The 238,600-nt window shown below is 40.4% G+C and overlaps 7 protein-coding genes across 23 annotated transcripts; 6 read left to right on the top strand and 1 right to left on the bottom strand.

Annotated features, from left to right (window-relative positions):
- The first annotated feature begins 28,597 nt into the window (after positions 1-28,597).
- dlgap4b (discs, large (Drosophila) homolog-associated protein 4b) lies at positions 28,598-133,124 on the top strand. Of its 8 annotated transcripts, XM_051415528.1 has the most exons (16): positions 28,598-29,004; positions 32,414-32,531; positions 59,002-59,068; positions 92,557-92,605; positions 106,357-107,639; positions 107,783-107,997; positions 109,750-109,869; positions 110,642-110,792; positions 112,192-112,447; positions 112,793-112,945; positions 121,087-121,526; positions 122,149-122,237; positions 123,203-123,693; positions 125,066-125,157; positions 127,508-127,678; positions 128,606-133,124. In XM_051415528.1, exons 5-16 carry the CDS (start codon positions 106,431-106,433, stop codon positions 128,846-128,848), a joined length of 3,630 nt encoding a protein of 1,209 aa, XP_051271488.1. In that variant the 5' UTR covers positions 28,598-29,004; positions 32,414-32,531; positions 59,002-59,068; positions 92,557-92,605; positions 106,357-106,430; the 3' UTR covers positions 128,849-133,124. The 8 variants fall into 8 exon arrangements, with proteins under 8 accessions (XP_051271488.1, XP_051271487.1, XP_051271492.1 ...); XM_051415527.1 differs by lacking the exon at positions 32,414-32,531; XM_051415532.1 differs by lacking the exon at positions 32,414-32,531 and having other exon boundaries at positions 127,508-127,715; positions 128,606-128,800.
- A 752-nt stretch (positions 133,125-133,876) lies between these two features.
- LOC127372125 (uncharacterized) lies at positions 133,877-141,438 on the top strand. The gene is made up of 3 exons (XM_051415537.1): positions 133,877-134,215; positions 136,286-136,527; positions 137,463-141,438. The coding sequence occupies exons 1-3, from the start codon at positions 134,197-134,199 to the stop codon at positions 139,059-139,061; spliced, it is 1,860 nt and encodes a 619-aa protein (XP_051271497.1). The 5' UTR covers positions 133,877-134,196; the 3' UTR covers positions 139,062-141,438.
- Positions 141,439-142,494: 1,056 nt separating this feature from the next.
- Positions 142,495-153,157, bottom strand: myl9b (myosin, light chain 9b, regulatory). Of its 2 annotated transcripts, none has more exons than XM_051415546.1 (4): positions 153,009-153,157; positions 144,360-144,563; positions 143,538-143,699; positions 142,495-143,439 (listed from the first exon to the last, which is right to left on the bottom strand). In XM_051415546.1, the coding sequence occupies exons 2-4, from the start codon at positions 144,541-144,543 to the stop codon at positions 143,264-143,266; spliced, it is 522 nt and encodes a 173-aa protein (XP_051271506.1). In that variant the 5' UTR covers positions 144,544-144,563; positions 153,009-153,157; the 3' UTR covers positions 142,495-143,263. The 2 variants fall into 2 exon arrangements, with proteins under 2 accessions (XP_051271506.1, XP_051271505.1); XM_051415545.1 differs by lacking the exon at positions 153,009-153,157 and adding an exon at positions 148,049-148,136.
- Positions 151,389-164,199, top strand: zgc:123305. Of its 2 annotated transcripts, none has more exons than XM_051415536.1 (20): positions 151,389-151,450; positions 155,103-155,303; positions 155,415-155,510; positions 155,688-155,959; positions 156,692-156,799; positions 156,975-157,083; positions 157,233-158,064; positions 158,174-158,267; positions 158,519-158,706; positions 158,812-158,905; positions 159,061-159,130; positions 159,317-159,409; positions 159,732-159,790; positions 160,263-160,413; positions 160,543-160,691; positions 160,834-160,920; positions 161,394-161,546; positions 161,819-161,933; positions 162,281-162,384; positions 162,668-164,199. In XM_051415536.1, exons 2-20 carry the CDS (start codon positions 155,112-155,114, stop codon positions 162,816-162,818), a joined length of 3,117 nt encoding a protein of 1,038 aa, XP_051271496.1. In that variant the 5' UTR covers positions 151,389-151,450; positions 155,103-155,111; the 3' UTR covers positions 162,819-164,199. The 2 variants fall into 2 exon arrangements, with proteins under 2 accessions (XP_051271496.1, XP_051271495.1); XM_051415535.1 differs by lacking the exon at positions 151,389-151,450 and adding an exon at positions 153,297-153,782.
- A 210-nt stretch (positions 164,200-164,409) lies between these two features.
- On the top strand, positions 164,410-167,924 carry trim107 (tripartite motif containing 107). Its single transcript, XM_051415538.1, has 2 exons — positions 164,410-164,578; positions 165,854-167,924. The coding sequence occupies exon 2, from the start codon at positions 165,865-165,867 to the stop codon at positions 167,401-167,403; it is 1,539 nt and encodes a 512-aa protein (XP_051271498.1). The 5' UTR covers positions 164,410-164,578; positions 165,854-165,864; the 3' UTR covers positions 167,404-167,924.
- A 507-nt stretch (positions 167,925-168,431) lies between these two features.
- On the top strand, positions 168,432-175,532 carry tpra1 (transmembrane protein, adipocyte asscociated 1). The gene is made up of 11 exons (XM_051415539.1): positions 168,432-168,620; positions 169,414-169,597; positions 169,680-169,812; positions 170,346-170,432; positions 171,584-171,656; positions 171,844-171,923; positions 172,049-172,159; positions 172,266-172,326; positions 172,533-172,635; positions 173,060-173,140; positions 173,246-175,532. Exons 2-11 carry the CDS (start codon positions 169,425-169,427, stop codon positions 173,514-173,516), a joined length of 1,173 nt encoding a protein of 390 aa, XP_051271499.1. The 5' UTR covers positions 168,432-168,620; positions 169,414-169,424; the 3' UTR covers positions 173,517-175,532.
- A 328-nt stretch (positions 175,533-175,860) lies between these two features.
- On the top strand, positions 175,861-238,084 carry LOC127372128 (MICOS complex subunit mic25a). 8 transcript variants are annotated; one of them, XR_007886545.1, is made up of 10 exons: positions 175,866-176,126; positions 176,792-176,888; positions 177,386-177,440; positions 178,385-178,541; positions 192,103-192,123; positions 194,990-195,073; positions 201,213-201,283; positions 211,464-211,596; positions 226,770-226,934; positions 237,676-238,084. XR_007886545.1 is itself a non-coding variant. In XM_051415541.1 (9 exons), exons 1-9 carry the CDS (start codon positions 176,043-176,045, stop codon positions 226,821-226,823), a joined length of 756 nt encoding a protein of 251 aa, XP_051271501.1. In that variant the 5' UTR covers positions 175,866-176,042; the 3' UTR covers positions 226,824-238,084. The 8 variants fall into 8 exon arrangements, 4 of the variants coding, with proteins under 4 accessions (XP_051271504.1, XP_051271501.1, XP_051271503.1 ...); XR_007886542.1 differs by having other exon boundaries at positions 231,066-238,084; XR_007886543.1 differs by having other exon boundaries at positions 226,770-229,913; positions 230,041-238,084.
- The last annotated feature ends 516 nt before the right edge of the window (positions 238,085-238,600 follow it).

The following is a 238,600-nucleotide window of genomic DNA, read 5'->3' as shown; positions in this document are numbered from 1 at the left end:
GTGACATCATTTCCTGCCCGACCCTGGCCTGTCAAGATTAGGGGCCCAGCCTTGTGATTTAGACATTTGGTTGTTCTTTCAACAAATAGTCGATATCTGTCTACACCACAGATGTGTTTCTGTGTGCGGTATTTCTGGGTCTTTTAAGAGAGGATTTAAGACATGTTTTGAGCAGCGTGTCACTCTGTGTGGTACTAAAGAGAAAATAAGGGTCTAGTGAAGAATAGATGTACATTCAAGGACATTCCAGCAGGGTCAGTGGAGCACATGTGTGCATGTGCGCGCATGTGTGCTTGTCTTTCATTGTTCATTCAGGTGCTGTCAAGTGATACATTGTGACATTAAAAGTCTGTTTCCCTTGTAATTGTAAATCCATCAGTCTATCGAGTTCTACATAACACGCTCCATTTTTATGGCTAATAAAAGACAGGACAGAAATGCTTCCAACACTTTAAATTGCTTTCCATCTGTCCCACTTTAACAGCTTTGTTCCCACTGAGATTTTATAATGAGACATCACATTTTAATACAATGAGAAGGTCTCACTGGGACACAAATAGACCCTTTTGTCAGTGTAGTAAGCTCTCATTTTTATAGACATCTTGCTTCTTGCAAAATGATGAGAAAGAAAACAATAGACTTAAAAGACTTAAATGCTAAGAAATATTGTTATGAAAAAAAATCTTTTCATAGTTACTCATTCATTGTACAAAAATAATGGTAGTGTAATTAACACAATTATGGTAAAAACAATTGAGCAAAGCGTCCTGCCAAAGGGCTTTAATACAGTATGTGTGATCAGTATGGTAAGATTCATTATAATCCTCTGTTGATACCTATAATGCAGCTGCTACATACTCTCCACATCCCAGATGATACTGTCCTCATGTTATTGTATCACAAAATCCTGTTTATAGCAGATCCGCAATATGAACAATCCCTTTTGGAAAACAGTGTGCTTTGCCAATGAATTTCTCTCAGCTGCAATATAGCCTGAATCTATCTGTGTGGGAGCTTAGTACATCGAATGCTGAGGATAATAGACCATGCATGCTCTGCAGGAGAGGAATGATACATTAAAGACTTCCTAAACTGGAAACATATTTACCATAGCTGAAAAGAACAAAGCATATTTATTCCATAGGCTTTGACTGGACATTCAAGTGGGTAATCGTATGTGTATTTGAGGTTTAGTTATCAGTTTACATAGTTCGTATAGTTTAGAGTTATTGATGACTGCACAATGAGTAATTGTGTCCCCAGAAACAGTATGTAAAATGAGTTCAAAGACTTTTCAATTTCTGTGTAATATGCAAGCTTTTGGTCAGCAGAATGAAGTAAGAATTTAGATACAATATTGATTGTTATCATATGTGAAACAGTCCTGCTGCATGGTAGACCCACTAAGCAGTTCAACTTGTTTTGGTTGGTCCCTTTTTCTGTCCTGATGTGTTTTCCTGAGAGCCACAGCGCTGAGAGGCTTTAACCTCAGCTGGTTACTGCTGAGTGCTGGTCCAGTTTAGGAAGCAGGTGTTAAATTCACAACAGTGGACAAGGCAGAGAAAAAAATGGCTGCAAGCTGAGGAACAAGAATGTGGGAAGCTTCAGACTTTGGCTCGAACCCCCCCCTTTAGGCAGTGATTTCAAATAAAACAAGATTTAAAGTTTAGAGCAACTCTAGCGGCAGGTAATGCTCATTACACACAAACACACAATACACTGTCATGCTGGACTCACATTCATCAGTCTATTGCTGCATTCACACAAAGTCGGCAAAATGGAAAGAACAGAAAAACCTCCTGTTATTCTGAAAGATTGTTAGCCCTATTGCTAGCTTTGTCATCATAACATTTAAAAAGCCTAAATTAGCAACTTTTGATGTGTTACATATTTGGGGTGGTTTAACTGAAACCAGATTTTTTAAAAACAACATATCTCAGACTTGGAATTACAACCAGGAGGCTGATGTGAACCGTTTTTCTTACAAGTAATTACCATCTGAACAACAACCTCTGCTGTTCTAGCTATTGTTTGAGCTGAATGTCAATATATGTCATGCTGGACCAACAGACTGACCCACCTTGCCATCTTACAATGGTGCTAATGCTAAAGTTATTCTAATTCTAGTCATGGAAATGTATACCTGGAAATGTATTAAAATTACCAAATATCCTGAAAATAATCTACGTTGTCCTATAAAATTTTAATTGTATTTTAGCCCCTCACTCAGATCGCCTACATAATCCCAAGTGCGTATATTGTTTGAAACTCTACTGTTGGTAGGATGAACTGCATGGTATGACTACTTGCCAGACGCGAAGCAGAATGGTGTTGCAAGGACCTTTTTGGCATTAAGTCTATTTTTTCCAAAGTGGTAAAGTGGAAATGCTATAGACAGTCATATCTACATGCATACAGCCTATTAATTATCACATTTACATTTGTTATTGTGGTTGATAAATAGCCTACATGCACAACTGTATGTAACACTTTCACATAATGAATTTTCTGTCAAATAAAATAAATTCTACTTGACATGAACTGTTACTTATGATCCGTCACCACATTAATGTAACTGTTAGAGGAAAACTAAACTGTAGTCAGTCTGTGGTGACCGCAGTTCTGGTGACAACAGCCAAGTATGCCATGAAAGCAAGCTAATGTGAAGCTTCCCAAAAACGCTGACCACTTCTTCATGAACTCTGCATCATTAAAGAAGGAGGAATAAAACTGGGGTTAAATGTATAAATACTAGACCTACCGGTAAATTATAATACCTGTATTATTAAGAAAAACTGGAAAAGGTCCTGTAAAAGGTCATGGTAAAGGATTTCTTAAAAAGAGTGGGAACCCGGGAAGGTAATGACTATTAGTGGTCAATGTAAACTTCATCTAAAGTGACCAGGTGCACACAGCACATTGTACCTGTGCTGCTAAGCAACAGCTCATTCTACTGTAATAATCCCATAAGCCTTCAAGTCTTTCTCACTGATACACAGCAAAGCTTCTTTGGGAAGTCACTGGACTGAAGTAGTCATTAGGACACCCGGGACGACTACACCAAGACGGTATTTTATGGTTAACTCTCAACTCTACTTGCTTGTGTAAGCAAAGCTGTCGACACAATGATGTTTTGGGAGAATGGTATATGAAAACAACGCCTACTGCTGGGCCATGGGAAACAGGGAGACCCAAACATGCGGCTGAGTCAGAGATAGACTGCTGCACACACAGACAATGTTGTTTCAGGTGAAAGGGAGGACAACAGGTGTGGGTGTGTGTGTGAGAGAGAGAGAGAGAGAGAGAGAAAGAGCAACTTGGAGGAGATATCTTCATGCTATCCTCCTCCTAACACATGACCAGACAAGAGCTAACATATCGTGGAATACTGAGATTGTAAAGTTCGGTTCTCACACATAAACAGAGGAAACCGGCTAGTAGGAGGCAACCAAAGGCTTAATTTGAAAAGGCCTCTTTTCAGATGAAGGGGAATGCATAGTGGTCAGCTTTATGGTGTGATCCACAAAGCTTGTGAGTAAACAGGAGTGTTAATTTTGTTGGGAAAGCCCAAGACAATAAGACAACACTATGTGGGCTTTATTAAAATACCACTGAGTCACCACAAGTCTGTATAAATCTGTCAACTATCCCCACCCATCTTTTCCCGTCTTTCCCAGTATCTGTCTCATCGACTGTCTCCTGGGATCATTTGTCTCTGACCGCCCTCTGAACTGCTTTGCCTTCTCTAACACTGATGCTCTTCTGTGTCAGCTATTTCCTTTTTTTCCCCTTTTTCCCCTAAAGGTGTCTTCTTGCATTAACTTCTCAGGAACTGCTCTCCCTTCTTTTTTCACACTAATTTCTTATCCCAGCTGAACTCGCTGTTTTAGTTCTTTTGTCTCTGCTCTTCTCACCCTCTTCTCCTCCCTCTTTTACAGTAAGCAGTTCATAAGCAGCTGTTGGTAAATTGCAGCCCTGGAGTAGAGCTCATCTGTCTGATTTATCACTTGGTAACTGGAACTAGAACTGGACAAATATGATAATCTTTTACTGACACACTGAGCATGAAAAGTCATATGTACATCATTACTTTCTGCATCTTACCATGTTTTTATTTATTTATTTGTCAATTCTGTTTTCTTTGTACTCCAAAACACGTATTTCTGCTTAATTTCTTGTCACAAATCATTTATTTCCCTGTTTTCCCTTCCTGTCCTCTTTGATACTATTCCTGTTTCGTTGAGGCGTGTCTGCTTACAAACAACTGTGTTTCGGATACGCTGTGCCTGCTTCTCTTGCTTTGTTAGGGTTGAGGTTGTGGGTGCAGCAGATGTTTTGGCTAACCATAAAACCACGCCACACAGCGGTGGGTTGACAGTCTACAGGACCAACCCAGTGCAAAACAGGAGCAAAATTTACTGTTCCTGTGATTTGGATCTGGGAATGAAAGGCAATGGTAAGGGACTGTACAAGAAATTACTAGGAGGGGGAGGAGGTCGGAAGAGGGAGGGCATTGAGAGTGTTTTGGGGGGGAGTTTTTTTAGGAGAACAGGGGATGATATTTGTATTTTTTTAATTCTAAATGTATATTTAATTTCATCCTTACTTTGTAAAATATTTGCATACATGTTCACTTGTCATATTGTCATATGCTGAAGACAACAATTATGTCTCTGTATCAGTGTTATATTAATAAATACACTGATGGTGCACATTAGGTGTTTCATTAAGACATTAAGGCTTAAATTTGGGTATATGATTAAACAAGTTAAACCAATTAAACACTTTTAGATTATGTTAACATGTGTGGAGGGCGTTACTGCCTTTTTCAAGTCAAGACAAAGATTCATTGTTTTAAGTGAAACAAGGTTCATCCCTCCCCTTGTCTCTCAAATATTTTTTTCTTTTTACAGTTCCTAAAGTGAGACAGAGAAAAACTACGTATTAAAACTACATTGTTGACACAGAATATGATGAGAATATACACATACATACTTGGACCATACTTGGACATACTCACACTGAACACACCCTGTCTTATATGGGCTGAACTTGCAGTGTAAGTGTTTGACCACTAGGTGTCATGTTTCATCAACTGTCACACTGTGTTGTGACAGCAATTCGAGAAGAGGTCTCTGCCTCTCAACAAGACCACAGACAGAGAAGGCTGTACATGCTCTCAGCACTCTGTTTGGCATCCACATATCATCTTGTGACTTCAAAGCATCCGAAATAAAAAAGACCTGAACGTGTAGTTCAAGTGCAGAAGCAGCCTCTCCTAAAAAGGACAAGATGATCCACTCAAAGGAGCCTTAACCAAACAGAGACTAATGATAAGTGTTTTCCTCCCTGCTGCCAGGTGAAGGCAGTCATTTCCACTGGCAGGATAAATTGATCCAGATGGCATGTGGACTCATCGTTAAGAGCATTATGACCCTCTCCTCACTTGCCTCCTTCTTAGGTATTATTATTATCACAACACCAGAAAACATCTGGCTGGCAGAGCGATGTGATGCAGAGTTCACACGCACACACACACACACACACACACACACACACACACACGCATACTTCAAGGTTTTTACATCTGTCTTTAAAGACAGATGGTTTCCTGGCTTTGAATCTTGAATCACTCCAACTTCCCTAGTGATAGCAGAAAGAAGTGCAACTGTAATATTAGCAGTGTTGGGCAGTAACTGATTACTAGTAATAATATTACAGTAATGATATAACTTTTTCCAGCAACAAATAGTGTAACTAATTACTAATACATTTCAGTAATAATATTACAGTTACTCTTCCAAAAATAATTATTTACAATATTTACTATTGTCACCCTCTACTTTTTTGAACAATCGCATCCTTGGATTCATTTTTGTAATCATGGAGGAACCTAGTTTGGAAGATGGAAACATTACTTTAACAAACAAACTGGATCGTCGGAAGTCTGAATTTTGGGGAGAAGGGACACAATAACCAATTTTCTGGGGAGTAGCAGAAAAGTAATATAACTACCGTAGTAGTGTAACTAATTACTGTTGTCTGGGAGTAATAAGTAAAGTAATACTTAGTAGTACTTTTTAAAAGAGTAATGAGTAATACATTATATTTTTTAAGAAACCAGCTACTGATTATTAGTGTCATATTATTGATCATTGTCGTATAAAAACAGTTGGATATATACAAGCTACTGTGGTAAAGTGATACAGTATTTCAGCCCAACAATAAAATAAAAATCGAATATGTTCTGTAGGTATAAATACATCACACACACACACACACACACACACACACACACACACACACACAGACCAGTTCAACCAACAGGGTGTGTCTGAAGCATTGTGGTCTGAAATCAACCATCTGTGTGTATGTGAGAGAGAGAGAGAGAGAGCGAGAGAGAGAGAGTGTGTGTGTGTGTGTGTGTGTGTGTCTGTGTCTGGATTCTCAAGTGTGCAGCTGTTTAAGCAATCGACCTGACAGGGACATTAGTAGCAAAGAGCCTAGTCTTAAAGCACATGTTTACCTACGTGCTCACACACACACACACACACACACACACACACACACACACACACACACACACACACACCTATACACAAACACACAAAGGATGTGTTATTAACAGTGCACACAAGATACAAGCAACTCATGTTAAGTAGCTTCACCATTCTGCAGTCAACAAACATTATGCAGCATAGATTTAACCTTTTGACATAATGATTGAAAGCTCAATTCACAAAATGTCAAGAAGTCAAGAACAGTCGCCTACAGCAGAACGGGTGCTAAAGGTTTTTAAAGATGTGTTATTTTATCACTTCATTTATCCAAGCATTTTCTGACACTGCTGGAAGTAAGTCTGAATTAAAGTTTAGTTGTCATCACACGCCGTTACTTAACAATTTTCGTCAGTCTTTCTGGATTTTAAATGTCAACAAGTCTGATAACAAGTTTCAGACAACGGTGAGTGTGTGTTTGTGCATTCTTGTTCTTTGATGGCTTCACTGACACACCTGTCTGTCTGTGCCTGTGTTTGCTCAGGATTGAGAGGCTTTCCGTTGTAGGAAACATTAAAAGCTTTTATGTGGGAAATGTGACTCTGCATCTGCTGGAAATGAAAAAAAGCAACAACTAATAATAGAAAAGCTGGGATTAATATAGCAAATACCTCAAAACTAAAGCAACATACACACTGTTTTGCTCCATGAAGAACTTTGGAATATCATTTGTTGAAGGCACAGACATAAACAAGGACACTATTTTCAAGTAAAGAAGAAAATTCACATTTTACATACTTGCTAACCGAAGGACAATGATTTTTCTTCAACACAAGGAAATGACATGTGTCCTTAAAGCTTCATTACAAAAGCGACACTGTTCTTAAAGCAGAAAACTAACCATCAGCTCAGCTCATGACAAAAGTACTAAAATAATTTCCCAGGAGTCAGAGGCAGTTGACCCCGAGACAGGCCGCAGGGCACTATTAAGAGGTTGTGACCTTTAGTCTCCAGGACTCAACATATCCCACAAGTCTAGAAAGAAAACAACAGATACACACACTCACACACGTCACTGTCTGTGGCCAACAGGTGTTATTCTCTGATGGAAGACAGACTCCCGAACAGGAAAGTCAGTGAAACTACTGTCTTTGTGTAAGTTCACAGGCCTACAGGTAGGAAATGTGACCTCCAGGATCAAATGAATGGCTTTTTATCACCTTGAAAAATATGTCAACCTACTTTGTCCCACTGCCTTTTGTCTAAAAATCCAACAGAAACCGCTCCGTGTCCTATCTTACTTCGAGGCCTCTACAATGATAGCTTGTATCACCTTTCCACCCCATTATTTCTGACACAATATTTTGAAGTTTTAAATGACATATTCACATGTTTTGTCTTAGAGGATGTGGAACTTTCTTTTGGAGTTCCAAGGATTCAGACATGCACAAAAAATAAAGAAAAAAAGAAAAGTAAAAAAAAAAAAACCCAGCTTGCTGTAATTCCTCCATGGGATACTGAAAAGATCTAAAACCTGCACACAGACAGCTGAGCTGAGACAAGCTTCAAAGCAAAGCCTTGGAAAGAGCATTTCTCTCACAGAACATGCTTTAACTGTAGCCAGAGAACTGTCTGTAATTGGCCTCTCAAATGTAAAAAGATGCTGTATTGTTTTAGTGGCACTTTGGTGACTGCTTTTCAATTGGAAGTTGTGTCCTAATTTGTTTGCAGTCAACCAATCAGATAAACAGTAATAACACAATAAAGTTACAGTGGTACTTACATTTGTTGAATTCACTGAAGATGTAATATGTGCTTATTGGCCTTATGTTAAACTGTATGTCCAGATGTTGCAGTTTATGGCTTTGGATTGCCACCATAAAGGGTTCATGCTCATAGAAACTGTTGATGTGTTTCCTGTTTGCACATTTCTTGTGACCCTAACAACACCTCACTGCTGAGCTGTGTATCAAATATTAACACTCCTCAACTCTAATCCGAAAGCACAGGTAAGTGTGAGCTTCATCATTTTAGACAAGCCCGGAGGCATAGTGTTTCATACACTCCCACAATGTTCGCTTACACACCTGGAGGCCAAAACCTCTCTCTGTTGATCTTAACTTTTCAGGAAACCACAAATTACCACTCAGTCTCAGCTCCTCACTAAACTGAGCATGGTATCGACAAAATAAAGATTTGGTATAATATTTGAGCCACGCAATATAAAACAGAGCAAAGAAAGAAAGATATAGAAAAATAGTCAACATACCTTGTAATGTAATGTCAGCTTTATGTCCAACTACCAAAAGAGAATCATCCTTGTGCTGTGTGAAATCAGCTCATTGTAACAACATACTATATTACATGCAACAGGTGTAGTCTTGGAGGAAGGGTGGAGGACAAGAAAGAAGGAGGGCTAGAGTTTATTTGGGGTGGAGCCCATAAAACTGTTTTGGCTAGAACCCGTGGTCATGCTACTGCAAGCCTTGCTTTTATTCAAAGCCTTTCATTCAGTGTGTCTCTTTTTTTTCTGTGTGTCTGTAAATTGAACACACTGCACAGTTGTTGTCACTAGACGGTAGTTTAAAGGCAGTGCTCCCAAAAACTTAAAAGTCTTAATCCACAATTTAAAAAGCTGTGATTGTGTGAATGCGGCAGGTGCAGAGGCTATAGGTGAGGATGGGTTTACATCAGATTTCACTCTGACAATAATTCAATGTCCTGTTTTGTCTTCAGCCAACATTGTCATACACACTCCTCTAGAATGATGAACATATTAACAGAAACTTTAATCTTTGTGTAACACCAGAAACAAAGTAACTGCCCTCGTTGAAGACTCCACAGAGAACATACTGGCCTTCATAAGAGATCAGCTGGTGATAGAGGTTGCTGGAGGTAACCTCTTTTGAATAAATATAGCTGTGTACTATCTCATGCACAGCCCGACCCTGTTCTCGCTGTGCCCAGTGTGCCTGCCTTGCACCCGTCACACAAAATGGAGCTCTGAATTTGGGTCAAGCAGCCCCAGGAGTTACGAGGCTGTCTTGTTCAGGCTGCAGCATCATGGCATGGATTATAGTATGTGTTGTGCAACATTTATCAGAATCACAGGCTTCCTTTTTACCCCTATGCTCATGTGCTTTGAGAACCAAATTACCAAAAATGTCACTGTGGGGTGGTGGGTTAGTACAGCTGAGACAGTATATACAAGCCTGACCTGCTCCTGACACTGAATCATGTTGCAGTTTGTTATTTTTAACACAAACAAAGATGACAGGTGTGATAGACGCTTTGCCTCCACATGCATCATTTAAGGTCTTCCCATTTATAACAGTATTTTGTTTTTCCAAAGACTCAGGAAGAATTGGTTCATCTCTAAAAAGCCTTTATATCACTGTTATATGCTACTAAATTTATCTCACAAAAGCTTAAGGATACATTCTTTGCCAGATCTTTTCAGATCTAATATAACCCCTTTTGCTTTCTTTTTAATTTATTTATTTCCTTGAGCACCAAACTGTAATAAGGAAGCTTTCAGACAGGACATAATTTTCTCCGGCCACATGGGATGAAGTGATACTAACAAGGGGTTATATAAATATAGATGTATTTCAATTAGCTTTTGTTGACCGATGTCAGGAATGAACTGCATATCTTAAAGTATAAATTCCATAAATGATTCACAGGGTACAGTATGAGAGCCCATTTCAGCCAGAAAAACAAAAAAAAAGGATGAAAAAAATATAAATACTCATGGTAAGTCAAAATTAGGAGATACTCAAATTTCATCATGTGTTTGACTGCATAGACTACTATATAAAATATATTGTTTAGTATACAGTATACATTATACTGCATGAAGTAGCCTACTTGCTATTTACAAGACTGTCTCAGCTTGACTGAGATAGTCTCTTATAGTGAAGATGTTACCACCAACTCCCTGCTGTGGTGTTCATGCAGAGATGTAGGCCAGTTCGAGCACCAGTCCTTCACTCTTTAAGTCTTCAATTATTGACAGTGGTTCAGAGACAAACCACAGACCCCATGTCCTTTTTTACCCTGCAGGCCATGCCTTCCTCGACTGATTCCAATGGACACGTCCGGAAACAAAGAACCGCCACAATGAAGAAAAAAAACACTGAAGCCATATTAACTTCACTATCTTTTTGTTGCTCTTCCAAAGGCAAATTTAAAAAATACACTGCAGAATTATTTCCTTGGGGTATACGTATAAATATGTATATAAATAACTGTTGATATTATTTTATTTTATATGTAATTCTACTATAAATCCTGTATAAATCCCAATTGTTTTGTTGTTTTCTCCTCCCTGGTGTCCCTGTCTCTCTCTGTGTGTGGACTCCTCCCACTCTCCCTGATTACCTGCTCATCTGTCTGACTGCTCAAACCTGCCAGCCATCAACTCATCAGTCCTACATTATATAAACCCTGGTTCTTCATCCACTCCCTGCCAGATTGTTGTCTCTACAACTGCCTGGTAGTAACTTTCTTGGCCAGTTAGAGAACTTTAAAGATATGTTTTTTTCCCCGTTTGTGCTGTGGACTTTAGCCTTGTTTTTTCCCGTGCCTCAGGATCATCACCTTCACTTCAGCCACCTACCCGCTCCTTCCTATGAGCCATGCTGCCTCCATCTTCAGCTCCACTCTGCCTGGGTCTCAGTCATAACCTCTCACCACTGCCAGCAGGAGCTTCACATCACCATTTCATCCGCTGGATCTCAATAAAGCCTGTCTTTGGAAATCGTAACCAACTGAGTTTGTGTTCTGCTTGTGGGTTCCTCTGTTTAACATAACAAATTGTGAGCCTTTGGAGTAAAAATGGTTGAAAATCAGACAGAAGACGAGACAACTCATGAAAAAGTAATGTCAAGATATGCATTACTTCTCATAATATTATACTTTTTCATAATTGGGCTGAGAATTCTTCATTCTTCATTCAATAACAAAGATTTGATTTTCTTTTTTTTGTTGCTACAGTGGCAGCTCTCCACGCACAAGCACAGAAATGAGTTGTTCTGTGTTTTATAACAACTGCATTGCTTCCAGTGTAATGATAGCAGGTTTCACAGTTGGTTGTTTTTTTACGATTAATCTGACAATTCAGTGTTCACAGCTTAATTTACTCTTGTTACCTTTTGCTCCCAGATATGGAAGAACTTGCTCCAGGCATTCAAAGATTTCCAACAAAACTACTGATGAAAGCACTTGATATGCAGTGCTGAAAGTAAGCGTGCTAATTCAACTGCGTGTAACACAAACAGAAACCCTAATGAGCTGAGTTTTGATGTGCCGTATGAGTTGCAGGTCAAAGCGAAATATTAGGAATTCAACATTTGTTTGTGTTGCCTTTCAGATCTTATTGAAGAGAAATGCAGCGTGCGCTTAGCCAGCCAAGACTACACTGCTCTGTAGGAATACTACTCATCCTTAGGCTAACTCTGACTTCAAAGATGTGTATTTTTGGAAAATATGACTAATTTCCTCCTGTCAACATGGGGGCATACATTGAAACAGGCATGTTGTTTGAGGCAGATATACCTTTAAGTGCTGTATGAATTAAAAAATGAATCCTGGCCCCACCTTACTGTTCTGCGTACAGTAAAACCATACTGATGATATTGGGTTTTACATTGTTACAATTTTCTGCATCATGGCAAAACATTGCTGCTCAAGATTAAAAGCTTAATCTTTGAACAGCGTCTCATGAGAGATATTTGTGTTTGCATGGGGTTGAACTTCACCTCCATCTCAGATGTTATTCAAAGCCTCACCACAGGCCCAATCAATGGAGACAGTCCTGCTGTGCATTGTGTCACTGTTGAGGATAATATCTGCTGCATATGGAGAGCTGGGTAATCAATCAGTTAATTCGGCTCACTAATGCCAAACACATACAAATACAAATTATCCAAGTGAAAACAAGCATAGTCGCTTTAATTCTGTCTACAAATTTAACATCTTCAACAATTGGATAATGCCCACGTATAATACATCAAATTAGAACCAGATTATTTGTATGAATGAAGATAACATTAAAGCACTTCCACAAAAGAAAAAACAATGTTCATTTCAGCATTCATCTTCCAGTGCCACTGCACTTATAAACAACCACATCGGGATCAAGAACTTACAGCCCATCAGACTAAAACCACTTCTGCTACAGACATTTCAGACATGCATAGTTCATGAAGGTCTTACTGAAATGAAAATATAGCAGTCTCTCTTTACAGCACCACAAATATGTTCGGCCCTCGATTTTAGTCCAGATTTTTGGATCAAATCATACATATTTTATTTGATTTTCCAAACCTGCTGTCTTATATTCCCAAATGATACTCAGTCAGTTGGGTTAGATATGCAAATTAAACAAGCTGCTTTGGTATCTTGCAATATGATTTGAGCAAACTTCAATACTTAGTTGCACTTAAGTGCTCTCACTGCAAACTGAAACAGTTGATCCTAAGCTTCTAAAATACAAACACACGCATGCACACTCTTACACAACATGCACATTGCTCTGTCCTCCCACACACACTCTCATGCAACCCAGGATGACCCAGGCTGTCTGTATTTGTATCACTTCATAACCATTATACCCCAAAAATGTTTTAAATGGAAGATTGGTCTTATTTTCAGGCACTGCAATGCTGCCTGTCAGTTATTGTGGCTAAACACTTGCCCCTGTTCTAGAAAAGGCTGCTTTGCTCTAAAAAAAAAAAAAGTTGAATATTTCTAGGGTAATATCATACTCGTGGTTGCAAAGGTGGGATGATGACCATAAAGACTGTACAGGCTAAAAGAAAAAGCAGGTGCTGAGTAAATGCAGAGAGGGTGCTGCTAAATGCCAGAGAAATCTAGGACACTGCAAAGGTGTATAATACATGAGCAATAGCAACCTCTAGTGGATCACAAGGTCTGGGTGGGTGGGCGGCCACTTGGTGGAAACACTGTAGTGGGGAGATTGTTGAAGACTCTGAGTGTGTATGTGTGTGAGAGAGTGTGGAAAAGAGAGAGAGTATGGGGGTGTTCAGACATCAATTTTATTGTGAAGTCTGCAAATACTGTAAAAGTGTGGGTGTGTGCCTGCAGAGCTCAGAAAGTTGTTAAACACAGAAATGTGGCTGTGTGTGTGTGTGTGTGTGTGTGTGTGTGTGTGTGTGTGTGTGTGTGTGTGTGTGTGTGTGTGTGTGTGGGCTTGAGGTGGGGGTATTCAGCTTGTCTTGCTGTGTGTCTGAATAAAATTTGAATGCATTTGATTTCCATTTACACTCATCAAAAAGATGATGTTGTTGCATGATGGTAGCAAAGCACTGTAGCTGCACAGTGTCATAGAGATTCAGTGCTGTCGATGCCCACCAAACATCAGAAAATAACAGCCAAGTTTTATATGTGGGAGCCCGGATGTAACTCCTTGTGAGGACGTCTCAGCAGATGTCCATGGCATTTACATATGCTAATGTGACAAGTTTCGTGAGGAGACAACATATAATATGCTAATATTCTCCAACGTGTAAATGTGTTAATGTACAGTATGTCCCGTGTGTGTGTGTGTTTGATCATTATACCTCTGCAGCAGAGACAGTATTGAATGATCTCATCTAGAGACTGCCAGCTGCGATGCTGTGTGAAGGGATGAATGACTCCTAGAGATTTTACTTCTATCAGATGTCTGCTCCCTTTTTCATCTTTTATGTAATCTGTCTCCAGACAGGTGGAGGGTAAAGAGGAAGACAAAAAGAAAGGATGGGTGTAAGGCAAGGCAAGGCACATTTTTATGTATATGGCACATTTCATTATAAGTAAACTCAATGTTCTCTACATTCAAATTTATAAGGAAACAAGTAACATGCACAGAAGATATTACTAATTAAAACACAAGAAAATGAAACGATAAAGAAAAAGGAAAAATACAGTTAAAAATCAACAACCCACCCAAAGGCAGTAAAGAGCTCCAAATCTCATGTAGACATGCACAAATACGCACACATGCATATAGTAACTAATCATAAAGTCTTTTCAGACCTGTAAAATTCTTTCAAATCAGAAAATGCTACTTTGTTGCTCATGGCTGAAACTCTGATTGGGGTTTCAAGTGGATTTAGGGGGTTGCAAGAAAAAAAAGAGAGATTAGGTTGCCATCTCTGCATGTGTAAGAAAAGGTCTACAATTAAAAAGTTATATACAGACGAATACTGTTATACATACCTCACAAATGAACGTACAGTTAGGACACTGTTGAGCAGGTTCAGATAGGTACTGCAGTAAAGCCACTGATAACCCAGGCACAGAATAACATGTCTGATGGATTTCCATAAAGTTGCATGTAATTTGTTCATATTCAAAGAAGGCAAAAAAATTAAATAAAAAAACGATTTGTAAGACCACACCCACTGAAAGATGAATTGTCATTGTCATTTAACTATGATCAAATCACAAGATAATATAGATTCATGATCAGTTTTAATTGGATTCACAGTATATTCATCATGTCATTTTTAAAATGAAGAACTGAAGATGACCTAATGACAAGAAAAACAGATAGAATGACATGAATAATTGAATCCCTGGCTAGTAGGGGGCTAAATACAGACACCAGCTCATCAATATCGGGGCCTTTTAATTAGAACCAGAGATGATCAAAAACTAATTGTCGGAAATGATCGTCCCAGACACCCACCTACCTGCATCTGAAGGCACTGTGAAGAAGAGTTATTTTTTCTATTGTGCAAATAGCTTTATTCCATTATCTTTACTTATCTAAGTTTCCCTTTTTGCAGTATAGTACTTATTCAGACTCACTGGCCACGCAGACACACACACAATACAATTGATCAAACACAGATGAGCGTATCAAGATATTCTTAGATGCCATAAATCTCCTGTCCTCTTGCCAGTGTAAGGTGACAGTAAAACACTGATTATGCACATCTTAGCGAGGGGGAGTCGGGAGTTATCATTTGTACTGAGCAGGCTGTCCATGAATGTCATTTGGGGTAACATGACAGTTAAGGACATAGTGAATAGAAGAGTGGGTTGTGGTTAATGTCTTAATGAGCTTTGTGTGTTTTTGTATGTGATCAGGTAAAAACTAAAAAAGGTACATTAATAATTCATTAAGACAATATTTAAGTTAAGCTAAATATCAATAAAGTCTCTTCTGAATTACTAGGAACTAAATAGTTATTATTGTTGTTAAAGGTTATACAGAATTCACTTTCTATAGTCCATAGACAAAAACTGTAATTAATCAATTAATCAATTATTGTAACATCACAGCTTCATTCAAAGTAGACAGAAACAACTCCCTTTCTTTCTCTTGGATTGTCTTTCCACTGTTCCAACAATCAGAGCAGGCTGGCTACATAAAGAAAGCACAGAGAGGTCCTGATGTGAGCTGTCAGGAGGATACAATGTATCCTCTATATCTTATTAATGTCGTATATTTAACCTTTAATGGACACTGTAATGTTATAGTGTGTATTATTGTAGACAATAATACACACAACAGCAGTGATCTGTTGGACAACTACACACCTTACTCTGTTGGTCTCAAGGTTTGTCCACACCAAGAATGATAACTATAACAATAACTAGAAATATATCTTTTGAAAAATCATTATAACACAACAAATGTGCTGTATGCTATCATCAGTATGGATGCTCACATTGTTATAGTTATTGTTACAGTTCTTGTTCTTGGTCTGGACGGCCCTTTACCCTGGTGGTTAACTGTGTCTTCAAATACTCATATTTAGAGAAAACGAGTTCAACAGTAGCTAATTCATCAAGCTAACTATTAGCTAACAATGCTAACAGAAGAACAGAAGAAGTTTCACTGGTTTTGTCAGTTTAAACTGGAAATTAAACTTACAGACCGACTGAAAGAAATGACCAATACCAACAGAAATAAGACAGCATTCGACAAGGTTAGTGAAGTCCAATGTGTTTGTATACGACCTGAAATATAAAAGTATGTCATTTTATGTGCTTACATGGTAGTTAGCTCTAGCAGGTCAGTTGCTAACAGTAGGTATAGTTATTGATTATTCAGTATTATTACTAACACTAACCAACCAAACAGTGTTTTGGTTTGATTGGTCAATATTAGTAACAGTTAATGCAATATTATGTTTATTCCTCTTTTCAGTTAAATTACCAAAACATTTTTTATGAGTAACTTAGTGGTTGAATGTAGCGAGGCAGCGTCTAGTCACAGTTTTTGTTTGTCATGTATTAGAATTAAATTTGGGTCACAGAGCTCAGCTTTTGAGAGAATAACATGCTCTTGATGTATCTCCAGATTCATAAACAAATCTTTTGTTGGATGCGTGATGAAAGAAATTTTTAAATCACTTTCCAAGCTTTTTTTTTTTCCAAACAAAGAAGCTGAAAATGACATATCTCCTTGTTTGGTTCGTACAATGTGAACCAAAATGAAGAAGTTTTATTAATAGTAATATTTCTCTATGAATAATATATTTACATCATCTTACAAAACAACATTCATGAAGTAGGAAACACTACTTGCAGTAAGAAGACACATCTTTTTAGTTTTGTTTTGGCATTTAGCTGCAGGAATAGCACAGGTGTAATTGATCAAATTAAAAATGACTGAATTTTATTTAGGTGAGCCAGTTGCAGAGTCCTGGTGTTTCCATCACAATGGGACACTCTGTGGAACTGAGGCATTGTTAACAAAAACTGTTTTGCTTGAGGTTTTCCTGCTATAATGAGTTTAAATCCCTGCTGGGAAAAAAAGGTCTATTGTCTGTGGCAGGTGAACATAATTTGAGTGGAAATCACAATAAGATGTTATATACACACATTTTACAAAAACAGTTATCCTATTTAGAAACATTAGAACATGTTTAGAAATATCATAGCAGTAAAATGCACATGTTATTGAGTTTCCATTGTTTTTATAGCGTAACTCTTAACACTGCGAGGTAGTATCATGCAGATTTCAGCATTATGGATGTTTTAGAATTTCAAATGTAACAGCTGTTAGAGCATAAAGCAACAGACGTAATTGTGCCTTTAGAGTTTCGATTTTTACTGTTGATGCTGTTTTCTCACTTTAACTGGATTTGGCTCTTCTGCATTAGATGCACAGTTGGGAGTCCCTTAGGGATACAGCAGTTTTCAAAATCTTATAAAATCAGAGGAAAGGACGCCTGAGGAGAGATGGAAAGATAAAGACACAGCACACACACACACACACACGCAGTATATACACACAAACACTTATCACAGACTCTCAGATTCTCTTTACACTAACATTAAAGGACACCAAATTGGCACAAACATGAAAAGCACAGACCTCTGAAGCAAATCCAACACAGACATGTTTCATAACAAGTTTAAAACTTCCACTGGATACCACACAGGCTCAAAGAAACAACTGCACCAAGCTTAATGTCAACAGTAATTGTCATCACTTGGAGGACTGCATTTATCTGCAATTACAGGACAATGTTCTGGAGACTATGTATTTTGGTATCAGTACAGTAAAGTTATTTTTCTTTATTTACCTTTTACCTTTCAGGAACTTATTTTGCTAGTGCGCAGTTCTTCCATATGTTACAGTAAATTTGTGACAAGAAAAACAACCTTACATAAAAGTGCAAACTCCAACTGCAAGCTTGAAAGTGTTGTATAAACTAAGTGACATTGTGGTTAAATATATGCTGTGGTGAAAAGTCAGGGATGTACCAATTATGGTTAAGATAAGAATTGCAATAAATTTATTTGACAGGTGCTTTTGTCCAAGGCGACTTTCATTTTTTACTTTTACACGGTTTTCAGTGTCTCAAGGCTACATCAACATGTGGACAAGAGGAGATGGGGATTGAGCCACCAGCCTTACGATTAACGGCCACCGTGTACAACCTGCAGAGATCAACTGTAAGTCAATATAATGTCCTCAGAACAGAAGTACAGTACAGTCTCTGAACATGGCATATATCCAAACTTATTAACACATACAAGGTCATGCATGGTGACAGTGACATGGTAACCAATATGTCATGTCATACTTTAACATAGGTAAAGATGTAGTGCTGTTGTTGTGCAGGTACGATAAATACAATATCTGCTCTTTTGGTGCGGGTGGTTCAGAGATAAATTGTTGATATTTAAAGGTATACAAACAAGCTAAAAACATAACTGTGCAAAGAGGCAGTGAAGGCAAATAGAGTATTTGTGCTATCTTCGCCTCGATGTACTGTGGCTTACATTACTTGTTGTTAACATAACATTACATTGTTACTTACATACATTTAACACCCAGTGTTGCTGCTTCAGTAGTGTTTAATGTAGTATTCCCACAAAGGCATAGAAATACTTTGCATGAATGCGCCAAGTGTTCACAATGCCTTGTAGGCCTGAATAATATATTAATGCACTAGTGCAGAACAGATGCATAGTAGCCTACCGGTATGTATTTATAATACATAACAGCGTCCAGAGTAAGAAGCGGCAGCTGGTGCTGGTTTTCCCAGTAGAATCATAACTGGCAATGCCACATTCATGTCAGTTTTTCTCCACTTCAAAGACAGTAGTATTCTGTATTATCTTCTGTTTAATTCCAAATTAGGTGTAAAGCTTTCTTAATAGTTGGAACAATTTGATAGTTTACTAAATCTAGCTGCAAACTGCATCTGAAAAGCATTTCTAGTGTTTTCTCTTATCAGATCTTCAGAAAAAGCTCAGCCACTATTGGACAACAGATCACAAACACATGACAACAAAGCTCTTCACGTATGATCTTTACTTTGAGATATGCCATTGCCAAAATTAGCAAATGGCCAGAACAATGGACAGGATTGTCCTCATCTGGTCTAAAATCATTTCAGTGCCAGAGCTCATCCTGCAGTATTGAAGAAGAGGAATTTCTTGTCATTGTTCTGCACAGGGGTCAAATAAGCATTATGGCTTTGTTAGCTTTGCACTTTAGCCAGTCTCTGCTAATCCCTCAGTCTCTACTCTACCTTTGCCGCAAAGCTGCTTCTGCTCCCATTTGGCTGATTTCATTCTTTTTTCCCCCCATCTCTAAATGTCTATGCTAGCATTAAGGAACCATCTGTGGCTGTGTTTCATTGGCCACTGGCTCAAGGCTCTGGTTTTTAAATAGAAGCAATGGAAGGGTTAGTCCCAAATGGAGCATGGACAGGCTTTGGAAATGTTTGTGCGTGTGTGTAAGCATGAGTCTTTCAGTGTATTAGAGGATAAATCTTTTTTAATGGATACACACTAAAAAAAAAACAGGAATGAGTCCTCCAAGAGGATGTGATGCAAAATGAGATGGTTGTTTTTGTGCAAGCCTTCACTCTGGACTAATTGACCTCACCAGCAACAGAATGTAAGACACAGCTTAGTCCATAGCATGCTTTAATATTCCATAGTACTTGCGCTACCTTTAGTATTCTGTTCTCTGTGATAGAGAGGGATGGTAGACTACACATATGACCAATTACAGTTCTTGTGAATGTAGCCAATCTGGCAGCACAGTGGTGGGGCCAACATAAGGCGCTCCAGCCAAACAAAAAAGCCAGCAAAAAAGCTAAACCAAGGCTTTACCTATGCACATCTTCATCTGGCAAAGCAATGACAAATTCACTAACAACGACCTCACTATTTGTGCAGTATAAAGTGCAGTTTATTCGGATTTGTGAAAAGATTCTGGTAATATAGGATTAGGGATGTGTGAGGAGGGACGATAAGGGGTGGAGGAGAGGGATGAAGGGGTCGAGCAACTGAGACGAATGGGAGAGAGGGGTTAGGCACATGTTTATATGTGTGCACAAATGATTGAATTAGAGAGGCACAGACACAGATGTTTGACATCTGATAATCCTTTAAATGCATTAATCTGTTACTCCAACCCAATGTTACCTTGAACAGCACTCCCCCACCAATACAGAAGTTTTAGCGGAGTGCTGTTTTTGGTCTGAATGCCTGCCATATCCCCTTTACCAGAAATTGAGCTAACCAGCATGTCTTTTAAATTCTTGAGGAAACCAATACTGACATTGGGCAAAACATGCAAACTCTACACAGAAGGATGTGAGGCAAGTTCAGGCAACAGTGTGAGCTGTTGAGAGTGTGTGTGTGTGTGTGTGTGTGTGTGTGTGTGTGTGTGTGTGTGTGTGATGGAGGAGCTGAAGATATACAGTATGAGGGATTTTGTGGAGGAGGAAGAAGTCAAGGACAGAGAAGACAGAGAAATATTGTTTCTTCAACATAAAATGACATAACTCATTACCACATTACATGCCTTTAACATAATTCATCTGTTTAAAAATGAGCTGTACAGGGGTTGCATATCCTCTAACTAGCTCTTTCTCTCAACACATGTTGATGATGTTTTGGAACTGTGATGTAGAAACTGTACATTTTTGCCAGTGCATGTGTGTTGTGGGCTGGAGTGACAGGTCATGTGACAGGAAAGATGTTGACATGGTGAGTCTGCTGATGACAACAGAAAAGAGAGACACAAAACTGAGAACCGAATCGGAAATAACTGAGTTCGGTTGGGGCCAAGTGATAGGCGGCACAACTTTCTTCCGGTGACATTTTCAGTCTGGATGAGAGAAAAGAAAATACAGGGAGAAAGAAATGTAAACACAAAACATTGCTGCAGTTCGGCTCCTTGTGTCATGATGGGCCTGGGTAGTTGGTCTTCCTTTGCTCGACTTTCACGCAGGAAATAATTGGTGTGACCTCTGGGAGTCTAACACACATCAATTATCTGTGATTTTGTGTCAGAGCCGACTTGTTACTGCCTGACTGAGACAAAGGTCAGAGAGGCAGCTGATTGTGCAGGTAGGACCCATTCTATGGCGTAGGTGGTATGTCTGAAAGTAAAAAGGGTTGCAAAATAAGATATTAGTTTTGCAGTCAGAATTGGATTAAAACGTGTTCTCTGTAATCACAACACATCTCTGGTTTAATTTCAAAAGGAATAGGAAATTTGCTGATTGTGGTGGTGTGGAATGTAATTCACAGATGTACAGATACAACTGGAAGATGAATTGCGCAATATGTTGCTGTAAGAAATAGAACAGGGAGTTAGAAGTGACAGCACAGCACAAGCAAAATGGTCTACATTAAAGATGGTGTCGAATTTTCATTTATATGTTCTCTGAAATACAATTGGTTTAATGCACGGTGCAGGAAAAACACATTTATCAACTGATCTGCAGTTTGTTCCTATTTGTTTTGATCCAAAAAGGAAATAGCTTGCTGTGGTTGCTCTATAGAGGCAGAGAGATTAATTCATTTAATTCCTAATCGGTATGAGATAAAGAATACAAATCACAATTCATCATAATGATATACTGTATCATTACCATTATATTTAGAACAAATCCTGTACAGGTTATTTTTAAGAAGGTAATGATTCTGACAGCGCTTTAACCTGATTGCACAAAGATAAAATTCCTGCACTATAATGCAGTTCTGATTGCTAAAAGCCAAGGCATGGCTTTGACTGAGGCAGTAAAAACTCCACTGGGCATCATCAGCCATCGGCCTCTCCCAGTGGCCCATAAACTCCCCTGTATTCCTGTCACTGGCTTCAAGTCTTATTTGTCGCCATTCCCTCCAGGGACCAGAGTCATGGAAGGAAGGTCTTCACCGTCCTGCTGTGACCTCCTGTCAGATCCTATGCTCTGAAGCCATTGTGTCAACTGAGAGCTTTGGAAACTAGTGAGTCTATAATGATGTGTGTAATTAATGTTGAATTTATCTAGTGTATTGTATTGCATGTGTAAGCTGTTGAAATTGCTCTAAATGTGACTGACTGGATTTGAACAGCACAGTTTGAACAGCTCTGATTGGTGGCACAGAAGGTTAAATAGCTACAAAGGCACAGTACTCGTCACCTGATGACCACAAAGAGATTTCTTTTCACCATTCTAGCTTCACTTGTCCTTTTTCAGTCATTAATCACACTGTTTGCGTCTTTATATACAGAAAACTGCAGCACTCTGTTTTCAGGATGCCAAGAACAGCTCTTTGTGTTCTTTAAAAGGATGTTTTTTAGTCACGCTAGCAGCATGGCTCTATGGATGGCTTTGTTGGCCTGATGGTCTTTCTGTCTGTCGGGGGTCACGCCACTTTGGTCCAGGCTGAAATATCTGACAAGTACTGGATGGATTGCCATGACTGACATTCATCTAGCACCATCGTCAGGTCCACATCCAGTAATTTCCATTATGACCAAATACCTGTAAAACAGCCTCAGCTGTGATTTTTGTTTTTGTTCAAATTAGCAAATGTTAGCATGCAAACACAATAAACTAAGAAAGTTAACAAGATTACATTGACATTACCTGTCAAACAACAGCATGTGTGCATGCTGACATTAGCTTTTAGCTCAAAGCCCTGTACAGCCTCACAGAGCCGCTAGCATGGCTATATATATACTGTATATTTTAGTCCTGTTGTAAATATCATGGGTAAATACATGAGAAAAGATAATAAAGGTACATAAATAGAGTAAAATATTGATTGACAAGCTTTAATTACAATAAGATGGATATAAGAACTGTTCGTATTTTATGTGACAATTTTTTAAAATCAGGATTTACAAAAGTGTAAAAGAACAGACTGTTGTGGTTACAGCTACATCTTCAGTCTGAAGATCCTCTGCATCTCCTTTTACGTGGGAGTCAGCAGCTGCTGAGGCAATGAGGTTATATTAGGTGATGTGAACATGCAATCTGAAAATTCTAAGTTAGCACAAAATACAGTCAAAATACATTTTGACAACATTTGCAAAGCTCCTATTCTGGGTATTTTCTGCCTCCCACTATGGAGTATGGAACCCACAACCAGAATATTTACCATCTTTTAAAAGTGCAGCACTTGAGGTAATACTAAATCAAATGAGCAGAGAGAAATTTTTAGAACTCATGTGTATCACATTTTAGAGGTGTTGACAGTGCAGTATATAGCACTGAAATCCCCCTTGGCTGTGCTCACACATACAGTATACAGCGTGATGTGTACCTTACACTCTGTGAAATTGTATATTGTGCTCATTACAGGCAGACAGTGCTTATTGTATTGGGTATATGTACTAACATGATAATTTTTCCTAAAGACTATTTTGTCAGAGTGGGTTTGGGGATCTGTTGTGTGCTTTGCATTGTGGGCTGGATCCCACGTAGAGTCATTGCCGAATAAAGATTTGAACAGTGCAATTGACCTAGTTGTTTTACAGTAGATCAACTAAGTGCAGACAGCAACAGTGCAAGACATACAACCTGTAATGAATGGAGATGATGTGTATGTTGAACTTGCACTTATAATAAATAGTGTTGCATTCTATTACTTTTATAGAATTACCACTGACGCCCCATAACAAAAACAAATCAAAGATGATTTCCATCCCTCGAGCTAAGTTGGCCTGAGTGTGTTGATTACTTGACCATGTCCTGTCCACGGTGCAGGAAGCTTTAAATTTGAAATCCAATTACCCACCAAGCAAAAAAGCCTTGCAACTGACACCAGCTGACAGCCTATTCAGATGGTAACATTTAGCAGAGGCGGACAGGTGCATCAGTGTGTGTGTATGTGTATTTGTTTGTGTGCACACGTGTGTGTTTGACTTGTAAATTGGCAGCGCTCGCTTTCTGTTGACTTTTATAAAGCAGTCTCTGCATTAAAATGAGTGATCTGACAGGAGGACAGGTGTTTGGCAGGGATAGATGCTCGAAAGTGGTTGGTCATAACATTACCAGAGTGCAGGCTGGTAGGGTAAATATAAAAATAGAGGCATGTGCTATTGTTTATGCTCTCAGCATTCCCAATGAGAGCTACTCCATATCCAAGCTTTTGTTTAATTAAAGTGATTGTATCCAGAGGAAATAATGTATTATTAAATTGCTGCCCTACTGAATTCATATTAGGTGCTGCTCAAGGTCTAAAGGGCTGTGCAATTTGTCATGTTTGTCTAAAGCCAACAGAAAGAAAAATTGACAAATCTGAAGAATATGAAATGTATTATATTATTTTATTTATTTATATCTAGTTCATTAGTTCATTATTTTTTAGAGCTCTTTCCAATAGCGTATAATAATACTTGGGATTTGGTCTGTTTATATGAAGAATAGAGAAATTGTATGATTGAATATGAGTTAGTCAATCAACAGGAGATTAATCTGTGACTATTTTGATAATTGATTAAAAATTGTTCCTTTGCTTCCTTAGTCTTCTGTGACAGTGAACTGAATATCTTCTGTACTGTTTTTGTACAAATAAAAAAAAATGGCTCTGTGAAAGTGGGATGGACACATTTTATCTCTATTTGCTGGCATTTAATAGACTAAGCAATTAATCAGTTAATCAAGAAAATTAGCAATACTACTTCAGACATACCAAGTAAGTTAAAAGCCTTAAAAGGGTTTTTGTGTAGTTGTCAGATAGTATAGTTGAGTGGTTAAGACATCTAGTCATATAAACCACCGTTCTGAGGATACATTTTGGCAAACTTTCTTCCCCGTCTTCGTCTTTGCCGAACCTGTTGTAAAAAAGGTGTGGTGTAAATTATGGAGTCCTTTTCTTCAGGAGTTAGAGCCCAGCATATGTTGACACAAGGCTCTGATCTGTAGCGTAGCTCTAACAACATGCCCTTCAACTTTTGTTTCTATGGTTAATGAGCTGCCAAGCTTACTCTTACACAGCATGCAGTTAATCAATGTTGTCAGGGACGTTGATGAGCAGGTGCAGACATTACGCATAAACAGAACTATTTCCTTAATTAGTCCAGGCCACAGTCACACCAGTGTTCATGGAACAGAGTGAAAGGTCCCTTCCTTTCTGTGAAATGCTGCTACTAATTCTGACATGCCGTAATCTCCTGTTTTGTTTCCCTAATTGTGTGAAACTTTATCTTCTTCTCCTAAGAGGAAGTGAGGGCATTAAACGGCTTTGAGTGTGTGTGTGTGTGTGTGTGTGTGTGTGTGTGTGTGTGTGTGTGAGTGAGTGAGTGAGTGAGAGAGAGAGAGACCATCTGTTTATCAGCTGGACCATCACATGTCTTACTGCTCTGCTACAGTCATTCTTTGCCCTTCATTTCAATCCATTAATGAATTGCAAACAAATGCATACTTACCTCTAGCACCGATGCGGAATATAAATGCATTCTGGGCTGCTGTGGCAATTAAGCTAAATGAGCTCAACATTTTTTAATATATGTGTTTATATCATGTAATGGACGACACAATTACTCACCACATTGTAAAGCAAATGCTGTGGGAAAGCTCAAATAGATGTCTATTAAGGTGTTTGATTACTTGTGATTAAACACTCTCTCTGATGTGCGGTGCACATATCGCCCTCACACACACACACACACACACACACACACACACACACACACACACACACACACACACACACACAACAAAGCTCACCTCCCCTTCTAATTAAGCAGGTAATCCTCCCTCATATTCCTTTCTCACACAGCACAGATGCTGCTGAAAAACATGCTCAGAGAGGGAGAGAGCAGTAGGAAGCCGCTTTGATTCTAACGCACATGAGTTGAGCTTATCTGCATGGTTCATGTTCCAGCAGACATGATCAGAATACATGCCGAGGTGCCTGCCACGCATTGTGGGTTCAAGCCTGGATCTTGAGGGCTTTTACAATCAGACTGTCTCGTTTGGTGCCTTTCAGCTGCTCCTCAGTATTGTATAAAACAGCAGAGATGCCAGAAGTTACAAAGCTGGTCATTCCTTGCACCTTACTCTAAGTGCATAGATCCTTGTCTCTCTGCTGGAAAAGTGTCAAGTGAACAGGACTCACTTCATTACCAGTTCAGTTTGAAATGTTTGCCTCAAAGTGCTCAAAGAGAGGTCTAATGGAAGAGTGATCAATGAGCAAGAACTCGCCCTGCTTTGGAGAAAAGTGGTTACTGTAGTCTGCAGAAATGTATTGATTGAGAAAGAGAGAGAGAGAGAGAGAGAGAAATGCTTTGGAATAGATCCACATTGTGCTTCTGCACTAGCAGCCTTCTAACCCACTAATGATTATTTTACTGCAGAGCTAAGTTAGGGTTATTAAATCTGAGATCAATTAAAACTGTTGCCAACAAATTAAAATATAAAGCACTAATTTTTATACTCCAACTTCAAATCAGTTTACTCTCACACCCAGTGTCTTTAAACTGCATGAAGGTAAATGTCAACCTTTTAAGAAATACTAGTATTTTCTCCCTGGCCTTCACCTCCCAGGGACGAGAGCGATCAAATGTGGAAGGTGGAAACAGGCCTATAATAAAGCAATAACCCTGTGGTCCTCCCGCTGCATTAGCTTGACTAAATCTTGTTTGATGTCTCAGTACACTTCATATGCCTTCCTGTGATTTTCAATCTAAAGACAGCGGTGTATATTGTCTGTGTGTTCTGTCTTAGTAGTTTGTGGATGTAATAATGTTGTTACATTACAACAAGACTAATCTCAGCATATCTATAGTCTTTTCTAAGCTGAATTTAGATTGACTGACATGATAAAAGAGGTGGCAGCAAGAACAAGAGCAAAGTGTTTGGCCTAGTTAGGATACACAAAGAGCTGTCCATGGTGCTGAATCCATTTCATATCTCTCCATCTTTTACTCTCTTTCAGTTCATGTCAGTCTGTGCTTTATTGGCACGACATACAGACTCTATACAGTGCTGAAGCAGAGGGTGACAAAATGAATTACATTCCCTGCACAGAAAAAGCAGTCTGATAAGAACAGATGGGAAGATCTACAGAGTTGTTTTGTATTCAGTACGCTTGCTTGTTTCCCTTAATGTGAGACAACAATCAACACATCTTGCAGAAAAAAACTGGACTGAATAAATATTTCTCTCTCTCTCTCTCTCTCTCTCTCTCTCTCTCTCTCTCTCTCTATTCACTTCACTCCACATATTTGGCTTTACAGGAAATAAGCTTAAGGTTGGCCAAGCAACCCATAATGTTGACAGTGAGCTAAAATATAAGACAAAATATTTAGAGATACTCTCCTCTCTTTCAGGCTGTTTGCCTCCTCAACTATAAATCATGCTGTATTTTTGCTGAATATTTTTAAATGCTATATATTTTCATGTATTGTTTCCTACAGTAAAAGGCAGCCATTGTTTTCCATTAATTTCTTCAGTAAATCAGTAATCTATTAATACTCTCTTAAAACTAGTTTATGTTGAGTGATCCATTGCAGTGAGGATCAGTTACATTATCATTACTGTGTGTGGTAATGCATTTTAACGTGCAGATACATAATGATAATGACCCTCACCAATATTAAAGGGGCACACCATTGGTTTTAGACATACAGGGCAGTTTATTTGTCATGAGGAGTACTACTCCGCTTGTGAAAGAAATCTATAAAAAACTTCTGTGGCTCAGGAGGAGCGCTAACAAGCCTGAGAAAATAATCTTGTGAATGTCATCAGGGTTATCACAGCTTGAGCTTGGAGACAAAAAAAAAATCATAACAGAGAGTCTGTGTTACAAACAGTGGAGCTTGGTTATGGAGTTTGAAAGATACGGTCATTTACCCAAACAAAAAAAATGCTATTGAACTGCAATATGGGAAAAGCAGAATCTAGTGTTTATGGAGCTTGACAGATACTAGATGATTCTCTTTCTGTTTCTGTTTCTTGTGAGTCCCACAGTTCTCTGGAAGCGCAGTGCTAAATCAGTGGAGTTAACCTTTAATGCGGACTTGATGTTTTCTGTCACGGATTACAGGACTCAAGCAAGTTTTGCCAATGGATTTCCAATCACATGGAAATGAATGGGAGCCAATGGCTGCCTCAAACAGTTGACAACCAAATATCTAAAACAAGAACACAGTTTGTAAAATGGTTAGCTGTAAAGCAGAACAAAAATTTAACAAAAAAACACTCTCACTCACTTTAAATTATATTTTTAACATGAGTGGATACAGATGACTACAAATGAATGACACACACTGAGCCCTTGCACTTGTGATTTTCGCTCTCTCTCTCTCTCTCTCTCTCTCTCTCTCTCTCTCTCTCTTTCTGTATCTCTCTTCCGCCCCCCCCCACCCTCTCTCTGGAGTTTGTTGGTTGCAGCAGTATCTCAGTAACCGGCTCCGCTGACAGACAGAGGCAGTCCTCCTTTCTACCTACCTGCCTAGCTATCTGTCTGCCTCGCCGTCGATCTGTCTGTCTGTCTGTCTGTCGCCTCCAAACGTTAAGGTGAATATAAAGCTCGGTAATGGAGACCGCTGTGGACCGGGGCTCTTGCTTTTCTCCCCGCCGGAGACACACAAACTCACCGGACGTATAAGGCGACAGATACCGCCGTTTATCACAGCGACGCTAGCCTGTGTTTTCTTCTTCTTTTCTATCAACACATCTTTAAAAAAAAAAAAAAAGAACAGATGCCCTGCTCGGGAAGTTACGGACAAAACACGGATAAATCCTCCAAGTCGTCTTCTCCAATTTCCAAGAGGCGCTCTCACCGGAAGGTAAAACGGCTCCGCACCAACCAAAACTGTTGAATCGCTGCTCGATGCTTGTGTCTACACATCGCCCACTGAATGAATGCATGTGTGTTTTTACATATGAAGTCAATTGTGTTAGACATGAGTGAACATTTTTCGCCCAAAGTGGGTGGGAAGGTGACTCATGCTGATTCAAACGCTGCTTTGGAGTCAGTATTTACGCTGCGCCTTTGCGGGGGTTTGAAACAGGCTATTTCTTGAAAGATTGTCACGGTGCAGTCTCACAGTGCAGGTGTCTGTGTGGTTAAACACAACAACAGTGGGCGAGCAGTCCGTGTGATGTTGTGATGCGTGTCTGAAATGATGCGGCTCCTCAACCACGCTTTTCTCAGCAATATTATGTTTGACAGATAAAGAAATGCGTAATGGAGCTTTTTGGAGTCCTGGCTAGTGTTGGGCCAGTTGACATTGTGACTTGTCAGTTGATTTAATGTTAATCACAGACTACAGGATTAGTTCTCTGCCTGTGTGTGCAAATGAAGGACAGGGCATTTAGGAGAGAGAGAGAGAGAGAGAGAGGGTGGCACTTACAGAGGTGATATGGTGTCTTCCAAAATGTAGTTCATTTTTGCTCATATGGTCTCACTAGACGCAGTATATTTATGACTTTTCCGCGTATTTCTAATAAGTAATGTTTCTCAATATAATAAGAGACCTCCTCAGAGAAAGCTATATTTCAGTCATTGTCTTGCAAAAATAACATCTGAAAGATCAGAGGAATAGGACCTTGCTGTCCATCTCAGTGTCAAGTGGCCCTGAGAAAACTGGAGAGACTTGTTATGTCTCTCTTTCTTCAACATCAAGAGACATAATTTTATTAGTTTAAACCACTCCAGCGTGGACACTCGTAAGGGTAACGAATCAAGCAGGTTTGTCTGAATTGTCGCGCTGAGAACTGTGACAACAAGAGCTGTTGTGTGTTTTATGAAGGGTGACAAACAATATATATTTAATGGAAGATTAGTTTTTCTGCAAATAATGATAAATCTGAGAGTCTTTCAAGTGATAAAAGAAGAGAAATTGCTGGTGCAGCCACTGGAGCATCCTAACATTTAGAGCACTTCCAGAGATGATGATTTAGCTCAGATTTCTAGTCCCATATTTACAAGGTCAGTTACTCCACAAACTCAAATGAATCACCCATGCAGCTCTGTCCACTCAGCAGTCACTTTCCCACAGCATGGCTGCGCAAGGCTAGCTTGCAACATTGAGGATAGAGAAGATATTATCTGAAAAAGGACGTGAAATATTGACAAAAAAAAACTGATAAACATAAACTCAGTAGTCTGAATAATAATAAGAATATGGCTGTCTCTGCTTGGTGCTTTAAAGGAAGCAGATCCAGCTGTGCTCGGCCATGGATACTAATCAAGATAAATCAATAGTATTTTTCCCAACAGTTTAATCAAATTAACTCCAGTACATAGATGACATGAGACAAGTTGTAATCGCTCGATGTACTACAATCTGCTTGGATCCTTTAGTAGGTTGCAGTGTCTTTCATTCCATCAAATTAACAATGGATTTAGGTCTAGCTACCCTTTTAGCACAGCTTTTTGAGTGACCTAAAAAGCCGCCTAACTGCTGCGTTAGTGGCCTCAATTTGCTTCAACTGCAAAAACAAAAAGACAAAAAAAAAGTAGTAGGATATGCTAACTCACAGCCATTTATGTCCATCTTCCCTCTCTTGTTCTCTCGCTCTCTTGTCCACTTTCACACACTTTACCTCTCTCTCCCTCCTGCTAGTATGCACTCACTCAAACTGTGTCTCATCGCATCTCATCACTCTCAGCAGCACTCTGCCCTCTCTGCTTGTCTCCGTCACACATGCACACACACACACACACACACACACACACACACACACACACACACACACAAAAGCATACCAGCCCACAGCCATGTTGGATATTATTTGATAAAATCTGTGATCTTTGCACTTACGTCTCATATGCATCATTTTGCGTCACAGTTTGGGTCCACTTTCTTGGTTCATGTGACATTCCTGCTCTTCTTTTTGAGCTGTTGTTTGACAACAGTAGATGAAGTCCTCTTTGACCTTAGAACAAGGTTATCCATTTGTTTAAGTCTATTACAAATGCCTGCATTTCTCTTGACATATCGTATGGACAAAAAAAAAGGACCAGAATAAAGCTTCCAAACCCCAGCGGTATTCCAAGGGCAGGTCATTTCTATTTTCTCTATTTGCGCAGTGGCTTCGTTTTAGAGGGATGGTATATTGCAGAGGGCCATTTATAATGTATAGAGCAGTCCTGTATTAAATATCTGCAGTGTTGGAGGTGTGTATTCCACTGCTCAGTCAGGGGGGCTAGATTACACCATATTGCATCAATGAAGGGATGAGGGCAATATGGGGAAATGGGAAAAAAATCTTCTTGTGTTTCTGTAGAGAGTTCACCAGGGTGCTACAGTAGGACTTTTTGGAGTGTGTGGGCTCAGGCATAATTAATATTTAAGAGGCTGCTTTAATGTTGCTGCAGTAAATATGAGTTATTCTGTAGACGTCTTATAGAAAATGTTAAAGACAAAAAGTTACGGGTGCTGAAGTTCAAGGATGAAAACATAAAAGGAAGGCCTGATCATCTATCAGCAACTCTGAAGCTGCAAAAACAGATAAAGTAGCAGAAGTCTATATTTAAACAGCCTCACTAGAGAGATAAGATGTCGTCATTCCCCCCAGTTGGAAACTGTGTCTGCACAAGAAACCAAACCTTTCATATCTCTGTGTCCTTTTCTGACTTGTTCTCAGTAAAGCTTTTTAGAAATAGATCACAGCTTCGTGCCTATTTACAACATTGTTACAGGTTGTTTTGGAGGAAGACAAGAGTGCGTGCCTGTTTGCATATGAGAGCCAAAAATACATCACATTTGTTTATTTACCTTCCAGAGCAGTTGACGTGTATAGCCAGAAATGTCAAGAAGACTGAGTAATTTACACTGAAAATGTAAGACAAGCCCCCTCTTTTGCTCTTTGTTTGCCAAGGAGTTCTTTGCAGTCCCGTTGCACACTGGAAGAAAAGCAAACTTTCCCTTTTAAAAGCTAGTTGAGATGAAAGAAAATCAACAAGGGCATTTTCAGTAAACTGGATTATGCTAAGCAAAAGCTCAAAGTCTGTATCAGTCATTTGTTTAGGAATTTGCTAGGATTGCCATAAAGGATAATGAAACTGAATGAAAGCGATGTTTTCATTCAAATTAAGTTGTGGCACAATTCACACCCATCTGCTGATTACTGAGTGTAACAGTCATGAAACTGTGTGTAATTTTAGTAAATGATCAAGTGAGTGTCACTTCTGCAGTTTTGCTTACTTTTTTCTCACTCGCTCTTACCTGTCAGACGTTCTCATTTCAGCTCCCGCAGGCACAGATTCGCTGATCCTATCTTTATTTAAAACCAAGGATTTGGAAAGAGGTTGTGCTCCCCCTCCCCTGAAATCAAAGCAGTGTAGTGGAGATGTAGCTGACATGAGGTAAGACACTTTTGACATCAATTAAAGCTTCCTTAAACCCAAGACTATCCGCTCTAATTAGTCTCACTTCCCTGAAGGCCGCACGCTTAGGAATGGGTGCCAAACCCTTTTTTCACCTGCCCTGCAGCTAATAGTCATGCTAGCTGTGCTGTGCTGGGATACTAGGGTTGGCACAGGTTCAGGCTGGCAAGGGGGAGCTTTACCACTGAGGCTGTTGTCATTCTGCACACAACAAGACGTGCTGCTACGGTTGGTGTGACGCTATGAAATACCCATTAACACTGCAAAAAGAATCTCTTTCATACACCTACATGTCAAGGATTTGAGGAGGAATTACAATCCACTTCTTCCATTCTGCAAGGTTACATTTTATTTACTAGCAGTGTTATTTCCTTTGATTACTCTTATGGTGTTTGTGCAGAGCAAATATGGTTAAGCCTAGAAAGATGGTTACAGCATGCGAACTTGCTCCTCCGGTTTCAAAGCTAAGCACATTGTACACAGTGTCAACCCTGACCACCACTAACTTCATGCTGCACATCATAATGTGATACCACGTCCTGCATTGTTATTTTGAATTCCAGACATGGCAATCTTTAGTTTGGAAGGCACAGTGCAGTAATGCTAATCAGTACATTGAAATGTCAGTTGATGCAATACCACATGAGGATCCTGGTCAGACATGGAAAAAGATTCACCGTGTACAAAGTTGGCATACTGATTTGTCAAATGTTTATCTGGTGCCTGTTTGAAATGCATGTCATGCATTAAAAAAAGCATCCACTAAGGAGATTCTTCACACTGTGGCTCTCCACATTTTCTATTCTGCAAAGCTTAAAGTTTGTGGAACATGAAGGATAATTATGCACTTTTACAAAGATCTGCTAATGGCCATATAAAGTTATGCAAAACACCCACCTAAGGTCAACAATGGTATTCCTGGTAGAAATTAAAACGATTCTCAGGTTCTCATTTCAGTGTCAGCTAGAGAAGTGTGTGTGTGTGTGTGTGTGTGTGTGTGTGTGTGTGTGTGTGTGTGTGTGTGTTGTTGATCCTTCCAGACTCAGCAAATAGAAACATATTAAGATGTGTGTGTCAGGTGGTTACACTCTTTGTGTAGACAAGGGCCATCCATTTGATAGCTTAAAGCGATCAACAGAACACATACCCAGAGCAATGTAACAAGTCTTAGGCATCTGGATTGAATTTGTGTGTGCAGCAGCAATTATTTTTCAGTATAGTGATCATCAGGAGGCCTTTTCTTTTTTACCTGCTTTGACTTGAGAAGATCTGCTTTCCTTGAGGAGATTAACTGACTGTAACCTAACATAGTGTGAGAGCAAACAGCCTTGACTTAAGGAGACCAATGGAGTGTGTAATGCTGTTCTGATGGATCCACCTTAGGTTTATGTGTGTGTGTGTGTGTGTGTGTGTGTGTGTGTGTGTGTGTGTGTGTGTGTGTGTGTGTGTGTGTGTGTGTGTGTGTGTGTGTGTGTGTGTGTGTGTCTGTCTGTATGAGCTATGGATTGTGTCTGATTGTAATGCAGAAGCCCTTTGAAGTGTGATTTATTTTTCTCTGAGTAAAATTATTTCCCAGTCCCATCAGCCAAATGTTGAAGAGACTTCCTTAAACCAAACTCATCTATTCTGGCATATTGCTCTCATTTTTTAGTTCTACTGTCTCAGCATTTATTGGCTGAAAGATTGCAGAAACTCTGGTACTTTGTATGTTGTTTCAGCAATTGAGCATAATTTGATATTAGAATAATATTACATTATATATTAAAAGTGATTCCCTCGACATAAAGCACAATACTGAAACACCCTTGCTTTGAATCTGGCTGGGGACTTTTGTTGCATGTCATATCCGTGTTTCTCTCCCCTCATTTGGTCTGCCTCTACATCAGGAGCTGTCCCATTGGTGAAAATTCCCCCCCAAGAAACTCACACTCCCAGTTATTTTACAGTAAAAGTAGTCAAAATCAAATGAGTTGTACTGGAACAAAATACTTATTCCGTTGCACCAAAGCAGTGGCAATGGTTGAATTAAAATAAGATGTACAGTAACAATGTAATATTTACAGTTCTACTGGCAGTATTAAAAAGAGCTGGTTGTCTTTTGTACCTTACACGATGTTCTTTTTTTATACTGCGCATCCAAAAAAATGTTTTTCTTCTACCCTTCTTACCCTCGTTTTTTCCTCAGATTCTTTCTGCATCTGCCTTTTTTTCCTCCCCCTAATCCTGCCCCCCACCTCCCACCAGCAGCCACCTACCAAACCACCGAGCCGCTGCATCTTCCTCCTTTTCCACTGAGCCACCTCATAACAAGGCTGTTCCACACTCAGGCCTGCATTAAGATGCAAACCCCTCTCTCCCCTGCTCTTTCTCAGTGGCCTTAATCCTTTCCTCCTCTCTGCTATGAATGATAGCCTCAGCAACAAGCCCCCTGTCTCTGGCAGGCACAGGCCCATTGCTAAACATAATGGTGAGAAAATGGCCGCAGTCAAAAGATCTGTCTCGGTGAGGAGAGGTCAAGTTGTCAGCTGGTCAATCATAATGGTGTGAGCATAGACCTGGGAGCCCTGTCAGGCCAACAGCAGAGAATGTGGACATTAGATACAATCCTCTGTTTTAGGTTTACACTGAGTAGCTCAGGTTATGATACACATTTGCAAAGTTACGTGATTAGGTGCTTTGGCTGACTGCATATCGAGTCTGTACCAAATGTGCAAGGTGTGTGTTCATGTAGGTATGTGTCCCTCAGCTGTCACTATATTAACAATAAGAGAAGCTCTGTATGTGTGTATTTGTTTGTGCACTTCTGCTCCTCTAACAAAAAAAGGCAATTAGTTGCTGTCTTAATGTGGAAAACAACCTAATGCATGTAGATATACTGTACCTGCAGCTGCATGAGAATGTGGGTTATATGTTCTTGTTATATTGAGGTAAATTATTACCTCAAACATAATATGAACAATTCCATCAGAATACAAAACATTAATTCCTGGAATACAAAACAATTGCTTTTATACAAATACATTAACTTATAATATTAAAATATGCTTTTTTGCTGTCTTGCTACGAGCTGAAGCTATAGCCAGTTAGCTTAGCTTTAAGACTGGAAACAGAAGGAAACATCTAGCCTGTCTACCTGCTTGCTAATTATCACGTCACACCTGTTTTATTTTTTTTTACAAAAGCCAAAGTATAAAAACTGTACATCAAGTTGTGGTTTTACCAGGGATTGTATGCTGTACTATTTCTTGACCAGACACAGTGGCATTGTGCACTGTTTGCTAGGAAATCCCCCTTAGGAACTTAGTGCGCCTGACGGTCAAGACAGGGGTCTTTCGGGGGGGCTGCTACAATGTGCAAGGCATAACAGATGGAGGCAGCCAGAAGCAGCTGTAGGCTACATTTCCCGTAGCCTTGCTAACTATGCTAATGTTACTCATACTGCAAGAAAGTGTTCAGGTGACATGGGGTGACTACCCTATTGCACCTCATAGCTGCTGACCTCTGTGTATTTTACAAATACAATAATATGCATATTTCATCCCAATGCCCTCAAATGCCACCTTTCTGATTGTTTCAGATTAGTCACTGTGAGGTAGCACTGATCACCTTCACCTTCTTACAACATAAATAATATTAGCAAAGCTCCCAAAAAGTAGCCTTCATCTGTCATGTGACCCTCGATTTGCCACAGGTTGCAATTGAACTCGGGCCACAGTGGTAAACCTTTGTTCGTGGTGCGCCAGCTCTACCAGGGGAGCTACTGGGGTCATCCTCCTTTTAAAGAACACCACCACACACACATTCCCCCGATAACGTTTGCTACTGCTGCCCCTCTCATCTCCCGCCAGTTCCCTAATAGCGTGAGAGAATTGTTCTTTATTAGTAGTGAGACCACTTCCCAGCCGGATGGAGACTCATTGTAATGCAAGGCCTCCACTGGAGAACCGAGTGAAAAAATTAAATTAGAGGACAAGAGAACACGCAGAGAGGAGACCCACCTCTGTGTTCAATTTACTTGTTAAATCTACTCACAATGCCTCTGTAATCATCTCTCCCTCTCTCTTTCACTCACACACACCTACACACACACACACACACACACACACACACAGACATACACATTGTGTTAAGATGAATAGATTCACTTAGACACTGTCTGTAAATACTGTGAATGTCATCTGTGTTGCCTGTCCAATGCAGGTGGAGAACTTGAATTATAAATTAAATTAAATTAAACATGGTCAGCTTCTAACATTTTCACTTTTTCACAGTTTATCACAGTAGTTCCATCATACAGTTCACAAAATGCATCACATTGCACCTGCATGAGTATAATTTCACACATTCTTAAACCTGCATCTCATAATTTAAACACTCTGATAATGTGTCAGTCAAACTTTGAAACACAACACACACACCCTTCTTACACTAGGAAAAAATCCTTGGTTGTGCTCAAATTAATCAGGACTTGACCTCAACATCCCCCAGTGATCGGTAAAATGCTTTTAAACACTTTTATAGCTCTCTTATTGCTCTCAATTGCCCACAGAAAAAAACACTCTCCCTCTATTCATCCCTCTGTAACACTGTGTGTGTGTGTGTGTGTGTGTGTTTGTGTGTGTGTGTGTGTGTGTGTGTTTGTGTGCGTGTGTGTGTGTGTGTGTGTGTGTGTGTGTGTGTGTGTGTGTGTGTGTATGTGTGTGTGTGTGTGTGCACTTTAGTGTCCCTGTGGACATCAAAACATATATAATATAATAACTGTAATTAGAGTGTTACTAAATGCATATCTTACTAAATTTAGACTGAATAAGTAAGAACCAGAAGAAATGTTAGCACTCAGTGAAGATCTAAGAAGCTGCAACTTAATTAAGCACTCGTCCAATATAGGGCTCTAAGCTGTAGCGGAAGCTGCCAGCTGCTTTATCGTGTCTGAGGGCTTTGATTTGAGTGATGCAAGAGTCCTTTTCTTTTCCCATTTTTTGTTGATGACGTTTGAGCTGTAGTTTCTGGTCATCCAAGGTGGCTTTCACTGCCCAACAGAGAGGAAGAGGAAGATTTACCTGTTCATTAAAGTTTAGAACAGCTGAAGACATATTGTGTATAGCGCTCAGCATTAGCAAGTAGCAAAACAGGAGTGTATTTATATCAAAATTTCATGGATTATTACTTAGCAAAATACAGTGCATGCTGGGGTAAACCATGATGCATAATTGCACTGTTACAGCAGGCTGATTTTCTGTCACTAATTGTATATTAACTAATACAGAACATTCACCACAGGAGAAATAACACAGTGTGACGCACATTAATGGCACTGGAAAGACTGAAGGGACCAAGCTGCACAAGAATACAGAGAGTGTGGTTTGCCTGACATGATGCCTGACATGATGCTGATTTTGGTTGCTCTCTGCTGTTTGCTGTTACACCAAGACATACAGTATGTTCAGCTGCCTACATGTCTGCACGCTGCGTATATATTGGTATGGTATAATTTGTATGATTAATAGTCCGAGCAATATATTTGGCTCAAAAGGGAGACTTACCCAGTCTGTAAATACTTTTAAATCTTTTTTAGTCTTACTGCTTTTATGTTTCTATTTTTGCCTAATGCTTTTATTCTTTATTGTTCTAATGCTAATTTGTCTATTGTGTGCTTTTCGTCTATTTTGATTTTTCAATTTGGCTTTGCATTTGTGAAGCACTTTTATATTCCCTGTGTTTGAAATAGAAATAAACCTGACATGGCTTTCAATATGAGTTGTTTTGGAGTAATTACTGGAGTTCTCTGCAGCACAGACCTGCAGGTGACTCATAACGGATATCAGAGAGAGGAAGAACAGGGAAGGAGCAAAGCGAGGACTGCAGAGATGAAAAGACAGACACGGAAACTGCCAGGTTCAGATGCCAGCTCCAGACAAACAAGTGAGCAATGATGAGTGTTAAAGCTCAAGGAACACAAACATATACCGAATGTGGTATATTAATAAATGTATAAATTAGGGCCATGCCTTTGATCTGTAACTACAAAGAGAGTTTGTTTCCCCACGCAACTGATGTCAGGATCTCATCCTCTCACGTATTGTTCTCTGTCAGTGTCAGTCAAGCCTTTGTTGGGTTTGCTTCTTTTTATAATGACTTTTCTGTGCTCGCCCACCAAAATACCATCCTCAAGAAATTAAAAGTTGTTGCCCCTTTAAATTTCTGTCAAATAGTCTTGACAGTAAAACAAGGTCATCATAGGCTTCAACTGTGTAGCAGTGTTTATATATTGTATGCTCCATACGCATATATTTTGTGTGTGTGTGTGTGTGTGTGTGTGTGTGTGTGTGTGTGTGTGTGCATTCCTGTATAGTTATTGTCCATATCAGCATGTCTATTTGCAGGGTTTAACTGAAAATAACCACTTTACACATCATTAATCATTAATGTAATAATTTGTTGACAATGAAAACAAAGGCAGAACAAAGATACCAGTGGCCCTTGAGTATTCAGTGCGCTGTAATGATAATTTCTTGTTTGAAAATGACATGATAGTGGATTTGCGATGTTGGTCTGTCGTTTGGTCCTCCCCTTCAGTCCAGACTGAAATATCTCAACAAGTAGAGGATGGGTTGCCATAAAATGAAGATATTCATGGTGTCCAGAAGATGAATCCCCTGACTTATCTGTCTCTACCAGCAGGTTTTTACTTATCCTGTGAAATAACTGGCATACTGACATTCATGGTTAATAATAAATCAAATAAATAAATCCTAATGTAATTTGTGGCAGCGCGCGCTTATGAACTAATTTGCTAATGCTAACATGATGAATTAAAACGGTGAAGCACTGAAGTAGAGCTACACAGATCTGCTACTGTGGCTGCAGATGTAAATGATAATTCACTACTGAAACCTTGTCACTCATTATACATACACATAGACAGTAATATATCTGTGACAAGAAATTATCGGCCAGTATATCGGAAATGGTTCTCCTTGATCATTTACTTTTAGAAATAGATAAAAATTGTTGTCACATTGCTGTAAAAGAGGACATGATGTCTACTTTCGAACCAGCCTTCAATATAGCATTCATATCTGTGTCTTAAATATTAGGCTTCTGGTGTGGCCTTAAAATGCTTTTCATACATAAAGTGATAAGTACAGTACAGTGTAAGGAAATACTTTGACTTCTTTGATGTCATGCTTCTTTTTATAATACGTTTTCAGTAACCCTTACAGCCACCCAACGATCCATTAAAAGCTCCGCTCTTAGTTTGTAACCTTAGTCTTGCATTACTGAGTGTTTATCCAGTCACAGAAGATTAACAAGGTTATCTGTGCCAGTCAAATCATACGCAGATTGATTGAACGGCCTGAAGCGACCTTGGCTTATCTGAGGAGAGTGCAGCTAATTATATCATCCTTTTTTTTTGCAACGTCACAGTAACTTAGCACTGGAGAGCTAATTCATGCTAACCTTCCTTGCTCGCTCTTGTCAGGCTGAGTCATTGACAACCTGTCAGGGCATTTGAGAAGTTGTAAAGGGAGGAATAAGCCCTCTTGGCACTTGAGCACTTATCATATTATACCAGCTTTTTACAGCACCAATGACAGATTTTTGCAACAAGGATAAAATATTTCAGTACAGTATTTTCAGATTCAGATAGCAGCAATCATCCATTTCTTTAATAGGAACCATCTTTGTCCTGATACATTAATGGCACCTGTACTTTATGTTTTTGTTGTAATAATAGCATATAATTATAGATTGTTTGTTGATATATTGGATAATTGAAACAGTTCAAATGCAGGTTCTGTTGGGATTTCAGAAGTATGCATACTGTAATTGATGTTTTAGTTTAACAATGTATTAAACACTGTGAAAACAAAGCCTTAAGCAGAGAGGAAAATAGAACATATTCATGAACATACTGCATAAAACCATAATTTGCAAAAAACGATGTTAATGAGATGATGCTATTTATGTAGTGAATCTGTGGAGGCAGTGAGCGTACCTTAACCAGGGTTGGGTTAAGGCTCACAACGGTGACAGTGTAAGAGGGCAGACATATAACTGGAGGATAAATGTTGTCACTGAGATCAGCCAGTGAATTCTAAAAATGGATAACTAGTGAACTGATGCCAGAGTTAGAGCTACAGTATGTGGTGGTTAAAATTTGGCCTGCTGAATTCTGCATTGTGGCAGGAGAGGAAATGATTCATATACCGTAATAACATTCACCACACTAACAAGCAGTTGACCACAACTCTTACAAGTCTAACTGACAAAGATTTAGGAAGTCATGTCCTTTACCTGGTTTCAACCACAACTTTATTAGGGTTTATATTGACACAAGATGATTTTGGACAATGCATTACCGACTGAATACCCTCTTTCACGAGTAAGTCAATAACAGAATAAAACAAGTTCACAAAACATCCAAATTGCTGAGCAAATGACTGAACCAGGTACCACTGTCTGTACGTACAGTGTAGTGTCACTTTGTTATTTTGATGATAGTCAGTTGTGAAGATCTTGGACTCACTGCATAAAATTCAAGCATTTAAAACTCGATCAAATTATGAATGGGATTTTGGGAAAGCACTCTAGGCTCTGAAACACTGTGGATTGTACAGTAAGCTGGCAAGCATTTATACAATGGGAATAACGCTGAGATCGGCATCCATATAAGCTACCTTTATTAGTAACTGGGGGCCAATGCCCAACGTTGTCAGTTCAACTACCCATGCTGCGGTCCCTCTCCCACGTGGTTCACACCACCCACATCTTGCTTTATTTCTGTTGGATTTCAAATAGACATGAACTAATGTACAACACTGTATACAGCCCATTGCTAGTCCGGCAATAAATTCTGCATTACACTGCGTGCGTTTTGGCTCAGTGTACCTACTAATAAAGTAGCAACTGAAAGTGCATGCCTCTACATGTCTAAGATGATTTGTTGCCTTTGCTTTTGAGAAACACACTAATGTGCTGTCATGAAATCCGCTACACTCTAAATAGCACATTATATGTGCAGGAGAAAAAAATATCACTATTAAGCATATCATTAACCTTTTAAGTGCTGTATGATCTATGCTTGTGGCATGTGGTCGACAATAACAATGCACCCTGGAAGCTGTTATTTTAAACAGGCTCCATTGATCACTCTGATAAAGAGGCCCATTTAAAGTGAATTAGTCAGTCCCATAAAATGTGTTCTTTCTTTCTGCATATGACTGCAAGACATTTCCAATATTATTAATGTCATGTCAACCTATTCTTTGTTACCATGTCATATGAATGAAGTAACCTCTATATTAAGCGCCCATGACCTGATTTTATTCTGCGCTCAATGTATGTGTGGGCTTTACAGGCATACCAGCTGCATACAGCCAGCTTGAATCTGGCCCATGTAAGTTAATGCCATTGCAGGGCAGATTATAATGAAATCATGTTTGAACATGAGCATTTGTTTATACAATGAAATAAAAACAGACAAATGGCTTCTGGGTCAAAGGACTGTAATCGTTATAAATGCCTGTGTGCTTACGCTGAATCATTCTGCATTTCACCCATCAGTGCCACCACCGCTGACAAGTCATGTGATGTGAACACATTTAAAATGGGGGCAGGAATAATGCAATGTAAGATGTTTGTGAGTGTATTGCTGCACGACTGGTGGTCTGTGTCTACCCACCAGTCATGCCCTGTGTCTCATCAGTGGTGCCTAACATTGTTGGCTGGCTGTGACAGGCTAACAAAGACAGAGCAAGGGATTGGTTGAGGGGATTGATGCTAAATCACAGGCGTGGTGAATCAATTGATTTCAGATGAGGAGCAACACTGAATCCACTATAACACTTAGTGTGAATAACAGCTTGAATTGACTGAGATCCTTGCCTTGGGGGGGTCTTGTGTGCATGTGTGGTGTGTGTATTTGTGTCATGTTTCAGTGGCGTGTGTTTTGTATGTCTGTCCTCTCAACACAGCTGAGGGTCTCACATTATCAGCTCTGTGAGGCTGTATGGGTTGCTAAGGGGTTCTAATGTCAGCATGCTAACAGTGACAATGCTAACATGCTGATGTTTGGAACAAATAATGTGTACAATGTTCACCATCGCATGTTAGCATGCTAACATTTGCTAATTAGCACTAAACACAAAGTATAGCTGAGGCAGATGGGGAGGTCATTGGTTTTCAAGTTATTTTGTTATAAGGTATTGAACGAAATAAAACCTTGACGGAATTGATGGAATAGAATAAAAGAAATAAGAAAAAGAAATACTGAATAATTTGTTGCTGAACAAAGTCACAAAGACAGCTTTTCCCAGATAACACTCGAATCAACTGTCTGCTCAGTGGAGCACTGTTACAAGAGAGCACTGGCTGTAACAGGATGGTCATTGTTGCCGTAAGGCTGTTTTATACTGACAGACATGTATCTTCCTCCTCCTGTGGTGACAAGTGCTTGTCCAGAAGTGAATTTCCCCGCAGTGATTCTCATGTAATCTTGACCTGCAGTCTTTGGCTACAGAAGCTGCACTGCCTCAAGTTATTGGATGCAGTATAAAAGGTTGTAATACTGTAAAAAATTTAATTGCATAATGTCGGAATGAAATATTACTCCGTGGCCTGACTGCCACAAGTGCAGCATTATTGTAAGTGCCCAACAGAAGGGTAATGAACAATAAGTTCAACGCATTGAATCCCCACAGTGGGTGTTTCAATTACTGAGCCATGCAGTTACAATGTGGTGCAGTGGAGTTTTAAGCAAATTTTAATTATATCATTAGCCTGATGGATGGTCAATATAACAACTTAATAAAGCATACTGAAAGTTGTTTTTAATTAGTAACTCTTAGTAGAAACTGTTGGAATTTGTTAAGAGGGTTTAAGACTTAAACCCTCTTAACAAATTGATTCACTTAAACTTTAAGTGAATCAATGTGTCCTCTCTCGTCAGTGAAGTCTTATTAATATTATCAACATACAGAAGCTGTCTGTGGATGAACTGAGTCTTTCTGGTTAGGACAAATGTGGTACATTAGGTCACTCCATTGTTTTAAGACTGCTAGGCTTAGCATTTCAGTCAATCCACTGACTTATTTAACGTCTCACAGGTCATGTCGTGTGACGAAGGTCATAAGCAGAATTCACACTCCATGACATTGCAAGTAAATACACACGCCATCTGGACACCCACTGTGTGTGTGTCAAAGATGCTGTAAGAGAAGGTTGACCTTCACAACAACAGTACACTCTGCACTTGTCCGCGGCTGTTAGCCGGCCACATGAGCCCATGCATATTTGATACAAAACCTCACTTGACCTCTTTGAAAGTACAACAGAAGGTATGCCTTGTGACACGCCTTATCAAATGATGTGTATTCTGATGCTTTTGTGTCTAAAGCTTTTCCGTATGTGTCGCCTTTGTGTGATTTATTGCGATCTTTGATGGTCTTAAATGACAGAGTGAATCTAGGCCCTGAGTTCCTCATGCTTTAAATAGGCCAACTGCTGACCTAATTGCTAGTACTGCTGTCAGTGGAAATGGGACTGGTGCTCCGACGAGGAGGAGAGGAGAAGAGAGAAGAGGAGGAAATATAAATGCTTGAAGATGAAGAAGACAAGTAATGGAGGAAGAGAAGAAATGAAGTCCTCCACAGAAGAGGAGGGGGAAATAGAGATGGAGGTGTGGTACACGGTGGATGGCTGCCTCGGTTGTCTTGACTGTGCAAGTTGCCACATATGGTCACTGCATTCACACATATGGGTGTGCGCACACATACACTTCGAGACCAAAATTAGCCAGGCTATTTCGACGCTACCTCAGTAAAATTGACTTGAGGAGGAAACTGTTCTTCAGTTAATCTTGCAGCCTTGACAGAACGACAGGTTTTGTTAGGCAGAGAAAATAGAAAGAGATGTGAGAGCATGATGGTGAACCTGTACCCTCCTAGTGATGGGCAGGCAGAGTCGAGTGTATGTGTGTGTTTGTGTGTGAGAGGGAGCCGGCAGAGGAAGAGATATACGCTTGTATGTTTGCATGTTTACTCGTGTCCTTGCCTTGATGCCTGTATGTGCTTATGTGTCTGACTGTTGAGCGTCTGACCAGTTTGGCTGATAGGAAGTTATCAAATGTGGATTATTTTGAAGTGTAAAGCTTTGATTTGCTCAAATCCATGCTCTGTTCTGAGCAAGCTAATGCCAGGGTGCTCTGAGGTCAGCTTCTGTCTCTTTTAATGCAATTGCTTTATTCCTCCTTTGTTCCCTCTGCACTCTCTCCGCTCCTCTCCCTTTCCCTCTCCTCTCTCTTTTTCTGCCCCGTCACCCCTCTTTCCCCCTCCCCTCCTGCAGCTGCCACTGTCCTTGTTTTTGACCTATATCATGACCTGGACCATGTCCTGACAACACAAGGAACCATCAGATTTCATCTCTGAGCCAGCTCTAGCTCTGCTTAGCCATCGGCAATATGTTGAACACGTAGGAGTTGTATGGTTTAACAAGACTGGATTACGTCATTGTTGACTCATAGCGAGACCAAAACATTTAAGTGTTTTATGGACAAAATGCTGATTCTTACATGGGCTTGATTTGTGTCAATTCTCCCTCAAAAAAATTTCCTTAAAATGAAAGTTTGGAAATGATTCACCTGTCGTCTTCGAGTTATTTCAGCTCCATTGCTCTAGCATTTGAAAATGGCAATAGGAGGATTATCGTGGCAGTGACAGTTGCTTAAGAGAATATATATAAACTGTTAACGCTGATGTGACTCATGCCACCAAAATGTGTTTTTCTTCTGCAGAATATCATGCACTAGATTGCATGAGCACCACAGAACAATCTCCACTGGCATACGCTGCTATACCTGGGGACATTTATGTTAAATATGCAAGAAAAGAAAAGCACGGCAAGCTTCTTGGCTGAGGCTTACCAACGTTTTTGTCCCCTTTTTTTTCCTCTTGTCTATTTGATCTATTACAGCGGATCAGTTTGTTCTAATTCAAAAACGATTAAAGGAAGAATAATTTCTTGAGGAGAAAAATGACACACTCAAAGCAAACTCCACATAACAACAGAAGAGGAAGCACTCAACTTCTCAGCGTGACATCTGCAACAGGATTAGCAAATTGCTGTGACAGTCTGACATTTGAACCATAGGGTAGAGCTAGCTGGTGAAGTCAGCCCGTTGATAGTTGGTTGTGATGGGGTCCTGACAGTGCCTGTTGGTATTATTATAAATGTTTGTGCTGCACCAACAGTATCCCTGCAAGAGCTTGTGTCACGGTTTTTACAATGAGGGCAGATTTCAGAAGGATTGGCTGTTAATCCTTCAGGGGTTGCCCATGCTGGGAGATAATAGCTCACTTCAGTTGCAGCACTGACACTGCAGACTTGAGGTAGAAATCTGTGCTGGAGATGTGTGACAGAAACATTCATGACCAGGTAGTGATGTTGTGTAAAGACTTGATAGATAAATGGCCAACATTTGCTGAATAATGCAATTTTTTTATTTGATACAGATCACAGATTTTAAATTTTATACAGTTTACACCAAAGGTTTTTTTTGTGTTGTAATATTTCAGTAAAAACTAGCTGTTTCATTCCCAAGGTTTAATCCAATCTATGTGCAGCAATCCCAGATCTGAAAATCTACTGGCCTTTCAAAAATGCCCGTGAGACTTGAGTGCTGACTGTTTGTGTCAGTCACAAAAGCATCTCAGCATCAGTAACCATGAATGTGCAAAGTGCTTTGCTGCAGGTCTGAGAACGACAGATAAAAGTGTGAGATTGTTGTATGGTTATTGTATTCTGAAGGGCTCTATCCTTTGCTGAATAAATATCAGCCTATTTTGTAACTGTTTTTATGATTCCTTGCACTGGAACATTTGAAATATCAAACATAAAATTTCTGAAGTTGCTAAAAATAGTAAAAGTAGTTTTATTCTAAACGCTTTTAGTGTACTCCACAAATTCCCAAAATCCATTTGTCTGATAAGCCTGGCCTCATTCACCCTCCTTTGTCTACTCCTAAGTGTGCTAATGCAGCTGTAGCCCTCGCTAGCAAGAACGCTATTGAGGCTGACCAGAACCTTATCGGAGCGCAGAGGTCAGTGAGAGGTCACACCGAGACTCATTCAGCTCATTAGAGCACCCTGCTACTACTGCAGTGAGCCTGTGAGTCAACTTCATTTAGTTCATCAAGAACTGACCTCATTTGGTGACTTATGATGTGTATTTATGGAAAATGTTAGAGGTTTCAATTTGGCTGGGGAATTTTCTGGTGGCAACGAGGCAGTGACATCAGTGGCGTTTCACCATGAGTTACGGTATGTGTGAATAATTTGGATGTGAGACAAGGGTCACATTCAGGTCATCGTGGTTCTTCTTAAGATGTTTTCCCTCTCTTGTTCTAATTACCCGAACTGACCCATGTAGGATTTGAAGATTAGAGATGTTTATATTATGCAGTCATTGAAATTGGTTTGTTTATTTTTTTTTGTGCTATAGTTTTACATAATCTTCTGAACGCCTTCCGTCCATTTTTCCAGCAGCTCTTTAGCATAATCTAGTATTATTTTCTTGTCAGTTGCAATCACATCACACGACTGAACGCCGCAGAAACCTGAAGTGACAGGAGGCTGAGGTGGATTGCTGAGATGAGACTTTCTGCAGGTACACATATATTTCTTAATATCCTGAGGATAACTTTTTCCAACAGTGAGTGTCTGTGGAGATAATTCCATGTAATTATAATTTTGTGCGCCCCAGGCCCAGTTTTGTGCTTTTCATGCTAATTTAGTTTGCTCTGTTTGCATATTTTACACCTCCACAACAAACCTGGCAAAATATTCATGTGCCTTAAGTCAAAACAAGTCAAAACAAGGTTTGGCAACTTTGCATGAATTGGGGTGTACAATACAAATATATGTTGCTTTTTTTTATAAACTTGAGCTGTGCATTTACAAGGACCAGCTTACAACACATACAGGTATCTGGCTATATTATAATTGCTAAATGGTTACATTTATTATGCCTCTAATTAAAACGTTTGAATGAGTCTTACGTATCTCAACTGATAATTCAATTTTAATTACTGGTATTTGTTTTGGCCTTATGCTGATCAAGGCACCTTCATGGTAAACAAATCCTTACAAGGACATGCAGTGTTCAAGGGTCAACAACTGAGCAGAATCCCACTAATCTCACTTTGCTGTTCCAAATTTTAATTAGACTCATTATTGAAATGCAAGTGGATTTTATAGTAATAATTGTGAGATTTCATTGTTAATATCAGCTCTGAAGGGCCTGTTAATGTGTCAGTGTGCGTTTATGTGTCAATGTGAGTGCAGCTGTGGATATAGATTATCTGTGTTACATTGTCCGCTCATCCTGCCGGTAAGATGTGGTCATTTCAAGATTGCTTTAAATTAAGTGAAGAAGATTATTCTTCTGGCCAAGAGGCAACAACTGCTTCAAACTGTCATGTCCTAGTGTCCAAACTTTAGTATCCCTCTTTCACCTCCAATTATATTGCTCTCTCCTCATCTAGTGCTCTCTCTCCCCTCTACCTCTTCCCCGCTGCTTTTCCACTCTCTCTCTCCTGACTCCCTGTCTGTCGAGTGCCCTCTAATGCTCTTTATCAATGATGGGGCACAGATACAGAGTTGCTTCCATCCGTCTAGTCCTCCACAGTTAGCTTTTAGAAAACGCAATTTCTTTCAGCCACACTGCTTCCATTCAGTGTTGGCACAGGCCTGCCAGTTTTGAGAAAGTACATGTGCTCACACAGACACAAGAAAACCCTCCTAAACTTTCACTGTGTGCACATGTGCAAGCGCGCAAACTCACACAATAAGTTAATCCTGGCAAAGCCGACCGCCGTCTGTCAAGCTGCATAAGATTCGATTACAATTTTATTTTGCACTGCAAATTCATATTGCTAAACAATAAACCCAGCAATCAGCGTTGCAGACAATGATATATTCAACTATGAATTTTATGAGTTAGAGGACCAGTGTGTAGGATTTAGTGGCATCTAGGGGTAAAATGTCAGATTGACTAACCATTTCAATACAGCTCAGCCTTCCACGCGTGTAAGAGAAACTCTAGCAGCGTTAATACTAAACTAGTTTGGTTCTGTGCTACTGTAGAAATATGCCGGTTCAACATGGTGGCATCCATGAAAGAGGAACATGTCCCTCTGTAGATAAAATTGTCTGGTTCTTAGGTAACAAAAACCCAATGATTCTTATTATAACTAACACTAACACTAATGAAAATATACCTTAGTATTATATTAATTTCTCACAGCCATCAGCATTTCCAGTGGCAGCAGGTGCTGTTTTCAATAAATAAGCTGATAAACCCACTGTGCCTGCCCAGCACCAAACGACAGGCAAAGTTAGCGACTTTGAGCAGTTAAAGAGTCCGATATTTCTCAGGAGTTGGTGGAGACCAAAAAAAAACACACAGGGAGTGAATATTGGACTTCCATTCATCGAGTAGATAAAAAATCTAAATTAATGTTAATGTTGCTTTGTTTCTGCTGGTACTGTACACTAACACATTTACCATATCAAAATGGTGATACTGTATGCCTGTTGTGTTTGCAGCTTGTTCTCCCCTTAAGTGGCCAAATAAATCAATTATAGTACATAGAACAATAGCAATATATACAGTACATACTATTTAACTGTCAACGAACTGGTCGAAGGGGGAAACTGATTTCGGTTTGATTTGTTAAAAATCTATTAAACTGATTCACTCTGTTCTCTGCTGGAAATTCTGAACTGAAATGCAGCAGCTTGCATCTGCACTGGAGGAAGCCAATGAAAGAGGCAGCTCACTGCAGGTCTTTACTTATTTTTAATAGTTTATTCAAATTAATATAACTTTTTTTCTTCTTCTTCTTCTTCTTCTTCTTCTTCTACATCTGTTGTCATTTGTTCCTTTTATCTATTTTTTTTTATGACTGTTGACATGATATGTTCAGGCTAGTGTCACCACAGAGAGTTAAAGTTGTTTTTGCTCCCCAAGCATTCCTATGAATAAAATATAGAAAGCTGTAGATTTTAAGTCCAATCTGGTGTTGGACAGTCAGTGTGGTCCTATTCATGGTAATCATGCACCGCTGTGGTTCACACGAGATCCATATGTAAGCACTTCAGTGTGTGATAAAGCCAACACAAACTCTGAGGCTCACCGCACTGGGAGCCTTGACACAGATCCAACCCTGCCTGTGGTCCTCTTGAACTCAGTATAAATTAAAGTGAAGTTTTTTATGCTGCAACATTACACATCTACATTTACATTTAGAGTCAATGCCCTAATTTTGACAGGCAGCTGTGAATGTCTCTGCCTACGGCTGTGAGAGTGACGCATTGCAGGCCTGATTGCATCTTCCCGACACAACAACTGAGGGCCAGAGAATTTGCTACTAAAGAAGCCATGTTTCCGTTTTCTGCTAATCCAAATGGCTTCCCGTTATTTAATGTTTCAGCCATATTTCCTGTTTATCTCTTGACTTACTACTATAAAGCACAATGCTGCCACCGTGGGAATGTATTGCAAGGATTAATAGTTTGTTTCCCCGTTGTCTTAATGGTCACCTACACTTCACACAGCTGATATATGAAATCATAATATCCAGTGCCTGATCAAATTTGTTTGACACGATCACCAGACCAATGGTGGATACTAGTGAATCACCAGCCCAGTGTCTATAAGGTAATGTCATTGTGAAAAATATTCATATCAGCATTGGCCTTTTTTCAACATTCAAAGCACTGTACATTAGTTAAACTGAGTTAAATTAGTTATCTACTCCATATCTTCTCCATATTGAAAACCAAAATTTTAAAATAACAGTGTATTTATTTAAAATAATATTCAGCTAAAACCTTTTGTGATCCGATTGTTGACACAATGGACTGGGAAATCCACGGTAATACTAATTGTACCATGATATGTGAGGAGCAAAAGTTATTTAACAATAAAAAAAAATAGTACATATCTAAACTGTAGCAGCATCTGCACTTTTAGCTTTTCTCACTGTGCCTCCCTCTGATTTAGGAGGCTGAAATACACATTTTCTTAACTATTAACCAGCCTTTAAATGGAGAAAATATCTGACTGTGGTAACATGAAGTTGAAAAAGAATGTATTAGCTTATTGCCAGTTTTTACTTTGATTACAATACACACTTGATAATACACACAATTGACATATTTCCCCCTGTGTTTTTTTTTTTTTAGCTTAATGGACTACTGCTGGATGCACTTTATGACACTGCTGAATTGTTTAGACGTTAGTTATATGCTGCCAGTGTTCAAGAAAGCTTTAAACCCAATTTATATTGTAGGGAGAACAAATTTCTTCTACTACTCTGACCATGTCAGCACATCCCATAGATTAAGAAGAGCCATATTTCACTGTGGAAATTAGACTTACAGATCCTCTGAAACAAAAAAGGCTTTAAAGAAATAAAGGCGGGACACATTGCTTAACATCTGATTTAATTTAATTCTCTTTTTAACAGCGTAGCTTTTCATGTTTGCCCTAAATTCAAGAAACAGAGAGAGAGAGAGAGAGAGAGAGAGAGAGGCAATATTATAGTAATCTAAACCAGAGTGATGGGACCATGAATCAGGAGCTGCAGAAAATAAGCTCTGTGGTGAAACTGCCTTCACACCATTGCTTTCTCATTCCTACTCTCTTTCTTTGTACCCCCCCTCCCTGCTTTACCCCTCTCTCTCCATAAGTATCACCTAGCAGGATGCTGTCTCCATGGCGATTCTTATGGGTCTCTTTGGCAAGGTCACCTTCACCAGAGAGAGAGAAAGTCATCCATGGAATAATGAGGAAGGCAAATAGAGGAAAATGTTAAATTTTTAAGACAAAGACAAGGAGTGTGACTAACAAGCAGAAAATGAGAAGGGAAGAAAACGAAGGGCTTGGTTGGGGGGGGGGGTCGATGTCGAGAGAGATGTCGAGAGATGGTAGAAAACAACAGAAAAGAAGAACAGGAAGGGGGAGGGGTGCATTGACAAGCAAACAGCTCAAAGCAAACCTTGTGCTTGTGTTGAGGCTAATCTTGGAGAAACATGCTTAGTGAATGCTGTATGGAAAAAGTCCAGTTCAGGAGTCCACTCATTGGATGAAGCTCTAGATCACCTGGAAGCGAATCAGCGGATGCATGTGAGGAAGCCAGCTGGCAGCTGGGATAACATGGTTTTTACACACACATACATACTCCATTTCTCCTCGTTTGCTTCACTCCACCTCCCCTCCATCTGTCGTGGCATACCCGTCCTCCTTGTTAAAGTTCACCCTCTCTGACTCTACGTGACTGCGGTCCTGGCCTGTACCCCCTGCAGAGCCTGCTGGAGGTGGCCTTCTCCCGGGGCCATCAATATTTCAGGTTCTCTTAGCGCTCTTACTCATGGGGGTACATGGGCCACTCAGCGCCCAGGGGGAGGTGCTGATGGAAAGACAGAGCAGGAGGGAAAAGGTTAGGAGGGGGAGACTGATAGGTGAGACAGAGTAGGTATGATATGGGAGAGTAAATGATAGTGTGAGGGATGAAGAGGTAGAGACACTGAGAGGGGTGAATGGCTATGGGGAGAAAATGACAGTGTACATTATAAAAGAATGAACAGAGGAGAAAATAGATGTAGAGATCTAATGTGGATAATGCAGAGATAATATGGAGAATGGTAGAAGCGCCAGTGTGGGTGAGTGAAAAATGATTTGAAATGGTGAAAACATAATTTTTCTGCTTTGTTTTTGGATGGATGGCCACTGGATTTGTCAAGATTGTTAATGTAGCCATATCAGTGTTGCATGATGAACTGGAGAGTAAATCTTGGAAGAGACAGTGCAAGAGAAAGAGGGAAATAATTGTGATGATGGTAACGATCTGTGTATTTATGACTCTGAAAATCCATTTGCTTGAGGAGAACATTAAGCAGTTAATTATCTATTGAAAACGAGTCAATAACATACAGGGACAGATGAGAATACAGAGTGAAGTGAGCAAGAGACGGACCTACAGATGGACAAAACAAATGGATGGATAGCTAAATGAGTGGATGGATGGATGGATGGACTGATTGAGAGGAGGTTCACCAGACACAGATGCATATCCTGTTTGACTGCTGATGACAGAGAGCCTCCTGCCCTCCCTCCCTCCTCACCCTCTCGTCCTTTTGTCTCAGTGTGAAAGAGCTGCACTAGCCAACTGTTGCTACGACTACAGCTGTTGCCACAGTGGTGGTCATTAGGGGTCGTTACCATAGCAAGGAGGTTCCCGGGGGCAATCAGAGGAGAGACGCTGCACCCACAGTGATGGTCGATAGGTTGAAGTTGTTTATGGGCGTGATGTCAAAGCGATCATCTTAGTGAGTTCACTAGCCAATAAGATGTTTACATTGATTAGAAATTAAACTTTATCTTATAGTGACTTATATACCCATAAACATGTGGCTTTAATGACAAAGATTGTAATTTCTTAAAGGTTTGGGGACCTTAATATAATTAACTGCATTGTCCCTTAGCTAAACTCTTAAGCTGCAGAATCTTATATTATCGACAGTATCAGAATCAGAAATGTATTGATCCTCAGGGAAATTTTTTAAAAGTAAAGTATTAATTACAGTTATAATTGTGACAGTATTTAACATTAACCATCAATATTATTATTCCATTATTCGACTGCCAGGTACAGTAGATCAAAATAATAATAATATATTTTTAAAACAAGACTACTTTCAAGGCTGCATTTAGATTTTTTTTTTTTCAAATAATTTTTTTAATGTGACCCTTATCAGATTCCAGTGTGCACAGGTCACAGTCCTGAAGTTGCCTGCATAACAAATGTCAATTTAGTCTGACTTAAAAGCCACATGAGTTCTGATATGACTGTTCACACTAAGGTTGCATTGCAAAAAATCAGACCTGTCCTGAAAAAAAACTGATGTGAGACAAATCCAATTTGGGACACTTGTGCCTGCAGTGTAAATGTAGAGAGTCTACAGCCACGTTAGCAGCTCTGTGAGGCTGTACTTACGCAGAGCAGTACTTTGAGTTAAATGCTAACATCAGCATACTAACATGCTCAACATGATCCTGCTAAAATGCTAATGAAAATTAATGAGTGTGTGAAATTCTTGCCAATCTATAGACAATTCAATAAAAACCAGAAATGTCAGGGTCCTGTCTAGATTGCTACCCTAAATTTGTTAAACTCTCACAAGATTTGTACGTGTTGTTTCTTCATTGTGCACGTTGTTTGTCATTGTGTACCGTTGGAGCCACAAGAAGCATACCATTGGCTGTACAACCTTCAGAATATTCTATTCTGTAGTGTAGATTTAAGATTACCATACATTGCAACAAATAGCCATGTAGCCCACAACAGCATGATTAGCCACTTTGGGTCTTACTTGCAAATAAATGTCTACAACGGTGGGTTTCTGCTGATTGAATTTCTAATGCACTTATTTCTATTAATTTGGCTGGCTTGGCATAAAAAAACTCAGCAAGACAAGAATATTTTGAAGCGGCTAGCAGTATAACTGAATCTGCCACTGTGCATGTGCGAAAGTTTCACAAATCTGGGGTTACCATTTAGACACAACCACAAGTCAGGGTCACCAAAGTTATTAAGACACATTGTCTGAGAACCATGAATTTCTGTATTAAATTTTGCAATTCATTGAATAGTTGTTGAGATAATTCAATCTACATAAACAGTCAAAGTGATGGACCGACTGACCCACTGACATTTCCACCCCTAGAACTACCACGTTAGCTGGTCTGAAAAATACAAATCCAAAGTAGGATGTTGTATCTTCTACTGTATTCATCTATAATACATTATATATTTCATGGCTTAATCCTCTCATTTCGTTATTGTAGCATTTGAAATCTGGTTTAGGGACAATTTTTTCGATGACTACACACAAACCTTTTGCATATTCCTCTCTTTACAGCATGACCATTTGTCAGCAATGATGGACTAGTTAGAGAAGTTAAGTATGCCAGAGATAACTTATAGGGGACAAGAAGTGGAGCATGAAGTAGAGCAAGAAAGTAGCACTCGGAGCAAAGCTAAACTAAAGTGAGTCTCTTGCAGCATTCCCCCTGGAGTCAGCTGCAGTTACACTGTAACAATGACCAGAGAGATATTTGACCCCAATAGGCATGACTGTGGGCTCTTACAACAAAAAGGATGAGGAAACACTGAGTGAACTCTGACCTGTTTCTCATGTCCCCCAGAGCAAAACAAGTGTTGTTTTGAGGAGATATGTTTTGAACAGTTGTAATTATACAGTAGTTTGTGTGTGTGTGTGTGTGTGTGTGTGTGTGTGTGTGTGTGTGTGTGTGTGTGATAAGAATTTGAGGTTGTTAAGTAGCTGTCACTATTTCTGTAAATAGAGATGCTGATAAAATATCCATGGGCCAATATGAAATATCGACCAAGTCCTTGGCAATGCCCTCTGAACCATCGTCTAATTTAATCACACTCTGACACAAAGAGATCACCCTGGAGCTTCTCCCACAGCGCTTTCCAAAACACTCTGTGTCTGTCCTTATGTATCACATCTGATGCCTGCGTGGTTTTATCGGAGGCTTCACCTAGCCATGACCCACCCAGGCTCTCAGTGATTGGTTACCTTTGAGAACCCTTGCTGAGACTATGCTCCTGTCACTGATAGGAGAGGAGAGAGGGACAGTGGGTAAATCCTCCACATCCAAAGTGGATTATGGGGGCACTACTCCCTTGGTGCACTACCTGAGTCTGACTGTGTTTATAAAGGGCCCTGCTGGGAAATAGAAAGGGATGACAATGTGCAGACATTTGATACAATAGTGTGCGCAATTATGAGAGCACATACTGTAAGAGAGCAGGAGAAAGAGAGAGAAAGAGGATTGTGATGCCATGTTTGTTTTTCTGAAAATAGACTTCTTCGCATCAATATCTCAGTGGAGTGGTCCCTGTTTGCTTTATGCCTTTTGTAATATGAGTGTGAAAAAGAAAAGCGCACGACTAAGGAGAAGAGGGTGGGTTCTTTTTGTTTATTTACAAAGCAGCTCGGTAAGTCAGATCAAAGCTGGATTGCAAGTGATCAAATGTGAGCGAAAAGATATAGGAGAGAGAAAATCAGACAGATAAAAAGAGATGGTTGCACAGGGTTTATGAGAAAGCAATTAGACAAGAGTAGCAAAACAAAGACATCGGCGGGTTTACAGAAAGAGAAAGGAGAGATGAATGGGAGATGACAGAGACGAGCGGCTGATGAGCAGCAGAGAGGCTGTGTGGCCCGTACTGAGACAGTTAGATGTGGCTCACAGTGGCTGCCTCAGACAGCACAAAGTGTGTCACAGGAGAGCTAGGCTAATGCACCGGGCTAATGTTGCCTCAATGAGCCCCTGCTGCATTCAAGCCTCCCGGTTAGCACTTACTGTTACTGTTTGCGCCAGTCATGCCCTGAGAAACCATAACAGCATGAGCCACAGTGAAGGGTTCAGCTCGTACATGGGCAAAACAGGCCTGCAGTCAAACTCTGCCGTGAGGATCTGCGCTAGTCACTAATCGCTGCTCAGTCAGTAGAGATGGTTTTTTTCTCCTTAGATGACCCTAAAAGCCCCAGAGGTTGGCAAGGAACCAAAATTCAGAAAACAAATACCACAGCTATGTGCACTTTCAAGGATCAATACAGTACTGGCAGAGCTATTGGACTATTGGAGTGTATGCAGTGGTACTTACAGAGACTCATACTGCAACATTGTGCTTTAGACTTAAAGTAAGTGGAGATTCATGCGTCACTAAATTAAAACATTAGATTAATTGTACCACATGAAATAGTTACCAAATATTTACACGCAGCAACTGTCAGTTTTAACTGTAATGTAGCTAACAAACTCACTGAGCTAATATTAGTTTAGTAATAGGGATGGCTGTTGCAAATTAACATCCATTATAAACACTATGATGCTTGCATCGTATAGCTGTTTTCAGCCAGTCTATATTTACTGTATCTGTCCCTATTAAATAAACCGTGAATAAATAGATAAAATATTGACTACCTGTTTAGAAGGAAGAGTAAAATAGGTAATGGTACGTTGCTGACACATCTGGCATGGCACTGGATTAAAATTCTGTTTAATGATGATAATGAGTTTTGAAATTCACATTCACAAACACATTCCTCAAATTAAAAAAATGGTATGTCAATAATGTTTGACTGACTGAAATAGCATCAGTTAGATTAGCATAATCAATTATTTCCCTCTCATTGTAAACAGTTTGACTTAACTACTAACTCTACATTTACAAAGATTGGCAGTTACTTTTAATTTACCATTGTGCCCCCTACAAACTCTTATTTTTGCAAGTTATGTTACATCCTGTGATGCTGCTGTGACTTCCTGTTCACATAGCTGATGTACAAAGTTTTGAGGTTTGGGGCTAGGGGCTAGGGGGTAGGGTTAGGGGGTTAGGGTGATCTGCTCAGCAAACATTGCTCCACAGTGCCTCTAGCAGTCAAATACTTCACAGGGTACCTTTAATTTCCAAGTCTATGCTGTGGAATATGTTAGAACTGGTGCTAAAAAACTTTTTACTTTTTTTTTACATCTTCAAGATGTTCGTCTTGATCTTGATTGTGATGTTTGTAATATCACTCTGGGAAAATAGGCCTCATTACTGCTTCAGTCTCATATATATATATACCACGAGTATGAATACCACAGGCACTTTCAATTATGGCTGCAGGCAGCCAATTATGCTTCAGTCATCATTTTGTGTGCCAGCAGATAGGTTGTTTCATTTGATTTCAAGGAGCCCTTCTTATATAAAAGAGGGAGTAGTAATAGTATTGATTGAATCGCACGCGCACACAAGTGCAGATCCTCACAAAAACATGCAGACAGGTATAATGCGGGTACGTGAACCCATTCACTCGTATGCAAATATTGTCAGTGAACATACTGCAGCATATACACAAACACATACACACACGGACCACCCAGCTGACCTCTAGCTAATGAAAGATGAACCCAGCGACAAAGCCCAAAATGATGGTACGAGTGTATGAGGTCAGACATTTAGCCTGCATCAGAGCCTTGAAAACCCTTGAGAGCCACAGCCTCTCCAATCAAGCAGAGGTCAGGTTGAGGTAAGTTTAGGTCACTGATCATTCGTAGCTCGGTAGCACACATCCAATAACCATCCAGATTTTATCACTGATTCTCAACATGTGGAGGAAGATAAGAAAAACAACAGGTGACTGGACCAAAACCAGTTATTATTACCTGTCTCTTACTCAAATGAAAAAGCCTACACAATGCCAAACCTTATTCCTTAGTTTTCTTATTCAAATATCAGAAAAACACACTGCAAAAATGATAAACACTGAAGGGTCTTTTTCTGATGATCTGTTATGTTTGGTTAAGGCGTAGACCCAAATGCAAGACACAAATTCAGCATTTTTTGGTGAAGTTAAGTAGGTTTTATTCCAAAAAGGTGATGGCGATGATGATGAGGGGGTTGAGGTGGCTTGTGGAGAGCTGGTAGATGGCTGCCTGGCAGGCATGCAGGGAGGCAGGCAAAGAGGTGAGGTGTAATCCTAAAGCACAAGAGTTGCATAGACTAGAAGTAGCTCTTAAATAGCACAGGATGTCCTTTACAATGTAGTAATGCCATCCCTGTTCATGTCGTGCACATATTTGTTGCTAGAAATTGTCTACTGTTTAGAGTCACATCAGGCTGCGATGGATGTAGCCTATAATATTCAATGACAGCATCCTAAAATTAGGGTCTGTCATGTGCTGTCTGTGGCATGTTTGCCCCTAAAATGCTCTTATGAATCAGTGTAATACGGTTGTCTCAGAAAGAATACTTCCGCACATTGAACTTAACTTAGAAATTAGCTTTTTTTTCAGTGAAGATCTGTTTATGCTCCAGTCTTATCTCTGAATATCATCTCTAAGTATATTTAAAAAGACAAAACAAAAGCTCAGAGGGCTACCTGTTTTTACTGTACACTGAAAAACTGAGCCTTTATATTGTTAGTGCAGAATATCCAAAAGTGATATTATGTAAGTGGAAAATGTTCCTGCTGATTCATGATATGGCTTCCTGGAGTTTTACTGCCTTAGGAAGCATTTTCCTAATCTCATCTATGGTTTTTAATTGAAATGTTTTATCTCTCAAGATGTGCCAGTTTGCCTATCTCCAAAAGCTAATTGATTTTCTAAATAAATGAAAAAGTTGTCAAGACAATAAGCACTTTTGAAGACAATGAAACACACTGACAAAGCATTATAATAATGTTAATATTCACAAATCAAAACTATGCTGACCAGTAAAAATCCACCAAGGCAGCTTTTGCAGGTGGTAGCCTTAGAGGAATTTAGCATGAACACATTTTCATGAGCCATCTTTGTGTTACAGGATTTCTTCTTCTGTCAGCCTGCTCTTCCCTGACCTCAACAAGAAACTCTTCAGCCCCGCCAATAAGGTATAGTATAGTACTTTTTTTTTTCTCCAACCCTCAGGACTGTGATATTCTGTCTTCATTTAATGCCTTCGTTAGCATCTTCTACCAAGTTGTAAACTGGACTAGAGTGCTACGGAGACAGTGGCCTGCTTGATATTGTTGCTGGATATATTGAAACGGCTGATCCGCTGGGAGAATTAGCTAATAGGCTACAGAAAGACAGCATGCCTTGACCTTGTCTAGATTGAACTATGATGGATCCTCCAGGCATTTGGACTGAATGCAGTTGTCAAACAGAAAAAAATATGAAGCTGTGGGAGGCAGAACTTGTCCTTTCTGCAGACTAATAAATCTCTGAGGGCTTTTGTTTTCTCAGGCCAAAAACTGAATCAGAATAGAAATGTCATTGTATGTGATGTTAAATAGCTTGAATGTAACATGAGTACAGTAAGTGTACCAGTGCTGTGTTGTTGCATGGATGGAAGGGCATGTTTTGTCATGCAGACGCATGCACAATGTTGCCTGCAGAGCAGTGAGCACTGATGGAACATAGCCGTGGTGCTCAGCATCATGAGTGTCCTCTGTGGGCTTCCCTGAGGTACAACACTGCACTGTTGATTTCATAGTGCCTTTATTTCACTCTGAGCACAAATCTCTTGTGTGATACTATCCATAGGAATGTGGAGCCAAGAAGCTTTGCAAAGAGCTTCTTCACATACATTACAGCTACTTGTGCTTTAGAGATGCACGCAAAGAATTCTTTAGCGCCTCTCTTTTTACAGACTATAGATGTTGTTACACTTCAAAGGAAAATTAAATTGGACGAGGCAACAGTCAAATTAAGTGTTTGATGCTTAATTTTGGGGAAATGCATAAGGAAAGTAAGAAGAGGAACTGTGACTGTGTGCCTTATTACATTTTCAGTGACATTGATATTACCTCCTTGATTTTTGTGCTTAGAGAAACAAATCAATATCCTTTCTGCAGCTGTTGCATTAGTGATTTTTTGCTCCACTGAGCTGCTCGACGTATGTACAAAATAGTGACCCATTCATTAGGACATACTGAAAACATCAAAGGGTGAAAAGTTTAAAAGCCTTACTTTTTTACTGGCTGAGATACAAAAAAAAGAAAAAAACACCTTTAATACGTTTTTGAACAAATGCTGACCTCTGCAGGTATTGATTGGATCAATATTACCGAAAATAAACTACACTCTAGGGTGGAATCATACATGGACAAGCCTCTGAGAGCATAAACCCTTAATGAAATAGAAAATCACTTTTTCACCCCGTTGACTGGATATCCATTTACTTCCTGGGTAGCAATGGTTAATAGATACCTCATGCTGTAAGTATAAGTAGAAACTTCAACCGATGAAAGCTATGCAATAACCAACTGACTCTTTTGAATTATCCCTTCACACATTTTAAGCTTAATAGAACGCCTCATCTGTAGTCTTTTCATAATGGAAAAACTGAACAAACTGTATGCATTATTTTAGAGTTAAAAACAAAGATGTGTCATGTGTTATATTTGACTTCAGTAAAATCTGCCTCAACTTAGTTTGCAAATGCATTGTGTCGCAGTAATTTGCATGACACAACCATCTTTCATTAGGGCTATTGAAGTGCCACCCTTTAGTACTCTCATAGGATTTGAACCACCATTTCACTTAAATGATCACCCAGATGTTCCAGACAATACTGTTAAGTGCTGTTAATATTGTCTGTATGTAATTGCATTTTTACAAATAAATGGCCATAAGAAGTACCATCATACATCATATTCCATTTGAGTCTTAATTAGATATTAAAAACCATGTATTTTCTGTGTTTAGACGTGATAGTGAACAATGGGCTTGAGTTGCATTGACGACATTTGAATTCACTGTTTAATGTTAAGTGTAGCAGTGCATATGCATAATACATCTCATTTGAAATTCAAATGATTGTTGTCTTAAAAACATACATGCTAAGTATGCAGTTTCTGTCTGTCTTAGATAGTAGTGTATGTATTTATCATGTGTGTATGTGTGTGTAATGCATTTCAGTGTGCAAGACAGAAAGGGCTGTTTGTAATTATGCAGGAGAAGCTACTATACATAAGCGCATCAAATATTTGTGCTTTTAAACCAAGGTGAGCTTACTGTCAGCATGCACAGGTCTATCTTTTTTCATTTCTTATTCACAGAAATACTTTCACATAGCTCTGACTACCGGTAGCATCCTGTCATTATAGTACATTTGGTTAATTTCTTCACAGCTTGAAAAGTATTCATCACTAAATGCCAGAGAGACATGCTGTCCCCAAAGCTCTGATCCCATTGCCTTCATTCAGCCCACAATCAATTTGCGTGTCACAGTGTTGCATTTTATCCATGATGAACTACTGATGTTATTATGTTTGCTTTCATATATCAAGGGAGAGTGCTCTAATTCATCTTCAGCACACAACAAAAACAATTCATTTGGATTGTTGATCACTCCAGTCATTGTTCACCATTGAATTTCTTTTTACCTTGCTGATAAAGTCAGGCTATCACTGTGATTATAATCAGTAATATTGGCAGTCAAATCAGGAATGAGGACCAAAATATCCTGATATTCATTATTCCCTGTGCTCAAGACCTCAACATTGCTTATTTTGTCTGACCAACAGTCCAACAACAAAGATATATTCAGTGTTATGAAAGGCCAAATTGCATTTTTGCTTTATAATCGACAATGATTCAGTGATTAATCGATTATCAAAATTCTAGCTTAACTAAAGCTAATGTATTCACCAATTGAAGCACCATTACATCCTTTACATACACCTCTGGCAACTGCTAGTAATATATTGACAAACTATAAATGTTTATCATCTAGCATGATGTACATACACCTTTGAAAAGAAAGCATATACTATATATACTATAACATGAATTGTTTACTGTAAGATTTTCTACTATTTCTCCTTTTGTTCTGAACTGAAGTTGATTACAGTGTAGGATGTGACTGAGGAATCATGTGCTGCACAGCTGTATACAGCGGACCAGGACCAAGCCTGCAGTTCTGCAGGGGATTTTTTTTTCTGTCATGAGAACACTTTGTACTATTAATTTGCATAGAGGCATTGGATTGGCTTTAATGAAGTTGTGACTCCTCATGCAAGGAGCTTTAATAATCTAGAATGTTAAATCTACTGCAGCCAAAAGAACAAAAGTGCTGACATTACGACAAGAAATGTATATTAGATGTAAAATGCAATGCTTCATTTGTTATAATAATTACTGGGCCACATCCTGGAACAACGTGTCATTAGATACTGAAAGGCTATTGTATGGGTCGTTCTCTTGCTTCATTTGTGGGATTTCCACTGGGGAAAGTAGACATAATGTCGGACTGGTGCTACTACAAATTCTAGTCTATCAGTCGTAACATTGGTACTCTGATGGTGCACTGTAGAAATCACTGAATGTCACTATTGAAGGATGCCGATCTGGGGATGATCTGATTAATTTCTTGACCGAATTAAGAAGTTAAATTACCTAACAAATGACTGCTGACATTGTTTACATGCTGCCTCAGAACAACAGTATTGTGTTACCATATTATTATTTTTTTTTTCTGGCTCATTCCTGTGATTGTTCACATGCCACTCTCTCTCTCTCTTTCGCTCTCTCTCGTTTGTGTGTGTGTGTGTGTGTGTGTGTGTGCACACTGTGTCCAGTTTGTGTAGTCATTGCATTAACATGGTTTAATCCTGTGGATGGCTTATTGGATCCAAATCCTTCCCAAAGCTTTTAAAGCTCCTGCCTTTTCATTTCTCTCTCTCTCTCTCTCTCTCTCTCTCTCTCTCTCTCTCTCTCTCTCTCTCTCTCTCTCTCTCTCTACCTATCCTCTATCAGACAGCGAATGAAGCTGCAGCATTACTGTACCTTCTATATATTTTCCTAATCTGCTCTTGGTGTCACAACATCTTCACCTTCATACTCAAACCACATTTGATTCTTCTTTTATTGGCTTGTTTAACACGTTTCCATGTTGGCCAGTCCCAAAATGGCATTTTCTCTGATTCAAGACATGGGGAGCAAATTGTTTATCATGTGCAATGCCAAAAATATTCTGCAGCCATTTCACACAACTATAATTACCTCAAGTAACAATGGCCCGACTGCTTGACTGCATTGTATTTGCAACTCTATGACAAAACCAACTGATGAATTATATTGAATTGTATCTGCTATCTGGTCATGTTTTTGCATATAGTAAGCAAATAGATTTTATTTTCTAAATGTCTCCCCATCTCCCTCAGCTAAAATCATCTAAAAAATTTCCCAGCTAAACAATGTGATTCAACAAAGAAAACAAAATTACCATAATACAACATTCTCAATGCCTCTTAAGGGCAGTTTGACACGGATATACTACTTCAAAATCAGTACTGGTAGAGAGATGTCAACCTGTCATGTCAGTTTAAGAATAACATTTGTATTCTATTTGGAGTCAGCCCTAGATGAATTATAGATAATACTTGTAATCTATTTGGAGATGATAGTGTATATTTCATGGTATATTTCAAAGGTATCAATGCATTTTTAAACAGAAATGTCTGACATACACACCCCAAAGCAATAATGAGAGGTTTATAAAGTGAGCTAAAGCCTCGTTGTACATTGTGTACCATGCTTTGATTTGGAGAAACTTTGTGTTTGAGTTTGATTAACAGCATTATGGTTACATTTTTAGCTTGAGTGATCAATGAAAACAATCAAGTGGGGGGTGTCCCGGTGGCCTGGGGGTCTTAGACGCTGACCATGTTATCTCAACGTCCCCATTTCCAGAGTTCATCCAGGGACATGTGCTGCATGTCATTCCTCCTCTCCGTCTCTCCCCTCATTTCCTGCATGCCATATGGTCAAACTCTGACATACTGTATATCCTTAAAGCTGTTACCTTTGATATGTCATTTTGTTTTCTTAGCAAGAACAGCCGTCTGTTAAAAAAAATTCCAGCATTTAAAACATGTGAAGCAAAGCCTCTCCCCGCCTAACTCCACTGAGAGGAGCTGAAGAAATGACTGTTTGGTGACAATCCCTGATTACCCCGTCTCTCACCAGGAACAGTTGTATGTCTGCGTAAAGAAGTGTTTACCCATAAAACCACTAGAGCTCCTACATCTCACACACACGTCCATCCATGGCTTTGTCTATGAAGGGATTGGAACAAAAATAGAAATACATTTAACAGTGCAAATGACTATTTTATGCTCATCTACAGTATGAACAGAGAAAATGAAATTCTGGTCTGTTCCTCTGTCTTTCTCGTTATTAGAAATGTCTGACTTAGTTGAGAGTGTTTCTCAGACAAAATGAATATCAGGGTGAATGTGCCTATTATTAACATGTGGATTCTATTTTAATAACCTCACAACCAATTACTGTAGGTCTTCAATATCCAGTATCACATGATATAACCTAATTAATGTGACAGAGACAAATGCTTTAATTTCTCACATGTGATCTCATTCCAGATAATATTTGAAGAGAGAAAGTATATTGTAACATTACTGAAAGGTAATTGAGAAAAGGCCTTATGTAATGTCTAGGGTTTCACTAGGAGGCCGAGACCTATTGCATAGCACCTGTACTGCACATCACCAGTTTTCATTAAAGCAAAAATAATCTAATCTAACAGGTACCTAGAATACGATGAAAGATTTAACTGCATGTTCTCGAAAAATACACTGTATGTAAGTGTTTTCATGCCTGCGTGCATTCCAGGTGCGTCATCAAATCCTGAAAATTACACAAGCACACTGGTATTCTAATTTTGTGTGGAAATAATTTCAAGGGCCCTGATGAAGTTCTTGCGTGAAGGTCATTTTTTCACTCGAGTAATTTATTTATAAGCTCAGCCTTATCTACCACAGTTGGTGACTTATGGATATTCCCACAATATGGCTGCTCTACCTGTTATTTTTAGCACTGTTGAGCTGTGCAGTCATGGACGACAAGTTATATTTCAGAGTGAAACTTGAGGTATCTCATGTCACATCGACCATTAAACTGCCTTCTCATACTGCATGCATTTTACCAGAAATATGATATCAGCAATGCACTGAAAACTGAATTAGGTGCACTTTATCCTGTGAAGGTTGAGGGTAACTGCAGTCCTTCCTGTGTTTCTTTACATACATGTGTTGCTGCTGTCGTCTTACCTCACTTACCTCCACCATGCATAATTCAACAGGGAGCTGGAGATTTTGCTGCATGTAATGACAGCAAGTTGTAGAGGAAAGCACTACGACTTAACATCTGAGAGCCAGTGACAGCGGAAGCCATATCCTGTCAATTTCACTGACTGATTCCCCTTCTGTGAATCTCTCTTCATGACGTCTCACTCTTCCAAACGCTTCTCCCTTTCTCATTCCCCCTTCTATACTCGATGTGATAAATACTTGCTCCTCTCTTTCTTCTCTTTATATCTATGACTGCTCTGTATTTTCCCCTCCAATCTGCGAGGCCATCTGGTCCGCTGTCCTCAAACTCGTGTCTGTCTGCAGTATCTTTGCTCTCTGAATCCATTTGACAAGATTAATAGAGTGAACCTCAGACAGATATAAGCTGCTCATTTTGATAGGGATCGTTGGGAGGAGATAAGTTCAATGCTGGTCATGAGCAGATGAGCGGGCTTTTCCCTTTTTTTTGTTCTCAACAATGACAGCTCACCTAGCCAATTGAAAGGATGCAGGATATTAAAAAAAATCAATTTAATGTTAAAGATTATTCTGAGCAAAATGTCTAATCACTCCGATTTGATTTTAGGTTGACATGTAGACATAATGCATAAAATGTGAGCCCCTTTTATCTTCCAGTGTCAGACTATGTCGCAGACACGTTGAAACCACCAAGCTGGCAGGATAAACTGCTCTGAACTGTGTTCAGCTTAACATGCTGCCAGGTGGAATCCCGCTAAAAAAGCAGTCTGGTTGGAGATCGCAGTGTAATGTGTGTGCAGTGTAGAATAAGCAGATAGCATAGTTCATTATTTAGTTTGAACTAATATTATTTGAGTCTACAACACCATAGATCTCTGTGTCATGACATTTTCCTACAGTAAGAATGCACTGTGTAAAAATCAGTAATAATACAAATATCCTGCTGTGTAAATTTAGGAAAAAGGTGTCATAATTTAGAACAGGCCTTTTAGAATAGCTTATTTCAAATAATCCAAATAAATGCTACCAAGGCTATTTGAGACAGAAGTAGGGGTAAAGGACAAAAAAAACAGCAAAGGCAATCGGTGAAAATGACTGTAGACTATATAATATGTTAAAAGAGTATTTAAATGAGTGCTGTAATGTAATTGTACCAGTAGATATGTTATATTGGTGATGTCTCTGTGACCTGACTTCACCACCCACCACTCCAACAACATCAAGTTAAATTTGGGTGAGACACTGCTCAGCTTTGGTGGAACAGGATGGGAATTTATTTAATTGTCGTTTTATGTAGTTGTCTAAGTAATACTTGTTTGAACTGAAGTAGTCAGTAGTCGTTTCTTGCTAATACACTGTCCAAATATCATGGTTAAGCTATGACTTCTATAAGATTTCTGCATTTATAGGGCCCAGCTTTGCTGTCAGACAAAAAGAGAGGCTACAGTCCACAGCTTCCACCTCTGAAATTGGCCACCGTCCCTTGTGGCATATAGGAAACTTCTGTCGTGTTTGACTCGACTATGTCTCCATGCTGATTGTAGTGATCTGGTTTGGCAGCCTCAGCCGTACAGAGTGCTGACCATTCACCACATACTGATCATTACTCCTTCAATCAAAAACATTAAATTGAGATTGAAAATGAATAAAACAAGCATCCCTCAGTAAAATAGAGAGTACTGTTCTAGTACAACAAAACACTTCAAGACAGTTCTGCAGAAACTGCTGTTTTAACAGAACTATCTGACAGTAACATTTTCTATCACACAGTACTAGTTGCAAAGCTTTATGTAACTCAGTACTGAGTGAGCATCACTCAGTATGAGGGTGTTCGACTGAATGATTGCCTGGCTAAACTAAATGTGGCTTTTTTTTTTTTTTTTTGTCACTGAAAATATGCAGTGTTAATAGAACCACATGATTGGGCCACTGAGAGTCAGTTGTGATAATGACTTGCATCGGCATTATTTGAATGTGACCTGAGCTTGATTTAAATTGTTCTCATTCAAGCAAACAAACTGCTTCACAGTTTGAATATGCTGCAAATGTGTAATTTGCTAGTCCACATCTACTTGCGCACCCCAGACGCTGGTTGTATATGGCTACCATATATGACCGCTTCAACCGAAGACTGATTTGTTTTGTACGCAGCAGAATGTTTTTTTACCATTTATTCCCTTTTGTTTTAAGCATCTTGTGACTCCTTGGATTTGTCTTGTGACTCAGCCTGGGTACCACTGCTGTATAGTCCATTTGTGAGCCTATATTGCACACCATCCTCTCTCCGCCCTCCTAACTCTCTACAATAAAGCATGAATTCTCACCAAAAGTTTTATTACATCACACTCGCAGCACATGCTGACCTCTGGGAGTGTAAAGATTTGACATTCAAACCCAGTACTACTCATTAATGACATAATACACACCCTTTGGCCAAGCCTGGCACCCAGGTAAACTACACACAACAGCAATATGATGATTCACGCATGATGTTAACATTTAACAGTTTTTTTTTGTGTGTGTGTGTGTGTGTGTGTGTGTGTGTGTGTTTACTTGCCCAATTATAGTTTCTACCCCTCCAGACACATTCTGTTCTTTAATTTTCTTTCACACATCTCTTAACCTCTTCTCACCCTCCACTTGCATTTTCTTTTTCCAGCAAACCAATTTATCTTGCATGCTAATTAACGAGGCTGGCCTCAATTAAAGCCGTAACTGGACCATATGGAAAAACCAAACTGAGACACATCATAGACACACTATCTTTGTTATCCATCGTTTAAGACTTATTGCTATTACTGAGGGAAAGTTTGTTTTGGCTATCATTTACACAGGATTTGTTTACTGTTGTGTTTGTTGAAGAAAAAGGTATCCTTGTTTGTGCCAAGGAACCCAACAACAAAGTCTAATTTTGCCGTTGCTTGCTTCAAACTCTGCTTTTTGGTGCTGGCCAGTTAGCTAAAGTCAATATGTATTTATTGTAAACCGGTGATAATAGTGATACACTAAATGTGCAGGCTGGAACTCAAACAATGATCTAAAAGAGGCTTATGCCTTTTCGTTTTTTTGAGGGTTTTAATATGCTCATGCTAAGCCACTGAGGGTTGTAGATGATCGTGACTTTATCCATTGCCACAGTCTGAGCCCAATATAATATTGACCACGTGCACCTTTTTTACCTTATCAGTTATTTTGAGTATGATAGAGAAATGTTGCCTTTGAAAGACTTACATTATTACATTATTACTTCATTAAAGATTAATAACTTGTGTTAATTACTTCATTATATTAAGCAAACACCATCATATCTGTTAAGTTTCACTAAAATTTAATAATAGTGGTGCCCTAACAATGGCCACATTGTTTTATTTATGTAAAAGTGCCTCCATTTCTAATTTAATTTAACTTGCACAAAGTATATATTTTATATCCTTATATTCTAACTTTTATTCATAATGTATTCAGTATTTTTCATTGTTGAAGGACCCTTGAGTTGTTAATGTTCTTTGTTCTCATCATTGCTTTTACAGTAGACCAGTGTTTGGTTAATGAAGGGTATTCCATAAAATATGTCCATACAAATTCTCTCTTTCTTAAAGCATGTACTATTTACTCCACATGTTCATAAACATGAGCAGTATTACTATGGTATGGCTGGTAGAAGACAAGAATGATGAAAAAGACTATTGTGGCCTCAAGGCCGTGGAGGCTTTTCCTTGGTATTTCCAGTTCATTAATATGGTAATGTCCTGGAGTTCGTTACCTACCATGCATGACATATAGTGATGCATGGGACTGTGTTGCCGCTTTCTTTAAAATTGTACCATTACTGTAGACAAGGACGTGGATGACAAGAAAGAAATGAATGGATAATATGATATTCAACAACAGATGTGAATCTATGAATATCATTTCACATTCCTTTATGCTGTGGTACTGTATTACTGGAACCCCAGCTTGGTCTTAACAATGACAGAGCTTTGCAGCTCTGCTCGAGAACAGTTTCCTGAAAAACTAACAGCAGGATGCTCACCTCCCCAGCCCTTCAGGGAGGGAGGTTTTTACAGGCTTTTCTTCTTTTTAACGAGGAGACAGGGACTGTGCAGGTAATGGGCTTTGTTCTGTGTCGGTAATTGAGAGGTGGAGACTAAAGTGCGCTATATTAATGCTCTGGTCGTGAAGAATAGAATATAGGGAGTAGGAACTTAGCAGTGATTAGCACTGTGAAGTGGCAGGCTCCAGATGTTAGCAGGTGTAGCACTCATTAGCACTCCCAGGGGAAAGATATGGCAGTTAAAAATCAGATGCGGAGGCAGTCAGTATAGCCTGAAGGTTAGAGAAGGTTAGAAAGACAGGCTCATACTGTAACTGGAAGGTTTCCAATTTGTATTCACACCCGCACCCCCTCCCTAAACAGTGTAAATGTGCAAATAACCAGATCCCCCAATGGAGCTGCCCAGTGACCAACAGAAGAAGTGGACACAGGCTGCTCGTATGTTAGTTGGCATTGCATCTTATTTACAGGGTTTCTGGTCTGTGTGTCAATCGTCTCATTTGTACATGTCTAAGGTGATTGACAGCTTAGTGATATTTGAGTCCGACAACTGTGAGAGGAAACTGGAACTTTCTCCTCACAGACTCACAGATCAAGACTTGATCTCAGAAACATGAGGAAACAGTGTGACTCAAACTAAACCTAAAGTAACAGACAGATGTCTTTTTTGGAAGCCTACCATGTGTGCCCAAATAGGTCAGTGCTCTAGAAGTCTCACAAAGTGATTATTGTGTGCTACCATTAACTGAGCACAAGTGAACACCAGAAATAAGAGAATACTTACTTAAGTTATAAAAAGTTGTTGTTTTTTGACATTAAAGTAGATGTTGCAGTGAAGTAGCCCTCCTTGGTAAAATTGCACCTTCACTTCAGGAACCAGAACCAGCCTGTAAACATATTAAAGCGTAAGTTCAGAGACTATTTCTAGGGGTTTAAAATGTTTATTTCTGAAACAACAGAACAATGTCCTAACTATGTATTTTGCGCTCCCACCTACGTCAGACAATATATGGCTATGTCAGTGCTTTCCTCTCTTTCTTCCTCTGAGGATGAACAAGGAGGAGGCTCCTGGTCTGATAATATGACTAACTGTACAAAGCAATCTTTTTAAGACACCGTGCACAATTAATCCTCCAGAAGGAATAAAGGATTAGATTAAGCCCCCCACAGCTGCTTTGCAAGGCTAACTTTAGCATTATCAACATGTCACCTCTGCAATGCTTTTTTTAATAAAGGAAGACATTGTTTGTACCATAAACTTATTAAACGGTGTGCCAATGCATGGCTTTGCAACAGATTGAACTATATTAACACTGCATACACAGAGGTGTAACTCTTCTGCAAATATTATCAGCACATTTTACCAAGAGGCTGACAGTGAGGCTGCTGGCAATAGGGCTAACACGCTAAAATGGTAAAAAGACCCTGGGGTGACTGGGAGAAAATGAGATTAAGGCCACATCAACTGGCCAAACTCGAGCTTTGGCATCATCAACACGTCACTACAGGATGTCCACATGTCAACCCCTGTGCAAAGCTTTATTAAAACACTCCTGTCCAGATGATCCTACTAAGAGCTCCTCTCTTTGTTACTCTGTCACAGACGCACACACATCTAATCATGTTGCCTGCAGTACCAAACTAAGGTCATTGGGTCACTTTCCATTTTTACAGTCTCAATCCCACTCCTGTTTCTCTTTCCATCACAGCCCTTTTGAGCCTACTGATCCCTGATCTTTCCCTCTTTGTCTTTCCTCTTCTGTTGCCCTTTCCTGTGTTTTTCTTTCCTCCATCTGTGATTAACAGTTGTAGCATCATGTCCCACCCCTTCAGTGAGCTACAGTAGTCATTGTAGACCCATTAGCATGGCGTGCTTGAGCCTTTCCGGAACTGTGACGCGTGACTGTGTCTGGCTTAGGATTTTAAACCACCTGCTGTCTGCTCCAAATCTGGGATAGATGGTTGGATAGATGGTAATGGTGAGGACATGATGAATGATGGAGGATGTGTGTGGTGATTTTTGTTTGTTTTCTTTTTTTTCCTTCTCTGAGCCACAGTTGACCATGACCTCTAGTGGTCCGTTGCAAGGGAGTAGAGGAGCACATCTGGTGTTTGTGTGTGTGTGTGTGTGTGTGTGTGTGTGTGTGTGTGTGTGTGTGTGTATGTGTGTTAACTGTGTGTAAGTTGAGCATCCCATCTGGCTAGGCAAAAAAACAGAACTGGCGCCCGGAGCGTGCAGTGGGAGGGGGCTGTCGCGGACTCCTGTGAAGATGCCCACATCTGTTTCTCTTCCTCACATACGCAGCAAAGTAAATAACAACACAAGTGCAAACAACAATTTTGGTAACAGTTACTACACAAATCATAAAGACTGACTTTTTAAGTAAACCTGTGGGTTCACATGCACTCACATAGCAGTTATAGCTTGTGACATACATATATTATGCTGTTGAATGCATCATATAGGCCTCAGGCAGGTGTCTAAGCCTGAGGAAAAGAACAGTAAAAATAGCATTCACACAAACACACGCACTCAAATTATCTTGCTTAGACTGTCAAATAAACCATGGTTGAAAATATTAATAAATAGTATATCAAACGCATATCTTTAAGCTGTATTTTATTATAAAATGCCAATGTATGTGTTATTGTTGGGTTTATTAAAACCTAATACGCGTGTAATCAATTAGTATACTATGAACAGAGTTAAAGTCAGTACAGGAGATGTTTTAATGTTTTAGATTTAGATCAATATTAATGCCGAAACTGTCTCCTTTGATTAATTACTAATAACAATTCCCCACCCCAGAACAGCAATTGTCTAATCGAAGTGGTGTTTTATAGTTTTTAACTCCTTCCCTGAAATCATAAACACAAGAGCGAAAGTGTAACAAATAAATTAATGGATAGATTGTTCTATACGTCTATCTGCTCGAATATAAGCAGCAAACGTACAGCAGTAACTTAAGCCAGTATTACTTCCAAGGCCAGGGTTATTTATTTTGTGGGGTTACATTTATAAGCCCTGTTCATATCTAGCATATTTACTGTTTAATATTTACTCACTGTCCTGGGTTTTTATGTATTAGAGTATAGGCTAACTTTAGCAGCTCTGTCCTGCTCTATTGCATGTGGGGGAAGTCTACACTCCAGTAAACCTAGCCAAACTCATTATTTGAGAGTGTTAGGTTTGCCAAACACATTGGTTAGTCCTCATCCTCATTTTAAATGAGATTAAAAATAAGAGTCTGATTTAACTCATTATTTGAGAGTGTTGCATTTGCCAAACATATTAGTCTGTCTTCATCCTCATTTTATGAGATTAAAAAATAAGAGTCTGATTAAATTCTTTTCCATATTGTACTTATATTAGGACTAACTAGCTTTAAATGGTAAATGGACTGTACTTTTATCGCACCTTTCTAGTCTTTTGACAACTCAAAGCACTTTTACACTACATGTCACATTCACCCATTCACAAACTGATGGCAAATGCTCATCACAAATAGAAACTAGTCCATTCATTCACATTCACATTCACATTTACACACCAGTGCACAGCCTTGGGATCCAACCACCAACCTTCTGATTAGTAGGCGACCTGCTCTACCTCGTTTACACAACAATACATGAGCTTCTTTTTCCATTCTTCTTCGACATCAATCATCAACTGGTGGGGCAAAAAAAGTTAGCGTGACTTTTTACCTGAGACATGCAGCTTTAGTCAGCTTGATATCATGTGTGTGACAGCTTTTCCAAAATTCTCTGCTTCAAACTTCAGCCAGAAACAGCTTTTTCAATCAACTCATGGAACTAATGTTATCATAATTGGCTATCGAGCTACAGCTAAAATCTGTTAGCGATAGTAGTCATTTTAGACGGCAAAACTGATGGTCACTGACTACAAATGAGAAGCCTGCTGTGGCCTACCTCTGTCTGAAAATGTTTCAAAAAACAATTGTTACCAGTAAATCTGCCACCATTGTCACTGTAAACTGTATGTGCTGTGTAAGAACAGAAAGCCTGAACTTTTTCAAGAAAGCTTTAGTTGGAGACTTTTAGAAATAAAAAAAGTACGAGTTATGAAAGGCCTACGTCGATGAATGTGACTCTTCACAGCTTGACCTGGTTTTGGCTCTTGAAAATTGTAAGGAGCTGAATGAGCACTGCCTACAAGTAAGAGGTTTGGTGACAAAGCAATGCTTATAACTATTCTCAAACCTCAATTCCAAGTAAGAAAACACAACATATTTGAATCAAATAGTAGAATAGTAGTAATTCTGGTGCAGAAAGTGTGGTTATCATTACAAATATCATTGGTCACTGGAAAGGATACTGAGGACCAATAACAGAAGTGGCTGAATGCTTAAAAAATGACTAGATTTGGTGTAAATTTGTAAAGCAACCCGTAGCCTTGACTGAGCTTTGTATCCACTGATCCTCAACAACAGTGAGGTCCAAATATAACCATGCTAACAAAGAGAAGAGCTGACACGTTCAAACAGACTCAGTGCTATTTTCAGTCCACTGTCAAAGTTATTTAGGGATGAGAGCTCACTCAGACATTGTTTTGAATTGATGTTAATCTTTGGATTTCATTCAACGACACCCATTAACGAAGAACATGGACCTTATCAGCGTGGGTGCCAGGATGAGACAGTTTCCTGCTTCCTACAGTCACCCCCCCCCCTCCAGAGACACACTGTGTACTTGGCACAGGAAGTGGTGCTATCACATTCTGTGTCACAGCCACGCAGTGGTATTAAATGTGAGAGGAGGACCAGCAGTCTGGGAAATGTGAGTCAGGGTTGGGTTTAAAAAACTCTGCAAAAGTCACCACATTAAGGTTGAGCTAGGAGCTTTAAAGACTGCTTGTCTCATTCTTCCTCGAAGATAAATATAGAAATACAAAAGATGTTAGAATAGACTGCTGAGATTACCTCATTGTTCTTGGGGGAGTTGTACTTCGCTGTTAGCTTACACTAACAGGCCTCCCACCACTTTAGATGCCTCTTTCTTGATATGTCATCATCATCTTTGTGTGTGCAACACTGTTGTGAAGATTTCTGTTTTATCCTCCTATTCTTATCCTGTTTCATTGCTGCCATTCATTTCCTGCTGTGTTCTCTCCCTTTTCCTCCAAAAAGCATTTCGTTCTAGTGCATGAGGCCGTTGAACAAAAGACAAAGTCAAATCGAGCTGACAGGTCAACTGAACCCAGCATACTTTGACAAATATGGACACTTCCAGGAAAGTGAAAGGATTTTTCGTTTTTTTTTAGGGTCACTGTCCTGAAACTTGAGTGAGAGTTGCTGTGCACTTTTTGAGTGATGGTTCAGTTGATTCACTTAATATCAAAATCCATAAATGGGGTAGAAGCACTGGAGTAATGAATAGGGTAATGTACATTTAGGACTGTTGCTGTGGGGCGGAGATGAGCTGACATGCAATACAAGTTGACGACTATGGTAATAGTGTGTGGATTTTAGATGTAAGAGATTTAAAATCTTTGACTATATGGAATATATTTCGACAGATCAATAGGCAGACAGGTCAGTCCACCTGTTGATTGACATCTGGAAACTATGAAGACCATAACATAATTTAAACATTCAGTGACTATTGATGTCTTTTACGGAAGCATCTGCATTCTTTATGTTTCTCCATGTTTTTCCTTTAATTTGTCAGCTGTCTGTAGGTCACAATCAGTCAGCAATATTTTAAAACATAAACTATATTCACATGGAAATTATGCATGCAGACAGATTCTGTGATTCATTCTAGTGGTTATGATGATTGACTGTCTCTTGTTACCTTTAAATTCAAACGATGTTTGTCTGCAGGTAGGGGGTATGCGTGATTGAAGTGACTGAACTTGAAACACTTTTAAAACTTTCTGTAATAACAATACTTTTAAATAATAGCACATACAGTAGCTGCTGTGCAAATGCGTACCCCTGCAGTAGTAGAGGTCCTCCTCCAGAGCACCTGAAATATGTGTAATGCAGATATTTGAATTTTGCAAGCTATACACTATGTAGCATGCTGTCTGATTACAAAACATTTAACCTTTAAATAAACTGATTAGGATTCTCATTACACCGCAGGGACTCACAACAGCATATATAATGTACAGCACATATAGAATATTTAACTCTGGGATTATATAAGATTTCCCTTAAGCTATATCTGCTCTTCAGCAGCAATGTTCTGTGCGGTGAAAGTAATGTAAATTACATTGCTCTCTTATTTTTATGTCTGTCCATTCAGCAGTAAACATACATGAATGAGTCAGGTGTTTTGAAGTCTTGTGTCGGTATTTGGTCATTTCAGAGCTTCCCTCTTCCTAGTAAAGCTACTGTGGCAAAGACGTAAGCTTCTCAATTGGCTTGGGATTGGTTTGAGTGAGACAGGCTCATGTAATAATGTCAAAGTGGTTAAGCCCCCCGGGCATCTTTAAAGAGCTTTCAGCAGCCACACAGGGAGAAAGACAGGGGAGAGAGGAAGAGGAGGAGGAGTGAAAGAACCAGAAAACGGAAGAGAGCGGAGAGACCTTCTTCAGCACATGCTGAAGAGTGGAGCAGATGAAAAAGGTGGAGGAAAGACATCTCATTAGGTTAAGGTGACATACAGTAGCAATGAGGACAGATAGCGCAAATGTTAATGAGAGAAAGAAGAGAAAGTCAGTGATCTCACACACTAGCAAACACACAGCTTGGAGTCAGAGATGACTAAGCTGTATTTCCGTAGATTCGCCATTGCCTGAGCAGCTCTAAAGCCTCTGGCAGTGACACAGTAATGTTCCCACTCTTCAAAGGAATCTCCCAACGCCTCTGTGATTTACATTAAAGAGGACTAATAGAGTCTCTGTAGTTATGGTTGACATATTCAATTCTACTTAGCATTTTAAATGTGATGCGTTAAGTCTCGGTGGGTGGTAAGAAAGGAAGCAATCCTGTCGAGTCTGAAGTGCTGCCTGTTTAGTGGAGGAGTTCACTTCAAGATGCCTCATTCTTACACAGAGCCTGGACCGCAGCAAAGGCTAGTGGGCTGCCACAGCTCTTGTTAGGAGCTGAAAATGTGAAGAAAAAAAATCTGCAAAAGTCTTGTACGTAGAAGTAGAGCAGTGGTCGTGCTGTGTATACTCCTACCGCGCTGAATGCCTCTGCCATCCATGCTAATTGCATTTTTCTCACCTATGAATCGTCAGCCTCTGCCAAACTCCCAGGAGGTCTACATAGCAGGTTATTAATCAGCCACTGAGGTCAGAGAAATATGCCAACTCACCCCCATCTTGTTTTCTCCTTGAATCAGCTAAATCATCCATAACTTTAGCAGGAGAACGCATCCGGTGACACATCAGACTGTCACTGAATCACCTATTCACATCCTGCAGACGAGCTACTGACACTCTAAACCGCTTCAGGAAAACGAGGATTCAGGCCGACTCTCTCGTCATTAAGTGAGTGTCTCTGCCTATGAATGACAGCATGCGGGTGAAAACACTAGTTGTCCCGATCCTTCCTCTCTGCAGGTGACACTGGATTTGTCCGTGACAGGCTTGGCAGGGTTGTTTGTCATATTTACATGGCTTGACTCAGGATATGAAGTGGAAAATTAAAGGAGAGCCTCAAGCAGGAGCAGTCCTATTTATTTAAGTAACGGGAACGGAAATACACTTTTGGGAAGGGAATATGCATGAATAAGAAAACTGACTGGAGGTGCCCCAAGGTTTCTTTTAAGTACGGAGTTGAAAATACTAATCTATTGTTTTGATCCCCTACTTTGATAAAAATTTAGTTTGAGGTTATGTCTGTGTAAATTAATATTATCCTCAATATGTGTGTCGGTGTTTTTTCTTTGTGTGTGTGTTTTGTTATTTACCCTGGCTCCTGCATATTCAAGTTCATGTGAACTGGCGTATTATTAGATGTCAAGAGTTAAACTAATGAACCAAAGCTGACAACTGTTGGCTGAAATGAGGATATAAAACTTAGAAACAGTAAGTCACGCATTTTAATTTAAATAACAACCAGAGTGCTATGGTGAGTTAAAGCACAGTAAGAGTTTATTTCTGTGCCTCTGTTTGTGATGAGCAGTTTTAAAAAAACTAGGCCATCACATATTCTTTAATCTACTAATAATATATAACATTAGTACAAAGTTAATTCATTGTTCTGTCACCTTGTCTGTCAGGTAGCCCTCACATAGTCCTTTCCCCCATGCGCATTCTGATGACAGTAGATATATGAGACCATCACAATAGTTGATTCATGTTTTCTGAATGTCTCATTTTTCCCCATTTTCAGTTCAGTACAAAATGTACAGAATTGTGTTATTGGTACAAAGATAGAGCCTCAACAGAACAGAAAGAGGACCCAGCTTGAGTTGTTCTACTTTTATGTTCAGTCTTATGCTGCTTCAGTGGACATGCAGCTTCAACTGTTGCTGCAGTTGATCTTACATCAGATTGACTACATGCCAGGCGCCCGGTTAGCTCAGTCGGTAGAGCTGGCAACCCATATACACAGCGGCCCGGGTTTGAATCTGACCTGCGGCCCCTTGCTGCATGTCATCCCCTCTCTCTGCACCCTTTCCTATCTGTCAAATAAAGGCATATAGGCCAAAAAAAATAATACTTTAAAGAATAACTACATGCCAACAACAATAGTGATGTATAAAAAAGATAGAGGTCATTATAATATGAATGTGTCACAAACCTTAGAATGTGTTAAAATGCACATCATATATCATAATATACTCCATATCCATATGCCTCACTCCTCATATGTGCAACACAAATGAAACTGACACGTTAAGAAATTGCAAACCTAAATAAGGGGCAATATTATAATTCCAAAACTTGATTTTCGAGTCCCAAAAAAGTCATAATGGACCACTGCAGGGTTTTTGTACGCAAACTAAATTGTCTTTGTATGATAATAATATAACATCTGTGGTTCTCTCCTGCAACTTAATTGAATGCTGTCGGATTGGTTCAAACAAAGTGGATTTGGGAAATTAAGTATTGACTTTCTGGTAATGAATAGTGTTAAGGTTATTAACTCAAGGAAATGAAATGATTCGAGGTACACTTTTTAAATAACATACTTTTTAATCTTTGGGGGTGGGGGAATGTATCAAGTATTTTCCAGTGAAAAGACTGAAGTGAAGTCACTAGTCATTGGTGTCAAAGTCAAGTATAGATTTATAGAGGTATAATCCTTGTATCTCAATGGCTATTACCTCTAGATTTTGCTGTGAGTAGCTGTAAACATGTTTCATGTAATTCCTAAAAAGCTAATAAATATGGCCAATGGAATTGTATTAGTCTTTAAAACTCAATGTCAAGGCCCAGTTTATTTGCTCCTCTATCCTGTGTTTAGTGGGTTAGCTGTCTATACTGTGAGCATTTGACTTCCACTGTGTCCTGTAGCTCAGACCTCAGACCCTCTCTCTTGAGAAACTGGCCACTATTTTAAAGGCACTATGAAGGACAAACTGCCCAAGAGGACCTTCCTTTATAAATTAACTTTATCTTAATGTTATGGGCCAAACATACTGTGGTATATATGTAGTGTCTAATATAGTTTTCCACGACAGCAATAGCACTGGTTGTGTTGCCTTCAGCAGACGATAGCAGAATATAGACCTCACGTTGACAACAATTAATTATTAAAGCGTGAAACAGCATCAAGTAGTTCCTTGCATTAAGTTCTTTGTTTGGAACCCCCCTTAAAAGGCAGGAGCAGGAGGAAGTGTGTCAGTCGTGATGACTGTGAATGCTAAGGCGGCTAGCGTCACTGCAGCGCGTCATCTGCATTTTGAGGGTTCCCCTGGGACCGAGTCACAGATGTGGAAATAAAGATCTGGGGCACTTTCTGATTCAGCTACCTCTTTTTCAGCCGGAGAAACAACGATGAAACCATCTTCGGAAGAAGTCAACATTTACTTGGCTCATTATGTGAGATGATAATATACTTGACTTTGGACTGCTAAATGACCAGCGCTTTGTTCTGGACAAATCAAAACTGTGATAGTAAGAATGAGCTCTGCAACTAGTGAGAAACTACAAAGCCTTTGACACAAAAAACAAAACACCTCAGAAACAAATCATTCTTATGTTTCATACCTCTAAGAAGGTGACAGACAAAATGTATAGAGGCAAAGAGGACAGGAGCGAAACATTCAGAAGGATGTTGCCATTTTGGAAAGTTAGATTTTACATTTTCTGCAAAACAGAATCATCTGACATTTAGAAATCTGTGCCAAATAAATATACGTAATATAAATAATGGGTGTGTGTGTGTGTGTGTGTGAGAGAGAGAGAGAGAGATCGTGATTGTGGTTTGTCCTCATGAGGTTTCAAACAACAATGTTTGGTAGAGCAGAGACCTGCATCACATAATGCTTCACATTCTCCTTATTTCCTGAAACTCCACAGAAGTATTGTCATTTGGCCTAATTTCACTCTTCCCCAACATTGCCCCAAATGTGCTTAGCATAAAATGTACTGCGTGTTTAAGTATAAGAAGAAGAAGATAAAAAGATTGATGTGTACATTTCATCTGTGAATCCGTTTATCCAGCACACATTCTTGCACTAAACGTGATTTAGGTTTCATGAAGGAAAATTAGCTGCCAGACGAGAGTACTTTAAAGCAGAGCATTTCCTTTTACTGTTCTTATCAAGTGAAGAAGCAGGGGATATTGCTTCAAGTGTGATCACAAGGCACTGAGCCCTTGATTTCCTATAAACCCAAAAGAGGTAGCATTTAAACAGTAGAATCCATATTTCTTTGCTGCATTACCTCATTAACCTCATTTTGTATTCTGTGGTTAGTGAATCCAGTGATGATAGGCGGACGAAACCTTGTGAAGCTTAGGGAATTTCTTACCATGTGCCTTGAAAAAAGATCAGTAGCTTTATGGCATTAAAAATGGAAACAGTGACGTAATGTTTTGCAGAAATTATAGCAGCATCAGTATTCAACCTCAACGAAGCACTGGCACATTAACCCATTGATTTTAGATTTTTAAATCACATAAAATGCCCATACAAGTACAACATATGTTCATTTGATCCTCTGATATTCATATTCTCTTGTTATAAAATTGCAGTGAGTAGGTCACAGTATGTCTGTCAATATGGTATAATAAATGTTTTAAAAGGCAGTGTTAACCATAATCAGGTGAACACTTATAGCCACTCTGGCTTTATGTATTTCCCTTTCATGTGTGTAATCTATATAGCAAGTCATTTATCAAACTGGAACGCCCATTTTAACATTGAGGTTCAACAAGACAGCATCTCAAATGTTTTACAGGATTTCTGTTAGAAGTAGTGTGCTCCACCATGCTTGGTTTCATTGGACGCCTTCTTCATAGTTGTATGACCAAATAGTAGTTTGGACACTGTAATTTTGACCTGATGGTGACTCTAGATGAAGAGTTACGGAATCACCAAAGTTATTATAATGCATCTTTAAGGGGTCATGAATGAATTCTTGGCAATCCATCCCATAGTTGTTGAGATATTTCAGTCAAAACTGTCAACAAAAAATGTCAACCCCATGGTGGCACTGGAGGTGAAGTGTGGGGTCACCAAAGTGATTGCATTCATCCTCCCGGGACAACAAATGCCTGCACAAAATTCATAGGAATTCATCCATCCAAGTTGTTGAAATATTTCAATCTGGACAAAAGTGGTGAACCGAACAACACTACAATCCCATGTTCATGTTATTGACACTTAGAAAGAACTTTCATTTTTTGTTGATGGTGGCCCCTGTGGACAAAAGTGATAATGTTTCCACCACCTTGTTTCATTGGATTCACAGGGAATCTGACAGAATACGACTTTGTAGGTCATATAGAGGTGCCAGTATTACATTTAGAGTATTTCATAACCAGTTAAAAACTTCTTGTTGTACATTTAAGCTTCAAAAGTCAATAGACATACTGTATGCTAATTATTATTTGACACAAGCTCTGACAAATGTGTCAAAGGGCCATGACGAAATCGATGTGCTGAAATCCTTTTTTGAATGAATTTATCTTCACATAACATCTTAAATGGATAGCTGGTCCCTGTGTAATGGTGATGAAACACCAAGAAGGGGCTGCACATCCAGGTGTGACATTACATGCCTCACTGTGCCGGAGGCAATGTGAATCAATTGAAAAGCGAAGTGTTGTGTTCATAGTTGCATCAGTGATTACACACAAAGTACAGGGACAGCTGCACATCTATATGCTGGAGCACAGCTCTGTGTTTTTTTGTACAATGCGACTCCACTTGCAGTGATTGCTAAACAACAAAGGGCAATCAAAGGTGCACAATTATTGCATTAGACAAATTCCACGAGCAACTGCACAAAAACAATGCAAATTTTACTGATTACTTTCCTCCAATTTTGACATTCCAAACATATCATTTCTAATCACATTGTCACTCAACAGAGCTTAAGACAGAAACATTTCCGCTTGCCCCCTCTCATGAAAATGTATTTTTTTAGATTCATTTAACGTTAAGCGTTGGTGCAGGTGGTCATGAATCCAGTTGTCTATAGTAATGGTAGCTACTGATCATTTGCCTGTCCCTCCCAGCAAAACAACTGACTCAAATGAAGTGATTATGTCAATTTCTAGCATCGAGAAATCTGAGTGTGTATTCTTGGAGGAACACCTGCACAGTTGTACACACACAATCTTGCTGCAGCTGAGCTGTAGCAGATGTTTGAGCCAGTCCTAGAAGAGTGTCCAGATGTCTGCTTCATGCTCGTCTTTATTGGGAGAAAAAACACAAGGCAGACTTCAGGGCACACATGGACCATTTAGAGACTATTATTCTGAGGAAAAGCATATTGAAACCTTTTGTACTTAGCCTAGATTCTTCTGCATGCCCTTCTGTCCCTGTTTCCTCACTTAACGTGTTTTACTGAAGCTGCTTATTCTTCGGCATTATCTCTGTGAAAACGGGAGGATAAATATAATTGGATTGCATTGTTTATTAAATCATGGTGGAAAAAAGTGACTTTTTAACCCAGCAAAGTGAGCACTTAGCAACTATGCTGTCCTTTGCAGGTCAAACAAGCATAAAACGTCAATACCCCAACACTTCTTGTCTTGGGGGATTTTGAATTGTAATAACCTTGAGGCTGTTCAGCTAATTGCATGTCAGTGTGTCTGTATTGGCCATGAATATATGCAGCTTTTGATTTGAGATATTTTAAGATTGTAACCTCCCTGTGTGCTGCCCATTGGTCTCTGAGGCCTCAGTAGCTATTACAACATGTGACTCGCAGGCCACTTTAAATCACTGCTATTGTGAAAAGGAAAAAGGTAAACAATACTTAGTTTTACCTCAAACCTGTAATATTGCTGGTGACTAATCCATTGCCGCAATATAAATAGCACATAAACAAACAACTTTAATGAAAGCTTAAAATCACAGCACTGCTTTCTTGCTGTCTTGCTGTCTGAAGAGGCTATTGTTGTGGCTCAGTAAATGCAGCACTCTGCTGTCAGTGTGAGTGGTCTTTCTTTATCTATGAACATCCCATGGGCTTTTACAGTAGGCCGGCCTGTTCTTGTCCTACTTTCCAGTACGCCTGTCCTCCCTCCTTGTTGTCTGTTAAATGTGACGTGCTGGCCCTCCTCTCACCAAACTCTCTGAGGTATCAGACAGCAGAGCCACTAACTGAGGAGACAGGGTGGCTTGGTCTGCATCCATCCATCTTGTTTGCCTCTGTAAAATCCAATTCCCTCCTCTCGTGCAAGCCTCCCCACCGACACTCATCCATCTTTCGACTCTCATGAATCTGGGCCGTCTGGTCAGGTGCTGCAAGCACATCATTTGTTTCAGTTAGGTTTTTATTCCCCCCTCCCCCCACCCCAGCCTACTTTCTTCTGTACTCTGCTCTTTCTTTTCAAATGGGCATGCTGCTGGCCTGTAACTTACAAAGGGCCTGGTGACGTTGTGTTCAAGGCTAACAATATCACAGTGGCAGGGAGAGAATGAGGTTCGACTTTTTGCCGTCAGCAGCTGCTCTAAACCAATAAACAGGATGTTAAATTGAGAATCACCGCCATAGCCAGGTTGTTGACAGTACCGTAAGCCATATTCCAGACAGCGGTAATAGCATCATTGGTAATGCTATGGGTCTCAACGGGCTGTTATTGAATGTAACTTATTCAGTTACACGTATATATCTCTGTCTCCCACTGGGGCTTGGAAAGTGTCTCCTGAGTTTCATCCTGCAATAAAGACAGCAGAGAGTTTAATAACAGTAATTGCAGCTTAATGGCTGCTACCTGCCAGCATAATTGAAAATTGAAGGTGTCATATTGCGTCTTTGTTTTCATGGCTCAGTGATGTAATTCTATTCACACCTTGTTATATAGCGGAAAATAAAACTAAATCGCAACACATCTCTCTATCGTGATGTTTTTATTGCATAGTCCCATCACAACATGGGAAATAATCCTGTTACCAGCAACACCCAGTACTCACACAGACTGGTTGGCCTGATGTGGACACTTGTTAACCCGAGGCTCACTTACCATTGCCTACATTGCCATTCAGCAACCTTGCTGAGAGGCAGAATGGCCACATTGTTCCCTGGTTGCTTTATTGACATTAGTTCATCTTGGTTGGTCCAAGAGCTCAGCTGGCAGCTGTGACCTGCTATACTGTAGTCACTGACTCAAGCTCGGAACAGGCCTACAGCTACTGTATCTACCATACAGACATTGCATTTGCTACAGTAGGTGTCTGCCTGTCTGTGTGTGTGATGGAAATGACTTTGCAGTGAGCCTCTGCCTTTTCATTAGCCATGCTAGTGGCAGTGCTCAATGGATGGCAGTGTCTGTCTGTGCGTCTGGTGTCCCACCACTTTGGTTGAAAGTGGAATATCTAACTGGAAGATGGATTGCTTTGAAGGTTAGTTCAGACATCCATGTCACCCACAGGATACATTTTAATAACTTCCTGTAACTTTTGATCTAGTGCCATCAGTAGATCAAACTTTCACGAATGACATTCCCATCAGCCTCAGCTGTGCTTTGTGTTTAGTGCTAATTGGCAAATGTTAGCTTGCTAACCTAAGACGGTGAACACGGTAGACATCAGCATGTTAGCATTGTTATTGTGTTTTTTAAGTTTTGATAAACAGGATCATTAACAGTATGCTAACATTAGCATTTAGTTCAAAGTAGTACTGAGTACAGTGAAGTCTGTTTATACAAACATGCCATTAATTGAAATATTTTTACTGAACTGTGGATGAAATCTTTACAGGATTTGTCACAAGAAAACATTGTGTCTCCTAGCTTGTACATACAAATGTGTAATATGGCATACAGGCTCTGCAACATATCTGGCAGTAAAGCAAGGACCAGTTGCAGATTGTTGGCAGGTCTCTCCTACATGAGCCTTCACCTGGAACCTGTTATTTTCACATATGTGAGACACAACCATTGGTCCATTGAGCCACGACACGTTCAGGCTAGAGAATGTGCTGTTTGTAGACTAATTTAATGAATCTATAATAGACTGGATACCATTCTCATGAAACATAGGAAGCAGTTTAAATAGATCCCCGATCAAACAGTTCTCAAACTAATTAGTACCCAAAACTGTACACAAAACACATCCACTCACAAAAAAAGCTTCCGAGTCGTTGAATTGCATGCATTTATACTTCCCACATACACACAGACAGATGTAGACACATCATTTCACAGTTAGAAAATAAAAAGAAAAGTGGGCTTTCATTACCATCAATTTCCACTTCATAAACATGTAGGCAGCAGAGATAAATTACTGACACTTAAAAGCAATCTGAAGAAATAATGTAATAATTTAGTCCAAGTCACTATTTCCATCCTTCCTTTCCTGTGTCACTGCTTCCTCTGTCCATCTGTCAATGGAGTGACTCTGGTCATTTGTGTGTGTGTGTGTGTGTGTGTGTGTGTGTGTGTGTGTGTGTGTGTCTGTGTGTCTGTGTGTCTATGGTTGATGATGCAAAATAAGGCTTTATTTTAGTTTCTCTCTCCTCAACTTTTAAACTCTGTGCTGCAACTGCAGCACCAGAGAGAGATCGACTACAGACAGGCAGAGAGAGACAGGTGTTGTCTGCCTTGAGCGCCTGCTTCTCTTTCCCTTGTGTGAATGTGTGTGTCTGCTCATGTGTAGGTGCGTGTCCTGAGATGCACGTTTGTGTGTATTTGTGTGACTGTGTACATGTGTTGTTGTTCTTTAATAAAGGTATCCATGCACAAACCCGTATGTACAGTATGCTTAGTGTGTGCATGCGTGCGTGCGTCCGTGCGTGCGTGCGTGCGTGCACACATATTGGCTGGAGGCCGTGTATCTCTCTCTTGAGCCAGGTCCTGTAGAGCTAGCATGCTGCGTTCACAGTCGGTCTGCATTTTACCAGCAGTCTCCATTTACACCGTCTGCCACTCGACCATCCACGGCTGAAACATGTATGGATTCTCTGGCTTGTAACAGGTACAGCTGAAGGCGGCACACTGCAAGATTTATGTCTAATACTTGACGTTCAATCCAGTCTCAGACATCGACTGGTTGGTCCATGAGTGTTGTAAAGTAAACAACTGAGCCAAAGGTAGTTAATCTTTTATGACTCTATATAAGGCTCTGTCTCTATACTCTAGCATCCCAACTTCTAAACAATAAAAATAGCTGAAGAAGGTATAGCTACATATTGATTGCACTTAGAGTGAGCTTGGAAAACTTTAGAGAACAAGACCAGGGACTGGCGTTTCAAGACTAATTTATTCTAATTAAGTTGTCTCTCTGATTTATTTGGACACCTAATTGATTGATACATTTTAATTCTAGGAAATAAAAGGAACCAATTTCTCTGTCAACAGCCAGTTTTCCCCAGAGGTTCCTCAGGATCTAAGCTTCTTCATCCTATAATGACAGAGGCAAAGAAAAGTAAAAGCTTGGCTGGTGTGCAGGCTCTGTAAGAATGTAAATTTTAGATTATGCCACCCTGTATCTGACAGTTAATGCACCCTACCTTCATAAACATTACAGTATACACCGTAATCATTAACTGATACATCAATGTAGTCATAAATGTGCATACAACATTAACATAAAATGATTGGAAATATAAATGAAAACCTCACAAGCTATTTGCCAATTCCTTAATATCAGTTTAAACCAAAATATGTACTATATATTAGTAGTACAATTGCCAATATGTCCATATCATATTGTAACAAAGTAGAATCATCAGATAAATGTACTCACTGTTTCAAAAATGTGCTGAGTGCAAATTTGTGAATGTACAAAGAGTAATTTCTCGATTTATATGTGGGGGGATTAGAGCAAAGGATTTGAACGTAACACTGACCTGCTCAAAATATAAATTCTCTTTAGTTACTTCTCTTCTACCGTGTTTTGGTTTTCAGAAAGCTCAAACAGGGTTTGAAATACGACTGCTATATAAGAATTGTGTCAACAGAGAATTATATCAAGGGCAAACTTGACATAATGTTAAAGCAATTATATTTAATGAAATCCTGTCTAGAGGAAACTGCTGGTGATCAAACTGAAACATCTACAGGAAATGGAAGAAAAAATAACTGTTTCAAAATGTTATCTGAACTTTTTGATTGGAAAAACCTGCCTAAAGCAGCAGGCCTCCAACCATATTACCTTAAAATTGATCACCTGTAAAATTATAACCAAAGAAAAAATCGGTTTATGCAGAAATTGGGAGCTTGAAAATCAAAATGAAAGACATTTGCAGGTAAATGCAGCTTATATTAACTAACTGTATTTAAAATGGACCACGGAAGGAAATAATGTGATTATGGATATATGTCCAAATATGTAATAACTTAACACTTAACTGCAATTGCAAGTAAATTATGAGAATCTAATTACCTAATTTATTTTTTTATTACCTAATTAATAATTTATTAGTATTGTATGAGTTATGATGTCAGGGGACATCAGTGATTAATGTTTGGGATAAATGTATGTGATGGTGCCTTTGAGAATGTGCGGGCTATTTCTGGAAGCTACAGAGTAATGAATACTGGCAGCATTTAAGTGAGATTGTACTGCGTTTGTATGAGGTCTGTGTGGGTTGATTCAAGGTCTAATAAAAACATAAAGAGAAAGGCCAATTGATCTTTGTCTAGCACTGACACTGCATCCCTGTAGACTAAATGGTTTATTTCAAACTTTTGAAACCAAATGCAAACTCATTAAAGTTCCAAAGATGGGCAAGAGCAAAAACTTGGCATCCACTGAAAGAATTTAATTTTTAACTTATTCTTGTTTGTGACTTTTTAGCCCCGAGAATGGGCTGAGCTGGCTGTTTTTCCTGCACTTCTGTCTCTGTACTGCATCCCCTTGCTCAGAGCATGGAGGAAGTTCAAAGAACGAATATGAAAACAGACGGTAGTCCTCATTTACTCATATGCTGCAGAGTTCTGTACTTTTAGTTGACGTGTAGTAACTAGTAGGCCCTGAAATCATACACATATATTTTTGTTCAATTTAAAGAACTCTTTCATTTTGCCCAAGTAAAGTAAAAAAAAATATTAAATTGTTGTTTTACAAGAAAGTTTTTCTTAAAGTTTATGCCTTAATTTCCCCAAGTTAAGATAAAATATGATAATGCATTTGTATAGTAAATTAGCCATGAAAGAATATAAGCACCTTGTTTTCATGGCAACCCGATGACTGTTTTCCTGGACATGAAATTCCAGACAGCATTCCTCAGAATACAGTAAGAGCCAGAGAAGAAAAAAGACAATACCACTTAAAAATTACCATGAATAATGCAGCATCTGTTCACTCAAAGACGCAAACAGCTGTCCAGGACATCAATTGTAAATTTTAATCCTGTGACAATCTACTTGTCACCAAATGGTTGCTCTTATTAAAGATGCCTCAGCTGGTAGCAAACTGATATTACCCAAACTGTCTTTATTCCAAGATCAACGGGATTAAAAACGACTGTTTTCAAAAGTTGCATTAATAAATGGACATAACGTTGGCACATGTTTTGTTGTCATATAAACTCAGACCTCACCCCGTTTCTCTCACACACACACACACACTTACAACTTCAATTATTGCAGTGACCACATTTAATCCAGTCGTTATATCCGCTGCCAGCTACTGAGTCATTTGCATAATTATAACATGCAGAGATTTTTGGAATGAGCGTGCGATTCTTTCCAAAAGCGTTGTCACACTGCCTCACTTGTGGGATTCATCTTCAGTCACACTCAAGTTGCCTCCCATCTGCTCACTGAATACTACAAATTTTGTAAGTGGGAGAGGTTCTCATCCTTATCCTCATGAAATGGCCCAACAGATTTCTAAAGGACTCTCATGTCTGCTGGCCTTTACACCAGCGTTTTCCTCTTCAGATCGATTTGGTTCCTACAACATTTATGTAACTCTGTGCACAATTTACATGCTGCAGTTAGACCCTTCTAATTGGCAATTGTTGGCTTACAAAGCACCTGGATATAGTGACCTTCAGGTCCTGCCATAACTGGATTTCATGGTAGAGAAGTGACGACAAGGGATTGTTTCATTTAGAACCAATTACCTCCCCAACTTGGCTTTCACTCCAGCATTTTGGAATTAGGTGGGTCAAAAATAATTTTACAATCCATTTAAGATAAGTTAATGGTCAGTGTGCTGATCTGGGAAATAAGGCTGTGCCTGTACTTGCTCCTATTTAGTATCCAAATGCGGACACAGCCAGTACACAGTTCTATATGAGTAAAAACGCTGAAACACTAGGTTTTTCTTTGTATTTTCAGTGTTAACTCTTTAGCCAGCCGCTGCATGTTGGATGTGCAGTACAACACAGAACACACACAACCGTTCCACAACCGACATCTGTTGTGGTAAAAAGTAATCCCCAATCTTCAATGCACTCAATTCTGCTGCAAAATCCGAAACATCTAATCAAATGTAATTGTTTCTCAACTGAGGCCAATTTCCATCAGCGAGAGAGATTTTCCACAGCCAGTGAACAGACATCTATAATGCATTCCCAAAATGAAGAGCCCAATCAGCAGATCCCTCTGGTCTGATGCCTCAATCTGTTTCCCAATCTCATTTCTAATTTATCTTACTCTGCCCCAACAAACTCGGTGCCGTGAAGTGCAGTTTGACTTTAGTCCGTCGAATCTGCAGTGTGATGAAGTGAGAGAAGAGGGGTTTGGCATGATTCCCATTCCCAATTCAATCCTAAAAACTACATAAAGTGCCCTTCATTTGTCTTCTATTGAAGTTCATCTGTGCTTTTATGAATGAGTTTAAAAATGTGTGAATGTCTGTTCTCCTCGGAAGTAGGGAACCCTAATGGCTTCCTGATGTAGCTTCGGCTGTACATGGAAAAAATGAGGGAGAACCAGCTTTATCCATTATCATACACTATTTTTATCTCACACATTTGCAGTCATGGGGTTTCTTGCTTTAAAATCACTTTTATTCCCTGTATACAATTAAAGCAATCCATATGTATGATGGTTACTAACAGGCGGTGCTGGATTCTGTTCCTGTTCTTATGATTCTTCTTCTTGAAGCCGACCTTTAACACCGCTAAGAAGTGTGTGTATGTGTGTCTGTGCAATTTTTTTGACATTTTATTGCTAAAGGTCACAGCACTTTTGAGTTTTGTGTTTGTTGACTCTGTCCTGAAATTGTTTTTACAAATTTTACAATGGTTGTGGCTGTTCAGGGCAGAGTGGTGCATCTAGGCCATTCTGATTGGTCTGGCCGAGGAACATGACATTTTCTATTGCATCCACCTCTAAAGCTGGCTGCAGGGCATGCTGCAGTATCATGTTATTGAAGTCAACCAGAGCGACAGCTTAACATTTTCAAGCCATCACTGACTGTTGGTTTCATTTTAGGTTCATCCTGCATTCGTATAATGACTATTCTCACTATGAAGCAAATGCAAAAGTAGCGCAGTGTTTGAGCAGCACAAAACTTCTGAGGAAGGCGGTCAGGATGGATGAGTCAAATTGAGTCAAAAATGGGTAGAAGTAGTTTTAGGGGCCTAAACCTGACCAAATCATAAGTTTAAGTAAGTGGTAGTGTTTATGGTTTAGGTGTTTGTGGTTGAGGTTGGTAACCTTGCAAGGCAATATAACATCACGCAAGAATCTATCTTGCCAGGCTTCAGTCTATGCGTTAGTGGCCCAACTTCAGTGGAAATGGACCAATCTGTGTCCTTGAGGAAATACTAGCAGCTACGGGGGTGGGCGGTTATGTCAGAACTGGAGAGTATTGCTTCACTGAAAGAAGAGAAAAGAATAGCACTGCAGGCTTTTGTCGATAGAAAAGATGTTTTTGCTTTTGGCTTCTGTAAGAGTTTGACTACGTTATATGGTTTGTTGATCTGACGGTGCTGAGTATTTTTTGAAAGTGCCTGTCCAAACATGGTTGCAATGACAACTTCCCAGATGATTCTGTGTAACAAACCATCAGGCGCAGTCAGGTTATGAGGTCTGAGCAATTTTCCAACACAAGCACAATTATTTTACTGACTTTTAAGCCTTTATTCAGAATATTTCAATGATGTGAGTCTCTTCATCCTCATCCTTAAAAGGTTTCAGAGGAGGTTTACAGGTTGTCCATTAATCACAGCTGTGATATCTGATTCCTCCTGTCCACGTGTTTAAGTGTCCTTCAGCAAGATATTGAAACTCTAAATCACTATGTCCTAAGATGGAAAAGTGCTGTATAATTGTAGTACAATTACCATACTATGAATAGTGCTTGTTTAACTATAAAAGGAAGTGACATTCATCTTGTTGAAGCTGGACTATCGGGTTTGGAGACAATTCTGACCTCTTCCAAACCCTACTAATGGATCTGCAGAGAGTTGAGGTGTTTGTTCAAGATGAACTGATCTGTGTGTACAATTAGAAACTATACCTTGTGGATATTTATCTATGCGTCATTTAAAAACAGGAACAGGTTCCTATGGGGATACTGTTATGTTTTTTGCACTGAATACTTGTTGTTTATGTGCCATCCACTCTCTAGTGTACCGTTGCATGTTTGCCACCATCAAAGCTTACCAACAGATGAATGGCTAAAATATCAGAGCAAATATCCCATAGTTTTCATGCTGTGAGTTGAATATGTGTATGGGAATAAAACAGCTGCATAAAACAGTGAACACAGCAGCAATTGAATATTGACATCAAGGTTATACCTTTCTACACACTGTATATTTGAGTGCTTGTGGGACTGATGAACAAAGGCGTCTCCTCACTGAATTTTCCAGTGAAAAAGGAATCGGAAATGCAAAATAAGTGAGTGCAGAGAGAGTCCTCCAACAGATACAGTTCTCCTATATATGGCACTTGTCAAAGTATCGAGCCTTTGTAGTTGGTGCAAAGAATCTTGAGCTCCTTCTCTGAGAGTGGAAATGATAAAAAGAAAATAGTGACAGTGTTTGTAGTGTGTTTGACATGGTTGTAATATACACATAACACAGGAATCACAAAATAAATATAATAAACTCAAGCCTAGAGTCAAATACACATAAATACTGTAATGTCCAAAGACACACCAATGCACACACAGGCACACACAATCTTGTGACCAGGCACTCATCAAACTCTTGAGCATTGACTCTGTAGTGTTATCAGACAGGACACATGGTGAGTGTACGACTGTTTGCAGAGGCCTGTGGTGAAAAGAGCCCTGATCCAACATTGTCATAGCTTCTGTAGCACTGCAGGTGTTATAAAGGTGACTGGAATATGGATGAGTGGGAGACTGTCGTGATTGAAATGTGCTAAAGCGAGTCGGTGCCTTTGTACTACCCTCCAAGGTGTGGGAGAGAAGGAAGAGAGAGAGAAAGTAGGGCAGAGAAGAGTAAAGTAGACAACAAGGTGGTGTTGCTCGCTGATACTTTGCTGGCCTGAGCCTGAACACAAGTTGCCTTCAAGCACTGGTTCTCAATCAGATTATTTTAACCCGATTGGCATTACTGCATGGCAAAGCCTTATCCTTGGCTCTGTGTGTGTGTGTGTGTGTGTGTGTGTGTGTGTGTGTGTGTGTGTGTGTGTGTGTGTGTGTGTGTGTGTGTCTGTGTGTGTGTCTGTAGCAAAATATGCTCAGGTTTTCTTGTCGTTTAACAAGTAAAGCATGACACGGTTGTATGGTTTCATAGCACACACAAACACTGACACAGTTTTGCTCGTATCTCTTTCAGGAACCCTCCTCCTACTCAGATCGAGGCTTCTGAGAAATGAGCTGCCAATGTAAGTCCTTTGCCTGACCTCAGCACTCAACTGGTAATGTTGCTTTTAAATTAATTGAACTGAAAGTTGTAATTGAGCGCACACACACACACACACACACACACACACACACACACACACACACACACACACACACACACAGGCACAGGCACAAGCACTCATGCACACACAGCCACAGCCTTGGACCCCTAACCTTTAACTGCCTTCTCCTCACTAAGCATCAGGGACAGGATTCACCACTGACATCATTTATTAGTAGCTAATTGCTATTCCCTGCAAACACATTGATGGGACATCAAAGGATGACTCACTGCAGGACAAACTAGTGAAATTCAAATTTCAAACACAACCCTTCCTTCGGTATTATGCTACACAGTTGCCACTTCTGGTTTTAGTTTGTCATCCTGAGCACAAGGAAGGCTTAAGGCGCTATCAATAATGGATGAGGATGTGAAGCTTTCCAGCGAGTTTTCCAGAAGCTTCTGTGCTTGCATTTAAAACCCGGCAGACCTGGCTCTCTGTACACCTGGAAACTGATGTTGTAGCTTTCAAGCAGTTCTCGAGGCAGTGTAGTCGATCAGTGCTGCTTACAGCACAGATAAGAAGCTGCAGCTTTCCGAGAATCACTGCGGATAAGAATGTGAGATGTTAGGAACAACTGTATAGGCGTTTTATAGCATATAGGGTTTATAGTAAACTCTGGCCCAGACAACAAATTATCAATTTAGACCTCTATCATTTCCAGTGCAAGAAGTTGTAAAGACATTCTTGAACTATTATCACTTTATTTGTTTGATGTGGTGAGTATGATAAGAACCAGTTTCCTATTTACACTTGCAGACACAGAGCAACATTATCATCGAGAGTTGTGTTTCTGACCCCTGGCAGTTTAATATTCACCTTCCCTCTGTTTTGGACTCCACTAACTCCTGAGGGAAATATCAGACTCCTTAGCAGCCAAATGATCCATTATGTTCACCAGTTATAGTCGCTGACTTTGTCTTTGTAGTATCTCGCTTTTTCAATGAAAACTGCTCCCTGCGGCAACTGGAAACAAAGTTAATGAGAGTTGTGTGACTAAACCAAAACAATAAAATTGCAAACTGTAAAAGCAAAATAATAATAATAATAATCTGGTAGTGGCTCAAAAGTTCTTTAAAACAGAGGACTGTAGGAGTGTTTGATAATTATTGGTGGGTTTGTCACCATGAGCAGCCAATTTGATCCATTGTTCCATCCAAAATTATTGATTAGTGCAGCTTTAGTCTTACTTTTTCAAAACATCTGCAAGCGCAAAAAGTACATTTCAGCTTGTTTCCAATTAAAATCCACCAGCCTGCCTTTATCAGACACACATATCTAGAAAATAAAAAGAAGTGGTTTTGTATAGGAAATAGGTGATATTCTTACAACACCAGCAATTTATACTTTTATTACTCAATTATACTGCAGACAGAAATTACTTTTGCCGTGATTTTTAGTCCTGGTCTGGTGCTATTGTACATCTAACAATGTAATTATAATGAGGAAATAGATGGAATAAGATCACAGATCACTAAACAATGTGGCTGTAGGATTATGTCATGTTTATTATGGAACGGGTGCATGTATTCGTTAGGGTCTTAGAATTGTTAAATAGCACAAGTTGTACAAACCTCGTCCATAAACATGTGAAAGTGTCTTGGGATGGCTTAAATATGGCTTCTTCTCCATTCTGCCATTTATTGGAAATTTGAAAGTGTATACATGGTACTGTACCAGATTTAATTTAAGCATTGTACCCACCATGACCACTTCTCACACGTCCACATATTCAATGTCAAGCCACTATCCTTCATGCCATCTCACACAACATTCTGTCTTTGTAGTTCCTCTCAAGCATTTACATCCTCACTTCCTGTATCACACATACACACATGCACTCTGAGACATATGTTTGCATACAAATATAGCTCCTGATTCACACACACAGGCACATATACACCTCAGCAAACCCACACTTGTGCACGCATATTGCCAGAATCCTCCAGAAGCAGAGGTCCTGCCAGCCGTGTTGCTGTGGTTAGGAGATAACAGGAAGCTCCAATCACAGGACTCCTCTCAATCCTTCCCATAAGGCTCCGGATGGGAGTCTCCCTGGGGTTGAGGATGAGAGGGTGTAGCTGACATCACACTCACAATAGGCCATGCTAGAGGTGTTAGAATTGGATCTCGAGGTTGCATTGACAGCGGCTTTTGTACAGTAACCACGTACAAAAGGTGCACCGTGGCTTGATAACAAATTAACCATACGGCCTTCTCTGTGGTGGATTAATTCATGCTTTCCTTTTTAGGTCAAAGCGAGACGTGCGGCATTTGCCAGGGGATAATCAGATCAATGATAGCTTTGCAGAGGAAAGACAGAAAGGATACGACCACAATATTGAAACACTATGATCAAAGCTGAGCTCACTTTGTGAATGTGAATGTAGGGAGGCGAGCAGGGCTGCAAAGGACAGCTGTGATTGATGCATTACTCTTTCCTAGCTGTCTGCACACAAAGACAAGGAGACTGTGGCAATTTTCCTGAATCAGAGTGTAGAACTTCTTTTGTCTCTTCACTCCTTCCCTCCTCTCTCATATCTCCTGTAATGCACTTGCATTATAAAGTGCTCATCCTGTGCTATTAAAAAGCCTCTCATGGGTGCAGACAGTAAGAAGCAGGCATGGAAACACTTTTTAGTCTGACTAGGACAGTGTAAAAGTGCTCTTAACTGTCCTACACATTGAATATAATCTGGGTATCAGAATTACTTCATGCCATTTACTGCTGCTTTTAATTTGCTGCACACAAACAGATTTCAAATGTGACGTGAACCAGTTCTACCTTTTGTTATTTATGGTGTCTGAAAAGCAAAGATGAATCGTTGGTTATCCCCAGAGATGAGATGTGCCTTCAACTCTGAAATCTGTATATTTTTAGATGAGTCACAGCAGAGAAAACATTTGTTAAATGGATATATTCTAATATACCAGAACGAACTCACTCGAAACACACACACTGCCCACTCAAACTGTGAATAGAAGAAGAAATTAATTAATGTCACTCAGTGTTACAATGTCAAGGTCAACATCCTCTCTGACTCAGAAATCCTATCAGCAAAGATCCACGTTACCTGCTTCAGTGCGGTTTAACAAGGTAATGAGTCTCAGTGGTGATATTCAAACCACAGTGGGAAGGAAACCTCATGGGAGCCAGTTGATTAAGCAGGCTTATAATGTAGTAAAACAGCCACTTATTTATAAATGTATAATTTATTATTATTTATAATTTATAATTATAAATAACAGAATGGGTAAAGATGATCAACAATATTTGGACTCACATCATGAACAGGCTGCTTTACAATCAATGGTTCTTCAAGTCAGATTCAACAACCAAGTGCACTGCTTTATTTGAAAGAAACCTAAACATAGAAAGATTTCAAACCAAACAGCACCAATCAGAGTGTATTATGATGTCTGAGAAGGCGTCATCAATAATGCTGGAGGACCACAGACTCAAGATTAGTGCATGTAAACCAATCAAAGGTCCAAGAAGAGATTTTTAGCTATGTTGGTGGTGTGGCTCTCAAGATGGGGATGTTGACCTGTTGGTCAGTCCACTTCCACTCAATAAATTTCCCAACAGCTATTGGATGGATTGCCATAACATTTTGTAAAGACATTCATTCACTGCTTTAGTACCAGATACCTGCAAAACTAATGACATTCAACCTCAGCTGTACGTTTTTACCTTTTGTAAAGTATGTTGTACTTGGAAGTCACATGTAATATGCAGATGTTACTTTCCTCGTTGTCCATCATTTTGACAGACAGTGTCATCAAAATTCCATCACATCTATTATTACCCATCATTTTATAGAGGTATATTTAATATTTTCAAGAACATCTCGATCTCAATAACATTTCATATGCTTACAGATTATGCATTTATAAGGGCATGGAGGGAAAAGGTCACTTTTCATCACACAAATTAGATTAATTATTTTTACCCCCTTGCTGCCACTTGCTTCCCCCATAACATTAGCTGCCGCTGGCTGATAAAGATTATTAGTATTACTTGCTTGTCCTTCATTCTACCTCATCAATTCCTCTTTTTCACCTCGTTTAGGAACCACATCGAAATTATTGAGCATTCTAGAGAAACTTCAGACACTCTTTTTTTGAGATAGATATAGGCCATGTAGCGATATAGCCTACCTATGTGATGGCTAAAGCCAGCTAGACAACAAGGTCATGCATATGAGATCAAAGTCCACTAGACAATAACTAATTACTATGAACACTCGCCACCAACTGGATAGGTGGGTCTACTGCAGGTGGTCTACATGTGGTTACTGACAGAGTTGTGAATTACTTAATGTTACGGTAGATCGCCCTCTGTGTTAATCTTTCAAAATGACGGACAGCCTTCAGATTTTTTCGTCGTTTGGTAGTATGATACATCCATGTGACTTTGGACAACAGCTGCATAGTCTGAAGGCTGTAGCTCACGTCTACAAAATGTCAGCACTCTGTGATATAAAACTGTATATACATACCATCACTGCCTGTCCTGCTGGCTTTATGACCACTGTCATGACAACGGCTCATCCGTGTGCCGTTGACTGGTTGATAGGTTGACACACAGCTATTAGGGTATTATTATGACGTCACATGGGGATTGTGAAGCATGAATGCAGGGTTGACCCACTTGGCATCCAGAAGGGACCCCTGTCCTCTCCCGCCCGTCAGAAGATCACTCCTCACATCTCCACAGGAAGTGACTTTTCACCTATTCCTTTTCACAGCAGGAAATCTCATTGTGTTGCTGCTTCCTATGCGGGGGTCAAGGCTATGTGGATGTATTAGACTGAACCGTGGCTATTGTGTGTCAGGCCAAGGGCATTTTGAAGTGGGTGAGGTTTAAGGCTTATCCTGGTGGGATTTATGGCTGTGCTGTGGTTGTTCATAACAGGCTGTGGGTGACTGCTCATAGCACACACACATGCAGTGCAGCAACTCACAGACACAGCACAGGACATCACTGAGCTGCAGCTTAGGAATAAGATTTGAGAGCTTTCATTAATGCTTTCAGGTCTTTTAAAAGTTTACTCATGATAAAAAGATCAAACCTCGTCTTGTCTCTCACTCTGGAGGTTGACCTCGGTTTTAGTTTAAAAAACATGAAAAGGCTGACTGACTAGTGACCTGGCCCACAAATATTAATTAATAATAATATGTCCACTCCCACAGCATATAATTAGAGAGAGAATGCGCTAATTTGGTGTGATAGTTTGATATCAAAGAGTAGCTGAGGTTTAAAGTTTAAGAGCATGTAGTGCCTTCAATATAAAAGATAGTGCTGGGATCTTTCTGCCTTTGAAGTGGATCTTCACTGTGTGTGGGAGATGGTGTGTGTCTCTGCATGAGAGCGTGTATTTGAATGGTGTCTTTGCATTCAAGCAGCTTAATATATGTGCATTCATAAAAAAATATTCTATGCTATGTCTGTTTGCATTAGTCCTTCTGATTTGCCCTGAATCTAGAGATAGAGGCCACAGCTGTAGCCCACAACCCTCTCCTCCCCTCTGTGCCTCCCTGCGTGCAGGACCCAGAGATAGACACCCATCTCTGTGTTATTCCTAAATATAAAAATACACTCTCAAATAAAGTAGCACTAGGCCATGTATGGTCACCGTGTCTTCAGCTTCAAATAGGGTTCAGATTGATTATATTATGAGGTTAGTGTTTGATCAGTTCAAATTCAAGAACCTAACCCGCTACTCTTGCTTCCTGCAGATTAAATTTTTCTTTTCTTTTTTTTTTTTCTTTTTTTTTTAAAGGTTCACATTTATTAAATTCAAGTCCATCTTAATACAATACTAACATGCCCATATGGATATGGGAAGAGTTTTTGGTTGCTGAAATACCCACCTTAAACATTAATTAATTTTTTTTATTTTCATAAAAGACGAAATTCATAGTCCTCACTTTGTGCAAAAATGCATTCCAAAAGGCTAATATGAGGATTCAAGAGTCTGAATGAGTCAAATCAACTGGGTATCTTCCTAAATTAGTACATTTTGTGTATATATATCTCTATATCTATAGAGATATAGATATATAGATATAGATATAGATATAGATATACTTTATATATAGATATATACATATGATGGAAGGAAGTTGTACAATAGTATTATACTCACTAGTCCATCTAAATGAATTGTTTTGCCTTGCTCTGCCTGGTGATGTGCTCAGTGGGGTTTATCCACAGTTGCCTTCACACATACAGGTAGACTGCCCCAACAGATCCACAAAGCGACATCAACAAGGTCAAAGGGGTGGGAGTGGATGATTTATGTTGGAAGATGGCCATGATAACTGCTGCCACACAGATTAGCGGTGAAGGTCAAGAGAATAAGTGACATTTTATATCATTATATGGCTTGAGGATTAAACGTTTCCACTTTCCCTTGTATTATTTTTAAATCTAGTTGCTCTGGTTTATACAGATGAATTGTTTTGGTCAGATTTGTCTTTGGCTTTGGACCTGAACCGTATAGCAAACATTTAGAAAGCATGTCTGTGTTTGTTTACTATGCTGATTATAAAATAGATTGAGAAATAACTCAATGTTAAATTAAATTATTAAAAAAAAAAAAATTAAAACCACAGAACCTGCAAGTGGGATCTCAGTGTTTTTATTTAATTCAGCCTGATTAGGCTGCATTATCCTTGAGCCCGCACAGCCACTTAACATCCATTGAATAGTTTAAAAATTCATATTAAAAAAATACATAGTATTAATATAATATATTAATAATATATTAATATGATGTATGTATAGCCTACATATTGTGGAGATAAATGGCAAAATACAATTTGTAATTTGAAAATCAGCTAGTTATTTTGGCGCATTTACAGACCGAAGCCATATAAAAATTTAACATTTCATCAACCCATTGTTTCTTCACCTGCCCCACTCAGGGTAAATTAGAGTTCAGGAACAGTGTTTTAAAACTGTGCCTAAAAATCAGTCCCTCAGATTCCCATCAATACACAGCATTTGAAGTCTCTAACCCCTGCTAACCTTTTATGACTATTTTTAGGACTACAAATTCATAAATAATCTACACTGCAACAGCGAGGAAGAGCTGCTCCTTAATGTTCCTAAATGTAAAACACTCAAAACACTCTGGAGAACTCCAGATGGCACGTTCCTCTCCTAAATTTATTCACTGTTTTTTGATACAAGGCTTTCCTCAACCGGAAAAACAAAAACCGCTAACAACGTCACTCCAAACCCTTTTTAATGTACCAACTTAATACCCAGAAATAGTTTTTAGGACATGGAAAGTTCCATTGGCCATCATAAGCAGTGAAGTGGTGCCACTGTCTTTCACTGACTTCCTTTCTGGCTCACAGTCTTCAGAGATGGGCTAAAATGAGTGGGTCATCTATCACAACAGAGGGGAGAGTGGTAAATTTATAGCTGTGAAAATAGGCCAGAGCACAGCACTGATGGAACAGATAGAGTGTAATTAGGACAAGGTTAGCCCGCTTCACACACACATGCGTGCACACATATACACACTATTTATTATTAATTACGTGACACACATACATACATTGAGTGTTTTTGTGTGTTTGCTCACAAACACTCAGCACTCAGAGGCATTCTGTGACTGACAAAATTATTCAATTACTTCTCACTTGAACAAGGCTTCGCAACTTAAAACAAAGCTAAAAAGATTCTACATTTTCAAGCGGTCGTAGGCAATTATTATCTTGCACATGCATATGCCTCACATATTCACACTCATTTACACCCTCACACCTTCTCTGGGATAAACACATACATCAAACACTCTGCTAACTGACACGCATCTCCTCCTCCAGCATCATCTGATCTCTTCCACTAAAAATTTGGCTTCCGAGCAAAACACTGAACTCGTAACTCTCTCGACACTACCCTCTCTCGTTCTTCCTATTCTGTGCTATGTCTCTCCCCACTTGCTGATTTCTGTCGCTCATCTTCCTCTGCTCTTCTTTATATTTCTCCTCCCTAGTGCACAGTTTACAACACGTTTACTCATTTTCACACCTTCTTCGTTCCCTATAGATTGCTTTAATTTTCACTGCTGTCAAAACCCACACCTTTCTCCCCACAGCTTTTCCTTCACTTCCTTCTGTCCCTTCCTCCTCACCAGCAGTCTGTAAGCATTCGCCTCCCTTGTTGCACGTAACACACACTGCCTTTAGACACATCACACTAACACACACACAGAGCCGCCACCCTGTCTTCCAGGGCAGTGCTGTAAGCCTATGGAGCAGATGGGCTCACTGACTGAGCTGTGCTTTGACAAACTGCCTCCCTGTATAGTGTTGCTCAGATGAGGGGATGATGTCCTTTGCGCAGTCTCTCATCTTAATCTGGCCGCACATAGGCTTGCCAATGTAGAAACTGGCAACCGGTCTGAAAACCTGGCAACTCTATTCCTACAACACAGACAACCCAGAGACATTTTGATACAGAATCTAGCAATCACCTCCAGCAGTATTTCCAGGATGGCAAAAAATTAGGTGTGTGGATGAAAATATTGGGAATAGAAATTCTTGCTTTGTCCAGGAGCCAGGAGCATGTTCGTTTGTTTGTTTGTTTGTTTATTTGTTTGTTTTTGGAACAATTTCATATTTTCAATATTTGAATTGAGTAAATATTGTTGGAATTAAAATGAATGAAATTTTGATTTAATGCTTCTCATAGACATATTTGCAGTTTACTGATGGTACATAGATAAATAGGCTTACTAGGCAAAGACTGACATATCCCTAAAATGGTTAGGTACTATTACACAAGAAGATCCTATTAGGGTTCAACCACTTTGGGTTTTTGAAGATCAAAAATATATCCCAGTTTATTTTATATTTCTATTTTGTGCTGCTATTTAACAACTTCTTTGATTCAATAAAACCATTTTTATCCCCCAAAAATTGTTCCCCTGTACTAGTGCTATATTTTTATATTAGCAGTGTTGGAAAGTACATTTACTCATATGCTGTAGAATCTGCACTTTACTCAAGTATTTCCATTTTATGCTACTACAATACTTCAACTTCACATTTCAGGGGAAAACAAATAAATAAATAAAACCAACTTTGTGTTGCAGAACTTTAGCTCTTCCTCTTTCCTCGCACATTTATCATCTCAGGATCCCTCAGACTTATCTAAGGAGGGTGACCAACTCCTTTTGGAACCACTAGACTGAAATACCTATATACATACTTCCACCTCAACCAGCTTCAGTGCTTGAATGTTGATGCATCAGTATTAGCAGCATCAGCATTATCTAATAATGTCGTATATAATAATATCAGTTACAGTTGCAATTTATCTGTAGAACAAAGGCTTTTACTTTTTTCTGATATCGACACACTTTTTCTTAAGGAAGATGTGGGACATTCACTTGTAATGGAGACTTTTTATATTAAAGTCAAGTTAGACATGTACTTTCACTCCCTGATTTATCATCACAAAAGACATTGAGTGCTTCAGGTGTTCAGGTGTACCTCTGGGACTTTTAATCAGTATTTATAAGCATTACTTGACATTCACTCTGACCTTTTCATCACATTTCCAATGCTTTCTGTCAGAGTCTGTGACTGACTGTTTCTGTAAATTCTGACTGTAACTAGTAAGAACCTCCCCACATGCTGTATGAAAACATCAGAAAGTGATGGAACTTGGCAGAAACACAGTCGAGCTTGTATTGAGTGTGATCGCCCTCCTCTGGTTGGTAGCATGAACTGCCTGTGGCTCTCAGATTGCGGTGGCTGAGAGAATGAGTAAGGTCATGAATTGGACTCAGTGCCAAACGCCCCTTTTCCCACTGGAAGAGCAGATGGCAGCTCCCCAGTGCACAAGGCAGGGAGATGCTGCCACCAGACGCTCCAAGCAGGGTGTCAAAACACACACAAACACAGACACATTAAAGTTCTTGTGTGCACAGACGGAGATGCACATGCACACTTGTCTGTCCAGCACTGAGCTAACGAATGCAGAAGCTTGACCTAAATTCTTTTATTTTTCTCTTCTGAGGGTCAAAATGTCTCTTGACCTCTGTTATTATACTTTGCAGCGATACTGAAGCAGAATTGTGTCCTACGTACTGACATCGGTGTTTATACATTTTGCATAAATATTAGCTGCCAGGGTTGATTTTCACACAGCTCTGCCTAATAAAAACCATATTACCTGCAGTGTCTTCCAGGCATGTTGCGTCATCCTGGTGACTTAAAGCTAAAACATTCTTATTTAGAGGGCAATGTTAGAATTGAAACATTTAGAAAAAGCTGCATTAGCTGCCCAGTGGACACACTGAACCCACACTGAACACTGAATCCAATGTTTCCATTATATGACAGAGCACTCTGAAGAAAGCACTGTATAAATATGTGAAAATATGAATATGTATTTGAAAAAAATTGGCTAAATCTCAAACAATGTTTTGGAATTTCATTGTTGATACAATTTGAAAAAGTAAATCAATAGTTATAATAATGTTTTAATAGAAATTAATGGTTTTGAGGGCCATTTGGTCACTAATATAAAACCATGGAGTGTGTCTTTATGCATTAATCAGCACCTTAAATAGCTTCATTAAAGCCAGTGCAAGACAAATTCACAGTATGTTCTCTGCTACAAATCCTTAATTAGAGTGATGGAGAGGCCATTTCTAGGTCATGTCTAATAAAATACAAAAGTCCCACACATTTCTCATTTCTCTCAAAGCTTTACCTGACCTGTGTTTTCTCATTTTAGAGTATAATAATCTACAACACAAGAGCGTTAACAAAAAAGCCAACATTTTGTAAATGTGCTAAAGTGTTCAAAACTTTTGACTGGCAGTGTACAGTTTACAATCCTGCCTCCATTAATAATGCGACTATCACTGTCATTTTGAGCCATGCTGGTTGACACATTGAGGAGGGTATGCTAAGCTTAGCTGAGTGGCGTGTCACGACAGGATATGAGGCAGTTAGCTAATGTGGTGTAAAAGGATTTAGAGGATTTGACCCTATCAGCAGAGATGACACTCAGAGAGGCTCTGTTAATGACACTAAATGAGTCTGTGCCTGCAGCATGCTAATAATGGTGGCATGAAAGCCAGGCTTATAATTTATATGGAGATTTTTTGCAAATGGCTAATTGCTAGAAGTGTGTTGAGGTAATGTGTGTGTGCATTATGTAAAAGCAAGGTAACACACAAAACATTTTGGTACCTTCTCTGAAAACAGTGAATCACAATTAATATGCAATGTGCTGTGAATTAAGTGTAATCTTGTAAGTGAGCTGCTATCCAACGTCTCGTCACTTATTGTCTGCACTGCAACATATAATTATCTTATTTTCTCCAGATTTCTAGCTCTCTGAAGGTGAGCACGGAGATTTATAGCAAGAAACCTCCCCTACAACATGTTAACAATGTTTTTTAGTAGGACCAGGCTGAGATGTGTTTTTGGGGGACTGTAGACTAGTTTCCAATTTGATTTTCAACTTTTAGAAATGAAAGCCACTCACTGCAAGGTTGACAGTTCAAATAACCTGCCTCAACAGGGAAGATATAAGTGAGAGAAATGAATGGGCAATAATTTCTCCTCCACTCAGTATTAGTTTATGTTTCATCTCTACTTCATCTCTCTTGTATTTCTGCAATAAGCCTGGTCAGAATCAATGTGAGGAAGTCATGGTTAGACTGCCAGCCCCCAGGACACCCCATAGCAAAAAGTACAAGTCTGAAGTTTTGCAAAGCAGCTCCAAATGAATTTAGGGTGTCGTTGGCCTGCCTAGATGACTTCCTCTGGATAAATTAAGAATAAATGTACCGTGGTGAAGATGAGATTGAGTTTTTAAGCCCTTTATCAGTTTTCTTTACTGGAACTCTACAGGGCTCTAATGACAAGATGTATCATTCATCTATCATTCATACATCATTCTTTTTTTCAGTCCAATCTATATCTAATATACTGCCTGCTTTCGTGCACTACAGCCACTATTTATCAGTCTTGGAGAGGAATTTGAGAGGAAAATGTGGTGTAACTATATTACATATCCACCAAAATATGTAAGGCGTGATCTGAATATTTGACATTTGAGTTATGGGGGCTGATTTAAACATGTCAGCTGCCAAGACTAATGATAAATGACAGATTCAGGAAACATTTGTGATAGCTGAGACAAGCAGTAAAGGGCCCAAAATGCTCTCTGGTTAGGTCCACATGCTTTAGTAAAGGAAAGATTCCTTTCTGGGGCGTCAGATAACCTGTAGACCCAAAGACGAACAATATAAATCTATTAAACTGCATTCACTTCACTACACCAACAGAGATAAGGAAGCAGCATACATACTGTGAAGGTTTGAATAGTGTTTCAATAATGGTCCTGCTGGACATAAGATTTAAAGGTACCTTAAAGGGCCTTTAGTCCAGCAGGAATGATAAAAACAAATCACAAATTTTATAGACACTCACTATAGTTTATTTATTCATATATTCCTCATAAACCAGAATTGTAATTGAGGAATAGAACATACCAACTGGTTTAATGGCAGCTCCCTGGCATTCTTTTAGATATAATCTTTCTGTTAGTGATTATTCCACACTGGATAAGGAGCCACTTATGAATATAACTGGCAATGCATAAATAGCATAAACATTTCTATTACCTTTGGTTTTCCTTTACATAACATCTCTCATCCATTATCATCTCATTTTCCATGACAAGTACCACCCTTGCTGCCTTGCCAAGCAGGGCATTGGCACAGCTTGACAAGGAGGACAAGGAGGTGTAGCTGCCAGCTCCTGCAACCCACCACCCACTGGTCAAATCCTCTTTACTGGTTTCACTATGACAGTCTGCCCACCATCCTTGGCTCACCATGCAAAGATAGGACAGGAGCTCTGTGACCAGCGCCAGGGATACCCACTGGAGGTGGGAAGAGGAGAGAGCAGTAACAGAGAAGGAAGAGAGAGACAGAGAAACAGATGGAGTAATCTGCATAGAAAGAGTGCTACAAGCTGAAAGAATGGGTTCCGCAGAGATTTGGCTGTTTTGTAACACAACTAACCTATAGGATGTGTGGAGAGGCAAGTAGGGGCAGCAGGTACATTATTTAAACTTTTTTGTTTGCTTCCTGTTTTCTTATGAAAGGGCACAAACCCAATTCTACGCAAACACAATTAGTTGATTAGCGCATATGAATGGAAATGTTTGTGCTGTGTGAATTACAGTTCTAATCCTTTCCCATCCTCTGTGATATTTGTTTACTAACTGCTGGCATGTACTGTAGCCCCACATAGCTGCGGAGGTGTCTGGAGTTACAGATGACTGCCAACAATTGTTCATTTTCCTATAATGTATGCCCTGGCCCACTTGCTACAGCTCATCATTGTCCCACACGTTGTTTTTCAATCCACTTCGAGCACTTTAACACAGATGTTTGCTGTGGGAAGCAATGCTGGTTCATTCAGTGCACAGTATTTCCCCCTCAGCCCTACAGCTAGCCTGTTTGTTGTCTGGTTTGGCACATAAGTGGGCTGAGCTTGAATGTGTCTGTGTCTAGTTTTGCATGTTTTGTACAGTAGTATAGTATATTAACCAGTTCTAAACATCTTTCCTCTCTCTTGTGTTGTGTCTTCCTGTCCTGTTTGTCCCTGTTTTCTAGGAATCACCTTCAAGGTCATCAGTCATCTCTACTTGGCCTGGGGGTCTTCTAGAGGGTTGGACCTCCTCGCCACCATGAAAGGGTTGGGGACCAACCGTAACAGACACCTGTCTGACTCCTGTGATCCTTCCGTAGGCCATCCAGACACCCTCTACTCTCACAGGACCAGCACCCTGCCACGCAGCCCTTATCTACTGAGCCCCACTATGGACCATTATGGCACCATGGACCCCAACCTCTATCAATCAGCCAACCCAGGCTCCCTCCCACCAGACTGCATGCTCCCCCTCAACAACCAGCTGTCCAACAGCAGCACATTCCCCAGGATTCACTACAACTCCTACGACCAGTCTGACTTCTCCCCACCAGGGGACAGCATCGGGGGGATAAGCACAGGGACCATGGGCACATCCATGTCTATGGGTATGGGAACGGGCATGGGCATGGGCATGGGCATGGCAGGGCTGAGTGGACGAACACCTATGATTACAAGTGGCTCAGCAACTATATCGCATCACATGACCAAGAACCAGGCACCACCAAGTCTTCTGGAGTTCGATAAGCAGCTACCTGGAGGCCGTGACGGGTTCAGCACGTTGCAGTTTCATCGAACGTCTGCTGTTGCTGCCGCCAAGCAGCGCACAGACAGTCCTGGTCGCATCCGTTACATGCTACACTCAGTGCAGAAGCTCTTTGCAAAGTCCCAGTCACTGGAGAGCCAACACATGAAGGGAAATGTCAATGGACGCTCCACTGGCAGTGGTGGAGGCTCATCTGGCACAGATGACGGGGGGAAGCAGAATCGCAGATCTAAAAGTAAAGATCGGGGTACAAAATCAGAAGCCACTGCCAAGCGACGACCACGCTCCAACATGTCAGGCTATTGGAGCTCAGACGATTTGGACAGCAGCGATTTGAGCAGCTACCATAACACCATGGCCATGATGACTCTGGGGCGACCAACTGGCCACGACAGCCAGGGGGGCCAGAGCAGATACATCCACAGTGGCTACAACACTATCAGCTCCTCCAAAAGCAGCAATGACATGAAGTATCAGGCGCTTCCTGTGCCTGGGGATGGAGGAGGTGGTGGACTAGGTGGAACAGGAAGAATGGTAATAAATGATAATGACTATATGAAAGGAGGGTCCTGGTCCACACTGACCATGGGCCAGCCGAGACAAGTAATCCAGAAGGGCTCAGCTACTCTGGACAGGTCCATGCTCAAGTCCAAATCCTGCCAACAGGAACTAACCTGCAACTACCTGCAGGTTGGACGAAGGGTGAGTAGGCCCGAAGTGAATGTAATGCTTACAAAATATAAATGTATCCTTCCTATCAAGAGCACTCATACAGTGATAAGGTAATGACATATATTGTGAAAAAAAACTAAAGACTAATTTTATCTCCCTAATGCTGCCTGTAGGGTGATTGGAGCAGCACATTAGGGCGCAGCGGGGGTGCCAATGAAATCCCATGTCGGCGGATGCGCAGTGGTAGCTATGTGAAGGCCATGGGAGACATGGAAGACAGCGACGACTCAGAGGGAAGCCCCAAACCCTCGCCAAAAACTGCAGCTCGCCGCCAGAGCTACCTCAGGGCTACACAGCAGTCTCTGAGCGACCAGCTACCCCCACGCAAGTAAGACAACAGACTGAGCTTTATCATGAAGTACATATTAGTATTCAACAGCAAGAGAGAGAGACATCCTTATGTCAAAGGTACAACCCATGATTCAAATTTAAACCAAAGCAGCCCTGTGATTAAAATTTAAAACACAACCTGCTATCAGTCCCAAAATGATGGACAGATATTTTAATAAAGAGACTAACATCAGACAATTATGACATTTTCATGTGTTCTGATACTATTAAAGGTTGGTTTACATCAGTAAGCAAAATTTCAAGTCCTGATCTGTTGAGAAATAAAAAAACATTTTATTTTTAATGTGTACCTTAAAGGCCTAAGTTATATCTGGTATGCAAATATACTTAGATGAAAAGTAAATATTTGGGCCCATAAAATGTGTGGCTACAAAAAGTGTTGATTTTCAGGTAACACCCAGACACTCATAAGAGCACACAGTTATAAATACTGATTGGCACAACCTCTCAACAATCAAAAGAAAATAAATTAGTCCCACCCTCATCCTTTTCTGGGCGTACAGAAAGGAAACTATCACACCATGCCAGTATGCAGGAAAAATACAAATGCATACAACACACACACACACACACACACACACAAGTACACACAGTCCATGGTGCGCTTACTCACGCATAGAATTAAGTGGTGTCAGACTCCCTGTTGTCCTCCACATGCCAGCCTTACTGCCGTCAGTGATTTACCTTCCCACTGTTGGACCCACAAAGCATCAGTCTAACTAAGAGGATACCGACAACATTAGTGCATAGTTACACATATGACACTGACTTTTGTTTCCACTCAACCAGTAAAAAAACACAAATCTGCCTCATTTCTCCAACTGACTGGCACTGTGACTCACTTGTCTTTGAATTATTTGCTTTCTGGAGCAGATACATTGTGCAATATGTGATGCAGGTGCAGTGGGACATAGCAGAGTTCAGTGTGCCCTTTCATGAAATGAAAATGAAAATGAAAATGCATTCACATTCTTTCATTTGTATCTAAGGCCATGTGAAACTAATTAAAGCAAGACAAAACTGCCATGTTTTGTAATCTCTACTCAAGAACTCAAAGGGTTTCACACATTTGCAGAGGAACAATCACAATGCCCATAAGTTGTAAAAAGTTTTTGGCAGCAGTGACATCTGCTGTCTAAGATAAAATTGTTTCTGTGTTTCTTAGTTTCCACCCGAAACGACTGTCAGCACGGATTTGCACAAAAAAAGGATGGAATTTTAATGATTCAATATGTTTTTGTCTTTTGCCACAGATTTTCATGCTTTGACATACAATAAAATAAAGAAAAATAAACTATACCTTAAACTTTCAAGAGCTTTAATGTATGTAATATATAATAAATATATAATAATAATAATATAATAGTATAATAAACTATTTTTGATATTAATGGTTGTGACAGTACCTTCTATAAAGCAGTGCTTGTTTTTCTTGTCCTCAAGTTTGGGGGTTGCAGTGTCAAAATATCGCTACACACTACAGTGGGAATATATCTGGTTGGATCAGAGATGGAGAGTTGATGTAAAAAAAAACAAGAGGGCGTCATCCTGAGAAACACAGACAGAGGCATACCTTACATATACACCTCCACATAATATTTCAAATCCCTTTAGTCTATGTTTAGAAATTTAAGGATTTATTCTTTCCTAAAGCGTGCTTGAATGACTAACCCTACTCCCCCTGCCAATCCCTGACCATGCTACCCCTTGCTCTCCCGGTCTGCTCCAGCCTGATTGGCGTGAGCAGCAGAACCCTGGATTACACCTTGTTGCAGGGGGAGCTGGATGCCCTGTGGTCTCCACTCCACAGTGTGTCCTCTCTGCACCAGCTGGGCAGGTCAATGAGCAGGTCAGTGATAGGTCTGTAAGCCACGTCTCAGGGGTGTGGTGCAAAACGCTTATGTCTGATTGGATCATTTACAATCAATGACTTTGCACTGCCCCCCTCAGATGTCTGTAAAGTTAGTGGCAAGTCCAAATGCCAAATTCATACCCTGCTGCCAACAACTGCCAGCCTCCCTTAAGCTTGTAAATACCATCTGCCCAGTGCTTTTAGGTGAAAAGTAGCTGAGTTTGACACTATTCAAATGAGGGAATGAGGGGACATCTGTGACCATAGACCATGGCATGGCAGCTTACTGCTATGTAACTATCACTGTGTGCCAACAAAGAATATGTAAAAACATGACTTTAAAGCTGCTGTTTGAGTAAACCTAAATCTGTTCTTTGTCTTTGGCACCATGATGGCACAGAGAGCTGTTTACATGCGTTGCCTGACATCACTGGCTTTGCATGCTCAGATGCTACAATGATTGATGCTCAAATGAGATAAAATTGGAATAGATGACATGTGGATCCATGGTGGAAATGAAAGGGATAACTTGAATTATTATCCTCTTTTTATCTCTCTTTCAATTCCTGGTTTTGCTGATCGTTCATTTTCTTCGCTGATCCACGTTTCCCTTCCGCCTCCTTGTCATCGTGTATTACCATCAACTGTTTTTTCATCGAACATGTCCTCATGCACTCCTGACAACGCCTTTAATTTACCTCCTTATATTTCATATCCTTAATACATCTCCTTTATCTTTTTTTCCCTCTCATCTTACTCCCCTTTCCAGCTGTCTTCCATCTCTCCGAGAGCTCTCCAATAATCGCAGCCTGGACAACCTAGACTGCATTGGGGGTACAGGCTCGTCTTTGCCAAACTGGGATGATGATGACTTCAGCCAGGCCTGCAGCACCTTGGGCAGACGTAGCTGCATCGCACAGGTCAGTACCTGCCCTGAGAAGACAGACAGGGATGAATTAAATGTGGGATTTGTCAGCTGTCAGAGGCCAACTAATGATTTTCTGTTTCTCTGTGTCTGTCTGCGTCTCTGTTTCTCTCATTAGCTCAGCAGATATTTTTCTAATGAGTTAAATGCGTTTGTACTTGCTTGAAATTTACATCACTTAGCTCCAAGCAAATTTCTGCTTTCAAATCACCAGTGTGTTTCAAAGACCCCTTTGTCTGCCATGAGCTACGAGCACTCATTTCCGTAGTATAATTAGCATTTTTCACAGATACAGCCTGAATGACTGACAAAATGAGCTCCCAGTGAACAAAGAATCCTTATTTTCGAAATGTATCTCATATTAATGTTATGAACCTAAAAGCCAAATGAATGACATTGGTAGTTTTAAGTCTAATTCGTCTACTTATATAAGAGCTATTAGCCTCCCACTGACAAGGTCACAAAGATGATGAACAACTATGCGAAATGGCTCTGCTCTTTTTCAATGAACTAGTCAAATGAGGCAGTGGAGGCTATTAGTACAGGATTTGTACCCAATCTCTGACAGGTCACTACATTACAACAAATTCGTCCAATATATGAAATTATTGCTTTAATTTGCTTGCACAGCAGCATACCAAAGAAATTTAATATGCATTACAATTTAGACTTGTTGAGGTCAAGTTGTATAATTCAAAACTTTTTCCTATAACAAAATTAATTTGAATCAGAACAAGTGAAAATCACCAATACCCAACATTTAATATTTAGTCTAAAAAAAAGGTGTGGAGCTGTAACCACCCGATTCTCTGCTTCATTTTCTTTTGTGCCACCTCTCTTGCACTCACCAGTCACTGAATCATCAAAATATCTTTGCTACAAACACATTGTGTCTGTCGATCAACAGAATATGAAACCCATCATCCATGAGGCTGGTTCTCACACTTCAAAACAAGTCTCAGAAATGGCTGCAGTTGCTGCATAAAACACAGTAAAAACTTTTCAAAGTGATGTCTCTTGCCTTGGCATTTCTTTTATTTTCTGTACGTTGACAGTTCTTGTACAGCAGGCTTTGTAGGAAATGTCAAAAAATGAAAATGATTCTAGAGATGAAATGACAGCTCAGAAACCCATCATGAAGTGAAGCAGGGGGCTGGTTTTACTGGGGTTTAGCACTAATTGTGCCTTATTGTCATCTTTGGACTTTTCTGGTGTCATTTTATTGCATCCCATCAAGTGTGTATCACCAATGGACAGGGCTCAGTGGGCAGTAAGTGGTCACCTCCGGCACTGGGAGCAGCTACTGTGATCAAAATGAATCCACTCATACAGTACTGTTCTCCGTGCTACACCGCTGCTACATCTTTACCAATCTTGACCTTTCCTTCCTCCAGCTACGGGACCTGGAAATGAGTCATCATTATGAGGACCGCAGCTCCGAGTCCACATTCAGAGATTCCCGTTCCCACTCTCAGGACAACTCAGAGCCTCCAGACTTGCCCATGCCAACATGCTTCCGATCACGCAGCCACAGCTACCTTAGAGCCATCCAGGCTGGCTGTTCCCAAGATGACGACACAGCATCCATAGACTCGGGCTGCTCACCGCCTCTGACTGACGCCACTGTTCGCACCTACAGCACCAGCACCGGTGAGTCACTTGCTAAAGTGTGCATAAACCAGATAAAGTGGGGAAATAGTTCTCCTGCAGTGTCATGTGTTGCCAAACTGAGATCTGAATGATTTATAACATACACAATGTATATAGTCTGTTTTGGTTACTTATTTGACGATTAAAAATCTTGAATCTCTAAAAAGTTGTGACCCCTTTTCCAGAGGGATTCAGACACAGGCCAAATTCTTTCTTTGATTTGTATTTACCATAATATTACTTTGAATGCTCTTCATAGCCTTGGTCCTGGGTGGGACACTAGTCCTCCAACAAGCACACACCAGAATTTTTTAGCTCAAATGCAGCCTCTTTTGCCCATGCTAGACGACCTTCCTACACAGTGGAAGACATGGAAAGAACAGTTTGGCTCTTACCTGATAGCCACTGGCTTGGACAAAGCCCCAAAGGAGAAACAGCTTGCAATTTTTCTACAGCGTTTGGGGACAGACAGACCACGCATCCTACCCACACACACAGGTAACAAATTGAAACCAGCTCTTCTACCCTAAAAAGATGTTTATCAATTTACCACTTCAAGGACTACAAAAGAAAAGAAAAACTCACTGTCAAGACAAACTTGATCAAAAAGAGATACTATTTTCCCTCTCAGCTGTTGAACAGGCATTTATGAGATTCTAGGTCACACTGCTGCTTCACATGAGTATCGCTGTGGAGTTTTACAGGACATGATTGCAGGACACCGCAGCACAAGAAAGCACTCTGCAATTTGCTGCCTTGATGTTGAATTTGCTACAGCAGAGGAATTGTGAATGTGTGTGATGACACACAATAGGCAGAGAAGCTTTGTACTGGTTGTTGACATCTGACTGCTCCCTGAGTTCAGAACTAGAGAGTGGATGTACACTATGTGCATCTGCTTGGGTTATTATTACCACAGAGCATCCACATCGTGGCGCTGTTCACCACAGTCTCCGAAATAGACCGTGGAGCGTGTGCTGCCTTCATGTGGATAGAATTTTTCACTTTCGAGAAGGATATTGCTGAAAGACAAGTTATTGACAATTTAAAGCTGATGAGAGAAAATAAGCCTTACACATTCCCCCCCTCCTTTTCAAAAGTCTGCCTGTGGAGGTTTTTTTCCCTGACTTGTTTTGATGATTTTATTTGGTGCAATATCAATAGTTCATTTTGGTGGTTCAACGGTGGGTTTTGTGTGTTCAAGTCAAAGTGGGATATATTAGTCTTCTACGTGTATCCAGTGTTTTTCAAGTTTTCAAGTTTTTCAAGATCCTAAGGACAGAAAGGACTTCTGCTGAATGAGACAGACACAGCTACTGACACCACAGAGGATAGAGTTCTTTGCATTTGTTCTTTGCAACAGGAAATAGTAAAAAAGTTAATAAAATCAGATTATTACAATAATCAAACTGTGGAGATTGAGTGTCCGAGGCGCTTTGAAGGCATCAACAGACACGCCACCACGCCTCCCTCGGGCTTAGAGACACAAACAAAAGGCAACCAAACCCGGCTTTTCTTCCCCACTGCCCTGACAGCGACGGTGCGTACCGACTCCGGTTACAGCTGCCTTGAAAATATTTCAAGTTTTAAGTCAAGACACTGTGTCTGCTCCTGACAGCAGGGTAAGTATTTTAACCGACTGCTTGCTGGGGACGGTTGTTATAGTAATAAGTGCTTAACTGAACAGTTTTTTCCGTAACTAACGTTAGTAGCCGTTAGCTTGTTTGGTGACTGGACCAAACCGTTGAACACCGAAACTCTCTCGGTTTGTCTATTCATTAGCTCTTCTAGCACCCTAAAGCCATGGGTTTACATCACTGTGTGTGTGTGTGTGTGTGTGTGTGTGTGTGTGTGTGTGTGTGTGTGTGTGTGTGTGTGTGTGTGTGTGTGTGTGTGTGTGTGTGGGGCAATGATTTTAACACAGTCTAAACTTCAGCAGGTGCCACTGACCATAAACTTGAGAAGCGTTTACACTCCAACCGCTCATTTGCTGCCTTGTGAGATGTCAGATGTGTCTTACATTCAATTTAAGAAGGATCTGTTCAATGAAGAGTCAGATGCAGATGTTTAGGAAATTAGGAGAATCAGACCTTCAAGCTCTTGAATAAGTAACGTTATCTCATGGTGCTTTTTCTGTGCCTCTAACATTGCAGTGTTTTATGGTCTATGAGGCTTCCAGTTGTGCTGTTTGATGCACTCTTTACTGTATCAATTATTGAGTATAGCCTCCCATGTGTTCAGTACAAAGTGCTCTGTTGCTGACATCAGAAGAGCATGTTCCCACTGTGTGTGTGCGCTCATGGCTGTGATGCTCAACCATGGGAGTCAGGATAAGTGGGGTGCTATTTAAACTACATGAGGACAAGTAACATGTTGTCCTCTGGAGGGTCCTTTAGCTGCCTCATAGCTGCTTTTTTTTTTTTTTGTTGGTATTTTTGCTGAAATGAAAAATTGGCCTTCACAGGGGATTATTTGAGGGCTGTCCCACCTTTGTCCCTGTGTCCTATGTATTGCAACATGGATTAAATCCCATTTTGAGGGCACATTTAATAGAAAATCCCATGCAATGTTGTAGGGCTGATGTTGAGAGCATTTAATTAATGTTGGCTTTCGTGACAAGGGAGTGGTGCTAGTTTCAGGCAATGTTGTCTATGTCTTGTGGCTGTTAATTGATTAAACAATACAGATGGGTCGACTGGCAGGCAGCAGGCAACTTGGCAAGCCATACTAAACTGTTAAATAGAGCATCACAATCCACCTTTTGTCTTTCATTGTTCCTGCTTCTTGTTCAGCTCCAACTGACCAGAGAACGGCACCACCTCACCCAATCAGCTTAAAATGTATATTGTTGCTGGTCAAATAGTTCCTCTGGCTTTATAACGCTAGAGAAAGCAAGACTTAGTGTGGCTTCAGCTGCCCTACATTTATAGAGAATGTTTGACCATCGTTGGATACAGCAACCACTTTATTTGCCCTCAGTTTTATCCCCCACAGTGGATTAAATATGTAAGATTGGCGGCAGATTGGATCAGGGGATTCGTCAGTGAATTTATGCAATCTGTAATGAGCCCAATAAGTGGATGGATCCTTTAAAATTAACAAAACTAAACATTTTAAACCAATGTCTGTTCAATGAATTATGCCTAATGGGATGGCATGCCAAGGACCTTTTTTTATTATTATTATTATTTTTCCATGTGTGTCTTAGTACCATCCTTGTGTCTCAGTTTGCTACTTTACAACATTCCTGTCAATATAGGAGAAATGCCTAACAGAAGTCCTGTGATAAATTGGATTTTTGAGGTCTCAAAAGATGTGCTAGCAACAGTGATGTCATTGTGGGAACTGTGGTTGGTTAATTATCTCTCCAGTCTTCCCAAGGCAAACAGTCAAACGCTATTAAAAGGGAGGAGACCACTGTGTGGGTTCTGGCATGTTAAAGTTTCTTCTCTTCAAAGTTTTACATTTTTGAGTATACAGCAAAGATGTAATATGCTACTATGCATGGCACTGCATTGCTGATGCATATTTGGAGCATTGGTTTTATAAAGTGATGGGAAAACTTCTGGTCTGTGGAGAGCAGTCATGGGGTTGTTGGAAACTGTTTTCAGCTGCTGCAGCTTCTTCCAGCTAATTGTTTTCCAGCCTTTAAAATCACATCTTGAACCAGGCCTTGCAGTGGACAACAGAACCACTGTCCAGATGGCCTGAAAACAGCAGTGTTCAGTGCCCACTCCAGATTCCACTCAAACATTTTGGCACAAAGCGTCTGGTTGTTTCTGTTACTAAATTCCCTTCTGTTGAGCAACCAGTAAGTTCTTCTGAGCAGCTCCTGTACACAAATTTCGGCTTAATTAAGAGGCAACAGTTTTTGGCTTCATGACCATTTTTCTAGCACTGTTCTGCGGTACTGATGACGGTGTAGATTTAGGAAGGGCTTTGTCAGCATTGGTACTACTGTCAAAGATGTATTTTATGCTTGCACAGCTGTGTATGTTTGTGTTGCTGAGTTCTGTAAAGTAAGCATAGAAATGTTGTATTAGAGCATGTGCCACTTACTATCCATCTGCCTGTGTTTCTGCCATGGATGCATTTTCTGGCTTTAACAGGCATTTATCAGGAATCAGCTAGATCGCAATGTTTTGTAACCTTCATTTTTTTTTTTTTTTTTTTGGCTGCTAGTGTCTCTGCTGAGATCTGGGCAAAAGCAGTAGCTACAGCTATAAACAGTAGATAATATGGTTAAACTCCAAACTTGTTTAAAACCTGTCTGCTCACTTATGTGCTTCTCCTGTGTGTGCCATTGTTAAACTGGGTCTAGTAGAGTCACTGCATCCCCATATCTCTGCAATTAGGATATCTGATAGTGATATATCAGCCAATATACGTTTTTTAATATCAACACAGCATTTTTGATTAAGTATGCCTTTAAATCTGGGGATTCTTGATAAAAATATGTACAGTAGTGGAATATTCTAAACTTGAACTAGAATGAATATCATTGCACCTCTTTGAGACTATACTTACTGCTAATTTCTGCATCCTTATATCAGAAGATAGTAGCACACTCCTGACTATTTGAGGTGCAAGCTTCAAAACAGCACAATCACAATGCAGGAGTTCAGCAGGTACAATGCGTACCATGTTCCCCATCTTAGTTTAGTGTGTTAGCGTGCTAACATTTCCTTATTAACAGTAATTCTTACATATTGTCCTGAAGAGGGCAAAGAATGTATGTACCAAATTTCATCACACTCCAATAGTTGGATAAATAAAGCGATGTGGCAGTTTTGACCAAATATGCAGACCTATCAACCTACCAGCACACTGTCATTTATTCACATACCTAGAGACTCTGCTTGTATGGCTAAAAATAAACTTGTCATTGCTCTCTGGTGGGGAAACTCTGTGCTGACATTTCCATATTAACTCAAATATAATATCTTTGGTATTTCTCTGCTACAGTTTCTTGTTTCCAACTGGCCGACATAGACAGCGTCCATATATTTGTGGTAAGCTAAAATCGGCAGATAATATTTGCCCGACCCATTTATTGTGTCCATCTCTGCTACTTTATCTTCTGTCTAATCTCAGAGGCAGCCGTCAGTTATGATTTCGGGGCTTGTTTTTGGTGCGTAAAGCAGATTCCGTGGTATTAAGACATCAGGGTGAATTCTGTTCCGAATGACGAAAGCATAACGCGACACTTGGAGAACTGCAGGGCAGGTGTACAGACACACACACACCTCTCACACCCAGTTAGTGGCCGTTATCATGCAGACTGGGAGGCAGGAGCTGGTACCTGCCACAACAGTGACAACCCTATTGTGCCCACTATCTATTTCTGTCGTGACAGAGAGGAAAAAAAGCTGTCAGCAGGTTTTTTTTTCATAAGGCAAGGATGATGGTCAGAGGCTGGTGGATGGGCCATTGCTTGTCGCGTGTGCTGTTTAGCTATGATGGATGCTTAACTGCAGGTTACTAGAAATAAATGTGTTAGACTGGATTTCTGTCTTGCAAGAGGCTTAGATCTATTCTGAATATCACTGAGATGTTAAGGTTGACACAATTATTTCCTATCTTGTGACTGTCGGGGCTATTCAAAAAGCTGTTTGAATAGCAAACTGGTTCCCATCATTGTGGAGCTGAAGGTGTGTTCTGACTATCAAACCATCCCATTTAGCTTCCCAGGGAAAGCGGTATGCTAAGGCACTGGCATGCATCCTCGTGCATTTGGAGTGCTGTTTGTATTCTCTGCTTATTATTTACAGTGAGGGCCGGGCATCCGAAAGGCTGTGTGCGTGTCCAGTCTCCTCTTTGTGGTGTTCATGTGTAGGATATAAAGACACAGCCAAGGTCTGGAGATAGTCCAATTTGGGTGTGCTGTGGGTGTGATCTCTGTTGGTCTCCAGTGTCATTCATTGGAATGTGACCTCAGGTGCATCTGAGCAGTTTGATGTTCGGTGTCTCAGGTTCAGGGTTATATCGTGGAAAATGCAGGTATGGAGTGAAGGAGTTGAGGTATGCTGAAGGTATTATTTATAAATAAGGGTAAACCGAGGACCGTGGAGTCTTGGTGCATTAGTTCAAGCTCAAACAGTTCTCTAGAATAGCTGACTGACAGCATTTTGACATCTCAACTCACTTCAAGTTTAACCTGACACAAAGGTATGCGTGAGGTCATGTGAGTTTCGTGCTAGATGAGGTTACATTAGAAATGAAGCAAAGAAGTGGATTACAAAGAACAACAACCCTTTTGTTTGGGTGTTTTCTCAGCAGCTCACATGTTTGCTTCAAGGCTTTTTTTTTAAATCCTTGATGACTTGTCAAGATTTCTGACCACAACATTCAGCGAAGCAACACAGAAACACTGTTTGCTTCATGCCTCACCAGGTCATCAAATTTCATGTAGTTCCTTCTTATCTCAAATTCAACCCTTCTGGGTGTCACCACGGGAAATTGTGATTTTTTTATTTATTACAATCTCTGTATTTATGAGTGTTTTACTAATCCACAAATGCCTCTCATCTGGTGATTATGTATTGTCTCTCTGTAGGCTTTTACCCTTTGAGCGCCACAGCTTTGAGTACATAATGGCTGACCTTTACAAATAGATTTGGGCTCACTCACCAGTCAATAAAAGTCAACACCACAGTAGATTGTGAGATTTGTCCTTTCACATGTACAGTTTGTCACTTGTATACAGATTAGGGTTCTGTATGTGAGTGACTTCATTAGGCACACACCATGTAATTTCATTGGAAAATCATTTAATTAAATTAATATCCATCATCTGGTGGTACTGCACCGACAGCAGTCTCTAGAAATGCTTACTGTCTGAGTTGATGTTAATATTAGGCATTAACTGTCCCACTGATGTCCTGATTTAAGATGTGGTTTGCACCATAAACTGAAGCTTGTAAGCAACACTGCCTGCAATGCTAGCAAATATAGACTGTTTATCCACAAATTAAATCATTTATACGTCTGTTTTAATAACAGGTCTTTAAACAGAAAGCCTATACTGTTAGCATACTTTGCCCATGTATATTATTTTATACATTTATTTTCTCTATGCTCAGCCTCAAAAGTCCATACAGTACAGTCTGTTTCTCTCGCTGTACTAACCTTATATATACTGTCAATGGTACAAACCCTCATCTATGGTCTTGTACAGGTGTTTTTTCTTCCTGTTTAAGGGATCACATAGTAGACACAGGGTTTATAATGTTAGATTATAGTTGTTTAGATTATTGATTTTAGCGATCCAGTATTACACTCTATATAATCTATCTGCACGAGCATTCTGTCTGCTTCGTTTAATTTGTATTTTGTAACCATCTTGATGAATGAGTACAATGTCTGATTCATGCCTCAACTGCATTATGTCTTCAGATAAACTGTTTACGTCACTGGGTGAATTCTTGCTCACAGATTGGCAATTTATATCTGCTCTGACTGATGCAGTTGAGGACGTAGGGAAAGTAAGCATTCGCCAGGCAGTTGATTGTTTGTTTGATAGATGAGATAAGTGAATGAGTGGCTCTACTGGTAGTGAAAGAGTGTAGTGGGACAGGCAGAGGACTGAGCAATGAAGGGAGACGTTTGTCTTTTTTTGCACAATAAAATCTGCATTTTATGTTGAGTGTTGGACTTGGGCTGTGTGGATTTCATGTAAGCCCACAAAGTTCCCACTCTGATGGGCTAAGCGTAACCCTGTATAAAAAATGTATGAGCAAATAAATGAGCATTGCAAGTCAACAACATTAACAAAGTACTTTGTGGCTGTTTTTATAGTTTTAACAGTTCTGTCCATTTTTGTGGCTCCTCATCTGTCATCAGTGTCTGACTCTTTCCAGCATATCACACCAGCAGAAATCACCAAATCACTGTTCTAGAGGATGGGAGTAAATGTAATGTATAATGTAAGTTAAATTACGTGTTTTAAAGTAAAATCCTCTTACTAGACAGATTTGTCTGAGTGGTTTCTTTATCTCCTCTGTCTCTATGGTTAGTGTACCTCTCTATTATTTCCTTTATAGCTGCAGAGCATATTTGGTCTGGCATTAGGGAGTGGTTTAGATAAATGTCTTCAATTTCTCTACCATATTCAGCCCTGAGAGTCAGCTGGTCAGCAAATTGCTTTACTGACTTCATCACCTGTCTCATGATCGAGGATTTGAAGTGTGGTTTGTGTTTGTGTGTGTGTGCGTGTGTGTGTGTGTGTGTTTGTGTAATTTCATTTAGTCACCTGTGTGGAGCGGTATGTTTGTTCACTGTCCTACCTGATTTGATTTTCCGCTTTATGGGATGCCGCCCTGATTCTGCTGGTATTACAGATGCAACAATGTCCCTGTGTATTCATGTACAGTACGAAGACTTCTTCTCGTGACATGCTGAGAAAACTTAGTCAATTCTTAGACTGATGCTGATAAGCAATTAGGGCAATGCTTCAAGCTGTTTTATGTACTATTTTAATATTTTCTGTAATTGCTTCATTCTTGTTTTGAGGTCACTCTGCCTAGACATGATTCTGCCTCAAATGTGCTAAAACATATTTTTGTAATCCTTTTTTCTTTTCTTTTTTTCTTTCTCGTGTCTTTTCTTCTTGTATTTCTCTCCTCTCTTGTCTCTTTTAGTCTCTACATGTATAACCACCTGTAAGAAGGCTGCTCCTCCGCCAGTACCACCCCGTACAACCTCCAAGCCCTACATATCTGTGACAGTACAGAGCAGCACAGAGTCAGCCCAGGACAACTACCTGGACCAGCAGGACCGGAGGTCAGAGGTCAACAGCCAGTCAAGCCACGCTCATAGCAACTCATCAGACAGCCTCGACAGCACCCGTGCCAACAGCCTGGCCCGGGGTATTCCCCGCCCTCCACACATCATTCCCACTCCCATCGCCACCCCAAGAGAGCCAATTGCCCCCACCACCTCCAATGCATCCACTGAGACAAGTGACTCAGTTGTCCAGCATGAATCCCTGAAATCAGCATTACATAAAGGGAATCTAGTGGCAGAGGAGCCCCTAGTGGCACCATTACCGAGGCGGAAACTGTCCTCCATTGGCATACAGGTAGGCAATGGGACTGTTGCACTAAACAGCTGGTATGGTTGAATTAGTGCCCCATATTAACCCATACGAACACAGTCTCTAGTCGTTGTGTTTTCTTTTTTTAGCTTGAATCCAGGAAAAAGATCCTTTTTAACAGTAATATCCCCAGTGGTGTATGGCTATGTCTGAGTGTGTCACCTCAAGCCCAAAAATGTGCTTGCAAGCTAAAGGTCTCATTTGTATAAGTAACCCTCTATCATTAGAGCTGGCAATGTACTGTAGTATAGAAGGACGAAAATACATAGTTGTGTTCCCCCATAAACCATAACTTTCTGTTCTGTATGTGCTGAAATAACATTCCTTTTCTCCATTTTCCAGACCTTGCACATTAACATGACTCAGTCAGGGTAACCATTAAAGAGGGACACTTAATTGAAAACCAAGAACAAAATTGTGCAGATTTTCTCTGTATTTTTCAGTTTTTCTTCCATGATTTGGTTTGCCACTTGGAAAATTAAAACCTCTCAGTGAAGTTGATTAGAGACGATAAAGGTTGATGAAATCATTCCTGCTAAGATTTGTGTCACTGTTAGTATTTTGACTTGGTCACTGATGTTTGTTTTCCACATCTGTTTGTTCTAAGGTTGACTGTATTCAGGAAGTTCCACGAGAGGAGACCCCGCCATTGGCCAAATTTCAGTCAATCGGAGTACAGGTGGAGGACGGGTGGCAGTAAGTCCTCTTCCTGTCCTTGTAACAACGTGAGGAATTTACATTATAGCCACACACACTGCTCTGACTATTCTTTCCCTTTGCAGGAACTATGTGGATGTGAAAGCAATGTGAATGTCTGCAAACTATCTTTATGTGTTGTATTGCTGAAAGTAGATTCCTTACATGAGCATTTACTATTTCAACTTGTCTCCCCTTACTGTATATTTGAGACCCATTTCTAGGTTATTGCAGCGTAGTTTACAGTCTGTGCTTCTACGCTTTCAATGCCAGGAAGTTCTGGGCCGCCTCATGCCTTCCTCCTATATTTTTGTACTTTTGCATGCTGCCTTTACTGTTTTCTATGTAGCAGCTGTTCTGAGTCTGATATTTTATCAACATAGCCAGTAGAACAAGAGTTTCTCTGTTTATTTGTATGTTGTTCTTCCTATGTTTTTAATGATGTACGCACATTTGTGCTATGTGACAGTCCCTCAACTGTGTTTATTTTAACAATTACAACAATATGGATTACCCTGTACTATTCTAGTCTTTTGCTGTGCTTGTCCTTCTCTAATATTGGTTTAGATTCTTCAATCAAGTGCTCATGATATTGAATTATCTGACTGAATTGCCACTTGTAAGCGAGTCTCCTGTAATAACAGGAAATGGAAATAATGTTGAGTCAAATAACATTCATGTTTGGCCTGTTCTTCCACTTGCCATGTAAATCCAAGACGCTAGACTTCCAGTGATTAGCTGATGCCAGTCTGCTTGCTCTCTTATCATGTATCCAATGCCCAGTCAATATAGTTATTCAAATCTATATCAACCGGCAGAGGTGACTCAGTGTTAAAACTAAGCATTGCATGTTTGTTCCAGGAGTAGAGATTTCAATCTTGAATAATTTATTAAAACTAATTTGGCCAAAATGAGAATTGTCCTATGAAAATCTGTAACAATTAGTCTCACCCTGTTTGTTTCAGACACAGTCGCTCCAGTAGCATGGCCTCAAAACAAGAAACAGACTCAGACACACAGGACCTCCCTTTCATCTCCCATATCAATAATGTCAAACACTCTTCTGAGAAGAAAGTCATGGTCAATAGTGCCAGCCAATCCATGAGTTCCCCTCCTGGACAGGACTCTTTAGACAATGGAGACACTACTGGAGACATCTCTTCACCTCCGCCACCCAGGCAGATCCTCAACCGCTCCACCACACGAAGTAGCTCTTCTTCCTTCTCAGAAAGTCTGGACCCAGCGCTGGACCCCTCGTCTTTACCACCTCCAGACCCTTGGCTGGAGAGTGGGAATGGGAGTAACAACAGTGTTCCCCAGAGCGGAGGAGGCGGGACGCTGTGTCGGAGAGATGGCCACTGGTTCATGAAGCTGCTGCAGGCTGAAACAGGACGCATGGAAGGCTGGTGCCAGCAGATGGAGCAGGAGACCAAAGACAACCAGCTCTCAGAGGAGGGTAAGGCTACTAGGGCACTCCCTACAACCCCAGGTCTTTTTGTTAAATTGCTTCCATGTCTCCAAGTTTCCAACTCCAGGCAAGGTTGTATTGTGAGGCAGTGCACAAGGTGGTCTCAAAGTTAATCTGGCCAGCTTGCACACTGTGGTGATCATTTTAACAATCCAATCCTGTTTGTACCCTTACCGATGTACTCAAAAAGGATGAAGTATGGAGTTAGATATAGAGAAGATATGTTTTCTTCAGAAATACAAAAATGGTAATGGTCTGATCTGTTTCTGTTTCAATTATTCGATTATATCCAGTTACATTTACTCTTCAGTTAACTTGTGAGTCAGAATGACCATCTCCAAAATTAAGTTATTTGGCCCAGAAATGGCAGAACAAAGCCAAATATACAGTAAAAGTGTTGCTGAAGTCAAACATGTACAGGCCATCTCATTACAACCTGCATTTTGAGCCTCTTTCAGAGGTCTGTTCCCGTCTGGGCCAAAACCCAAAAACAGAACTTGGTTATAAGGTTCTGCTTCAGGCCCTACAATCACTCTATCAGACATACATAGCATGGAGGGGATGAGGCGGTAATACCTGCGGTTACCACACACAAGCAGGCCTGTAATCCACAGAATTACACAAATCTACTCTGGAACTGATTAAACCTCCAGATTAGATTAGTGCTTCAACATCAGCAGTGAGCACACACACAAATACACACTGTACACACAAACAAACAAACGGTAGAAAGTTCTTTGGATGCTCAGTTCATATCAGAAGCATTGGATCAATGTATGAATAAGGCTCTGTGGGTCTTTGAGAGTCCATGTGTTTGTGTGACCTTTTTGTAGTAAAGTAGTCAGTCAGTTTAAATCTGATGCAAATCTGTACCCCAGAGCTGGGTCTCACCACACTATAATCACACTGCCATGATTTTGCAATCCACTGATCAGAAAGGAGTCCCAATTTTGTCAGGGCAGATGTTTGTCCTAGTTTTGACACAGCAACAGCATAGTGACCGCTAACCGACAGAAGGCTGGAGTATCTATATAAGCCTAGATGCCTTTAAAGAGGATAACATTGCCCAATACACTGTAATCCTCTTTATGCCACCCTGTGGAGTTTGTTGGGCAATGCATTGGAAGGCCTGCCTAAATGTGTAGACACCTGCAGCAAGCTTTTGGTTTGCATCTAACCAGAGTTATGTATGTAAGCTGGAGATCGGTTGGTGTAGTTCTGGCTGTTGCTGTACCTTTTTGATATAGACAGATATTGGTGTGTACACAAACTGTAGCAGAAAAGACTTTTGTGTGGCATCCATAGCTCGAATAACGTTTTGCCTCTGTTATAAATGTGTCCATTTTTGTTCTTTCTTCAGTGCTTGGGAAGGTTCGCAGTGCAGTAGGAAGTGCCCAGCTCCTAATATCCCAGAAGTTCCAGCAGTTCAGGGGACTGTGTGAACAGAACTTGGTGTGTATATGGCCTTTCTGTGACAGTTCTACTCTACAGGTCTGCACAAGTATAAAACTGGGACTCACATCCATGGTCCCAAACCCAAAGTTATATTTTGGTTATCCTGTCTTCTGCAAGATATGCATGCCTTGATGCACATGAAGGCTTTTACACAAAAGAAAACTAACTAATCTGAGAACAGCCATGATACACAGCTTATTAGTCCTACACAGAATAATGCATGGTGGCCCACAAGCACAAAATACAAGGAGCTTATAATAAGCCAATAAGCCATTCCTCTTGGGTGACATGGTTTTCTGGAAATGGCATTAATCAAATTGTAGCCAATAAATAGCATGTGACACTATAAGCTTGACTGAACAGAGAAATCCAGAAGAGAGAGAGCGACGCATTTCTAAATCAGTTATATTCGAAGGTAACCAAACCAAGCCTAAAGCTGTACGTAACAAAATGACCCGACCCAGACGTGATACTTTATCAGTGCCCATCAGGCTCAAGTCGGATAGCAAGAAACACAACACAGGACAGATCACTAGAGGATTCGGAAACAAAATCAAATGGCCATGTAAACTGTCTACTTTAAGCCACTGTAATGCTATCATTGTAACTGTGCCATTCACACAGAAGAAGTTTCACTAAAATGATTTAGCCTTAGCTACACAAATCAACAGTTAATGCTTTATATGCATTGATATCACTGTACCATATACTGTCTCCCAACTGACTAAGCTTTCTTCTCTGTAAGGTCACTTTGCAATGACTAAACATCTTGTAATAACATTTTGCACATATTGGGTGGCTCTCCAGAAAAGCTGCTCAGCAGGAGATACACTGATACATTGACTCAGTCAGGAACATTATCATAAGGAATCATTTCCTGAACTTCACAGGCATGATAGGACCATAGCACATTTGGTTTGGATGTCTGGATATCGCAGCACTGAATGCAGCTGTTTAAATATGAAGAATAGAGTGGAGCCTGCACAAACAAAAGCCAGTCTGCCTGGAGCGTTACAAAGAGTGGCTGACAGAGGAAAAGAAGTCAGAGCTGGATTCACTTTACATCTGTTTGCCAATCTGTGCAGGCTTTGCACAAACAATAAACATAGAGGCAGCTGTTTGTAAACAAGCAAGGGGTTAAGTCTACTTTTAACTGCATTCTGAATGATTACATGTCCTTTTGTTGTCAAACTTGATGTTCCTTTGTATTTCTCTGGCTCGACACATCGGCTTGTTTTACTTGGCTATGTTGAAGCACTGAATCTCTTTCAGTTACTGAAAAAGATTAAAGTTCTGTTGTGATCCTTTATTTCGATGTTAAGCTTGACAAAAGAATTTAGCTGTAACATGGCTCCCTCTAGTGGTGCACATCAGAAAAGCAGCACTGTATGACAAGCATAGTATGTAATGCTAAGGTGTAGCACAGTAACAGTAAGTTGCTGTAATAAGGCAGTTAATACCTTTGTTGGGGTGCCATGATGGTCTGGATCCAACTTTCAACCACAGCTTCCCGGTTTTGAGTCTGGCCCAGGGAATTTTGTTGCATGTCTTTCCTCACCTTTTTCTGCTCGTTTCCTTCATCTCTCTACTGTCAACTACCAAAGTGTCCCCAAAAATAGACTGTAAATTTGCTGCAGAACCACCTTCACTCTAATCGCACCTAAAGCAAAGCAATAAAACAAGCAAGACTATATAGACGATATAAACAGGCACATACAAGTTTTAAGAGCAAAATACACAATTCCGTAGTGACATTTTGAGGCAGTTTATATACAATAAGATGAAAGCTTATTTGAAATATACAAACATACAGCCAGTACTGTCTGCCAAGCAGCCCGGAGCTTCTGCAGGGAGACACTTTTATTCTGATTTTGGCCTCTCTTTCTGCGGTGGCAACAACCTCTTTACATAGCCTCGACTGAGCTGGATCAGCAGAACAAATATGAACATTTAAAGTAGGACTCACAGAAACTAGGATGGTTGGTGGTGGTGGGGACCCACAGATACAATGACCTCTGCCCTGAGTCTCACATTATGGACACATCTAGATTGAAGCGATTTTAGAAATAAAGTGTAGTTTTTTTTTTACATGCCTAAAATGTATATATTAGATTATCCATGTTTTTTTGTTTTGTTTTTCATCATGTACCTGATCAATCTCTGCAGGTGAAAATACACATGTATTGAAAGTAGACTTACACTTAAACACTTAAAAGATCATTTGTCCAAAACTACATGTGTAGAATGTTAAATATGTCCACTGCAAAACTAACTGTCCTCTCTCCTCATCATTCATTGATTCATTTTCATCCCTTTTCTCTCTCTCTCTCTCTATCTCTTGTTTTAGAATGTGAATGCCAACCCGCGGCCCACGGCCCAGGACCTGGCTGGTTTCTGGGACCTACTGCAGCTCTCCATCGAGGACATCAGCCTCAAGTTCGATGAGCTCTACCATCTCAAGTCCAATGACTGGCAGCCCGTGCCATCTGCGGCTGCCCAGTCGCCCCCTGAGCGGAAGGTACTTCCCACCCCTGCTGCCCAGTGCCCTGGCTGGGGTAGGAAAGCCGCCGAAACCGGCCTCTCTCCTCCCACCACCACCACCATTTCTCCCACTCTTTTTTACCCCCCTTTCGACTCCCCGTCCCTGCGTGGGATGAACTCTTAACAGGGCCTCCCTGTCAAATACAAAGGGGCCAGAGAGATCCCTTTAGACATGCATGGAGAACTTCATCTCAAAGAGGGCTGTCGTTGGTGTGTTTTTAAATGTAAAGCCCTCCTTTGAGCATGCATGTGTCACCTACTGGTGTGCGTGTTGGAGTGGAGCATGGCTAAGATGCACTAGCTCATGTGACTGAACGCAGTCTTGCTTTTGCTACTTCTCTTGTTAAATGTCTTTGCTTGTGTTTGTGTGTCTCTGTCATTGTTTCTAGCTGTTTCTGGTCTGTGGTGTGTCTTTATACGTTTGTGTCGGTGTTTTTTTAAATGTTTGTCTTTTAACTGTTGTAGCTGAGGAGCTTAATGCTTAATGTTGCTTTGCAATGCAATTGCATTGACTGTGTGTCTTGTGATCCTTTTATTGTGCTTTTAAGTTTGATCCAACATGCCCATTAATTCATGTTACCATTTCATGTCTTTGAAAATTGTCATATAAATGACTGTTTTTCTAAATGTTTTCCTATTTTTCTGTCTGTCTGTGTTTTTTCTGTTTATCACCTAAAACCACTAAATGTTATTTCAAGCTTTAACAAAAAAAATCAGTGTTGGCATAATGTCTTTGTCAAAGTCCTGTCTGCCAAACTTCCTGCAAAACAAATAGAACTTCTTGAAGAGAGTTTCCACATTACATTCACTCACTGTTTTTTATCTGTCTTTTCTCCTCTTCTGCACACTGGTCTCTCCCTCTCTCCTCCTCTGCCCATCATGTTTCATACCTCCAACACTACAGGACGAAGAGAAGGTAACCCCTCCAACATCAAAGAAGCCTGGTAAGGGACGACCATTGCTGGGCCGTGAGAAGAGTGCTGACTCCTCGTCCACCTCTTCTTCGGCCTCGGCTGAGAAGCAGAGACAAGAGGCTCGCAAACGTCTGCTGGCTGCTAAAAAGGCCGCCTCGTTTCGCCAGAACTCCGCCACAGAGAGTGCAGACAGCATTGAAATCTATGTCCCCGAGGCCCAGACTCGCCTCTGAGAAAGACAGTGAGAGGGAATGATATAGGGCCGGATCAAAGGACAGATAAGTGTCGCTGAAATACATGGAAGAAGGAGAGAGAGACTTTTGCAATGCAAATGAGCTACTCTTGAGTAAGCATGATGGAGGTGGGGAGGGGGGATGGATTTGGGCATTTTTGACACTCAGTTATAGGCTGGTCCTGGTGGCATCAAACACTTACAAAACAAAACAAAAAATTTAACTTTTGTGGACTCGACAGACTACGAAGCAGGAGACTCCTCTTTTGAGGCTGCCATTGAAAACCTCAGCTGATGAACTTAGTCATTTCTTGTTACTACTCTTGATATCATAAAATTGTTAATGAAGGTATTGTTATTACGACGATTATATCCTAAAGAATCTATATGAAGACTGTTTTAAACGTTACTCTATCTTGGCTATAAGATCAATTAAGTGGACAGAAGGCAAACATTAATGCTCTTCTGTTTCCCATCGTCCTCCTCTCTTCCCAGATCATTGGCCATCTTGTAGCTTTGCACAACACCACCTTGTGGCCATCGCACACACACACTGCGCACACTCACTCTCTCACTCAGTCTCTCACACACACACACACACACACACACACACACACACTGCAAACTCACACATATGTACGTCTTCCTTGTATTTATTTGTTTACTTTATTCAGCCTTTGTTTTGTATAAAATCTGTTTAGATTTGTTATTAGGAATATTTTTGGTATGTGACATTGAAAGTCAGATTTGAATGGGGTATTTATATAGTTCCTGGCAAATAACTGTGTGTGTGTGTCCTTCAAAATGTTCCTGTATCAAAGATTTTAAACACTGGTGAGAGTCTGTAAAGTTTAGTTTCTTAATGGTTTTGAATGAAAGCACATCACAATATAAATGATGACCGAGCATGAGGATCTTAATTTAAGTCTGACTGTCAGTGGCCACAATATTGATGAATTTTATTGTCTTTGTAGGGAAGACTTCAACTCCTTTTTAGTCTCTTTTTGCTTCTCTTTGTCCCATCAACTTTGTTTTTCATGTTTGTGCTCTAACTGCAGATACGTGAATATTTCCGTAAGGGGGTTTTGCTCCATCTGTCTGTTTTTAATGGTTCTTTAAGTGCTTTTAATAACCTCACTTAGCATTCAACTCATACATCTCAACTGAATCTAGGGCTTTTATTGAAGTAATGCAGCAGGCTGAGTATGCAGGATAATATTGTGTTATTGTTCATGAGGACACACATTAGGACACGTGTCTTGCTGTTTTTTACCTTTTGTCCAAAAGTATTTATTTAAATTTATTTTGACTCCCATCACTCAACAAAATCAGTTTTAGTTCTTTGTTACCATTATTGTTTCCCCCCCTTTGAACATCATCCAAAGTACCTACACTTTTTTATTCAAAGAAACAATATTTAATTAAAGCATTTCATACATTAGTCATTGTGTTTTCATAATTTGTTAAATGCTGCTTGCTTTTTTTTTCCATGGAAGACTGCATAAGCCAAAGATGAATTCACTGTTTTCAAATTCATCTCATGTATTAAAATGTCAGCAGCATGGAGCTCAACAGTAACTGTGCTTACTGTAAAAATAGATGGAGTGGACTGGAGCCACAGCGCCGTGTGTATTACAGGTTTAACATTTTGATATGCACATGCCCGGAAGCTTAACTAGAACTGCCCATCACTACTACAATACTGAGTGATTGTTTTGCAGCTTTCAGGACATGGCCCATCCCCCTTTCTCAGCCTGGAAACTCCTGTCTTGAAAAGATTAATTTCTGACCTGTAGAGGGCAACAGTGGTTAATTTCCAGTTTAAGATACTGTAGTATACTGTATACACACAATGGAAAGGCATTCACACTATAAGACCACAGTCAGCCCTGCCCTGTTTTGCATTAAGGGGACACATTGTGTGGATTACACATATTCACAGACTCCTGTCTCATTTGAAGTGAGTTCCCAAAACACAAAGAGGTTTGAAATGAGGCCTCTTGGTTTTTGAGTTATTCATGTAGGATTTCACTCCAGAACCATAAAGTCAACCCTGACATCCACCGCAGTTGTTTGCCTGTCTTCTACTCACATTTGGTTTCTTCCAAATGGTAAGCAAACAAAACCTAACCTCCCCTCCCTAATTAGTTATGTTAAACTATTGCAGCGTCACTCCATTGCTTTGGCTGCTGCAATGCTTCTTTCTCACCCACTGTGACCCAAAAATGCAGCCTGGGGCTTTGAATTGGAAAAGCCTGATGACCACCATTCTTTCTCTATCTTGGCAATAGCTTTCTCTTGATGGCGGGCCTTTGTTTGCCTGTTGTGGATGACTCTTAACAAGGAAAATGGCTCTGAGGTGTCAATAGCCTGCTCCCTGGTTGCTGTCAATACCCCCTCCATTTGACTGGGGTGGATAGCATTGTTAGCACCTGAAGGCCTTTTGTGTGACTCAGTCGTTAGCTTGATTTGATTTCTGACTGCCAGGAAAAAGATGTGTCTGAAGTTGTTTTTCTGAAACGGGCAATGTGGTGTCAATATAGGTTTATACGTTTTCCACAAATTTCAGACTAAACATTTTTGATGATCTTTATGTCATGGATATTGATTATTCAGTCGTATGGGTAAAATCCTTGTATGTGTAAACAGGCCAGCTTGAAAGGCAATATATTGCAACAACTAGATTTATATCGCTTTCCCATATGCATCCACTGCCATAATATGTTTAATACATATCATTCCATTATTTTTTTCCCCCATTTACCTAATTTTCAGGCCCAAACAACGCTGTCATCCTTCCTCACACAAAACTGTAGTTTGAACGCACATCAAACACAGTGTGGCATCTTGAACACGCTGAGGGAAGGAGGGCAGGAATACTCGCAAAGTTGTTGTATCATCACAAACTGAAAGGCGACGTTTTTCCAGCCCGCTAAAACTTGGATGTGTAAAATACCAAGAGAGGTCAGTGACGTACTTGAAAAAAACAAAAGAGAGTTCATCTCATGCATTTAAACAAGGCTTCTCTCCAATACACACAGATATCACTGGGACACACCTAGGTCTGTTTCCTGGCTAGGGTGATCCATGATCCAAATGGCTGCACTGTGTGTGTGTGTGGGGGGGGGGTAGTTGTCGCTGTAAAGCCATTGATTTGAAGGTGATAATGGTCCCCATGTAGGTTTGATGGATTTGGCCTTTTAAAGTCAAAACTGTCACTGCTTTCAGCATTTGCTTAAGCAGTGGTCTGTTTGGGTAAAGCTTTATTTTGTGAAATCAACACTTGTATTCAGCTGCACCCTTTAATGTTCTGCCTTCAACCAGGGTAAACAATGGTGGCGTCTGTCAAGTATGTTATCATCTATAAATGCAAAAAAGGCAATAGTTTCAATGTTAAGTGAGATCATTTACAATGGGAATATTCTCAAAATTGCACCATATGTTCTGTGATTCCAACATACCTTTCAATTTTTCACTTTTTCCCTAAAAAATGGATCTGACATTTTAACTCGTTATATAAAGATTAGCTACCCTTTTAAGATTGTTTCATGTATTTGCCACTTTTTCTGCATTCCAGGACTGAAGGAAAAACAGGTTAGATTATTAGAGGCGAGAACAGAAGCAGTTTAATCCCAGGAAGAGAGTATACCTCAGCTGAGATACCAGTGAATCCACTCCCATACAGTAGTCCAAAGGCCTGCTTGCAAAAAACAAAAACAAAAAGCTCATTAGCATCTCTGCTTTGTTCCACTGAGTCAGGCATAAAACTGGGAAAGGGGTGAGGGGCAGAACCTATGCTCTTACCAGAAGAGATATGATATAGCAAAAAGTGGCTGTAAAAAATACTAGAACAAATATTTTATGAAGCAAGCACATATTTTAAAAACTAGGATCTGTTCAGTATAATACTCTATAGGTGTGTATTTCAGGGTTTGTGGGGGTTTAGTATAAAAGGGTTGTATTGTTTGAGGCAAAGTTGTGAGTGAGTGAGTGGGTGTGTTGTTCATAAAATGAGATTTACCTAGATTCTTGTCAACATTTAAAGTATATGTGCAATACTGAGTTAAAGGGTTCTTTGATATTAAGATGAAACTAATAATCTTGCATTTTCCCCCCTGTGCTTCTTAAAGTCATCTTCTGTAAATAAGAACAGAACCAGACTGAAAATCTTCATCTTTTACAATGCTGTAGATCTATTTATACTATTTCAAAGTTGTTCAAATGTATAATGGAGAGACGTAACATTCAATAAAATGCACACAATACTTTCTCAAAAAGTTCATGACTGTATTTCACTGTTTTGTAGCTGTTTGCTGACTTTTTAAAGATAAGAGGATTCAGTTTGCGGTGTGTAATTTTTCTTTCAAAGACTATCATGCACATTTGTTGAAGACATATTTGGACACACAACGTTTATTATGGTCTACATTTAAATGGTTACATCGGGTAGATAGCAGTTCTGCATGGCGCTATCTCACAGTTAAATAAAATCCCGCTCGTTTGACCTGAGTTATTAAAGTAGGCCTTACTTCCAACACATCAGTAACCCGGAGTCAAACAAACTGGAATTAATGTCTAAATATCACATCAGAAATGGCTGTAGACAATGTGAGTCGAGATAACCTGGTTTATTATGTTATTAACAGGGCTCCTGCTGTCACCAGTGGACGCTTTCTACGTTTATGATTTATGTAACAAGAACATTTTGCTCAGCGTTACGTAAAGCCTTCCACACTATGTAGCTGCCTCTCTCGCACCCAGGAATTAAAATGGGCCAGAATGGTTTAAAAAAAGACGACTATGTTGCAATATGTGCACTGCATGTGTCTGTGTAACCGTGTGGTTTCTACCGTGTCGAGAAAATAACATTATTTCAATGACTGCGATATATTTTGAATGAACTGGCTGTCCCGTCAGTCACAGTGACACAGAGCCTGTCTGCTGTCTAGCGGAGCGCTGTGATTGGATAATGACCGCCCAGGAGGCGGAATGGAGGCTCCTGATTGGCTGACAGCCGTTGATGAGGCGGGATCATTTCAGCTGCGACTGTCAAGATTGGCAAAGAGCTGGCGCTGCTGTGTGCAGGTAAAAAGGAACAAGCGACACAAAACAGAAAACATTTATACTGGCAGAAAGCGAGGAGTGCGATGGAAACGGACTGTCCAGCGAAACCTTATTCTACGGCAGAACCCCTAAAGCGAGGTATTTAAGTCGGCGAAAAAAAGCGCAACACCTTCAGCTTCTTGGAAGAAAGTGCCGTTGTGTCAACCATCGCTTGGCTCCCGGGCACGCTTTGTACAGCGAGCAACTTGGACAGCTGCGTGTTTCCAAGCGAGCCATCAACAAAGAATGAAAGCATTCAAACGAGGTGAGTCGTGTTTTATCACCGTCAGACACGTTTAAAACACACAAAGTGACTGTCTGCGAGCCCGCCGTGTCTTTCGCTGTTGGTTTTGCCTGGTATGCGGGCTTTTTGTTGCGAGCAAATGCAGCGTGTGTTTGTGTTTAAATTTGGAGGGACAGCTAGCCAGCTAGTTATCTCTGGAGGCAGGCATGGTGTCCATCTGGCGGAGTGACATGCGGGAGGCTGTGCTTCGCTGCCTGCCTCCTTTGTGCGCTCCAGATGGCTAATTTACCGAGTAGCTCCTCGGTTTTCTACTGTTTTTATCTCCATGTTTTTTAAATGTCACATTTTGTATCATTGGAGCGGTGTTTTTCAATGTGTGTGTGTGTGAGTTCCCCCTTTGTTGAGTATGACGTTATCCGTTTGCGGGTCTCAGAAGTTGATGTTTGATGTGAGGTGGACTGGCGTTACTAACGGTCAGATTCAAATTCTTACCTCGGTGTGAGTGTGTTGTGAAGTGTAGTTCACCACCGAGCCTCGAAACTTTACCCTGAGGGACCCCCCCCCCCTTTTTTATTTTTATTTTAACAGTATATACAAACTAGTAGAAACCCTCTCCCCGCAGGGCACAGATTTACCCACTTGTACGTAGGTAGTGGGAGACATTTTGTAAACAAAAAGTTGGTCAGTTTGCCTGTGAGATGTTGCATGTAGCCGCTGCTTGCTGTGTGACATACTGTGCTAAGCTAACATCTGTCTAAAATCTGTCTGGGCTGTTTTAACTAAATCACTCCCACATTGAATGGGTGTAGATATTTTATAGCGGATCTTTTTAAATGTCTCTCCAGTGATCCAGTTGCTTGAGGGAAGGCAGCATCGTTTTCCTCACTTGTTGTTAGCAGTAAGGAGAGCCTGAGTCTGTCAGTGTATCTAATGAATGGGAGACTGGGTTTGTGGGCCCAGTTTCACAAAATTAGACTTAATTTAATCCAGAAATTGTTTAAGATTTGGACAGTTTGGTGTTATGACTGAAGTCAATATATTCATATTAATAGGAATATTTTTGGCAAATGTATAATACAAAAATCAAAGTGATGGACTAGCTCCTAAAGTTGCATCACATCACACAAGACTCTTGTAAAACTGATGCTTCTGAGTGATTTTTTTAAATTTTTACTCTATTTGCAAGGAATCGTTAACTGGGATAAAATAATTGTATCCAAAATGACACAGATGTGATGTTAAGGCCCCTCTACAAATTGACAGTGAATACTGTACTGGTCTTCGGGTACTCAGCTCATCTACAGAAATTGGGGGAAATGTGCTAAACTATTTGCATTTGTATGTTTTTGTTCCCCCCCACCCACTTTTTAAACTTGGTTTAAGACTTCCCTCATTGTTGAGGAATGCAGAATTCAAAAGGTTTGTCAACTGCTCCAGCAGTCTTGAGCCAAAGTGGCATGAGGTGAAAACGGCCCTCCTTTGCATGGTCAATAGGTTCCTGGGCCACTAGCTACTGTGATGTTGATATGCACACAATCTTCTTTGTGAAGACAGGCGCTGCCCCGGGGGTCAGGTTTCACCCAGCCCCAGAGAAAGACATTTACTGCATTCTGTGGCCCACCCCTGGGATCAGGCATGCTCCATTTTGAGGGGAGATTCCCTCCAGTGGCCAACCATAGACTGACAAAAAACCCCACAACAAAGTTCAAACCACAAAGCCAGTGTTTAAACATGTGCAGCCCACTGAAGCTTTCTCACTTTAAATTGGTTGAAAATAGGAGGTTAAAAATAACTGATGGGGTTCACTTGTTTAGCTAAATCAGTGCAAAACATTTATTTTTTATTTAGATTTTTTAAAAGTAAAAGTATCTAATTTCGACTCTGCTCACAAGGCACCTAGAAAATTGCCATTAAGAATTTGTTTTCTGCGTAAAAGTTTAATTTTGTGCCTCCTCACACATATTAAGGACGAACTGAGGACAGCCTCTTTATACCAAAAGAGTGGTGCATTTGGTGTAAACGAGTTTGGTAAATGACACTCTTCGAGCAGTAACGATCAACTTATACCTCAACTCTCCTCCCCTCCCTCAGCTCTGGAAGACGAGCATCGCCCGGAGCAGGAGCACTCCTCGGCTGTGTCAGACAGCGATGACGGCTCCCCACTCGACCTGTCAGGAAGAGGGCTCTTTGGGAAGCGCCGTCGCCGCGGCAACCTGCCCAAGGAGGCGGTGCAGATTCTGAGGAGCTGGCTGTACGAGCACCGCTTCAACGCCTACCCATCAGAGCAGGAGAAACTCAGTCTGTCAGGCCAGACCAACCTCTCAGTGCTGCAGGTGAGGAGCAGTTTTGAGTTTATTTATATATATTATTTTGTTTTTCCAGATGCACTTACCAGAGGAAATGACACTTGTGATACAAACTGTGCCCGCACTGTGGTGTGGGTGTTTTCAATTTGCAATCTAGTTTGACAAAATATTCATTTGTCATGACAGTCTTAGCATTTGTTTATGATGCATTATACATCCAGACCTTTTTATATAGGTTCATACGTTTTACTTAATTCAGTTTATTATTCTTGTGGCACAAATAGTTGTCCATAACCTGCACATCAGACTAGTTGGTCATCTTTTATCACTGTAACGTCTGATGCTACGCACAAGATAGGTGTTAAGTTAACATAGCAGCGATACTAATTTTAATCAAAACTTTTCACCAACTGAAGAAGTGAAAGCTCAACAATTATCAGATGGTATCACCACACTGTACTGCTGAGAATAACTCTTTCCCAGCATTGCATCAGTAGTAGACATTTCCTCTTCCCCTCTCCACACTGGCACGCAGACAGGCTGCATTAGAGAAGGCATTACAGATCAGCATGAGGCGGCAGCAGAGTTTCTTGTTATGTAGTCAGTTCGCTGGAATGCCTTTGGCTGGCTTCTCTGTGGCTCAGCATATTTGAGCGCAGACCTTCATTATTGCCAGCTGTCTGAGGGTTCTCATCTCTGTGTCTCACTCTTTTCGTGTGTCTTTTCTGTACCACTGGTGGTAAGTAAGGCCTGATGCACAGATGTAGATGAAGGGAAATGTGTAGGTGGTTATTAAAAGGCAGATTCTTTTCAGTGCCAACTTTGAGTTATGGATCCGGCTAATTGAGTGTTGTGTCGAAGCTAAAAATTAATCTGAAAAATGTGAAATAGCAACTTTTCACATCCATGTCCACAGTTGGTATCAGTTCTGTTTATGCCAGAAATTCCCCCTCTTTTCCCAGATATGTAACTGGTTCATCAATGCACGTCGCCGCCTCCTCCCTGACCTGCTCCGCAAGGACGGCAAAGATCCCACCAAATTTACCATCTCCCGCAAGGTTGGCGGTAAAAGCGAAGGCCACTCATCTAATGGAGGCGGAGCCAGCTCTCCGGAAAGCAACTCATCCCAACAACGCCCGTCTGTCATCCGCTCGGCCCCCACGCTGGACCTCAGTCTTCTTGGGAACACGGCAACAGCTATTCTGACAGGAGCAGGCTACCCTGGTAAGGAGGGATCGGTCCAGGCGCTGATGAAGCTAGATACACAAAGTCTGCTGAGGGAAGCAGAGGAGCAGGGGGCTTGTCTCACCAGCACAACAATAGCAGCCAGCCCCAACAGTGGCCTCTTCAACACGCCTCCACCGACCCCACCCGAGCTGTTACCCACCCAGGACTTCAGCGATTTGAGGCTCCTGGTTGATGCAGCTCTACAGAGGGCAGCGGAGCAGGAGAACCTGAAGAGACTCCAGGAGAGCCAGAACAGACCAACAGAGGCCGTAAAGACTGACATAGTGGAGGCACAGTGCGGCACTTACAGCAGTGACATGGGACCTACACCACCTCCAGAGGACAGCCAGCAAGTCATGGATCCTTCCAGAGTCCAGAGTCTGATGGAGAAGGCTATGGCTGTTTCAGTGTCAGGTGTAACCTCAGTGAAGGCTCCAGTGCCTCTTTCATTAGCTGCCTCTGTACCAGCCCCAGCCCCAGTCTTGGTCTCAGCCCCCAGGCTACCCCCTCTGCCAATGAATAAAATCATCTGGAGTCCCTTGGAAAAGGACACTGCCAGAGCTCCCAGCCCAAACCAGCCTCCGCACATTGCAGCCCATATGCCAACATTGGTACCAGCGCCTGCCTCAGTTTTAGGACAGCCAAATTCTCAGAAATCAGCTGCTGCTCCAGCCATCACCCCAGCTTCATCATCAGCTCCAGCCTCAAGCTCAGTTCCTGCTCCGCTGCCTGCTACGTGTCCTACGAGTGCATCGGTGCCACCTACAAGGCCAGTCCCAGTGCCATCATCAGTCCTCCTCCCAGCCACAGGTTCCACTGCTCCAAGCCAGGCGTCATCCCAGTGTGTAGCGCTTGTTCCAGCTGCTACTTCTCCAGCCATCACCTCTTTCACACCCCCCAGAGGAGTCCCGCTCTACCTGCCATTCCACAAATCCCCCATAATCCCGGTCACAGTTCCATGTCCATCACCTGTTTCAACCGTGGCGTCGTCTCCTGCCCCTGTTCACACTCAAGTCTTTGCGTCTGCCCAAGCTCCAGCTCCTCTCCCAGCATCACCCCCAACATCTTCCTCTGCACCAACAAGTACACCTCTTCTGGGCCTGGTCTCCCACGTCTCTCCTCCTCTTCAGCCTTCAGCTTCCTCCACAAGCAGCACCAGCAGTAGCAGTATTAGTAGTAGTGCACATAGGAATTCAGCAGTGGTGCCCAGCGTCTGGAGCATGGTCCACGCTGATACCAGGCAACCCAGCTCTCTTCAAGTGGTAAAGACCCCCATCACCACAGTGTGGGGCCCGCAGCACAGCCTGCACACAGTGAGCGAGACTGTTAACTAGGAGCGGAAAGCACGTTTTTTTTAATATGTATATCTGCGGAGGAGAGGGGCCAAACATTCTCTTTGGATGGACAACACTGTATATAGGAGAATGTATCTTCATCACCAGTGCCCCTTTTTGTCATTAAATCCTGTGCCTGCAGAATACAGGGAATGAAATGAGACGTGCGAACTGGGACAAAGTGAAGGAACGGACATGAGGTGTTCCAGAGACTCGCTGTTTTCAAGCAGCTTTTTATTGTTTCAAATATGCGGTTCTTAGCGGAGGCACCTACTGGTAAGAACGCTTTTGATGCCATTTCTCGAAATGAACATTCCTCAGTGCACAGTCAATGTATTGTACAACGTCTTTGATAACACATTTCAAATATCTTTCCACATGACAAGTTGTGAGTGAGGCGGAGAATATCCCTTAATTGTACAAAATTTCAGTCAGTGTAATTATCAACACCAGCAATTAGCCTCTTCAGTAGCAGTACCGGACTTTATTGAATGTACAAAAGACATTGATATCATTGGCTAGGCTGCCTATCATCCATTCCCCTCCCAGGATTAAAAATGAGGACATGAGGTTTATTTTCTACTTGCAGCAGCAACAATAGTCATAGTTTTCTATAGTTGTGCAATTTAGATGATGTTTTTTCTAAAATGAGTCTCTTCTTTACTCCACTACATTCCCCCCCTTTTTCCCCTGGAGATGAGCAGAAGGGAAATTGATTGTATTGCAGTGAGCCTGACTGAGTGACTCGCTTCGATGTGTCTGTCTCCATCCCCCCCCCATCTCCCTTTCTTCCTGTCTCTTTATGCAAAGAGGATTCATTGACCCACACGTTTGTTTGCCATCTATAAGAACGAGCTGTATTTTCTACGTTTTTGCTGAAAACGAAGCAGTTATGTCTGTTACTTTATGCGACCTTGATCAGTTGTGTAGTTTTCAGTGATTGTTGTTGTTGGGGGGGGTTGATATAGGATGTAGGGAGAAGGTCACATTGGGTCTGTTACAGAAATCCATTTCAGTGGAGAGGTGAGCAGCTTGGTGACCCAATCAAGCTCTTACAGCTCCTGACCTGAAACATTACACTTGCTGTGAGACATGTCACCTTTTTGTCTTTTGTGGCGCAAAACAAATGTTGGATCCTCTTATTTAGGGGATATATAAATTATCCAGATTTCCCTGTCAATTTGGGGCCTTAGGATTTGGTCATTGTATTTCAAACCAAATGTCTTACTTGTAGAAAGATTAATTGATGCGTCAAGTGTCTCAGCAAAGCAAATGTAGCACATACGTACTGCAAAGTGCTGGGCGGGGGTCTTGTTTAGTTTTTTTCCCCCGGAGGGTACAAGAGCATAAAAATAAAGTTTTTCCTCATTAGTGCTTTCCACCTCTCTTTAGAAGGGTTCTGTAGAATTTCTAATCATTCATAAAGCTGTAGTTTCCATGAAACTGTCTTAGCATAAATCACAATATAAGGCTGTATGCCACCTGGACACCCATTAACAGTAGTGTCATGTGGAAAAGTTCCTATGTGGTTGATACTGTAGCAGAATCTTCAATATTGTCAGTGTCAATGAGCTGTGCTTTGTTCAAACAGTTACATGTTGCATTCAAGGAGGGGACAGAAGGATATTAGGTCAAAGTACTGCTGAGCACTGACCCATCATACCCCATAAACGTCTTATTCATGGCAGATATTGGAACTCCAACCCTCCTCCTTGTATTTCCATATCTCTTTTGTTTCGTCTGTCCCTCCTCACTGCATCTGTGGGTGTCAGTGGAGGATTTGGGGGTTTTATTCTTTTGTTACAGGTACTCTCTAGACTGATGTGCATTTATACCTCAATTTTCACAGGTCATGTCAGGCTTGGGTCATATGTAGAATACTAAGTATTAATGTAATATTTTTATTGTTCATACTACATCATGCCACTCTGACAACACCTTATCGGTTATGATACTGGAAATGGCTGGTTTAAGATTAGGCAGGCAGGTTTTTTTTTTGGTTTTTTTTATAGCAAGGTTTATATGTGATTTTTAGATGCAAAATGCTCCAATCAGATCAGACAATGTGATGATGCATGTAAATATTTTCAAGGTCATGTTTTTCTTTTTGTTCGTTTGTATTGGCATGAACTTTATCTCATACTGTGTAGTTTATTTACAGCCAAATGCATTCAAAAATGTTTTTCAAGTACATGTTGTGAATCATGACTGACCGTTGGCAGTATGACTGGCTGCTGTGCCTTAAACCTACGACTGAGGGATAATGTCCCTTTTTTATATAAAAACTTCTCAATAGTTTGTGCAATATATGCCTTAAACTTTAAATGTGTGTTTTGTATAAGCATTTCAAAGAAATAAAAGTTCAGTTTTTCATAAATGCTGTTTCTTACGTCTTTTGTTGCCTATAAAAGAGGTCCTTTTGTGACAATAACCAAATTGCATCATCAATAGATGCTAAGGGCTTTGAAAACATATTTTCTCAATAACCCTTTTAACCCTTTTCAGAAAAGAAATGTTGGCTTCTCACGATAGGGTCCTAGTTATCAGTTATTAGTAACGCCTGTGTTTTTCCAAGGGAAAATGTCTGCTGTAACACACTTATCTTCCAAAGTACAGTTTTTATTTTTTACCAGGAAAGACCTAGTGTGTTTTGTCTAAGCTTTTCTCCAGGATCCATTGGGGGAATCCAAATCTGATGACAGTTAGGTTGTTTCAGTCAGTCAAATGGGATCAAACTCACACAGTATTGATAAAGCAAATGGGAGTTGTGGAACTCTCCATAAAGATGATATTCCAAACGTTTTAGTTTTTTTAATTGTGTATGTTTAATATGACAAATGTCTCTGATTTAAAACACTTTTTCCAGGTGCTTTAAAGCTGAAAGTATACTTAAAATAGAAAATAAGAGTAGAAATTTCCAATGTTTTTTAGCAAAAACAATATTTTCAAAGCCATTTACCATATCAAAATAACAAATATACACCGACACAGAACGTTTAACTGACTTAAAGGACTGTACTAATGTTACTGCATGTTTAAGCAAGTATACTACAAATTGAGTTCACATTACCTTCAAACATTTAATTTTTTTTTTTTCAAATTGATAAATTTTTGTCTGTAAGATAAGTTTTGTCGTAAGTACATCAGCAGTAGTGAAGATTAAGTTATGTTAACATTGTAATTGAAAGCAAATGTTTAAAAAAAAAAAAAAAACCCAGATTATTGAATTCATGCTGTGACTGCATTCAGAGCTGAGGCTGGGACACTCAAACTACAGTGTCGAAAGTGGTGCTAGTGTAAAGTATACTGCAGGACAAAGAGCTAAAACATCCAAAAACACTGATGATAACTGAAGCATGTGAAGTTAGTAGGAGACACTTGTTTGAAATAAATGGTACAACTATTTAAACACATCAACATGTTCAGTCCTTGCTTTCAACGGCATGAATAAACTTACTTTATTTGCCTGAGCAATTTCAAGCCTGGATTCCTTCAACGGCACAGACATACCTGATCCTTCAACGAATATACCCAACCAGCTGATACAGGTTTATACTAAAAGCACTCAAATCTATTTCATCAAGCGGAAGTACTCATCACTTTTAATAAACACAATCAGAATTACTTTTTTAAAATCCATTTCCAACATAGAGGGATACAAATATTACAGATAAGGAGACTCATTGCAGTGCTTGTGCAGGTGTAATGGCTAATTGGCAGGAAGAGGTAAACATTGCTGGTACTGTATGAAGCACTGAATGTGGCAGTCCAAACAAAAATAAACCCCACGCACACACATACTGTATATGGTGTTTGATGCATCTCAAAAGTCCAACCAGGTTCCCTGCCACGATCTACAAAAGGTCAGAACGGCCGCAGTCAAAGTGGCTGAGGCCCTAGACGTGTAGCTATGAGATGCAAATACACCTCTCATCGTGGTGATCTTTAATGATGACACAAGTTGAAATGTATTGCAAAATATTTCTGTGGATCCCAAAAGAATCCCAAGCTCCTACTTTACATAAACCTGCGTAGATCTAAATAAACGTAAGACAACGACCACGTCTGCTCTTTTTTTAAAACTTTGATATATATTCTTTCCATTCAATTTCTTTCAAACCTACAAGGCCCATAAAGATAGGAACAAGGGATTGATTTGTGGTGCCATGTGCGTGGGGGCCCAGGGTGGTCGGTTCTTCCCTCTACTCGTCATCCTTGTCTTTGGCGCCGTGTTTGAGGATGCGGGTGAACTCTGCGTAGTTGAAGTTGCCCTTCTTGTCAATGGGCGCCTCACGGAACAGCTCATCCACCTCTTCGTCTGTGAAGCGATCGCCCATGGTGGTCAGCAGCTCCCTCAGATGGTCCTCGTGGATCACACCTTAGGGACAGAGAACATCCATGAAGAGGGAGAAAACACTCACTGTAAGCGCTGTGATCTGTGTATACAGTATGAATGTTTTATTTATGCGGACTCACCAGATCCCTCCTCATCAAAACAGGCAAAGGCATTGCGGATGACGTCCTCGGGGTCCGTTCCGTTGAGCCTCTCTCCAAACATGGTGAGGAACATGGTGAAGTTTATGGGCCCTGGTGCTTCGGCCATCATCCCCTCCAGGTATTCATCGGAGGGATTCTTACCTGAGGAGGAATAACGCTGTTACATGTATCTACTCATATACAATACCAGGAACTGTTTCTTTATGCTTTTACACTGTAAAAGAACGCTGGTGCTAAACATCACAGGTTGCAATCCAGCTGTTTTGAAGGAACCTTTCAGATGTTCACATATATTCGGTTGTTTTTTGAGTTTCATTTACAAGTAAAAGGGAAATTAAAGGTGTACTCCAGTGATTTACCATTGCACCTCCACAAAGTTAGTAAGTAAGTAAATTAGGAGAGACAGATAAAAAAAAACATTTTAAATGAAAAATTCTAATTATCCTAATTAATAGCTCCAATAACACTGGAATACACACATTTCCCATAATGCAGTTCTATAGCATCTTTCTTTTGACCCCCATCCCTGATATAGGGCTACATATTTCACTCCTAGCTTGTAACAAAGCCTTTCGTTACAAGCTAGGAGTGAAAGGTTAGAGTTTATTATTCCAAGCTGAATCTGATTCTCTCAGACCTTTGGGAGCTACAGGAGCAAACAGAATATATTATACAGCTGTTCACAGGCTGAGGTGTACTCCTCATGATGACTAAACTAAACTTCATCACCCTTTAATAGCAGTGTCAAGCTCTACACTTAGAGCCATAAAAGCAAAGTGTGGTGAGAAGAAGCCTGTCTACCCAGAGAGGCCAGCATGTCGTGCAGATCCTCCTTGTCGATAAAACCGTCTCTGTTCTGGTCGATCATGTTGAACGCCTCTTTGAACTCCTGGATCTGAGACTGGTCGAACATGGCGAAGACATTGGAGGTAGCCCTCTGAGGGCGCTTCTTGGTGGTCTTTCCCTTTGCACGCTTGCTCGACATGGTGGCGGCTGGATCTGGGCCTGTGCACATTCAAAAGACATGACTCATGTATTAGAGTGTAATAATGTTGTAACACAGCTTGACCTGAATACTGATTTCAGCATGCATTGGTAAAGATGTGTTGAGTTTGATTTTGCATTGCGGTACTAGAGCACTACATCCATGTAGCGCCTTCATATTTTTTTCCTCCATTTGCCCCAAGCAGGAGAATCTTTTCCTCTCGCTTCCTCTAGAGAGAGAATCACATTCCCCCTAAATGTCGGGTACAGTGATGGGTGTGAAAATGACATGTCTCCACAGTGCACACTGCAGCTAACTTCAGATATTTCCACATTTAGATCTGTCACTCATGTTCTGGTCTGCAAGGATGCGTGTGTGTGTACATGTGCATGTGTGTGGGTGTTTCAAGTGTGTATTTTGTGATTGTGTTATACCCAGTGGGCGGCAGCAGCAGGTGAATGTGGCAGATGACACATATAAAGTATGACATCATGCCCTGAGAGGCGCTGGTGATGTGAATACTGTATGTGTCACTGATAAGATAATTTACTCAGGTGAACGTTAATCATAATAGTGTTAATAATCATGTCCAGACAACTTCCCCTCAAGTGTGAATATTTAAAGACATGTAATAAGACAGCTATACAAATAGTATATATATGTTTGATGTGTTTTCCACATTAAAATAATTCAAAAGGCATCTACTCCACCTCAATAAGAAGCCAGAATATGCACATTGTGTATATTTATAGTATAAATGAATGAAACTATTATATAAAGTTTTCCTGCTGGACACAAGATGTCTCCTACTTCACTGTAATGTTCACTGGTGGCTTCAAGTTTCTACATCACATTTGTATAAGGTGCAAATTAGACCAGGTTTGACATCCAAAATATTTGTGATGTCACAAATCATACTCGTAGGTCCGCCCCTTAAAATCAGATTTTTAACAACTTTTCCACTTTCAAACTCATTCTGGACAGTGAAGCTCAAACATCCAACTGTAGGAACAAGTATATTTTGGAAAATATATTGTAGATGTTTTTGTATATTTTTGAGTGTTGACAACATTTTCTCAAATAAACACAGGTTTTGTTAAGTGAAAAACAGACTATACATATTTTTTATAAATTAAGAAGAGTTTTGATCATCAGTGGCCTTGGGTGGCATTCAAGATGTGGTGCTCTACATGTATATTCTCATCAGGCAGAGCTGCATTAGGTAAATGTGAAGACCTTACATTTGAAATCTAAATTCCTAATTACTAATTAATTATTAATTAATTGCCATCTTCTTGTGTCTGTATTGGAATAAAAAACTAGCACAAATTCAAAGTACATTGTTTCACTCATAATCAGCAAAAAATGCTGTATGAAGAAAAATCTACACATAGAGTCTTCTGGTTACTAACAAAAGGTGAACACATTTCTGCATTCTGCCAGTAAAATACATTTCTACATCCATATATATTATAGCACATTACAGCAATGGCTACACAGAGGTGTACTCCAACACATATAAATTGCTCTTTGCTGTCTCTAAGGGTCTGTGTGACACTGTCTGTCATCATGTCTAATGTGCTGGAGTTGTGTGTCTCTGTTGCCTGTCTAACTCTCTAAGGCCTCACAGAAGAGCTAGTGCAGGCACGGCTGAGCAGTTTTACCTATCTCTTTTTATGTTGGGTATATAGAAGTTTATTCTTCTGCTGATCTCTATACAAATGAACGCTACCGTATAACTGGGGCAGAATTATAATTTTTATAGTCAATGCAAATTAGTTTGATAGGTCCAGAATAACCTCATTGTTCACTGTAGCACTTACATGAAGACATTACATCCAAAAATGGATCTGTATGTTTTGGTTCTCAGTGTAAAGGTTACAGGAAAGGAATTAATTTACTTGAGTGCCAAAGGAAGAGTGTTAACTCTCAATACCAATGCGCACACACACACACACTGTTTTTGTCAGCGGTGGTTTCACTCCTTCCTTTCTTTTACTGCAGACACATGTTGGACCAGTCTTTCCTTTCATTTGACTACTGTTTGGCTGCTTCTGTCCCCACATGTGCCAGAAAAATGAAAGAAATCTGGAAGGTGTGTGTTGCTGGCCCAATGCCCTTCCATTCTCCATCTCACAGTCACAGAGGAAACTGGAAACAAAACGGCGTCTAGCTCCAATTTGAGGTTTTAAGAACAGAGGAATTCCTCAATCTGATTAGGGCTTCTCTCTCTCTCTCTCTCTCTCTCTCTCTCTCTCTCTCTCTCTCTCTCTCTCTCTCTCTCTCTCTCTCTCTCCCACCTAGTCCTTTCACAGCATGCGCTTGCAGAAATTTACACTACAATTTGTATGACTGTAGGAAGTGGCTCCAATGTAAACAGTCCAGCTTTAGGCCTTTGAATTTAGTTATCTCTATTGTGCATTCTTGTTTGGCTCCAGTGATACAGTAGGGTACTGTCTCCTGGGAGAGAGGCTGATTGGCGTTTAACTATATCTGTTTCAGGCAATCAATAAAATAGATTCTTTCACTAATGTGATTATTTGACAACTTACATTTTCAGTGAACAAGAAAATAAATCTTGATATCCTATCCGGATGAGCCTGGTGCTGTTGCAACATCTACAATTCTTCTGCATTCTGCAGAGAGTGAATCAACAATGATTCACAAAGAGGCAAAGGACAACTATTTCTGACTTCAGCAACGTAAGCATTCGTGTGACGTGCCTCAAAATGGCTTGTACTGACTAATTGTGTTTGTTCTCTGTCCACCACAGCTCCTCTGTGGACCCTTTTATCCACTGGGATGACAAAGCTCCTCTGTTCCTTCGTCCAGCAAAGAACACACACACACACACACACACACACACACACACACACACACACACACACACACACACACACACACACACACACTTTGCTATCACCAAACAGTCAGGCTGTCATCCCCTCGTCCTTACTCTGGGCCATGTAGGTTACTCCTCACTATTCAAGCGAAGAGTAATGGTCAGGAATTCCAAAAACAAACAGAGAGCAAAGTGGAAGTTATGCTCTCGCCGCCTATAAAAAGGCATCAGAGGTATGTATGTCTGCATGTTTAAGAGTGTGAGAGTGTGAGAGATCTAAATGGGTCAGCTGCGTTCAGAAATTCCTCTGTCTAATGCGCCATAGTGATGAGATGGAAGTAAACACACACACGCATACAGTGCATTTATACTGCACACACAAACACGTACACAGGTCTCAACTGAGCATCCTCTACAGGTCTATCTTCACCTTGATCAACAGATGAAAAAGCTCTATTGTAGCTGATCTGGTAACTTTAATCAAAGATCCACTTCAGAGGCTCTCTGTAACTCTATCCACACTCTCAGCACTGACAGTTGGGCATTGTACCACTGAACTCTGAAAGAGAGAATTTACACTTGCAGTCTTTTTAAAACACTTTTTTTTTTAAACTATGTATACTCTTCATGTAATCCAGTGGTAAAAACAGCTTTCTTTCTCACCTTGGCTTCAGGTAGAAATATTTGGAAGTCCTTCAGGCTCCTTTTGGTCCGACACAGCAGTGAGAAAGGGAAGCAGGCAGTCCTACAGGAAAGTTTGTTTAAAGAATCAGACTCCCGGTGGTTCCCTCCCCTTTTAGCCCTGGCCAATGGAAAGGCCGCCCTGTCCCATACAAAGACATCTCAGGCCAGACAATTTCTCCATACAAGGCAAAAGAATGCACGGGCTGCAGCCCTTGCTACTGCCACAGACGCTGCTCGGGATGTTTGGGGAAAAGGCAGAAATGACAGGAACTACGATAAGGCTGCCTTATTTAGAGAAAAGAGCCTAAACATTTAGAGGAGGCTCTGTGTGGTGGAGTGTGGAGACATGGGGGAGAGAGTTGTGAGCAGATGCAGAGCTGTTTTGAAAGCCAGTGTTTCTGTTGTAAGACTATGGGTTTCCTTAAATAGGCAGTTAGGCTGGCCTTGAACGTGCAAGGAACACCTTGAATTATGTCATGGGGGTAACATCTGTTTTGTGGTTGCTCACTCTTTTTCTCATTATCTTTCATTAAAGAAGCAACATTATTCAGTGTGACTAAAAGGGCTATGATGTTTGTTTGGCAGCTGTTTTACTCTGACAAAGCTGTTTTTCACTTTAAGTGTTGTCAGAAATAATTTGCCTGTTTTTCCTGTCATGACAATGCTATGGTATTAATACCTACTGTCCTGGCTAAATGAATGAATGTGTAACATCTCCATCTCCGTAATTGGGCAGTACATAATGTATGCTGTATTAGGTTTTTGGTTGGATATAAGCTATTCAATTGAAAGTATTTTTTTTAGCAACCCCATACCCCATTTTATACTTTGTGATTATAATACATCAAATATGTCAGTGTGTCTTAATTTAATTGTACCATTTAGTCTTTTCACTGTTGCGGTAATGATAATGAAGTTCTTTGGTACAAGCCCCATCCTTCAGTCTACTGAACATCTGATTCACAGAAAATTTACTACATATGTCCATGCTTGTGTCTTTTATCTTGTATTCTACATATTGAGTGTGTTTTCTGGGAACATTTAATTTTACCATTAAAACAATATCTGTTTTCATTTGATTAGGAAATGCACTATATCCACATTTTTGTAAAACCTTCAGTAGTAGTGACAGAATATTGTTTTATATTAAATTAAAGGAAAAAATACATAGAGAGCATAAATGGAAGAGTTCCGGAAAGGAAAGGAGGCGTCCCTGTTTAACAGGGCTCTGTGCAGGTACAGTGATGCCCTCTGCTGGGCCACACTTGTTATCCTTTCTGAAATACTAAAAACTCCTCAGTAAGTGATGATGAGCACAAAAGTAATGTGGGAGGGTTGTGAAAATGTTCAGTCCAACTGTTGTTCATCATATGCTCATACAGATAATTTCTCACAGCTGCTAGTGTCTCAGAAATCTAAAAATAGAATGGCCATAGTTATTGCTCTGTATTTTATTCTGTAAGTTGCTCACAGAGTTTAGTAATGCAGAAAGCTTCAGTAATGCTGTGGATATTTTGCAACTAAACAAGAACATAAACAACTAAACAACATAGGTAAGATCTTCTTTTTAATGTAAAAATGTAGAAGTGTCAAAATAGGCCACATTTATTTGTACATTTATTGTTTAACAAATTACTGGAAGTAGTTTTGTTAAAATACATACAACAGAAATCAAAATACAAAATGTCAATCACATTGTATAATATGTATTTTTCAGTGGTGTGATTTTATGAGAACGACTTTTACCACAGACTCCTAGTTCATATTTTCATCCCCATAAACATCCAGGATTAAACTCTTGTTACAACAAGTCCTCCAGTGAAGGGGTAAATGCACTTCAGTGCAGCTGCAGTGTTATGAACCCTCTTCATGTGACAGATATTTATATACACAGCTTTACACCCTGCATTTTCTGTTGACCCATGTTGTGTCTGCATGTGTCTACTTTCCTCACTATTGCCTCGGGAGCTCCTGTACACACTCCCAGTCTCTCACACTGGCTGAAGTTCTGCAATTCCCCTCTGACATGGAGGAATGAAATTAAAATATCTTACAGTATTGTCTCACCTTTAATGCTCAGACACAAAACAAAGGTTAGTCCATAATGTGCACACTTAGAGATACCTTTAAGGGCCCTATCTTGTCTTTCTGTCCTGTTGATACTTTTTTCTAGCAAGGGCTGTCTCCCTGTGTCATTATCTCTCCTGACCTTTCTGACTGTTAGCAGTCAAATTAGCAACTTTCTCTAATCTTCCTACAAGCCCAAACTCATCTTTTCTGTGGACATTCCCACAGGAAGAGTGACCTCTCTCTCAGAGGCACCATTGTTTAGTGTTGCTGCATGACAAAAATGTGATATTTCCCTGCAGTGATGAAGCTTTAACAGACTTTTAGCCACATACACTCCATGAACACTTCTGTTATATTCATGATACTTGGGAACAATCAGGCTAAAGTTCACTCAGGTAAAGGTCACATGATACAAGATTCAGATCATATGATACATCAAGCATAATAATAATTAAACATTATTACAAATACATGTGCAATAAATATAGATATACAAACATTATTATTTGTTCCCCTCAGGTTAGAGACGCCTTTGGCACTCACTGGATAGACAAGCTTTAATCTAGCACTGTCTGTTTGATGGAGCTGTTCAAGATGTGCCAGACTGCTGGAAGCTCATAATCTACGATTATTCAATTCAATTAATTTTGCTTTATTGGTATGAGTGTACCAAAAACGATATTACCAAAGCATTAAGAAAGTACAGAGTAAAAAGTGGAAAAACACAATAGAGTTCATAATAATAACGACAATAACTGTCCTCTAGAATGTAACATGTACTTTATGAAGGTTAAAGTAAGAGTAAATATATAACGTTACTCATGTATGTGTTTCTGCAACAATCCTATGGATTCACTGGATTTGATGAAAAGTAGAATTTGAGAGAGGTGTATTAGTGGGTAACTTTTAAGGCTTGTAAGTGACCAGATTTGTGTCATGCGGTTTCTTGTTTGTATAGGAGACTTGGAGTTAAACTTTACACTTCAGTTTCCAGTGTTTTGCAACTGATTCGTTTTAGCTTAACTAAGAGGCACTGTTCACAGAGATAGAGCCAATCGATTATCAAAATCAATCAACTTGTTTCTTCCTCACCTTACATTACAATGACACATTTAAATAATCAACAAAAAAAAAAAAAAGGAATTTATGCATAATTTAACACTTTGTTTACAAAATAACGCTGGAGGCGGGTCATGTTGTCTTTTCCAGTGTTCTCATTGGCTGCTGGTGTGATTGACGTGCGTTGTGCGCAGGCGCAGCATACTAGGAAGCATCTAGGTTGTCAGTTGTTTTCTCAAAGCCATCCGAAAGGTAAGCTGCTGTCTCCACTCTCAGCATCAACGCAGACACAATGAACTGTCTGTAACATGTTTAGCGGTCGTGGAGGATGTTAGCTAGTCAGAGAGGGTAGAGTTTTATCAATGTGTAAGATTATTGTTTACTTGCTGTCACTTACACGTCGTTGTTTTTAAGGACAGGTCGGGAAAATGTTTGAATTCGCTGTCAAACAAAGCAGAAATCTTAATGAAGTTCTGAACGGTGAATTTGTAGCTATAGCTTTCTCTTATATAAGACGTGTGTCTGGCTTTAAAGTGTTTGAATTGGCACTAACATTGGAGCAGACGTGTTTCTTTGGTGGGGCTTTAAGTGTGGAGAGTTTCAGTGGCTAACACTGGATTGCGCCATACTGTGACACTGTACGCACAACCGTTGCGGAAGTTGTTTGGATGCGTGGTGGTTTATCAATAGATACATGAAGTAGACATACGACAACACACGAGTGACTTAACTGATCGAAAATGTCTTTAAATCTGTTTCTTAAAAATAAAATCCGGCAGGAAACTTGCTGCTCAATGAAAGTTAAGCTCTTTACAAGAACAAGACCTGCACCTAAACCTCCTGCACCCTGAGGGGCTGACTTTCTCAGTAAGATGCTGTCTGAGTCAGTGATGGTGATATGTGATATTGTGCAATCATAAAGCCTTATGTAAGAGACATTTTTAGAGGTTTTTGTGCAACAGTGGTCAAGAGACGGTGACAGATATGCTGAATGTCATTGAATGAGAGTGAGGTAACCCCTGTCTGTCTGTGTCTCCTGTGAGGCAATGGTCAGTACCACCCTCTCCACAGACCTGGCTGTCCCTACACATTGGGAAACTGGTGTACAACAGGCACATTGGGCACATTGGACTCAGTGTGTGAATGACTGACTGAATCCAGTGTGTCAGGTAGTTAATCAGCAGCCATTTTTCTTAGACACAACAGTGGGATCAAGCAATAAAAAAAACTAAAGTGCAGATTAACATACAATGAAACAGGGGTTAGTTTCAGTGCTAGTGTCAACGTCATCAGTTTGAACTCCTTAATGAGGAGAAATGAACTTGAAGGCAGTGAAGCTTGGGATTATGCCAATTTATGAGGGATACATCGAGGAATGCATTTAATAGATTAGAAACAGCATCCTGCTATAGATGAAAACATTTGATCCTTGTACATCATTAACCCCCTCATGGGTCCATTCTGTCATCTCTTCTACTGCCCTACATTTAGTCGTCTCTCACTACCATTGTCTACTGTGGGCTTTTGTTCTTCCTGCTGTTTAAATACAGCTGACCTGGCAGCTTCAGTCAAGTATCACTCTAAATCAACATATGTTGAAGCCTGAATGGGCACAGAAAAAGTTATTTCCAACCAGGAGGCCATGAGCTACACACTTATATTTTACATTTGCGGTGTTGGATGAGTCACTTGATAGAATAGAGTTGGCTCTTTTTTCTTTCTTTTTGATTGATTGGTCTTTGGGTGATTATCTACATCAACTTTAATGACTTCTCTTTTTGTTAGACATTGTTTGCTAACTTAGGCCTACCTTTCTGTCGTGTCCTCTAGGCAGCACAGGCAGGGATATCCATCAGAATTTGCAAGTTATTTGCTTGAGTTCCTCCAAGTCGGGTAGGCTATCCCAATGTTGGTCGGGCATGACTGCTGGAGCGTCCTCTCATCTTTGATGGCCCAGAGAGCTGTGGTCAAGCCCAGAAACTGTGTGGCCGCTCAGTTTGTGTGTGTGCGTTTTCATGCCAAGCGTGTTTGAATAGCCTGTCCTAGCCTTTCAGAAACTGCTGGTCTGGCTGTCATGTGCAGTGCAAGTCAGGAAGTATGAATTCGGTGTGACAGGAGGGTGTGTGTGTGTGTGCTTGTGAAATTGCGTGAGATAGAGGAAGCATCGGCGTGTGACTGAATATACTGGGACTCTCTCATAGATTGCTATATTTTGCGTCCTAGCTCAGACCAGAGAGGACCAGAGCGCTGTCATCTCCGATGACCATTGATCCACTGGAAAGTCCTAATTTAACCTAGCAGTTACAATCGACTGTACGAACATTACTGGCTACGTCTCAAAGCTAACAAAATGTAGCCTTATGTCTAGAGACCGATATGGAGGGTGGGTTTAAGTGGCCCTAACCTTGAGAGGCAGTGAGCATCCTGTGGAAATGAAGTTCCTCTGGTGGAAATGGAGGTAAAGTTTCTTGAGAGTGTCCCTGAGTTCCTGTGGTGGGAAAAGCCTTTGTAGTGTCGTATGGCAGAAGGGAGGTCAAGGGAACGCAGCCTGGCTGGGAGGGGACATCTGCATCCTTCGATGTGGGTAAGACCTGATACTGGTAATGCAGACTTTGGACAGGTGATTCTATAGATACAGTAGGTTTGAATTATTGTGTTGGTGTGTGTTAAGTCTTTATCAAGTTTATCCAGACAGTTTTCTGGGGTCTTCCCTCAGGAATATAAAAGTGGATTATGATAATCATACTCATTATCTAAATTGGGTTGTTAAGGCCATGTTGGAAGTTCTGAAGCGCAGTTGAGTCTGACATCCTGACACATCTCGTCTCTTGAGATCAATTTGGTTGCTATCAACAAAAACAAAACACAAGCTACACAAAGATAGAATTTATTGTCGAGCTATGGTATTGATTTCTCTAGCATGATGTGTCTCTAGTTTGTGGCTTCAGTACGTTGCAGAATGAAAATATACACTTAAGGTTAATTTAAATAGAAATTTAAAATGGTATTACAAGGTTATAATAGGCAACAATAGTATTTCCTTTAAGAAGCACTGGCTAGATATGATGACAGTGGCTTGTAAGCCCAGCTGAGGTAACGTTTGTTTCTTAACCACACAGACGCTACTTTGAAAGTCCTGTAATGTTGATGCAGGTTCAAACTAGGCCAAGTGTGATGTTCTCAGTAGCCTTTGGTGAAGTTTGACTTTTTGACTTACTAAAGCTACTCATTAGACATATTCTGGTCTGCTGAGGAGAAAAGGATACATAATGGGAATGATTACATTTACCCTTTTTTCAGTCTAACTTATATTAAGCTAAATTTTGAAAATTTGCTAGAATTTGTGTTCTCTTTGGTCTCGTTGTTGGCTTAAAGTGACATACCTCTAGATACATGTATTTAATAGATCACTTCTTCCCTCCCAACTGTTGACCTTTAGCCCATTAGTCATGACTCATGATCAAGGAGCACCCTTCTAATCTTAGTGGAAAGGTTTATGTTATTTCGCCTCTTGTGATATGTGATTCTTTTCTTTGGTTAGCATTATAGTGGGTTATATAACGCAGGAGCTCTGTGTGCTGACGCACAAATGTGCTTCATTAAGCATTTTAACAGAAAAATATAGCACACGCTGAACACGCTTTAAAATCTTGAATGTTATGTGCTTTTTAGTTTGTTTCAGTGGATGACATTGATATGAGGAATTCTAATTATATAATTGCAGCTTTTATATTTACTCTAAATAGTTGAAATTGCTATTGATTGCTGCTGACACAGAGAAAAAAGGATGAAGGATCAAACCACAGACAACAGAAAACACTGAATGCAGACACTTTTTGTCCCTGTGTCATTCCACTTGGCCTCACCGTTCTCACTTCTTGTTTTTTTTTGTTTTTGTTTCCAGTCCCAGACAATGAATATTGTGGGCCAGTTGGCGGAGACGGTGTTTGTGACGGTGAAGGAGCTGTACCGTGGCCTTAACCCCGCCACTCTTACTGGAGGGATCGATGTCATTGTTGTGCGTCAGCCTGATGGATCGTTCCAATGTTCCCCCTTTCACATCCGGTTCGGAAAGCTGGGTGTACTACGCTCCAAGGAGAAAATCGTCAGTGATTTTTTTTGTCTCATTTAATTCTTTTAACTGCAATTCTACTACGTTTTTCTCTCTCAGCTTTTGGTCATTCTTAGACACATGCATGCTTCACTGTGATTTTAGGTGGACATTGAGATAAATGGAGAATCAGTTGACCTGCACATGAAGCTGGGTGACAATGGAGAAGCTTTTTTTGTGGAGGAAAATGAAAACATGGAGGTAAGATGACTAAGATTTGATGACCATTGCTTTAAACATCCAGTGTGTTGGATGTAGATGTTACACACTGGACCTTTTTAAGCTCATCATATTGTCCCTTTTTCTCAATTCTTTGGTAACATTGCAACAGTTTGGTCTGCTATCTTACTCTTACTCTACTCTTTTAATCCCTTTTAGTCTCAGGTCCCAGCCCATCTGTGCACCTCCCCAATTCCTCTTGAGCTCCCTGAGGAGATCGAGGAGACCACTGAGGGATCCTTCATCTCTGGGTCAGGCATCCGCAGGAAGAAACGCCGTCGCAAACGGATCCGTTCTGATACTCACCTGAGAGAAGAGGCCAGCTCTTCATCAGATGAGAGAGAAAGAGAGAAGGAGTGGGAAAGAGAAATTGATCCGGCGGGGCAGGAGAGTCCTGATAAAGAGCAGCCTAGCACACCATTGCAAGTCAGGTCAGTGATTAAAACGGATAAAATAGTGTGTGTTGTTTTTTTAGGTGAAAGACGCTCTTGGCTTTTTGGGACATAGTTCATTCATTTATTTAATTACACCCTGTAAGAAGATGGTTAGTGAGATATCTGATTAGCCTGCTTTTAGGGGCCTTGAGTTGTCCACATATTCAAAGACTCCAACTTGCTTCAGCTAAATGGTAAATCATATCTAATATGTTCCAGACATCTACTGTCACTGTCAACTACGACTGATGCATTCAGGCCAAAATCACCTGTTAACACCAAAACATCATCCGTCCATTCTTTCTGCAGTGGTTGTCACTCCTTGTTTGTTAAGGACTTATGCTTGTAATTCACAGCAGTAATTAGTGAACATATTATTCTGCTACATTGTCGTTTTATCTATTGCCAACCTGGACTGATTTCACAAATGCCCATAGCATGCATTTAAAGCAGCACACCTGAAATAGGTTTTATTATTGCTGATTTTGGTACCTTTTTGTAAATTTGGCGTAATATTTTTCAGCGTTTTCATCACTATTAAATTATGTGTGTAGCAAAGCTGCTGTCAGAATAAAACAGTGAGCAGAGAGCAGCAGAAACTGCATAGAGCTTCAAACTGATGTTTATACTCAGTGGTGTCGCCAATACCAGCAACCTTTGTACAGGGAGTCTTGTGGTTTAATGTTTCTTCAACAAGTAGTTAAAACTATCTTCGTGTGTGTGTTAAAGTAAATCAGTGTACTACTCGATGTCTGAGGAGCCAAATGAGGAACTGGGGGCCACACAGACCAGAGACACTCATCCACACTCGGATGGAGAGCAGTCACCCTCAGAAAGGTGAGGAAGTTTAATCTTTAAGATAAATGAATTGATTTATTTATTTCTTTGTATTGAGCAGCCTAACTGAGTCAGTGTCAGCTGACAAAGATAACGTCATACTGATTTATTCAGTGGCTCCTGTCCTCACATTATATCTCTGTATCTCTCTCTTTATCTTTATTTGTCCAAGCAGTGTGTTCCTCAGCCGGCCGTCCTCTCCTAAGAGCGACTCTGAGCTTCTGGTTAAAACCCAAGAGTCCTCTGGGCCTCAGATGCAGTGGAACTGGGGAGGTTTTCCCATGGTTCGTCAAACACTCACACACAGACACACAGACACACACAGATGTAAATGTGCTTTTACTGCCTGCCCGTGCTGTTGTAATGCTGTAAATTTGAGACTATCATGCTGACACACTGTCTCAAATTGCTCTCTCTGCCCTTCCCCTCCCAGCTTTGTCAATCGGAGAGGATGCCAGTGGACTTGCAGCGCATCTCCCCTTCTGACAGTTCTCATTTCCGCACCATTGAGAGACAGGACTCCTTTGACATGAGCTACGAGCCTGTGATCAGCTGTGGCAGAGTGGGCAGTGTAACAGTGGTTAGGCCACAACCCAGGACTCGCTCCCTAGACCTAGGTAGCCACACTATGCAAACCCCCCCTTTATCCAAGGAGCAAGACTCTCACATTGCCCATTCCACCCCCAATGACCTGTCCAAGAGTAACGTGGACTCGACACAGGCACTTGAATCCACATTAGGGGAAGAGGAGACCAGAGATCCATCTTCTTATTCAGCTAAACTAATTAATGGCACAGAATCTCTTGGTAGCAAAGAAAGCGCAACCAGTGTTAAAAATATTTGCACTGTGACTGACATAATTATCCCCGGCAGCCATAATAGCACAGTCAGTGTGACCAAACCGAACAACGCACAAAAACAACTCATCAAAGAGAGCGAAGACTGTGCAGTCACAGCAACAAGTCCAAGTAGTACGGAGTTATCTAGTCCACAACAGCCGGGTGCCTTACTGGAGCAAAGTGAACAGGGTTCCACCAGTAGTGCCTCTGTCAGTGAGGGGGACAGTGGGATAGATCCTTGTGCTAAGGGAGGGGAGGAGGAGGGAGGACCAGGAGGGGCTGAAGGGTCAGCAGGAGGCTCACTGAACAACAAAGCTGCACCAAAAGCTGAATGGACAGATGCTGGGAGCAGCTGGACTGCTGCAGAGGGATTAGCAAACTCTTCTGAGGCATCCTCTAAAGTGGAGCAACAGGACAAGAAGAAAGGTGAAGTGTTTTTCTGAGCTCTCTCATTTATTCAATTTTTTTGTGTCTCATTTTAGACTTTGCATTAAAGTAATTGTTCACCAGTTGAGTTCATGTCATTTTGTTGCAGGTAAACGAAATCAACATCTAGGACCAACAGGTATTTACTTGGATGATCTGACTACATTGGACCCTGAGGTGGCTGCACTGTACTTCCCCAAGAGGTAAAAAGACACATAATTGACATTCTTCACTAAATACAGTATGAGTGGTTCATGTTTAATTGTATATGAAATTTTCAACTTTCATCACAAAATTACAAACAAAAATCTGTGTATATGTTTTAAACACAGACACAAATTTATTGAAATTTCCACCGTCTCAAAAAACTCCATAACCCAATAATAGTAATCATGCTGTGCTATCTAAAAAGTGTCTCTATTGGGGAAGAATTGAGTGTCTGTTGTCCCTGCAGTGAGACAGATGGAGCGTCTCAGCAAGGGGCGGAGCAGGGTTCCTGCTCAGGGAGCCAGTCGCCTCAGTCAGTGGGCAGCGGGGCGATGGACAGTGGTACAGAGTACCTGTCAGATTCTACCTCCTACAACATGGATGTCAGCATGTCCCTCTGCGGACAAGAGGGCGACACCAGCCAAATCACTAAAGGTACATGAGAATGAATCTGTGCCGCTGTTCTGTATGCAGGATGTAAGAGTACATGAAGGAATGGGCAGGTTCTCAGTTGTAATGTTGTTTTTGCTGTTAATCCAGAAAAGTTTATGGAGCACATTGTGACATACCAGGATTTTGCCAACAATCCAGGAATAATTGAGGATCCAAGCCTTGTGATCTGCATCAACTCCAAGTAAGACCTGGAATTAGATATTCACTGATTTACCTATACAGTTCATATCACAAAGCTTTTGTTAGTTTACTGTTTATATAATTATTTAAGAGGATGATGAGATTCATGAGGTATGATGATGATGATTTTAATCATCTGGCTTTCATCTTTCACAGCTATTATAACTGGGCAGTGGCTGCTCCAATGGTCTTGTCAATGACAACTTTCCAAAAAAATCTACCCAAGGTATTTTATTGTTTCCCTATTAGACCTCAGTAGTGTTAATTAATTAGGCTTCCTTAATGTCCAGTGTCAAACATTCATCAAGCTGATCATTGAGTTTAGCATTAGACAGATAAGATCTTAGTTCGCTAGTGAATATGATGACAGGATAAATATAACCATTGTCTTCTTTGTGTGTTTGTCATATAGAGTACAGTAGAGCGGCTGGTGAAAGACAAGATGCCAAAAAAGTCTGGACGCTGGTGGTTCTCCTGGAGGAGAAGAGACATGGACAGTAACCAGGTACATTCTTAAGAATTCCTAACGGTAATTCACTGAGTTGTGATGGTGTGCCAGCAAGAAAATAAAATGTCTAGAATTGCAATGATTACATGCAATATTTAATGCATTGTTTTTAACAGGGTTTTATGGCTGTGGCCTTATTTGGGTTGTTTTTTTATGCTCTGTCCACGTAAGACAAAAGAGGATTGTGGGTGGTAGAAGCTGAAGCGATGGAAGGGTTATGTTGGAAGCAATTTGTCACTGTCTGTTAGTAAAGGCATCAATGCCACTTGACATTGTTGTAGATTGGAATGTACCTGATCCTGTGACTCTTGTTTTTCAGCAAAAGAACTCAAAAGATGAGCAAGAGGAGCCACTGGCTGGTGTTTCTTCCACAGTACAGTAAGTCACCTCAAAAAGAAATGATCTAAAAACTGTATTTGCTGTTTCCTTTTGAATTTAGTCTTGCTGGTCCACAACTGTTAGACTTGTATTTTTGAATCTTTAGATTACCGTGACACAAGACCTGATAAATTGGCTGGGAATTATTATTATGTTTTTTTTTTTTAAAGACATATTTTTGTGTATCACTTCAAATCTCATCGTGTAGTTTACCTTTGCGCCACCAGAGTGAGCCAAACCTTTGTCCATACAGTACATTTTTAGTAATCTTGACAATGTCAGCATTTGCCAAAATTAAAGCTTAACATATGTTAGATATAATTGTTACGGATCACCAAGTGGAAAGTTTTCTTATTTTTATGCATAAATCACTAAATCGTTGTATTTGCTCATCAGCAATAAATACATACAGTGGGACAGAGGAGCATTATTCAAACAATAAGTGGTAATTGGCGGTGCGTTGTTTCTCCAGAGCCACATTGGATGACATCGACAGCGATGAGGTAGCGGGCCTTGGCCGAAAAGCCACCATTGCTCCAAGCCTATCAACAGAAACCCTTAACACCACGCAGTGCATCAACCAGATCTACCGCAAATCACTACGCCTGACCTCTGAACAGATTGTAAGAGCCACACACACATAAACTTTCAACACCCACATAAAAGATTTTACTCTGCTCTCTAACGTATGTAGCGGATGTTTCCTTGTGGTTTTGGTGACTTCAGCTAACTCTCACCTTCCTCATAACCAGGAGCGCTTAAACCTGCGTGAAGGAGCCAACAAGGTGGTGTTCAGTGTGACCACACAATACCAAGGCACCTGTCGCTGTGAGGCCGCTATCTACTTGTGGAACTGGAGCGACCGCGTCATCATTTCAGACATAGACGGCACCATCACTAAGTAAAAACAACTGCGTTTCCTTGCACAATGGTTTATAGAGAAACTGTTAAAACATAGTTCCTGATTACTGTGAAAGATACACCATAGAACATCGTGTGAACTCACAGTATTATAAGAGGTCTTTACTGTCTGTCTCCTGCAGGTCTGATGCTCTGGGTCATATTCTACCTCAGTTTGGAAAAGACTGGACACACAAAGGCATTGCCAAACTCTACCACAAAATACACCAGTATGTGAAATTACTTTTTAGAATATTATCAGCTATCAAAGAGCAAAAAAACATCATTCTCTTAACAGTTTCTTTTTTCAAGTGTTTTTCCTTTTTACTAGTTTCTTTCAATGAACTTTCAGACACATAACTCACACTGTAACAAGCAAACAGTAAAAAGAATGTCATTCTTATGTCATTCAAGTTTCCGTTGACTATCTAATCTGCATTGCCAGATGTTCGTCCCTATTTTCACGTCTCATGTTGTGCTTTTAAAACAGAATTCAGCTGTTAAGGTAATTGAAAAAAGATTGAATTCTGTTGGAAGTGCTAATCTTTTAATACACACATCTGGAGTAACAGGATGTGTTGTTGAAAGTACTGATGACAGTATTCAGGATCCTTAATGCTTTTCAGAAGTGGAAAACTCCACATTTTTCTTTTCTTTTTTTATATGAACTAAAATGTTAATATGGTTGCTCCTTTCCTTACAGAAATGGTTACAAGTTCCTGTATTGTTCAGCGCGGGCCATAGGTATGGCTGCCATCACTAAGGACTACCTTCAGTGGGTCAATGATAAAGGCACTGTCCTACCTAAAGGCCCCGTACTGTTGGCTCCCAGCAGCCTCTTTTCAGCACTACACAGGTTACAAATACTACCACTCAACAACTTCACAGACATTGTCCTACTATAACACTGCGTTGATTAATCGAATTAACAAAATGTAGGATATATCTGTGTGTGTATGTGTGAGCAATTGTTCAAGTTTGAAAATCAATGTAATGTAGAGAAAGAGGTATCCAATTAACAGTAATACTAGTAGCTACTGCACTGTGTGAAATATAGGAATGTAAGCAAGGAGACAAACACAACAGATACCCATTTTGACAATGAACTGTGTGTCCTGACCTGTGCAGAGAAGTTATTGAGAAGAAGCCGGAGGTCTTTAAAATCGCCTGTCTCAGTGACATCAGGGACCTGTTCAACCCACAGAGACGGCCCTTCTACGCTGCCTTCGGCAACAGGACTAACGTAAGCAATGCTGCAGACTGGGTCTTTTTATGCTGCTGCAGTCTATTTCCAAGGTTGTGTGATGTGATTTTAGCCACTGGGGATGTACATAACCACAAGAAAACGTGCCTGTATTAAAGCAAAGAACACACCCATGTGTTTTTGAAATGTTTCTACCTACCAATATTTTAATGTAATTTACTCCAGCAGGTAGACATAAGTGTGAGTGATGTGGTTTGCCTGTGGATAAAGTAAACACTGGCTTAATGATTGATCGATGGACTCTTTTTAGTGTACATAGACACTGCAAAGTTGGCATGGAAACTAGTCTGTCTAACCTTACTGGTTTGATGCCATTGGCTCTGCAGGATGCGTATGCCTACAAGCAGGTTGGGGTTCCTGATACCAGGTTATTTACTGTCAACCCTAAAGGAGAGCTCATCCAAGAGAAGACTAAAGGCAACAAGTCCTCGTAAGTGTGCAAAAGAACACCGATATAAATACATTTCCGACCTTTTTAATGCTTGGAAAAATTCTGACTTTGGTGATTCTTAGTGAAATCAAAAAGTAGCAAGAATCAGGGCCTTTTACTGGGACTGCTGATTTTTCTACAAACAACCTGTGCCATCAAAATAAATACAGATAATACAGTTGCATAAAGATGATAGACATCATCAGATGTTCTTTCACATATGTTCACACAAGTTTATTAACATAATTGTGATTCAGTCGTGTGTGTGTGTGTGTGTTTGCAGGTACAGCCACCTCAGTGGGTTGGTGGAACATTTCTTCCCCGTGCTCTCTGTCGAGGGAAGCACCTCCTCTGCTTTGGACTGTCCTGAGTACAGCAGTTTCTCTTACTGGAAGGAACCACTGCCAGAACTGGACCTGGATGCACTATTGTAGACACACATACCCACATTTACCAAAAGCCACACACACACACACACACACACACACACACACACACACACACACACACACACACACACACACACACACACACACACACACACACAGGCAAGGAAAGAACATACCTAAGAACATATACTGTGGTTGGTTTTCTCCCTTTTCAATGGATTTTTCCCAGCATGCCTCAGTATTGCCTTTGATAGACCTGCCAACTGTAGTGCCTGTTTATGAGACACGGAACAAACTGGAAACGGAGACAAATAAATGCATGGACTTTATATTTAAAAAATAAGTTTATAAAACATTATGCAGAACACAGTATCAGTGCTCTTACACTGACTGCGGCTGTTTACACATGTGGAAATCCTGACACAACTGAGCATATATGCCTTTGGATTGTTTCAGTTTTTTGTTAGTGTGTACCAGTATCATAGTCATTCCAAAATATGAATTTAAACAGTGTATTGGTATGATAACTCTTAACACTGTCACACATGTCAGCTCTAAACACTTACCAAAAACACATTTGGATAGAAATTGAGCTGTATTAGCTTAAATCCTGCACATGCCAAAACTGTAACTAAAATGATCTGTTTTCTGTGACTGATCTGGAAATGTTCAGTTCCCCCCCTCAAAGCTCAAACAGACCTAGACACACAGCTACAAAACAAGCCTTTTATCCTCCATTCAGTTAAGAGTGTGCCTGTGTGTTGTTTGCAACAGGGAATGTCATTGGACCCGAGCATTGTGGGGAGGGTTTTTATAGCTACATGTACCAAGCGACCAAATATGGTGTGAGAATGTATTTAAAATGCTTTGGATTATTCTAGAGCCTGTTTGACCTTAATAAGTATAAGGGGGTCGCTCTGAGCATTATTCTGTTAGACAAGCACAAAGGCCTTTATTAATTACGTTTGACTCACCTGAGTCATAACTATTTGTAGCTCTGTGTGGGAAGCAAAAGGGGTGGTAACTGTCAAGCCTGCAGATGAATACGGTGGAGGAGGAGTTGTAAAGGACAGTAGCATTATATTTTGCAATTACAAGTTTATCTGTGCATATGATCATTGTAGGACTACAACATGCACATTTCACTTCCTTTTAGGTATGACACTACCAAGTTTAGAAATGTTTGTACACTACATGAATGCAGAGATGGCTCAGACTGACAATGACTTTTATTGCAGAGACTTGTAAACAGACTTTGGAAGTTCCAGCAGCCTGGCACTGTGCCTTTGTACAATAAAGACACTTATATTTATTATTTTTGCATATCTTGCATCCTCTAACTGTGTGGAGATGCACTGGAGCTGAGGACTTTGCTGTTACCTTTTAATCTAAATGTATAGAAATATTAAATAAGTATAAAATACAACTTTGTCTGTTTTCTTTTTCCTCCAGTTTGAAGTTATTCATTGTTCCATTGTTATTTACATGTAATAAACTTTTTCTTTTCTATCTAAAAATTATATATGTGTGCAATAAAAGATAAAATATTTAGACAAATTATTTTTGTATGCTAACCAACCAATTCTGAGGGCATGATGACGTTTACCATATAAGTTAGTGGGGGCAGAGTGGGTAAGGGTTTGGCAAACAGAAACATGTAGTCACGCTGACACATGTTGCTCTGTCAATGGCTGGGGGTGTTGGTGTTTGTGAAATGCGTCTAGAGCGCTAATCTGTGCGTCAGTGCGTTTTATTGACTCTACCTGAACAGGAAGACTCAACGCGAGACAGCACTGTTGGAACAGGTGAGTCTTTGTTTTTGGTTTTCGTGTTTAAAGAATACACTGATGCTCTGTATTTAGCTGTTCGTACAGAATGAGGCGTCTTCTGCTGCTGCGCATTAATTGATGCGCAAACGAATATTAATGTAGGCCTAATTCTTTTTTAAGGAAGTAAAGTGACATTAATTAAAATCAAACGTATTCCTTGCAGCAGAATCACGCTAACAGTGTGTGATTAATTAAACGGAAGAAAGCGAAACTTTAGTGAATTTGGCCACATGGAGATTCTGTTGCTCGCAGGAAATCGAAACTTAACCAACAGCCTGACAACGCAGAAACAATATGACCTACATTGTTGACTGCTGGACCTTGTTTGTCACTTTTCATGTCCGTTTGACACTTCTTCCTGTAGCTCTTCCTACTTATAATAGATTACATTTGTTGAAACCTAGCTTTTGCACATTGTGGCCAGTGATTTGGAATCTACTTGCACGCTTAAAGTGTTTGGTTTCCTTGTGCCGCACTGAGTCGTTCCTGTTGGTGTCGGTAACTTCCTCACCTTCTCCTACACCTGCAGGAAAGATGCGCAACGTGCCTGCATTCAGGTTAATGTAGGCAATATTTCCTGTGGGAATATGGGATGCTGCCATCTGGACTAGTTAAGATTCACATTCAGAAGTTATCCTTGGTAGATATTTTTTATACATTATTGGATATTTTACACACTGGCTCCCATATTTTTTTTTATTACTTTAAGGCCAACAAAAAATGGTCAAGTCCCCTTTCACTCACCTACACAGTCATGTTTATTCATTCATTATCATATCATATAGAAAGTTCACCATCTAAACAGAGTCAAATACGTCAGCCAAGTTTAAATCTGAATCAGGTTTATTGCTGAGTAAGTTTTTGTCCGGGTGTGTTGGTGCATAACAATAAACAGGGTAAGAAGAATATAAAGAAATATAAAAATCAAGTACTTAAAGTTTACATAAATAAAGAATTGACAATAAAGTACAAAAAGATGTAACAAAATAAGTACATTATGTATCATTTAAATGTATGAGCTGTACAGGAATGTGCAAAAGTTCACAGTATGATAAGATAGAAGTAGATAGTAATCCAAATGATGTGCGTTAATGTAGCGTAGACTTTGCACTGCTGTAACATGTAGTGACTGAGCAGTCAGTGGGGGTTCAGGCCTTGTTGATGAGGCCAGCTGCAGTCTGGATGTAATACAGTGCACGTATAATAAATCATAGATATATCTGAAATACCCTGAGTTGTCTGTTTTTCCAGCATCTGCCACCATGAGTGCGACTGAAGCAAACCTTTCTGAAAAGCCTCATCCAGGAGCTTTGGCTTTGGAGCTGACTTGCCCCATCTGCTTGGAGCTCTTCTCTGAGCCTGTTTCTCTCCCCTGTGGTCACATCTACTGCTTAGCCTGCCTGCAGACCATGGGAGAAGGCCTTGACCAACACAGCTGCCCAGAGTGCCAGGCAGAGTACCCGGGAACCAAAGCCCTTGTGAGAAGCTTTAAAATGTGCAGCATCATAGAGAGCTACAAAGCCACTGATGGGAAAATCAACTCAACTGCAAACCCTTCTGATATCAGCCATGTAACAATCAAGAGCGATGATACGTCTGTTACAGAAGAATCAAACACAAAGTATCACCAGGACACAGCAACAGCAGGAGGGATCCGGGAAGAAAGTTCAGGCTGTAAGGGAAAGGATGGCTTTCAGGTTGGGTCTGGATCCACAGGCAGTGGCAAAGCCAAGACAGAAATGGATGAACCCAAATTCAGACTGGCATCTCAAGTCACAGAGTTGAGCCTCAAGCTGGAGATGGCAGAGAGTGTGCTGAGGAAAGAGAAGGAACGCGAGTTTGAGGTGACCACTGCAAATGGTCAGCTGAGAGAGAAAGCATCCAAACTTTTAGGGCAGATAAAAGATTTGTCACAGAGCTACAGCGTACAGGTGATGCAGATTATTGAAGAACAGCTAGGCCCAGGTGAGGCCGCTGTGGGCAGCCGAGTCGATCAAGCTTCTGAGCTGACCAAGCAGCTGAGACATGCTATGCTCAGAGCGGAGTCCCTCCTGACCGAAGAGGATGCGACTGAATTTAGTGACGAGCTTCGGACTCTACAGCCATGCATCGTGGAGTTAATGGCCACGCCTGTCGGAGAAGAGGAAGACCGCATTGAATCAAAAGTCAATGCTGCAGAAGCCTGTCCCGAGCTGGAAAAAATGAATTTCAAGCTGAGGGAAAGAGTTGGAGAGATTCAGCGCTCCCTTCGAAACATCCTCAACCCTTCAGAGGTGACCTTTGACCCAGAAACTGCCCACCCAAACCTCGTCCTCTCAGAAGACTTGAAGACAGTGACTTTCAGCGCTGCAAAACAGCCCTACCCATCCTGTCCTCAGAGGTTCACCAGCTTCTTCCAGGTCCTCAGCACCCAGAGCTTCTACGAAGGTGATCACTGCTGGCAGGTTGAGCTGGAAGGTTCTCCGTGGATCATTGGTGTGTGCTACAGTGGGAAATTAGCACGTAGTGGGTTGCCCTCTGCTCTGGAAAGCAGCCGGAGCTCCTGGTGTCTGATGTGGTTCAACAACCTGCTGACGGCCTTTGAGCAGAGCCACAGTGTGCCGCTGAAGAGGACCACAGTGTCACGCAGGCTGGAGATCACACTGAGTTTCAAGACCCACAGGCTGAGCTTCTACAACATAAGCCCCGTCAGCGGGAAGACTCATGTGTACACATTTAAGGCTAACCTGACTGAACCAGTGCACCTGGCCTACAGGATGATGTCAGGGCACCCCAAAGCACGTGTGACTATTTATTCATAAACATAACTACAGTTTCTGTTTACTATATACGCTTGGCAAATGTGCTGCTGCATAGTAGAAGGTACAAAGTGATAATATTTTTAAAAGCTGATTTGAGACTTGAAATTTCTATGATTTAAAGAATGTAAAGTCTTTAGCTGTATGTTGGTAGACATACAGACTCTGACTTCCTCATTCCTCAACCAACTTGTTCCAAAGAGTTCAGGAATTCTGACTGCACTCCCTGGATGTTTTGTGTTATAATATATGACCTCTTCTACATAAGCTTAAAAACATACATGGGACTGAATTACTAATTTCAGTGTTCCTGAAACATAGTGCTCACATACTGTGCTCAAAAAAATAAGTCTCAATAAATGTCATTATTATTATTATTTTTAACTTTATGGTAATGTACAGTGTGATTCATAGTGCATAGTGTAAAGGTTAAAACAAAGCAAAGATTACACATTGAAAAATGTTGTGTTTTATGATGTTTTTGTATTTCCATCTGACAAATAAACTCTAACAGAATTACTCTATCCCAAGCCTCATAATATATTATCATCACATCCATATTATTACACTTTGGGAGATGTCACTAACTCCTAATGTGTACTTTACATGCCTTAACTTAAAGGTCCAGTGTGTACGACACACAGTGAAGTTGCAGATTGCGACCAACTGAATACCCCTTGCCTCACCCACATCTTCCAAAAGTGTAGGTGAAACTAGTGGACCACTGTTTGGTTTGTCCCTTCTGGGCTACTGTAGAAACATGGCGGTTTTCCCTATGTAGAAGAGGACCCGCTCCCATCTGTAGAGAAAGACGGCTCATTCAAGGCAACAAAAACACAACAATTCTTATTCTCAGTTGATTGTACACTGCTGACAACCTAACCATTGATATTATACTCCATTTCTGCCAATAGATCCTCCTAAAAGTTACAAACTGGACCTTTTAAATAAATCTAAATTTGCTAAATAAACTACCATGGCCGCAGCCTGCCTCTTTAAGAGGTTGAAAAAATAAGTAACGCTAATGTCCTCTCGCGAGACTTACTCACTTGTTTGGTGAGAGTCAGCTGACCACACTGGGGAAATTTGTTAACGAAACTATCTAGTACAGCCATGTCCCGTATCAGTGATCAATTTATTGATCGATCGCAGTGTGTAGTGCATGTGCTGAAGTATTTCTGAAACATTTTGCCGCAGTTGAATCTCAATCTACTGAATAGGTAAGATGTTTTTACCAGTGGGAGCTCTCGTTACGTTGGGTCGGCGTCATTGCACTTGCACTAGTATCACGTTTGTTTTGATGCTACGTGAGCCAGTCGGCTTATAAACTGTGGCATTTAATGGTACATAGCCAGCCTGAGATACATTTTGTATATTAACATTACTGTATTTGTCCACAGAAGCTCTGAGAATATAGTTTTAATTTACAAACAACCCTTCTTCCGACCCTAGCCAGCTAGCTGGAAGTAGCCGCGTTAGCTAACGTTTGAAATCCCCTTCACGCTATCTTGGAAGTATTAAGATAACGATAGCTAGTTAAACTACAATGCCATTAAATAGTGTTATGATAGGCCACACGCATGAGTCGTACGTTGGATTATGTTGTTAATAGCCGCACTTTATCACCGATAACAACTCCACCAAGAGCGGGTCTGAGTTGAGACATGTCATTTTATTTAGTTTACTCCAACCAGGTTAGCTTCTATATCCTGACAGTTCTCCTGTTGAGTGGGCGTACATTAATGCTAACGGGATTACATTGGTTTTGCCATTTGAAACTGATAATGGCAGCCAGTCTCGTTACATAATGTTTATCTAAAAGTGGATAAAGCTGTGCCTGGTTCCTTCCTGGTACAACAACCCAGCGGCTGTAATTAAAGCGAGCTGAAGCAGCATAAATCTGTGTTTAGTTATGTTAAATCTGTTTTACATGTGAATTGGACCTGGACAGAGGAAACAAGAAGTGAAATGTCTGCCAGTTTCAATTAATATCAGACATGATTTCCCTGCCAGGGTCCGACACCATGCTAGCCACAGTGACTGCTGTGGTTAGGTTTGCTCAGTACAATGGCAGTGTTTCACCTACACCACTGGAGAACACATCATCATACCCAACTTGGCAATCGGACACTGAAGCCAACATCTCCAAGCCTCACAAGTGTCTGCAAGTACTGTATGAGGACATTGGAGACTCCAGGTATTTGGTAGAATATTGTAGATGAAATAGTTGAAAACCATAGTTCTGCATTATCCCCTTCACATTCATCTCTCTTTCTTAGGGTGCGGTTCTGGGACATTTTACTGCTAGTGCCTAATGTGGCCTTCTTTGTATTCCTGATGTGGAAGCTGCCCTCAGCCAGGGCGAAGATTCGACTCACCTCTAGCCCCATCTTCGTCACCTTTTACTTGCTGGTAGGACAAAAACTACAGAAAACACCATTATACAGTGAATTCTATTAATAAAAGTATTTCAGCCCATAATTTAAGGTTAATCTTGTAAGCATTTTAATCAATTTCTAAATTGGCAGATCTCCCAAAAGTCTAAAAGACAATGAGCCTGTTAATACCTTTCACTTCCTCTTTTGTTTAACAACAAAGACAAATGACCTTGTCAGAAGACTCACTGAAAAATGTCTTCCGTGTTTACTGTTTTACAATCTGTTCTTTTTTGGTGTTTACTGTTTGATTCCTAAACTTACTGCATCATTCCAGTGATGGTAACCTAACAACATAGAATCTAAAGAAGAGGATTTTTCAGCTCTGCAATGCCTGGCAAGGCTATAAAGGAGCCTCTGCATATTGTTTGTGTTTGTGTTCGTGTTAACCAGTGCATTGTTGCTATCAGCGATACTTTGCTCCCAAATTCTACTCCAGGTCATGTTCTATTGTGTTCAGAAGACAGTCTATGGAATATGGTCTGACAGATTTTGTACTGTATTTTTTAGGTGTTTGTTGTAGCAGCGGTTGGAATCACTCGGGCTGTAGTGTCCATGACTGTCAGTGCGTCCAGTGCTGCCACCATCATAGACAAAGTAAGGAAGCACATGAAGTATAAATAACATCTTTGGAGCACACATGGGTGTTGGGTTGTAGTTGTGGAAATAAGGAGCTCATTCTGTAATTCAAATGTAGTAAACAGATAGGACCACCACCACCAAAACGCACAACAAGAATTTAATAATGTTGTATGCCATAATTTAAGAAAATAATTAAAACAACAAACAACTAGCTTTATTATAAATGTAACTATACCAAACATTTATATGATCAAAAAACATTACTGATTAGACCGCCAGTCAACTCCAACAGAGTGCGTAATTATTTAGAGATAAAAGATAAACAAATAGTAAAGGGTACATGTTTAGGAATTGTAGTTTTTACCCTTCATTTGTCAAAATTTCTAACCCAGATTTCCCCAAAATAAGAGAATAAACTAAATAACTGTTTTTCTACCCTAAATAAGATTTTTACCTCGATGTAGTGATACAAAAATCAGAATACTAAAATGCCATGTGTAGCATGCATTTACGTAGTATATTAATGCGTTTTTTAATGGTTGAAGGGAAGTATTTAAAACTTTTCTCAACTATTTTGAACTATACTGTTCACAAGATGTTCATGTTTACTTTACAGTGAATATTGTCCTTTTGGAGGAGAAAAGGCCCATTTTTTTGTGCGGTAGAACTAACAGTCTGGGTGACCTTTCTAAGCGGTCGGGATCTTTTTAGTTCGATGTAAAACAGTTTGGGTTTCTTGGAGTTTAACAGTGTAAAATAGTCACGGATTTGTATTTACAGGTAGCACATGACAGACTGCATCATAAATACTTAACTGGAGCAGCAGTCACCATATCCTTCTTTATTAAATATCCAGTGGACCTGATATGAGCTTCAGCATGACTTTGTTGGGCTTTCATGTCTGAGAGGAAAGGCATGGCTGACATTCCTCACGTACCAGACAGATCCCTATGGAGTTCACAGAAATGGATCTCACTGCTCCCATACTACACTGTCATGGTTGCGCTATTAAATAAAAAAAAAAAAAAAAATGCTTTTATTATTTGGGATATAGTTTGGGAATGTGACCAGACCTGCAAGGTTTTGGCATATGTTCTGAGTCCGTATGTGTTACAACTGGTCAACTCTGCCACACTGACTACTCATGATGTTTGTTGTTTCTGCAGGTCCTGTGGGAAATCACCCGCTTCTTCTTGCTGGCTATTGAGCTCAGCGTTATAATCTTGGGACTGGCTTTCGGTTAGTTTGCTCCACTGGTTTCATTTCTCATTTACTGTATATGCGTTTCTCTCTCGTATCACCTGACACCTATAAATATAGTAATTATTTTCAGCCCTGAATATAATCATGAATGTAACTCAATGCCTGTTCAGCTTTTGTTTCTGTTAAGCCTCTTTATTTATTTATTTATTTATTTATTTATCAGGTCACCTGGAGAGCAAGTCCAGTATAAAGCGTGTGCTGGCTATCACTGCTGTGCTGGCTCTGGGCTACTCCATCACACAGGTAGTGACAGATGATGAGAGGTTAAATCGTGTTTAAAAACCTCACTGAAAATCCCACAGCAGGAACAGGAATCTTGGTAAATTGTCATTCCGTATGCAATTAAAATAAATGAGCCATTGTTTCAGGGCACACTAGAGATCCTGTATCCAGACAGTCACCTGTCTGCTGAGGACTTCAACATCTATGGTCACGGAGGGCGGCACTTCTGGTTGGCCAGCTCATGCTTCTTCTTCTTGGTCAGTAATCTGTAACCACGCAGCAGTAGCAGCATGAAGAATAAAATACAACTTGTGATACATCTCTTGATAACTGATGCCTAATGTTTTTATTTTGTTTTTATAGGTGTACTCTTTGATTGTGATCTTGCCTAAAACTCCAGTGAGGGACAGGATATCTCTTCCATGTACGTTATGGATTTAATTGCATCAAGTAACAGAAATTGGATTTAAGTGGTTGAGAGGTTAGCTTTGGATATAAAGTAATTATAATGAATGGAGTATTCGTATGCATGAGAATGTGCCTGCACTTTCAGTAATGTGTTTTTACCACTGCATGATGCCGCATTATTGACTGATGTCCATTAATCTTTGCTTTGCTTCCTTTGTCCAGCTAAGAGGAGTTTCTATGTGTATGCTGCCATCCTGTCTTTACTGAACCTCGTCCAAGGCCTGGGCAGTGCTCTGCTATGTGCTGGAATTATAGAAGGACTCTGGTCAGTATAATCCTTTTGAGTGTTCTACGAAATAAATGGACCTGTGTGAGTATGTTGGGAAGAAAGTTACGTTGTGTAGAGTTTTGGCCTCGGAGCAAGTACAGCCATAAAGCACTGGGTTTATGCTGCACAAGCCTTTCAGAACAGTGGCCTGGATATAGGGTGGCTGTTTTTTTTACAGCTTGTCGTAATTGAATTTGTTGGCTGAGTTGCAACAAGGGGGATGACTCATTGTTTTGGCGGGTCCTATAAAGTTAAGGCGAGAGGATGAAAACATAACAGATGTTTTCCTTTTTGACAAAAAAACATGTTGATTGCGCTTTCTCAGTCTACTTAAGCTGATAATATCCGTATGTCCTGTAACTTCTACTGGGACTATGGGAGTGGTGTGAAACCTGTCTTTATTTTGTCTTTTCTGAACCAGCTGTGTGGATGTCACCACCTTCCTGTACTTCTCCACCTTTGCTCCACTGATTTATGTCACATTCCTCAAGGGCTTCTTTGGGTTTGTAAAAAGAATCCTATCAAATATACAGAATACTTTTATAGTTGCATGTATATTTGTCCGTTTCTTCCTTTATTTATTTCACAACTTTCTTCTTTTCCACAGCTCAGAGCCCAAGATCCTGTTCTCCTACAAGTCACAGGTGGACGAGCCGGATGAAAGTGATGTCCACCTTCCCCCAACCGTCGCTACAACCATTGGCCGTAAGGAGCTGACCGACCAGGGCCTGTACTACTCCTCCACCCAGATTGATGGCTCTGGTCCTGGCAGCTCTCGTATGGTTGGAGCATACCTGGATGATGTTGCCTCCGGACCCTATGGGTCCAGCAGCATTAACAGCATTGAAGCGGACCGCTGGAGACCTATCAATGCGTGAATCCATGAAGAAGAGAGATGGTTATACAGCTGGACTTATATGTTGTGAGTGTGTGATGTGTTATGCGGGGTGGTGATCAGAGGAGTTGGCCAAAAAAAATGCAGAACAAAGTTGTCGGACACCAAGAAAATTTAATCTTGGTCTTGCTTTGACGCCAGGATAAGTTAACAAGTGAACACTTAAGGAGAGACCTTTGCTAGCCAATTATCTGGAGGACTGATTTAGCAACTGCTTTTGTAACACTGTTGCCAGAGTGCACTGCTGCTGTAGCTCCACAAGAGGAGTACTGTCCCTCATTGTGCCCCCGACAGACAGACTCCCTATTGATTCAACAGGCTCTTAAATGTAAGAGCTTCCTGACTTCACTCTGCACATTCATTCCAGCGTCATGCATCAACTGCTCAACCCTCATTGATGATTTTTTTAACCCTGTTTAAAGTACCCAAGTCTTTAAAATCTAACATTCTTTTGATGATGACTCAACATCTATACATTCCCACTAAAAGTTTTGAGTAACAGCATCTCAACTGACTTTGTTATCTGCTGCCTTGTATTAGATTTGTGACCCAACCCGGCTAATCTTTTTTTTTTACTGAATCACCGTGCCTCTCTACACAGGGCAAGGACTAGTGCTAAGTCATTTTGATAGGTGTACTTTGTCTTCTGAAATAGGCGCTGTCCCTCCTGTGAAAAAGTGAAAGGTGTTAGCTCGATGTGTGTCACTGCAATATTATAAGTTAAACACAGGCATTGCATTCGTGCAAAAGATGACGAACCGTCTGGTCGGCTCTCTGCCAGGAAAGGCTGAGACGAGTGCAGATCTCAAATTGTACCTCAACCCTAAACTCGCTATCTGTGATTTCTCTCCTCTTGTATTTATTTTATGCTTTTGCTTTAATTTCTTACACCAGATTAATCATTCCTGCTACTGAAAGAACATTTGTCAGCTTCGTAGTCATTAAGGACGTGCGTGATTTGAACAACAGATTTTCAAATTTTTTTTGTGTGTATTCCAAATTAGACATGCCCTCATTTCATATCAGCGTATCTAGTTAAGTTTTGCTTGCTGCAGAAGGGTTGCTGTTATAAAGTTTGTTTGTTTTTTGCTGCTAATGTCTTTTTTTTTCTTTTCTCCTGTGTTCAGAGTTTCCCCGAATGTTTTTACAAGTGGTGAAATTTGACCATAAACAATATTGCTGAATTAATCATTCAGTGGTATCAAATGATGGTATTGATACAGTGTCATTATACAGATATGAACTTAAAATTCCCTCTGAGCAAGAGAGGCTCAGGAACTGTGTCAAAGACAGGTAATTTTAAGGCCGCGTCAAGGAGAAAACTATTGGACTTGCAGAGCAAATGTACCATTCTGATCAATTCTGGTCTTGAATTGTTAGATTTTTGGTTCAACTCCTGAAATCAGTTCACGTCATACCTCCTGGTATTACTACAAGATAATACTTTAGTCTGTTTAAACCACCTCACATCACATGTACTTAAGCCTACCAAGGCAACCAATATGATGTGTGTGTGTGTGTGTGTTTTTCCCCTTGAAATGCTATATGCTTGATATGAATGGATTACCGTATTTAAGCTAGCAGTATTCATAGATAGTGGCGACCTGTATGCAGAAAACACAGAGTTACAATTATTTTTTCATCAATTTAAAGCACCAAGTAAAAAATAAAAAAAAAAGTTGTGCATTTCCAGGAAATTACAGTATTTGCCTGACTCTTAAATACTTTATATTGAAGTTTGAGTGCTGGTGATAACTGCTGTATTGCTTAGAATAGTGATTGGGAAATCAGTTTGCTGTTTTGATGGCACGAGTTCACAAGGTACATCTTTATGGAAGTCCACTCTCTTGTTATGTGAGATGTTTGATGTTGAAATCATTTTGCAAATGATCTGTGAATTGCCTTTTTTATTTAAGTGCATTGATTGTATAATATTCAGCCCATATTAATGCAATGTATTGACCATTCCATGACCTGCAGAATAAAACCATGGACTCTTTCACTTGTTTGTTTGGAGGACAAGGCGACACACAGTGGGTGCTTCAGGTAATTCAGAGCCATGGTAGGACTCCACTCTGTGGACCTCTGTGGTAACTACACTCTGGGAAAGGGCTTTTTTTTTGTTGTTGTTGTTTTACATATTTTATTCACATTTTATTGTGTATTGACAGTAGGAGCCTTATTCTGCCTCTGTGATTATGTTTGTCTTATAAAAAAAAAAAACACAAATCAGACTCCACCTTAGCCAACCTAGAGATGAACTACAATTCCCGTCCTCCTCCAGTAGATTTATACACAACCATGAGTCATTGGGTCTGAATTATTTCATCCAACGAATGAGCTTTGAGGATACTGCAGCGCCAGAATGACCTTTATTGAAGTGTTTTAAGCACCGGTCGCTGTGGCGGCCACTTGAGCCGCTCTCTGTCTCTCGTTTATGTCCCCTTGTCCCGAGGTTAGACGGGGTGTATTGTTTCTAGAAAGGTGGGAACAAGACAGTCGGTGAGAAATGGGAGGTAACGGCAGCACCACCAGGAAAGTGTCATTCGGGCTGGACGAAGACGAGAAGGTCACAGTAATTGAAGGAGTGAAGGTAGATAATGTGGTCTTATTGTTGTACATTCAGACTATAACTAGTACTGGACTATATAACGTTAGCTAGTGACTGTCAGCTAACCGCAGTGGGCTTTCAGACTGAACGGCTGACAGGTCCCATGTCCTCAAATGACCCGGGTCATACCCCCTCTGTTACCCTCTGTCTCTCTTAGGTTACCAGGCTAGCTTAACCCGTATAACGGCTCCAAGGAGGCGGACATAACCTTAATGCGGTCGGGAAGTTTCCACAGTGTAACGTTAAATGTTAGCTAGGTTTGCTTTGTCACCAACATCTAAGAGAGGTAATGTACGTTATTGTAACGCCAGTCAGTACATTTAATGGTTTAGTGACTGCAAACAGTACAACACACAGACAGTTTCAGTTTCATGAACAATGCATTTGCAGTTGTCTCATCTGTGGACCTGCAAGTGTGAGTTCATGAAGTGTTCATGTGTTGGTCCATGTATCAGAGAGCTACTCTTCTTCATACTCAGGTAACTTATGTTTGAGAGGTCAGGCTGGCAGGTAAGTAAGCAAGTGGTCTTTTTAACCTTTGAGCCTTTTAAAACACTCAACTTTCCATCATGCACACCAAGGGGCTTGTATATGTGTGTATATGTGTGTTTGTGTGTTTGCTCATGTGTTATATCTCTCATTCCCAGCTCTCAGATGATGTGCTCCGGCGGATGAGGGAATCTCAGGGCTCTGACAGCAGCAAGCCGCCACTGTCTCCAACAGAGAGTCAAAAACCGCCACCAAGTAAGTCCCAGTCAGTGTTATTTCCTTTCTCACAGAGCTCCCATTGGGAAGTCCTCTGTGTCACTGAACATATCCTCATACAGTGACCGATGAGAACAGTATCAGCATAAAGGTCAGTCCTGCTGCTGTGTGACTTTTTCACATTGTTCTTTATAAAAAGGACAGAATACAGTGAACATAAACTTATTTATGTGCTCATATTTACTTTAATATTTACATGGTCCTCTCTGTCTTTATACATGTTAATGTAATTTAAGTTATAATATATATGATATAATATATAAGTTACTTGATAATTGGGTCAACGTTAGAGACAATGGTATAAAAAAAGAAAAGATCATTTTGTAAGACAGATGTCATTCCCACATGAATATGATTTGTCAGACTTTAACCCTTAGTGTACCAGTAACCCTTGGTTGCTTTTTCTACTCTGTTCTGCACACTGATCCATATTGTAATTGCTAATAACATTGATATTTATAACATTTGGTTTCCAGGTCCAAAACCAACGGGACCCTCCACTACAGAAATACAGGAAGAAATCCGCAAAAAGTAGGTGCTCATGATGTCATTGTCATTGTCCCTTTTATGTTGTTATCCAGCCGTATTTCATGAGGGACCTGCTATAACCTTGCATGTAATGTATTATGATACATTAGTTATAACTTAAGCTTGGTGAATGGATAGATTGTGCAGAATATTGGACCCTAACATTCATATATTTAAGTTGAGCCTTAATGTGTTGACACTGGCAGCTAATAACCAGTGGAGGTGACAGATGTATAAAATAGCAGGCACTCCATACTAACGTGCAATCTTTATGGCGAACATACACATGCTGAGAGACCTGTCAACACAGCCCATGCTGAGTTTGTATAACAGCCATGTTGCTATGCAGCTTGAATGCTCATATACTATCCTGAGCCTCTATAGATTTACATGTTGGCACTTCTTACCCACTCTCACTGTATTGCTGTTAGCTACATGTTGGCAAGTCCAACACTTCTGGCCCACTGTCACTGGATTGCTGTTTCCAAGAAATATGTCAGACATGATATGCAGTATGTTATTAAATTTTTGCCAATGTTATTAGTGGCACATTCCTGTAAAGTAGTCAGCTCTTATTTAGGTTCATGTAGAAGGTTGGACAGTTACAGAAATATGTTCTTGGCCAAGAAGCCCCTGATATAAATTCTGAGACCAAGCATATCAATTGTGTCAGGTGCAGTAGCAGATGTAATTCAGGCAACCCAATACAATAGCTCTGATATAAATACCCTTTTTGTGACTCTGATAACTGTGAAATTGTGTTGACTTTTGGAGGCTTTATCCCAAAACTATTGGTTTTGGTGTTGATCAACAGAATCCAACCAGAAATATATCGCTAACCCCACTGGGTAGCTCTCTGTGTGAACAAGAACCTGCATGTTTAGCAGACTTTCACTGGATAAATAACGGTTAAAGGTTAAAACAGTTCTTATCTTACCCTACTTTAGCTTTGAACGTCAACAGGCACTGGTGCAGGAGCAGTTGGCCAGACTGGCCCAGAGGGAGAGAGAGTCATCAGTAACCACAGGCCTGGATGAGCTAACCCCTGCTCTCATCAAAGAGAAAGGAAAGACCTACGAAGAGCAAGAAAAGGCCAAGATTCTGGTGAGTGATGTTTTCTGGGTCTATGCCAGAAGTCACAGCTGTGCTTTCCACTAGTGGGCCTGATGAGTTGTATTACACCTTCACAAACTATAGATTTGATGCCTTGACAGCAAACCAAATGTGTTACACAGAAGATGTGACCATGTAACAGTGTACCTTAAACAAGAAGTTCCAAAAGCAGTTATTCAATCAAATTTATCAAAAGTGTTGTTTATTTTTGTCCTGTCTCTTGTTTTTCTAAGTCTAAACCTTTCTTAGTATGATAATGCTGCATTTGTAGACTAAATCTTGGTAACACTACAAACATTTGAATTAATGTTTTGTAATTTGAGTGTAATAAACATTAAAGGTCCAGTGTGTTTACATTTAGGAGGCCCTATTGGCAGAAATGGAATATAATATTCATAGGTATGTTTTCATTGGTGTATAATCACCTCAATATGAGAATCGTTGTGTTTTTGTTACCTTAGAATGAGCTGTTTTCATCTACAGACACAGCGGGTTGCCTTCCATGGTGTCCCCCATGTTGAAACACACACTGGTCCTTTAATAACATTTGTGTTATTAAAGGACTATGAGGCATAGTTTCACCACTTTCCTATTAAGTTATGTCAGTAACTTGTTGGCTTAAGGCTAGTTGTGTCCTTAAAATTAAGGGGGTGAAATAGGCAAATATTTTAATATATTAGTTGCATATGTCTTTAAATTTTCACATTTTCTTACATATATATTTAAAGAGATACTACATTTCTTATGTTAGAGCTAAGACTCAATGTTCTAAGACTAACAACATGTCTTAATCACAGATTTCACATGTTACATTTTTCATGTAAATCTTTGTATTAGCAGGAGTAGTAGATTTCTTTTCCACCAGAAACCTTTTGTATTAGTCAACAGCACCCTCTACTGTGTAGACCTTTAATGGCACCTCTGGACTGAGGCACTGGTGAATTGTGGAAATATTTCGATATATATCTACAAACATAGTTTTGTTAAAACAGACGGCAAACCAAACACATTTTTGTTTGAGTGAAAGTTATTAGAATATTCTAAATAGGAATTCTGTAGTCGCTGTTTAATTGTTAGTAACACTGAAGTTGAGATATTCAGTGTCTCATTGTTGTGCTTTTCAATGATTACACTATGTTCCTATCACTAATGGAGCATAGTGTTTCCTCAGTTTGTTTTCTCTTTGCTCAGTCTAATCTTGATTATTATAACTACTAATGGGGAGTATTAAACCATTTAAAGTCAGTAAGATGCTCACAGAGATGAACTGTACTTCATCAGAGCAGGAATTGTAGCCTGTTGGGGTACAAGCATAATCAGCATTTAATAATAATAATAATAATAATAATAACAGTATTCAAACAGGAAAATTACCACTAGTGTCTTACAACGATAAGCCATAACATTATGACCACTGACTGGTGAAGTGAATAACACTGATTATCTGCTTATCATGGCACCTGCCAGTGGGTGGGACATATCAGGCAGCAAGTGAATGTCTTGTCCTCAAGTTGATGTGTTAGAAGCAGGAAGGAGGATTTGAGCGACTTTGACAAGGGCCAAATTGTGATGGCTAGGCGCCTTGGTCAGCATCTCCAAAACTGCAGCTCTTGGTGGGTGTTCCCAGCCAGCAGTGGTCAGTACCTATCCAAAGTAGTCCAAGGAAGGAAAAGCGATGAACCGGAGACAGGATCATGGGCGGCTGAGGCTCATTCATGCACATGGGGAGCGAAGGTTGGACCGTATAGTCTGATGCAACAGACTGTAGCTCAGACTGCTGAAAAAGTTCATGCTGTTTCTTATAGAAAGGTGTCAGAACACACTGTGCATTACAGTTTGTTGGTATGGGGCTGCATAACATTATGACCACCAGGGTGTCCAGGTGGTCATAATGTCATGACTGATCAGTGTACTTATTCCCATCAATGTCACAGGGTTTACATGTATTTCTTGATTAACCCCTGCTTTTAGCCTGTAAACAAGAATCGTATTATTTGTTTCTGGTATACATTTAGATGTAGTGGTTGCTCTGATTATTGTCTACATGTGCTTTATGTGATAGCTCTGCTTGGACACTATTTCAAATGTGCAGAAATCTTATTTATGAGTCAACTAACAGAGTTGTGTGGGATTGAAAGAGAGGTGATTGCCAGAGAGATTTGTAATGTTTAACAAGTGCGTGTTAACCCTAGAGGGGCTGTTGCTGACTTACTTACATGTACAGTATATTGATTAGCAGCGATCTATAGCTAATCATTAATTTGTGACTCCCTCCCTGGTGTTTTTTCACTTGCTTCTCTTTGTTAAAATTATACACTATGGATTTCCTCCTACAGCCCTTTCTCCCTCTCTCTCTCCTCTCTAATTGATTTGTCTTGCAGTGTCTTTTCGGTGTGCCAGCCAGCTGTAATGAATACTGAATGAAGCCGCTGGCTTAGCTTACACTGATATGGGCTCCAATCATTTAATGATGTTGCATTGCAATGGGAAACTGAATACTCTTACCTCACAGCTTTGTTTTCTACTTTTTCTGACATGACAAGTCAATACAACCTGTCAGCGTGCGTGCAGATGTGTGTTTGTGTGTGTATAAGGTTTATTCTGTCTGTGGTTGTACAGAGTTGAAAATAACTACTGACCCAACTCCGTCACTGGTGATTGGTGCGTTTGACAGGTTTGAGCATCTTTTTTTAACCCTTGGATTAAGGGTTTCCTGTGTGTGTGTGCGTGCGTGCGTGCGTGCGTGCGTGCGTGCGTGCGTACGTGCGTGCGTGCGTAATGGAAAGGAAGCTTGGAGTTCGGCTGGGTACAGGTGCAAAGCATAATTTTATATGTACGTTTAGGTAAAAAGAAGGGGGAGGTTTTTGCTGCTTTCAGGTGTTGAAATAAATTGTATGTGAGAAGCCTAGACAGCATACAACTCCCCCATCGCCTCTCCCTTCCCGCCTTTTCCTTTTCCCACCTGTCCTTCTTGTTTGGTCTCACCTCTGACTCTCACTTTTTTTTTTTTGCTTAACTGTCTAACACTTTCATTGTTTCCAGCTTCATTTATCCACTGTCAAAAATGTGACACATACCTCACAAAACCCCAAAAAGACCTGAAAGAAAGAAGAAGAACTAAATTCACTCCTAAGATTTAAAAGAAAGACGTGCTTCGTTTATATATATTTCCTTGCATTGCTTCAGCTTTTGAGGAGATTGAGAGGTACCTGGGAATCTGATTCAAGAACTCAGTCGCCCTAAAATCTCTCTGCTTAGCAGGTGGGCTTCCCTCTCTTCTTTGCATTTTCCAGTGACCCTGCATCCCCCGGCAACAACGCAGCTGGAGACTTATAGAAAAAGTCTTTCCACCCGCCTCTTTTTCCCCATTCCACCTTAAAACACTCCACTTTGAGTGGTTTGGGAGCTGCCTTATTTGCCAGAGGAGAATACAGACATACACAGATATACATCCACACACATATACTGCTGTAGCACTGTCACAATACACACACACACACACACACACACACACACATACACACACACACACACACATATATAGCAAGTACCCCCCCAGCCTATTTCCTCATGTGCACTCCTGGCTCCTCAGCAGGTAGGCTGTGTGTTAGTGTTGGGGTGAGGAGGAGGTGAGGGAGGTGTGGAGGCAACACCTGTCAGAGAACTGAGCTGCTCCTCACACTGCCTCCGGCTGCCTGTCACATACACTCACATTAGCCATTTACCCCTGTCTCAGAGCCAACCTCCACCACTGGGACTGTTTGTGTGTGCGTCTGTGCATGTGCATACCTGTGCATTAAACAGGCTCTAAGTCAATTTACATTAGATGAATGTGTGTGTGTGTGTGTGTGTGTGTGTGTGTGTGTGTGTGTGTGTGTGTGTGTGTGTTTTGTGGGGATAACTACCTGCAAGGTTTGTCCACAGTTCAGTCAATACTATACTCTTCAATCATCTTGCGTTTCATTTTTGTTTGGTACAGAATTCAGTTACCTTGTAGAGCATCTGATCTTATTTCTATGCTGTATTTTTTCATGTAGCGTATGAGTGCCTACCTGTAGCTCATTGAAGTCTTCTGCCAATATATGCCATTACTCTCACAGAGGGGTTCAGAGTCAAGTTTGAAAGTGTTGAAGGGCTCCTTTGTTAATGTTCCACAGCGTGGATCGGTGTTTCAATGGGGGAGAGGTCAAAGTTAGTCTTAGACTCTTTGCTCTACATCTCCCTCATTCTTACTTGCCGCACTGTCCGTGTTCATTACTGACCCGCACCATGTATAGTAGAGTTGATGAAGGAAACGTTGTGGTTTCGGAGAAGGCATAGTGCCGCTGACTGTATTCATCAGGATCAAGTTTTGAACACGGGTCATGACTAATAGCTGCCAACTATCCTTTATTTTAATTTACTAACCTGTATGCTGTGCCAACTGCTATTTCCGCTCCTCATCTTCCCATTGTCATTATATCATTATGACATCCAGCTTTTCACCCCACTTACAAACGGGCTCTTCAAGAAGTTCCTACAACTTGTCATCCTACCTTGTTCTAAGACTACATTTAAGTTACACCTTGAGTAAGACACAGAAGAGACAACAAGTTACATTAACACCTAGTCTCTTCTCCTCTCCTTTCTTTCATTAGCACCTCCTGTGTTTGTTTTCTTCCCCCGACTATTCTCCGCCTCAGAGGTGTCATTCGTGCTGCAAATAAATGCTATTAGTATGCACAGGCATTCAGCGCTGTGCCACTCACACATACAGAAACACACACACACACACACACACACACACACACACACACACAGATAATAACAAGCATATGCTTTAAGCTATTGAATTTCAGAAACTTCCTAGGTCTGTGAGAAGAACAGACTTTACCTACCTATTTGGGGGTTTGTAAGCTGTCAGTTGATTTTCTTTTAGTCCTACATGTTAAAACTATAACTACTGCTAATGCAAAACCAGTGATGGACATCACTATTACAGGGTACCGTTTTAATTCAGAACAGATACATATAAACATAACATATATATATATATATATATATATATATTAGAGACAAGTAGTCATTTGACAGGGGGTCTGAGGGTTTACAGTTGTCCAAGTGTTACAAGCCTAGCAATTCTTATGAAAAGGTTGTGTAGTGTAATAGATACACATTTTTACTGTGGCAGATAAATTTGGATTTTGAATGTCTTTGAATCAGTTCAAGTCACCTTAATTTCCTTCACCTCTTTTCTGTTTTACTCCATCCAGTTGATTAACCCTGGAGGCAATTTTCATATCAATTCCAGTGTGGAAAATAGGTTAATCTTCATGCGTCACACCGCCTCACTCCTCGTTCTTCTGTTCGAACCCAGGAGGGTCATTTCCTTGACTCACAAGAACTTATCATTAAAGTTACACATTTTTAAACAGCGGGATCAATTTGACACTTTCCTTTCAGTCTGCCATTTTGTCCCCATGATCAAAATTTCACACAGTGCAAATGAGGCAAAAATCTGTTTTGCTGAGATTAGATTGTAATGAATCCATTCTGTGACATATTTACATATTGTATGTAAATGAAGTTGTTATCCTTTATGTAATTGTAAATCATCATATCTTGAAATGAGAATTGTACAGTTTGAGCTGAAAGGTGTGATAAGAGGTGATGTGCCCATTTGGTCACTCCTGATGTCCCTGTTTTCTCACACCTCCTCTTTCCTTTAACTACCTAGCCAGATTGTTGTGTAAGCCGTTAAACAGTAAGATTGCCTTTTTTATATATTTATATTATTTATTTTTATCATTTCATTTGTTGAGGTGTTTTAATTCCCGTGCTGTGCAGTCAGACCCATCCCATTCTCTTTAACCCTGTCACATTTAACCACATATTATGGTATGTCATTTGGACGAGGTAGGTTTGTGAGCATGAGGAGGAAACAGGCTGTAACCCTGTGAATAGTCACTAGATGGCATTGTTGAAGCATGTTTGGTTTGCCAGGGCATAGAAAGCAGGATGGATGCGTGCTCTGCACAGCAACATGTGCTCCTGGGCAACATGTTCTCCCAGCATTTATTCCTCCTCCTCTGTCTCATCTTTTTTATCTTTCTTTTCTCAACCCTTTAGTCCCTGTCCTTGGTGTGTGAATGTGTGTGTGTGCATGTGTGAATGATGACTCAGAGCGAAGCATTTGACACTGTCCAAAAGAAAGATGATGAAAACCAGGCTGAAAAGCCCAACATTCATTAAAGTCAGACCTGAGATGACAAACACTCAGACCACAGCGGATGATGCCACACATGTTAACAGTATTGCCCTGCTGCTGTGTAGAAGCACTAGGAAATGGCACTTGACAAGGGTGGAAAATGTGTTTTACACTGAATAAGCAGCCTTTCAGTTACAAGATGTTCTCGCTAACCAGCAGGCCCTCCTGCTGTCTAGGTCTTTAAGACATTTGTCCATGATCACAGAATATAATTCTCTTGTAAATCTTTGTACTGTTGTTTCAGCTAATTGCTTTGCTTTCATTGATTTCTTTAAACATTATGTTTTTAATTGAGTGTCAGAAATACTTTATACTTTATTGATCCCTGGGGGGAAATGTACCCCTTTATCCCTATTATTACATATAGTGTTGACATTCCTAGGTATTATTTCTTTCTTTTGGCATGTTTAAAGACTTCATCATAAAATCTATGATTTGAAGGGAAAATGCAAGATTACTACCCACCGTCTCATCCTCTCTTACTGAACTAACCAGTGGTTACTTACATCAGTCTGTCAATTCATATCACCTCAGCTGCTTTGAGTGTTTCTCTACCACCAGATGGACATATTGGTTGAGCTGTATTCAGCCTATTCCAAAATAATCCCTGGATGGATTTCTTTCCTCCTTCACCCAAGATGACAGCCTATGTCTAAAATAAGAACCGTGAAAACCGTTGTTTCTCCGCAGATGATAGCACATTGTTGAGCAGATTATGAAGCAATACATATCACACAGTAGCAACACAACAATCAGGTAGTCACTGTTTGAAATTCATCATCCAATAGTTATTGGTTGCAGTTGTAATCACAGAGTACAGATGCATGCACACACTCAAGATAACTGTGAAAAAAAAATCAAGAATCAAAAATATGCATTTCTATGGAAGCACCTGAATTTAAGTCAGCCTGGTATTTTACACACAGGCACATTTATTTTTGCTTCGTCCAACAGCATCCTCTTTTTCCCATGACCCACCTATGAGACAGGACTGAAGAGTCATTTTCAGCAATATATGGTAGCAGCAAGCAGCTATGGCAGCAAACCCATTGAAGCATTAGGCCAGAAAGCTCAGAGAACGAGAATCATGGACAGTGACGGGCTATAGGAACTACAAGGCGGAGAGAAGAGACTTGGAGCACGCTATAGTAATAGATTCAGATGTCTGTCTCTGACAGCCAGTCGGCTAGATAGCCAGCGCTGCTTGTTAGCCAAAGACAGAGGGAGAAGAGGGAATCCAGAAGAGAGGAGGAAGACGGATCAAAGAATGATATTATAGTGTAGGTTTACACTGAGGCTGAGTGGTTGAACATTAGCCTTCACCACAGCTTTTGGGTCTGCAGTTGTGACATACTGTGAGGGCGCACATATGTGCACACACAGAGCTAAAACTCTGAATTGAAACTGACAATGTAAAACAGCGATTCAGACACACACATTCACACACGGCTAAACCACTTGTTATCAGCTAGTGTAATCACAGACTTGACATCTTTTCTGCATGTTAAAGCAGCTAAGCCCTTTGTGCACGATCACGCTCACTCACACACATAAGCACACACATACAGTACTACCCCGTTGTCTCGAGCGACGGTAATTGCTGACGAGCAGAGCGCTCACCGGCTGAGGAGATTTTGATCGGTGTAGAGCGGGGGGGGGGGGATGGTACCTAGTACAAATTCTCTCGGTTCAAAGGACAAATGTGTAGGAGTGGTATACCTCTCCTGTCAGAGAGCGGCCCTGATGTAATGAGACAACTGGACAAGACTTATTATTCAAAGGAAACATAATGTTTCCCAGATGGTTGTTCTCATTTTCTGCTAATAGTAATTTATGTTGGAAGAGTCAAAGGTTTTTCAATTTAAGATGAATCTTAATTAGGATCAAGATTTCTCATCGTCTAAGCAATTCTGTTTAAAGGTCCAGTGTGTGGGATTTAGTGGCATCTAGCATGATTGCAGATCGCAGCTCTGTCGCTTCACCGTCTCTTTCCAAGCACAAAGGAGAAAGGAGAAACTACGGTGGTACCAGTGTTGGGTTTGTCTGTTGAAACATGGCAGTTCAACATGGCGGACTCCATGGAGGGCAATATGTGGCGTCTGTACATAAAAATGGCTCATTTTAAGGTAACAAAAACATTACTATTCCTTAAGTTGCATTCATTGCAGTCAAAAATAAAGGCAGTCTTATGTAACAGAATTTGATTTGTGTGGCAGTTTATTTTAGGATTATGAGTTTCGAACATTTGATCTGTGTTTCACACGTGGAATCATATCTCATGTTTACCAAGTGACTTATGTATTTGTAAGGAAAGTGCATTTTCAAAGTAATATATGTAAAAATTTGTTTTTAGCACATTTTACTGCCATCAGTATTGGTATCAGTCTCTGCTTGTTGTGTGTGTATTGTAATGCTTCATCTTACATTATTGTGCTGAAGGAAATCTTGCATCTTTTGTATATTTTTCAGTGAATTAATTTAGTAGCAGTGTGTTCACAAATGATCCCTGGATTCTTTATTTCTGAATATTGTTGGCTGGAAAATTGGTAGTGAAACTTTTCTTTCTATTTGAAGATTTAAAGATTACATGCAAAATCCAATCAATAAGAGAAAGCCCAAAGCCAAGTGCAGCCAGGCGAAACTGTGCAGGTGGTCAGGATGAGAAAACTTTCTTGACGTGTTCCTGTTGGTGGGTTAAAACAGCTAGACCTAATCAGAGCCCAGTCTGACCAAACTGATCCTGTCCATAGTCGATAAGATGTTTCCAGGGTAGAGAAAGTTGGATCCCACTTAAAAAGTTTCATTTAGCAGAAATTGGAGCAAATGAGAATATAGAAAATGCCTGTAGTTATTGTTTCTCTCTCTCACTATTATACCTGTTTTTTTCTTTAATTTCCTCAATCCTTCATTCTCTTCCTATTCACCTGATGTGTCTCTTCTTCATCCTCAAGTGTCTCTCTTTTTCTCTTTCTGTCTCTGTGACAGTCTGTGGTGGCAAAGTAGGCTGACGAAGTGTTAATTCATTTAACCTCCCCCGGCTATGTGACGAGAACACACATTTAATGAGCACCAACCAATTCATGCCACTGGTACTTCCACTGCGCCGTGTGCGTGCTTATGTGTGAGTTTATGTGTGTTTTTTTGGATACATGCAGGTGTGTACATCACCCAAACGTGTTAGTGTGATGATTCATGCAGACGTATTTGAACTGCTGTGTTGTTCTCCTGCAGTGCATTTGAGGTGTATGTGTTAATAAGCCTCTAACTATAGTTTTTTTTCCCAAAATACTGCCGTAAAGAAGACCCATCATTGCGCTGGCTGAAGCCGACATTATGCTGGCCCAGTTCGTGATTTTAGCATACGAAAACACAAGAGGCGTGATGTGTAACGCAACAGGGTCAGCGTTTTACACATACATTGAATCGGCTCTGTTACTTAACAGGGGAACAACAGTACCCCATACCCCCTGTGAAGTATATTGTTCACACTTTGCTTTAGTAGTTGTTTATGTTAATGAAATCTGAGGAGCAGTGAATGGAAAATTGTAGATAATTTAAAGATGGTGGATGCAAATTTGATGCTAAGCAAAATAAATTGAATGCACAAAGTACAAGAAACAGCTTTATGATTTGGAGGTACTCATTCATTAAGGAAATTGCTCAGGGATAACATAATTTCCTGTATTTACCTCACCTGTGTAAGTGATGAATTATTCGACTGTCCTTTGTTTATGTCTAAAGTTGTACATGTACAAACTCTGTACATCATTAAAGCATGCCACAACAAAAACATACTAAAGATTATTGAATGGCATTTTGTGTGTATGTTAGTGTGTGTGTGTGTGTGTGTGTGTGTGTGTGTGTGACTGCACATGCTTTGCTGTGGATGGTTCAGCTTGCCGTTGAGGGGAAATCCACACAAACACTGGAGTTTTAGCTGAGCACCAGCATTGACCAAATAAGAGCTGGGGTGGAAGCACTCAAGCATTTATTACTGGCACACATAATGAATGTGCACCGTACTTATTCCTATAGAGATATGCCAGGAAGAAAGCTGTCAGTGAATTAGCTCTTTTCTCTCTCTGCCTGTATTTCTGACTTTCTCTCTCTCCCTAATTAAAAAGCCAAATCTGGAGTTTGACTGCACACACTGTCTGCCAGTGACATTCTACAGCCTAATCCTCGTTTTAGCCCTTTTTCCTCATCTCTCTCTCTCTCTCTCCCTGTCTTTCGTCTCCTGGCGCCAAGTAGAAAACCACACCAACGTCTTTTGTCCCCAAGCACATAGATTTATTCAAATGCATTTGCATAATTCAGTATTTACATAATTGATTTCCAAGGAAGCGTTTCTCACCATTTGAGGTGGTGTTGGAGACCAAAAGGTCTCCTCATCCTGTCACCTTTTCTGTTTCTCACTCCCACACAGACACACAGACACACACACACACACACACACACACACACACACACACACACACACACACACACACACACACACACACACACACACACACACACTGTTGCCAGACCATTGAGGCTACAAGTTTCTAAATCAAGCATGAAGCATTGCCAAACCAGTGCATCTGGTGACCCTCATGGTACAACCACAGCAAACATGACTCAGCTGAGCATAGATAATCAAATGTATTGAGATCCATTAAAGTGATGTTTTTTTCCAGAAGGGGTGTCATTATTTTCGCTATGTTGGTAAATTATTTGCCGTTTCTCACCTGCAAAATAGTTTTGTAGATGCAGAATTGTTTTGGTTCTGGTGGTATGTATTGACCTTGCTGAAATAATATGACTTATCTCAAATTAATCTCTACTGAGGAGCATGTTTCATGCTCTCTGATTGGTGTGCCCACATAGATTTTAGACCATGATGACAGCTTAAGATAGGTTCAAACCCTTTCTCATCTCCGAACAGCTGCCCAATCACAGCAGTAAATGGGTCTGAATGTCAGATTGTCCGTTTTGCAAAGTTACAGTAGTGGTCGGAGCTATTCGACTGATGAGCACTTCCGAAGAAGCATACTGGCTGCTGTAGGAAGAGTCTTTACTGTATGTCTTAGACTATGAAGTGAGGAAAATAGAGGTTATTAAGTACTGCTAGGTCCACTATCACCAGAAGTTTAATATATGCACACACTTATTTTATTTTTTTAGATATGCCTAAACTGTTGATCTACTTTTAAGGTGTCCTGATACGTGCTTTTTACAAGCCTATAAGCCAGTTAGTCCAGGGTCATCTTTATGTTTACTGAGGGATCACAATTAACTTGATTGATGATGCATTAATTCTACATTTACGAGCTTTATCTCGGGTAGAAATCTTGGGGGATATATGAGCCTCAGTCTGTTTGGAATGCTTTCCTGGCCATGTTTTTGCTTGCTCAGTTGATCCAGACTCTTAATGTTCAGGCTGAGGTTGCTGACTGTGGGTCACCAGGGAGCTCAGAGCTGCAAAAAAACAACGTGTGGATGTACCTGAAATGCCATTGTCCGCTACGGCCCATGGACTGCACCAAACTGCTTGGATGTGTGTGTTTGTCTGTCGTACAACAGGCCCCTTCATCTCTCTTCTAAGGTCTATCATCTATGGAAATGGGAACTCCACACTCCTGTGAGCACTCTGTGGGGGTCCACATACACACGCAAACACACACACGGTCACACTCAGACACATATTCAGTTTAGGGCCTGCAACTGAAGAGCAAGGAGGTTAAACAGATGGCATCGGCTGTATCCGTTATACAGATTACCCAACACACACGCATTCTGCAGCAACTGGCTTTGTGAGTTCACCTCATTTAACTGAATGGTGTTTTTATGAGGCATGGCAACATTAGAGCCACCCACTGCTCTAATCTATCCCTTTCTGTTCTGTGGCTAATGCTGGACTGGGAGCACTTGGTTTGAGTGGGCAAACACACACACAAATAGGGTGTCCTGTGTGTCTCTGTGTCATATACTTTAACTGAACATTATTTGATTTAATGGCAGTAGTGTTGTAACATATAGTAGTCTAGCATATGCTGTCATGCTGTATAATATTTTATGACTGCATTCAAGACTCATAAATACACACGCAGGTCTATGAGTTATTATAAAGAAACAGACAGTAAGCTGTTAGTTCTCAGTTCTGATGCTGAAGTCCCACTAAGAGCCGTAGTAAAATAGACAATAAACTCACAACTGCACAACATAATTGTCTTTTAAATATTAATGTGCAAGCTGGAAATTAACCCTCATTCCTAAAGTAAAACTACACATTGAAATAAATACATTTCATAACTGTATTCTTATGAAAGCGATTTGAAGATGCACTTAACAGTAATTTGAAAACAGAATTAATTTGTTGTCTGACCATATGCAAGGACACAGTCTGTGGCATACAAGCACCAATGGTCTTGAGACTTGTGTGCTTTTTATTTCTATACAAGGTAAACGCTCAGTGATTTTTTTATCTGTAGCTTTTCAGCTAGGTAGTCAATGGAACCAAAACTGGCTGTATCGGCTACTCATTTAAAGACTCAAATATCGGCTACTGTTACAGGCTTATTTGCATCTACACTTCTTAACTTTATTACCTGAATTTCCTATCTCTAAAGTCTGGAAATTATGGCTAAAACTATCTTCTCAGGATATAATTCAGCATGTGTCAGTACATGTCAATATGTTTTACAAATACTGTTTTCTAAAAGACAATCAGGGAACTACTTTCAGTTCAAGGCAGTGAAGAGAACCAAGACAGATGGGTGGACAGGGCAGGGGGTGTAGATGGACAGCTGACATGCAGTGAGGATTATGTGCCAGACTCAGAATTACAACATCTTGACTATGTGGGAAACAATTTAGCTGCCCGCGCCACCAGGATGACTAATGTTAAGATTAATGAGTAGAATTTCATATGTTGTTTAATTACCTTGGCAAACTAGTAAGTTAGTTGGTCACACAATGCATGTTGGGACATGTTGGATGCATTATGAAACTGCTGGAGGGCACAATTACATCCCTCACAACATCAGACATCTGGTAAATTAGATTTTCTAAAGTCGCTGCACATAATAGTCTTGATAACACTTTTTAACTGGTTGTGCTAACCTTGTTCCCTTCTTGTTCCCTTTTCTCACTCATTTCTTCTCCAGTTATCTCTTTTCGTTTATCTTCACCTCATTTTTTTCCCCTGTTATTATACCTGTCTTCCCTGCTTTCTCCTCTTTGTCTCGGTCACCATCTCTTCCCACCCTGTGCCTTCCTCACATCCTCTACCACTCACTAACCCGTTTTCCCTCTCTCTCCTAGCCAGCAGATTTGGATGCCTGGGTAAGCAACACTACCATTGCTGGCGCCTCTTTTTTCTAAACTCGGTTTTCTCTTCCTTCCTTTCTCTCTCTCTTTCTCTCTTCTCTATTCAAATGTCATGTTTTCATTGTGTATTAAAGCGAGGCTGTGAGTGTGCTGCCGCCACCATTCCACACAACAACACTTTGGGAGGTATTCAGCTAGAAAATTACACATCATCTGTGCTGCTAGCAGAGGTGATTTTACACACAAACACACATATACACACACAGCCCTTAAGCATCAAACAGCCGCTGTAGAAAGAAAAAGTGCAGTGAGCACAGTATAGGGATTTGCAGATGGAGTCTTTGGGGATGCATGTGCCTGTTAAGTTAGGATAAGATTAGATTGGATTACAATAAATGTAATGTCAATCTGTGTGTAAGTGTCTGTGTGTCTGTGTGTGTGTGTGTGTGTCCGTGTGTGTGTGTGTGTGTGTGTGTGTGTGTGTGTGTGTGTGTGTGTGTGTGTGTGTCTGCACGCCTGTATTCACCATATCAGCAAAGAGCAAAGAAAATCACCCAGAGAAGATGCTGTTGTTCCATCTGTTCTATATCACAGTCAGTATTGCACAACTCGGGCTCAGCAATCAGTCATCATTACACCATGGTGTAACTGTGTGTGTGTGTGTGTGTGTGTGTGTGTGTGTGTGTGTGTGTGTGTGTGTGTGTGTGTGTGTGTGTGTGTGTGTGTGTGTGTGTGTGTGTTTGTAATACACACTTTCTTTTTCAATGCTACATAAATGCATGCCCCATTGCTGCCTTTTTCTGCCTCACTCCCAGCCAGCTTCTTTGTGTTCATGGCCCATATCATGTTCATACTGTTGTAGCACTGCTTCACTCATTACTCTTATTGGTTAGAAACAATGTGTGTTTATGGGTGTCAAAGCACTGATTAATAATCATTTTAATATACATGCACACATATATAAACCTCTCGAAAATATGTGGATGCTGGAGAGAAATCAACCATCCTGTGTATACCATGTGTATGTTGCCTATCATTTTATTTTATCTTAATTGTATCGTGTTTATTTTATGCATTTTAGCTGTAATATGTGATTTTACAACTGTTGAGGTCCTTCTTTGATCCGCTGCATTCCCTCCACAGCGTGACCAAACTTCTGACAGATGCATGTAAACAAGATCTAAACTAAGTTGCATGGTTTTTAGTGTCAATATAAACACAGTATGGTATGTTTTCTGAAAATAGATTAGGTATTGTGTTTTCATATAAAGGCACCGCACCATGCCTTATCACATAATACATCTCTGTGTGTCCATGTGATTATTGCTTTATGTTCCAAGAGAAAATCATCATTGTGATATTGTAAGTCATAAGACTGAGTAATCTAAAATGAGATGCATAGATGGATTAGTAAAGCACAATGAGTGACAACATGGAGCACATGGCAGTACTTTGCTTGTCAGTCAAACCTACACAGATATCTTGACAGTGCTCGCCATTTTGGATCATGTACATCTCCGTTGACTGCTTTTCTTTTTGCAGCTCTGCAATAACTCTTCATTATTCATGTTTTTTAATTTCTATTTATCATAAAGGAATCCCTTTATATTCCACTTTATGAAATTGTGTTCTGATATTGACACACTGTGAAGCCTCATGCTGTCAAAACAAGGTAGCCCTATGGCGAAACTCATGTTACATTCTCTAGTGAATCTTTCCTCAAAAATGTGAATCTTTTATTTAACGCTCCCAGTGCATGTACATTTCTGACTTCAAGCTGAAATGGCAACTTGTTTTCACAGTGAATCTTTTTTTACGTCTGCCTCCTATCTTCCTCTGCTTGCATGCTGCTATGGCCATGGCCCAACTATGGGTCTTCCTACAGCCAATCTGCCATCTTGCTGTCTGTCAAAGCTTGGCTCGGCGGGCATTTAAAGCGTTTCACCTCATCTTAACACCAGCTTCGTCATATCAGCCCCTGTCGCTGCTGTGCCAGTCCCATGCCACCTGAGTAGATTTGTAAGTTCTTTACATTAGATGGACCCGCTTTTACATAGCCATTATTTTGTGTTTTACTTTTTGGTGTAGATATGATGCACTTTTCATATCATAGATTTCTATCAAGCATCATAGATTTGTGATATAGCTACAGTATAGAGTAGTGGATGTATGAGGTAACACATGATTAAAATGGAAAAATAATGCATTGAAAAACACTAACCTGCAATTTATTGCTATAACCACACACTGTATGTCTATATATAATAATTTTTACCATTTTTAAGAACCTAATTTATGTTTTGTTTGCTTACTGCTGCAGAACCGATTAATCTAATGTCCCCTGCAATATAGTCGTGACTTTTTATTGGAATATGAAGTAGAGTTGATTGACATTTTGAATTATTTTTTATATTATAAGTGAGATATGTATTCAGAATTCAGTCTTTTTGGGCAATATTTTTGAATTTATCAGAAACCACTGGTTTACTGGTCATTAAAAGCAACAGGTTGCTTTGTTTCTTCTCCCCTGAGCACAAGCTAGTGTCCCATGTGTGCGCCACGCTCATGAGCAAAAGCAATGTATAGTTTAGCCTATTACCTTTAGCATCCTTTTACCCACTTAGTAACTATGTCAATTTAAAAATTGTCAAATGCAAAATTTAATTTTAATTGGTACCTGGATTGATTTTCTTCTCCTTATTTTGTACCAAGCAGTATGAGTTGAGTATTTACACAGGTCTATAGAGAGTGTAGTAAACTCTCCTGTGTTAATATAATAAAAAGCTCTCTAAAAGCTGTTAAATAAATGCTATGTTGTTTATTTCTTTGCCTTTCTTTATTGACTTATTTTCTACCTCTACTCTTTCTTCCTCTTTCTCAGGCCAAACAATTGGAGAGGAGGGAGAAGGAACTGGCCAGCATCTCCAGCTTCTATAAAGAGCAACTAGAAATACTGGAGAAGAAGGTAAGGGCAATTATTTCCATCTTATAAACAAGTCATCTGAAAGGCCTTTTCTATAATCATGCATCCTCAGATGTGTTCATTGGTTGCATTGCAAAAAATCTAAATCATTTTTATTATATTGATGGTCCACAAATGGTCCATCTGGTGTGAAATTATAGAAGTGCTGACATTACATTCTGTAAAGCAATGACTGTTCCTTTGTTGCACTTTAAAAAAAATTGACACGTATAACCGGAGACTTCACTAATGAGATAAAAACATCCTGTAGACTTTCACTGAAAAGGAGCCTTTACGCATCAGGAATATCAAAACAAGTCTTAAAGTGACATGTTACTCAATCTCCTTGGAGACTAAAATCTCGTTGAGACACAAGACACTCTTCTCTATCTTGGAAATGTCAAGCCCACATACCGGCGTCAAAATGTAAATGTAAATGAATTGAAAGTTTCAGCAGGCAGATGAGAGTCACGACTCGCTGTTGATGGACCAGCACTCAGAAGAGGTTTTACAGCGCCGTCTCTCTCAGAGAGCTTCAGTTCTCTAATCAAATGTACTGTGCTTTTCTCATCACTATGTCCTTTTGCCAGCAACCCTGTGGTCTTTTCAAAAAATAGAAAAAATAAAAGCAGTTTGTTTGGTGCTTTTAAGAAATTATGACCTGTGTTTCCTCCACCTGAGCACTAATGCGTTGTTCATATTTTGCACCCTGTAAAAGCCAAAAGCACAGTGGTTTGATAAATGCTGCTTGCTTACAGAGATTTGTTAAATTACTTTGTGAGGAACAAGGTTGGTACTGGTATATGATTTTAGGGCAGGATAAAAACTGCTTTATGCTCTTGAGGATGGGCAGAGGCTAGAAGGAAGGACAAGAGGCAGGAGAGTAAAATTACAGAGTGCAAATTAAGTAAAGAAAGGAAGAAAAGAATCAGGAAAACATAAATGACAAGTACACTGATAAAATAGTAGAGCAAATATTTTCATTTTTATGAAAATTAGATTAACTCACATGCTACATACTCTCACACCTTTCCCTCTCCCGTGGCCTATCCTGTGTCTCTCCCCTCACACCCATAACCCTCCCTCCAGTATTGAGCAGACACTCTTTAGGACTTGACTCCCCCTCCACCCCTTTCCCCTGTCTCTCCTTCCGTCTGGCGGGGCCCATCAGGCAGACGGGGGGGACCTTATCTAGTCCCTGGCACTCGCCTCCTTTAGGCCTCTGAGAAAACCTTTTACATAGCCAAGTTAAATGGAAGGGCCCCTTGCACACCGTGCGGCAAGCAGCACACGCTGCAATGCTTGACGGAAGAGACTGATTGGCAAAAGAGTGGAGGATGCTCTATCTTTCTCCGCTCGCCGCTGCAGTTGCTTTTTCTATCGCTTTTTTTCACCCCTCACTTCCTCGCAGCTGACCTGCATGTGGATGAGGGAGTGAGGAAGAGGGGGACTGAGAGCAAGAGATAAAGAGGCTATATGGACTGTGCATTAAACAGAGAGTCTATCCTGAGCTTGCGCCATGAGCCGGCGTCCATCTCCCTCCTTCTCTTCCTTCATTTTCCAATCTGACACTCTATTCATCCAGACCTCCTTTCATGCCCCCTTTCCTTTGCCCTGCCTATTTTTCTTCCTCTCACTCTCTCATACCTGTGGCAAATGCCATTCGGGCTGAAATAAATGGCCTCTTAAAAGTTGAATTGTGACTGACACAGGTCATTTACATAAATGCAAAACACAATTTGAAAGAGTAATATGTCCCACTGTTCAAATAGATTCTGATCCAAGTATGTGAAGACTTACATTGCTCTGGCCTTCCTCGCTATCAGTATTGTTTTAGAACCTGTTAAAGCAAAACAGAGAGGTGATGATTGCCGTTGTCTAAGAATGAATATTATTTATTTTATGTAACCTTTATTTAACCAGGACAGGCTTTTATTCTTCAAATAATCTCAGAAGTCTGAGTTTTTCCATACGTACAGTAAATGCACAAGCAGACACTCAGACACTCAGACTCACGTAATTGCACTGTTTGGATGTGTTAATAATCTGAGGCAGAGATTTAAGCCAAAGGTAAGAGCATCTAGATTAGAAGGAGAATCCACTGATAATTGGTGTGTGATCTTCCCCTGAATCAACATTTTACTCTGGCTTAGCAGCAGCCTCTTCTAATAGGCTAATAACTGTGTGTGTGTGTGTGTGTGTGTGTGTGTGTGTGTGTGTGTGTGTGTGTGTGTGTGTGTGTGTGTGTGTGTGTGTGTGTGTGTGTGTGTGTGTGTGTGTGTGTGTGTGTGTGTGTGAGATATTATTTGTATTAATTTGTATGAAAACACACACAAACACACTCTGGTGTCCAGTTTGCCTAAGGGATGAATGATGATAACAGACTATGGTGTTTGTCTAAAGGCTGTGGATGGTGTCCACTACTGACACAAAAGAGAAAATAGCCTGTGTGTGTGCGTGTGTGTGTGTGTGTGTGTTTATTGTGACAGGTTTGTGTGTATGTTGTCACTTCAGAAGTAATTGTGATAGAGTGGCCAATCTACTGTGCAGCATCGCATTTCCCCTCTCTCACACACATACAGGTTCACACACTAAAAGACATCTCAAGACTGAAACACCCCCCCAAACATACCAGTACATCCTCCCTACCAATCCTCTCCCTCCCCCTCTCCTTCTCCCTCTCCCTCTCGTTTATTTGTGGATGCCTCCCTAATCTCTTCCCAGTGTACAGGTGGAGTATATCTGTCTCCCTGTGGCAACATAACCCTGTGACTCTGTAAACAAGTCTCAGTTTAAAATTCACCTCTTTTAATCCCCCCTCTTGAAAAAATTAATCCGCCTTCGTCCAAGCGCGGAGCGTGAAACAACCCCTCCCTCAAAATCCCTGACATCAGCCCATCTCAATCCACAGCTGCTGGAGGGTGTTCAGACGAGTGTGCATGCAAGGATCATCTGAACACAAGCATTCCCGTGCAAACACAGATTTAGTCACACACCTGCATGTATGCAAGCTTACGCGCACACACACATGCACCCTCACTAATCCTCTCCACGAGTCTTTCCAACACCCCCAAAAACCTTGCTTTTCCCCCCATTGAGGGTTATCATCCCCTCTTTCTGTTTCTCCACATTGGGTTTTTGTCCCCAAGGGTGCAAATGACTGGGAAGAGCTCGGAGTGTGTGTGCCAGTGATAGTGCTGCCACTTCTCTGGTGTCATGAGAGCTGAGCTGGGGCTGTTGCTCTGGGTCTGTTCTGTCAATAGACACAAAAAACATGTTAATACACACAAAAACAACACACAGCCTTGCGGTCCCGTGACATTTCGACTGGATAAGCTGTACCTGCCAGTCCAAACACTACCTTCACACTTCCACTCTCCTCATTTTCCTCACATCCCCCTGTTTTATTAGCAAGGCCAGAGACGTGATAATTGTATCAGTATTCTCTGGTACATCGTTTCATGACCATCAAAAATGACCCATTTTGTACATTTCAATGGAAAAAAAGCATAGAGTTGTTTGACAGTTAGTTTGTGTGAGAGAGACGTGAGAGGAATATGAACTCGTTCCCATTTAGAAGAGGCTCCAAATGGTGAGATTCCTGAGAAACTCTCCAGAGCACATGATTGTTTGTTGATGAACTTTGTGGGACTTTGCAGAGAGAATAGATTTTACATATGAGGCCATGTTTTACTAAACTAGGCAACAAGGGCAAAATTTTAGATTTGCAAACCACCGATTTCAAACAGTGGTGGCAATTTCACCGATTAAACATTTGAAAACATGAAAAAGGGTCAACACTGTAGCTCCCTTAAGGTCCACATGAAACACAAATTATGTTCATGTATTTCCTGTACAGGCAGCTAGGGACCGTAGCCAATAGCGCCGACTGTGTCTTACATCCACCGCCAAGCAGTTAAAGCAGCTACGTTGCTAAATGTATTCAATTGTTTATCTTTTTCCAAGTGGGAAGCACTGTATTAACTACTGCCTTAGTAGGATACACCAGTCTTCAGTGAGAAGTTGACTTTACCTTTAAACCATTTGCTAGCTGCTTCCCTTGCTGGAGCCCTACTCTCTATGTCCTGCATAATCTGAGGCACCCATGGGTTTAAGCCCCTGTGGACCTTTTTTTTTATCTTGGCTCGAACACTGGATATCCCACAAGGCAACTACAGACTTTCAAGTTTCAGCTTAGCTTTCCTCTGTTGAGTGTACCCACTGAGCCCCTGACCTTAGGCTAAAGGCTAAAGTCGCTAACATCTTACCACTTATTCCCAGGGAGCCAGCCAAAGTATTAACTAACTCTTCTCCAACAAGAAGAGAAGAGAGCTTGGTTTCTAGCACATTAAATGTTATTCATTTATTTGTAATGTTAAATGCTTAGTAGATTAATAAACCATCTGAGCAGCGGTTCTGTGGTCTGGAACTGTCTTTTATTTGATACAAAATGCTGTGTGAAGTGTACTCTTGCTTTTCAGCTGTAGTCGTTACCCCCCTGTTGAGGTGTGATATTTAAACCTAGTCCACATATTAGGAATGGGGATGTTTAGCAGCATCAGGAGCCAATCCTGAGTCCTGTCCTAGAAAAACACATCTAGGAAACATAACAGGAAGGGATAAAGTCTTACACCTGGGTTGTTTGGCATTTCCAAATTGCGTATACTGTGACAGCTTAAAAATTGAACTCAATTCAACTCAGGGCAAAGTACCCACTGCTCAACCAATATGGGTTTTTTAATGGCCGATCTTCAAAACAAAGAAAAGTCATGTATAATTCTGTTCTATTCTATAGAAAATATAGAGCAGGAAAGTTATAGTACAGAACCAACTTTTTCACCACCTTCCCAAAAAGAGGGGGAGCGCTAACATCACACCACACCTGGCACACTGACTGGCCCAAGGCTGCCTGCAGATGTGTCTGAAGAATTTTTTTGTTCATCGGCCTCATGAGCACAGACATCCACCAATTATCTCAAAATGCCAAATAATTGGCCAGATTAATCGGCTGAGCGATTTATTGGTCTACAACTACTCTCTTCCTTCATACTAGACTTATGACTTACATTTTACTGTCTTCTCCTTAAAGAACAGGAAATAAAAGGATAGAGGGGCAGATTATTACATTGAAGTGAATACTGGCAGATAGGATTAAGAAAAAAGATGCCTATGACATTACTTGAGTCTTTTCCAACACCAGACATTCAGATCAGGGGAAGCATGTCTGCGGATCAGTGTGAAATAATGAGATATGAAAATGACTGGGGGGCACTGGAGGAGTAGAGGGCTAGGGATTGTGGAGGAGGTTTGTGTTTGATCCCATCTCTTTCCCTGTCTTTAGTCACTTCAATTATCTTCCTCTCCTATCACCCCTTCTATTGGGAATATAGGGAATAATTAAGTAAAAGCGTGAGCGCTGTGGTTATTGGTTTAAAATGGTGATTACTGAGCAGTGAATGTGTGAGAGAGAGATTTTCCTTGTGTTTGACGCATTCCAGACAAACGGTATTTCATATGTTTTGACACAAAACCTGTAAGGTGATCATTCTTGTGACAAAGCTGATGATTTTAAACATATTCTCAGTACTGTGGCTGGTAATGCTGCACGCTTATTCATTTTCTTAAACTTCTTATACTCTTGACTGCTTTCTAGTCAGCTCTGACCGCGATGCAGAGTAGTTAACACTGTGGCCGCTGATTACTCCAGTAGAGGTGTGCCATATATGACCTTGTCCTCTAGGCACAGGCTCCATCTTTGCTGTAATTGCTGTTTAAATGCCACTTTTTCCGGCATGAAATAAAACATTATGGAGTACCAACAGGCCATCAGCATTCAGATTTGTAAGCAGCAATGTAAATTCAAAGGTCACTAATTTTACAAATGTGACATTTCCAATGGTGTTTTAAACATTTTGCTTATCATCGCTTAGAGCTTGAATTTCATCTATATAAAATATTTAAAAAATATTAGAATATTTAGTTAATAGTTAATAGTTTAAATATAAATTCATGAGACTTGATTGGATGACTTTCACACAGTCCGTCTTGAAATGATGTGCAACTTCTGCAGAGCTGTAAAATACCCCTGTATTGATGCTCACCTTTCTTTTCTTTCCCTCTTTCTCTGTCTCTTTGCCTCCAGAACCTTGACAACTACAAGCAGACGGCTGACCAGTACAACCAGGCAGCTACTAAAGCTGAGGCTCACATCCGGTAACTACTGTGAATTAGCTTTGCAACACCAGTTTCTGTGGAATGAACCATTAGTATACTCATTACATTGTTATGTTTTTACTAGCCTATCACAGGCTAACGCTGTTTACTGAGTACACCTGTAAATAATCCATTATGTATAAATGTAAGGCTGACATCATGTGGCAAATTAGAAAAAACCCTCAGCACAGTGGATTACAAAGAGAAACCAGCTCTGACTAGCAGGATGTCCACACAACAGTTGTCAGAAAGCAGATGTGGGCAAAGACCTGAGTGTGAAGGCTGTTTGCAATGTCAGTATGCTGTTAATGTGAACCCCACACCTACTGTAGCTGACAGTCAAAATGTTGTTTTCCACACATACGGTGGTGAGGCTGGGTGATAATTTACTATTATCACTTCTCATCTCCCATTTAATAGTTTTGTGACAAAATTCCCATATTGGTATATCACCATTCTCCTCTTAAAATGAACAATAAGTGAAATCCTTCTGACACCTGTCACAGCATGAGAGTTCAAATACTTGAGAATATATGATTTTTTTTAAGGATTTTGGTCTACTGAAACAAGTATTGCAAATATGTGATGTAATTTTCTGATAGCATACATAATAAAACAATATCTCAATACTGCTGCGATAATTATTAAGGCAGCACTTTTGTCTATATCAACCCAGGTGTTCCCTCCAAGTATATTAATTGCCTTCTAAGTGCACTATAATTTGACCAAGCTTAACATGTTTTTTGCATTAATTTTGATGAAATTACACTACAATAGCCTGATACATAAAGTCAACGGATCTCTAACACTCTGTTTCTATTCTAGTCAACTGCTTTATTTAAAATGATCTTGCTTTACTTACTTTATTAGACATGGAAAAAACTGAAATGTATTAAATTAAATGTATTTATTTATAGTAGACAACACAGAGACCACTTATGTTGTGTAAAGCTGATTAGCTGCTTTGGAATATTAATTATTTGCTAGATTTCATGTATAGATATGTATAAAACTTGATCCATTCTTGTGGGACTCTTGCAACTCTGTCCAGTGAGTGATATCATTTTGACATTAACATCATCACCTTTCTTTTTCTCTATAATGATATAATTGTAGCCACTACCAGCTTTGCAATCATGGCAATAAATAACCAACGACTTGGCCTCTTAAGTGATCCCATTCTACTGGTAGAAAAACAAAAACAGCAGGATTTCACAAAAAGCAGGGGTGATCCTCTGGGATGGCAGAGTTCAAAACCTCACCTGCTGTCAAAAAGCATGTCAGTTTCATTCAACACTGAACCGCCGCCACACTGGCACTGCCACAGTGTGTGGGCCTTGCCAATTTACGCCCCTTTATAACACCCATTCTCACCCCGTTTTTGAAAGGAGAGAGAGCCAAAGAGCTCTGTGAATCCAATTTAGGCAGAAAGCCGTTCTTTTTCCCCTTTTTACGCGTGCATGACAGTGATTATCGCAAAACTGATGAAAACTGGTTAATTCAGATCTTTCATTTTCAACTGCTATTCTCACACGCTCATTCCTCACCTTTTGGTTTTCATCAACACATAAAGCCTTGCACTTATGTCTTACTGTGCACCATTAAAACCTGAACTTCAGTTGAAATGAAACACCTCCAAGACAAAACCTGTAAAAGTCATAATGTCGGAGCCACCTATTTTCCCTCTGCTGCCAGCAGTGTTAAATGCATCCAGGCCTCATGAGATCCACCTGGACCACAACACACAGAACTGCTGAACAGTAATGATTTAGTATTGGTTTAATTAGGAAGTTTTACCTTCAGTAGCAATATCTGAGAAGATTAACTGTGATTGATGAAATTACTTTTTCTTTCCTCCACTTAACCTGCTGTGTTTACTCTGTATACAGAGATTACACATGTACTTAATTAGTCTGAGACCTTTCCATTGGATAATGAAGGTAGAGTAAATTTGTGGCTCGAGTCATTAAAGGGTTTGTTGTTGTTGGTAGCGGCGCAGAGGCGTAATTAAATTCTAAACAAACTCTCTACAGTATCACTAACATCTGAATATATCTGTCATTTCCTAACAAGGTGAAAAGTGATAGAAAGTCACCATTAGTGTCAGTTTACAGTTTTGCAGCATTAGTTTGTTACTTTGAATGATTAGGCTTTGTGAGTTAGATGCTGTACCTTGAAATGACAAACTTCAAATCTGTCCAAGAGCTTAAGTCACACGGCACCCCCCCCCCTCCATTATCTCCACTGCCATACAAATATAAAATATAGCTTTCGTAGCAGTAAATGTATGCATGTTATTATTAAGTCAGTAATGTGGTCTAGTAGCACACAGTCTGGTGCATTCCTGGAAACAGCAAGAGGAAAAAGTAGATGCTTGGTCTTGTTGCTAGCTTTGCACTACATGATGGGCAGTAACCTCATCCGCAACACTGCCATCTTCATGCACCTGGTCCATTGAATTTAACAGCACTCAATTCCAGTCCAAAATTTTGTCCAAATGATTACATTAGCAAGGATTTGCTATTGTCCATTGCTGCGTGGAAGAGGTTAGAAGATCAATTCTGCGCGAGTTTCCCAAAAGAAGAGCATTTTGTCCCGCTACAATGTGTTGTTCTTTTTTTTTTTAACGTGCGCACACATACACACACACACACACACACACACACACACACACTTACTTACGTGCACACAAACTTTCACTCCCTTTTTCTATCTCTGCCACACACACAGGCACACTTTGTATTCAGGCAGCCATGTGCTCATCATGTTCTGTCAGCATTTGGGCAGCGTTTCATTGTGCCGTGGTCACGCTGTCATTTCACACTACACTGACCACCCAGTAATTATTCTATTTACCCACTGCTGAAGGGAGGGGGAGCAGTGGGGGGGCGGCAGCACAGTCTAACACGTTATGTAGCTACAGTATGTCTTTTTCTTCTGTCTTTATATCAGTGTCTGTCTCCACTTCTGCCTATGAATTCTAAAATGATTTCATTCAATAATCTCATTCGCTTATTATTTCTCTGCCCGTGGTTGTAACTTTGTCTGCCTTCATTTATTGTCCTCACGCCCTCTTTCTTGGAACTTCTATATATAGAAAGAATAGTAGTTAGAGTGAGCATAAAGTCAGGTGAAAAATTATAATTATTTCCTGTTTCACTGTGTCATTTGGATTCTTTCCTCTTCTTCTGCGTTGTATTAGTTGTACTGTTGCACCTGGCTTAGGCACACAATAGGCTTAAATTACAAAATTATAGGTACTAATGTGTACCAAGTAGTGTAAGAGTCAGGACTTTTCTGGAATTTCTGGAAATATGTTAAGATAATTTAAGGGTGAAGAAGTGTGTTGAAAAAGAAAGCTTCATCACAATACAGGGTTCTGTCTGATGTGTAAGACTAAACCATATAGGTACGAAGGTGCTGATCTCTTTATAGGCTATTTTCCAGCACCAGGGTTTAAAATCTTATAAAAGCAACCACGGCTAGCTGGTGGAGGGAATGTAGGAAAATCACACAGCCCCATAACCCCGTTTGGGGAGACATAAATCAGGTACAGTGCTCTCGATTAGTTATAAGACCATTATAAGTCATTTCCAGTTTATTGTCGGTTACAGTAGTCCCACTTTGGCTGCTATTTCCTAGCTGTGATTCTGGGACTCAAGTAGTTTGAGTACAAATGTTGAAGCTAAAAGGTGCTTCTCACACCTGAGGAGGGTACTTTGTTGATAGCAGGGCAACAAGAAAGAAGCGCCCGGGGATATTGCCTCTCTTTTCCCACACTGCACAGGTCACACGCTAAATATTATCCTTGAGTGGGGACATAGTGCGTGGTAAAATGTTATCTAGTGCTATTTCCACTTGCCTTCCCCAACTACATGAGGCATTTTGGAGAAGTTCATCCATTAGTCTTGCCTTGGGGTACCAGACTACCCATATTTCTCCAAAATACCTCACCTAAGAGACCCACAACATTGCAGCTGAGTTCACTTTAAGATCTAAAAATCCATTAATCCTCTTTAAAAACCTTGCTACACTCAAAGTGTTAGCAAAGACCAAACCTCAGTGAACCTCAGGTGGATACCTGTGTGAGGATTCACCATGAAGTAACTGCTGACAGTTTGTGGTGAAGACCTACTTTCATGTGGGTTTGTTGTATCAACTTTACTCTGTATGTGTCTGTTCTTGCGTGTATGTGGGGAGCATGTCCAATTACTGTAGCAGACAGGTAGCTAACTGTAAGGATCTCTGTGGCCCACAAAGTCGTAGACTGCTAGTCATTACTAGAGACAAGACCTGTCTGCACTGTGGTCCAACAAAGATTTACCATTAAGACAGAAGGCTGCAGTCACTTACACACACTGTTACTGCCTCTGTGAGGTATATATAAAGAAACACCTACACACACAAACACTCCTGCACAAGATTACAATTACAGACGTTACAGATTTGGTCTGTGCGGTTATTGTAGATAGTTCAAAAGACCACATTTCATCCACATGTGTAAATCCACTGCAACACTGACTAATATATTACATCTTTCACTGATGTACTAAACAGATTTGCATCATTTAATGAAGGTATTTGCTTTATTATGTTGAACAGTTATGTACATAAGAATCAGATTGAGTGTATTTGCCGTTACAGTAAAAATACTGGCTGATTTGGCAGCAACTGGTTTAAGATCAAGGTTGGGAGCCTTTTGATTTTCCGCATTTGTTGTGTCTGTATGTAAATGTAATTCCCAAATGGAACGGATTGGACTCTTGACATGGTGGGATGTCATAATCACACGTAATCATATCTGAAAAATCAGTTTTTAACGGAGGACAGAGAGTGTGCAAACATGGGAATCAAACATCGCAGTGATGTGGTAACCATAAGGTTGCCAGGGCGCCCCACTTGTGAAGACATACTGTATAATAGAAACATACATAATTAATAATTTCATGATAAATGTAGTGATACATTTACATATTGGCACAAAGGTCAAGGACCTCACATACATAGTAAAATAAAGGGACCGCACAGGATAAGCCATTAATAAAATACAGTAGAATACCTCACATTCATACAGCCAAGCAGTGTAACATGTAGTAGGTTGTTTGTAATACAGTGTCCTGCATGAGAGCCAAAGTAGGAAATGAATGTAACAGTGTATTTTAGTCTAGAAAAATAATGTGCTCAGATTGTGTATTATTCGTTGTGCAGTCTGGATTTGAAAGCTACCCTGTTTTTTTTTTTTTTTTTTCAAAAGAAAAGTGTTGTTCAAAGAAAATGACCTTACAAATTAAATGACACAAAACTAGAATTGAAATTGTTGATGATAAAAAGCAGAGCGATGGAAGGTTGATAGCTGCGAGACGCTCCAAAGAGCATGTCTCACCCCACATCACCCACAACTCGAGTGAGTCGTCCAACCGCAAGGTCTCCTGATTGAAAAGTTATCAGCGACGAGATGTCACACACAAACACACGTGCACATGTGCCCCTTATCTTGTTCCCGCATGTCACCTGTTTTAATGAAACACTCCCCTTATCCCCTCCCATCTCTCTCTCCCTATATTCCCACAAAGTGAGTTTGGTGGGGATCAATCAGCCAGGCTAACAGAGTGCGAATTGTTCTCCTACATTCCTATCTCCCTTCAGCACTTCAGCTGTCAGCGTATGAAGATACGGGCGGAGTTCTGTCTTCTGTCTTCAGTCCGTGGCTTGTAGTTGTTTTTGATTGCTATTCCCATTTGAGACGGAGACTTTGTAAGAGTTTTGGTGGAGTTGAGATTAAACTTAGTAAAGTTTCTGGGTGTTGTCATATTGTGTGACATGTGAGCTTAGGATTTAGGTACGCTGCATCACTTAGCAAAGGTAGGATAAGTGATTATTATGACTACTAGAATAATCAGAGCTTCTGAGTTATGTCAGTCCTCAGACAGACCCTTACAGGCTTTATGAACTAAATCTGTAGTTCTGATTTTATGTGATTCTGAAAGTACGTTTTCTGCCAGTTGAAATGTAATGTTGTGAATGTTATCCTTATGGCAGTATCATAAAAGCTTTACAAAGCCTCTAACAATACAAGATGCATGCTCTGTCGTTCCTTTTGATCTCACCCCAGCCATGACATCTTTGATCCTCTCTTCTCTTCCCCTCCACTCAACGCAATATTAAAAAACCAAAAATACAATGCCATGGCTGCTTTAAAGGAACCCAAATCCTTGTCATCATACATTAATAACCGTTCACACACCACACACACACCAACACAAACAACACCAACTTAGACACAGAGAGAATAATAAAATGCTACGCCTTTACGATCTTTCCTTTTTCTTCTTATTGCTTTATTCCCCAATGTCACGCTTTGCAGCGGCGCAGAACTTGAGCTCTCTTCATAAAAACCACACACTGCCAAGGTGAGACAAAAAATAATGAGAAACTTTAACGATTTGAGCCTAATCTTTCTCCCCCAACTCTGCACGTATTTATGCAAAACGTCACAGGCAGAAAGCAATTGGAGTGTTGTTTTGCTTCTCCTCCCTGCAAAAGTTAGCTATCAAACTAGCTGGGGCGGCTAATGTTTTTCTAATAAGAGCTCACCTCTAATTTCAGTCAAACGAGGCAGTTGGTGCAGATTAGCGGAGGCAATTTTCTGCTTCAGATTCCATTATTAAAACACTCCTGCTATCAGAAAGTTTCTCTTGTTGAATTGAAAAAAGTTTTTTTTTTTCTTTTTACTTGAGCTTGGATTAATACCTTGGGGCTATTGTTGCTGTTATCTCCTACTTTTAGGGAGTAATTCAGAATGCCGACCAGCTGTCGGAGTGCAAAGTCAAACATCAACCAGTTGTATAATTTAAATTATGTGATTGAAACTCTATGCAACTGATATTAAACTGACCAACACAGAAACACCATCTTCATTTTCACTGCGACAATATAAATTCTCTGTTTTTAGGCGCTGACCTTGGCAAAAATCCTCTGCGTTTAATCTCATGGACATAATGTCCCTTTTAATTAGAGCCCTTCAACCCTAAAACCTATATCCTGTAACATATGGCTACTGAGTACTGTAATAATAACTCAAGCCAGCATTGCTTTAACATAATTGATCTCTGTTTGTCTGCTCTTGTTATCAACTAGTGAATTATATTGACCCTGAGCTTATCAGCGTCACAACTGAATGACTGTTAACCAAACACAATGCAAAGATCACTAATATTCAGCTGTCATCCTGAGCACAGAATGCAGATTGTGATGGTTGCCATGGGTTACTGTTTGTCCATGCAAGCTGCAAGGGCTATTTGTCATTTGATACGTCACTGGCACATTCTGTCTGTCTCTCTGTCTCTGTCTCTCTCTCTCTCTCTCTTTCTCTCTCTCTATCTGTCTCTCTGTCTCTCTCGCTCTCTCTCTGTCTCTGTCTGTCTCTCCTTCCCTCTCTGTCTGTCTGTCTGTCTGTCTGTTCGTCTCTCTCTCTATCTTGTCTCTTTATCTCTGTCTGTCTATCTCTCTCTGTCTGTCTGTCTGTGTGTGTGTCTCTCTCTCTCTCTGTCTGTCTCTGTCTGTCTGCCCCCCCCCTCTCTCTCTCTGTCTGTCTGTCTGTCTCTCAGGTTGCATTCACTTCTCTTTTCATGAATATTCTCTCCGCCAGTGATTTATTTAATCCGTTCGCTCTACCCTCCACTGCACATGCAAGCACACACAGACAGGCACACACTCAGACTACACAATACACATACCGGTGCAGAGAAATTTCTCCTACAGTCTTCGTCGCGCAGCAGTTTATCCCATATCCCCACATGGTCGCAAACACACACACATTTATTGTGTGTACTGTCAGTGAAGGCAGGGTCTGTTGAGTTCATTCATATGTGAAGGACGCATGATTCTGTAATTGCTTTTAGGGGTGAGGGCAGTTCTCTGGGTGGGTGTGTGCATATTTGTGTGTGTGTGTGTGTGTGTGTGTGTGTGTGTGTGTGTGCATGTACACATACATGATTGTGTATGTGAATATCAGGTGGTCAGCTTCCCAAAATAAGTAAGCATGTCCCATCATGTTAAATGAAGCCATGCGTTTCCTTATCAAATTGAACATTAATTCTATCTCTTCCCCTCTCCGTCTCTTACTCTTTTTTTTTTTTTACAATGAAGTGCTGTATACAGACTGAAACGTGACTGCAGGATAACATATTGATTTTCATTAGAAAATTAGAAAATTTTAGATAATAAATGTCAAGCGGTCTTGTCTAGTGTGACACAGAGAGAGCAGACAGAGGTAGAGGATCTCTATTTCAGTTCGAGTTGAAGTTCAGAGTTTATACCTGACCTTGGAAACAGCAGTTGACAGAACGATCTCACCTCAGGAGGTAATAGATATTGTAATGCGAAAAAATAAATTAATCTGTGTATTAAGTTTATGTGATATGAGAAAACTCAAGAACAACTACAACAAATAGACCTTGTTTTGTCATCATATTCTATTCTATTCTGGTCTATTATATTCTGTTTTGTTCTATTTAATTACTTTCTGTTCTATTCTGTTCTATTCTATCTTTTTTATGTTTCATTCTGTTGTGCTCTGTTCTGTTGCCAGTGGATTGCCTGTGCATGTGCGAGCTTGTACAGGATGCATTGCTGTGAATAATAAGTTGTGTCTTTGTGTGTATGTATGTGCGTGTACATATCCATATCCCAATCCTTCCGGTTACGAGTTCTGTCACAACAGCAGGTAAATTACTACAAGCAACAGAGCACTCAAGGATTACCCTCATGTAGGATTAGCATTCACTACCTGCATATGTGTGCGTGCGTCTGTGTCTGCGTGTGTGTGTGTTTGTGGGTGTGGATACAATTGTGTGCTTTTGTCTACACACATGTACTGTATGTGTGAGTAAGATAAAAAGAAAAGAGAAAGTTTGACTCTGACTCCTAAGCTGCTTTGTCAATGCATAATTCATCTCTCTCCACAAACTGCACCTTGAAGCCTTTGAAACTGTCTTAGCTACTCCAACTGCAACTAAAACAAACCATAAATAATCTCAAGTGTTTTTTTATTTTCTTTTGCTCTCCAAAAAATTTAATGACACAAAACAGAAATTGTTTGCGCCGCTGTTATTGTGGTTTCAACTAAGCTTAACTTCAAGGAGTTAGTAACGTTTAGTCACTTGCAACTCAACCTGTTGTTGTTGAAGCTTCAATCTGGCAATCACAGTTGAATTTATCGACTGCTCTGGTAAGTCCTGTGTTTCTTTACTCTGAGCAAAAAAGACTGCTGTGTGTCTTTCTCATCAGAGACTGAAAGTGTAGGTTTATCCTGTAGCTGCACTTATGCTAATGTTATCTTGAGATAGCATAGTGATTTTACAGCTTTACAGAGCCTTGTCTAAACATTAAAGGAAATTACATTCTTTTTACAACCTGGGTCTTAGTTACGGCTGCTTACTTGTTCCACACTTTCTTGTAAGATCACGTCTGATCTCAGCTTAAAGTTTGTTATGAAATTGTATCACATCCGATGCGAATGATGAAATAATGATGAAAACTATAACAGTAATACCCAGGTTGTAGGTTAAAAGCAGGTTTTCTTCAAATCATGAAGAGGAATTTACTGCTAGTTATTTAATCAATAATTACAGTAATAATAATAATGATCAACCTTTTAGAGTCGCGACCCCCCAAAATAATCAGTGTAACGTGAAAACTACCGAACTCACACAGGAAAAGCATTGCTTTGCACACTAGGAACATATAGCATAATATAAAATATAAAAAATACCAGATTTTTCTATGTTTTCTTTCTGGAAAATGTTCCGGGTACTGAGTACAATTACCTGCTTCTCTTTCTCCTTTTGTCTTATTTGAATGCGTTTTCAAAAAACAGTAAGAGAAGAAATAGGGTATTAATACTAAGAAATTGTATTAATTAGCAAATTTCTTGTTGATGTTTATGTTAATAGTAAATAACTGATGCAGCATCCCTGGCAGTAACATCTGGTAAAAGTCTAACCCCTGTTTTAACAGATGTGGCTCTGTTAAAACAGACCATCCAATGAACTGTCAAAAATGTACAACATGATAAGTGTAACGAAGAGATCTGAGCATGTACAGTAACTGAAGACATTCCCAGTTGGCAGCGCTGTCATAATCACACTGACCCCCGTCTGTGCCCTCTGTTCCTGTGTAGACCCCGACAGACTGTGTCTCTGTGTACTGAGCTGCAGGCCAAGGTGCTCCAGTGCTACGGAGAAAATCCACAACAGACCTTGCTCTGCTCCAGCCTGGCCAAACAGTACATGACCTGTGTCCAGCAAGCCAAGGTATGTGAGGGCCTCGGGTGTGGGAGCATGAAGGAAAGTGTGTTGTCTTTTTTTAATAGGATATTTGTTTGAAGGTTTGTTTGTGTGGGTGTATTAGTGTGTTTGTAATATCTGTGAATGATGCAGGTAACGCCACTTTACTTTTGATCAATTTCCCACTCCCATTGTTTTTTTTTTTTTTTTTTTATTTTGCTGTTATCACTCCTTGATCATTCCCTTTGAGTAACATACTTGGCCAGAGTACTTGAACTAGCTCTTTTTCCTTTAAAGATAAATGTCTTTTAAAGATAATTATTTTGTGAATTTTTTACCTTTATTTGACAGTGACAGTGAAGAGGCAGAAAGGAAATGTTGGATAGAGAGGGGTATTATACGTAAGAAAGGTCGGCGGCTAGAATCGGACCAGCAACGGTTGTGACCGGGTGGTTTGTGCTGTAACTATTCGGCTACAGAAGCGCTCCAATAAATGTTTTAATTTCCCTCCAGTTTTTTTAAAAGACAACAAAAGGATAGCAGTTAATTAGTCAGACCTGGAAGGAACTTGACAGTGACACTGACAGTGGAACAAAAAGGTGAAGAGACAAATAATCCTTTCATTCCTTATACAAAATCAGTTAACTTCTGAGGATTGTAATCTGCATGTTGGTTACTTTGACACTTCAAATAGGAAGCTAAATCAATGAGACATGCTTATTGAGCGGATTTATAAGTCATCAGGCGTGCACTGTGTTTTGGAACTTTCTGATAGGAAGATTACACCGTTATTAGTGTATTAAAATCAGTTTTGGCATTCAGCTCTTTGAAATGCATTCTGCTTTCTGCTGATGCTTTCGCAAATAGTGTTCAGACCCTACGCTTATCTACAAAGTGCTTATTTTACCCAATTTCTCCATCAAAAAACAATAATGAATGGGGTAATTTGCACATTATTATCGTGACAAAACGCACTGATATGGCTCCAAAGTAGATAAAAGGCACAAAACAACAATTGGTGAATCTGGCAGTTTAAATGGTCGATAACAGCAAGGCAAAGGCTCACAATAAAAGCAATCAGTCTTTTTAAACTGGTTCAAAAGATCCATTTGCCAGTGGGATGGGGCTCTTTGGGGAAAAAAACAGTGTATATGTTTGTATGTGAGTCAGTTTGGGGTTTTTTTTTGCGAGCGTGTGTTGTATGAATTCAGATTATGAGTGTAAGAGTAAAGTGCAGAGTAAAGGCAAGCTGTTTGTCTCCTTTTTGAGGCATGTGTTTAATTCAGGTTCAATCAGGCATATCCTTGACAGAGTGAGTGCAAATCAGTCAGAGAAAGAAAGAGACAGAGAAAACACTGAAGAGACAGAAAGAGAGCGTTAAAGGGCAAATGAATGAAAAAGAAAGCTTCAGTCTCTTGACAAATATATCAACTCTATGCCCATCCCTCTGTGGGTGAAAGGGGAAAGTGTTGTGGGCTAAAAACCAGAATAGGCTTTAGACTGTCCTGAGAGAAAGAGAGAAATGAAAAATTCTTCGCTCCTTTCCTGGTGTAAGACGGTGGATTTGACTGATGTTGATAAAGAAGGTCTAGACTGTAGTTTTCCATCCAAATGTAACGAGAAAATAAAGAAGAAAATGCAAATAAATGCGTTTTCATCCATACATAGAGTTAGTTCATCAAGATAAACAGCTGGTGGTGCTAATTGTCCTGTCCAGTTCCATAAAACCATTGCAGAAGAAGAGGGCACAACAAGATGATTAATTAAAAGAACACTGCAGGCCAAACTATTGTATTCACATGTTAAAAAGTTTGGTGTGAAATTCATATAATTCAAACAGTTGTCAAAACGTCTTATCGCAGACATCTCCTCTGTCTAACCTTTCTTTATTGGGATAATCTAACAGCGATGAAATCTTGCTTTTCAAGAGGGACCTGCGCTACTCTTTTAAAGATAGTTGGATTTTCAGGTTGACCTTTAAGTCTTCTGAAGAGTGCTCTATCTCCAGCTCAGACATAAAAAGGCATATAAATGTTTTTAGATTCAAGATAGAAATGTTTAAATGTAAAAATATCTCATATTTTAGTGTCCTATTAAAATACCCACATCCAATATTCTATCCTTTACTTCTCTATTTCTCTTTTATTCACTCATCTTATGTATAATCTGCTCATCCTTGGATCTTTCATGCCGCTGTCACTGTTGATCCATCTCTCTCCCCCAGTTCCAGTTCCCGTTCCCATCCTCCATGTGTCCCTCTTCCTGTATTAAAGCCTCTTTCACTGCCCTTCACTGCACACTTTGTCACATTAGCCAGTGTATTACCTCTGATCTGCACTGCTAGCCATGGAGCTCTGTCTCAGTCGAGGTATTAGTTGAGTTTGGCTTACCGGTCGGGTGCTATCCCTTCCATGTTCATTTGCACGCACAGCCTAGTCACACAGCCTTGTTTCAGACCTACTACTGTCTTTGTCGAACACACTCAAATTCCAAAGAGAGGGGCCCTTTTAGGACCCCTAGAGATAAAACATATTCATATAGGCAACTAAGAGCTAATGTTTCTAATTCAAATAGTAATAGTAATAATAATAATAATAATAATATATATAATAGTAAAAAAGCAACAATATATGCTGCTGTAGTTTTAGATCTGAAACCTTTCCTACTTTAAAACCTCTCGCTTCTATGATTATTTGCATCCATATTTTTGGTCTGTTTCATTTAGATCATCTTTAACACCAGTGGCATAGATTGGACAGCAGTCAATAATTGAGTGTGACGTACACACTGGAGCTCTGTCAATGTCGATTGAAATAAACATCCATAAATCTGCTTTGAAAAAGTTGCTCCTTGTAACTCCAGAACTTGCCTGAGAATCATCAGGTTTCAAGTTTTCTTCAGTGTTAAAGTAATCCAGTGATAGAGTGTCTGTACATCCAGCATTATACCGCAATCAAGAACTGCTAATAGTTCATTTGGTATACTTTTAATTGTGTCAATTTGCCAAAATGTATATTAATATAAAAAGCGGGGCTCAAATTGAGGCCCACAATGTAACTCATTTGGGAGCAATTGTCTTGATTTTGTCTGAGGAGGGTCCCACAGTGTCAGACTTTTAAAACCCCTGATCTAGTCTGTTGTTGCAGTCTGAAATCTACCTCTTGAAAACTTCAATCATACAACTGAAAAAAAAAATAGTTTGAAGACTTCTGTCCATAAAACATTCCCCCGTTGTAGAGCTTGCAATTTTCTCAGTTTCTTATGACGGTTAATATGTGCTCAAATAACACATTGGAATGAAACCCAAATGACTGAAACTGGGTCAAAAAGAAAGGAAAGACGGGTGAATCTGCCACCGGAGACTCCTGATCAGTCAGCCTTAATGAAAAGAAATGAGTGGGCAGTCCCAAGACCCCTCTGGACATGCAGGCGGCTGTCCAGTCTGCCTGTCTATAAATGGATCTGACAGAGCCAGCAGCTTGGCAGAGCAGAGCACTTGGACGGGGGTTTTACTAGGAAAAGTTTCAGTATTGCTGCAGGTGGTTAGGGGTCAAAAGGGAGCAATATGCACTGCAGAGTCAGTCATGAGAGAGCACTGGATCGTATTTCATTGTGATATATAATATGCCGTAGACCCTGGAGGAAACATTTTGTTAACATTGAGACTATTAATAATTTCTCTAAACTATGTGCCCGTGTGCTTGTTTCAAATGTGGAACAGAAGGTTTATTTGTCATGAAGGTAATTACATTCAGCTGTAATATGTAAGTTTTTTGAAAATGTTGAGTTTTTGCATTCAGAAAATAAAGAATTTAACAACCACATTACTTAGAATAATGTCAGATTTTTCAATGTTGGATAGCTTATTTAGGATAGGAACTTTTTGAATTCCATTACATACATGCCCATCGTCATTTTGAGTAGACCACTTATCTGCTCCACTGAAGGACAGTAATAATTCACCCAAAATATGTTTCGAGGTGCTCTTTGTAAAGGAGGGCCGTTTTGTTCAAACAAACAAGCAAAATAAACTGACTGTTCACAGGCAGATAAAATAGCTAGCAAGTTAGAAAAGACGTTTAGATGCAGTAATTTTTCAGCTTTGTGCGACAATAACATGACTGCTCAATAGACAGCAGAGCTTCTAGCCTGGTGAAAACCTCCCGACAGCTTAAAAGCTCTGTTCTTTTGTTATCTGTATGTGCTTGTAAGGATTTTCTAAAGCAGATGCATTCTTCTCTGTGATTAAAGGGAGAATGCTGTATCTCTCTCCCCCCCAAAAAAAAAAAAAAAAAAATCTTTGTCTGAAGTTGATACCTTACGGTTCTTGGTTTTCTTGAATATAGTTATCTGTCTCTCTTTTGTCTCTTTTTGTACATGAAGCTTGACGCTTATCGAATACCATCAGTCTGCCTACAACTCTTTTTCTTATTTTTCCATTTTCTGGCGTTCTCTGTATTCTGCAGTCATGTCAAGTAAAGTTATAGTTTGTGTACAGGAACACAGCAGCAGACCCATAGTGTCATGGATAGGATCGGTTCTGTCATTTTCCACCCAACTGCCACTGACTTTCCTAGAGTTTATTCATGTAGGCTCTACTGTATATATCTTACTCTTTGTCAGCCTGTCTGTTTGTCAATCAATCTGCCAATGAAACCAGCAGCCTGCTTATCTGTCTCTTCTCTGCCAGTGTCTTGATCTGAACATCACTAGAGTATCTATCTCACTTTTTCTGTCTCCCGCTTGAAGTCCACCCAACTCACTATCTACAGTTGCACAGCTTTCCTTATATGTCACTCAAAAAGTTCTTTTATCTTTTATGATTCATGCATCCACACACATACATACACAGGCTTTTCACACATTCTGCCCTCTGCCATCCATTAAAGACAGTTGCTTCAGGATATGGCCTTGCGCTCTGCTATCACTCCTCTGTCCCTCTCCTGTCAGTGTCTCTGGTCGGCCCATTGTCATGCATATGGGACCTTATGGGTGTGTGTGTGGTGTGGTGTGGTGTGGTGTGTGGGTTAGGGATGAAGGGTAAATGTCAGCTCACCAGGGCACTGCGTTACCATGAGGCTTTGTGGGTTTTTTTTTTTCTCTTCCTGGTGTGACATTTGGCATTATCTTATATATCGTCACTATGCGGTCATTGTCTTTGTAAGTTTTTATAGTCACTGTGTTTTTGTATGCTTGCATTTGTATGTTTGCGTCAGTGTAAGCCCATGAGAAAGTGTACGAGTCCACCCTTTACCTCTTATTATCTGTTCTCCCTTTCAACCTCCTTCTCAGTGAAACAAAACACAGCCATCCTCAAAGTCACATTCAAGAACAAACGTTTCTCAAACCAGCACTTACTGTAAGTGTCACCCCCCCTCCTCCACAACACTCTAAGGCTCTAACACAAACCATTTACAGAATGCTAATGCTAACAGCATCGGAGCAACACTGTGCCACTGTATCCCACATACTTAACCCACTTGAACCTGTTGGTCTCCTGAACGCAGTATTCTGCCCTGGTGTGTGACTGTGTGTGAGCACGTGCTGGCCTCTGAGATGCTTGGTTAAGTGCCACTCTGGGTCTGCCTTGATTACAGAGGCTTATGGAGCATTGCTGAAACAAAGAAAAGTGTGTGGAACAAGTGCATTTGTACTCGGGTATAAACACTATTCAATATATTGCAGTCCATTAAGTCCAGCCTCAAAAAATTGCTTTTAATAACAGTAAAGGAGTCAAAAGTAGAAAGAATGACTGATAGATTTGCATGTTAATGATTATCTCACTGTATGGGAAAGGCCTTGCAACCTTATTTCTCCACGATCCCACGGGAATCCTCCTCCCCAGTCCCACCTTCTTTTCTCTCTAGACGACTAGTAGCCTACATGTTGGGTAGTGTTTAGTGACAGTAGGTCTATACATGTGAATTGAATGACTAATTTACAAATTTGTGTACAGTTGTATCACTGATATTTCTTACATTTAGGAACTGTAAAAGAAAATGTAAGCGGATACAATTAATCGTCTTGAGGAAGCATAAAAGTGACCAAATATGAAACCACACAGAGACAAGTACGAATCTGTAAGAGGTTTACAGAAGCACAGTCCCACAAAAAGACTATGAAGGCAACAAGGATTACATTCGCAGTTTGAACAACCTATGATGTGGCGAAGTAAAAACCTGTGTTTGTACAGAGCAATTAAAAACTTGTGTTTGTCCACCGCAGTGCTTAGACATGTCCTGTCAGGATGCAAATACAGCTGGTGGGATAAGCAAGTGTTTGTGTGCTTGGCATCAGCAAATGAGATTAACAGAGAGAGATATTCTTAAACTGAGCGTCCAACTGGATTCGTCGGGAATTTAGTAACATTACACTGGAAATAGGTATTGTTGAGTAAAAGATGCCACAGTGAGAGGACACTAAACACTGTTTTAAAATTGTCCTACATTGTTTAGACAAGAGTATTAATAAAAAAAAAAAGATATAGATAGATGAATTAATTTCTTATGAAAACAAATGTTTGTTGTGTTCCCAGTAAACTTTGAAGTTAGGTATGAAGCTATTATGATGCATTCAATGCATTATGCATCAGTGTTGGTCTTCACTCTAAGTTGTGTACAAAGTGTGTCTATGATCATCTTCTCTCACCTTGAGCTCCTTTTAAGGCCCTTAGAGCTTCAGTCACAGAGGACAAAGAAAAAGGGATTTAAAAAAGAAATTTGTGTGTGTGATAAAAATAGCCGTGAGTTTGGAGTCCATGGGTTTTTATATGGATCCCGCCACTTTAAAGTGCTTTGGTTTTCTCTCTTAATGTCACCTCCAACAGTTGTGTCGCGTGACGCATCACTGCACATGTGTACCTTTGTGTACGTGCGTCAGTATCTGTGCATCATCTCTATCTGTGTAGAGCAAAACATTTCAGTTGACATTTTCCACTCTAGCCACTTTTAACCACAAACTAATTCACAGATGTAGTTGCAGGGAGCCAGCCATTTCCAAATGTAGTGCAAGCAGCATCTTAGGCACCTCTCAGACAACATTCAGTCCTAACAAAATCTTTAGACCTCCATTCCCCATGAAAAAGAAATGGGTGGCTTCAGTAATGGCAGAGTATTTCACTCCGCTACTTCCAGTGTCTTTTAGAGACATATCAAATCCCAGCAACAAAAAACAATGTTTTCATTCTAACCTGTTCAGTTTGTCCAGGTGAAGAAGTTGATTGATAGGAAGAAAAATAATTCTGCCATTTCCAGCTAAGAAGAGGAAAAAATGAGGCACGAGTCTTTGTAGCAGTGATGAAAGAGGAATAGAAAGTGCCTGTCAGTGGGAGACTGGATGGAGACTGATGAAAGAGAAAAAAACTGGGGGAGAAATAGGCTTAAGAGTGACTGTCAGTGAGTAAGGGTTAATAGAAAACTGTAAGAGAGAGATACAGTTGGAATGAGTGGATGATGGTGGGAAATGTAGAGAGGATGAATAAAGAGGAGAGGCTCTGTCAGTGGGAAGGATGAGGGAGACGCAGGAAGTATCGAATGAAGAAGAAAGAGGAGAAGAGTCTCCGTCAGTCACCACTAAGGGAGAAACAAGAAATGTCCGATTTTAGGATTGTAAAATAGAGAGGAAATAATAAAAAATAAAATAATTATTTATTTGTGTGTGTGTGTGTGTGTGTGTGTGTGTGTGTGTGTGTGTGTGTGTGTGTGTGTGTGTGTGTGTGTGTGTGTGGCTATCAGTAGTTGCAGGTGGTGAGCCCCACTGTGAGCCTTGGCTTGCCCGCTAACTCTGATCTGATAACAGAGCCACTCTATTCAGCAGCAGCCTGGTCATGCACACACACACACACACACACACACACACACACACACACACACACACACAAGTTTTGTATATTGTAATATCCCTGGTATTAATATCTCCTTTATAGAATACTAGTATAGCTCCTACACTGATTATAGCTTTTGTGTGATGTTAAATTGTACCAAGATGATGTGTGATTTCCTTTTCTGTGACATTTTCATTCTATAAATCACTATTATTATTATTTACATACCTTTCTTCTTCTGTTTCTTTCCATCATACCATTATAGTGCTTTGGCAACACATATGACAGGGAATATTGACATACGGCTGTGTTATGGGTATCACCCATACATATTGCCTACACAAGTACACTCACACGTCCTACCTCACATATTTCTGTCTCTTTATGTCTCTCTCTTTCCATCCCACCTCTCCTTCACATCCATCATCTCCAAGGCGACCACCTTATGAAGGCACAGGGCACATAAAGATTAGCTGTTCCCTCTCATGTCTGCCCCTCCATCCTTCAACAGTCTCTCTTTCTCTCTCTCAAATCTATATAACACTCCATCAGCATCCAGCTAAACATCTGATCCATGCTGCTACACTCCACTGACCGCCATCTTTGTAACGTGATCGATTCGCTCCTGCCAGCTTTGAGCCACCATGTGTCTTACTTCATTTGGGTACAGATAAGGTGTCGGGGTAAATTGTGACAAAGGGACTCTCTAGGTGAAGACTGAGGTTTTACTCTGTGAATGGAATAGTCGTACTCATTGTTAGCTGCTCAATCTCACTGAGTCTTTTATCTCCAGTCTATGTGTACAGGTAAGTTTTCTGTTAGTGGAATAGCATTTTTCCCGTTTAACCAGTGTGAGAAAATATTATCTGGGGGTAGTAGTGCTAAATATGTGACTGAAAATTATAAAAATTGACCAGCATTTAATTTATTGATTTCTGTACGGACGTGAAGAGAATTTCAACAAATGCTTCTGAAACGCATTACCTACCTTCACTTTAAAGGTCCAGTGTTTAGGATTTAGTGGCATCTAGTGGTGTACAGGCAGATCACAACTCCCTCGCTTCACCCTCCCTTTCCAAGCATGAAGGAGAAAACACATGAAAACGCAAACGCCCCTATCAAGAGCCAGTGTTTGGTTTGTCCCTTCTTAGCTACTGTAGAAACATGGCGGACTCCATGGAAGGCATGAAATTAATAATTTGGACAAATAGACATGTTAAATTAAAAGACAATGTCCCCCACAGTTGAACAATCCCCTTTTTTAATCACTAGTTACCAGTAGAAACAGGCAGGAAATGTATGGAGAGAGTGAGGGGGATGACATGCATCAAAGGTCCCCTGCTTGAGTCAAATTGGGGACTTTGCACCTTAGACCACTAGGCACGGGGAGGTCCAGGAGGGTACCATTAAACTTGGAGCCGCCACCATGGATAAAAATATCCAAATGCTCTTGAAATGTGGGTGGCAAAATTAGTATTTATGTTTGCCACTTGCTTAAACCCATCAGGGTTTTATATCCAGTTTTATTGACTTTGCATCATATTACATATATATAGTGACTGCACTTGATAGATGAAATCATTGATTGTATCTTTATCTTTGTTTCTTTTTATCTTCTTGATTGTAACTTAACGCTTTCATACAGAGTAAATGGTCAGTCGGTGCCCCTACTTGACTAACCAACCCACCAACTGACCAACATACACACTGACTGAATGAACAGTTTAGATGGTCCCTTACAGGTGACCAACTAGCTGACTGACTAAGATGCTTCCTTAACTGACCGACTGATTAACTGTCTGGCTGTCTTACTGACTGTGTAATCAGTGAAAGGCTGTGTGTTTATAAAACAGCCATAGCCACGGCCACTCTGTGAGTGTGTGATTGACAGTCCTGCCTGTCAACTGTCTCTGTTCCTCCAGAGAGAGGGAGAGAACTGAGTGCTGTTAGCACTGAGCAGAGAAGACAGTTATTGATTTTCTACTTGTCTATTATTTTTGTTTTTCACAAAGAAAAGGCAAGTGAGCAAGGCAAGTGTGTTTGTGTGTGTATGTGAGTGAGCGTCTCCTTATATTCGGTGCACATGTGTTTATATGTTGCTTTGCTGTCTCTATGTTGCCCATTAGGGTATGACTGGGGAAGTGTGAACACACCTGGTGCGTGTACACCGTTGCCTCCACGCTGCTGCCGCTCAAAGTTTATTGCTGGCCAACGAACACAACAATCTATCTCCTCCTTACACAGCTCACTAATTGGGTGGAAACTGGCAGCTGGAAGAAAACAAGTCTTTGTGTGTCTGTATGCTGTGTGTACTTGTCTGGGAATCAGTGTTTCTGTGTGTATTAAATCTAATCTCAGCAGACACCTTTCCGTCTTAGCAAGAGTCAGTGATAATGAAGTGAAGTTTTTGGTTCAACTTTGCACTTTTTGCACCAATAGAGTGTAAGAATTTGTTCCAACTCATATGATTATGAAATGGTTGACAAAAGCATAAGGTAAAACAGATCGCATTGTGGTTATTTTTGACCTCACAATAAGATTACCGCCATATAATGTCTTGATGTAATGTTGTAGCGCTAGGACAATATTAGTTTTAGCACCTGATTTTGATTTGGTCTTTCTATAAAAATGAAGCAGTATCATAGAGCGCTCAGTGCCCACAGACGGCTACAAGTGGGGTGGCACCGCCGTGTCTCACAGCAGACAGGTTGAGAAGTGAGAGTGAAGATAAATCCACTTAAAAATATAACTCCAAGCTCTCCTCCTGTCGGTGAATGCCTCCAGATCAGAGCAGAATCCGGCGTGACTGCGGGTGTTTATTCCTCCAGAAGCTCCAGCTCTTCCCCAGCTCTCTTCTGCAGACCTCCCCGGGCTCAAGCTCTGTCTCTCTGTTCCTCCCCACACAACACTGCAAAATCACCATGATGTGCGCACATTCTTCACAAAAGGTTCTATATTTTCAACTCGCACAAAAAAATATTATTTTCTAATTAATGTACTCCCATCAATCTCAGCACAAGAAATGATCATCTCCCTGACACTCTGCTGATATAAATGGGATGAACAAAATATTAGAAGCACCGTCAGTGTAACTGCACCACAAACTACATCATCCAGGATGACCATTAAGTTGAATCAGCACCTCTTTAAAGCAATTTCAACAAAAAAAAACTCAACATTATAACCTTCATGAAGGTTGGATTTATTGCTGGATTAGACTACATTAGCTTTAGTTCTGTGTACCTAATAATCTGGCAAGTGTACGTCTTAAATTCAGTGCAGACCTTGAGCTTGAATATTTGGCTGCCCTCCCCTGTCCATGGTGTTGTGCATAAAAAGCTTTTCCTGTCTTTAAATTATCCAAGTGTGGATGGCGACAGTCCAGATTTGGACCTGGGGCACCAAATTGAACCGTTTGTACTGTGGGAGGTACTAGGGGTCAGTTTGAAATTCAGGAACTACTTCATACACTATGCATGAGGCATAATGTCTCATCACAGCACTGTATATACCTACACACCCTGATGCCACAAACTCACACATGCATGCACCTACACACACACACGTTAATGTGTGCATAAACTCCTGTGCACACAGACAGACCTACTTTCACACAAATAGTGCGTTTTCATGCACATATGCAGACACACACTGTCCCCCTTTATATCTGAGGACGTGAGTGGAACAGTAAAGCTAAATCCCCTTGTCACATTTGCCGCTCATCTCCAATTCAATGGCACAGGCTGCGATGCCCTCGGATGCACTTGGCAAGTGAACAGCTAACCTGCCCGCCAGTAAATCTGTCTGCCAGCCGAGCACCGAGGTAGTTAGAATGCCAACTAGCCCACCCAGCAGCCACAAGCTAATGCTTCACTAACCCTGGGTCACCCTGTGTCTTCTCCTGCGTCTGTGTGTTTGTTTGTGTATTGACACAAGAGGTGTTTAGTTGTGTTTATGTGCTTATAGTAGGCTGGCTTTCTGAAACACAATCAGTTATTAGTGTTGTACTACCGCAACTCACATAGACAATTCTAATCATTTTAAAAGCTTTATTATTTTGATACACAAACATCAAATCTGCTGTTCTGCAAGAGTTTGTTTTTTTTTCTCTCCTTTTAATCTGAGCAGAGTTTTTCTCCAAAATGAGTTATTCTAGCATAATTATGATAGAGTGGGAGTGGAGCTTATAAGCTTCAATTTATTTGCCATCTTTTAAAAGTACAGTAGCGGTACTATTATCAATTAAGAACTCTTTTTTTTTAACATGATTTATTTTGTGTCTTGGAATAACCTCCATCTGGTACTAAACGCAAGAAACCATCCCAAGACATCTACTGTAGTCACATTCCATATATTCATTTCAACATTTCAAGTCAGTGTCAAGGAAATGTCTCCACAGTCAAGTCTTACAGAGGACCCATGATCCACTTGGGAATCTTTATCTTAAATTTTAACTGCTTCATATATACGCAACTTCGATTCTTGCAGAGGCAATTGATTTGCAGCAGATGAAACAAGACAGGGAAACAAGCTGTGCAGAGTTTGAATCGCGACATAAAACATGCAATCATCCAGACTTCACTGCTCATGACCTACAGTAACAATGAGTCTTGTTAATTAATTTAATGACTTGTGGGATAAGGGGTTGATGGATGTTCATCGATTTGACCTTTTTTTGGCAGGTGGTAGCAAATACCTGAGGCAGGAGGGAGACATTTTTATTAAAGTGAATAGTCACAGTCCAAAACTCTTGAAATCTCCCAGAATATGTCTAGAGTTACAATGATGATGTGGCGTACTACAGAGAATATAAATGATAGTGTGGCCAGAGGTGGAAGCCCAGTGTAGACAGTGGTCTCACTTAAAGGTTCTATATATTACTTTAAGAAAAACGTAATAGTGACACTGGTAGCTATTAAATCAACTGCAGTCAGCATCCTGTTGCTCGCACTCCGTACACAGTCCATACACATAAGCAAGCATCCAAAAGTGACATACACTAGACTGAATGCTGGAAAATATAATACAATAATATTTAGAATAATGTTACTGTGTTGAATATCCCTATATTTTATTTGGGCCATTGACTCCATGCTGTTAACTAGCTTGCCGTTTTCAAATCACAGTCAGCTGGCCAACCCCAGTTTAGCTTAGGCTACAGTTAGCCAGTTGGACTGTGATTGACTGTTGACTGGTTGTAGCTCTAATTTTTTAGGTTACGTTACAGTTTGTTCCCACATTGGCAATAAAAAGTGATTAATACATAAAATGCTTTAGAATACATATGGAACCTTTAAGTAGGAATATAATAGACTGAAGATATGTATACAAAATGTTTCTGCTCCAGCCACTGCATCAGATACAGATACAGATACACACACCACCTCAACACCTCTTCTCCGCTCCTCTAGAATTATGTGTGGACTGATCATTTAAATAAGGTTCCTTTTCTACTCTTTTCCTTCATGCTTTCTCCCTAGTCTTCTTCGTGAGCCTCGTCTGGTGCTGTCACTTCAGCACTAAGCGTTGGTGCTATGGCAACAGTGCAGAGTCCCGATAAGCAAGTAAAAGGCAGTTACAAGCTGTTGGATTTTAAGGTGGAATGAAGAAATATAATAAAAGCAAGTAACTGAAAAGCTCTGACATTACTTAGACACACTATGCTCTCTACTCTCGCTTCAGCAAAGTAGTTCTAGTTCAAAGTGCCTTGCTCAAAGGTTTAGGGGTTTGTTTGAATGGTTACTCAGTCGGTTGCAGTTGTTGCTGTTGCAGAAGAAATCTACAAAAAAAAATCAGTCTGGTCAGGTTATGAGTGTGGCTAAAATATCTCAATTGAAGGTCTATAGTACCAATAAACCTTCCCCACAGTTACTATGTTTCACTGGATTAGAACGTGAATATATATATGTGTGTGTGTGTGTGTGTGTGTGTGTGTGTGTGTGTGTGTGTGTGTGTGTGTGTGTGTGTGTGTGTGTGTGTGTGTGTGTGTGTGTGTGTGTGTGTGTGTGTGTGTCAGGGGTTTTCTCTTTTTTTTCTGTGTTGCCACATTCAGTTTGAAGCCAGCTACCGACCAAATAGGGCAGAGGTCAGACTTTCTATAGGGCCATACTCGCGACACATTCCTCTGTGTTTGTAGTACATCACGTACGTTTCTGTCTCTTACACTCAAGAATGAAACATTTTGACCATGTAGTTGATTAAATGCAAGTGTTGTGTTAGTCTACATCAAAAAACAAATCAAATTGGTTTCCTTTCTTAAAGAAAGTTCCTGACAAATGAGCCCTGTTTCCATGTTTGCAAGAATCATCTTTTTTGGAGCAAGTAGAATTGGGAATTATCTGCACACCACCTGGGTACCCATTTTCATGCTTTTCCTAAGTATCAAATATAAAGCTACATCAGTTTGCTCTCTCTCTCTCTCTCTCTCTCTCTCTCTCGACTAACATTTACTCTTTATTCTACTAGGAAGACGATTTAGCTAGATAGATGCGTAGATAGCTGTAGATGTAAATATGGCAGAGAAATATTTGTGGTAGGATGGCAAATGTTCTTTGCTGTCAAAAGTTATGTTTTAGAAAAATAGGAGAAATGCTCAACTTTCCCTTAATGATATTTAGATATTTAGATACTTGAGCGACTGCTGTATTTTTGTGTGAGGGACTGCATTTCCCATGATTCATACTGACTTTTGCTAGCTTCCCCTTGGGTTTTAGTAATGTAAAGTAATAATTTGATGGTTTCTCCTCTTTTCTACCCCCACCCCTCTTGTCTCCCTCCCTCCTTTTTCCAGAGCTCACTGAAGAATCACGGCTGAGAAACCCAAAGAAAGCAGGAAGAGGAGAAGTGAAGAAGGAGAGAGCATGTCAAATCTGTCCATTTCTCGCCTCCTTCTGTCCTTCTCCTATTCATCCATCCATTTATTTATCCTCTGTCACTTTATAACCCCCTCCTCTTTCCCACTCACCGTCCTTCTTGGTTTTTGAGTGTATTATCATGACATGTCACTCCAGAGTGTATGATGTGTTGATTTATTGTCAAGTTGCACCGGCACACCCCATGCCGTCGCTGAAATAAATCCCAGTGATCTGGTGGTGATGAGACTGCAGGTGGTGTGTCTTTGTGTCTTGTGTGTGCGATGGCGGATGTCTCTTGTCACGGCACGCTAATAATGCCTCCACTACTGAAAATGGGGTCGTGTGCACCCTTCTGACAACACTGTGCAGGCCCAGGGGCTTGATTGTGTGCCGTGCTCATGGTTTCATTAAGAGAGAGAAGGGAAACGAGAGTGAAGGAAATGAGGGATAAATGAAGTGGAGGAGAGATGAATAGTGAAGTGTGTGTGTATTAATGTGTGTGTGCTTGTGTTTTTCCACTATAGCGAACGACGTATGTGTCGCCACGTAAGGGTGCTTGCGTGAACGCGTGCACGTGAGCAACACACCGGACAGGCCACATATTGTCCCTGCTAGCTGTGTTTCCATGGTGACAGCAAGGGTTGGTGCTAGCAGCAAGGTGTGGAGGAACCTTCCAGATAACCCTGAAGGTCAGCACACAGAGCTACAGCTCACAGCACCACTCTGTACTCACACACTTAACCCCCTCCCTGTGTGTGTGTGTGTGTGTGTGTGTGTGTGTGTGTGTGTGTGTGTGTGTGTGTGTGTGTGTGTGTGTGTGTGTGTGTGTGTGTGTGTGTGTGTGTGTGTCTGAAAGAGAGTGACTCAGTTAAGATGCATTTCCACTTATATATGGACATGGTTGGCCACCCTCGGAATGACAGAGGCTTGTTATCGCACACACACGTATTGCACATAGTCACAGAGCAGACACACACACAGAATATTAATGGTTTTATAATATGCCCACATAGTTGTTCCTGGATATAAATACACATTCACACAAGTGGCAGTCAATGTGGATGTAGTAGAGTGCATTTGTTTATGACAGCCGCAAGGAGTGATCTATTGATCACAGTTCTGACCGATCTATACAATACACGCTCTATTATAGAAATCTAAATTGAAATACTGAGACCAATTAAATGGATTTAAGAGCGCGTGCATGTGTGCGTCTGTCACTCTGTCAATCCAGTGTTGTGTGTGTGAGTCAGCGAACACATCCAAAACTTCCTCACCAGGGATTAGGCAGCTCTAACCCAACAGACATGATGCACATATTACCTATATTAAATGCAGCACCATATTAGAGGTTTCATCGAGTGACTCTCATATCCCCTCTCTCTCCCTGACATTTCTTTACAAATACCAGCCTCTATTCACTCTGTTATTGCCTTCTCCCATTCAGCAATTCTCTGATTAAACAAGCTCCTGAAAAGCCTAGGCACTGCTATGTGCCATTTGGCTTTTATTAGAAACCCTCCCCCTTTAATTAAATTGGCTGAATTACAGAAATATCAGGGATATTTCACCAATATATCGGATAAGAGAGCACAATGGGTGAAAAAAAGACTGGGCTTTATGAGATGTTTTGAATGCAGTTTTGGTGGTAAAATGAGATAAACACAATCTTGATGGAGGGGCGATGTTTATTTTGTTTTTTTTAAGGAAGCCGAGATTTGTTGGGTCTGAATGAGTCTCATCACCGAAACGCGTCACAGCTGAAACTCTGCGTGCCTGTCATTTTTATTTATTTTTAGAGAATTTCTTAAGAAGTCGATTTATTTTTCACTCCCTCCTTCTCCTCCGACTCTATTTCAACCCTGCACCTCCAGAGCCAATGCCTTTATTTTCCCGCCTTATTATTGTGAAAGATAGGGGATTGAGGTTGCCGTGGTAACCGGCCTGGCTTTGATTGGGGGAGACAGCTGCATGGTGCGAGGTTAGAAGATGGCTGCTCATGCCTCACAATGCACCACTATTGATTTCCAGTCCCTGACAATTACGGGGTCCAGTTGAATACAGCGGGCTTGCAGAACATGTGCATAAAGCAGATGAGTGTGTGTTTGTGTTGTTGGGGGGGGCAATCACCGCATAAGTGCAGGTGTTTGCCTGAAAAGCGATTCTTTCAGTTGCTGCCAGAGCTTTAACCTCTCAGACGTCCTGTAGCTTGAGCTGGAGACAAGTTTGACAGTCAGCCATGAAGCCTAATGTATATGTGTGAGCAGCCCCGCACCGTCTCCTTTGTTCGTCTCTCGAAACGGCTGTTTCCCGGCTGTTCTTTCTCATCCAGCTGAAGAGGTGTCAGCAAATGAGAGGTGGTGTCAGACTTTGACAAACTGCTGGCCTTTGTAAAGACTTAATAGGGATCAATTCAAGTAAAGTCAGACATTTGTAGAATTCACATGCAGTCAGATAGAAATGCTCACACACACACGCGCATATGTAGCTACTTCTTCTTGGAGTTCACCCGCTTTTGTCCTACACTTTCCTCTCTCCCTCGCTGTTTCCCTCCCTACTTTTCTTCTCTCTTCCCTCAGCCAACTTGGCATTGCACATGTGAGACGTCGACAGTGAGCCTAATTGGAGTGTGTGGCTCCATCAATGACAGTCATCATTTTGTTTCTGCACGCAGCACACTGTCGCATGGAGCTCTCTAGCTAATTGAATAGTCTTTTATTAAACTGTGTTAATGTGAACTGGAACTGGCTGCTGGTGAATTGAATTAGACCCCCTACCACAATCACCAACTATGCACATAAACACACGCAGCTTAGTGAAGCAGTTGGATGGATGGAACCTCAGCATGGAGAGAGGAGGAAGAGGAGAGAATGGGGAGGTGGGAGAGAGGTGAGTTTTGTTACATTCATTGTAATTTAGAGGATCTGTGTAAAAGTTTTATAGGCCCCGGTATCGCAATGAAATTATGGTAAAATGGATGATGAAAAAAAATTACGCTTTATATATTACTCATTTAAAAGTAATTGCATCACTTTGCTAATTGCTCTTTAGCAGAAGTAATTGGTTACATTATTCATTACATTACATCAGCAGCTAGCCTAGCCCCGGTGACTAACTGCACGCAGCACAGCAGAAAGTAAGGCCACAGGGTTCACACACACTGCAACTGGAACTGGAACCCAGGTGAAAAGTGAATTTTCGGCTAACTAGTGGCTAGTTGGGAAGCGCAGAAACACCTCTGGAATTACCACATTTCTTTTTAATGAGACCTGTCATTAGATAGTTCATGTAAATTGGGTAAATGCGTTTTTTGTGATTTGGGTGAACCAAACTTTTAAGTTGTATATGCGGCTGACACGTTTATCTTGAAGACTTTATCAGCACTTACATCCACATGCAGTCCAAAAAAAGAGAGATTCAGCCTTCTCCCACATTTGTCCCAGATTCCACTCTTCTAATACACTTACTGTTTGGCCACGCCCCAATCACTGATCTCCCCTTTCTTATAACATCTTGTAGCTACAAAGCATCCAGGTCTATTGTTGCTCTTCTCTGTCACCCTGAGGGACAGATACTAATACCTGTGCTGCAAATATCTGGAAATGAAGTTGTGGGATTTATGTTTGGCCAGTTGTCTATAAGAATAAACAACTGCCTGGAATTTCAAGGTACAACAGCAATAATTTAGTGTCTTAAAATGTATTTGTGAGAGTTTCTCAGATCATACATAGTGAAATGACATTAGTTTCTACTTGATGTTGAGCACTGAGTGTACTGCCTCCATTTGACCCCCAGGGAGAGAACTACTTTCTGTGTCATCCAGCATCTGCAGACAAAGACATACACAGAGAAAAAATACAAAGGGTGTTAGGACTATTGAGACAGTGTAGAGATAACCAGAGGAAGCCCTGAAGCAGCAGGGGACCTGACCCAAGTGTCTGGAGTGAAACTCGGGCTGTCACAACACGTGACTGAGGGTGGAGCAGTTCAAGAACACTACACTGTCATGGCTGACACTGGAGGAAGAATGGAGCCTTGGAAGAAAGGGAACAAACAGAAAAGCAGAAGGCTGAACAAACCCGACGCGCCAGTGACGACAGAGAATGAGGAAAAGGAGCAAGGGAAAGAGGTCAAGGTTGTTCGGGACGAATTTGTTCATCTGAGTGCAGGGGGTGGAGAGAAAGACGGGGCGGGTGAAGTTAGGAAGGTAGAGAAAAGAAAGAGCTGGAGAGATGGTCCGCTGAGGCCTGTAGAGGCAGCTTGAAGAAGATAGCTCCCTCCTCTCTGCTTTATTATATTACACTGGTGGATAAAAAGAATCCGACATTCTCTAAAGTCATTACAGCCCAGTAAGACTGGCTCAGAGGGCAACGCAGCTCCTTAACCCCTCTCAGCACATGCCTGGATGTGCGTGCGTCTCTCCGAGGGTGATTGAATGAGAGGAAGGGGTGCGCACGCGTCTGAGAGAGACTGAGCAGGCATGTTTGTGTCTACGTATGTGTGCACACACAATTCACCAAACCAAAGTGGCACATCACTTAATCCTTCCCCAGTAACTAGGATAAGCCACCAGTCTTATCTTCCCTTCTCCCCCCTCGTTCTTTCCCTCACTCTGTCTTTCCTCAGGAAACTATTGTCCCTTTTCCCGTCATACACTCCACACACCCCCCCACCCCCTTCCCTTTCTCATTCTTATTATTACCCTCCTCAGCCCCAGACTTTAATGCCTCATTATTCTGTATTTAGGGCCTGAAATCTTCTCTTGTGTCGGCAGTAGGGGCTAACATGGATTCTACATTTCTTTGGTTCTTTATTGCCAGGCTGTGCACAGGATTTGAGAGCATCTTTCCGGGAGAAGAAGGATTTTGCCGCCATCGACAATCACGCTGGCAGCTCCTGGCAAGGTGTGATATTGTGATATGCCAAGAATTGTTGCTACATCTACCCGTGGGAATGGAGCAACAGGTCTAAGGATATCTGAGGTTATGTTGAGTTTCAGGTGCAGTAAATGTGTGGTTTGTTTTTAACGCGACAGATTAGGCGGTGGCTAAGAGGAATGTATCAGTGACTGTTCAGCTAATCTTCTCTGTTCATTCATTTTAGTAGCTTGTTATACACTCACACAGTCAGTGCAACAGTACAGAAAACTACAGGTTCAGATTCACAAATATCTACAATTTTTTATATATACGAAAAAGGAAAACTAATTAAAAAGGATAAGTCTGGTGATATTTTATATTTTTCTTAATTGTCATGTCAAGACCAACACCAACAATGAATTCAATTATCTGTGTAGCCAAAGTCTGATATTTATATCTTTTATCTGTGTTTTATTTGATTGACTTTTATTATGACTGCCTTCACATTTAGCTGGAAAGATTTTCTCTCTAATAATCAGGTATCAGTTTGAAATCAAACCATTTTGCCATATTGCTTGCAACAGCAACGGTGATTTTCCTTAAATATTCGGACAAACTTGTTAGTTGTTAAGTGTCTAGATGTTTAATTGCAAACACGGTTGTTAACCAACACAAACTCATACTTGGGCTCACTATAATATACATTATTCCATTTCAGGAAATTACCTTGATAACATTATTACTACTACTGCACATTAATCTAAAAAATAAGATAAGATGGTGCCAGCATTATATTTCATTTCATCCATCCATCCATTTTTGCTCAGTGTCCATTGTCTTTTATTTTCCCCAGTGCATCATCACCTTAAGTAGTATGGAAATTAGCGAGGCAAGAAGACAAATTAAAAGAAATGATAATCAAATATTGGTGCACCCATGTGCCTTTTTGTTATTAATATTTAATTGATGTCTGCTACATTTCATGCGCGATACCCTTGCCAAGTTTTCTTTAATTTTCTTCCCGTTTGTGCAGTTCCTAGTTCAAACTGAGAGTGTACGGTTTGGGTGGATTTTGTGTTCATTTGTAACATTAAAATACAGCCAGTGCTATGCCCTTTGAGACTTTTGCTGCAATTAAGAGCTGTATAAATCCATGTGATTTAGTAAAGTGCTAGAGTATGGAGGAAGAAGACACAAGGCCAGTTTTTAAGTGAACAATTACAGTTACAGAGGGCATATCGTTCAAAGGGTGATGTGATGCACTTCTCAAAAAGATTACTGACATCTTAAAAACGTGACTGCTTGGCAACCTCTTAACAAACGTGTCTTCAGTCGATCAGTAGCTATGTTTGTAGTATGCACTTGTGCTTACAGAGTTACTTTCTTCTCTTAAAGTGGACTTGTAGTGGCTGTAAAAGCCAAGTTATGTTGCCAGGGTATGCTTAAACAAACTAGTTTGGACAAAGTGTCATCCGACCACGTCTAAAGGCAAAACTAACTAAAAGCCGCCACAGAAAGGGTCCAGATGTGATGGTAAACTTACTGTACTTATGTAGTGCCTTTCTAGTCTTGGGACCACTCGAAGCTGTACATGACATGCCACATTCATCCGTTCATACAGTTATGACAGAGGCCATCACAAATGGAAAGTAATTTATTCATTCACATTCACACACCGGAGTTGGGGTTTGGTATTCGACATGCAGCGGGAGGAGCCGGGGATCAAATCGCCAACCTTCCGATTATTGGATGGCCCGATCCACCTCCTGAGCCACAGTCACCCCTGATGGATGGTGCAGATGATAACGGTACATACTTTCAAACAGCCTCTCCTCAAATGTAGTCATGGCATTTCACTCATTTTTACATACAAAAAGTGACAAAAATAGCTTGACAGGTACTTTTATTTTACTCATGCTGTCACCTTAAGACTGGCCTGGTCAGGCAGTTACCGTTTGACACACTTGCAACACTCACACACTCTTCTCTCTCCATACTCCATGTCTGTCAGTCATGCACTCACACGCAGATGTAATGTCAATAATGGCAGGGTGCTGTTTGTATAATGATCCTATCTTCCCAGACTGGCGGGGTGCTATCGGCTTTGTCTGTCATACAAAGAGAAGAGAGGCAGTGTGAGTGCAAGTGGATCTCCCCTCCACACACACACACACACACACACCGAACCCCTCTATCATGGCGTCCTCCCATAGACTTCCTGTGTCAACAGAAGCTTTGATTAACCGGGGACAGGCACTAGCCATTGTATCACTTGGACAAAAGCAGTGTTATATGGTGAATTTCTATTGAAGACAGTACACTGCAAGTTGCAGCAGTGAAATTATGTGGTACAGCCTGGCACAGCATGGAGGTTCTAAAAAGAATATTTGATTTTAATACATCAAATCATTTTCAATTTTCCTTTCAACCCTGCTGCTTTGTTTTCCGCTCCTTGTTTGCGATTAATACTCTAAGAACTCTATATGTGCTGACTTTCTTCTTGTAACTTCAGCTAGGATTCATCTAGAGAACATAATTAAACACAGTCAATTTCCTTCCCCCACTGACAGTGTGATTTTACCTTAAACTTCCAATTAGCTGCCTTCACTTTAGCTATCCATCACTCTCCAGAAAGGCTTTCTCTACCCACCACATGATGTACATCATCCACACTGTGATCAATTTAACTCTGATGATAGGCATGTGGGCTGGATCCATCGAACCCAGCTAGTTATGAGAGCAAAAGGAAAATTAATATTTAGCTGCTTTCGTGTACAGAGGCGGAGGTGACGTGTGTGCACATAAGATTGTGGGTGCTGTCTGTGTGTGTGATTGTGTGTGTTTGTGTTTGTCTACTAGCAGATAAGTGACAGGGTTAGGGACCTCTGAATGATGCCCTCTGCCTCTTTACCTGCTGCCAGGGAGTCTGCCAGGTGAGAAGCTGGCCGGTGCCAATAGGGCAACTGAATGCCAATCAACAGTGGCCTGCAGGTCATGTGTGGTCAACATTTGTTAGAGGAGGGGGATGAGAAGCTGTAGTGTGGACTTGGTAATGTTTTAATGAGCTTTGTGTTGGTGTAACTGCGTGTCAGACTCATGTGGGACGTAGCTGACAGACTTCTGCTGGAGGCAGGAGACTGATTTGGACACATGCTCAGGTATCAGAGATAAGGGAGTGTGTGTCTCCTGCTGAGGCGTCAACTGAAGCTTGGTTCTACCTATAGATGGCAGCATTACACTCAGAGTCCTCCGTCCCTGTGTCACACCCCTCTTACAACCATTTCATTGCAGCACAGCAAAGACTCTGTGACACTGTTTCAAGACACTGATCCCTACAGGGAAATTCACTTTAACCTCATGAAGAGGTCAACACAGGTTGTAGCCTCCTGCAACTGCTAGAGTCTCAGTTGTTTTTTTTGCTCACAGACACTAAGGCAGGCCAGGTTACCTGCTGTCAACACCAGGTCAAATTTAGACAGATTTTATCTTGGTTTCATGGTCTACTGTATAAGCCCTTATTAAAGTGGAATTTTTTAAAGTAAATTACATTTGTTACAGCAGTTTTTTTTCAATTTTCCAGAGAAATTAGAGTATGGGAGTAGTAGAAATACTACCTCTACTACTTGAAAACTGAAAATATACTGTGTTGATCAGTTTTGTAGTGTCTATGGCTAATTTACACCCTCCCTACCACCTATTCATATCATCAATCCATTCATTCAAATAGATTTTTAGAATTTGTGAAGGGGGCGTGTTCAAGCTAAAGCAGGGTGTTATTGTGGTCTTTAAAGGCTTTGTGTAATCATCGTGCAAGAACAATCAATTTTTCCTTATCTGTTTGTATCATGAATTGATCATTTGCAGTAACATAGTCATGTGCCGTACCTTTTCTTGACTGAAGTCACTGCAGCCAGCCAAGTACACAGAACCCCTCCGAACCATAATTTGCCACCATAGTTTTTACACTCACAGTATTTATACAGATTAAACAAATGAGATATAACATGTTAATTAGCTTTAGAGGTGCTAGTCAAGAGATTTTGCCACATTTGGACCGAGCCAGGCTAGCTGTTTCCCCCCGTTTTCAGTCTTTATGCTAAGCTAAGCTAACTAGCCACCCACTCCAATTACATATTTATCATACAGAAATGAGAGCGGTATTCATTTTTCTCATCAAATTCTAGGCAAGAAAGCAAATAAGTGTATTTCCCAAAATGTTGAACTACCCCTTTAAACCAGAGGACTGACTGATTGGCACACACACACCAGCATGCAGCCCGCATAAACTGGGTCACACAGTCTGTTGTACAGATGCCTCTACATTCTGCTTACTATCACAACCCATGAAATTGATTCTTTTTATCTGTATGTTTGTGAGCGTTTTCATGGCATGACACAGGTTGCTCTCCCTCATTCCCTCCATGCCCTCGCCATACAGTACCTGGTATGTCTGTGTTGTGTACGAGATACTCATTTCATGCTTCATTTGTCACCTCACAAGCTCCGTTAATAAACAAGGCCCTTTGTTGCCGCTGTCTCCCTGACACCTCTCTGTGAGCCCGTGTGTGTCGGCTGTCAGACGACTTGTCTTCAGCGCCCGTGTGGGATTAGGCGAGGCGTCATGCTCATCAGTATCACGCCGTTGTGTCGATAGCGAGGGAAAATAATGTCGAACTCATTACCAACTTCACCCTCACCCATTTAGGGATTATAACTCCTTCCAACAACAAATCAGTAAATCTGATTGTTCTCGGATTGTGTGACAATGCATTTTTGAATTGAAAAATGGTGCATTTTACATTAAGTTAATCACAGGAAACAGTCGAACTGCTGTTGTATTTTGCCTGCGTTATCTGTCCGTCCATGTGTCTGTCTATCTGCTTGTCTTTGTGGGGAAAAAAAAAGGGAAAAAAGATTACATAAGAACTGCTCAAGGGCATGGTTCATCTCCTGTCTGACCAGAATGCACCTGTGATGGGAGAGAGCAGCCCTAACACCTAGTGCTAGCACTAAGGAAAGTCCATTTTTACATTCAGCCTCCTCTCTCTTTGCATTTTAAATCTTTCAAGGACCTCGGCGAGGCCGCTGCTGTCGTTTTTCCTTTGCATTTTTTTAGAAACACTTGAAATGATTCTCTTTCATGACACATTCATGGCAGGCGGGTGAAACGCTTGGAGGAAGATGCAAAAAAGTGGGCGTAAATGTGACTATAATAAAAGCCTTGAGGATCTTTAGAGTAACATGGGTTTTTTTTAAACATGTTTGTTTAATAAACTAATGCAGACACACGCATGACGATGAAGAGGATATCATAGTAATTCATATTCATTTCACTTTATGCCACACTCTATTAAAAAGCAGTTTCCTTGGAGCCTAACATTGAATTTTGAGTTTATTTTTTCCACTCAGACAGCATGAAGGAGTGTTTGTATGTTGTGTTATTAAAAGGGAGAGAGCTGAGACAGTGACTAATCTATTTCCTTTCACACACAGCAACCAGTAATCACTGTTCTATGGAGCTGCTCACTCATCCATCCATAATGTTATCAAGACACATTATCTGTGTGTGTGTGGGTGTAGGTGTGTGTGTGTGTGTCTGTGCATTACACGTCTGTGATTTTTAGGGGCTTGGAAATCAGGTGTTAAAAATGCTTGTGTGGGCATTTTGGTGTGTGCAGGAGTGGACATTTGTGTTTCTCAGGATTTGAAAAAGTGTGTATTCGCGTGCCTTTGTGTCGGAGCTCCGTCCACGCTGCACATCCAAATGCAACACGTTCTCCCTGCAGCCTGTGGCTCAGTCTCACATTGTCAACCAGTGGAGGTCACACTCTAATGTGTGAACGTTGCTCCCTGTGCCCGGCCCTGAAAGGCAGATGAAGCTTCCTGCTTGGACAAGGCCACAAAGACACGTCTCCCAGCTGTTTTTTTACAGAGTCCGGCTTGTTGCTACCGGTGTCTCTATATTATCTATATTATCTATTGTATCTATCTGTAAAAATGGATTTTAGCACACATGCAGGTGAACCACTCATGGATAGGACTGAAACATACAAGCCTGAGATGTGTGTTGTGTGTTGGGATGCAGAAGGGATGAAGACATCACAGTCACAAACAATAGGTGGACCTTCAAAAGGTGAGGTAATGCTGTAAATCAGGTGTACTGTAGGAACATGCACACATAGTGGGAGGCTGGCTCGCACCTAGGTGGTACCAATAATGTTGATGCTGATCTTTTTGGACATGAATGACCTCTGTATGGACTGTATTTATGCTGTTGATGTTGTATTACAGAACAACATGAGAAAAAATAAAAACATTGCCTCACCTATGGGAGAGAAAGGAATCACCATTTTCCATTATTTCCTGACTAATTTATTCTATTTGCCACACATGGGTTGAAGATTACTTTTCAGTTTCTTGTTGTAGAATTGAAATAAGAATAATGTGTGCATGTTTGTGAATGAATGATAGGTACATACATGTTTAATAATATACAAAGTTATTTATTACATGTTTCCCTGTGCTCAGTGGAGTTCTCAGAGATCTCTGTGTGCCGTGTGTGTTTGTGCAGAGATAGCGTACAGTGGTCAGGCAGTGATCCTCTTCATGACAGCGTTAGGACCCTGACCTCAACCTGCCCTGTTTTGCTGCCCTCAGCCTGCTACCGCCTACACCTGTCATCACCCATTAGATCATATGGCACATAACGCCACAGGATGGATCGTCGTCCACTCTTTGACCTTTCTTTCATTCAACATATACAATATACATGATGTAGAACAGTCAGTAAGCCTCTCCCCTTTTAATTTCTCCTTATTTTGATCAGCAGCGGCATCTGTCAGACTGCACTGTTCGGACATGGTTGGAGGGAATCCATTGTTGATCCACTGTAAGCCAAGACAAGCATATCAGTTGTTATCCTGTGGGTTGTATCACATGCTACCAGTGGAAGCAATAAACTTCTTATTTTTGCTCAATAATTGATTTGCATTGTGGCATTTTTGCCTTTATTGACTGTATACAGAGACAGTAAACACAGGGAGAAAGAGGGGGTTCATCAATTATCAAAATTTTGAAGATTAAACACATTTCAGAGGGTCACAGCAGCATGCTGGTCTTAGGTAAGGTGTAGAAATATTTGGGCGAATGGTGAATCATGTGGCTCTGGTTCTCCAGCAGCTCCTCTCTGTATATTGGAAAGCAGCTTGTGCGCCTTGACTCATTCCCTTCTCCCCGGGGAGTCCTCTCTGTCGGACTGCAGGGGAAATTGACCTGTGAGTAAAGCGGGCATTTTTGGGAATGGTTATTTATTGAACTGGTAGAGAGCAGACTTCATGATTCACTGACAGGTTCAGTCACTCAGATGAGCACACAGACACACAAACAGAAATGTTCTCCTTGCACTGCGAGGGAACTTTTGTGAAAATAGTTGAAGTATTGAGGTAACTTCAACTGCCAAATGTAGCAAGGATCTTTTTTTGCTCTGCAGTCAGCAG

Source organism: Dicentrarchus labrax, unplaced genomic scaffold (genome assembly GCF_905237075.1).
Source record: "Dicentrarchus labrax unplaced genomic scaffold, dlabrax2021, whole genome shotgun sequence".
Classification (NCBI taxonomy): Eukaryota; Metazoa; Chordata; class Actinopteri; family Moronidae; genus Dicentrarchus; species Dicentrarchus labrax.
The sequence above is the reverse complement of the archived record's forward strand: the minus strand, read 5'-3'. Positions and strand labels throughout refer to the sequence as shown.

What these genes read in the sequence shown, in the direction of transcription:
- dlgap4b (XM_051415529.1), top strand. Translation starts at nt 106,431, where the DNA reads ATGAAAGGGTTGGGGACCAACCGTAACAGACACCTGTCTGACTCCTGT. An exon ending in GACGTAGCTGCATCGCACAG is followed by an intron (nt 110,793 to 112,191) that starts GTCAGTACCTGC and finishes TCCTTCCTCCAG; the next exon opens with CTACGGGACCTGGAAATGAG. An exon ending in GACTGTGTGAACAGAACTTG is followed by an intron (nt 125,158 to 127,507) that starts GTGTGTATATGG and finishes CTCTTGTTTTAG; the next exon opens with AATGTGAATGCCAACCCGCG.
- LOC127372125 (XM_051415537.1), top strand. An exon ending in CCAACCTCTCAGTGCTGCAG is followed by an intron (nt 136,528 to 137,462) that starts GTGAGGAGCAGT and finishes CTCTTTTCCCAG; the next exon opens with ATATGTAACTGGTTCATCAA.
- myl9b (XM_051415546.1), bottom strand. Translation starts at nt 144,543, where the DNA reads ATGTCGAGCAAGCGTGCAAAGGGAAAGACCACCAAGAAGCGCCCTCAG. An exon ending in CGACATGCTGGCCTCTCTGG is followed by an intron (nt 143,700 to 144,359) that starts GTAGACAGGCTT and finishes ATTCCTCCTCAG; the next exon opens with GTAAGAATCCCTCCGATGAA. An exon ending in TTTTGATGAGGAGGGATCTG is followed by an intron (nt 143,440 to 143,537) that starts GTGAGTCCGCAT and finishes TCTGTCCCTAAG; the next exon opens with GTGTGATCCACGAGGACCAT.
- zgc:123305 (XM_051415535.1), top strand. Translation starts at nt 153,717, where the DNA reads ATGGCAGAAGGGAGGTCAAGGGAACGCAGCCTGGCTGGGAGGGGACAT. An exon ending in TACGCTCCAAGGAGAAAATC is followed by an intron (nt 155,304 to 155,414) that starts GTCAGTGATTTT and finishes CTGTGATTTTAG; the next exon opens with GTGGACATTGAGATAAATGG. An exon ending in CACCAGCCAAATCACTAAAG is followed by an intron (nt 158,707 to 158,811) that starts GTACATGAGAAT and finishes CTGTTAATCCAG; the next exon opens with AAAAGTTTATGGAGCACATT.
- trim107 (XM_051415538.1), top strand. Translation starts at nt 165,865, where the DNA reads ATGAGTGCGACTGAAGCAAACCTTTCTGAAAAGCCTCATCCAGGAGCT.
- tpra1 (XM_051415539.1), top strand. Translation starts at nt 169,425, where the DNA reads ATGCTAGCCACAGTGACTGCTGTGGTTAGGTTTGCTCAGTACAATGGC. An exon ending in GCTCATGCTTCTTCTTCTTG is followed by an intron (nt 172,160 to 172,265) that starts GTCAGTAATCTG and finishes TTGTTTTTATAG; the next exon opens with GTGTACTCTTTGATTGTGAT. An exon ending in TTCCTCAAGGGCTTCTTTGG is followed by an intron (nt 173,141 to 173,245) that starts GTTTGTAAAAAG and finishes TCTTTTCCACAG; the next exon opens with CTCAGAGCCCAAGATCCTGT.
- LOC127372128 (XM_051415541.1), top strand. Translation starts at nt 176,043, where the DNA reads ATGGGAGGTAACGGCAGCACCACCAGGAAAGTGTCATTCGGGCTGGAC. An exon ending in GAGTCAAAAACCGCCACCAA is followed by an intron (nt 176,889 to 177,385) that starts GTAAGTCCCAGT and finishes TTTGGTTTCCAG; the next exon opens with GTCCAAAACCAACGGGACCC. An exon ending in CAGCAGATTTGGATGCCTGG is followed by an intron (nt 192,124 to 194,989) that starts GTAAGCAACACT and finishes CCTCTTTCTCAG; the next exon opens with GCCAAACAATTGGAGAGGAG.